The sequence below is a fragment of the Ascidia mentula genome, chromosome 3, assembly GCF_947561715.1.
Source record: "Ascidia mentula chromosome 3, kaAscMent1.1, whole genome shotgun sequence".
Lineage (NCBI taxonomy): Eukaryota > Metazoa > Chordata > Ascidiacea > Phlebobranchia > Ascidiidae > Ascidia > Ascidia mentula.
This window is the reverse complement of record NC_138568.1, coordinates 22,909,326-23,172,987: the sequence shown is the minus strand read 5'-3', so window position 1 is coordinate 23,172,987 and position 263,662 is coordinate 22,909,326. Positions and strand designations below refer to the sequence as shown.

Sequence of the window (263,662 nt, the reverse complement as noted above, 5' to 3'; positions counted from 1 at the left end):
CTAACCCTAACCCTAACCCTAACCCTAACCCTAACCCTAACCCTAACCCCTCTAACCCTAACCCTAACCCTAACCCTAACCCTAACCCTAACCCTAACCCTAACCCTAACCCTAACCCTAACCCTAACCCTAACCCTAACCTAACCCTAACCCTAACCCTAACCCCCTAACCCTAACCCTAACCCCTAACCCTAACCCTAACCCTAACCCTAACCCTAACCCTAACCCTAACCCTAACCCTAACCCTAACCCTAACCCTAACCCTAACCCTAACCCTAACCCTAACCCTAACCCTAACCCTAACCCTAACCCTAACCCTAACCCTAACCCTAACCCTCCCTAACCCTAACCCTAACCCTAACCCTAACCCTAACCCTAACCCTAACCCTAACCCTAACCCTAACCCTAACCCTAACCCTAACCCTAACCCTAACCCTAACCCTAACCCTAACCCTAACCCTAACCCTAACCCTAACCCTAACCCTAACCCTAACCCTAACCCTAACCCTAACCCTAACCCTAACCCTAACCCTAACCCTAACCCTAACCCTAACCCTAACCCTAACCCTAACCCTAACCCTAACCCTAACCCTAACCCTAACCCTAACCCTAACCCTAACCCTAACCCTAACCCTAACCCTAACCCTAACCCTAACCCTAACCCTAACCCTAACCCTAACCCTAACCCTAACCCTAACCCTAACCCTAACCCTAACCCTAACCCTAACCCTAACCCTAACCCTAACCCTAACCCTAACCCTAACCCTAACCCTAACCCTAACCCTAACCCTAACCCTAACCCTAACCCTAACCCTAACCCTAACCCTAACCCTAACCCTAACCCTAACCCTAACCCTAACCCTAACCCTAACCCTAACCCTAACCCTAACCCTAACCCTAACCCTAACCCTAACCCTAACCCTAACCCTAACCCTAACCCTAACCCTAACCCTAACCCTAACCCTAACCCTAACCCTAACCCTAACCCTAACCCTAACCCTAACCCTAACCCTAACCCTAACCCTAACCCTAACCCTAACCCTAACCCTAACCCTAACCCTAACCCTAACCCTAACCCTAACCCTAACCCTAACCCTAACCCTAACCCTAACCCTAACCCTAACCCTAACCCTAACCCTAACCCTAACCCTAACCCTAACCCTAACCCTAACCCTAACCCTAACCCTAACCCTAACCCTAACCCTAACCCTAACCCTAACCCTAACCCTAACCCTAACCCTAACCCTAACCCTAACCCTAACCCTAACCCTAACCCTAACCCTAACCCTAACCCTAACCCTAACCCTAACCCTAACCCTAACCCTAACCCTAACCCTAACCCTAACCCTAACCCTAACCCTAACCCTAACCCTAACCCTAACCCTAACCCTAACCCTAACCCTAACCCTAACCCTAACCCTAACCCTAACCCTAACCCTAACCCTAACCCTAACCCTAACCCTAACCCTAACCCTAACCCTAACCCTAACCCTAACCCTAACCCTAACCCTAACCCTAACCCTAACCCTAACCCTAACCCTAACCCTAACCCTAACCCTAACCCTAACCCTAACCCTAACCCTAACCCTAACCCTAACCCTAACCCTAACCCTAACCCTAACCCTAACCCTAACCCTAACCCTAACCCTAACCCTAACCCTAACCCTAACCCTAACCCTAACCCTAACCCTAACCCTAACCCTAACCCTAACCCTAACCCTAACCCTAACCCTAACCCTAACCCTAACCCTAACCCTAACCCTAACCCTAACCCTAACCCTAACCCTAACCCTAACCCTAACCCTAACCCTAACCCTAACCCTAACCCTAACCCTAACCCTAACCCTAACCCTAACCCTAACCCTAACCCTAACCCTAACCCTAACCCTAACCCTAACCCTAACCCTAACCCTAACCCTAACCCTAACCCTAACCCTAACCCTAACCCTAACCCTAACCCTAACCCTAACCCTAACCCTAACCCTAACCCTAACCCTAACCCTAACCCTAACCCTAACCCTAACCCTAACCCTAACCCTAACCCTAACCCTAACCCTAACCCTAACCCTAACCCTAACCCTAACCCTAACCCTAACCCTAACCCTAACCCTAACCCTAACCCTAACCCTAACCCTAACCCTAACCCTAACCCTAACCCTAACCCTAACCCTAACCCTAACCCTAACCCTAACCCTAACCCTAACCCTAACCCTAACCCTAACCCTAACCCTAACCCTAACCCTAACCCTAACCCTAACCCTAACCCTAACCCTAACCCTAACCCTAACCCTAACCCTAACCCTAACCCTAACCCTAACCCTAACCCTAACCCTAACCCTAACCCTAACCCTAACCCTAACCCTAACCCTAACCCTAACCCTAACCCTAACCCTAACCCTAACCCTAACCCTAACCCTAACCCTAACCCTAACCCTAACCCTAACCCTAACCCTAACCCTAACCCTAACCCTAACCCTAACCCTAACCCTAACCCTAACCCTAACCCTAACCCTAACCCTAACCCTAACCCTAACCCTAACCCTAACCCTAACCCTAACCCTAACCCTAACCCTAACCCTAACCCTAACCCTAACCCTAACCCTAACCCTAACCCTAACCCTAACCCTAACCCTAACCCTAACCCTAACCCTAACCCTAACCCTAACCCTAACCCTAACCCTAACCCTAACCCTAACCCTAACCCTAACCCTAACATAACCCTAACCCTAACCCTAACCCTAACCCTAACCCTAACCCTAACCCTAACCCTAACCCTAACCCTAACCCTAACCATAACCCTAACCCTAACCCTAACCCTCACCCTAACCCTCACCCTAACCCTAACCCTAACCCTAACCCTAACTCTAACCCTTGCAATAGATTCACGGGTTGTCATCCTTCGCATGGGTCATGGAGGAATGTTTACCGCGGCCATAGGTGACCTCACAATGGTCTCCTGTTGGGTTGCATAACAACAGAGCGCGCGACTTTTCGCCATAAATTGTCTGCAACGAATCGAAGTTCCAACATCGTCGGGAAGTTCGGAGCACGACCAACGCCGAGGGAAACCCCCTCGGATAGGTTCGTGATATCCACAAACTCTCTTAGTCCTTTTCGCAGCATAGTTTTCTGGGGCGGGTGGGTTTTGTTTACAGTACCCCTGGTGTGTCACGTGACCAATATAGGATTGTAAACAAGTCAAGATTTAATCCTTTTGAAGACGCGGTTGGAAGCCGTTGTGAAGCCATACCGTACATCATGTACCAGTCATGACCCTAACATCACTTTAATGTACTTTGCTCAATCCAAACCTCTCCACCTCTTAGTGTGACAATATTTTCTTCTTGACACAAGAATTTTTCCAATAAATTCCCAACAGTAAATCATACAAAGTTTAGAATATCTTTAACTGTCAGACCGAATGTGATTGTTAGCGATTTCTAAATGTCTCGTCAATATTCATCTTCTGGACTTCATTTTTTTTGTGTGAATGTGAATGGTGTTGAACAATTTGTGCGCATCGCATTCGTGCTTAGAATGGAAACACGAAGCGTTTTAACCTGACTGGAATGTCAGATAAGATACGTCATACAAGATTAAAGGTTCGTGGAGGTCAAACGTTCTTCACGCCTGTATTTCCTCATTAACCGCCGAAATCTGGGTATTTATGGGTTAAAGTTATATAAGTTCAAGATTCGCTTGCTGACTTGTCACCAATATTAATTATTGGTTGAAACAACGCATGTTTGTCGAAAGCAAAGAACAACAGCATCTGCGAGGGCAGATAGGTCTGCTTCAAGTACTTTGTTTAATATTTTCGATACCATTCTTGGAAAATTTGTCTATTACATTTTTGATGTTAGTTAAATTTACCACATAGACCAATGTGGTCTCCGTGGAATTGTCCGATGAGTTATTCGAACACTCGTCATGTATGGCGTCCCGCTGTTTAGTATGCAAATGAATCCATTCAATAGTAGCTTACATGTTAATTTGCGACAAGGCCAGTGGGATTGCTGAAATGCCACATCCCCTGTAAACCAGGCCTGTATTTAAATGGAAAAAACCAATCACCTTTGACGTCATATAATGTAATTATTTTAATTGTATTGAATAGTTTTCTTTTTGTGCAAGTCTGGAACTGAAATGGATTTTACCACAACAACATAAAAACTGGTTTTGGTAAAATGTGGGGATTCAAGTTGCACCAACCAAGCTGACACCCCTGGACCAATGTCTCGTAAAAACCTTTCCATTATTATGTATAGAGTCTGTGGAAATTTGTTGAATATCTGAAAACACAATTTCTCCAATGAATAAACAAATAAATCGGTTGGCTTTCCAATGTTGCATAGTGACGTCACAAAACTCTGTTTGTTCTTCGCGAGTGATTTTTTGGGAGGGTTGAGATTTATATTAGATCCAAAAGGTTTTGCGTACCGGACAACTGGTAAAATGAGACCAAAATGTTCCGAGTAGAAAACAGTATCCGTTTGCCCCAAATACAGCAGAGATTTGGATTTAAAATACTTTTGAAAAGGAAAAGCACATTTATTTTCCCCACAATATTGTTTGATGCTGTCCAGTTATCGAAACACAAGTTTCATGAAAAATTTTCTGATGAATAGTCGATGTAGCTTAGGGTTAAACTATGCAAGGTTTCTTATAGGTTTGTGTGGAAACGTTGAATGTATTTCCGATGCAAGACGCTTTTACTTGCACGCAAGCACGGGTTTATCGGTACTGCTTTGCATAATTTGGACGGAATGTGTTCACGCGTTGCACGAAGCAAGATAACTTCGTACACGTTTTGCGTTCCAGCCATAAATTCACACGCACTTCACGCACTTTAGCTTTATTCTCACATAAACACTGTTTGTCAGTGGATAGACTGCAAGTTCCTCTTGATGAAAAACAACCAAATTATTAAATGTCAATATTTACTTTTGTGTCTTGGAGAAGAAAAAGTTTGAGACAAAATCAAGAAAAACAGAAATGCTTGGAAACACTAACGTCACCAACCGTTGTGAGAAAAAGAAAATTGGAAGTGAAAAAGATGGGTTTTATGTGAACAATCAAAAATCGCGAACAATCGATTGTACAACACAATAAAGAAAGAAAAGAAAAATGCACCACGACGCGATATTTTTACATAATGGTAATAGAAGCGCAACAAAAGCGAAAAACTATTTACATAAACATTGCAAGAAGCAATGTACCTTGCGTTGCCATACTTTGCAACCGTGATGTTAAAACCGTCGTCCAGCGCGCTAAAATCGCGTTTCTGGCGGAGAACATTGTTAGGGCGGAAAACAACACAAGTCGTTTTGGGGGAAACGCTACCGATGACGTCACCAATGTTTGCGTAATGCGAGCTGATGGTATCACGCGTGTGTCTTGTTGCGTTACTAAAACGCTTTACTGCTTATTACAGCCTTAATACGCCCACATAACACAAGTAATAAAGAGAAACGCGGTGTTGGGTTAAGCGGAGATGGACGCCCGTAGTTTACAAGAACTGACGTCACAAAAGCCCACGCCGCGGGTCCCGATTGATAAAAGTTAGTCAGTGTGTCACGCTTGAATGAGCACGAAACAAGCTTTTGCCCGGGGCGTCTGGAGAACTTCGAACATACGAATTATTGAATAGTAAGTTGTAACATACGGGGATTGTTCAAACCATTGCTCAGCCCGATTTGTTCGAATATTCCAATGAAATGTAGCGTGATGTCGCGTGACTGTTATAGGAAACGTGCAGGTAACTACAGCATCCACATATCCGGCTGCTACAGCGTGAAATGCTGACCCCGCACGAACAACATCATTTTAACTGGAACTTAGCCACAGGCGTACGACACAATACTGAATGTGACGTCACACCAGCTTGTCAAATACAACAAAGGATACGGAACGCGTTGTTTGTTTTAGAGGGAAGGGTTGTGCACGTTTGTTTAGCTCAATTACACGAACAGGATTGTGCGCAAAGTTCAGCCGAACGGAATTTTAATTGAGCAGTGGGAAAAACGTGATCCCGAATCAGTTAATCTGACAAAACAATCTCAGTTTTTGCGTTTACAAACATTACCTCTGCAACGCAAGATAGCCGGTGATGAGAAAAAGGAGAATACTTTCTTTACGTTTTACACTGGCTTCAATACAGCAAGTTTGGACATAATGCCTCCGGCAAATCTCTTTACTTTTGGAATTGAATGCTTTTAACCGTCGTTAATTTCTAAACTTTTGCAACCATTTGTTCAAATAACATTTGAAATATTCACCCCTCGAAAAAAATGCTTTAAATATAATTGTTGGTTATTCAAAACGTGTAGCCTACAATAACACAATTGCGTAGACAACAAGCAAAAGCCGGCCTGTGTTAAGCGCCACGCATCATTAGGTCGCGTGACGTCGACAAACCTATTGTGTGGGGCTCGGGAATATGTAAATTAAGTTAAGTTTACTCTTTTAGTGGTTTCGCTGTACGTTGAAAATTATAGAGGGGTAATGTATGTTTCGGCTACCATTTGAACGTCAGCTCCGCACGCATGGGCGTCGTACGGGTTTTGCCAGGCGCTGATCGAGCAAGGAAAGGACTGACAGCTAATTTGCTGCATTTGCATACAAGTTGTCCAAACCGCCAGTTCGAACGTTACTGCGTTATTTCTCAACGGATGGCGTCCAATATTACCGCGTTTAGTACAGGACGCTAAGGCTGCCCGCGTAGCAGCGTTTCCCCTTTGCACAATAAACTACATACACAATACTAAGAAGATTATAGGGAATTCCCCCAACATTGACGAACGAGCCAAACCCATTCAAGCACCAACAACCTCAATTTTCCTCACCAAGACAAAGTTTAATGAGTCGCTTCGGTTCCCGCATTTCAGGATTTTCTTCCATAACTTTCTCAACGATCACTCGGGGAAAAAGACCGCACAAGTTCTTGAATAAATTGTGACGTGGGTTGCTTTCATTGTCCAAGTTATCGGGTCCACCGGACCTTTGTGGGGACCGGTTGTGAATTGGAGTGCTGGGATGTTGGCCGTACATTTCATGTTTGTTAGACCTTCTTACGGGAGGAAATGTCTTTGGGTCGTCCGAGTTTACAGAGCCTGTGCTGAGTGCTTCTGAAGTCGGCACTGTTCCATACGAACGTGAACTGCCCGAACCTTGGCTGACTTGGTTCACGTAAAAAGGTTGCATCACCCCTGGTGGAGGGTTAGGGGGACAACACATCATGGGGGGTCTTGCAGCTTGTTGGTGGTAATCGTACATCATCGGAGGGGCGTACATAGCAGGTTGTTGCAAGTACTGTGGATGCGGCATATGGGGGTAGTGATGTCCGGGTAGATTCATATTCGGGGCAACCATCATTCCACCTCTATTATCGTATACATGGTAACCTGGTGTGGTGCTGTATGGTGCTTGCACGTTCGCTTGAGCCATGTTTGGGTGGATTACATGTCTGTCATCCATATGTAAACCTGGTGGTCCAGATCCAAATCGAAGGTGATTTTGTTGTGGATTACGTTGGTTTGGGTATTGCTGTATATACGGGTTATTGCCAGCACTGCCACTTCCAGGCATAGAACGACCTTGTGGACTGGGACTTGACACATGTAGTCTTCCCAAATTATTGGTTAAACTGCCGTCACTGCGTGGGTACGGATTACTTCCGGGTTGAACTTCTGGGTTACCAACATGACCTTGTCTGTATGGATAGCTGTTATTTCGATGTATGGCGTATTCTGAAAGGTTGGCGGCGTGGACCGCTGGTCGGCTTTGCTGTTGTTCCCTTGTCCCGTAGTTAACAACTACTTGGTTACTTGGTGCATTCCGTGCGTCGACGCTTTCCTCTTTCGAATTAATCGTACCACGGGAAGGGGATCCCTACAAACATAGATCCGGTTGCAATTAGGTCTTCCCATGCTAACCCGGTAATTCCAATACTCTGGTGAGGCGAATTACAGCAAAATGTCGGTAATTCTAATCTAATTTGGCAAAAAACGGTTCTGCTTTTATCTCTAATTTAATTTTTGCTTTTACAAATCGCGTTCATCGCGGAATGTATCAATCTTGGCCTTAAAATCGTTGCCACTCTCATTGTAATGCCAGTAAATATGTTCTAGCCTGAATTGAAATTGACTTGTTTCTATGGCAGCAAGCCCAATCTAATCGTATTTTAAAAACACCCCAAAAAATCTCGCTGCCCAGGTCTATTTCCATATCAAAAGGCATTTTAAACAAAACTATGTGTTTTCAATATGAGGTTGACTTACCGAATGACCAACACTGCGTTCATTTCTTTCTGGATTTTGCGATTCCTGTTGGACAAGTTCTGCCGCAAGGCTTTCTGCTACTTTTGATACCGATAAACGTTTTTCGGAATTGTTCCTTAGTTTTTCGGTTACGGACGAAAATGAACATTCTGGATGGAAGAACTTGCATTTCTTTCCGTAAGTGCATTTCTTACCTAAAAAAAACGTTTTTGTCAATTTTTCAAGTTTTGAAAAGTTTTGCTAACGAACGGTATTCTGGGATTAAAAAAAGAGCCGGATTGTGAGGTTGAGGTTTACCGTATGGACATTGAGGTTTGCTTTGTTCTTCGGACGCCGGCCGTTTGCGAAGAAAGTTATCAATGCTTGGTCCGTTCCTACCAAGGGGATCATCGGGGGGCATAAACCTGTTCAAAAACCACACGTGAATTTACCGCAAATACAAATAGCACGGTGAGTTATACCTGTCATTAACAAAGGAATACATGAGAAGACGTTTTTCAATCAGCTCCTTCCATTTTTGCTTCTCATTCTGCAAATCCCTGAAGTTGTCATTGCTCACAATTACTCCATCTGTTTCTTCGGCAAGTCGCAGGATAAAGCGGTCATCGTAGCAAGTAACGCGTTTACCGTTGATGCATCGTGAAGGTGTGTAAACTAATATCCGTTCCTGCTCTAATTCATCCAAAATCTCGCGATCTGCAGCACATCACGATCTTAGGCAAGGCGTCACCACTTTACACACAGCCATGCGGGAAATTCCCGTTAAAACGAGACAAGTTTGACCAAACAAAAGATGACGTCATGCGAAAAACCTATTGTCACCCACTGCTGGCAGCGAAAATCCCTACATGGCGTTAACCCTACAAATAATTTCTATAATTGTAATCATTTTTACCTCGAATTGGTGCATCAGGTCGTGGGGACTCTTTTCTGTACTGGGGGATAAACACTGTAATATCACGATGGTTTCGCATTCGGAAAAAATCAACCGCAAGAAGGATTCCTTTGCAGGAAAAATACTGCTTATTGCCATGACTGCAAAGCAGGTTTTTTGTCATGTTATGAGGGCCTGAGATACAGAGCACAAGCTAGAATACCTCATAGCAACGTTGCTTCCATCAATTACAATGGGGCGTAAATTTTGGGTGTCGTCTTCCTGTGGTTTTGCTGGAATTTGTTTTGTTCCATTTTCAAGACTCTGTGGCCCCCGACTTTCATACATATCCTGAGATGAAGGGGAAATCCCTCTCACAACCAAGTCGTTATACTTCCGTTGAGACTATTCAGTGAAACATGATGATAGAACAAGCAAAACCATATTAACACAAATGCACACTTACTGGTATCTGATCAACAATTGTAACCTGTCCCTTTGAAACCAAAGGACTGTTTTCAACCGCAGAAAAATTAAATAGTTCTTTAATAATATCATTTTTGGTTGCTTTGTAGCTCAGCTTGCTGATAGCAGCACGTATCTATGAAAATAAAGTGGATTTTAATTCATAAAAATAAAGTCTGCTTTTTTATTATATATATATATACTAGAATTTTTATAGATCAAATATAGTGAAATAAACAAAGGCAGAAATCATGTGGAATACCTGAGTAGCAGTGTAGCCAAACTTAAGACAAAATTCTATCTTTAATGCTAAGTCTTGCGCTTCACTTTCCAGTTTATCGTCTGCTTTTACATCACTGTCCGTTGAAACTCCATGGTTTGCAAGCAGTGATGGTTGTATATAATCCAAACTGGTTGAACATGATGTCGATTGCACAATTGATGTTGTACTGGCACTTAATGGCATACACACATAACTTTGTGTGACTCCACACCGTTCAATATGTGCCCCAATAAAATCATGTGAGCTTACTGTCCTGGAGAGCATGTTACCATTTCCATCTACATCAGCCCGCCACTGTTCGTGTAAATTATAATTACAAACATTGTGTTTACAAGTCCCCTTGGAGCTTTGTGGTTGAATGACTTTATTGTTACTTTGTTCTTTACCACATGAAATGCAACCATTTGTATAGGTCATTTCACCATAACTAGAGGAGGTGTTTACACAGATCTGCCCTGATAAACACCCATTGCTTGACTCCATATTATGCTGATTTGAAAACTTTTTTTCATTGATAGTTGTTGATAAGCAATCTGTATCACTCCAGCTACCAGTATGATACCCACTGTCTGCGTTTCTTTCCAGTGCAGCTTTTTCATTAGGCCCCGATTCAACAATATCCTTAATATGTGCACCATGTAGTGTAGATACCCCCTCTGGCACAGGACTTTGTGCCTCACATGTGTTTGAATACTTTACATCCATTTCTTTGTGTAGTTTGTAGAACAAGTCATTCTCTTTTACACAAAATATAACTTACTGACACTGCACAGATCTGTATAAGAGGAACTGGTTAACATAAATCCTATGTAAACATTGTCAGAAAGTAGTGGTGGTGGAGCAACAAGTATGCAAATCCCTGTAATCATGATTAGGAGACTGGATGATTTAAATTTACTAAGAGCACAACATAAGTTTATTGACTTTTCAATAGACACACAACTGTATGGAAATAACGTCCACACACTGCTTGGCACATCTTGTTTTACTTCATATATCCACTTCTTACCAAGTTACATTTTGGCTTAAGTACTAATTTGTTTGTGTTTAAAACCTTTGGGCCACCTTTATCAACTATTTATAGAAAAAAAACGAACACAGTAAACATTAAAGAACCCAAACAATTCATAAAGTGAAAATCTTGTGATATGGTTTTTACTATAGAACCTACACGAAGCTAAATATTATTTCAACAATTTGTAGTGTTGTATGTAACCTCCTCCTGTAGCCTGTATGTAACCTTCAACTCAAAAAAAAACAAAGGGACAGACCTAAAACTGATGGAAAAACAAAAAAAAACAAGTCTTGTGTAACAGAAACTTACACAGCCTAAGCAGTTAGGTAGAGCTAATCAAAACCAGCCTGTGAAACTAGACAGCAAATAATAGCCGGGCTTGTGTTAGTCACATTACAACACTCATTTGCATACAATTTATCAGAGAAAAGCGCTCGCGCCCCTCTCTCTATTTCTCCAAATAGTGCCAGAGAAGGAAAAAATATCGCAATGAGGGACAAAAAACAGACAAAGGCAGTGTAACGATGGCTGCGGAAAACACGCCTTTTGACATTATTTCATTTTTTATTTCTTACCACCACATAGAAGTATTTTTGGGTAAAGGTAGCAAGTCGCAAAACGAACATTTAACAATATTTTGTTGTTGTCATTTGTGCCCATCAAAACAAATAAATGGCCAATGTTACTTTTTTCACAATTTGGCCAACATTGGTTTTGTTTTTTACATGTAAATACATCAAAAAAGACTGGCGCGTTTATGCGCCTTGCCTCCATCGTTGAACAAATATGTGCGGGATGGACGACTAAATTTACATACAAGTTTAATTTTTCTGTTGTCCTTCGCCAGTATGTATTTTCCCAACGAATTTTGTAGCAAACTCATACCAGAGCAAGCAAGAATAGTGGTACTACACTGTCGGAAGTATAAATGGACAAGTCCACCAAATAACGAAACTATCGTCAACTACTCAATGCAAACCTCACTTCTAAAACTTATTAACCTGATTGCCATTTGGTCCTTTATTATTACATAAAGTTTGTACACAACGCTGTTAGCTTTGTCAAACTTGCATACACTTTCCTCAGTATTGGCAAGGCTTGCGCTAAGCATCAGGTCCGTTGTTCAGCGAACTGGTCGCACGGCCCGTTTGGCCCATAGCTAATCGCTTGAAATTAATTCGCCCGAGGAGAGATAGATCGTGACTGCCTTGCGGAGATTACGCCTCCAACTACTTCGAGGGACTTTGGGTAAAAAAAACGTGACGTGTTTGTGACCGCTAGCACCACTCAACGAGCGAATGAGCGCAAATCATTCCACGGATACCATGTAATTACCCTACAGGTAGATTAGTAAATTGAGACTCCCCAAGCTCTTATTCCAGTTTTGTTTTAATCGATATCACTCAGAAATTTAATATATCTTCAGCCGTTTTGTATTGCCAAATATGCCTTATTTCATTTATAAACAAACCTGACAGAATCGGTGACAAAATAAGCGCCAATAATCGTTTATGTTGAATTAAAATTGTTGACTAAAATTTGCTGCAAAAACGTTTCCAGATCGTCTAACATTTTGAGGTATGTGGTTCAGTGCAATGTCGACTTTTGATAAGCCATCAACTCTTACATGGCGGAAACTTCTTGGAAGCAAAATTTGTCAAAAACGGGTTTCGTCGGTAACAAAAGTTGGAACGAATCACTTCTTACCTCCATTATAAACAACACCAATAAGTGCCGATGGTCTGCGCTTTGCTTGTGACGTAACACTGAGATTTGTGTGTCCACAAACACGAAAACCGCTGATTTGATAGGTTGTAATTGTCGATTATAGAAATATTATCAATTTAAAATTAACAAAAACACTTGTCAAATATTTACGTACCACGCAAATGGAACCACATATTCCCCCACCGCAATCCATGTTTTGAGACTAAATAATTATTTCAGTTTGACATCTGATTTGTAATTCCCACCGTAATCGGAATAAACAAACAAGAATAGTTTATTATAGTGAGCTGACGACAGAATAGTTGAGTTTACGAGAATGGTATATGCCTTTTTAACAAACAAGGTTTTCTGAAGTATGTTCGCCAACGAAGCAATTACATTCACCGAAAACTCATATTCGCCCCGGATAAAAGGGGGGCTCCGTTTCAAGCCATCGTGCACAACTTTCATACATTTCACACAACAACGGTAAATGAATATGGACGACAATGCGAGGTTAGAGAACTAACCAGTTTGTGACGTTTCTACTGGGCAGACAGGGATTGCATCGGCCATGCAAGTGTTAACTCTGTATTTGTGTGTCTTTTTATCAAACTACTCCAAAGATCCATTGTTTTAAATAAATTTGAGGTTTATGGTTTGGCGTTCAATGATAAACTTTAAAGATTAACAGCTCTGACGAATCGAAGAACTTGATCCCAGTATGTTATCAAGGATCGAATCTTTTTAAAGTCTTTCTTATTTGTTAGTCTTGTTATGGTGAGGAACGCATTATCGCGTAACAATAGACGAAATCGTGCGGAGTTGGCCGTGGATTGGCGTTGATCGCACCCGAAATAACCCGTCTCGTGATGGAGGAGCGGAGGGTAAAGCTTGGTATAATGATATGGCTGTTACGTTAAAACGTGAGGGTATGAGTTGTTCGTGATGGATCGTATTACATAGAATCAGATTGTGCGGTGGGCATGGAAAGGTACGATTAACGCGCTTAATGACGAAATATTTGTTTAAGGAAATGCTTGATTCACTTCTTTCATGAAGTACCAATAACATCCCTGGAATCGTTAGTTTAATTATTTGAACAATATTCCTTCTCACTAAACTGCAACTATATTGTTACGTAAGAATGTCGACAGTTGTCGCAGAACAACAAGTAATATGAATCATTTTCGAACGCGCGTGCGTTGCTTCCAGGTAGACTAAGACGTCATAATAACTGAACTCCCCGCCTTAGAGTCGTGAAAATATTTCGACCGCTTCTATCGGATGTTCTGGCCAACTTTGTGTTGAAACAATTCGTTTTATGGCGTCATAATTAACAAGCGCAGTATATACGTTTCTCCTCGATTTGCCCTGGTCATTGCAAAATAAGCAATCAAACAAATTGTTGACAACAATATGATCGTAACACTCAAATAACCGTTACAGCAATTCAACGTGATTCGTAATACAATCAACACAAAATCCCTGTGATGCAGGTATTACTGGTTGCATGCAATTGCTACCTCAAAATTACAAACTAGCAAATGTTTCTGTTTTATTAAACGTGAAAATGAATATGATTTGCTTTCTGACTTCCTGGCAACAATCATACAATTGATCTCGTTTTATAGAAAACGACACCTCAGTGTTAATATGACCTCTAATGACCTTCACACGACCGCCTATAGTTGCCAGTGAATACTATTTCTGCATGGTTACTCTTCCTAACTAACCCAACGAGCCGTTCTGATCAAAACCGCTGTAAAGATTTCATGCAGACCTCCGGTTAAATGCAAAAGCATTGGAATATATGTGCAATATGTTAAATATGATTCAGCAAGTATTTTGCATGATTTATATTTGTTCGTAGAATAGCTGATACCTGCCAAATAATTGTTAAATGATAAATAGCGGTTAGCCGTAAATAAATTCCAAAGTACCGAACGTATCTTAATTCTGCTTTGAAAGTTTTAGTATTTGGAAGTTACTTGGCAACACAACATAATAATCTTTTTAAGCAAGACACCAGAGTTTCATCAGATTTATTCATTTTATAACAATCCCCACTGTGTAGCTTGTGGGAATAAAACATGTCGGACTTAACATCGGTGAATTCGCTTTCAAAACAATTCGACAAATTTATAAAAAAAGACATTTCAGAATCGCAACCCATCAACTGTTACGCTAAGTTTGTCCAGCCAAGTTTGCATAAAAATGGAAAAGTGCCGTGACTGTTTCAATCTAATTTCAATACATAATGGAATTTCCGAACATACCTAAATGCAAATGAAGGAAAGGCATTTTTATTTCTTGCGTCACTTCCGTTCGTTAGTCTTGATGAAACTTCTCCCACATTAGCTGAATTTATTAAAATGTTTTTTTAAGGGCCACCTCTGTAGATTCTGCTTTAATGGAAGAATCAAAATAATGTCTTCAAATTGTTAATGAGTCACGTTGTGGTCTCTGTATGAGGGCAAAAAGGTAAAAACACACCAATAGTTCATCTCAAAACAAAGACCTTAACCACACAGACAGACGTTGTCATCACGATTGTCTGTTTGAAAGTTTCGGACATCAACCGTAAACGTACGCGTGTTAACAAAGTTTACCAAGATCAACAAATGCAACATTGCGACCCTGCCAAAAACGCGCTATGAGACGGCTTAAAATAATGCAGTTTCCTGACAAAAAACTTTATGCAAAATGTCTGGATAAATATCAAAAATTGATATGCAAGGGAGGGCGTATAAACAGGTCATTAACATTTTGCAGGCAACGACCAAATCCAGCCTGTCGGGTTAATTTGGCCTGCCAGGGTTAGTAACTCAGAAATGTGCTCATACTGCAAACTTATTTCAATTCCTGCTATACACCGTGTTGATTTCAGGTCTATAAATTTCAGTAGTTGCTGCTACACTATTTTGGACAGACTAACTGTTTAAAAACTTTATTCGCACGAGCTTTCGCGAATCTAATCTCGCTTCATCAAGTTTGACAAATGTGACAAAGTTAAATGTGGTACCGGCGCAAAAACGAAAAACACACTAAGAGTTCACCGCTGGTCACTTTGTGCCGGTGGCATCTTCGTGAGTGTAGTGACTCAATGGAGCCCCTATAAAGACGATGGTTATAGTCAAACCGTTCGATGTGGCGTTGTTTTGCCGTCTCTCTGACTAGTCTTGATATTGTATTAACCTTCTGTAGCACCATGACCCTCATGTCTCCCACACTGTAGTTATGCCCATTGAAGTTGGCTAACCCTTACTGGTTTCACGCCGTTATTTTTTCTTGTTTCTTTCGCCGTTAACCGCTTTTTACTTCACATTTGCTGCATCTGCAAAGCGAGTTTTCACGCACGTGCCTCATTGACCCACCCGTCTAATTTTGTGATAATTTCTGGCCCGCGAGCCGAAAAGCTTGCTCTGCTGTGAACCATAATGGTGATTACGTCACCCCGTGTTTATAGGAGGTGTTTACCTGCAGCCACAAGGTTTTGTAACTAAATACTTTCGATAACTTAAAATTCCACAATGGTCAACTATTTGTAGAAATCAAATTCATTTGAAAACCAAATCATCAAAATTATTTAGCATTATATTATCTGGACTACTTATTCCAATAACATCTTATTGACAAGTCAGTTACCCGCAAATACATGGTACCATAATAAAAGTATTTGTACCATTATATGACACTTACCTCATGCCATCCTCGCAAACAACCGTCTCCTCACCCAGCAGAGCAACTCTATAACCCTTCCATCTTTACAAACTTCGGACACGTATTTTGTCCGGGGAACTCCCTAAACGAGATGTCTAACTATCCGCAGGTGTTCCTTTTCCACCCGAATTGCGCAACCCTCTGTTGTCGTGAGAGAAGGTCACGTTTCTTTCCATATCTGTCAACATCTCCTCTCTGATGTAAAAACAACATATGCTGGAGTTAAAATGGGACAAAAGGTTACGTGATATTAATGTGATATCGAGTTAAAACAAACAGGGCTTGAATGCATTGATGCATGACAGTTGTGCGCATGTGCAGTAGAGGTGGATGATCGGTGAATGACGTCACTTCCTGTGGAAGTGGTTTGCCAATAACGGTAGGGGGGAATTCATCGGTCGTGTTATGGGAAAATCCATGAACGTTTCTTTCTAAGGCATTCTGTGCACCCCATGTCTTCCACAGGAAGTGACGTCATTTACCGATGTACCCCATGTCGGTTTCACCTCGGCGAAAGTTGGTCGCGAGATAATTCCGCACAAATATATTGGTGATGATAAATTGATTAAAACGTTTGAAAGCACGTATGTTATTGAGCGTAATGTGAACGGAAAATGAGACGAAAGAAGTTATCCAAGCAAATTAAGGTCGTTGCAAGGTCAAGACATGGGGGGGGGGGTTAACGGTCACGGACGGAATCGAATTTCCACACGAAAATATAACCTGATTTTCCCAACATGTTGTTTAAGCTGATAAAACAGGAATTGTTGATCACTGGGAAATTCAGCCGTGATAGCTAAAGGTTAGGATAGAGTATACGAAGACAGATTGCGATGTTTTCAGAATTGTGTTATAATGTCGCCTTTAGACATTGCAATAGAACGCATTGTGTTGTAATATTACACACATTGTTTCGTTGCAAAATGCGGTGTTGCGGAAATTGAAACATAATCACCCAGTGGGAATGCTGTCAATGTGTCTAGATGGAAGAGTGTGACCACAATTACCACATGTATTGTGCAACTCAATGATCATTGGAAGGACGGGCCAACCGCTCACTCCGCCCGACCGCTAACATTTGCATCCAATATCATTTTCAGACGCCTTCGCCAGCTTGACGTACACATACTACGTCACATCCCAATACGCCTTGCTAAATAGTTCATATTGTACCGCGAAAGAAAAGGCACTCACTGAACACCTTCTGCTGTATTTTTGTCAACGCTTGGGTGTAGTTTTGTCCCAACGATAAGTTTAATGTGTGTTGCATGACATGGCTATGATAAAGTCTGCTACAAATTAATCATGTACATTGGCTGACTGCGTGTGGTAGAGTTGTCATTGCGATGGCAAGATTCCACATGTAAGGGTGGGTTAGCAACATATAACAGTCCAGTGTTTGTGGAAAGTTAGCTTGCACAAGGGACACTTAAATCGGCTCGCGCACATATTTACATGATGTGTCTTTGAAGGGAAATACTGAAAGTTTGCTTGACTCAAGCTTGCACAGCCAACACACATCACGCCACCACCACGTTGGAATCACGAACAAAACATAAATGCAAATGAACTTGGCATATTATGCAAATTTGGATCACGACCGTCATATCTGTTGTAAATTGAATTCCTTTCCAGATAATGCGTTTAAAAATTCAAAAACTCAAAAGCATTTTAATTTATTTATTAAAATACTTATATAATTAACTCCATCTTCAATAAAAATAAAACCGTTAGCCCGAATATATAAACTTTTTCGTGTGCCTCTTAATACGTGTTTATGACAATACTACAAATATGATGATCTTTTCTTTGTTATTAGTTTTGGTTACAATTGAAAAACGTAAATACAGCTTAAAAAACGAATTTCTTTTTCTTTTATTCCCCACATTGTGCTAGCTGCACTTACAAAATAAATTATTTTTGAAAGTGTAGCTTGTTTGTATAACATTCATGTTTAACAAGTGTTAAAATAAGTAATCACATAGACAAATACGCCACCTAACGACCGCTAAATAAATAAACGAAGCATATTATCTAGCCTGGAAAATTGCAATCTTTAGATCAGAATTGCATAAGAATATTGGTTGCAGGTATTCGGATTCGGATTCGATCAGAATTGAACCGAATATTGGTTGCAGGTATTCGGATTTGGACAGAATTGAACCAAATATTGGTTGCAGTAATAACAGATTCGTTGCACTCGTATTTTACGCTCTATATCTATGAGAAACAAGAAAGGAAGAAAGTTTTAAATTTTTATTTTTGCTTGACATATCATCCATATGTGGGGATTAAAATGCCTTTTTCATAACGCTTTTTTTGCCACAGTTCCAAATTTAATCCGGAACTGTCCGGAATCTCGTTTCGGAAAAAGAATTCTCGCCGGTACGCCGTTCCAGAAAGAACTAAACGTCTGGTGTGTCCCAATCCTATTTAGGGAATCTCATCTATACATGCACCAACGCCTTTTGCACCAACGCCAATGCCCATGCGCGAGAATCGGGGTCATAGGTTAAGTTGTGCTACGCGCGTTTTTCAGTGTAGAAAAACGTTTTTCAGTGTACATTGTAAGTTGTTTGGTTTGCAAACCAATAAGAAAACAAAGTCGGAACATGTTGCTTTGGTCTTTTTCGTAGATGTTATGGGTGTGCAGTAAAGAATTAAGTTGCTAAAATCACAAGAGAAGTAGCCTGCATAATTATTTTACGTTTTTCTGAAAAAGAGCAACTGATTAGCCCAAACACAATGATTTAGATTTTTTTCCTGGAAATTCAATTGTTCCGGTAAGATTGTTTTTTACTTTCAACCCTAGTTTGTTGGAAAATACTTCTACACCGGAGGGAAAGTTTTCGGCAAACTTAATCAACATATAACTCTGTGTAAAAAATAAATCTGTACCGATGTAACAGGATCTTCCCTAGTTTTGCCTAAATATTATTTCGCTACCTTGTAAAACTACAGAGTTATTAGCGTTTAAAGTTTAGTCAACTGAAATTTTTTTGTCAACAAGATAGGCTTCCCTTGGTTATTTTGCGTGTAGTTTCTGCAGACTTTTATGCGAAATACGTGAATTAATATAAATTGTTTTGTTTTTCAAAAATAATGGCGGGCATCACAGACCTAAGGTTTGTTATTATTTCGTTCTGTTTGAGTTAGAATGACATTTATGAAACGTTTGTTTGTTTAATATTTTGCTGCTTTTCATTATTCCAACAATACTTTCCTTGCACAAACGTTCTTTGAAAACATTGGAAACAAAAATAATGTAGAGCTTGCTGCTGTATTCTTTGTGGTTATAATATTTTTGATTGGCACATTTTTGCCAATCCTCGCAAAAAAAATTAACTAATACATTGCTATAAGAAAATCTCCAACTTGTCTAAGCAATCAACATTTCGCGAAACTTTTAACTTACAAACTTTCAATCTGGCACAATAAGTTACAAAGTTTTTAAACATCCATTATTTATAGCTGGTACCATGGAAGTATTACCAGGCATGTTGCTGAGGCTTTACTTATGGCCAATGGAATTGAGGGAAGTTACTTGTTGCGAGATGGTTCTGAAGATGAAACTTACTCCATATCTGTGAGGTAACCTTTGTTGTGGTTATCAATATAGTTGCTTACTTATTATACAGGTTTATTCTCTTTTTTCAAATAATTATATATATGAAGAGTGGTACAGTGTGTAGGTATTTTTTAAAATTAAAAGATGTTTTTGGGAAATGAAATGTTACTCAAACTCTTTCAGAATGCACTTTTTGAAATTCATGAAATTGTTATGTTTAGAGGAAAAGATTCTGTAAAGCATTTTAAAGTTGCCAAAGAGGGGGAGGTTTTCAAGTTTGGAATCACAGAGTTTGACAGCCTCGACAGTCTCATCACACATTTTGCCAACCAACCGCTCCTTGGTGGAAACTCTGGTAAATTCATTGGACTTTTTGCCACTTTATGAACATGAACTATGTTTTCAAAATAATCAATGTTTTAAAACTTAATAGGAATTGTTCTTCGGACATGTGTTGAAAGTGTTAATTGAAACCAACGTTTTGTCCACCATTCCGCGCTTGATGCATTATCGTTGTGACATAACCCTGAGGAAGTCTCGCCAGATGGTGGACGAAACATTGGTTTCAATAAGCACTTTCGTAACTTGAGTGCCAGAAGTACTATGCCTGGCAGCAAAAAAAAAATAGCAGTGTACACTTGTTTGCTGTGCACAAATTTTAAATGTAAATAATTTAAATAGCGACAATGCTGAATTGTAGGTGAAATAGATGTCAGAAACAAAAGAAAGAGAAATGAGGTTTTCTCTTATGTAACTTGTTAAAGTAATTAAACAAACAAATTTCAAAAATAACACAAAAGAAAAAAGTAAGCTACCAAATTATGCCTTATTTCAATTGTTATGTTGATATATATATAATAGGGACTCTTGTGCTATTGAAACATCCATACCCCAAGGAGGTTGAAGAGCCTGATAATTATGAAGAGATTGTTCTCCAATCGACAGTAAGGAGTGGAGGGACCGAGATGGACTTGCAGCACCAATCAAGGGCAAACTCTGTAAAACACTTTGCATGATATGTAACTTGTTCATTACTAAGCAGGTTAACCAAAGAACTGTGATATGTTTTCACAGTTGGCCTCAAAAGAAGGATTTTTAACAAAGCAAGGTTGGTTCGTAAAAAATTGGAAAACCAGATGGTTTGTACTTGCAAAAAATGAACTGAGTTATTATGCTGATCGAAATGTGAGTTGATTTGCTTTTTGAATTTGTTTGTCTGTCCCACCAGTAACACACTCAAACCTTGCAAAATGTTGTGGCAACATGCTTAAAAATTTTGTGTAAAAAATCTTTGTAGCAGCGAGTCTTGGTTTTCCTTACTTCTACCGCTTTAAAAAAAGTGGAAAAGGTTGCAATCTTTATGATAAATGTACTAAAAATATGGATCATTGTAACCATTGTGCTTTATTTGTTTGTTTATGTTTTCATCTTGGGGTCCAGAAATCACTGATGATATTGTTTGTCTGCTTTGTTTGAAGGTGTAAACAATAATAGTGATTGTTTTGTTAAGACAGTATAGTGGTTTGAGAATTTTGTTGCCATACCACTATCTGTCACTATAAAGTTGGTGAATCTGCAAAACAAATGGATTTCTTATGTAGAATTTACAGAAAAAATATTTGATTTGCAGAAAGAAAAGCCAATAAAAACTTTATTATTGGTGGATTGCCAGGGCTGCTGGAAAGATGAAACAACAGGAAAAAATTTTGCATTTCGTTTAGAATACCCTGACCGAACATGGTTTTTCTACGCAAACACAGAAGAAGAGCAGAAGGAATGGATGGAAATGATCAAATGGAAAATTGTGAGATGTTATTTTGCTACATGTCTAAAAGATCATTTAACCAACATAATGATACTGAAATCATTATTGCTGGGCTATGTTAAGTTTATTTAGGGCAATTCTTCCCAACCTTATTGCTCTGGCGAACCCCTTTCGATAATGTCAGAGTAGTTGCAGACCCTACATACCCAGGTTTTTCGAAAATTTAGCCTAGCTAAGTCTAAGGGGCACATCACAATTCACTGTTGTTTGTGATATAACAAAGCCTGCTTCCGTAAATTTGCATGTTAATGTAAATGCGTAAACATTTTTCGATCATAGGAGTTTTAACCCAAACCACTGCATCAAAATGTCAAATCTTAGAGGACGCAATATATATTGGTATATATTCAGGCGATTGGCAAATTCGGCCAAGATGTCAAACCTATGGTTTCAGCTTATATTGTATAATGCGTGAACATTCTTTGAACATTGGAGTTTGTTAATCATAAGGACTAAGTATTTAGAAGTTGTCACAGAACCCCTTTTATTATCACTGCCAATTTACAACAGTTTACTCTCAATGAAATGACAAAAGTTCTTGCCATATTATGACTCAAATCTACTTTCACTCGGTGATATTCTGTAAACCTTTACAATATAATAGGTGACTTTAGTGTTGCAATATGCATGGCTGCATTTTTATAACCTCATGTTTGTACCAATACCTCCCTCCTCTTGGGTGACTGTCTTATTTCCAGTTTTGTCATGGCAACCACTGAACTGCTTATGTTGTGGCAATATTGCTGTTAAACTGTTATTTATTCATAAAACCTAAAAAAAACTGTTATTCATAAAAACTAAAAAAAAAACGTTATTCATAAAAACAATTCTTTTTTAGAAGCAAATTCGCAAAGAATCAGTATGAGTTGGTATCCTGGGATTGTATGGGGTTGTTTATTTCCACTGGCAGAATTTGTAAGCCTAACCTTGTTTGAGTGCATACTGTACGACTGTTTTCTAAATGATCTTTATTCGTGTCATTTTGTGATGTATTGAATAATATGAGAGTGAGACACATCTTGTTTCTGTACCTATTAAACAGTGAACATTCATTGGCATTAAGAGATTATGCATTGTGCCAATTTTAATCAAGTGATAATTTTTATGCAGCATAAAATTGTCCTTTTACTTTAAGCTAGCTTTGTACTATTGTGGGTTTGGAAACATGAAAAAGGCATACAATTTTGTCTTGTCAAAGAGCATAAACTTGCTACTTTTAAGTGGTAAAAATGTTTTGAAAAAATTATGTTGTATCTGTTTAATTGCCTTGTACTAGTTGTTCATTTGTAGATACTTTTCCTATGGCTGCAACCATGCTGCAATATTTTGAAGTTTTAAACAGCACACTTTACTGGATGCACTTTGTTTACTATTGATGGACCAGATACATGACTGGAATTATACTTTTTCTCAACATCAAAACAAGTTAAAACAACTGTGTTTGGTGACAGTTTTGTGAAAGATTCCGCTTATTCTCTCATCCATTTTGTTGGTTGATTTTATGCAACTTTTTGGTTTTATGTAAATATTAATTTTTAAATGCAAATAAAATTCTCTACAAATTTTTTTGCATTATGTTACAAAGGATACAATTTCGGTAACGTAAAACATTTAAATTGTTTCTGCTGTATTTGATTATTTTCTAACCCTGCCTCATTTGTGCTGCCTTATTTGCTCATTGTGATGTCACAGTCATGCTTTTATAAACAATAAAATGTGTTCTCTTTAAAACCCGGTGGATGCATGGGATCCAAAATCCGATAATGTTTTAATGCCAGGTCGAACACATTATCCGCATGGTGTCAAGAAAGAGCAGTTTAACTAACAAAAAAGCTTTACCATTCGACAAGCTGCAAAAATATCGTTACCATGCACTAAGAAAAACCTGTGTTCAGTAAAATATTTTAAATGCTAAAATTCGTCTGTTTTGTCAGAAGCGATAAAGTTTATTTAACATCCATTGTCCGAAATTCCACTTTCATTGTGATCAAATAACACGTCTATTGTTACCTATAACGCCGTTTAAATTGATTCATTTTTGAGCCATTTTCCCAACATCCAGTTTTCAACCAGACACACATCGCAAATAAAATTCATTCCTGTTGTTTTTATGTGTTTGCCGTCTCAGAATCCAGCATGTACATTGGGCAAGGAAAGGGCGGTCATTTTATGTGACGCTTGGCGCCGGGGAACGTAGATTTACAACCTGCGCACACAGTACTTTGTAACAAAACCACTGAGTTGGGTTTTAGCGGAAAGAGTGTCGTACGACAGTCAGTGGTTTTGTTGTAGATTTGGTGGCAGGTCAAAAGTAATATTAAGAAGCGTTTAGATTGTAAGTGTGGCGCCCCGGGTCAAGAAACGATTCTTTCCCGCTTTAACAATATCAGTTGACTTGAGTTAGGGTGTCGGATTATAGAAACGTGAGAAGCCGCTTTACACCGTGGAAGCTTTTCAATGTAAATGTGAACAGAGGGTCTGTTTTGTGTTCTTCGCATATAAAAAGTACTCGGGACCGAAAGCAACGTATTTTGTCGGCCATCAAACTAGCTGTAATCTTATACAGTGGTACGACAAACATATACGCTTGGAGTAAAAGTAAATTGCCTTTTCTTCTTCACTTAGAATTGTGATGTCGTGGCTGATATAATTTCGCTACATATTTGTATTTTCATAAAGCCACGTGGTAAAGTGAGTGAAGTTTGTCGTGGGTGGAGACGAACATGAATGATTGTTTGGGAGCTCGTGGTTTTATCCCAACCAAGTTTGTCGCCGTTTGTTGTTCTGTGTATGTTTTAGATTGGCAGCATAATAGGTGTAATAATGGTGCGTTGTGACGCGATAAAAACAACACGAATGCGGCTTTGAAGTGAAAACAGCGGTCTACCCTGGAGCGACTTCAGTTGGCGAAGTAGAAAAAAGTATTGAATTGAGGCGTAGCAAGGTTGTGTCATTTTTGTGGCGGTTCTCGGCGTTTCAACCACTCATGTCTGAGCAAAGCGTAGCAGTGTGTAGAGTTCGCGGGGACAGTTATATACAGAAGGTATGAGATAGGCTCGGTATATTCGTAATGTGAGTTGAAATGACAAACTTGTATTTAAGAGTGCTACTGTTCTTGCCAAGCAAATTTAAAAGAATAATCGTTTACCTTCCGGCGAGAATTCTTCAGGGTTTTGCTTCATGACCTCGACGACACCTCGGTTACAATAAAATCTGGTCAACTTTGGGTCAGAAGGACATTTATTTTGAATTGTACTCAAGAGGTTTTGATTGAAGCAGATTCAGAACTATTTAAAAAAAAACTATGTTTTGGTGGCAACTTCTATGCAGTGAAAGCAAACTATAAACAACAATTGCGCGTTACAAATTACGACTAATTATTCTGAGAGTAATTATGACTTGACTATCACATGCACCTTTATTGTTTTGTTGACTTAGTTCGATCGCTTTTTGTTCTCGAATTGATTGGTAATGAGTCGCTCAATTAGTAAGTCTCGAGCTTTTTGGTAAACACAGACTCTCGAATACAATAAAAACTTTCAAGCGTTTTTTTCTGCTTGCTTCTGGTTGTGATGTTTTAAAGCGGGTTCACACACCATGTTTAAAGTGAATTTAATTTGCGTTGGGTTAATGAGAAGTGCGGCCCTGTATCTGTTTGCTGAAGGACTGAGAATGTACGGCGTATGGTCTTAGTTTGATTGAAGGAGAGGTCTAGGTGGTAAACCTGTAATCTGCTGAAAAATAAATTGGTTTGACTGCAACCGTAACCGCGATTAGAATGACAAACAGAAAAAGTTTCAAGAGGTTTTCGCAGTTACGTTTTAAGGCGGATTCTTAATCAACTAAAAGCGCGTTTGATGTTTATTGGAGCGTGAAATTTATTTCATAATCTGATTTTATCGATCACCAAAACTCTGCAAAACGATCGGTGTAGGATTCCTATTAAACTTTAAGCCTTTTGGATTAGCGCGAATCGGTGGCAAATAGAAATACGCAATCTTGTCAAGATAAAAGTGCCGCCTCTGCCGTTCGCCAACTGCTAATCCAGAATTTGAATCGTATTACAGTGGCGGTGTCTTTGTTCACTGTATTTCGATTGTCTTCTTCGTATTCGCGCCAGACAACAATGCTGTTTGTTTCGTAGCATAAGGAATGAGAACAATATTCGAGTAATTTGTTGTTGTGTTTTACAAAACAGCGGAGAAGTTGATTTCTTGTTCTGTCATTTCTTGTGGTTTCGCGATGGACTCAGTGTGCGGTGATAAGGTTGTAATTATACACTCAACCAACCGAGTCTTGTCAGAGTGGAGACCTGAGGTTTAAACCGCTTTACATGGTTTTCAGATATCATGCTAGGTGAATTTTAAACTCCCAGCATGACAACCGCCAGATACATCTTGCTGTTTGCGCTGTGTTTGCCACCAGCGATTACATCGTATAAGCTGAGTCATTACGGGCGAAGGCCACACGTGTGCCAACCGATACAAGAAGAAACATGCGCAAGTAAGTTGCAATACTTGTGTGGCGCAAGCTGTAATGTTTAATCTAGGCGAACAAAAAGGCTGAATTCCCTTTAGACTACGTTTACGTTCGTTACGTCACACTATTTTTACGAATGTGGGATTTTTGTTGTCGAATACAAAATTCTATTATGAATGTTTTTTTTTCAAATTCAAATAGAATTCAAATACAACGTGACGTATTTCCCAAATATCTTCGACCATGAAAGCCAAGCTGAAGCATCTGAACGGCTGAGAGAGTTTGAACCTCTGCTCCGCTCCAACTGCTCTCACCACCTTCATTTCTTCCTTTGCACTTTGCATTTTCCTCTGTGTTCATCAAAGGTATGGAAATATCAGTAAGATCTGTCGGGAGATTTCATCTACAAATAATTTGACGCAGGTCAATGTTGCGATCCCAGCCTGTCGTGAGATGTGTGAAGATGTTCGAGAAAAATGCTCCAAAGTGATGAGGATGGTGGACAAGAAGTGGAGTATACCATGCAACCGACTTCCATATAAGGGAGAGAAGATGAGGTTGTGTATGCTACCACCGGAAATGACGGATGAGCAAGATGACGTTATCCCTACCAAACCATTGCTCACGAAAGTTCATGAATCTGATGAGAAAGGCAAGGAGGGGGGATCCCCTGTAATAGTGGATTATTATCCGGTTGGGGAGGAAGATCACGTGACTGAGGAAGATGGTAATCGAGGTAAAAACTTACAAAGGTTTTTATTTTATGTTCCTAAATTAATGATTTTAATTACTTATTAGGAAGCGACGACCAAGTTAATACAGCTGAAGCATACGATAGTCTAGAACCAGTGTTCCATGACGGGGTCACCACTGAAGTAACCCCCAAATGCCGAAATCCTATGAAGTTTCGGTTCATAGAAACGTGCGTGTTGCATTTCTTTTGCTTTCAAGTCAATATACGATCTACAAAATTATTTCGCAGGATGAATAAAGGCGAATGTCTTCCTCGCTGTAGCGAAAACATGGACGTTCTCTTCAGTAGCCACGACAAACGCATTGCGTATTGGCTCTTAACCCTGTTCGCAACAATTTGCTTTGTTTCAACTTCGACAAGCATCTTAACTTTCGCCATAGATTCACATCGCTTCAGGTTTGTTGCAAATACATTTTGCAATAAACCTCAAATGTGACGAATGTTTTATTTCAGATACCCCGAACGTCCAATCATTTTTCTCTCGCTGTGTTATCTCATATATTCATCCGCCTACTTGGTTCGCGCGTTTGGTGGTCCCTCTTCATCATTATCATGTCACGGAAACCATGAGGAAGGTCACCTTGTAAAGGGAGGACTAGGGGGGTCTGGATGTACTGCAGTCTTCTTCCTTCTGTACTACTTCGGGATGGCTGCATCAGCGTGGTTAGTCATTTTAATTGTCGATGTAATGTGACGTCACACAATCAATTGTTTTTTTAATATATTGGATGCAACATATCCGTATTTTAAAGTTTTCGTTTACGCTATTCATCCAGCGTAAGCGGCCTAAAGTTGTTTGTGATCTAACAAAGGCTGTTTTCGCCCTGATAAAGTTTGGAAGAATTTTAAATGGATTATGACGTTGCAGGAAGCCGCGGCCACTCAAAAGAATATTATTTGGTAGAATTAAAAAAAAAAACTTTTTAGCTGTTGGAAGAAAACTACCCCAAGCAAAAACGGGGGGTTTGCATTACTTTCAAATTATGACTAGTGATATTTCATCAAACCAATAACTGATGGTATACATTTCAAAGAAGACCGTTTTAAATCCAAGGAACCTTACCCGCAGCACAATTGAACGCTTTTCGCCTCCGGGCTCGCGTAACAGTCTTTGAAGCTTTATATGACCTCACGAATTGTCGATTTAAATTGAACTTCTGAATGCATTCGCCACCGCAAGCTTTGCGACGCACCAATTTACGTAACTTGTCTCTTATCAAAGATTTACTTGAAAATGTAAAAACGTTTTACTTAAACCAAAGAAAGCACTCGGAAACAGGTTTTTTTTTGTTATTCAACCTCTAAACATTCGGTCCATTCCCTTATATCTGTATTCACAAACCAACACATAGTACGTCAACAGCTGGATGTGAGTTATATAAATACTGACGTCATAGTACGTGGACGTCATCACGCAAGTACTTCCCTTGCAAAAAAACACACATTGATTTGTTTTGACGCTTACAAACAATCTAAAAATTAAAGTAAAAAAACCTTCCATTTAAGTTAAAGGATTCAGTGTCGCATCGTGGGGCCGTTAGATACAGATTTAACATTGAGATGCCGGATATCGGTCTCACAACAACAGTCCACAAAATAGTTTAACATCAAACAGTTTCGGCCGCTGCCACGACACAACTTGCATCGCGGTACAACAACAATAAAATTCGAACGTTTGTCGACAAAGCAAGACACGTTCCCTTTATTTTCCCCAAATTGTGGACCGCGCGGTGGATCAGTATCTCTCTGTGTTAAGTGTTTGAGACAATTAAAGTAGGTTGTAATACGATTCCTCGTCGCCCATACAAAGCCGACCTACTCGCTCGGTTAGAAGTGAAACATCGGTCCGAACCAGACAGACGCCGTTTCATGTGCAAGCCGTATCACCGCTCCCACAAAAAACACATGACGTCACATACGTTACTATTCGTTTCATAATGGATTATTTGAATTATTTATGTTCTTCAGAGATTTCGTCGGTTTCAAAGTACTTGTAGTTTAAATATAAACAACATGATGCTGAACCATCCTCCTCCCCCCAAATGGTGTTTATTTCTCGGTTCACGGCGGCCAATCCCAACACATAACAAACCTTCATTAACGAACATGGAACCTTTTAACGTTCTCCACAAAAGCAAAGGGTTAAGGGTACATTTTGATGAGGTTCGGGGACTAAAAGTCAAGGTTATGTTCGATGGGTTAGAGAAGTTTAAATTGTGACAAAACGAATCAAAGTCCTGAATATTGCAGAGATTTTGTCAGAAAATAATAAATCTCACAAAATAATGAATTATGTACGTTTATAAAGTCTCCGTCTATATTTCTAGTTGATTGTGAATATCATAGAAATCGTAAAATTGAAATACAATGTTTCTCAGGTGGGTTGTGCTGGCTCTAACATGGCTTCTATCTGCCGGGTTCAAATGGGCCCACGAAGCGATCGAAGCTTACAGCTATTACTACCACTTGGTGGCGTGGTCTGTACCGGCGGCCCAAACCATGGTAGTTCTTATAACGGCAAAAATGGACGGAGACGAACTGACAGGTATGCACATGTGACGGCTTTTGCGAGCTGTTAAGTTTTCGCCTTATGCCCGTTATCAAGAATTCAACTCACGGTTTTCGATGTAACGTTCCATATACTTTCAAGGAGCTGGATTGAAAATATCTACGCTCGTAAAAAACAACAAAAACCTACTTTTAACAGCACTCGAGCCAGGAGGTTTTAGGTCGGCGGTACTTAAGCGCGGGAGCCTTTATTGAATTAATAGAAGCGTCGCAATTTTGAGAGTTCCAGGTTTACAGTCCAGTCGACTTTATGACTCGTGGCCTATTTTTACCGCCCTTTATACGCCCACCTTTTCTTACTACATAAAAGTTTTATTCCAAAAGTGCTAAAAATACTTTGTCGAGTCTGGTAAACTGAATAATAGAATATATACCTAGAAATATAGTTGAATTGTCACCAAATAAAGGTATTTTTACAGGGCTTTGTTACGTTGGAAATCTGGAACCTGATTCTCTTATGTATTTCGTCATAATGCCTCTAACATTCTACTTGTTGATGGGAACAGCGGCGGTAATTCTTGGATTCGGAAACCTATTCAAAATCCGCCGCGCTATAAAACAGCAATGCGACAATGCCCTTAACCTGGAGAAGTTGATGCTAAGGATCGGGTTATTTTCCGTCCTCTACGTAGTTCCAGTAACCTGTGTCATTGTTGTCAACTTTTATCAATATCAGAACTTCTCGAATTGGATGGCACATGCCGAAAAAATGCGCTGTGTGACATCACAATACCGCACAAGTCAATACGTGCAATACAACTCGTACGCGCCACCTGGCGGTTTGTCTGTTGAACGAAACCCAACCACGTGGGACTACATAGAGTCAGACCATGCGGTTTATCCATACGGAGTATATGATAACATCTGGGAATCGAATGAAAATTCGCTCGATCAATATCTCGACCCTGCTGGAGGGGTAACTTGTATGTTGGACAAATCCATACCGTCCTTACCCATTTTCGCCATCAAGATATTCATGTCACTCGTTGCCGGGGCTGCAAGCGGAATGTGGGTTTGGAACAAAAAAACTTACGAATCTTGGAAAAAATTTGCAAATACTTTCAGGTGGGTTCTTGATAAATGTTGCATGAAAGATCTTTAGTTTGTGTCTCCCTGTTCTTTAATGCAGACAGACTGCAACTGAGAATATATTTTTCACAGAAAATGCCGTGGAGTTTCCCTCGTATCATCCAATGATCTTAAAATTGTTCAGAATAGTAAAGTGGATGACCGGCAAGTCGAACATGCAGATGAACAGAATATCCACAACTCTAGACTCGACATTTCTTATTCCATGCCGACAGAGTTCGGACATAAACATCTTATAATTCCGGCAAAAGCCTATCCGCACCCTCGCACTACCCAATGGAGACCCATCCAGAATTTGGGTGGAGTTGGGCAAAATTCTGTGGACTACAATGACGTCATTCAACTAAACAAATATACGGAGGTCAATGGGATTCCTGGAAACTCAAAGAGAATTGTTAATTTTGTGGAAAATCCTTCAGAGGAACTAAATCGCCCAGTCTCTTCATTAAAACATCACTGCAAACATTCATTGAGCAAAAACGACTCGGTTTAATCGCGCTCGTTTCCATTGTTTTCTTTATGACGTCAACGTTATATTTCCGTACTATACTTGCCGTGTAATTTGTATGATAAGTTTTTTATTATTTATGTCGAAAAATATGTTCCTCCTCTTCTGTTTGAATACCCAAGTGCATTTTTATGTTTTGCCGTACTAAAATAAATTTAAAATTTTGCTTGAAAACTATTTTAAGTGAAGTGAAATATACGGTATTTTGGTTTAGAATATTTATTCAGCCACGAAATTAAACAGGTTTTATTGTGGTTGCAAAAGTGTCCTGAACTTAAATCAGCTTTAACCGTTAAATAACACAAAGTTTTTCTGCTTTCAAGTTTATATGCTTGAAAAAATTTATTTAAAAACCGTTAGAATTCAAACATTTTGTTACAAATCGCTAATATTTGCCACGTGACCTTGGCGGTGAAACACCTAAGCTAAAATCTTGAAATGTATTGGAAGATAGCCTACTACACCGCACACCGGATCATAAAGTTTTTTTCAAACTTGATCCACATCTGAGTCTGTGTAAAACTGATATCTTAGCGCATTTTTAGAGTTATGTGTGAACAGGGTAACCACCTGTTATTTTTGTTTTTGATATTTAATACTACACTAAAAGCGTTAATATTCACACAGATTTCTATGTTATATAGGCTTATATGTGGAACAAGTTTGGGAAAAACTTTGTGACCCGGTGTAATTGTATCTTCCAAATGTATTTGCATTACGGACTTCCCAACCATCCGATACGTCATGGTTGAGTTAACTTTGTATTGTCAACGTCCACGTGGAAATCGAACAATTTTAATCAGAATACAAAGGAAAAGCCATTGCAATATATGTTTGAAACAAAGTGTTTCTAATTACCGTCAGTTGGTTTATTTTTGAAATATGAAACATCGATTTCGCCTACAAAGGCATCATCAGTTTCTGCAAATAAAATGCAATAAAGCACTCGAAGCTACCTGTACACAAAGTAGGCAAGCAAATAAAATCAGATTTTACATAAATGTACAGGTATGATATAACCCTAACCCTAACGACATGCAGCAAACGCCAACGATGTAGCCCAGGAACAGTTCGATGAAAAACTGTTCCGCGTGCCTACATGGTCAATACTAACCATTGAATATAACAATGGCTTTCAACCTGTGTGACCATCATCCAGCACCTTGGTGCGGATATTTGTTATGCGGATGGGACATTGGGCGACAATCGCTGAATTTCCTGTATTTTATTTAACTTCTAGAAGTATCCTTTATCGGAGGTGCAAATTTTGTTATCTTATTTAACCTTTTAATGATAAAAAACGTATACTTTCAGGTTAATAAAAAACGGGGTGGATATTGGGCCCAAACAACACTTTGCAACATTTTTCAGGAATGATTCGTGCAAATTATTTGCGTGCGGAAGCGTTGCAGTAGAACATTCATATTTAAATTATAGAACCGATGAGGCTCAAAAACATCTTGTGCAATACTGTTCAATCATGCGGAACGCTGCAACCAAGATATGTTTTGTTGGAATGGTTGGATTTTTTTGTGTGGCAGCTGATAGTTAGAAGCTGGTAGTTGGTTGTTTTAACCGCGCGTTTTTTCACCTGATTGAGGTAAAAGCGACGAAATTGTTGCATAACTAACTTGACCCTGCCTTTGTCGAGACGAACTTGGGTATTTCCCGATCTCGGAACAAAGTTACGTGCAACTGAACTGGACCCGGCTTTTTGGCATCAAAACGACTTCCATTCATTTTGAAATGGAAGAATTCTTCAAGAAGCAGGCAGCTGAAGACAGCGTTGAATATTTGTTCTACCATCAAAAATCTTTCACTGATTCAAATTTTGCAAAAACAGAGTTACAACAACTTATTGTTGAATGTCAAGCTTTTGTTGCTAAGGAAACCCTGGGGTATATTTGGCAAAACCAAACATTTAATATTGTTTTGAGCGAAAGAAGTGGAATACCATGTCTGTCTGGTTCAACCAATTTTGGTGACTTAATTGCAGACGAGTGGTTCATAGTTTATTTGATTCATCAAATAACAAAATATTTCGACCAGTTGATTGCAACAGTTCATGATAACGATGGAGAATTTTTGTTAATTGAGGCAGCTGAGTTTCTCCCGGGATGGATCTCTCCTAACTCCAGTTTAAATCGCGTTTTCATAAGCCGAGGATTTGTTCATATTATTATGAAGCCCGAAACTCCTGCTGAAATTCCTGTGCTTCCTGTGAACCAACCAACTTTATCACAGTCATTGTCTGCCATTGCAAATTGGCCATGGATCACACAAGCCCCTACAAAAATCCTTTCCTGCATTGGAAAACGAACAAATATATTTCCTGAGCATGCTCTTGATCAAGTTTTCCATGTTAATGTTTACTTGAATAGAAAGTTGGTTTATATTTTGGATGAATTTCCCCAACTCATTTCATCATCTATCCAAGCATTTTATTTCCGAGACCCTGTTGATCTCCGAGCATGCAGACAGTTCAAATATTTCCCACCAGATGACAGAGTTTGGACCACAATTCCAATGAACAAGTGTCATTATGCTCAACTGCAACAGCAACATTTTGTTGCCGACCGAAGAAGCAGATATAGAGTTAATGATTCGCTGCCATTGTCTTTGAAAAAAGGTTACGACCTTGGCATGAAAGTATGCCATGGCTTTGAAATTTTGTGTTCCAAACTGGAACATGGCACTGATCCTGTTGAATGTGAATTAATGGACAAACAACAAAAACATGATTTTGTTACAACCCTTACAAAAATTGGATATTTCAAAAATGAATTGGAAGGTTCAAGAAAATATAAGCAGTTACTGAAGCATGCTTTGCAATTTGCACAAAACTCAGAAATGTCTCAGAATACTCCAACTGCCAAAAATCCTGCTTTGTGTAAAATTATGAAAATTTTTAAACAATTTGAGAACATGACAATATTTCCAAAACTAATAAACCTTGAAATCCACGAAGCTGGTAAAGTCCCAGAGCAGAATGGTGATGATTGGATGTATTTAGGTGATTCTGATGTTCATGATCTTGTGAGCGAAATGAACAAAGGGTTTAAACATTTTGCAGAATTTCAGTCATGTGACAATATGGAAGGCAACATAATGACTTCATTACAAAAAGTTTCAAGTTTTGTTGAAAATATTTCCAGCTATGAGGGGGTGGAATTGAAAGAGGAATCCACTGTTAAATTAGAAGCAAACTTATTTTTAAAATCAATGAGTGAAATGTTGAATTTAGGTGATGATGTTGCCAAGAAACCAGATGTTCAAACTGATACTAATTCTGAAGATTTTTTAAGTGATGAGACTTCATCCACAGATGATGAGGAGTTTCTAAATGATTCTTCTCACAAAGCATCACATGACATGGTTACATACATGCAACAAATGGACAGAGAACTAATTAAAACTGAAGTTGGAAAAAGTTTTAGAAATACTGAGGAAAAAAGTCCACCCACTTTACATGATGAGCATGGCAGTAGAATTGATGATTCGGCAAATATTGACATTAATTTGGCTCAGAACTTTTTACAAGGTATCCAAGATGAGGTTGCCATGCCTGGGCCAGTATCAAGTATTTTAGGTAGTTTGGGAGTAAAATTACATAATGTTGACATTGTTAACTAATTTACCACAAGTTAATTTTTTTGTGGTTTCAATGCATTTGCTGTTTTCCATTTGTATTCATAAAAAGTCGTTTATCGACTTTCTGGTAATTGTTAATCTTGTCTTTTTGTAGGTGATTAGGTTTAAATGTGTATAATAGAGTCCGTTTTATAACTACTTGAATATGATTTGGTCACGGAGTGTTTTGGCAAAGGTTCAAGATGTGCGTTTTTTTTCGTTGGGAAGCAGATGCAGCACATGGTTGACAACCGATATGCCTGAGACCAAGCATTTTAATGGAATCAAGTCATATAAAGATCTGCACAGATTCTCAATCAATAACTCAGATGAGTTTTGGGGAACTTTGGCTAAATCAAGGATTGATTGGATGAAACCTTTTGATAAAGTTTCAGAGTGCAACATGCACAAAGGCAGTTTTAAATGGTTTTTAGGGGGTCAATTAAATGTATCTGTGAATTGTGTGGACCGCCATGCTAAAAAATCACCCAATAAAGTTGCTTTAATCTGGGAGAAAGATGAACCAGGCCACACAGAGAGTGTGACATACAAAGATTTGCTTGATCTTGTGTGTCAGGTGGGAAATTGTTTGCGTGACCATGGCGTAAAAAAGGGTGACAGAGTTGCAATTTACATGCCAGTGTCACCTATTGCAGTGGCTACAATGCTTGCATGTGCCAGAATCGGTGCTGTACATAGTGTTGTGTATGCTGGATTTAAGCCTGAAGCTCTAGCTGAGAGAATCCAGGATGCCGGCGTTGAAACTGTTGTGACTTCAGACGAATGTGTCAGAGGTGGAGAGGTCATAGAGCTGAAAAAAAATGTTGATGAAGCTGTGAAGAAAACTTCTTCAGTAAAACGCGTGTTTGTGAGTAAAAGAACTGGTGCAAATGTTGGCAAAACCAAACTAGATATTGATTTTGATGAATCTGTTGCAAACTCATCCAACATATGTGAACCTGAAATTATGGATAGTGAGGATATGTTGTTCATGTTGTACACATCTGGCAGCACAGGAAAACCAAAGGGTATTGTTCACTCACAAGCTGGATATCTCCTTTACACAAATGTTACCCAGAAGTTTGTCTTTAATTATCAGGAAGGTGACATTTTTGGATGTGTTGCTGATATCGGATGGATTACCGGGCATAGTTATGTTGTGTATGGACCTTTATCTAACGGCGCAACTACTGTGTTGTTTGAAAGTAAACCAAGATACCCAAATCCTGGTAGGTACTGGGACATGGTGGAAAGATTGAAAATCAACCAATTCTACTGTGCACCCACAGGTATCAGAAGCCTTCTCCGCTCTGATAACTCCTTTGTGACAAAATACGACTTATCATCATTGAAAGTGTTGGCAAGTGTTGGTGAACCAATTGACCATGAGGCTTGGGAATGGTATCACAGTGTGGTTGGGAAAGGAAGATGTGATGTCGTGGATTCTTGGTGGCAAACTGAGACTGGAGGGATCGCCATTGCTCCTCGACCTTCAGGTGCGGGAGATGAAATTATTCCTGCGATAGCCATGAGGCCTTTCTTTGGCATCCAGCCTGCTATTTTAGGCAGAGATGGAAAAGAGGACTTGAGTATCAGAGCAAATGGAGCATGTTGCATCAAATACCCATGGCCGAGTATTGCTCGTACTATATACGGCGATCATGAAAGGTTTTTGGAAACTTATTTCAACAAATACCCTGGTTATTATTTTTCTGGTGATGGATTGAAGTTAAGTGAGGAAGGTTATTACCAACTGACGGGTAGGATGGATGACGTGATGAGTATTAGCGGGATACGACAAGGATCAGCTGAGATTGAAGACGTCATTGATGAACATCCTGATGTGTCTGAATCTGCTGTGGTGGGGATTCCCCATGAGATTAAGGGGGAGGAACCCTTTGTGTTTGTTATCACCAAGCAAGGAGTTAAGAGAGACATTGAACAACTGAAAAAAGAACTTCAAGGGAAAATTCATGACAGAATTGCAGCTTTTGCTGTTCCACGAAAAATGTATTTTGCTGATGAAGATATTCTGCCTAAAACAAGATCTGGCAAAATCATGCGAAGAATTCTTCGAAAAATTGCTGTTGATGAGTTTACAGAGCTAGGTGATGTCAGTACATTGGCTGAACCAACTGTTGTTGAAAAACTTATACAAGGAAAAATTTTGATGGGAAAGACTGCTGGTAAAAGTGAATCTAGATGATTTTATCTGGCCAAACTTGCTTCTTACATCAACCAAATATCATATCATGCATTATGTGAATATTTCCTATTTTCATGTCATATATATTGGTGGCAGTTCAAAAACAAATGTTTTTCTTCATTTATACACAATGGGGCCATGCAAACCATTTCGTGCAGTAATTACCTCAGCTTGATATTGCGAATTGCCATTTTATTTCAAATAAACCATGTGTTAAAAAAGTAATTTATTTAATTTTTCTTCGTTGTGCGTTTTAATACTTCTTGTTATGCATCAAATATTATATACATATATTGTTTTTGTAATAATTTTCACATCATTTTCATAAAAGCATAACTTTGCATTAATCACACACATAGTAATGAGCATTAATGTAATTCTGTTGGATCGTCCCTGACAAGCGTAAACCCCCTGATTCCTTTTAGGTAATATTGATGATATCCATGTACAGCTGGTTGTGGTGGTTTGAAATCGCAGTGCTGTGATAACAACCTTTAAGTAGTGGTGAATTTGTTGGGCAATGTGTGTTATATCTGTCTCATTCATGAAGAACAAGTGCAAATGCATCAATATTTAAAATAATGCTACGCTTTTAACAGGTGACTGTTAGCAATGATGAATAAACTGAGTTTGCATTTACTTTTGAGATATACAAACAGACTAATATGCAAGGGTGAGTATCATATATGGAGTATTACCTCATTAGTTTTGGTCAAATGTGTAATATTTTGCTCCTTTTTAAGTTCCAGAATATAAGAAGGCTTGTCATGTTGTGTCACGAGGAAACAAGTTTGAAGCACCCACACGACCCAACCTTAAAACTGTTGAATCAAAGCAGACATATGCTAAGGTAGAGAGTAGAAAATTGTAATTACACACATAAAATTTACCTATTAGAGTTTGAAATAACTTTTTTTTGAAAAAAAAACTTAATTTACAAATAAAGTTTCTACAAAATTATATTGAATTTCTGGTAATATTTTTGTGAAAAAGGAAGACATCATAAATATTGTTATTAAGGAAGAAATGAATTTGTAAGGCACATTCAACAGTTTAAGGACAGTGAATGCATTGTATAGTGAATTAAATTGGCAATTGATTTACAATACTAAGTTATTTAGGACACCACTAGTCTACTGTTGTGCTACTTGTGGACAAAATTCTTATCTTTAATTTATGATATATATATTTATTTCCCTAAATATTAACCTTTTTTGTTCTCTATCCAAACTTAATGTTATGTTTCATACTTGTTGTTTTAGGGAAGGGAGAACCCAATGTTGTACAGCGATGAGTACGTACCTCCACTTGTCTCTCCAGATTGGCACAGAAACAAACTCAAATACAGACTGGAAAGGATTGACTGCCTCAGGCGAAGGAAAGCTTTTAACATCCCAGAGTTTTACCCTGGCAGCATTCTTGCTGTCACTTACGCTGATAAATTTGCCCCTGGAAAGTCCATGAGGTAAAAAATATTTTCATGAAAGTTCTGAAAACAAAAAGGCTGCCCCATATATCAGAAAACATACTTAACATATTTTATTTATTTAAGATGTTCGGCAAAAAGTCATGCTATCATTAACTCAACATGGTTTGCCAGCGATATCACAAACAGTCTCAGAAAAATCTGTGAAATATGATTCTAAATGAAGTTTCTTTTTTAAGGTTTGTTGGGAGAGTTTTGTACAGAGATGGTTTTGGGCTTGGATGTAAATTTGCCCTTAGAAATGTCATTGATGGAGAAGGTATTGAAATGGCATTTCATCTCTTTGCTCCTAACATACAGAATATTGAGGTAGGAGTTACGCACAACAAGTTTAAACAAATAAATTTTAAGAAACTCTTTTCCAGACTTCTGAAGTTATTTAGTAAGTTCAGAAGTCAACACCAATTAGTTTCATTGTTGCAGGTATTAATGCTTGAAAAGTGGATTGATACAGATTTACGATATTTAAGAAATGCAGAAGAATCCTACTGTGCAATTGACCCAAATATGACTGCTAAAGCAATCCCTCCGACTTCAGTTGAATTACCATTGTTCAAGGTAATCAAACACAACAGAAGCCTTAAAATGTGTGGGCAATTTTCTTCAAACGAATGTTGTGACTCATAAATCCATGTTTTTTGTAAAGGGTAAAGTTAAAATGAAAAGCTCCCGGTGGCAGTTTCAATTGGGTAAAAGTTGGCCTCCACCTTACAATGCGGACACTGATTCACATTTCATGGATGAAGAATTGACTGAAAATAAAAGGTTGGTTTTTATTGTGTGGCTTTCAATTGAATTGTACGAAAATCTTGGCTATGATTTAGGTTTGCAGCACAAAACTCCTGGATGAAATACGACATATGTTACCACTATGACATCACAGACATGAGAGAGGAAATTGTAACTGAAATGAAAGTAAATGAAGCACGCCTTAAAAAAGCCGACACATAAAACCATCATGATTTCTTTTCTTGAGTGATCAGTTCCTCTTTTATTTGTCGTTTTAAAGTTTCAAATTCATTCCGTATGGTGCGTTTCTTTTTTTCAAGACGAAGTTTTTCAGCAAAAGCCCGAATTCTCATATCCTCCACATCAGCAGCCAAGTTTGTTTTTTTTGCTCTTACCTCAGGCGGAATGATGTGCCTGTTCAACAACATGCAATAAATTTTGATGCTTCGTAGTTTTAAGCCAAAAACTATAAAGTTAATGATGATAACCCACTGGATGTTTAGTTCTGTCAAAACTTTGTGATAAGATTCAATTCGAAATCTTCGCAATTCATTTAAAATCCGCCATCTTTTTTCAAACGTGTGTAGAATTTTTTTCCTTCGAATTTTTCTCTAAAATTGAGATTGTTAAACACAAACAACATACAGTTCACATTTTGTATTCTGACAATACATTCTACCAAACAGGAATTACTTGCCATTTTGTTGTTCTGCATGGCAGCCTGCTGGTGGTTGCGTATTACGGCTGTTAGCTTGGCGACTATAAAAATTATGATGGAAAGAATGTTTTCAAAAAAGCAACTTATGATAAGACTGAACATTATAATAACTGTTATTCTTTCAAATCAATAAACATACTTTGAACTTCCTGTGATGAAAAGTCAAATTCATGCTGTTGCACTTTTTTCACAAGTTCTATTTTTTGCTCTCGAACAATTTGACTTTTTCGTTGAAAATCTTTAGACAAAACTTTCGATCCACTTCTGTAAATGCAAAAACTCAAATGTCATTTTTGAACTATATATTTGTGGGATGCAGCAACTAAACTGTTTATAACATTTCATTGCATTATGCACATGTTTCACAACAAATATTTACGATATCTCAGTGGACGCGTTTGCATTCCTTCCTCCAAATCTGCTGAAACCACCAGAGAGAAATGAATTGCTGCCTAAAAAAAATTATTGACGTTTAATGAACATAGGATTGAATAAACTTCAGCAATTGTACTTCTAAGCAAATGGGAATTTATCAAAGGACATCGAAGCATCTCCAGATAAACAACCTCTGCCCACAAATTGCAAAGTCAACCAAATATAGTTTAATATTCCCTGTGTGTAAAATTCTGAACAAATTTTTATGTAAACGAATAATTATGAAGGGTACAAAAACCAATGGAAGCACTTGCTATAAAAATATAATTACTCTAGTAATAACCCATTCTCTAAGGAGTTAAATCACAGTAAGTTATATTTAGCGCATAGTTCAAGTCATATCATTATATATAAGCGGATTTCCACCATCTTTTCTAATCTGTTGATAAACACTAGATATTTGACAGATGTAGAGATCTGTTAAACTACTTCTTGTGGAACAGTGATAAATGATGCAAAACGCTTTTGGTGAAAAAAAATTACATTCGCAAACAAATCTGTCCAATCAGGAATTTCAAAGAATAAAATTTTTATGTGAAGTGTTGTTTTCATCAGCAACAATCTTGTAACGATTAAGAATAAACGTGGTTTTGCTTGGGAATCATCATATTTCTTTGAAAAAGTTCACAAAAGTATTGTAGCACCACGCACGAACCCCGGTTACATATAGAACAAGACAAGTAAAATAGCAATAATTAGAATAAATTGGCTTGAACCCTCTATAACAGGCCTGGACACTGGTCGCGCTCGTTTCAAACAGTGTTGCCAGTTGGGCGCTTTTTACGCCCAATTGGGCGTGTTTTCTTGGGTGTTTGCGCTATTTTATGGCACCTTTTGCGCTTTGGGCGCATTTGGGCGTGTTTAAGAAATTTAAAATTTTGAAAATTAACTCATTAACTATGTAACAAAACCACAAAACGCTGTCTCAGCCGTATTTAAAATACTGCAAACTGACAACACAACGAAATATGACGTCATAATCATATTGCAAAGACGACTGTGATCAAAATAATGAGTGTTACAGGTGTTGCGTCCTGCTCACGGTCTTAGTTTACGGTTTAAGTGTTGAACCATAAGCATAAAATGACCATTGGTGTACGTAACTGATATATGTAAACTTCATTAACATTGGGCGCATTTGGGCGTGTTTGGGCGCATTTGGGCGTGTTAAAACAAAAAATTAGGCACTATTGGTAAAAACAATCTGTCAACACTGGTTTCAAAACTGGAGGCGGATGTGTTCCAACTGGTTTCTGCGGTCGTGCAAGACTTGTGGTCAGTTTTGGGCGTGTTATTGCTCGGATAATCACATTAAATAGTTTTTGCTGTGTTATTGATAGGTTATTGCGTGTGAAACGTGGGAATGTATTAAATTTACGCTTAATTTGAGTTTACGAGACTCGTCCAGCAAGGTGAAAAAGTTGTGTTTGTGTACATTGAGGTCCCTTTGTTCAATTTTAGTATTTATCCCAAAATCCTAATATTAATCTCAAGGAAGAGCCTCTGTCCTGCTTTAACAAAAAAAACCTTGAGAAGTGATGTATTAGGTAGGACAGCAGGACAGATCGACAAAGTCGAGGCAAAAGGCTAACTATACAGTAGTGCATAAGTTTTTCACTGCTTATATAGACACACTTATTTAAGTTTATTTTTGTTAATAAAATTGCCATGGTAAAACATTGTTCAATACACAGAAATTTTGCAATTACAGTACATTGCTTTCCACCCAGAGACACAAGTCATACAATTGTTTGAAACAAAACGGAATACAAAAAGAAATGAATATGCCATGAGGGCGGGTGATTGGCAGCATTAACCAAGCGCCCTACCCATATACCAAAAATAAAACCTGCTCGGGTTTCGTGCCCAGGACATCCAGGGTTCAAATCCCGGTGTGTTTTGTCATTTCTCCCCGACACATTTAAACACCATCGCATTCTAGTTACGGCAAATCGAAAGAATATACAACATACTTGAATGACTGCTGTTCGTGATTTTGAATTTTCATAATATTCCGAGGTTACAACGACAGGGGTCATCACCGTATAGGCCTACTTGAGCGGTGCTACTGAAATGTCTTTTTTCTGAAGCCTCTTATGATGTCATATGTATGTGCTGATTGTTTACGTCAGGCGTACCTTCGAACGATTTTTCAATTTTACGATGCATTTGTGCCCCCCTGATCTCAATGAAGTTGCCGAAGTCGGGGCACTATTGTAAATAACTCCTAACGCAGCACGCTTGAATCATCTATATCCGCTCTTACAGAAAATTTCGATGTGTACTGTATTTTATGCTCTTGTATTATATTGCTTCTGCCGTTTGGTGATATCATGTGACATTATTGACCAATCAGCTCTCATAATGGAGAGCGTTAAAGAGTCCAGTTTTTACCCGTAAATTCAGTCTAGTCGCCATTCTATGCGCTGACATTCTATCAACGTTGTAATGTACCGTCGTAATATAACAGAAATGAATACAATTATTCGGGGAGATATCCTAGTTCTGGGTGCTTTATAGAACGGGGTAGAAGCAGGTTTAACAATCGAAGAGACTCAATTCGCGCTCAAGCCATCGAGACACTGTTAAATATCTCTGAGACCCTTTTTAGAGTTATTTACACTGCCAACGAAATGAATTATGAAATACCTGCGCAATGCTGCACACAAACATTACGAAATACAAGCATTGATTTATGTGACGTATGTTACAATACCATGGCCCAGAACTCATTAAGCCGGACAACCCCAAGTAAATGTTGGATTTTTCCAAATGTAGCCTAGTTTTAATAAAATAATTTAAACCTTCTCGTAGTTTTCTGGTTCCAGGGGCGATGTTACAAACAATTATAGCGTTTCAACCACTGCTAACCCTGTGCAACAACCACACACGTCTGCTAACCCTGTGCAACAACCACACACGTCTGCTAACCCTGTGCAACAACCACACGAGTCTGTTAACCCAGTGCAACAACCACACGAGTCTGTTAACCCAGTGCAACAACCACACGAGTCTGTTAACCCTGTGCAACAACCACACGAGTCTGTTAACCCAGTGCAACAACCACACGAGTCTGTTAACCCAGTGCAACAACCACACGAGTCTGTTAACCCTGTGCAACAACCACACGAGTCTGCCAACCCTGTGCAACAACCACACACGTCTGTTAACCCTGTACAACAACCACACAGGTCTGCCAACCCTGTACAACAACCACACAGGTCTGCCAACCCTGTGCAACAACCACACAGGTCTGCTAACCCTGTGCAACAACCACACGAGTCTGTTAACCCAGTGCAACAACCACACGAGTCTGTTAACCCTGTGCAACAACCACACGAGTCTGCCAACCCTGTGCAACAACCACACACGTCTGTTAACCCTGTACAACAACCACACAGGTCTGCCAACCCTGTACAACAACCACACAGGTCTGCCAACCCTGTGCAACAACCACACAGGTCTGCTAACCCTGTGCAACAACCACACAGGTCTGCCAACCCTGTGCAACAACCACCCACGTCTGTTAACCCTGTACAACAACCACACAGGTCTGCCAACCCTGTGCAACAACCACACAGGTCTGCTAACCCTGTGCAACAACCACACGAGTCTGTTAACCCTGTGCAACAACCACGCACGTCTGCTAACCCTGTGCAACAACAACACAGGTCTGCCGACCCTGTGCAACAACCACACGAGTCTGTTAACCCTGTGCAACAACCACACGAGTCTGTTAACCCTGTGCAACAACCACACAGGTCTGCCAACCCTGTACAACAACCACACAGGTCTGCTAACCCTGTGCAATAACCACGCACGTCTGCCAACCCTGCGCAACAACCACGCACGTCTGCTCACCCTGTGCAACAACCACGCACGTCTGCTAACCCTGTGCAACAACAACACAGGTCTGCCGACCCTGTGCAACAACCACACGAGTCTGTTAACCCTGTGCAACAACCACACGAGTCTGTTAACCCTGTACAACAACCACACAGGTCTGCTAACCCTGTGCAATAACCACGCACGTCTGCCAACCCTGCGCAACAACCACGCACGTCTGCTCACCCTGTGCAACAACCACGCACGTCTGCCAACCCTGCGCAACAACCACGCACGTCTGCTCACCCTGTGCAACAACCACGCACGTCTGCCAACCCTGCGCAACAACCACACAGGTCTGCTAACCCTGTGCAATAACCACGCACGTCTGCCAACCCTGCGCAACAACCACACAGGTCTGCTAACCCTGTGCAATAACCACGCACGTCTGCCAACCCTGTACAACAACCACACAGGTCTGCTAACCCTGTGCAATAACCACGCACGTCTGCCAACCCTGCGCAACAACCACGCACGTCTGCTCACCCTGTGCAACAACCACGCACGTCTGCCAACCCTGCGCAACAACCACGCACGTCTGCCAACCCTGCGCAACAACCACGCACGTCTGCTCACCCTGTGCAACAACCACGCACGTCTGCCAACCCTGTGCAATAACCACGCACGTCTGCCAACCCTGCACAACAACCACGCACGTCTGCTCACCCTGTGCAACAACCACGCACGTCTGCCAACCCTGCGCAACAACCACGCACGTCTGCCAACCCTGCGCAACAACCACGCACGTCTGCTCACCCTGTGCAACAACCACACACGTTTGTTAACCCTGTGCAACAACCACACGAGTCTGTTAACCCTGTGCAACAACCACACAGGTCTGCCAACACTGTGCAACAACCACACAGGTCTGCTCACCCTGTGCAACAACCACACACGTCTGCCAACCCTGTGCAACAACCACGCACGTCTGCCAACCCTGCGCAACAACCACGCACGTCTGCCAACCCTGCGCAACAACCACGCACGTCTGCTCACCCTGTGCAACAACCACGCACGTCTGCCAACCCTGTGCAATAACCACGCACGTCTGCCAACCCTGCACAACAACCACGCACGTCTGCTCACCCTGTGCAACAACCACGCACGTCTGCCAACCCTGCGCAACAACCACGCACGTCTGCCAACCCTGCGCAACAACCACGCACGTCTGCTCACCCTGTGCAACAACCACACACGTTTGTTAACCCTGTGCAACAACCACACGAGTCTGTTAACCCTGTGCAACAACCACACAGGTCTGCCAACACTGTGCAACAACCACACAGGTCTGCTCACCCTGTGCAACAACCACGCACGTCTGCCAACCCTGCGCAACAACCACGCACGTCTGCCAACCCTGCGCAACAACCACGCACGTCTGCTCACCCTGTGCAACAACCACGCACGTCTGCGAACCCTGTGCAACAACCACACAGGTCTGCCAACACTGTGCAACAACCACACGAGTCTGCCAACCCTGTGCAACAACCACACACGTTTGTTAACCCTGTGCAACAACCACACAAGTCTGCTAACCCTGTGCAACAACCACGCACGTCTGCTAACCCTGTGCAACAACCACACACGTTTGTTAACCCTGTGCAACAACCACACAAGTCTGCTCACCCTGTGCAACAACCACGCACGTCTGCCAACCCTGTGCAACAACCACACACGTTTGTTAACCCTGTGCAACAACCACACAAGTCTGCTAACCCTGTGCAACAACCACACAGGTCTGCCAACCCTGTGCAACAACCACACAGGTCTGCTAACCCTGTGCAACAACCACACACGTTTGTTAACCCTGTGCAACAACCACACACGTTTGTTAACCCTGTGCAACAACCACACAGGTCTGCCAACCCTGTGCAACAACCACACAGGTCTGCCAACCCTGTGCAACAACCACACACGTTTGTTAACCCTGTGCAACAACCACACAAGTCTGCTAACCCTGTACAACAACCACACAGGTCTGCCAACCCTGTGCAACAACCACACACGTTTGTTAACCCTGTGCAACAACCACACAAGTCTGCTAACCCTGTGCAACAACCACGCACGTCTGCTAACCCTGTGCAACAACCACACACGTTTGTTAACACTGTGCAACAACCACACAAGTCTGCTAACCCTGTGCAACAACCACGCACGTCTGCTAACCCTGTGCAACAACCACACAAGTCTGCTAACCCTGTGCAACAACCACACAAGTCTGCTAACCCTGTGCAACAACCACACAAGTCTGCTAACCCTGTGCAACAACCACACAAGTCTGCTAACCCAGTGCAACAACCACACAAGTCTGTTAACCCTGTGCAACAACCACACAAGTCTGCTAACCCTGTGCAACAACCACGCACGTTTGTTAACCCTGTGCAACAACCACACGAGTCTGCCAACCCTGTGCAACAACCACACACGTTTGTTAACCCTGTGCAACAACCACACAAGTCTGCTAACCCTGTACAACAACCACACAAAGTGTTCATGTATTTATTTATCGTTTTCCACCAACTCTAGGGGCCTGACCACGAACATGTTTCGCAGCCTTCCCTTTCTGTGGAGCCGCTTTCGTCGACGACTTCTGTGCCTTTTTAGCCTGCTCAGCCGACCTCTTCTTCTCTTTAGCCGCCCTTTAACACACATATGTCAAACATTTTAAGGTTTTCATGTTTTTGAAAACACAAAAAAACATTCTCATAAAATTCTCTCCAAATATTATGCAATTTTCTAACAATGCACAAGGTAAAAGTTACACTTTAGATTAGGCTAAGTAATAAGTAAAGGAAAAGGTTAATTAGAGCATTGTTTAGTGCAGGGGTGTGCAACATGTGACCAGCCAACCAAATATTACACCTGCAGAAGGCCTACAAGGTGAATACTTTGCACAAACAACATAAATCAACAAAGTTACCTATTTTTGTCAAGGTTTATAATTTAGGATTAAATGTTGCAAATCCAAATTGTTGAAGAATAATGAACATAGGCATATCCAGAGGGGGTTCCCCCACCCCTTCGTGAAATATTTTGGTTTGTTTTTGTGGTTCAACAAATGCCACTGTATGCTTTTTTTGTCAAAATCCCGATGAAAACCAGAAATTTTCTTTAAGGTTGATCTAAAAACCTCATTGTGGCTGCACTAGCCATTTCCAGCATTGTTACAAAACAAATGTCATTTTTCGGCAGTCTAATGACGAAAGGTCTTATTTTAGTAGTGATGTTTTTGCAATGGCAAGTGGTTTTCTTGTGTGTCATATTGACCATTCTGTCCACTTTTCCTACTACGTTTAAATCTCCTTTCTATTGTAAATTTTAAACTCGTAATGAAATGCTATCAAGTAAATAGTTACTTACTTTAAAATAGTTGTTAAACATGGTTTAGTCTATGAATGTAATGTTGGAGGGGAATCCTTTCAAACCAAATCATTTGTGCCACAAATTTCATTAGGAATCAAGCTCAACTGAAACCAAACTGATGCTTGACAACTATATTTTAATTTAAATTAAATGGCAAAAAAACCTTTATCTGAATTTGATATTTCCATATGTGTAAAAACTAAAAGCTATTTTACTTTAAAACGTTTGATATCTATATAAAAAATAAATTTAATTTTGTTTCTTTTCAGCAATGAATGAATTTTATAATTGCACTTTAAAAGTAATCTCACTTGATAGCTTGCTCTCTCTGCGCTTTTCTAACTTCAGGTTTTTGGTTTCTTTTTGCAAGAATTTCACCCCATGAAGCACCTTGAACAGCTCGCTGATGTTTCACAGTTTTTCGTGAACGTTTTTTCACGACTTCCTCCTAAAAATAAAGAAATGCAACAACTGTCAAAATGAGATACATGGATTGCATAAAAAAATTGTGTTAAAATATTTAAAATAATTTTTTGTCTTTGATTTTGCATACCTATATGTGCATTGTTATTAATGATAAAAATTTATTGTAAAGTTTTTTGCGTCGATTTTTGTTGATAAAAGAATTAGTTTAGTTGGACTGTGCATAAAACAATCTACCAATATGCGAGGCCAGTAAGATTTCACAATGTGGGTAGAAGATGGGGTGCTAGTGATCATTTGAGGAAAATTAGGTGATACGGAAGTGTTTGATAGGCCGTGCAACCAACCGGACCAATTTGGCAGGGAGGTAGAAAAGCATGCGCAAGTTAAGGTATTTTAATCAAATCAACTGCACACAAACCTGGGTCCCCTTTTTGTGTTTCCTTCTGTACAAAACGGTCCATGCAATTTTCCTGGGGTTTTTCTTAGCAAGAAACAACGCCTGACATTTTCCGTTTAATAAATGAAACGTTTTCCCGTCGATTCTTGCATAACGCTTGCCATGACCCGGGTAGATTTTTAGGCCACTGAATTGGCACAATTCGGTCCTGAAACAAAAAAATTACTTTAACGTTGCAGAAATGATAACAAAACGTTACTTTACACAAGAAAAAAGCCAAGATTTTCTTAGATATAGTTTCAACCACCTCATCTTGAAGATCCGATGCTGAAAAGAGAACGATTGATCCGGATCTACAGTGACAAAACCTTGTTTCAAGCGGTTGTATTAATTAAATTTATTTGTATAAAGTTAAAGGGAAACAGTTTTCAAAAGATGATTAATATTGTATTGAGTAATGATTTAGAATTAAGGATATTTAAACCTAAAGGCATTTTTAGCTTGAAGAAGTGTATTGTACGAAAGAAAGTTGCAAGCAGGTTTAAAAAGCGATGTAATGCATTGTCAAATATTCAGTCATTCAGACCAGATCACTTAACTCAATGCCATTCTGACTATTTCGATACCGAACGTTTAAATTGATAACTCAACTCTTGGATTTGCTGTTTTGATGTCTGTGAAGTTTTGCCATCTTAATAAAAGATTGTTATTCGGAAATGGTGTCAGATTTATACGGAGTTTTCTGAATATCGAACACGCATCAACAACCAGAACGCAGACGGATTTCGGCATTCCTGCAGATCTTCCATTCTGGCACGGGGCTGGGCGACAGGCCTTTTTATGGGTCGCGAACGCCAGGTTCGGACCATTTATAAATAAAAGCAGGCAACAGAACTAATGCGCAATGAGCTGGGGAGGACTTGATTCATAAATTTTGTAGTTATGTAAATAGCATTTATACGCGATATATAGAAATAGCATTTATTTATATATATAGAAATAGCATTTATATATTTATTTATATATATAGAAATAGCATTTATACGCGATATATAGAAATAGCATTATAAATAGCATTTATACCTATATAGAAATAGCATTTGTATATTTATTTATATGTATAGAAATAGCATTGTAATATAGCATTCTTCGCGATACATAGGCTACCATGTCTCAGACAAGACAAGAGTCAGCAAAACCTTTTGGACGCCGCGTAAAAAGTTTACGAATTACGTCTGGATTTTCATGACTTCGCGTGTCAATCATAATAAGCTGATCTTTTTGATCAAACCCAGGGTGAATATCTTCATGCAATTTCCGGGTACTTTTTATCCTTCCTGGCGTAGCGGAATATCAGTCGTGTGACAAAGTATTGGAGCATGAAGAAGGGGGACTGCTATTGCTTAACAGAAAGAAATTGTTTGCAGCTGCATTGAGACAGCACATAGGGGGAAATGCCCCTGGGGGAGCGACTAAATTAGTTATCTCGAATATAATTTTGACCAGAATTCCTAGACAAGGGTCGGGACTAACAGAAAATCACCATTGGAGTGTACGTTCTGTGATTCATTTTTCCACAAAATCCACCTCAATATTTTGGGAGATTATCAACAGCACCCTCTAGCAACCGACTGCCTGACTGGCCCATCGCATTATTGTTACACACAATTAACTCTGTTACGCAGGAGTTCGAGAAGAGCATTTCCCGACCAAGAAACCCTCTTCCATATACAGAGATGGGGGGGGGGGGCTTCATGCGCAATGACTAAACTGTTACAATCCGCCGTGGGGGGAACGTATGTCACATTGTAAACCAATTTCTTCTGTGATTCAAAACCGTCTTCAAAATTGCCTATCATCTACTTTTATACTTTCGGAAACCTTTGCTAAACTTCTCTTTGTGGTAGGTCTTTTAACTTGCGCTACTTCTTCTAAGCCTTCTTTGTTACGTGATTGTTCTGTGTTTTTTGAGTTTAGTGGCAAACGCAGTAAAAAGAACAGGAAAACGTCGCACTTGATTTCCACCGATGTAAGAACGTCGGTAACACATGACACCGACCAGTCGCAGTAGGTTCGGATTTACTCGAAACATTTTGCTTATGAACGGTTTAAATCGTAAATCGAATTGTTCGCTTGAAGCAGAAAAGGTTTGCCACGGATGCAAATATTTAAACCAACTCAGGTAGCTGACGTAAATATTGTTGACGTCACTGCTTCTTAGGGGGCGTTAGGGTGGGCGGAGGCATCAGGAAATCCCCATTACGTTGACGTTTTCTTGATGACGTTTCGTGGGAAGAGGTTCCTGTGTTGGGGAAAAAAACCTTGGTAAAAATAAAATGATAAAAAAATACTTTACGTGAATTTTTGATTCAAACCTGATTTGTGAAGTTTTGTCGATCGAGCTGCTTTCTCATCGATCTTGCGTAAAAGCAACTCTTTCGTGACAGGATTTTTAATGCTTTCGCAAACAGCTGGAACATATATACAATCTCTCTAGTGCCACATGCCACTACCACATGTCATATCTTACCCATGGCAGTTGTGTAGGAGTTTGGAAAACTCTTGTCAGTTCTTTCTCTCATAAACTTCCAGCCTCCATTTTCAAAGCTACACTCAATAATTTTGTTGTTGTAATCTTTTAATTCTTTGGTAATCTACAACAAAATCCAAGGAAGTTTGACAGTTTGAACTGCAACAGCAGTGTGTCAAACACACAAATTTATAATTTCATTGACAAACATTTTTTAACAAATTTCATGTTATTTTACATTTTTCCAGAATGGCAAGTAGCTTTTTGGTTCCAAGTAAAATTATTAAAATAAAAACTTTAGGGCAAAATTAACAAATAAGTTGATTTTAAAACATGACATGGCCTCCAACCAGTGTTGGGTATATAACATTTACTTTGGTGTAATAAAGTCAGAGGAAATTTACCCCAAAATATTATTTGAATAGTTTTGTGAGTTCCAACAATACTTCCACAGTTATGGAATGGTTTTGTTTGTAATCTACCTTCATTTTAGCAAAGGGGGCATCAAGTTGTCCCACATAGAGGTAACCCATCGTGGTAGGAACCAGACCAACACCTTTCTCTGACTGGAGTTTTAATCTGAAGTCAACACTATTATGTGATGCTGGTTTCCACTTTAGTATTTCATCATTTCTGCCAGGTTTGTAACTCTGCGTCAAACAGACAGCAATGGTGTTAGTTGGTAAATATAAACCCGGTAAATACACATTTGTTTCCAGACAACTTTTTGTTGCAAGTTTTGATTAAACTCACTATCTTCTATTTAGTAAAAACAACATATTAATAAACTTTACATCTATTGGGTGGGCTGATGCTGGTTGGAATATAAGACCGTCGACCTCATGTGACACCATGCTTTGAAACCTTGAAAAAATAAAACATACCTATCATGAGAATATCAACATTTAAAATGACTGGTCAAGAAATGTTTCAAATATTGCTGACCAAAAAAAATATCAATGACCAACAAACAAACACACATGACCAAAGTTCTAAGTGGCCACAGACAGAGCTACTGTTCGACCTAGTATGTGTCATCAGTGCAGCCTGGTACCATACCTTAAAACTCACCAGAGATAACCCACAAGACAAAAACCCTAATATACAGAATGTTTTTAAATTTCCCTTTTCAAGTTCAATGCTGGATTATTTGGTTTCAGACCAGATATTTATAAAACTTTTTTGCATACAAATATATTCCAACCATACCTACTTCCCACCCAACAACTCCCGGGATTGAAAAATATCCCAAAAATCTTTTTTCCTGACACTGAACGTTTCTCTTCGTTTATCCAACAGTCCTTGTTTCATCTTTTCGTGTCGCGGTCCGATAATTTCTTTATCGATGCATTCCAGCCTTCTTTGAAAATGACAATCCCCAACTGGCTGTCCCTGAATTAGGAAAGTATTATGTCATGCTGCACAACACAACAAATTTCACATGATATTATGTCAACACAACAAATTTCACATGATATTATGTCAACACAACAACTTTCACATGATATCATGTCTGCAACAACTTTCACATGATATCATGTACACCCAACTTTCACAAGATATTATGTCAACACAACAACTTTCACATGATATCATGTACACCCAACTTTCACATGATATCATGTGCACCCAACTTTTACATGATATTATGTACACCCAACTTTCACATGATATCATGTGCGCCTAAACTTTCACCCATATAGTAACAGTTAAGTATATGTCACATACCATGAACTTAACAATGTCATACACAAGATATCGTGGGACTTTTTGGCCATTAACTTCATCAATGATCATCTCTCCATCAACCAGTGTGTCTTTAATGGAATCCTGCAGGTTTTTTCGACGCGGAAAATCAAGATTAGAAATCTAGGAAATAAAACAGGTTTTAAATTTTCATTGAGATTAAAAAACAAATACCACAAAGTGCATGTTAGCACCTTTCTCCAAACAAATACCACAAAATACATCCAACAAGTGCATGTTAGCACCTTTTTTCAAACAAATACCACAAAATACATCCAACAAGTGCAATACAAATAACAACATCAAACCATAAAAAGCCTATTGTAAATTTTACGTACTTTAAACACAGCATTGTCCCTGTCAAGCATGTAAGCCTGATCCTTTCCATTGATTAGCATCAGGTACCTGGCACCATCTGCTTTCCAACTAACCATGTATGACTTTTCAATTACCATCCGCATATTATTCATCGTCATGGAAACAGGTTGGGCACCGGGAAACCCCCTCCTGCAAATTGGGTGAGATTTCTATTGTTAATGCTGATGGAAGCAGATGAACAAAAATAGTTTATTGAACTTTTATTGAAGTCTTTACGAACAAATGAACAAGTTTTAGCATAGAATAATTTCATCTTTTAAGAAAAACTTTTTATGTAAAAACTCACTTATTCCATTTACACATGGACTGGACAATTTGTTGGACCTGACGTAATGTTGGTTGTGTTGATACTTGCTCTACTCCTGATAGTTCAACCCCATCAAGAAACTGCTTTCTTTTTACCTTTAAAACCATTACATGTCCAGTTAAGATCTGAGCACTGCACCAAATTAACAGCACTTTTATCACTAAAGGGCAATCAGGACATCTACAATAAATTGCATAAATATGACTTGCAACAGAATCAAAGTAGTGATGAAACTAACATTAACTTGTCTTTCAAGTTGTTGTGACACAGAAGCACCGTCATCATCAACACCTACACAAAAATGGGAAAAATAAACCTCTGTTACATTTTTACATACACATAGTTTTCATGAGTGGGTAATAACAAATATATCATGTGAATCATAAAGCAATCAAAATACAGATTAATTTACCAGTTGAATCATCAGATTCAGTGTGCCAAGTTGGAAGTGGTGGTGGTGCAGGGGAGTCTTCACGAACTCCATAACGCGCAAACAATTCTTCGATATAATGACCTTTTATTATACCTGGTGGTCGTGCTTGAGCAAACGCAGAGAAGGCTGCTTCGACGCTACAACAGAAAAACAACTTTTCTTCTAATTAATGTTTATTTGAGGGGAATAAAAATGTAAACCTCCAATCATATTTTTCAACAAGATAAGCGCAGATAAGAAATCCTGTCCTGTTGTAACCATGGGTACAATGAACTCCAATAACAGATAAAGGATCTTTCCTGATTATCCGATCACAAAAATCCACAAATAACTTTGTCGAGTGTTCATCAGGGCATTCACCATGACTTCATAAACAAGAAAACTTTAATTTGGAATATTTTGCTGCACCACAAACTGACCCCCTGCATGAGATTTTTTGATGCAGAATTCCTTTTTCTGTGAATTCCCTTTTGTTGTAAAATCTACATATTGTGGGGGAAATACTTGATCAATGACACCAATATCATGTTCAATGCTTACAAATGAACAAAGTAATATTCCTCACACAAAGTAACATACAAATTCTAGAATAATTCCAATAATGCTAAAGCATTTAGTTTTAATCTGTATGTGTGGTTTGTTACTATTGGTGCAAAATATCACATTGCTTAGCAACACTACAGGATTTGTTACAACAGTAAGGCAAAAATACATGTATGCTTCACACTTTTGGATAAAAATGTTGATGGGAAGAGACAGCAGTTACTACAGCTGAATTAAGCAAATTGACATTTAAGAAAGCTAACCTGGTTGTATTTGTCAAATCTATGACAAGAGACAATTTTACTTTCAACCCAGCCAAGTACATGAAGAGCATTTCTGGATTGAACCTAAAACCCAGAACATGATTATGCAATAAACAATTTCCAGCAATGCTACTGCAAGAAGTTTCAAGATTTTGTCACACAAGCTCAAAGGTTTTTTTTTGTCAAGTTAAACGAACAGACCTGCATTCTTCAGGTATATTTGAATCATATCGAGAATCAAGGGGAGTTTTGAAGGGTAGAAACTTTTCAGCAACTAATGACCCTTTTCGAGGACAGTTTAACCATCTTGGAGGAACAGCCATGACTTTGCTTAAAATACACAATCATAACTTAAATCATTACTTCCCAAATCACTTTGCACAACGTACATACAAATAAACTTCACACAAAAATCATCACTTACGACAGACCAGTAACCGTATTTTCCAGATGTGTTGAAAACTTTAGACTGGGCAGAACTGTGCAAGTTATCAATCAAGTGATTAGCCTGGTTTTTAATATCAATCAACGTTTCAAAATTACTTTTACAGCCCACTTTAAACAAGGTAAAATATTTTAAGCATAACACTTGCTTTGTGGCGTTGTAGAAAGTTAAAATATTACGTCAAAACATGAATGATATGGTTGACTGCACACAAACTGACAATGCTCATGTCACACACACACCACCCTCATTCTGGCAGAATTCTGGCAGAATAATTTTGCAAATTTGCCACATTCTACAAGGTACAACAGGCATTTACTCAAAAATTGTTTTTTTGGGGATTAGAATCAAATTACAGAGATGAGCAAGCAGATCAAACCTCAAAAAACATTTAAACAACATTTTCCGCAGCTGTATCAATCAAAAAAATCGCGAATTAAAAAAATCGCCTGGTTTTGCGATTCAGCATAATGGCGGCATGCGAAAAACTAGTCTAATACAAAGAATTCTGCTCGGCGTTCTCGCAATAGGTGCCAATATTGACCAATATCAAGGGCACGGAAATTTAATTCTCTACAACATGCAATTAACAAATTTGAAATTAAGGTGCCGGATGACCTTCAAATCGCCCATTGAAGACGACCTGCTTTTAGCGAATCAGCAGCATAATGGCGTAATGTCGGCATGCGAAAAACTTCCTTATTGAAACAATTCTGCTCGGCGTTCTTGCAATAGGTGCCAATATTGACTAATATCAAGGGAACGGAAATTTAATGCTCTACAACATGCAATTAACAAATTTGAAATTAAGGTGCCGGATGACCTTCAAATCGCCCATTGAAGACGACCCGCTTATAGCGAATCAGCAGCATAATGGCGTAATGTCGGCATGCGAAAAACTTCCCTATTAAAACAATTCTGCTCGGCGTTCTTGTAGTAGGTGCCAATATTGACCAATATCAAGAGAACGGAAACTTAATCAGGTAGAATATCTGTTCACAATCTAAAGGAGTTTTCACCCTGTTTCCTAATAGTGGGAAAGGTTTTCTATATTCCCAAATTATCGCCCGATACCTTTGCTAAACATGGACTACAAGATCTCCTTAAAAGTCGACAACGCAAGATACGTGGTTTTGTATTGAAGGAGCGACACGGCTTCCAACCGCACCGATATATAGGGTCAAATATCCGGTTGCTGTTCGACATTATTTACATTAGGGACCATTACCATGTTTCCACATAGGCCTACATGCAAATTTTCGACACCATATTTGTTGGAATCGTTTGACATAGAACGTGGCCTCAGACAAGATGACCCACTCTCCTTAACTTTGTTCGTGGTCTGCATGAATAAAAATCATCCCTATTTCCAGACCATACCATTGTTTTTACGAAAGGTTCGGATACTGATTTCTCTAAAATCTTTCAAATTTTTTAGGACTTTAGTGAAATGACTGATTGCAAAGCGAATATGGAAAAGTTCTCTGCCTTTTTCGTATGCCCGAATCGCTGAAACCATGCAATATAAAACCCTTTCAACATACTGGACTTCAATGGGCTTCGGACTTACGGTGATAATAAAAGGATCTGGAAATAATTGAATTGAACTTTCTCCCTTCCCTGAAAAAGCCAATGTAGTTATGAACCTTTGGGCGACCAGAGGAATAACCCTTATCGGGAAGATAACTATAGCCATAATGGGAAAGAAATAAAAGCGTTACCATATCTTAAATTTTGCATGGGCGGGGGTATGATAGATAATGAGAATCATATGTTGCCTCTTAATTTAAAGCGCTGTTTTCCAAACCTTTTAACCAAACAAAACCAATCTCCAAACACGATTTCTGCACCAAAACAGATTTGAGGTGCTCGTTAATTCGTCGGTTGTTCCATAGCAAAATATTGAAGACTCTTATTTCTTTGAAAACCTTACATTGTGTCAAAAGTATGGCGATGTCAATTCCCAGCCAAAAACCCAACCACATGCGCAACAGCCCCCATGGCTTGACAAAATTATGAAAAAGCGCAGTAAACCATTTTTTAGAAAATTTTAACGAAGAGTGAGTATTTGCTCTTGTTGACCTGTTGGTATATTCGTTACAGAGTTTGGTTTTGAGCCAAATACAACATTTTTCTTCAAGTTTCTGCAGCTTGTAGCAAGTCTACATGAGGAGTGGGACACAGTTCCTTCGCAAACAAAAAAAGCCAACATACGTGTCTAAAATATCTTACAACACTTTGGGTACACAAAGACCTTCTATACTTGGTTACAGCAGAATGGTAATACAAATCCAGCCAAAGCACAAGGTTTATGGGACTCCTTATTAGCGGATAGGTTACCCTGGAGGCTAATCTCCAAAAAAAGCTGCAGTGGAGAGGAAACTAATAAGCTCCCAATTTAAACCGAACCCCATGGCTATCATGACCAACAAACAATTAAAGGAATTTAAGCTAGCAAAACTGTATCGTGCGTCTTTTGACTATGAAACGGTTTTAATTCTTACTATAGTCATATTGTGATATTGTAAAACAGTACTGAAATTTCATACTATTTTCTAATGTTTTATTGACTGTGCACTTCGTTGTTGTTGGTATGTAATGTACAGATGCAATACGCTAATAGGCGACCAACAATTATTCGTATTTCAATCGACAAGAACTATTGAATTGAACATCGGTGGTCAAAATAAAACAACTGAATATCTTATGAAACCATGTTTAAGCTGTTTGTCGTGTACCCAAGTAATTTGTATTTTTGCGTCATTGTGTTTGTTTTTTGCCCCTATGCCACCTTTTTCTTCAATTATTCACCGCTACAGTTTTTTCCCTCTTCAATAATAAAAAAGAATAGACCAAAGGTCCCACATGTACTCACACCGAAACATGCATGTCTTATCACAATCTCTGATTCGCGACGATAGATGAATCCACATACCGACCCGTACAAGAGGCAATACCAACAACGGTTATCGCTTGACCTTTCCTTTTGGCTGTTGAAGGCTGTTGCAGAGAACACCGTGTATATTAATATGAAATATGTAATATTGGCATTGTTTATATTTGTGACCTGTTTTCCACGTACAAAAGGTCATAGAGATTTCTCAGTTTCGTCACAAGGCAACCGGTGATGCATTGGGGTCAATTTTCTGGTTGAATGAGCAAGAAGTCACGTGGTGTAGCCGGGGCGATTTTCAGCGTGTTTGGTGCAGTTTTAGTGCATTTTTTGTTTTAATAGGGAAGTTTTTCGCATGCCGACATTACGCCATTATGCTGCTGATTCGCTCAAAGCGGGTCGTCTTCAATGGGCGATTTGAAGGTCATCCGGCACCTTAATTTCAAATTTGTTAATTGCATGTTGTAGAGCATTAAATTTCCGTTCCCTTGATATTGGTCAATATTGGCACCTATTGCAAGAACGCCGAGCAGAATTCTTTGTATTAGACTAGATTTTCGCATGCCGCCATTATGCTGAATCGCAAAACCAGGCGATTTTTTTAATTCGCGATTTTTTTGATTGATACAGCTGCGGAAAATGTTGTTTAAATGTTTTTTGAGGTTTGATCTGCTTGCTCATCTCTGTAATTTGATTCTAATCCAAAAAAAACAATTTTTGAGTAAATGCCTGTTGTACCTTGTAGAATGTGGCAAATTTGCAAAATTATTCTGCCAGAATTCTGCCAGAATGAGGGTGGTCACACACACACACACACCCGCGCGCGCGCGCATTCTAGTACTGAAGCTTTCAATGCTTGTTAAAAAGGTTAGCGCTGCAGCGACAGCAAATATTTATTCGCATAACACTCAGTCAGATGACCTTGCTCATACATAGCAGTGGAAAAGTGCGCAGTAAGACATGCCTAAAATGGCAATGTGCTGTAATTCAGATACGTTTGAGCAGATTGTGCTAGTTGCACTGCCAAATCAAAAGTTGTCTGTTGCACTACCCTTATCCATTACCGTCAGGTAGGCGAATTTCCTCCCAGGGACCAAGCAGACGTCATCAGCTGTGACGTAATGTTTTGAAAAAGCGAAACAAAAGTTACGTGGCACTATTCGATTGTATGCGTGACTTCCGTTTGTTGTTTTATATCAAGAGGGTGCAAGCGGAAAAAGCGTCGGTGAGGGCCGGGGGAGGGAGAATTATACAAGTGGAAGTGAATATTTTGATGAACGTGATTGCAATTAATGTATGTTGTAACTACTTACTGGATGTCTTGCGTCCCTCTGGTGCACTCTCTGCTTGTTTTGCTGGCATTAGAAAAGTCACGTGTGGTTTAGAGTTCAAGCATAGGAGTTTCTAAGACTATCCTAATTACACCCTATACCAAGCAAGACTGTAAAAATCAGTGAGGCAAACTGCTCTAAAGAACATTTTTTCGCCTAAAAGCCGGCATGATCAGTTTCTGAAAAGTGCAAAAACAGAAGTTTACAAAAGCAAAGTTCGCATTCCTTTTTATCCACAAACCATGATTGCAGAAACTTTTCTAATTAAATCAGCATGGCAGAGGTTACTTTTGGCAAAATTCTCATCTCCATGTTTTGGGCGGGGCTTTATTGGCTGGAAGCCATCTTCCGGTTCTTTGTTCCTCGTGAGAAGAAGGATGTCAGCGGGAAGATTGTCCTCATCACCGGGGCAGGGAGCGGGTTAGGTAAAGATGATGGCGTTGTGTGTTCCGTTAAAGTTGAAAACATGTTTTCATTTCCACTTCGATTGTTCGAGAATTTGCGGGGTAATGGAATATTTTGTATTTAACTTCCAGGCCAGAAGCTGAGTGTGGAGTTTGCCAAGCTTGGATGCTCAGTGGTCGGTTGGGATATCTCAACAGAAGGACTCTCAAATACCGGTGACGTCATGAAACAAACAAAGATGTCGTCACAATGGCACCCGTACGTCTGTGACATCACAGACCGACGTAAAGTGTATGAAGTAGCCGAGAAAGTGAGTACATCACCCAGTGGTGAGTAAGTAAAAACTCACGTGAAATTATGTGAAAGGTTGAAGAGGAAGTCGGGTGCGTTGACATTCTCATCAACAACGCCGGAATCGTTACTGGAAAGAAGTTTCTAGAATGTCGCGACGAACTCATTGTCAAAACAATGGAAGTCAATGCCATAGCGCACTTCTGGGTATGTCAGTTCACACATTTACGTACGATCTTACTTCAGGAATAGGAAAATTCCTATGGGGTTTGAATCCATGTTCAGTGGCCCATATTCTTTGGATGAAGCGATTAAACAGAAAACTTGAACAAAAGTGTTGTAACTTAAACGTCCCGTATCTCATATTGTACGTTTAATGTATAATGTAACGCACGCCATTATTTTCGGTGATGTAAACAAATTTCGGTACAAATAGCTTGTTCTTCAACCTTTAATTCACCTGTAATTACGTCACAGACGCTGAAGGCTTTTCTACCTGGAATGATTGACAGGGACAGCGGTCACGTGGTGACGATAGCAAGTGGAGCAGGTTTATTCGGAATGCCTGGTCAGTGCGACTATGCTGCGAGGTAAGTTTCTCGACAACTTGTACGAACTGTGCGTTTAAATGGACGCGTCCATAGTTTTCCAGAACAATTTGGTTGTTGTTTGTCAACCACTTTGGATCTAAAACTTGAAAAAAGGCCAAGAAAAATAAAATTTCTGAAATGGTTAAATTTGAAAATCTCAGTCTTAATGATGGAAAAGATAAAAGTTCAATAAGTGGGCATTGGACATCACCTTGTAATGCTTTTTCTTGATTGACACCCTGAATCTTTTGGTAGTATTTTAAAATTATATAAAAGTAACTTTCAGACATAAGAATATTATATTTCTGTAGTTCAAACATTTCAAATTTACAGCAAATTTGCAGCCGTCGGTTTAACTGAAGCTCTTTACACTGAACTAGAATATGAAAAGGTGAATGTTAAAACAACCCTAGTTTGTCCGTATTACATCGACACTGGAATGTTTAAAGGCGTCGGAACTCCGTGAGTTGCAGAATTTGTTTAAAACAAAAAGGTTGAATTTGTCTGTTTTGTGGCAAAGCGTAACTGGATTGTGAAGATGGAATATGTTCTTGTCTTCCCGGAAAAAAAAACACTTAATTTATTGCAGATTGATGCCAATGATTAAACTTGATGATGCCGTTGCACAAATTATGGATGGTATTTTGAGGGATAAGCAGCTGTTGTTAATGCCAAGATCTGTGTATTTTCTTTACTACTTGAAAGGGTAAGTTGATCTTCCAAGTAACCTGTGGTACACATCGGAATCAATTTAAACAGCACCACGCCTTATTTGATACCAAGGTCAAAGGGTATCCGTTCGGAACCTTCATATATTGGTGTTACAAATATAGCCCTATAGGCCTATGTCCTTTGCTTTTATATTAAAGTGAGTTTTAGAATGAATTTGTAGATGCAAAATGTTTTTTTCCAAGACTTATGCCAGCTAAATCGGCCATCTGTACGAGCGCTGCTGCAGGCACACTCTCCAGCATGGATACATTCAAAGGAAGAAATAACAATTAAAGAGATGCTCAATTGTGATGTCACTAACGTAATTATGACCCGACAAACACCAAGTCGGTCTATGTTCAATTTGCGTACAAAACATTTCTTCAGACATAAATTTTTATTTGTGTGGTTGCACGCTGGATATCAAACGAATAAGTTCCTGCAAGACCAAAACCATCCTGTAATAGCAAAGCTATTCTTACTGTGGTCGTTTTATTGGCGTACCAACATTATGCAAACATTTGTATTTTATTAAATCAATCAACCAAAACCAAATGATTGTGAAATAAAAAATGTAGGAATCACATTCTTATCCAAATGTTGTTTGCTGCGAAAATTGTATTTGTAAATTTTGTTAGTTAGTAACTGTGGTAGCTGGTGTACAAAAAATTAAGTGTAACGCTTTTTGTACAACACAAGAATGCAAACGGTAATAACGCTGTTGACACAAAAGATACTATAATATGTTTGCTTGATGGCCGCACTTCGACCCAGTGTTTTAACTAATGATTAACTCGGCTACAAGGATCATGCCAAACACTGGAAATGATTTGCAACAGATATTTAACTATGTTAATGGGACGGGTTTGAAAGCGAGTCTAGATTGCGATCTGCTTCTAATATCATGTTTCTGTTGCTGTCAGGCATATTGTAATTAAACAGTATTATGGCCACATGTAACCTCATGTAAAGTATTATGTTTAAAACTTCTTCCTTATGTTTACGTTTTTTCTTGGCGTTAGTTGTGTGCTGTACCTGTACCATTACCCTGAGGAAGCCTTGTTGGATAACAGGTGAAACGTCAGTTAATAAAGTTACGTTTTTATTGTGCCAGAAGAAATTCTAAACATAATGGTTGTAGAAAACAATCGGAACGTCTGCTTGAAGTTTTCTAGCATTGTATGGGTTATCTTGAAATGTTATATTAAACATAATACTTTACAGGAGGTTACAAGTGGCCATAATACTTTACATGACGTTGCAAGTGGTCGTAATACTTTACAGGAGGTTACAAGTGGCCTTATGTACATGTCAATAAAAGTCTGAGGGGGTTTCTCTATCGTAAAACCTATGAGTCTACTGTAGTGAAACGTTCCATTTAATACGGACTTAGTGACGTGAAACGGATGACGTAATGGGAAACTGGTCACGTGGGGAATTGCTTTCCGGACTTTTCTGGGGTCTTTACTGCTGGATTGTTTCAATCTTCCGGTTCTTTGTTCCTCCTGAGAAGAAGGATGTTAGCGGGAAGATCGTCCTCATCACCGGGGCAGGGAGCGGATTAGGTGAGGAGTAACAGATTTCTATGAACTGAATATGTTGATGGTTTCAGTAATAGTGACCATTAACATTAAGGACGCATATTGGTATTTCTATGAAAATTAGTTTTGGTGCTGGGAAATGCCCACCGTGTAGACCTGTGTCACAATGCAAAGTCATGCATCACCAAGCAAAGCAGTGACGCAATTAAGTTAAATTTACGGTTGAATGAGCGCACATGTGCGTGCTGTTGTCATGGCGAATTTTAAGGTGTTTGGGGCAGTTTTAGTGTGGTTTTGAGCTATTCCAATTAGGTAGTAACTTGCTGGTGGGTGCTGCTGAAATTTATGTTGAAAATGCAGCAAAAAAACCAGGCTGTGTTTGTGGCAAAATGAATCGTTTAAGTGTCCAATCATTTGTGATTTTATGAAAGATCCATTTCATATCTACAAATTTTGATCAAAATTAGTATCCGAAAAAATGGTTTAGCCACCCCCCTAGGGCCATTTGCCCCCCTGGTTACTCAATATTTTGGTTAAAAGAGCAACCAAAAATGGAACTGGATTTTGCAGAAAAATGAATCGTTCAACTACCCACTCATTTGCATTTTTTTGTAAGTTCCAACTCTTCTCTATGCGATGGCATTAAATTTAGTTGCTGAAAAAGTGTCTATGCCCTCCCCCAAGGGCTGGGTATACCCCCCTGTTGGTCATATGATCTTCCAGGAGGCCCAAAAAGTCCTTGCTCTGTACAGTCTCATCCAGGAGCAATTTTTTTTTTTCAACTTTGTAGAATTCCAGGTCCCTATGTAAGTCACAAGACCCATCAACGGTCATTGGGAAACAAGCGGAACAGTCGCTAGATGCATTACAGCCGAGGGCCTTGAACACAGGATTTCTCCTATCTAATACCCATATAGGTCCTTAAGGCGAAATGTCAAATTTTTTAAATGGTGAAATAGACATTAAATTTACACTGAAATATGTTTATTTATGTAAGGTAAACATCATGGGAGGATTTTAAACCAGCTCCAGTCATCAGTCGCCACCTAGTGACAAAAATGAATTTTTTCAATGCCCTAATGTACATAAAGTATGGGGTCTGTTGCTTGACTTTCAGCTTTTAAGCAACTTGAAATATAGCTTAAAATGCATGCATTTCCTCTATTGTCATTCTGCAACACATTTTGAGTCATTTATAACACATAGTTTTTGCAATGTATTGTTCATTCGTCATGGCATTTGTTGCATGTGCTGTCTTTCACAGCATCCATTCTTTTGTTGACCTATTTTGCAAAATCTTGAATTAAAGGCTATTTCATCTTGTTTAGTTATAATACATAAAATATAATTATTTTGTGGCCTAAGTACTGTATTTATTGCCACAGAAAGAAGTGGTCCAATGCCGGTGGGTGATACTTCATACGAAAGGATTCCAATAAACCCACTGCTGAAACTGCCGCAACCAACAATGTATTTCCTGTATGTACTGCACTTGTTGACATGTACAGTAGTTCCTAATTGTGTTTGGGCCATTAAATTTCAATACAAAACACTTTGCAAGGTCTTGTAGGCCACTTAACAGCACTTTTTTCATGTTATTTTCATGCTTTGGAGATAGCCATGATTTCTTACCATTATGCATGTGACTAATTAGCCTCGAATATTGATTAATTGAAACTTTTGTTGTGTCATTGAGCATGTGTGCATACAAATGGGTGTTGCCATGACTGGTGCATGATGTTTCGGTGTAATTTATGTGAACCGCTTAAGGTCGGTGGCATCATTTTCTGCCTATTAGCTGTACTGCTTGTAGCCCTGCTGATAAGGCCATTTTCTGTTGTTTTGGGGGGTGTTGGTAAAACAGCCATAACTCTGGTATCGATGATCAACCAGGTGTGAAACTTCACATTGTGATAGGTGAATGTCCCATATACTTTGCGGCTTAGGCCAATTGGGAATCTGGTGCATTGGCCTCCTATTGAAGGACGCATATTGGTATTTCTATGAAAATTAGTTTTGGTGCTGGGAAATGCCCACCGTGTAGACCTGTGTCACAATGCAAAGTCATGCATCACCAAGCAAAGCAGTGACGCAATTAAGTTAAATTTACGGTTGAATGAGCGCACATGTGCGTGCTGTTGTCATGGCGAATTTTAAGGTGTTTGGGGCAGTTTTAGTGTGGTTTTGAGCTATTCCAATTAGGTAGTAACTTGCTGGTGGGTGCTGCTGAAATTTATGTTGAAAATGCAGCAAAAAAACCAGGCTGTGTTTGTGGCAAAATGAATCGTTTAAGTGTCCAATCATTTGTGATTTTATGAAAGATCCATTTCATATCTACAAATTTTGATCAAAATTAGTATCCGAAAAAATGGTTTAGCCACCCCCCTAGGGCCATTTGCCCCCCTGGTTACTCAATATTTTGGTTAAAAGAGCAACCAAAAATGGAACTGGATTTTGCAGAAAAATGAATCGTTCAACTACCCACTCATTTGCATTTTTTTGTAAGTTCCAACTCTTCTCTATGCGATGGCATTAAATTTAGTTGCTGAAAAAGTGTCTATGCCCTCCCCCAAGGGCTGGGTATACCCCCCTGTTGGTCATATGATCTTCCAGGAGGCCCAAAAAGTCCTTGCTCTGTACAGTCTCATCCAGGAGCAATTTTTTTTTTCAACTTTGTAGAATTCCAGGTCCCTATGTAAGTCACAAGACCCATCAACGGTCATTGGGAAACAAGCGGAACAGTCGCTAGATGCATTACAGCCGAGGGCCTTGAACACAGGATTTCTCCTATCTAATACCCATATAGGTCCTTAACGTAGGACAAATCCTTGGATGGATATTTGCACAAATACAACGACTACAATAGCCTTTGCCGCGGGATATTTCCCTGTTATCCTAAAAATAAACGATTAAAACATGAAACGTCAGTATTTTATCCGTTCTAATTCTTATTGTGGTTTCTAGATTGAAACCTTCATATACAGACACAAAATTATCGAACAGTGATACGTAAAATATCAATGTTAAAAGTTTATGAAAAGCGTGTGGCGCCGATTCCTTGTTGTTTTGTTTGGGACCCGAGGTCCATTGAAAGAAAATAACTTCCAGGCCAGAAGCTGAGCGTGGAGTTTGCCAAGCTTGGATGCTCAGTGGTCGGTTGGGATATCTCAACAGAAGGACTCTCAAATACCGGTGACGTCATGAAACAAACAAAGATGTCGTCACAATGGCACCCGTACGTCTGTGACATCACAGACCGACGTAAAGTGTATGAAGTCGCCGAGAAAGTGAGTACATCACCCAGTGGTGAGTAAGTAAAAACTCACGTGAAATTATGTGAAAGGTTGAAGAGGAAGTCGGGTGCGTTGACATTCTCATCAACAACGCCGGAATCGTTACTGGAAAGAAGTTTCTAGAATGTCGCGACGAACTCATTGTCAAAACAATGGAAGTCAATGCCATAGCGCACTTCTGGGTATTTTTTTTAACAAATGTTTTAAGAATATTTAAGAATATGCGTTGAATCTTGTATGTGTAAGAACTGACAAACCATAATGCCAAGATTGAGGGAGCAACGCTTGTTAACGCCTGTGCACACTTGGTGATATAAAAAGGATTGTGTCGTTTTTCAGACTCTTAAAGCTTTCCTCCCTGGGATGATTCAAAGAGACAATGGACATGTCGTAACAATAGCGAGTGGAGCTGGTATATTCGGTCTACCTGGACAATCGGATTATTCAGCAAGGTAATTCTGGAATAACTTAAACTACAGACTAAAACTATAGAATGGCCAAGGTTTGTGATAAATAACTTGGAATGGGGCCGGAACCGAGCAATCCTGTGTTGGCACAAATGTATACCCCAGCACTAATCGTTACTTTTAGCAAGTTCGCAGCCGTGGGCTTGACCGATGCCTTGTACATGGAACTTAAATACAACGGATGCAATGGCGTTAAAACAACCCTAGTTTGTCCGTATTACATCGACACTGGAATGTTTAGAGGCGTCGGAACTCCGTGAGTTGCAGAATTTGTTTAGTTTCATCCTCTGCAGGAGCCGCGCATGCTCCGTTCGATGATTGTAAAGTTGCTCGATTAATATCGATAAGAAATGTTGATAAAGCCTAATTGCAAAAAGGAAAAGCAGTAGGAAAACATGGGCCCAATTAACATGTTGTCAATTATGATGTCACAACATGAATGGAGTGGTCGTACAAAGAAATGGTTTCTCTATAACACAGTTTCAGAACTCGGTGGAATCCGCGGTCGTTATATTGTGGAGCCCACAACCAATAAAAGTTTTGAAGGTTTTATTAGGGGTAGACAAATTTAGTTTCATCGCTATTATTATTGTGTGGGAAAGTCCCGGGCTTGATTTGTCGCTGTGGACCCCAGGGGGCATACCCCGAGTTGAGAAACCCTGCTCTGGCAGTTGGGTTTGGTATTCCCATACTGTTTGGTTACCATAGTAACTACACCCAAGATCAGAAGCTACGTTTGTACAATTTTTGCAGTTACCTCCCTATGATTAAAGCGGATTATGCAGTGGAAAAAATAGTCGATGCAGTTTTAAGGAACTATGATGTGGTTTATATGCCAAGATTCCTGTACTTCCTCCACTATATGAGAGGGTAAACCCCTGTTTGAAAGTAACTATAATATCTTTATTAATAATCATCCCGGTAGCAAATCCCAATCCTTTGCCAAGGATAACTTTCATGAATCAGCCAGTATCAATTCCAACTAAGTTATGATACTAATTGAATCAACCACGGCTATTTTTACCAATTCCATTTTGTATTTTTAGACTTGTACCTTTCATAACCACGTATTATGCGGGAAAAGCATTCGGAATTTCAGATAGCATGGATTCCTTTCAAGGAAGAAATAAATAACTCTCGTGCAAACGAAAAATTTAATTTGAATTTACAAATTACAGGGAAACTTATATTTTACAAATCCTATAATATGGGACACTTTGCAAAAATTTAATTACGTGCGTATTTTATAATAATTAAGTCGGTGGGTTTTGTGTAAATAAAACATGAAGTTATCAGGGATGTGAAGGCTCGCCAACATAGCGCCCTCTCTAACAGACTTTTAGTCACCACCGGAATAAAAAACGTGCATTCAAATTCCGTTTAACTGCGTGAACGGCGTTCTTTAAACGGCAACAAGCCACATTTTCCCACAGGCGGGAATTTGCCGGTGTTAGAAAAAGATTCAATCGTATCATTTCATTTTTTAGCAAAAACTGCAGATATAACTATATAGAGGCTGTCGAGTCAGAAACCTGTGCAAATGTTGTTTCATCACACTTTGATCTAAAACCACGACAGTAATTTAGTTTTTCCTGCGCTTGACTGAGTAGTGATTACAACCGAGACGTAACAATCACACCATCAGCGCTTCACCGTTATCATTTCGGCGAAATGAAAAAAAAAAAATCCGAAATGTCGTCACACATCACTACACACAATTACATGTTGCAAAACGACAACATAAAAACTCAGTACAGCATAAATAGCGATACAAAATCAGTTTTAAATACCAATTAATGCAATATTTGAACGAAACAACTTTCCTTCCGATCAGGTTGAATATGACATACAGCGTACAGCCTAGGATGTAAGGTGCACATTCAAGTCGACATGTTTAATCAAAAGTTTGAAAACGTTCCGAACTGACGAATTTTTATTTTAATTGCCTTAAATGTAGCCCAGGACACGTAGAACAAGATGCCAATGCGTATTTTGGGCACTCATAGCTCATATTCCAACCAAATGCTTTACGTCCACAACGTACGCCTAGGATGTAAGGTGCACATTCAAGTCCACATGGCTACATTTAAGGTAATTTTAAAAAATTCGTCGGTTCGGAACATTTTTAAATTTAGATCAAACATGTGGACTTAAATGTGCACCTTACATCCTAGGCTGTACGCTGTGGACGTAAAGTCGTTTCGTAGGAATATAAGCTATGAGTGCCCAAAATACGCATTGGCATCTTGTTCTACGTGTCCTGGGCTACATTTAAGGCAATTAAAAAAAAATTCGTCAGTTCGGAACATTTTCAAACTTTTGATCAAACATGTCGTCTTGAATGTGCACCTTACATCGTAGGCCGTACGTACGCTGTATGTCATATTCCATCTGATCGGACGTAAAGTTGTTTCGTTCGAATATTGCATTAATTGGTATTTAAAGCTAATTTTGTATCGCTATTTATGCTGTACTGAGTTTAGGACGTTGTCGTTTTGCAATATGTAATTGTGTGTAGTGATGCGTCACGACATTACGGATTTTCTTTTTTTTGTTTCGCCGAAATGATAACGGTGGCGCTTGGTGTCAGTGTTGCCAGTTGGGCGCTTTTTACGCCCAATTGGGCGTGTTGTCTTGGGTGTTTGCGCTATTTTATTGCACCTTGCGCTTTGGGCGCATTTGGGCGTGTTTAAAAAATTTAAAAATTTGATAATTAACTCATTAATTAGGTAACAAAACGCTGTTTCAGCCGTATTTAAAATACTGCAAACTGACCACACAACGAAATATGACGTCATAATCATATTGCGAAGACGACTGTGATCAAAATAATGAGTGTTACAGGTGTTGCGTCCTGCTCACGGTCTTAGTTTACGGTTTAAGTGTTGAACCATAAGCATAAAATGACCATTGGTGTACGTAACTGATGTGTGTAAACTTCATTAACATTGGGCGCATTTGGGCTTGTTGTTTTTGCAGAAATTAGCGCTTTTGGGCGTGTTGAAACAATAAATTAGGCGCTTTTGGTCAAAAAAATGTGGCAACACTGCTTGGTGTGGAGGAATTGCTTTGGCCCACTTTCAGTATCACAACCTCTACCCCCAATTGGGGAATTTTTGCATAACTTAATTGTAATCGTGAATGTATTAACAGTGGTCCTATAAGTGCAAGTTTTAGTAAACAATATGTTTTAAAAGGAATTCTATGATCATCCTGTCTTTTCTAGCATAGGTAAGGGTGATGCACATTTAGCAAATATAAACGATATATTGCTTGTTTGCTATCAGTCCGATACACCATGAGCAGTTCAGAGGACAATGATATTTTCGAAGAAGAAGGAATTGAAATCTCAAATCCTGGTGGGGAGAAAATTGTTCCAAGTTCTCCAACAGTGCTGAATAACCTTAAAATAACTGTAAGTGACCCTGAGAAACGAACCCAGATCACTGGGCTTAAGATGCAGGACACATTTGTTGTTTATTTGATTGAGACTTCTCCCCAAGATTCAGGCAGTTCTGTTTATGAGGATGTCACGTCATTATGGCGAAGATACAGCGAATTTGAATTGTTACGTAACTATCTTCTTGCAATTTATCCATCAGTTATTGTGCCACCCCTACCAGAGAAACGTGCTAACTTTATTTGGAACAAACTTACTGCTGTTGACACCTTTGATGTTGAGTTTCTTGAGCGACGTCGTGCCGGGCTCGAGTCATTTCTTCATCGCTTGGCCACTCACAATAAGCTTGGCAATGATGAAATTGTAAAACATTTCATTGTAAAGGCAGAGGAATGGAAAGAAGTTGTCATGGCAACTGACTACCAGGCAAAGTCTGATTCATGGCTAAGGAAAGTGAATGCTTCACTTCGTGTAAAACAACCAGACATAAGGTAATAATCATTCATTTGGGTTTGTTTAGCACTTGTTGTAAATTCAATTATGATTGGAAATGTAACAAAGCATTTAAAGATATAAGAATCCCCAGTTTTTCCTTATATCAATAGTTTGGTATAAGAATAGTTTGGAGAAGAAGAATACTGGCCCATACTGCAGATAATATTGACCTGTTTTTCTACCAAATAAGAATTTTGAATTTTAGACCAAATGCTAGGAAATAATGGTATTATTTCAGAATGATGTTTTAAAATGTTTGTTAAGATTTGATCAACTGAAATGTTATGCAAATCAACTCCAAACTGCTCTGTCCAATCTTCTGCGTGTTCGAGCAAAACTTGCTGAGCGCATATTTGGAATTTACAAAATCCATGGTAACTATGAGCGGGTGTTTAAGGAATGGGCATTGCTGGAATCAGAACCACTACATGGTTCATTACAAAAAGCTGCAAATGATGTGGAAATGTTGGGGAAATCCATTGACACTTTAATTGATGAAGAGGATCTTCTTGCTGAAAATTTAAAGGAATATCTTTACTTCTGTGACTCTTTGAAGGTAAATATAAAATAAATTTTGTCTGTCAAGAAACATGTGCAGCAACATTAGATCTCTTTATCATGTTAAAGCCATAAGATGATGTTTTTAATTTTTATTCTTTGGGGGAGGGGAGTAGCAGGAACCATGTAAACAGCAGTAAAACATATTAGGACTAACAAATCTGTTAAGACTCAACACAATTCTTTACAAACTGTGTCCCCATTATGAATGTGATTTGGCACTTTTTCAGCAACTGATTTTGATGCCATTGCATAGAGAAGAGTTGAACTTAGTTTGGAAAAATGCAAATGAATGGGCAGTTGAACAATTCATTTTTCTGCAAAATCCAACTCCATCTTTTGTTTCCAAACCCCGGGGGCGGCTAAACCATTTTTCTAGTGACTAATTTGATCCAAATTTGTAGATATGGGATGGACCTTACACAAAATCACAAATGATCGGCCACTTAAATAATTCATTTTTCCACAAATACAGCCTGAGTTTTGTGCTCCATTTTCACCATGTTTTTTTTTCAACAACACCCACCAACAAGTAACTCCCTGATTGAAATAGCCCCAAATCCCACTAAAACTGTCCCAACTCCCAAACACCCCAAAATTCTCCATGACAACACCACATGCATGCATGCGCTCATTCAACCGAAAAATTGAGCCCTATGCTATTGTGAAGGAAGTATATTTATATTAGGTGTTATGCAAACGCCATGAAGCCCTCCAATATGATGTTGAATGGTACGACAATCAGATTCATAATCTGGAAGCTGAAAAGAAGCAAGCACTCAGTGGTAAGATGAATACTTTCACATTCAGTGGGATGAAAGCACGACTAATGGGAGCTGATCGTGAAGAGCAACTTGAAAGCAAGATTGAACAACTTGACAAGAGTATAGCAGAATCACAGGATAACTTGGAAAAGAGTAAATCTTCTGCCAGGGCATTTCTAGATGAAGCCTTGAAAGAAATTGAAATCTTTAAATCACATAAAACTGTGGATTTAAAAGAAATTTTGACCAACTATGTGATCTTGCAGATTAAGATCAATAAAGAAGGAATTGCTATCTGGTCCAGAATAAAGATACCATTTGCAGAACTTACTCAGCCATAAATATTTTCTGATGCCATTGTAAACATTTCATATAGAAGATAGTTTGCAACCATTTAATTTGTGTCATTACAAAAAAAAACAGAATTGTAAGTATAAACACATATCTACCAGTTCAGTATTACATGGATAAGTAAAAAAAATGCCCTCACTTCAAATAATATTTCAAAATGAACTCACTATGTTTTTTCGTATATAGTTTGTGAACTGAAAAAGTATTTCTTGATTCTACACTAATTATCTGGTTGTGTTGTCCCACCATGCCTTTTAGTGGCGTAGATTGTATTTCTTGACTCGTTCCCATTGTTCAGTTGTGTGTTGATTAAGATCACCGAATACGCAATTAAGCAAGTGCAATTTTTTTTATAAACTGATTGCTTTATTACAAATGTTGTCTTCAAATGTTTTTGTCATTCCCACTTGTAACTGATCTACAATGTAAAATTTTCAGAATAATAAGTATCACAAATAAAATAAAAATATTTAAAAAAGTTTTTGAGACAACCTTTCAAGATGTAAATGTATGCTAAATATATTGAAAATGTTACCTTTTATAAATCTGTATGAAATATGTGACGAAATATTGATTTATGTGCAATTCTTGCATCCATTTGCTAGTTGGTGTTTTTTAACTGTTATTTTGTTGATTGACCTGAATAAAACTTATCATGTAGTTCACCAAAGTAAACACAACTTCTAACTATAATTCGACCAGGAAGAAGTTTATAATGAAGTGCAGGTCACGTATAGCCAAGTGAAAAAGGCTTTACGATACAAAGCAATATAAATATGTTGTTTTTAACAGTAGATAGCCTAAGATAAGTAGGTCAGATAGTACAGGTTTTCTATGGGCGACCAATCTTTATTGCAGCGTTTCACAACTTGGCGTCACATAAGGGCTTCTCACTTCTTTCATGAAATTCCAAACAAGAAAATTTACCTCTCATTGAAACAAGTTTCAGTACCAGTAGTCCAACAGAATTCGGTATGTAGCATTGCGCCATATACAACTATGAATTTGGAACTAATAAATGGCGAACAAACGCAAAAATTACCGGCCAACCCTGCTACAAATAAGATTTTGTTGCCAACGAAAGCCCAGAATAAATGATGTAGCGACAAAAACTCAAAAACGGTAGTCGCGGACTTCAAAGGGATCACAAACAGAAAAAAAATGAGAAATTCTAATGTTTGATTTCTATGAACGCGGCGCGGATGTTCAAATGTTCTTTTTTTTGCTTAATTTTGTTTCTGAAATGTTCGTTTATGTAATTTTATTTCAGTTGTCAAGTCGGCGAAATGGTCAAAGAAAATCAAAGCGGTGGTGATAAAGAAAACACAAATAACCAGAATGTTTCAGGTACAAACGGTAATAATGATAGCTGTGTCAAAACAACTGGATTATGGGAATAAAATAGGGGATTAGTTTGCAATAATAATGTCACAAACCGAGGCGCAAATACGCATAAAAACCTTGATTAAAATCCCCATAACCTGGTTTATTGATCTGTGTAAGTAATCGGTTGCTTTTAGTGATTGAAATGACAATTTTTCAAATAAGAAAAAATCTTAAGGATTGAAATACAACTATTTTACCGGTACAGATTGGAACCTCTGGCCCCTGCATAGGTTGCAAAATTTAAAAAAATGTTTGGAGATTCGAATTGGAAAAGCTGTATTTGGGAATTATTTGTGCACTTGTTTTGATTAGCAAAGTTTTGTCTGTTGATGCACTAGCTAGGTTTTTCTTTTTTGAGTAGATTTCCCAATCTTGTATGCAGATGGTGTAGCATGCAAATTATCAGAGCTTGGATGTGACCCAGAGAAATGGAGTTTTGTGTTGCAAGATTGCCTCAAGTTGGATAATGGGATGCAAAAAAAGAAAATCCTAAAGCAGTACGTCATTCAACAATAATCCCAAAGAAAACTGCATATATCTCATAAGAATAACATCAAAACTTTTTTTTGAGGTTTTTTTACCAAGCCAAGAAACATCTTGACCCTGAAGCAAACAGAAAAAGTGAGACGTATGCCAGAATCCTAGCACAGGAAGCTTTGTTTGTGAAGTATGTTTTATTGATTACATTCAAGGGCAAAATCGAGCCAACTACAGTGTCAGCATTGTCATGTATTAGCATGAAACACTTCTGTACTTTACATGTTTTACTTTGGTTCTAATCATATGTTGTTTCTTCAAGTGAAAGCAACAAACAAGACGCACAAGTTGCTTTTCGTTTTGCCATCAATACTTGTAGAAGAGTACCATTCATTCATGTTGCGTTTGCACAGTATGAGCTGGACTGTGGTAAGATTGTTTTAACAAACATGAGTTATGCTTGTTTTGATGAAAAGCTATGCTTGACATTTATCAATATGTTTCATAATTAAAAATGAATTGGCTGTGTCGCAACCCTAAAAAATTTAGGACGTCCAGAAAAAGCAAAAAAGATTTTGGAGTTTGCAAGCACAATACTCCCACAATGCAATGTGGTTCATGATGCAATTGTTCGACTCAACAATGGGAGCTCTGACCTTGGCGTGAAATGTGAGGAAATGTTTCAGAGTAAGTTGTTGGGACAAACAGGTGGTTACTGTTCTAAAAACTAGCATACATTTTACATTGTTACATTTGGGTAGTGAATATGTTAGTGATCTTTTGTTTTTCAGGGGAAACAAACTTTTCTTCACGAAAAGTCAAAGTTGCCAAGCTTGAATTTGGTTCGTTTAAAGTTTTGTTTTTACGAATAACTTTTTTTTAATAGTTACTTCTATACTCAAGGACGAATTATTTTATAAAATGTTGATATTTTTAGGTGATTCTGAAAATCAAATTCTTCCATCAAACAAACATTCGTTAACCGACACTTGCATCAATTCTCCATTAAGGTTAGTTAGTTTTGTGGTGATAATGTTTCTGTCAATAAAATTTGTTGCACATTTTTAGAACCACTCATTTAAACAGAGGATTGGAGGCATTGGACATTCCTGAAAGTCCAAGGTATGAATTGAGCAGAACTTCTATGCAGTTCTATAAACATGGTTCAAATCATAAATCTGTTTGCTGTCTGCACCTCACAGAACTTGTGTAGTTATTTAACTATTTGAAATAAAAAAGCTAAAGCTAATATGCTATTCATGTTAACTAGAGTAGACATTTCGAACAGCAACTGCGTTTATCACCAGTACTTTCTACTCTTAATGTTCGAAACATCTACTCTAGGTAACATGATTAATAGCATATTAGCTTTTGCTTTTTTATTTCAAGTAATTAACTCCATTTTGTACCCAAGTATTTAACAGTTGATGCATAATTTAACGAACAGACAAGATATGATGTCTATACAGCTATTTTAAATATTTTACTAACATGTAGTTGTCGGTTTGGATAAATTTTCATAAACCTAACAGTTTTAAAATTTCTTAGACCTCCAACATTTTCAAATATTTGTGAAGCAAACATGAAGACGCCGTTGCAGAAAAACAAAATGTGAGATTTGCTTTTTTTCAAAGCATGTATTTTTTAATCATTCCAAACATTTTTAACCAGACCCGAAACTCCCAGGGAAACTCCAGGTTTTAAAACACCTTTACAAAAAAACAAGTAGGGAAAGTTTGTAAAAAAAAATAGCTTATTAAAAATTTTGTTAAATATATTTGGTATTGGCTTTTTTTCCACATATATTTGGTATTTTTAAACACATATTAATTTTCAAGAAGTGCATTTGTTGAAAGGTTGAAGAACGTTAAGTGGAACCACAACATAAGCACTCCATCCCCACCAAGGTATAGGAATCCTATTGGAGGAAATAATTTCAAGTACAAACCTCTGTGTTTTTGTCAGGTTGTCATTTTCAGTTACGAAGTCGTTAGCAAGGAAACATCATCCTTCCCATCAACCTTTATCTGAACACAAACTGATGACATCGTCCCAACATAACCACGGTGTGTCAAATTGTAGCGAATGCTGTTAATATAATGATTATACATGGAAGCAGTGAACCGTGGAGTGTTGGTTTTGGTGAATTTATGTGTATTGTTGATAGGTTTGCGGCAAGACCACTCCAACAGACCAAGAAGAATCCCTTGTTCTCTGCAAAAGTATAAAAGTTATTTCTGAAAAAAAAGCTTTTCCTAGATTGCTTTGATTAAAGAAGCAATTAATGTTCTTTTGACAGAAATGCTCTTGGATTGGGGGAATCTTCTGGACTTTTAGTTGTCCCATTAACAGAAGGTGACATGTTTATATAAATTGGTGGCATGTATCTCAAGTGTATGTTCTCACAGCTTGTGGAAAGCCTTTACTGTCACATGCCACACCAGAACAAGTGCCACCAGCTACTTCTATTAATTCCAATACAATACAATTGGCAAGCACCGACACTTCTGTGCCACATGTCACATCTTTACCACAAACTTCAGCGACATGCTTAGTTGCATCACCACCAAACATGCCACAACACAATGGTAACTTCATTGACCGATAAATTTATCAATATTATATAAGAATGTTGCAATTGTTTTAGAATCTGACAAAGTTTCGATTTTTCTGCGTGGAGCGGATATTCTAAATATCCAAGGAAAGTTATATTTAGTGTTAAAAGTGCTCGGAGAAGGGGGTTCTAGCAAAGTTCTAGAAGTATTTGATATTGAAGCGAAAGTAACAAAAGCTGTAAAACATGTAAGTTGTAACTGCAATATTCAAATCTAACCAAACATTCCAAAGCTTTGCAGTAACTTTCATATTTTGCCTGTTTTATTTTTTTTAAGGTAAAGCTAAAGAATTGTGAGGCCTCAATTAAACAAGGATTTTTGGATGAGGTAAAATTCCTTGAAAAACTTCAAAACAACCCAAGCATCGTTCATCTCTACACGTAGTAAGTTAGTTGGTGACATAAGGTCCTATCTGAATGTACAACCAATTTTTAAGCTGTTTTAACTCCAACTTTGTTAATTGACATCTTTTACTGCAAATTTGCTTCAGAATTTTATGTAGAAATTGCTAAAAATGCATTTTGTCCTTTATGTGTGTGGAAAAAATTGTCAGAAAAGTTATCTTTCTAACAGTGAGCTGCATGGTGACGACCTTTATATTGTGATGGAATGTGGATCCACAGATTTGTCAAAATTAATTAAAAGTTCCAACAGCAAATTTGAATCTTATGAAGTTTGGTATTTCTGGAAGAAAATGTTGGCAGCTGTCAACGCTGTTCATCACCATGGTAACATATGGGATTTAGTGGAATTCAAAACAAGTTTTTTGAGAAATAGAGAAATTGGAATTGTCTGCAGCTAATTTGCTTTTTTACAGTTTTGCAACAAAACATTTATTATTTCCTCAGACATAATTCATCTTGACCTGAAACCAGCAAACTTTCTTTTAGTGAAAGGAAACCTTAAACTTATTGATTTTGGAATTGCGAATTCCATCCAATCAGATGTCACAAGTGTGTATAAAGACACCATGGTATAAAAAAATATTACTTGGTTTCTAAAAAAGCAATAAGTTTCCGTTTTTTTGCTGGTATTCATTAACAACAAATTGTGTTTAGGTTGGTACTTTAAACTACATGGCACCTGAAGCCATAGTTGACATGTCTGGTGACATTGATGGAATGGAAAATAAATTCAAAGTAAGTCCACAACGCTCTGTATCATTTTTAATCTTCAAATCAGACATTTTGTATTTCAGTTCAAGTAATATTTTGTTTTAAATTTGTAAAAATTAAAGAGATTTTTTATGATAACTTTAACATACAATGTTTATTGTTTTAAAGCTGTAGTTGTACCAATGACTTTTGCTTTTTCAATTATGGAACAAACTGAACACATCATGACTTATTTTGTTAAATCAAGTGATGGGTGATGATCTCTTTCCACAGATCAGCCCACGAGCAGATGTTTGGTCTCTTGGTTGTATTTTGTATTTGATGATGTATGGGAAAACCCCCTTCCAGCACATCAACCACCAACTGAGGAAGTTGTCTGCGATAACCAACCCCAACACACGGTACAGCATTGCTCTGGTGTTTAAGCTTCATGTCTTTCCACTGTTAGAGTTGCACTTAAACACGTTGCAGTTATTTGAAATCCACTATCAGTGCCAACACTATTTTTAAATAAATATGTACAGAATAATGCAGGAAATTATCAGCTTATTTTGTCACAGGATAGAGTTTCCGCAATATTCTGACAAACGATTGATGCAAATCGTCCAAAGTTGTTTAGTTCGAGATCCAAAGAAGCGACCAAGTGTGACCCAGCTTGTACAATATTCTTAATGTCTTTGTATTAGTGATGTTCCCAGTTCCAAATTATCCGGCCCGGCCGGATCCGGATAGTTATTAATCAAATCCGGCCGGATAATTTGGATCCGGCAATTTGTTAACACCGATTCGTGTATTATGGCAAAAATGTTTGATTGCCAAACAGAATGCTATGTTAAGGTTAGCCTGTCATGAGTGGAATAAATAAACGTGGGCAATGTTTGTCCGCTTTTAGGACAAAAATGCTTTCCCAACTATCCGGTTATATTAAGTGTATTATCCGGCCGGGTCCGGATATTGAAAATTGGTCAATATCCGGCCGGATCTGGCGCAACACATCACTACTTTGTATGTGGACTGTATTAACGTTTGCCAGCTTTGCAAAAAATATTTTTTCCCGATTCTAATAAAAAATAAAACAAACACCACCGACAGCTATTTGCAGTTTTAATAAAAGTGCATATTATATCCAAGTTGTGACTGAAAGACTCATTTACTGCAGTTTCAACATCAGAAGATATTCAAGTACATCATTTTTGCTTCACAGATTTTACATTAAAACTCGATATCTTAAGAACTCCATTTTGAAAATTTCCAACTTGGCCAAAAGTTTTGGTTTTGATTGAATCTTGCCAAAATACACTTCTGCTTTTAGTCTTTTGTTTATTTTTCTTTGATTTCGATGAATCGTTGGCATCTTGAGTTTTAATATTTTGTTTTTTTCTTTCCTCCATCAAAAGCTATATAATAGAAATTGACATTAGTTTAAGAAACTTATTGGATTTTGTTCAAAATTTCAACATTTCTTTTGACAAGAAACAAAATATTTGGACAAATAATATTGTAATAACTAAGATCAGACATTTTATTGAAGTTTTCCCAGTAAATAATTCATTACTATGCATTTAACACTTATACCAGAAATATTCAGTTTCTTGACAACAAATAAGGGAGATTCCATTTGAGACAGAATAATAATTAGAGCATACCAAATAATAACTATATATATCCAAACAGCGAAGAAGTAATGCCATGCTTTCGCATAGCAAGGCAGGATTACCCCACTGTGCAGGCCCATTATATTTGGCGATCACAGCTCTAATATATCCAAACACATTTGTTTTATTGAAATATTGCAAAACGCCACTACAACTTACTTTGTAATTAACATAAGGGCGTTTCCTTGGTTTCGCTCCAAGCTTCACAGCCCTCTCCTCCTCAAGTCTACGTTTTTCATCCTTGGAAAAACCTTGTAACCCGAATGACGTCACGTCCCATTGTAATTGCTCCAACAGCTTTTGAGGTTTGAAGTGTTTTGATTGAACCTCATCACATTTTGTGGAATTTCTTTCCAAACGCTTCCTTTTGCCGGATTTATTCCGTTTGAACTCAACGACTTCAACTTTTGGTTTTTGTTTTTCCACCGATTTTGAATCATTCCGCCCTGGTTCGCTGTTTTTATGTTTTTTATTCAGTGCAGAACTTTCAGTTCGCTTCACTTTGGACTTTTCTTTAATTTGCGAAAAGTAAAATTCTTTTAACTGGTCATCCATTCTCACACATTCAAACAAACAAACGCACACACACTTCTTGTTCTTAGGTGAAGTCCCATCCTAACTCACTCATAGAAATTGTAATTTATAAATAACTTCGTTTTGTGAGAATGGAGCCTGTATAAATAAACAATATATATATTAGGCGAAATGAAATGGGTAGCGATAAAACCTTAGTGGTAATCGAAATTATGCGGTCATGCCAATTACATTTAGTCTGAGTAAATATTTATATTTTTCCAATAGTCTTCTTTACAAAGTGGGCTAAGTGTTAAAGCAGCGATACCAGACCTTTCCACAGGTCTGAAAGCGGCGTGAAGAATTGTGGATGTAGTGTGCAGCGTACCAATATGATTTCCCAGTCGCTGCTTTGCTGAATCTAAGTTTGCTTGCGTGTTCTTGCTGTATAGGTAACAAAGTTCGACTCCGTGGCAGACTTGTTTATTATATTGAAAGGCACGATTGCAATACCAGGTGGCTTAAGTTTAATTTGTTTCAAGCGCGTTTAACACGTGACTGAATTGCAGCGAATTAACTATTAAAAGAACGTGCGATCGTATCAGCGCGAATGGCAAACCGAGAGAGAGAGAGACTGAGAGAGCGAACGATTATTAGGAGGGCGTTTTATAGCAAAAAAGACAGGAAAAACGTGGTTGTCCAGCAGGATGCCAGAAAGCCCGTGGGAGCTCCGACAGGAAAGCTTAACACCGTCTGCAGCCTTCGGTTTGTCTGTGTTCGTGTGTGGAGAATTAAGTATGCATGATGCTACAAGTGCAACACCGTGGTGGAATCAGACCAAAAACCACACATTGTCTACGTCATAGTCCAATTCATGAATAATCTTGGCCGTTTGGTCAGCAAAGTCGTTTGAAAGTCACATCAGCTGCACTGAATAATCATTGTTCCCAATTTGACAGCAGTTAATGTGGCCACTAATTCCAGCCGAGGTAGTGTCAGGCGGAAATCCTGACACTGTTATCGTATGGCGCCGTTTGTTATCTACAAATCAATCAATGTGGTTTAATATTACAAGACATCTATGAAAATGTATACATGATGAAATCCTCCCATGGCACTTACATCCTTGATAAGCTCAGTGGCCAGGGCAATTGTTGACACTGACTTAAGACAGTCGTCTATATAAAAATTCTTCTCAACAATTTTAAATGTTACTAGAACAACTTTGTGTCCACGCTTCTGGTTTTAGAAAACATGTTTCGCTTTTTGTTAAAGCGTCTCAGTTCTACAAACAAAATAAACAGAATGTCTTTTCTGTTGAATTGATAGTTAACTTGTGTCACGTGAAAGAAGTGCTGCTGGTTAGGTAGATTTCATGTAGTAAAACAATTTATTCTTCTCAACAAGTGTCAAAAACAAGTTCTTCTTTTCCAACGCTGCTTTTCTTAGCGCAAAGCTTGCACAACTCGGCGAAGAGGTGGCACCAAACAAATGCACAAGCATTTGGTAGTCCACAGGGGGGCGTTTTAAACCGCTACCAGGCCACCATAGAAATCGTAGCGAATCACAGTCCTTTCGAACAACATGCCCTTGATGCCGGCCGCAAAGGCAACAACCTCCTGGCGAAAACGTAGCAGCACTCCTACAAGACTATTGGTAAGGTCTGGCCCTTGCAACAGCTTGTCGTTCAAAGAGGATCTCTTGTGGGAAGCAGCACAAAACAATTCGAAATTTGCTGCCCGTAGCATGATGTGGCATGTACCATGTTTGCTCTGTAGCCTGCATGGCAAACAGTCTGTGGGTATTCTCCACGCAAACCCTTGTTTTACGTAATCCTCTATTTTTTTTGTACTTTCAAAAAAGCTGGGTATCTTTCTCAAAACGCCGCTTTAGATGTAGCAAGCGTCGCTCTGCCAAAATTCTATTGTATGGCAGCTTCGGTTTGGGCGACTTCCATGGTAACCCAATCTGGTAAATGTCCATCCACTTTGATGACACTCTCCTCCATAATGGAAGTTGCGCGTTTGTCATCAAGTAAAAGTCCCGGGCGCTGATGGCCTTTCTACTGAAACTCATTACTGTATAGTTGATCCAACTGGCGATGTAGTTCCGTGTCTGAATGCATGCAGTTGATACAGGCTTTCTGTCTACGATGTTCTCTTCCTGGGCCAAACAAGCACCAACCCAACCCAGCGCGTATAGCAACAGGGCTACGCACAACATCGTGTTGTTCGTGCGCCTCGTACACATCGGCTGCACGAGCAAGTCAACGTCTGGACAATCAATTACAGGAAATTTAAGGTCGCGGATGTGCTGATACCGCTTAACATCATTTACTGTGGGAATGCTACCCTGTAAGTTCGGCAACTTGGGCACGACCATGACGTTTTCCATAAAAAATCGTTCGTTCTCCTTTAAACCCTGTACTGATAACGAAACTTTACTACTGCGCAATGTCTGCGTTCCATTTACGGTGGTTATCGTTAAGTTGTCCTCCACACCACGCAATCCCAGCCTTTTTGCCAAGACCTCAGAACAAAGTGAAGTATCCGATCCGTCATCTAAAAATGCATGGGTAAAGCAAGGCTCCGAATTCGTACCAAATACAGTCACTGGCACCACTTTCAGACGCACAGACCTGGCTCGGAGCGTTGCAGCAGACGTCCCAGACACGCCGGCCCCGTGGCCTTTCACTGGTGAACTTGTGCGTTGGCCCGATGGACCAGTAGGATGTGTCCAATGTAGTAATGTGTGGAGCCATTTTCCACAATCCTCTACTCGACACACCTGATTCAATGTCCACTCGAACGCAAAATGGTCGGGACGAAAGCAATTGTAACACAACTTGTTACGACGTACCAATGCGTGGCGTTCTTTGAGCGACCGTTTCTTGAAGACCTCGCATTTCCAAAAAAATTTAAGGCTTCGCAATCGGGGCAGGTTTGAGTGGGTCGGAGGGAGTCGTGATTCACAAAAATCTCTGCTGAGACACCGTTGGTTACCGTTGAGTAGGTAGCTGCAACTCGCTCGGGCGGCTTTCCTTTCATGCTCGCTTGACCTTTTGACTTATGTTCGTCGACGGAAACAAACCTCATCATTGGCGAAAGACTATCCTCTGCCAACAGTTCAAGAAGATCCAACAAGGTTTGAAAAGTCACTGGCCGATTCCGCAAACGGAGTTCGGATGACTTTGTGATAAATCGTCTGATTGCGTTTTGTGGCAAACGTTGTACAACGGCCTCAATGTTTTGTGGCAAATCAAGTGTGTACTGGCAGTTCCACTGACTAAACAGTTTATAACTCTCAGAAGCCTGTGCTCGAAAAGAACGCAAACCTCTGAAGTCGTTGTCTTTAAGTGGCGGCCGACTGGTCAATCTGTCCATATGTGCTCTAACAACAAGGTCTAATCTCCCATGTCTCCTGTGGAGTATATCCAATGCCTCCCTGTATCCTAATTCGGGAGGCATGTTTTTGCATTCCAAAATGTTAGTCAGGGCGTTTTCAGCGCAAAATTCACAGAGGTATCCCAACGTCAATCAAAATCGTTTATGAACTTGTGATAATTAAGAGGATCCCGTCATATTTCTCTAACGTCAGTTTGGGTAAGTTAAAACCTTGCTTCACGGTTTCAGCAAATACGTACAAATCTGAGGTAGTCGCCTGTGGACGTATTTTATGAGGTCCCAACGCTCGGTTGAGAGGACTCGTCTCAAATGTGCCGACCCCAGTGGCATCTGCGCTGGTGACAACCGCTGGACCAAACCCTTCTGTCTTCGCTGGGAGGACACTGGAAGGCTCGACTGGAGCCTGTAACTTGCCTGCCGCAAGTGGCTTGTCTGTCGAGTTCACATTCATCATTTAACTACTGTCCATCAATGACGTCATATCAGATGGTGTCAAATCATATTCATGTACTCTGGAGTTTGGTTGACCTAACAAGTCGCTTTCCTTCGTGCAGTCCCATCCTTGCGTAGATTCACGTGAATCGAATTCACTTACTGTGTCCGCAGCGAATTCAGCCAATTCCACATCGTCCTGGGCTGCAGAGAGCTCAAGCTCAAGATCCAACATTCTTGATTTTAAAGCACATCGTCGCTTAAGTTGTTGAAGTCTTAAAGCGGCGGAATCAGCATTTCGGCGAGCACGTGCACTCGCTGTGCTTTTGAATGTCCGTACCAAGTCATTAGTAGACGGTGCACCGGGCTGCGACACATGTATTCTTAACAATAAATGCGTTTGACACAAGGTTATTTTATATTGTAAGGGCTGTACAGGTTTCACAGCATCAATTACATCAAACAGCTCTTGTGATGATAGTAGGTGCTTATTACGTCACAAGACGTCGACAACAAAATCACTGTAGTGGCGGGAAATAATTATTTTGTACTGGGGAGCTTATTGTCCATAACAGTACCGTATTTTACGAACCATAAGGCGCAATTTAAATCCTTTTTTTCCTCATAAATTGATCGTGTGCCTTATAAGCCGGTGCGCCTAATGTATGGATGCTTTATTGCCTACACTCAAAACCAGTACCGATATTATTATTATATAAATAAACCACCGTCTTACACAATAAACTACGATAAAAGCAACTAGCAACTGTGATATTCACTAGGCTCATTTTTTCTTTTGCTCATTGTACTATTGTGACTTGCTTACATTTATTACGTAACAAGTAAACTTTTATTAATGAGCTTAATACGGCAACCCATACTCCTTAAAATACGTTGCGTTCTATAACCCGGTGCGCCTTATGTATGAACAAAAAACTAATCAAAGCAATTTATTGACAGCGCGCCTTATAACCGGGTGCGCTTTATGGTCCGTAAAATACGGTAAGTTTCTACAATTCGCATTTAAATTTAAAAACATTTTAACAAAAACGGCGCTTTGATATTCAGACGGCAAAGGACTTTGGAGGGCTCAACCAAATAATCAATTAGCATCCATGGAAATAAAACAATTCTTGAATACGGTAGGAATATGTTCTTAAACATTTGTTTCGTCATTCTTCTATATGCAAATCATTCCTGGAAATTCAAAGCTATCAAAAAATATATACAAACTAAATTCTCTTGATCAGGCACTCTTTTGTAAAAGTCAGTCTTTTACATATAAATTTATATTACATATAAAGACTGATACGGCACGTTTAATGATAAGAAATATGTAGTTTTTGTTGCCGGAGTACATTTTGAAGTGCGTTGTGCGTTGTCAACAAGTTGGGCTGTTTTCCTTCTCAGGTTTTTGCGGTTTGGAATGTTGCGATGTTACTTTTCATCTTAGAAGATCACTTTTTACTAGAAAAAACTAAAAGGTAGTGAAAAAGATATTGCTGGAATATGGAAAATAATCAACAGTATATTACAGCGTAAACAGTTTAAACCCCATAAACCCACTGTTGTAAGAACAAACCATGGAAATATGTCACACGACCCTTTAATTATATCGAACACTTTTAATTCCTTCTTTGCAAGCATAGTAAATAGCATTGCACTCTCCATACCACCTCCAGATAAGCCTCTCCCAGCTGTTGCTTTAAGTGGCAAAAGAAGAAGGATGTGTCTTCATCCTTCTTCTTCTATGAAACAACACCAGATGAGATAGAAATGTATATATCCCTTTTAGATGCAACAAAATCGGTACCATCTCATGACATCCCCATTAAGTTCATTAAGTTAGTTAAATACATAATTTCACCCTTCCTGTCGGAGGTGTATAACTGGTGTATTCGTAATGGACAATATCCCGTAGTTCTTAAGTCGGCAGAAGTAATTCCCATACACAAAAATGGTTCTGTGAGTGCACTAATTACAGGCCAATATCATTATTGTCCCCTTTTGCAGAAATTTTCGAAAATATTATCCACTGCCGCCTATATAACTACCTTGAAAAAAGTAAGTTAATTTCCCAGCATCAATACGGATTCCACGTCACTCGCCATTTACGACATATACGAGAAGCTGTTAGAATCTTTTGACAATAAACAGTTTACATGCGCCATTTTTCTAGACCTGTCTAAGGCATTCGACACCGTAAATCACGAGAAGTTGTTGGAAAAGTTAGACCGCCGGTATGGAATTAGGGGGAATACCCTACAATTAACCCGCAGTTACCTTGTAGGTAGACGGTTCTTTTAATGACCTCCCCATCACTTACTGACTTACAATCCCGTGTTAACGAACAATTCACAAATGTTGACAACTGGTTAAGGCACAATCGACTTTCCCTCAACATTCGGAAAACAAAGTTCTTATTGTTTTCCCCTTCCACCTCAAGCACTGGCAATTTCACCGTCACCATCGGTCATGAAAAACTTTTGCGATCAGATAATATTAAGTACCTCGGTGTATACATTGATGACAAACTAACCTGGACAACTCACATTCATTATTTGAAAAAGAAATTGTCACAAGCATGCAGCACTTTTTTCAGTTGCGAAATTATCTTGACGTTAAAACGTTGAGAAACGTTTACTATTCATTTGTATATTCCCATATTCAGTACGCTTTCGGTGCTTGGGGTGGAGGATCGGCACTCTCACTGAAAAAACTCAACACTATTCATAATAACATACTCCGTTCCATAACCTTTAGTTCCTTTCAAAGCCACGTCACGCCATTACATAAGAAATTAGATGTCATAAAAGTTAGAGACATTTACAATCTCGAACTGGCCAAAGTAATGCACGATTTCCATACCGGCAATCTACCGACCTCCTACAACTCCTTATTTTCGTTAGTAGACACAGTGCACGATCATTTCACAAGAAATGCATCGAAAAAAAAAATATTTCACCCAAGGGTTAACACCACCTTCGGCTTACGCATGCTAAAATATAGGGGCCCACAGATATGGGAGGAAATAAACCCTTCCATTAGATCGCTCTCCCGTCCATCATTTAAAAAAATCCGCCTCTCTATCACATCTCAGTATTAACATCCGTTTTCATCCACCCTGTTAGCAGTCCGTTTTTTCCTTTTTCTTCGTAGTCTTCTTGTCGTTTATTGCGTTTTTCCTGTCCTTTTTTCTGGTGTTTTTATCTGTACTCCACTGTAGGACCTATATGGGTATTAGATAGGAGAAATCCTGTGTTCAAGGCCCTCGGCTGTAATGCATCTAGCGACTGTTCCGCTTGTTTCCCAATGACCGTTGATGGGTCTTGTGACTTACATAGGGACCTGGAATTCTACAAAGTTGAAAAAAAAAAAAATTGCTCCTGGATGAGACTGTACAGAGCAAGGACTTTTTGGGCCTCCTGGAAGATCCCTTGGGGGAGGGCATTGACACTTTTTCAGCAACTAAATTTGATGCCATCGCATAGAGAAGAGTTGGAACTTACAAAAAAATGCAAATGAGTGGGTAGTTGAACGATTCATTTTTCTGCAAAATCCAGTTCCATTTTTGGTTGCTCTTTTAACCAAAATACTGAGTAACCAGGGGGGCAAATGGCCCTAGGGGGGTGGCTAAACCATTTTTTCGGAGACTAATTTTGATCAAAATTTGTAGATATGAAATGGATCTTTCATAAAATCACAAATGATTGGACACTTAAACGATTCATTTTGCCACAAACACAGCCTGATTTTTTTGCTCCATTTTCAACATAAATTTCAGCAGCACCCACCAGCAAGTTACTACCTAATTGGAATAGCTCAAAACCCCACTAAAACTGCCCCAAACACCCTAAAATTCGCCATGACAACAGCACGCACATGTGCGCTCATTCAACCGTAAATTTAACTTAATTGCGTCACTGCTTTGCTTGGTGATGCATGACTTTGCATTGTGACACAGGTCTACACGGTGGGCATTTCCCAGCACCAAAACTAATTTTCATAGAAATACCAATATACGTCCTGTACACTCTACGCCTAAATGAACAATTTACCGCTGTAGGATCCGTTGTTGTTTCAGACCTAGGAGCGCTGCACACCAACATCACAACGTGCGATTGACCATCAGCAAGACCTACCATGATTCAACAAGCGCAACCTCCATACGATCCCGACCATCTCCAACCAAAACCATCACGTTTGGACTGTCCTCGGGACGTTAAGGTCTGTCGATGTGGATCAAAGGAAACGTTCTGAGAACCGAGTTGGCGTTTGCGTTTCGATGGGTTTTGCTTTGGCCAGCACGGCCGGGTGGCCACCTTCCGTCACATGCAGCTTGTCGCAACCCATAACCTCCCAGTGCGACTGGCTGCGATCCTACGACAGACGGTGATTCTCCGTGAGGAAATCACCTTTACATGGGTGCCTGACTCGATAACCTTTATGGTTTTATCGGTGCCCATGCCATTTCATTTCCTTTTATATCGTTCTTTGCGTAGTTGCTTTTTTCGCAAATAAACATGATTTGATTTGATTTGAAGAACTTCATGTGACGACGAACTTCCAACATCTTCCTTCAGGCGACTGTGGGATATTTCAAGTGGAAAACGGAACAAATCGATCAGATGCAGGATGTGATCTCAAGATACTGCCTTCTGTCCCAATCATCGGTTCCACCCCCCACCCCTAACCACGACGGGGGGCGCTGTACAAAATATATTCCAACCATTACCTTTGGTAACTTTGAGGGGTGTCAAACTAACATTTGTAGAAGATAAAAAATAAGTTTCACTTGATTCATTGTCGATTTCACTCAGAAATAATTTTGCTGAAACTTAAGTTTTAACACAGTTTGTGACGTAACAACGACGAACGACCTACAAGAATGTCGAAAGGTATTTTGAAATGCTGTAACTTTCTGTAAATCCTATACTACAACAACTACTTGACAATATATGCGTTTGTGGTTTTATTGTACTAGAATTGTTTTTGCAATACCTCAGCTTCCAGCACAAAATATTTTGTTGAATGTTATTCATACATTAAGTCGCCATCGGCTTCACACAACCATGGCAGTGACTCACAGACAACAACGGCAGTGGGAAAGCAACACAACAAATTGCAATCTTCACAAATTCATGCTTACATGCTTACACAAAACTAGTAGGCCTGTAAACATATCATTGTATATGAGCATATCCAGGACAACCGTACTCCAAATTACAACAAAAATCTCTAAAACACTCGACAAAAATCTTCGACTACATTTTACGCAAAAATTGTTTCATAAAAATGTTTTTAGTTTCAAATTCCTGACCAGAGCAACAATCTCCAACAAATCAACTTGTTTTAATTTATTTTGACATACAAGTGCGAAACTAACTTGTGTTAAAATTCGTAGTTCGAGGATTAAGTGGAAATATTTCCACAACCAGAAGAAAGAACAAAAGTGAGTCACAGTTAAATATATAAAACTTGAACTACTAAATCTTCTGAATTGACTTGTTTCAGTTCGTGAGAGCCAACCATCATTCTGTCGGCTAATGTCCCGCATGTGGAAGGAAATTTAATGCTAACGTTCTGACCTTTTCCGGCAATTCTGACATGTTGTAGAAAGATTAATTCCAAAAACAAATTATCTGTGGTTTGCAAGTTATAAAAACTTCAAGCACTTTGCTTGCCGAACCACAGCGTGCTTGTCATTTTCTTGAACACATCCAATAAGAGTGGTCACAAACCTGTTTATTTCAATCCTTTTACTTGGGATGTTTCAAGTGAAATGAAAACATTGACAAACAATTTTTTTATGATCTCTATTAAACTTTTAAAGTTATTAAATTTAATATTCCCAACTTTTATGTTTTCGCAGCCAACCGGTCGTTTTAGAGTTGTTGGATAGAACAAGAGTGTTTTTAGCAGTGTTTGGTGCGTGCTTCTCAATGTATTGATATTACAACACTCTGGGAGGTGGGCTTCACCATTAAGATATTCGTATTTCCAATATAAAAATCCTTTAATTGACAAATGATGAGGAAAACCTTTTCAACGTTGGTAATGATTGGGAATATTTAATGCATCTGATAACTCATTTGACACAACGACGTCTTTGCCAGGATGTTGACCAGACGTAGGTAAGGAAAGGAAATGCCAGTTATAAATGACAGGTGGTAAAAGAAATCCATATTATTTATATAAAAATGTCTGTCTATCTGCTGCCGAGATTTATATTTTGGAAATCGCATCCAAACCTTCAATTTGGAAGATTGCTTACGTAGAAAAAGTGGTTTTAAATATTTCCGAAAAACGTTTGTGAGATTGACAAATATTTTTGATGTAGGGTTAGAATATTTTATTGAGAGTAACATGAAATGTCGGATTCCTTATTAATGATTTTTATTGGGGAAAAATATTCCTTTAAGATATAGTTTATAGAGAGAGCAGACTTTGTCAATAATTACACAAATTAAAAACATTTTGTTTTGCAATTGTTGGTTGATCAGAGGGAGGATTTGAGACAGGGTTGGATTCGTCTTGTTGACTTCAGACTAAACATGGGAACAAGGTTTGTGAGACCAAAGACAATAGGAACATGACATTGTAAGATATAAACTCTTTGTGTTTTATCAGGTATTGGTTGAAGGTAGTGGTTGCTGGAATCCTGATCTCACTCACTTCAGCTCAGGTTCCAAGTAGGCATTTTGTTGTTACTTGAGTTTTTATTAAACTACCGTTTAGAGGTGACCCAATGGTAATCTCCCTCAGTTTATTCAAAGAAGGTGCGGGTGCAAAAATTTATAATCCTACAGGTTTGGACTGCGGCACTGATTTCTACCAGTAAAATCAATAAATTTTGCACATGAATTTCTATGCGCAAAATCCACCAGCTTTAAACCAGGAATTTCCACCGATCCTTGAGGCATTTGTTATCGGTTCGTGCGGGAAGAACAGAATATTCGATTAATTTACATAAAACAAAACAATTTATTGATTTCTCACGTTTCATTCACGCAACAACGAACACAGGTTGCAGACGCAGTTCAGCTAGCGATATTTGTTGTTATTCCACTTTACATTGTTTTTTTTTTAGTTTTTCGTTAAATTTAAATTTTAAATATCATTTACTTGGGTTTATGAATGTTGAAGAAATATTTTAAACCGATTTACTTTCATGTGTTTTGTGCAGAGTTCACTTGCGATCATGGTTGGGGGGAGGTGGAGGATTACTATTTTTGTGATGGTGGTCCTTATTCCGGTTGCGGGGACGGAAGTGATGAGAAACCTGCCAACTTTCCCACTTATCCTGAAAACCCAACCAGTTGAGGTGAAAGCACTTAAATATGTTCCCTACATTCGTGTTAGCTGAGTTGTCCAAGAAGTTATGGACGAGCGTAAAACACCCAAGCAGATTCAATAACCCATATGTTGAGATATGTTGTTTCTTGTATTATTTCAATACAAATGAAGATAGCGGAACGATCACCGTGAAAACATTTCATAGCAACAAAAACATATTTAACATAAAGGAACACTAGAGGCGCCCTACGCATGAGTTCATATTCGTTTCTGGTCGCGAAGTCTGTAAAGTCCTTTCAAAATGGAGTAAACAACACAAAGGTGAAAGTCTAAAATGAATGAAACACGGAATTTAAAATGTAAAAGAATTAAACCGCAAATAAATAAACACAAATTTAGTTTAAAGCGACCACAGGTTTAACATACAACTGAATCGATGTGAAGGTAATCGTGTGAGAGCGACAGAAAAGTTCTGTGACGTCATGGAAGGAACGCGGGCCTAAGTATTGAAATAAACGCAATAATTGGACATAGTCCAGAAATGTTTGAAACTTGAAGATCCAAAAAAGAGCGAAGATTTTAAAATAACAACCAACTACATACAGGGGGAGTGGTTGTGTTTCGTAAGTGAGAATACATAACTTATTGTTTATTCGGAGTCAATTATATAAACAATTAATTATTTTATAATTTATTTTTAATTAATATCAATTATATATATAAAATAATGAAGGCTCGGTTGTTTACGTTCCTTTGACCTCCATCAATGCAATGTATTGTGGCGGAGTGTAACGCAGCGGATATGTTACCTTCTTTGTAACGTTCTCTCGCTTTGAGTTAGTTTTACACACACGCTCGCAGAACAAAGAGCAGCTTGCCTTAGTGGTGACCCAGACCTAGCAAAAACGTTATTTAAAAATGTACTGCTCTTCTGGCATAAACGTACTGTATTTTACGACGTTTCGTCTGCCATGCGGCGAGACTTCATCAGGTATAACGCAACAATTGCATCACACTAAAACACGCAGGGGCACAAAAGAAAAAGAAAAAAGGGGGAACGTTGACACCGCTTGCCAACTCACGTGCTAGAGGCAGAGGCACCAAACATTGTAGAAGACACAACAATTACAACAAATTATTGTAAACTGCCGGAAAGAATACACATTGTTCTTTGTTATTGACGCAACCACTATTTTTGTGGATGTGCAACGACTCAATCCAAGCATCGTTATATTGCCAGCGGATAAAGGCAATCGTACGGTTGTTATGAACCGAGCGGATTATAACGATAAGCTACGGGGTATTTTAAGTGATACAAGAACTTACAAATAGTTGAAGAGAAGCCCAACCCTGTCCTTAGAACGGAAAGTAAATCGATTTGTCGGGTACTTGCACAGGGAATGTGAGGCTTTGACAGTGAGCGAATTTAGGCAGTTACACTGCACAGATGGCAGAACGCCCCATTTGTATGGTCTTCCTAAAGTGCACAAGCCAGGCGTACCCTTAAGACCTGTTGTGTCGTTTACCGGTTCCCCGAGCTACATGCTTGCAAAGTTTCTTGCGATAATAATCGCTCCTTTGTTGGGCAATAGTCCGCACCATGTGAAGAACTCACTCGAGTTTGCAGTCGAGGTACGGAGCTTACGAGTGGCGCAACATGACAGCATGGTATCCTTTGATGTGGTGTCATTGTTCACCAATGTACCGGTATCCCTAGCAATCACCACTGTTATGGCACGCTTAGAAGCAGACGATTATCTTGAGGATCGAACGCTTTTGTCCCGGGAAGACATTGCAGAGGGACTTAAATTGTGTTTAAACGCGACCTATTTCTCGTTTCTGGGTGAGTTTTACCAACAGGTGTTCGGGACGGCGATGGGTTCCCCCATATCCGTTGTAGTGGCTAATATTGTCATGGAAACTATCGAGGATAGAGCCCTTACCACTTTTGCGCATCCTCCGCGTTACTGGAGACGATATGTGGATGATACGTTTACCATTCTTGATACAGCAAAAGTGCAAGACTTCCTGACCTACATTAACAGCATCGAGGATTCCATCAAGTTTACGTTGGAAGAGGAGAGTGGTGGCAAAATACCCTTCTTGGATGTAGAAGTTTACCGGGACAAGGATGGAGTTATCAATACTCGTGTTCATCGAAAACCAACACACACGAATCGCTACCTTTCGTTTCTTTCGGCACACCCGATAGAACATAAAAGGGCGGTTGTAAGATCGCTTATGGATAGAGCCAAGACCCACATTTCAAGGCTAGAAGACCAAGCAAAAGAGATTAGTGTCGTAAAAAATGCGCTGCGAACAAACCAATATCCTGCCTAGATGTTAAGCGCGAGAACGGCATTAACCCAGAAGCATGAAACGCCCACTAGCGGAACAGTTGTAATTCCCTACGTCCCTGGCCTTACCGATACATTGCGAAGATTGATGTCGGATTACGGCATAAAAGTTTACACGAAGCCTCATACAACGCTTGGCAATCTAATTTCACCACCGATTGCTACGGAGGCTTTCGAGCCAAAGGGGGTGGTCTATTCGATATACCATGCAAGGATTGCAGTGGTGTATACATCGGCGAAACCGGGAGGGCCTTCCAGACGCGACTGAAAGAGCATCGCCGTAATGTCGCATCGAAAGAAGCCAGCAAGACTGCGTTGGCCAATCATGCGGTGACATTGCGACATAAAGTTGACTTCGATAGAGCCCAAGTCCTGGAAATGGAGCTGGACCACGCCAAGCGGCTATTTCTTGAGTCGTTGCACATCCACAAAAATAGTGGTCGCGTCAACGATAAAGAACAATGTGTTTTCTTTCCGGCAGTTTACAATAATTTGTTGTAATTGTTGTGTCTTCTGCAATGTTTGGTGCCTCTGACTCTAGCACGTGAGTTGACAAGGGGTGTCAACGTTCCCCTTTTTTCTTTTTCTTTTGTGCCCCTGCGTGTTTCAGTGTGATGCAATTGGTGCGTCATACCTGATGAAGTCTCGCCGCATGGCAGACGAAACGTCGTAAAATACAGTACGTTTATGCCAGAAGAGCAGTACATTTTTTAATTGCAATATGCCTGGCAGCAACAGGAATTTCAAAAACGTTATTGATTTGCAAATTGAACAACAGCAGCACAGAATGCAGTCAAGCTGCCTACTTTTTGGACGGCGCAGCCAAGAGTTTTGTTTCAGCAAGCAGAGGCACATTTTGTTCTTCGCAATATTTCGAGCGGCACAACAAAGTATTTTCATGAGGTAGCTTCTTTAGATCCGCCAACCGTCGTTCGCTTAATCGAAGTGCTGGAAAATCCGCCGCAAGATGATCGGCTATGAAACAATTAAGGAACGTTTATGAGAGACAACGCAGAAGTAATACAATGGTTCCGTATAGCAAGGCAGGATCGCCCACTGCGCAGGCCCTTTATATTTGGAGATCTCAGCTCTCGTATTTTGATCACAAGGTTCACAGCTTGTGTAGCTCAGTTGGTAGAGCGTTGGGCCTGGTTAGCCCACGGTCGTGAGTTCAAACCTCACCGGGAGCTTGATTTTTCAGATCACGCTACGACTTGTCGGGAAAAGTGGCTGATCTAGCTAGGCTGCAATGCCTTTGCTGCGAAGCCTGTGAACTTTATTAGTGACATTTACCACAATACCGTCAGTGCGAGCAAAGCATTTGCTTCCTGCCATCTTTGGTTGTCAAATTACCTTCGGACCTCATGGATGAAATGCTTGCGCTGGTTGGCAGTGAAAATGGTGGCTCTGTTCAAGGAATTGTTCATGGAACGTTTGCCAGCTGTAATTCGGAATGAGAAGCAGATTTGTTATTGCAGGTCAGTCGAGATGGCAAAGGCTCTTGTTGCAGTGCAAGCGTATCGCCCAGCGGTAACAAATCTTCGGTTGGACGATGTTCGCCTCGGTCATTCCCTTACTACCCTTTGTGACATATCAACGGGAAAGCCTCGACCAGTAGTTCCAAAGTCTTGTCAAAAGAAGGTTTTTCATGTGATGTCTCTCACCCATCTGCCAGGACCACGCGCAAACTTATTGCGGCCAAATTTGTGTGGCATGGACTTCACACTTCAGTTGGCAGAAGGACAAAAGAGTGTCTTAAATGTCAAAGTCCACCGGCATGTGCGTACCCCCCTAATGGATTATCCACGTGCATATAAGCTTTTTTTCCCACCTAAACATAGACATTGTGTGACCATTACCGCCGTCGCAAGGATGCATGTACTTGCTTACGAATTTCAATCGTTTCACGCGACGGCCCGAAGCTGTGCCAATGCCTAATGCTACCACATTAACCAAAACGTGCGCATAATACCCCTTGACATTTCATCCGACCCCGATCCAAGTTGGTTCCCGTCCAAGCTGTGGATCAACTTCACGTCCTTCTTGGCATTCAGCTTCACCGCTGTACATGGGCATCTTGAGTCTCCCAAACCTGAACAACTTGCAGGAGACAGTGCGTCAGATTCTACCAACCCCATACACGCCACGCCAATGTGCAGGTGGCACTGCCGAAGGACCTCCGAACGTGTCGTTATGCGTTTCTTCGAACGGACAAGCATCGCACACCTTTAACACTTACAAGGTGGGCAGTGCATGCCAGATTTGGTTGAACGCCAGTTTCCGTGGACAGAATCGAACTGGATCTCGTGTAACTCGCCGAGCCGGTTGCAGTGGCACAACCGCCCAAACGGGGCAGACCTCCCAAGCGTACCAACTTGCAGCAGAATGACATGCGTGAAACCATCATTTCCCGCCTCGTATTTCTCGAACGCATTTTCCAGATTGTATAACGATATCTTTTTCGTCGTATTGTTCGCCCACCTGTGCGATTCTGGAGAGGGGTTGTGTGGCGGAGTGTAACGCAGCGGATATGTTGCCTTCTTTCTAACGTTCTCTCGTATTGCGTTAGTTTTACATACACGCTCGAAGAATAAAGAGCAGCTCGCTTCAGTATCAACTATAAGTTGTTGCATAAACTTTAATTTAAAACGTGTTCAATACTGCGTAAAGATTTTGACCTACATCGTCCGAACGGGTTATTTGTTGCCTTACAAGTATTGTTTAGTGTAGTATGTAACACGTTTGTGGAACACAGAGCACCAAACACAACGGAATGGATTGGTGGAATGCAGTAAATGAACTTATTTGACGGTAGCAGCATTTTAACATAATAAACTAAAACGGCGATCTTCTGTATTCCATGTGAAAAACCGGAAGTTTGAGTTCGGTTACTTACGTCACACTGCTCTAAACACGTGACTTCGGTATGCAGTGAGCGCAACTAAGAATTAAAATAGGAACCTGTTGCGGAAATTCTGTTCCGGTTCAGTTATTGCTCAGTTTTAATCACGACGTAAAGCTGCAAATTAAACGCATGTATTTACTCATAGATGTTTGTGTTAGATACGCAAAGTACCGTCTTATCACTTGGCAGTCGAGTACTGGCACAAACCAAGTTATGTTACATAAGTTTTTTTTTTTTTTTTTTTTTTTATTGAAAAAGGACGCTAAAGGCGTACAATTGAAGAAAAGGCTAAGCAAGAAGACAAAAAACAATGGTTAAACACAATGGCGAGAAATCAGCAAAAGAGAGTCAAATTATTTGGGTATATGCTTCAAGCAGCGTAGGACCACTTTCTTCTGTAATAATTCGTTTCGCTACGGTATTTTTCACTGGCGATGTTTAGTTCTATAGATCTTGTTTTTTGCAACATATTTACGAATTCTGTTATTGTTGGTTTCCTCTTACCGTATTTGCATCGATAAATCACAAATCTGGCACAAAGAAGAGCGCAATTTAAAAAGCATTCAAAAATATTGTTATTTTCATGTCTACCAAACAGTAAATGCGCACGAGAAAAATACAAAGGTACACGAAGTTTAGCGCTTAGCCAACTGCATACATTTTCCCAGTAATGTGCTGCGATAGGACAATTTACAAATAAATGTAAAACCGTTTTCTCGGCATTTTCGCAAAAGACACATGAACCTGTTTCTATAAACTTCAGATCTTTTAACTTTTTATTGGTCACAATGGCCCTGAGATTTAGCTTAATTTGAAAACTTATTAATTTAGTTTCCACTGTAGCTTGCGGTATATTTTTATATATTTGCCTCCAAGGTACTCTGTCATTGACTAAGGATTCCCATACAGCTTGTGCTTTGGGTTGAATTATATTGGCGGTTTGAAGCCACGAATACAAAGCCTTTGTGCTCTCGCAATGTGTCAAGATATTTTTTAAAACGTCTGTTAGGTTTTTATGTGAAGGCACTGGTCCATTGTCCCACTCCTCGGGCATGCATGCTATAAGCTTGAGAAACTTAGTGAAATCTGTTGTACTTGGGTCAAGACTAAATTTTGTAGTAAGTGCATCATATTTCAAATATTCCCCATTGTGGTCTAGTAGGTCGTTGTGGGCCATTACTCCCGCGTCTATAAATGTTTCGAAATAGAAGGGTTTACTGCGTTTTTTTAATGCTTTGTTGAGCCAGAGAGGTCTGTTGCATGCGTGGTCGGGGTTTTTGCTCAGGATTGATTTCGCAATGTTTATGTTACAACGGAGGGTTCTCAATGGGATGATGCTCCTCAAGATTGTACTAGATGGGCCGACCGTCGCGTTTAAAAGTGTCTCCAATCTGTTTGGGTGTAAGAATGGAGTTTGAAGACCCGTTATATTTTTTGTTTCCTCGCAAAATAATTCCCTGAGCGCTTTAAATTTTAGAGCCAACATATAGTTCTCAATATGTATCATGCCCGCCCCACCGTTATCCAAACTTTTACACAGGTTCACTCTTTTAATTCGTTCCCAAGATGAGCCCCATATAAATTTAAATAAGGCTCGGTCGATTTTACAAATGCACTTTTTTGGGATGATCACTGGTAGGACGCACAGTTTATATGTCAATAGAGGTATAATGAGACTCTTAGCTATTGTTATTTTGCCGAGAAGGGTCAATCCTCTGGTCGCCCAAAGGTTCATTACTATGTTCGCTTTTTTTAGTGCCGGAGAAAAGTTTAGTTCGATAAGTTCCTCATCTTTGTATTTTGTGAGTGGTATTCTAACCCCAAGGTACTTAATAGATTCCGAGGGCCATTGAAGACCATCCTTTTGAAATGGTTTGTGATGGTTTGAGCGATTTGGACCTATGAAAAAGGCACAGGACTTTTCCATATTTACTTTGCAACCTGTCATTTCGCCGAACTCCTCTAAAATTTGAAAGATTTTGGTGAAATCCGCATCAGAACCTTTAGTAAAAACGAGTGTATCATCCGTAAATAAGGATGTTTTGTATTCTTTGTCGTTTAGTCGTATGCCTTCAAAATCACCCTGTCTAAGCGCAGTTGCTAGGCATTCGATGCAGAGCACGAATAACGTTGGGGAGAGTGGGTCTCCCTGTCTGACGCCACGTTCTATGTCAAAAGATTCTGAGAGAAAGTTGCTATTGGTGACTCTCGCAGAGGCATTTTGGTAAAAGCATTTAATGAGATTGACAAATCTGACTCCGAACCCGAACGCAGAGAGAGTTGCGTAGATAAATTCCCACCTTAAAGTGTCAAAGGCTTTATAAATATCTAAAGACAGTACTGCCCCAGGAACGCGGTAATGGTCCGTACTGTCAATCATGTCGAACAGCAACCGGATATTTGTTCCTATATAGCGGTGTGGAAGAAAGCCGTTTTGGTCGTTGGATACGATATCGTCGATAACACCGCGTATTCTTGTGTTAATCACTTTGGCGGCGATCTTATAGTCAACGTTTAGCAGGGTTATTGGGCGATAATTTTGGGCCTGTAAAAGGTCTTTACCTGGTTTGGGAATTAGGGTGATGAGTCCTTCAGATTGGCTCGCGGACATTTTACCGGTTTCAACCGTAAACTTCCATGCATTTAGGTAGACCAGTTTGATATCATCCCAAAATATCTTGTAAAATTCAACCGGGAAGCCATCCAAGCCTGGCGATTTGTTTTTTTGCATGGTTTTAATCACATTTAAAAATTCCGCTTCCGTTGTCTCCTCATTCAGTTTTTCCGCTTGTTCGCAAGTAATTTTTGGCAGCGCAAGCTTTTCTAGGTTACTTGTCAGCAGGGTGTTTGGAGTCGAACATGGAGGTTTCTCATACAGGTGGGTATAAAAGCCAGCTAGGTTATTCAGTATTAATTTATGGTCAGTGGATATAGTCCCGTTGATCAATAATCTAGAGATGGTTTTTTTTGCGACATGTCGTTTTTCTAAGTTCAGGAAGTATTTTGTGTTTTTTTCTCCTTCTTCTGCCCAACGTACCCTACTCCGAATAATAGCACTTTTTGTTTGTCGCTCTAAAAGGGTGTCCAAGTTTCCTTTAGCTTTTGAAAGTGCTTCGACTCGCTTCTGTTTATCGTCCCCTTGTAGGTTGGTTATCTCAGTTTCCAGTGACGTAATTTGTTTCTCTAAGGCGTTATGTTTGACGGTTAATTTGCGCTTTAATACGGCCGCAAATCGGATCGACTCACCCCGAATTACTGCTTTTAATGCGTCCCATCTGGTGTGGGGATTTGTGTCTGTTTCTGGGTTTTCAAGAATGAAGTTGTTGATGACTTTCCTGATTGTTGCCCTGTATTTTTCATCTTTTAAATGCATAGTATTTAGCTTCCAGTAGCCCCTTCCTTTCGGAGATGGGTTTATTGCAACATCTAAGGTTAGCACACTGTGATCTGACATAATTCCTGGGACAATGTCAACGTTTACTACGTCGCTAATTAAGCTGCGATTGACAAGAAAAAAGTCAATTCGTGATAGTGACAGTGGCGATTTCTGAGTGCGGGAGAATTTTTTTGTTGAGGGAAATTTAAATCGAAAAATGTCGGTAAGATTCGAGTGTTGCATGTAGTTTTGTAAGGCCTCCTTTGCTCGTTTGTTGGGGTGATGGGCGTTTCCGGTTTTATCAAGTCTGGGGTCAAATGCTAGGTTAAAATCCCCCCCCATTATAACTGGCGCACCAGAAAAGTTTGACAGTTCTGCGAATAGGTTGTGGAAATATTCTGGGGAGTCGTTGTTGCGTGCGTAAACATTAGCTAGGGTTATTGTTTTGGAGTTAATTTCTATTTCAGCCAAAATGAATCGGCCATCGCGATCGGATACGGTGTTTTTTAACGTATAAGAGAGGCCTTTGTTGAACAGGATTCCTACTCCCCTGCTGCTCCTATTGCCATGTGACCAAATAGCTTCCCCGCCCCATTCTAGTTGCCATAATTTCGCGTTGTCAGGACTGGAATGGGTCTCTTGCAAAAAAGCAATGTGACACTTGCGACGCAAAAAGTTAAACACCGATTTTCGTTTAATAGTCATGTTTAGGCCCCGAACATTAAAGGGAACAATATGGGACGCCATTATGACATTATTTAATATTTTTTCAGTCCAATCTCGATGTCCCACTCAAATTCCATGCCGCACGGACAACGAAAGGGTTCGCCAGGGTTTATGAGCTGCGCAAATACTTTGCCACAGTCACAGTTAATTATTTTATGTTTACACACAGCATTACAACACTCAATGCTCATCGTTGACTTAGGGACGCGATTCATCGCGTTACAGACACATATGGTAGAGTACCTTTCGCATTGGTTACATTCGAAGGTGCCCTCCTCCTTTCGGAATTCTGGTTGAAAGTCCTGACAACATGGCATAAGCCGCATTGTGCTTCGACATGTCGGACATTTGCAGACTTTACTCCCCAAGGAACAGTTCATCTCTGCAACATTGTACCGCCACAGTCCATTCTTTCGAGCATCCCCAGCAGCGTGTTGATTTAGATTTGGAGGTAACCAAGATTTCCTCTTTACATTCTGGACAGTTCAAGGAAATTACGCTTTCGCAAAGACTAATTGACTTGCTTTTAGGCAGGTCTTCAGGGCTTCTTGTTGGTCGTTTTCTGGTGGTCCGCTTATCGATGGGCGTGCTTGCGTGAGGTGATTCCGTGGCTTGGAACTCATCGGTCAAGTTGTAATCAGCTACAGTGTTTGGCACTTTGGCACTATCGCCCTTTGGGCTCTTATCAGTTGTAGTCGCAGCTTTCTTATCAGGTTGCTCCTGACTTGCACCTGGTGCTCCGGGATTTTTGTTACCTTGCTTTTGCTTCAATTCTGATGTGTTTGCACGTTTTGATGGCTGAACATTTGCAAGCTCTGGGAAATCCAATTTACGTTTTGGGCAAACGAATTGTTTGTGACCCTTTTCCCCGCAGTATTTACAGGTTGCTACCTGACCATGGTAGGTAACATAAAATTCGCAGTTCAAAATTCTAATGTAGCTTGGGATTGGGTTATCTTCTAGGTCGGATACATTCATTGTGGCGATACGCATGCCTGAAAGCAAACCTTCTCTTCCTTTACGATGTATCATCTTGGAAACATTCCCATATTTCTCTGTCAACTCTTCTGCGATTGCCTGGTTTGGAAAGGGTATTGGAACCCATCCTACAGCGACATTAACTTTGTCGCTTTCATAAAGTCGTAGGTGTTTTATCCCTTCTAGGGTACTAAGCTTTGCATATAGGTCGAGCACATGTTCTCTAGATGTACAGGTGATGTCAAAAGAGTTTCCCCTCATTTCAGCTATTCCAGTAAGCTTTTTGATTGAGTACTGTAGATTATTAAGAGTTTCTAACACATTTTCTCTTTTCAAAATGCCTTCCGCCTTCAAACTTAAACAGTTTGGCCTTCTCCATTCGGCCGACTTTTTATATGCTACTTGCGCGTAACTTGGCTTTTCTGCCATTTCTCGCACGTCCGCACACTACAGGTAGAATGGTTATGTTACATAAGGTGGTTGCTAGGTTAAACAGTATATCAAGAGCGCCGCATGTGGCCACATCCCACCAGAGACTTAGTCTCGCATTCTGCAACAATTTGGATCCATAGTTAACTTTATCTGCCAATTAGAAAAGTTTTGGCCTATGATGTTAATTTACGTCACTAATTTAACACATATTGATGGGGGCCACACCAATTTGAGCACGCCCTAAGGCACAAAGTGAGCTGCAGGGAGATGGCGACTGTTTCGACCTAATAAGTTTCATCAGTGCAGCTATGGTGAAACCCACAGCGACATTGTCGTCTAAATATCCAAGCAGGACTTCCACTTTGTAACATTTTCATTCATTTCTTATATTGTAGATTTAATTTGTGTCGCGCCAATGTGAATTGAAATATGTGAGTTACCCGATAACAGATTTATCATCAATTCGAAGTGAAAAGTACGAATATCCCAGCGTATTAGTCAAATGATTTAATGCACAACACTTTTAGGTCTGGGGTGGTCGAAGTTTTGCCCGCATAATTTTTGCGGTTCACAACAAAAAATGCGTCAAAAACACAATTATTTTATTTAGGTCGTAACTCAGTCGGTGGATCTCTACGTACAGAGTTTAACAGAAGTTGCAATGTTGGCATGTGTGGAGTAATTTAGTTGCACAAAACAGCTTAGATGCCAAAAGTAGTGTAAAATGTGGCCAAAACTCAAAACAGAGTTACACTGTTACACTATTTCTTACCGACAGGTGCCAAAAGTTTATCTGTTCATCATCTTTGCTGTGTGATCTATAGTGAAGTTTGGATCAGTAAAGCGTTGAAGTTTGGGGTAAAGAAAATATATGAGGTTGGAAACGTGATTACTAGGAATGACGTAGATTATTACGCAATCATCCAAGACACGTAATTGTGAGAAAACATATATTTCGTACTTAGAACATCATCAGTATTCTAAAAACAACAAAGATACAACAAGTGAAAACATTAAAACACACACATCCAGCAGGCAGTAGAATGTACTTAATTTCCAGCATGAAATAATAACAGAAGCAGAGCAGCAGTTGTTAACGATACCTCATGTAACAACCACGAAATCCTGACAAGAATTACAATACTAACGAAAAAATTCGTTTAAAATAACAAAAATATTTCTTCCAGCATGAGCAACAAATCGTTCGCACAAAAACATACCAGGAACCACGTGATGTGTTTTGCACAGAAAATAAGGACGTGGACGCTCGACAACAAACAATTGTGCAATGGGAGGCGGGATTGCGGTGCTCAGATCTACAATTATGAGAAACATCGACGATTCGGCCACGATGAAGATCCTCAATTTTGCAAACATCGGAAACAGTGCAACACAAAAGACGGACTTCTCAATATCCCTATGTCCAAAGTATGCGACGGTTTCATCGATTGCAAGGATGAAACTGACGAATATCCAGAACAAAACTGCACAAAGGAAGGAAGATTCTACTGTCCAACGTTGGACGGAGCTAAAGTAAAAATATCCGTTGCTGACAACATTTGTAGTTTACAACTGCTGTTCTAATGTTTTAACAACAACTAATTTCCATTGTTAATTAGAACTGAAGGAATTTTTTTATTACTTGTTTTCCAATATTAATTATCTATTTCCAATTATGTATTGTTGCCCACAATATCCATTATTTATTCACAATGATGTCAACAACGTCAGTTAAATACATGCTTTACTAATAACTTTTACAATTCCATATAATTTGTGTCGTTGTGACAGAAACAAAAAAAAAACGTTTCGTAAAAATTAGATTTCTGTCAACGAATCGGATGTTTGTGACCTCACAATTAACTGCGATGATCAAAGTGACGAAATAAACTGCACAAAAGACGGAAGGTTTTATTGCGAAAACAAACATCCATTGTTCGTTAAGAAGGAGAAGGTAAACACATGTTAATAATTAACATAATTTTATTTACTTTGATTTTTTCTAATCTTTTTGCCAACCGTTAAGTTTATGGAAAGTTTGTTGTAATCTGCTCACCAATTAAACATCAAACAGTAATTTCGCAACACGATTTTAATACCGAATTAAAAAGTTTTCTTCAATTCACAGAAGTTTAATGGAGTCGGCGACTGCTCTGATTGGTCAGACGAGTGCCCAACAAACACAAAAGTGATCAACGAAAACATATTTTCATCACGATACGAGTTGATTGCAAACCCATTTCTACGAGCCATTGTGTGGATAATGGGGATGCTCGCCATTGCCGGAAATTTGGTAAATTTAACCGGTCTTTTTCTGGCCTGGTTGAACAATATGATGATGTGTGTAAAAAAAAAATTGTTTTTGAGGTTGTCATGGTGATGGAAGGCAAAACGTTGGCGACGACAGAATCACAATCTGCAGCATTTCGCACAAACCATCTGCTCGTTTTGAATCTATCCGTTTCCGATCTACTCATGGGAGTTTATCTGATCATGCTGGGCGCCGCTGGTGTCAGATACTCCGGAAATTATTGTGCCAATGACCTTATTTGGAGATTAAGGACCGCTGAGCTTGCTAACTTATTCATTTCAATGAAAACATGTGTTTCTCTTGTGTTTCAGCCATTCGATGCATCCTTGAAACCGGAATTGAAAACTGTCATCCTTTCCATTATCCTCTCCTGGGCATTCTCGTTTACAATTGCTTTTGTTCCACTCACAACTCAACTTCAACATTTGTTTGAAACCAAAGCTTGGATGAATGAGAATCCGTTTTTTGACAATGTTGCAGTCGACTTTTCTAGTAAGAAATTGTCGTTGATGTTGGTGGTGAAACCAGTTTCGAATGACACTAGCGCTGCGTTTACAGGAATGCATAACTTCATGGATCGATTTGTAACTTTCCAACACAACTTCACAAGCAACGATTCCCAAGTACTCAACACTGCCCTCATGCGAGTGAATGATGCAAATTCGTGGATGGATTTTATGGATATTCTTGAGGATTACAATTACACTGAGCTATTTGATATTTCTGGATATTTGGGGTTCGTTTTTATTCGCGCAAAATCTTTTTTTCTTAGCGCGAAATTTATCGCTACAAAATTGTTTATGTGTAGATATTACAGCAGCAGCAGTGTTTGCATCAGCAAACTTTATGTAACGACCAACGACAAGGCATGGGGATATTCAATCGCCATCATTACTCTTAACTTCCTGGCCTTCATGTTCGTGGCAATTACGTATTTTTGGATATACAAGAAGACAACTGCCAGTGCCAGGAAAGTGAACGAGAGACCAAGAGATGGAAGGGCTGCAAAACAAAACAAAGGTAAGCACATTCGTATTTGCAGACATATTATACCATTAATGCTGTTTGTTTCTGCAGAAATGCAAAAGAAAATCCTTCGACTGATATTTACCGATTTTTTTTGCTGGGTTCCAATTTCAATCATGGCATTTGTAAACTTCGGTGGAGTCCCTATGCCTCCAGTGATGTACGCTGTGTCAGCAATCATCCTACTCCCCATCAACAGCTCTCTAAATCCCCTCATCTACTCCTTTGCTATAGAATCGCTTTCAAAAATCTTTCTTCATTGACGTCGTATCAAATATTTGTGGTTATTTCAATATTATTCCCAACAACGGTTGTCCAGACTTAATTAAAGTAACTTCCTATGGTCAGTAATTGGTTGAAGTGTTAATGCTGTCTATGAAAATGTAACTTTGAAAATGTTGACAATTGTTTTGTTTTCTGCAACTGTGAATATTTTGTGCTACTTGTTGTTGTTATCAATAAACACAGTGTTGAGAGGGTAAAAGTGTGTGTATTCTTGAACTTGTGAATTGTGATGAGGTACAAGTTCCAACCACACTTCATGAGTTTGTTGAGGAATTCCTCACCTGTTTGAGTTGGTTCTTGTTTAGACAAATTTTCCTTCCTAAGTTTGACTCCGGTTTGCGAACTTTGTTTCCCTACGAGTGCTGCATGGTTTCCATGGAAAGGTATTTAACGAAGACATTTCGGCACAACGGGTGTTGCCGATTATTGAAAATCTTTTGGTTCTTTTCGTACGAACGAAATCACTATGTCTGGGTCCTGTTTGTTTCAAACTAGACCGCAATTCAACCTAGCTCCCTGTCACGGATTTCAGATGAAACATCTTCTGGTTTGAGATCGTTTAATAACTGTGCATGCAGCTGAATCCAGTGCTACGCATTATCCAACGTAAGTTAGATGTGTGTAATTATGATCCCTGCTTGATTCTGTCGGGGTACGCCCCCGCTGCGCTAAGTGACCGAGGGGTACAACTGCGTCTCGGGCCTCGCACCCAAAGGATCCGACTGAGTCTCGATGGCAACTCGGCCTCGTAGGCAACTTGCCTTCTCTATCTCAAGGTTTACTGTTGGAGTTAAATAACTCCTTTACACAAGTCTGCGTGTCATCTAAATACTCCAACTCCCCACTAAACACATACATCCACCAAGCTTCAAACCAGTCCAAAGTTGTTCATAAATCCATTTATTGATATAATCCAAGGAATAAATCCAAGTACAATACAGTTTTGGGGCTCCTATACATTGTACTAGAGCAGAATCAACATCCTAGACCCTTACACAGCAACAGTTAAAACACACTAATTTGGCAGGAGCTAGTTGCTCTGCTTATATAGTCTGCGGTTGGCTACACATATTGATACCTTATTTGAAGTTGTTGCGCAACTTGAAGTTGGCCAATTTGGTCGATTACGTCAGTTATTTATATAGCTTGATTAGCTAAGTGCCCTAAATAGGTTGCTTATGTTTAGGTAGACTTTGTTTTCCGAATAACTAGAATTAGTTATGTTTATTTTAGCTATGTTTATCCTTGGAAAGAAGTACTTGTGTTTAAATTAACCTTATTTATTATTTGCTAAAGAAATGCCTGTAATTATTTGAACTTGATTTACGTAGTTAGTTTGGTTGCCTAAGTTACCTATATGGCTTTATTTCCCAAATTACATCGTTTGTAAGAAATGAGTTCTTCTTTTTTCCCATGTCGTTTTATTGGACATCATAATTTAGACATGCGTTGAACGCGTGATTGCAATGAAAAACTATTTAATGTGATTATCCGAGCAATAACACTCCAAAAACTGTCTAAAAGTCTCGCACAACCACAGAAATCAGTTGAAACACATCCGCCTCCAGTTTTGAAACGAGCACGACCGGTGTCCAGGCCTGTTATAGAGGGCGCTATGGTTTTAACTCTCGGTCATAAGATAGTTATACGCTTTGGGCCTTTTTTGTATATATATGTGTTGTGCGGCGACAATTCTTCCGCTAATCAATCCTGAATATCAGTATTCCTTGGACTCATACCGTGGCGTTGATTGGAAAGAATGTTATTGAGTTTGATTATCAGGTCCATGTAACCAATTTCAAATTTTACTTTAATAACTTTGTGTCAACGCTTCTATTTTTAGAATGCATGTTTCGCTTTATTAAGCATCATCAGTTCTTATTCAAATAGATCCGTATAGTACCACTATAGATGTGATAGCATTATAACTTCACATAAATTTGGCCAAATGAAAAGTTTACTCATCAATTTTAAGTTTAAATTCTCCATAAAAATGCTCGTGGTAGAATGCAACTCGTTCCCCACACTTTATCTACAAACGGAAACGAAAATCTTTTGATGTTTTTATATGTTGAAAGAATCCCAACATATGACACGTTTCAGCAGTGAATTCATCCATCGACCGCTTTAAATCAGCTGGAATAAATGAAGTTTTGTGTTTATTTTACTATTTGTGGAAATAAATTGCAGGTTAACTGCATCGTTCCGTCAAATATGTTTTACAAAATTTACAAACATTAATTGGCGCTATTTGACAAGTTGTGAACCTTATGATCAGAATATTAAATCTGTGATCGCCAAATATAAAGGGCCTGTGCGGTGGGGCGATCCTGCCTTGCTGTGCGAAAGCATGGCATTACTTCTGCGTTGTCTGATTACGGTGGTGGAGATCATCCACGCATGTGCAGGTCGCCTGACAAGTTGTGCGCTTGCGCACCAGTGTACCTTGGCCACAATATTCCCCGTGAAGCCACTGAGCTCCTGTAGCTCAGTTGGTAGAGCGTTGGGCCTGGTTTGCCCACGGTCGAGAGTTCAAACCTCACCGGGAGCTTGATTTTTCAGATCTCGCTCCGACTTGTCGGGAAAAGTGGCTGATCCAGCTTGGCTGCAATGCCTTGGCTGTGAACCTAATTTTAAATTTATTTATATTTTCTGAAAATAGGGTACGGATTAATCTCTGCTTGTAAAACTCTTGGAAATCCTTGGAGAAACGGCAAAGTTAAGTGCGTTTAAAGTTTCGTAAACTGAAAAAAAGTTTTGTCGACCAACGTCTCCCAGGTGAATTAGTTAAGTGGTGAGAGTTAAAATGTCTTGGACGAATGGGGTTGGGTATTTAGATTCGATTGTAAAAGATTATTTGCTGCGCCGTGGTTTAAATTCCACACTTAAAACATTTGAGAGCGAATTGAAACAAGACAAGGGTTTACAAGCTGATAAAATCCTTCAACATCTCCAAGGATTTATCAACGGACACGATATTGATGGGTTGTTAAATTACTGGAAGTATTTGGATAAAAAGATACTGTCGCATCTTGAACAGAACCACATGCAATGTGTGAAGAAAGTGGAGCTAAACTTGTTTCGATTGTATTTAGTGACTTGCATGCAAAGTGGAAAAACTAAAGAATGTGTCGAGTTCTTTGATAAATTGACTACAGAGTTACAGCCCATGTCAGAGTGGAAAGAATGGTTTGCCCTCCCATACATGAAGAACCCAGAAGTTACAAAACCATTTTCAATATACTTTACCAAGCAGTGGGCTGATACATTTACTCTATCACTTTACAACTTTGTAGGAGTGGTTTTGTCTTGCACAAAACCCCCACAGCTGGTTAACCTTCTACAAAAAGACAAAAAAAACAGCACTAATCCTGCATATACCGATCAAAACATTCCTCCCCCATATGTAAGAGCTCTCGGTATTCCAGGGGCTCTTTGTACAACACCTCAGACTGTTGAGCCCCAAGAAAAACGTAAACTCCCCTTTTCAAAGATTTCACTTGGAATAACAAAATCCAGCAATCAGTCTCAACTAAAAGAACAACCACAGCATGTGAGTAAGCAAGCAGAGCCTGAAGCAAGCAATTCTGCATCTGTTGATACCAAAGTTAATTCAAGAACAAAGAAAAGCAGTGGATACCAGCAACAAAGGAGGCAACTGTTTGGGGAACTTGGCCCCAGTAAGGATCACAAAAAAGTTGAAAACATTGACAGCGTAGCAAGTTCATCACCAAAGAAAGTTGAAAGTGTTAGAAATAAATCTGAGATTATTCAACAAAAAGTAGGAAGTTCTGCTTCCCCGATTGTAACCAAACCATCTTCTCCCGCCACTGGTCAAAGCCCAAAGTCGAACGTCACGACTCCCAGGTCACCGGTAATCAACAATGGTGTTGTAAATACACAAAACCAAGAAACTTCCATGCCAAACTCACTTTTAACAGTTGATACAACTAACATTTACCAAGAACACCATTCTGCTATTGTGCAATGCCGCTACAACCCCGCCAACAACATGGCAGCAAGTTGCGACAATGACGGAATTGTAAAATTATGGCAAAATGCACCACTGAAGACTGTATCCAGTCTTATCGCAAAATCACACTTTCAGTCAATTGAATGGGTGAAAAGTAACCCAAACCTGCTACTGTTGGGAGCGTCAAATGGTTTGTTAAGGGTTTACGACTCCAATACCAGACAAACATTATTCGACACTTATTTAAATGGAAACCCAAAAGTTATCAATCAAATTAAGTGTCAACCTTACACGAACAAGCTGGCAATTTCATGTCTCCATGATGAGGGCGGGTATGATTCGACTGCCAAGATGCAAATATGGAGCATGACCGAAGGGAAATTGTCACTGGATGCTACTGTCACCAGTACTAATGTAACGTGTATTTGCTTCAATGATAGTGGATCAGTCTTGGCTAGCGGTCATTCTGATGGTAATGTCACTGTGTCAAGCAGTAGCAACTTTAAAGTTATCTCAACCAAAAAGGTCCACGCTGGTCCAGTAAATTCCATTAAGTTTGCACCCGATGGTAAGCATGTATTCACCATAGGAACTGATGGCAAGCTGCGGTGTTGGGATATCCAAACTCGTGACAATGTCACCACCTTCCCAGTCCATCCGATGGCTGCAGGACCATTTGAAGTTTCTGGTTTCAGTGGATACAAACAATCCCATGAGCCCAAAGGGGGACAGTTGTTTGATCTTTATGAAAACTATGTTGCTACTTGTGACAGGAAGTGTGTTGTTATATACAAGGCAGACACAACATCAGTCTCTCTGGAGAAGTCCCTTACATTGGAAAGTCACAGAACACCGGTCCTCTGTGTTGACTGGGTTTCTTCCACACACAACACTTACTGTCTCACTGGTAGCATGGATGGTCAGCTACATTTAAGCACGATTGTAAAAATGTTGTAAGAATCACAGCTGATTTACTGAAAATGTTAATTTTTCTTGTGCAATATCTATTTTTATACATAAGTATTCACATTTTGAGAAGTTTGCAATTACTGCTGGTTATCATAAAATATATCTAATATTTGATTTATGTTTTTGTGCAATTCCAGTGAAAATGTCATTGAACACCCTAATTGCTTCTGGAAAGTTTTACTCAATTAAAGTTGTTCCCATAAATCAGTGTTTCTCAAACTTTTTTTCTGCACCGCCTTCCAAACACCTTAGTCATTTAACAACGCCGAACAGAACAAACAAAACACATAACGAATTTATTTGTTGCTTGTCAATTATTGCACGTTCTACCAAGTAAGAGCTGAGAAAATTACGGAAAGGTGCTTGCTTGCCACCAGGAATGCGTTCACATACCGCTAGTGGTAAACGTACCACCAGTTGGGAAACACTGACTAAGACCAGGAGAGAAAATTTGCCCTGTAACCAAGCGCCCCCGTACGATTACAAACGCCCCTAGAGGGGCGCCCACTTTGAGAACCACTGCTCTAAGTGGCCAAACTTACTCATGATTCTGACTTCCCGTCAACAATGGGTCTAACGGCACAATGCTGCAGTTAACGATTGGTTGAAAATGCATCAGTTTAGATAGGAGTTATTTACTAAAACGCGTGTAGCGCACCCGTAAATCCCTAAGTGGGAAAACTATTACGTTCAGGCAAAGCAGAAACTGCCGAAGAATACCAAGCACCAAAAACGAAAACTAAAGTTTAGGCGCAGAAAAACGTCTGGAATTAACGGCAACTAGCACGCCTGACAGCAACTTCGGTTGTGTGCGTTTTTACTGCGGCGATAAAGTCTTGGTCGTGTCGAAACTGACAGCAGACGGACACTACAGCTTATCTGTTATGTTTTTTTTGTTGGTGGGTATAACTATGATTTATCCCCTAACCCTAAACCAATGCATTGTCCGGTGACGTCAGACCCATTGTTGACACGAAGTCTGAAGAATGAATATTATCGTAAAATAACATCATGACGCATACTTTAAAAATTTAGTGATTTATGAATTATTCTATTACATACAGACTCCAAATGTCATCCATGTTTCCCCAGCAATCTTTCACACATGCTCGCACATTTATTTGAAAGGAGTGAGAAGTTTCAGAGACATTTTTAGATATGTTCCCGACACTTAGATTTGAGATAGATTTTTTCACAGACGAACCCTAAGTCCCTGTTTCAACTCCCACGTTTGACCTCCACCGTAGGTTTTTTGGATGACTGGAGTTTAATTAGGAAACTCGCTGTGTTTGGTTTTGAGTCGAATTCTCTTGAGACATGATAACATGCACACACAGACACCCGTCGCTAAACTGCAGCAACCTTTAATTTACTGAACGGTTTTACGCACAACCCTGAAGTTTATACAACTATCGCATGAATAGAATCCAAACTAAACGTAAAGTGACGTAAGAGGTAGTGAATGAAGCGGGTCACAATGCGTTTAAAACCGCAACAAAAATACATAACAATGACCCCTACAAGTTGTACATATTGCCGCTTTGTCTGGAAACGTTTTGTAATATCATAATTTTGCAAGCTCAGAATTTACGTGTGTGTAATTGTCGGCATCAGTTCTTGGTTTAAAATAAAGCAGGTATCAAAAACTTTGACTTTGGTGTAACTTTTCATCGCTAGACGATGCTCGCAAGCAATAAAATGGAGAGAAAAGTAGGTGATTTGTGCACTTTTCCACCTCACCAGGATTCGAACCGGGAATAAACAATAAAACGTTTCAACAAATAAATTCTTCCATACAATGAGATTAACAACATATTATTTGTCAACATTTTTACGAATTTAGGTAAATTGCACTGTCCGAATTGACTGACAAGTTTTGATGTAACTTTCTGTCGTGATTTAAAACGAAGGTTCTCTAACTGCGCTCATTTTGAAATAAAACAAAACGCATCAATATAAAATTAACATGGGGTTTCCCCTGCTGGTACCGAAACTGTGGAAAATTTGATAAAAAAATCCACAAGTCGCAATTCCTGTTTCGGGGAAACTACCAACATTTGTGACAGAAACGAGGCTGGGAGGAGATCTGAGGGGGATAGGTCGCACTTAAACCTGCTGCAGTTTGAACGAAAGGAAAATGAAGTTAACAACAATAGTGATACTGTGATGTGGTGTAAACAGGTGGATTCTTTTTTCAGCATTTTAAAATTCCGGGTTGTCGGGGAATAGTTTAAAGTAAAAATTTCATAATTATGCTTAACAGTGAATAAATCTGTAATACTTGATAACAGCAACAAGTCAATCGTTTTATAAACAGTTGTAACGTTTGATGAACATATCACTGTTACTGGCATTTAAGGGCAAGATTGTCATAAACTTTATTGTGAAACAAAGTTTCAGAGTTGATCGGTTCCCCTTTAACTCTACACAGAGTTGATCGGTTCCCCTTTAACCCTCCACACCAGAGTCTGAACGTCCCGTTGGTTGAACCCTAAAATGCGTGGGCGGCATTCCAACGCTTTGAAGAGCTTTTGATTCAAGCTCTGCGCTCAAGTCTTCGAGCAACATGCGCTTTGCGGCAGCTCAAAATCCACTTCAACGTTTTTCGCTTCTCTGGGAGTTCCACCCCAACCGATGACGTCAGCGGGTTGAAACGCCCCAAGATTCAACAGAAATTTGTTTCACGCAAAGTGTTTAAAAGTTCGTAAGTTCTGTGAACAGGTCTTGTTTCTGACAAGTTTGAAGAAAGCATTATAATATGTCTAATATTTTCCCTTTTTCAATGTTTTTTCAAAAAATGTTGGATCGTCATATGGTCATGTTTAATATTTCTATTGTTGCAAGTTTTGCATCAACCCGAGTGAAAAGGTAAGAATGTAACAAGCTAACCAAGTAAATTTGTTTACCACCGAAATGGTGGAGACGGTTTACATTACACTCACATATCGTATAACAGCGTGGGAAAACCCAGCTTTCTTCCAACAGTTGCGTTCACTTGAAATTTTCCATTAACAACCATTGGATCTCAGCAAAAAATATCAAGGTAAATATTATCCTTTGTGCCAGAACCAGTGATGTCTTGTGGCGAAATCTATTTTTTGATAATGTGCCAAGGTCACTAAATCATGACGTCATGGTAAAGTTTGAAAAGTTTATGCATCACAAAAAGTGATTGTTTCGTCATAAAGCTAGTCGTGTTATCAGTATTCAAATGAAGAATATTGCAATATTGCATCAAACTTGTTTTGAAGTGCCACGAGACATTCTGACGTCATACTTTGTCACGTGATTGTTGGCGTGTTTGAGGTCACGCAGGTTTGTTCCTGGCTGCCCAGTAAATATTATTTATGTTGGCGACGTCGCTGGTGATTCACTAAAGGTTGGATGTTGTTTGCTAGAACTTGCTTCCCCAAATTTATGTTTGCTGTTTTCACAAAATATTTAAATTTTGTTGATTTTTTTAGCACACAAATTAAACCACTGTGGATAGAGGTAATAACTGTGACAAGTTTGGCAAATCCTAATAATACTATGTACTTGCTATTTTAACAACGTATTGGCCGTCGTTACGGTGACAACTGACACGCCCAGGCTCGCAAACCTTTGTGTAGCCAATCTGGATGATTTCAAAAAATGCTTTGTATTTTAAATGACTTTACATTTGCCATTAGTGGTAATCAATCACACTTAAAACCACTTCAATAGAATCACTTTGAGGTAAATTGCACAAAAAACATTTGTTGGCGACAGTTACAATTTTTCATACTGAAACGGATTGAATGCATTTTATGAAGCAAAGTCATATACAAGAAATATATTGCAGTTAGTTTAGCACAAGAACGTAAACGTTTAAGTGAAATTTTCAAGGTCCTTAATCGCCGCTGAAGTAGTGCGTCGGCAGGACAAAAGAGCACTCGATTCAACTGAAAAACGCCTCAACAATGGTACCTCAATCACTTCGCCGCATTCCAGTTTTACGTTTTAGGGAGAATCGTGTAGTTTTCCGGCTCTTTATTACGTCAGAAAAATATTGAAAACTTTCCTTTGCGCCAAAATCAGGTTGAGGTTTTTTTGATGATAAAACTGCAAAGTGTAACAGAAGAAATGTACATATGTAATCTGTTGCTGCTTCATTTTGTCAAAAAAATTTTAGATTTTGGTTTCTTAGGCTTGGTAAAATGTGACATTTAACAATAAAATGTTTGTTATTTATTTTGGTACGGATTTAGCACTCGGAATTCCGAAAACTTCCGAACAAATAAGGTCATGATAAGACGCTGTTGTGTTGTCACAACGGCTAGAGGCAAAAAGTCTTTTGATGCAAGTTGGACGCGGTTAAAACCGAAAAAAGGAATGAAACAATGAGAAATGGAAGTTTTCGACGCGAAGGACTGGAAATACCGCGCCGAAGGTAACAAGCATATTGTGGTGTGTAACGAAAAAAGTCGGGTCCTTCGCCTTCAAAAAAAATCGCCATTTATTCCGAATGGTGGTGTGTCAGTGGAAAAATCAGACGAAGATGAAGATAATGTTACTGATGTACTAAAGTTTCAGGAATACATTGCCTTGCCTTTGTTGAGGAATAGTGACTCTTGCCATGTAGCAAGACAAGTGTTACTTTCGGAAGAATTTATCAGGGCACTGAGTTCAAAAATTGAAAGTCAGAGGCCTGAAAGTCGGAAACACAAACACCTTCAACAAGCTTCAAAAGGAATATTAATGTTTGATTATTGCTTTATATCCAAAGAAGCAATTGGCAATGTACTGAAACAGATTGATAGTGTTTCAGTAGATACGGACACACTGTCCATTGAGATTAAGCCAAAATTAGGATTCATTTTGCCGTCACAGGAAGAGAAGGTTTGCCAATTTTGCAAAACACAACTATACAGAGTACAGCATGAGAAACGGTTTGCTGATTGTTCTTACTATTGTCCACTCGATTTGTTTTCTGGTGAAGCCCCAAGAATGAGGAAAGCAGTCCAAGGTTTACTTAACAACCCGCAAAACAATTTTCGAATTTTTAAAAATGGAAAATTGGTGTATGGACATGAACTGCTCAGGAAAAATGGCATCCGTTCATCACCGAATAGAAAAGGTTCCTTGGCAAAATCTATTCTAAACCAACTACTGTTACCATTTGTAGGCAACTCAGATACAGTGTTATCAGGCAATGTTGTCACTTCAGTATTGATTGATGTAATTTGTGAGGCACTTTTGCTGCCTATTGTCAAAAAGGTTAAGAGTTCTCTGGAAATCATGAACAACGTTTGTCAAGGAATTTCATACAAAAACAGATTTTCGCGACAATCTATTATTGGACAAGTTGAGAGTGAAAACCATAACACTTCCAGAAATTTACCAAATAATTCCATCTTAGCTTTAATTCTTGCCACTCAAAAGTTGAATTCACATTCTATTTGTGAAATTAAAGACTTTTATGAGAATGTTAAAGAAAGTGGATTTAGCGACTGTTCAGATGTGGATGCGCCTTATAACTCGATTGGTTGGAACCAGTTTTTGCAACAATTGCATGGAGAAGAAACATCATCGGCTTTCAAGTAAGTTTAATTTAATTCTACCCATAGATGCAAGGGGGGCGAATACTTGGTCTAATCTGAGTGACATCTAATTTTTTTTCAGTGATGATGCAACCACAAAAATTCGAAGATTCCTTGTTTCAAAGTCTTTCTCTGATTGTTCCATCATGCTCACATTTCGCAAACTTCACTGTGATGGTGATATTCCTGATTTGATAAACCAGCAACCCACTGCTTTGTGTAACTTGATCCATGACCGCTTAGGGAACAGTTATGTCGCATCCATCGGTGTTGTTGACTTGGACCCAAAGCATTCGTCAAAGATCCCAACTTACTATCGATATGGCCAAAAACTTTCTGATTGGTGGAAAACGGTGCAGTACCATGACAAAATGACATAAAAGTGCAGTTTAAGAATACGTACAATACAAACATGCAAATATTAGTGTTTGATGGTTACAATATATATTATGCAGTTTTTAAGCAAGTAGGTTTTTATGGTAAGCTTTGTACAAATTTTAGATGTTATAGTCACGTGCAATCACATAAATTGCCATCATTCATTTACTCGTATGCTGACAATATGCTGCTTGCCCTACTGTTTTTTTATATTCAAGAGGATAAATCCCCAAGAATGGTGTTAAGTTGTTCTTCTTTGCTCATTAATTTTGTTTTATGATCCACATTTCGCTTCAACGACATTTGGTGATTGTAATATTAATTTTGTTTGACTTTTGACACACTTTCCCTTTTTGCCCATCAGCCTCCTGTATGGTTGTCTTTCACCAGACAGTGCATCTCCTATCAGATTTTTCTTCTTTTAAATATGCATGTTACTTGTTTGCAGGGTTATGTCAATTAACTGATCATAGGCTGTACCTGCACATGTTCCCTTGCCCATAAATCATTATGGTAGCACAAAAAAAAATTAACTGTCCCAAAACACTGTATATACCAAGTTTCGATGTACTTCAAAACTCTTTTGCACTTTTGTTGGTGTTTAAACATGTATACTTGGGGATCTATGCTGTTCCACTGCACAAACATACTTTGTAGTCAGTTAGATAAGTTTATGTTGTGTTATTTTTCTTCACTTTGCCATTTTTACTCTTGTGGCACCGATTGCTTGAAACGATCAAATCACTTTTTTGTTTCAGAAGCTTAGGTGTAAAAACCATGAAACATTATTTGTAAATATATACGTGAAATATCATGCTGGGAGAGGATAACTATGATGCGATCCTGGAAGGATGCAGAAGGGGCAAGATTCTGGTTGTTGCCGCTTGCCTCATTGAAGCTGCCACAAATCGTGATGAAATTATTAAAAGAAGATTTACATCATGTGATGGTGAGAGTGCACACTTAGCTTGGAGTTTGGTATTTTTTTAAATATTTGTATCGCAAAGAAACAATATTGCTTTTAAATATTAAGCATTAACAAAACTTTTTCATACAGCTTGATATTTTGTGGCTAAAAAAGCTGAAGCTATTTTTGCTGAAAGCAGGTTAATCTTAGCATATTTACATCACAGGTGAGGTTTACTCTCCTTTCCTGATAGCAGTACGGAATGGTCACGCTCGACTGGTTAGCCTCCTCCTTGAAAAGTTTGAAGTACAACCCAGCGAACACGAAGGCAAACTAACTTTCGACGGATATTTGATTGAGAGTGAGGAAATTTTCAACAAAATGAAAATATTTAGTTCCTTTTTTGTGATTAAACTTAAAATACTTTTAGCTGCTTTGTTTGTGAATTTTTCTTTACCTTTGCCCATCTTTTGTCAAACAGATAAGTTGAAAATAATGTAAATAACAAATAGGGATTTTTGTGGCAGATGTTACTCCACTGTGGTGTGCGTCAGCAATTGGCAACCTCACAATTGTGAAACAGCTTCTTGATTTTGGAGCTGCCATTAATGAGACAACATCCTCAAATTCCACACCATTACGAGCTGCCTGTTTCCATGGGAACCTAGCTGTTGTCAAGTAAGATGACTAGTGATGTTGTTTGAACATTAACCGATTAGTTTTTAAATGAAAACGTTGCTTTCAGTTGCCCATTAGTGTTTTTGTCAAATTCTGTGCTATCAAATCCTCGGGCATTTAACTGTTGATAATTTGTTGAGTCTGCTTTTTGCTGGTAAAACTTTATGTAATTTAAAAATAAACAAAACTTCTCAGATTTTGCACTGAAGTAAATGTCTAATAACTCGTGCTAAGTTATTTTGCTTAAATTAAATTGCTTTCTAACACAAACAGTGGTTGTTTACTTGTTATGTCCAGGCATCTAATGGACAATGGTGCTGATCCTGCCATTGCCAACAAGTATAACAACACGTGTTTGATGGTGTCCAGTTATTGTGGGCACCCTCATGTGGTGACTTACTTGATCAAAAAGAGTGTGGATATTAACAAGCAAGCAAAATGTGGTGGAACTGCTCTGCACTTCGCATGTGAAAGCAATAAACTGGAGTGCGTCAAAATTCTTGTAGAAGCTGGTAAGTTAACTTGCCTTCTGTCGTTCACTTCGCAATTACAATAGTTACAGTTGAAAGTTGACAAAAAAAGAAAGTTGACAAAAAAGTAATGTTCACAACCTTAACTTAAAACTGGTCATGTAATTATTGTATATATTGTGTTGTATTTGGAGTATGTGATAATCATATTGTGACATCAGTCTCAAACATCTCCCATGCATGTGATGAGAGTCATCATGTTAAAGTTACATGTACGAAAAAACCTTTTAACACAAAAATGCCTGTAAGTTTCAACAACAGTTGGATTTGTTCTTTAAAAACTTTGTTTATTCAGCGGGCTGAACCTAAAAATCCTTAACTGACATTATGCACTTTTTGCTCAGAAACAAATTAATGTTTGTTTTAAACTTTCCATTTTTATGAATTAAGAATTATCAACATATATATGAATGTATGTTGCGAAGAAATTTTTAATGTTTATTAAGATTGTTTCTAAAAATATTGTATTTTTCTGTGTAGGTTGTGATATAGACATCAAAAATAAGTCAAACATGACAGCGGCAATGCTTGCAGCTGACACATGCCGCACAGAAGTGGTTGAGTACTTTACAAAGCTTGATGCTGTGGATACCGGCACACAGGTTGGTTTGAAGGTTAACTGGTAACATTCCAGCAGGTGGCATGATACATTCTGGTAGTTGTTTTAAGTGGTCAAGAGGGTTTGGTTTGATATATGTGATTCAGGTATTACAAATAGCTTCTCTTATTGTTTAAAACTTTTTGATACTCCAGTGATTTATATGGTTTTGTATATTTTTAAAATCAATAACTAACAATTCTGTCCCTCCACAACAACACATGCTTAAAGTTTTGAAAAGTACTTGAAACGTTTTTGGTATTTTAAGTATTCCTGTTTGAAATGGTTGTACCCTGGGTGGCGATGAGTCACCGACCGAGTCATGCAGTAACCTTTCCTGTCTCTATGCATATCAAACTCTCTCATGAGTTTGGGTTTTTCCATGAGAAACTGCATAACGTCATCAATAATTAAAAGCCCCCCACCCCTTTCCAAGCCATTGTTTGAATGAAAACCTGTTTTTTTTTTTGCGACAATGTTTTGGAGTTAGTCCCTGTAGTTAAAGTGGTTTTCGATGTAATGTGATAAAATACAATGTGGAGTTGATGACGAAACTTGTAATTCAGATTACATTGCTGGAACTTCTTGGTTCATCGTTTGCAAATGACAAGGAATTTTGTGATGTCAATAAATCTTACCATTACCTCTTCCTTGCTTTGTTGCTCAGAAAAAAAGGTACATTTCCACTCAAATAAACAAAGGTGTTTATTTATCAAGTAACCTGTGAGTCACCAAGTTAATTCTATACTCATCAACTAATGTTGTTGTTTTCAATTTGGCTTTTTTGGAATATTATGTCCACAGACCACAGTAGAATAAGTTTTAATAATATTGATAGCCCATTTGCTTGTTGCTCCCTGACTCCATTGTGTTTTTATAGTGAACATATACTGATTTTTTTAATAAAGTTAAACAAAAAAGTTAATCTATTTTTAAAATTTAACTTTGGGCTTTTATGTCTATTTCATAAATTTTCTGTCACTTTTAAAACTATATTTTTTCTTTACACGCAAGCATGGATTTGTGAAACCTAAAACATATGTATTAAAGCCTTGCTATGTTGCAATAACATACCTAAATACAAAGGCATACCACAGCCGCCTACGCATTGTGAGCGACTCCATTGTATAAACCCTGTTAATACCTCCATATAGAAAATATTGACAAAGAAGTTTTGCCACCGGCCTCCGCTTATAACAATAAAAAGGAATGCGAGACATTAAAGGAGATGAAGGCGATCGCACTCAACCAGGTAGGATTGGTGCTCCCAAGGTATTAGGTTGCATATTGATACCAGTGACCCCCAGTTAACCTCTTATACACAACATGCCAAGCTGTGTGGGTAGATGCCCTCATAATGTGTAACATACAACTGAGAATTTCAATTATGTTCTATGTCTGACCTTCCATAACCCCACATGCATTGGTCTGTTTTATTCTTGTTGAATTTGAAGTTCTTTGGTTACTCGTGCAACTTCCATACATTGGTACCAAATGTCCAATTAAAGCAAAAATGATGCATCATAAATTGGTAATGTAAATTCCTTTCACTGCAAATTACTTTAAAAGAACGCATTTAATGCGGAATGCATTGGAGTTTATCAGTAAATCACCTACAAAGTATAAGTTATGTTTGACAAACATGGATGGAATGTCGTTCTCATCCATCATATGGCAAAATATTCTTTACAAGGAATTTCTGTGCAGGATGCCATCCACATGGAGGCGCTCATCATCCGTGAACGAGTTCTGGGTGTAACCTGCCCTGAACTAATCCACCCCATCGTATACAGAGGGGCTGTTTATGCGGATAATCTTCAGTTTGGTCGATGCATTGCTTTGTGGAAGCGTTCCCTCCAACTTTGCCAACTCAACGATCGTCCAGCACACAATGACCTGCTCAGATTTGCAGAGGTTAGCTTTCATTCACAACAACCGACTGCTCACAACTTTTATGCAACAAGTCTAAACATAAAGAGCTATTTGTTTGTGCCAGATGCACTTTTTTAATAAAACTGGTGGAACATTAACAAAATTGCATGACTGTCTGCTTGTTTATTACAAGTAATAATTATTCAGGACACCTTTGCAAAATATTAGCATATTTCTAATCTGCTCTAACCAGAAGTAATTCCATGGTTTCCCTCTTAACCACCTACAGGTCCTCTCACAAATGATTTTACTGGGAGAGAGGGTTTGCGAATCCGACCTTCTCTGTGTGGTGGAAAGTTGTATTGAGGAATTAAAACGAACCCACAATGCTGTTAGCCTTCGGAAGGTTAGTGACATCACAGATGACAATTATCGTGTCAATGCTGTGTGGACAGCTTGATGAATTTTGTGATAAGATCTATCTGGTGAATTTCAGGCAAGATAACAAGAGCAAATAATTCAATCCCTTTTTTGTTTAAGTTCCAAGTAATAATCCACAAGTAAACTAATTGTGAAATATGTTTCTTCGTCTAATATTCCCACTTGACACCAACAGCAAGTTGTAGCTGCGTTGAGGAGTCCATCCCCTGATAAAGTTATATCACCCGAGGAACTCTGCAGGAAATTTCACATCCAAGATAAATGTGGGAAATGTGGGAAAGAGAGAGATGTGGAAGAAGTGGAGGTTTCAAATTATTTTAACAAAATTATTACCCTTGTATTCTTCAGTGAAAAAAACTCAAGAGTTAACTGGTTTGAAAATCCAAAGCTAATATGCTACTCATGCCGAAGCAAACGTTTCAAACACCACTGTGTTCATTATCAGTGCTAAGTAAGAATAAGTAGAAACACACTGGTGTTTGAAACGTCTGCTTAATTACTAGCATATTAGCTTGGACTTTTGTATTCCAACTACCCTTGTATTGTCCCAGTGTATGGTAAATACACTCCAACTACCCTTGTATTGTCCCAGTGTATGGTAAATACACTCCAACTACCCTTGTATGTACATATTACTATGGTTGTTCTCATACCAGCGAATATCAACAAGTTGTTTCACCGGTTTGTCCGCCTTTGTGCTCTCGGGCGCCGTCTAACGGTTTTAAATATTTTTCCAGGCGAGCGTTTCTACAGCGTGGAACAGGTTAAAGGTGAACTTGAACACTTTCCTTTATCTTGTAACAATCGTTTGTAAAGTCGTCAGGGACCCTGATGACCTTCATCAGTTTGGCAAGGTCATCTACAGGTAAAAAGTAATGTATATTGAAAGAATTTCTTTCGAATGTGAAGATAGACTAATCCGGTATAAGTATCTTGGTCATAACCATATATGTAAGTAGTGGCGGAAAGTTGGGTCTGAATTTATGAATGATGTTGTTGTTATTGTTGTTGTTCTCAGATATTTGAAGACCGAGGTCAGAGACAACAAGGGGAATACCCTCCTACACATGGCTGTGTCCGCCAGGACGCCAGTAGATGATTTCCATGTCAAGTGAGTTGCGTCGAAATGTTGTTATGTATCCGATATGCCTCAGTAAGTTGTGTCTTTTGTATCTTCAGGGGTGTTTGTCGGTACCCGGACGCTGATACAACAAACTTTCTTCTCGATTGCGGGGCTGACCCCAACTCGCGAAACTGCGAGGGGAATACACCCCTACACGCCATCGTACAGGTTAGTATTTGATTGTGGCAAATCTTCTGTGTAAATAATCAGCATCAACATGCGTTGTGCGGGTATTGTAAGTTTTGCGCGCCCATCAAAATATCATTGAGTTGGCAATTTAAGTAAAACTTACTTTTTCCGTTCCCACGCAGTACGACAAACCAATCAGCGACTTCGTCACGCTTCATTGCATCATCACGCACCTGCTCAACCACGGAGCCCATTATGACGTCAGTAACACGGCCCGAAAAACCCCCCTGGATCTTTCCACCACGGGGGTTGCCGAAGTGATCGTGAAAACCCAGACGAGTGTTACATTGAAATGTTTCGCAGCCCGCGCCATTCAAACCTTCTCGATTCCATATAAGGGCAAAGTACCCAAATTTTTAAACGAATTTATCAACATGCATTGACACCAACTCCCCCGATGCAGTTTTTGTTCATTTCAACGTCTTTTCGTTCTAAGCGCTCTTTCCATGCAAGCATTGCCTGCGAAACGTCATGTTTTGCAAGTTAACCTGGGGAACTCCCCAATCGCTTTGATGACGTCACCCACTGTTTTGTGTCGTTTTCACAAAGAAACCGAAGTCTCCCAAGCGCGCCGCTTGAAGTCGCACCGTAGCTCAGCCTGGGGATATATTGTTTCTATGTTTACACTTCGTCGTGTTGCGTTTAAGGTGATTCCCCGCTCTACGCAATGATGTCATGCATTCTTGTGGATTTCGTCTTCATTTTGTTTTTGTTGTTTTTTTGCGTTGACATGCGCCATGGCAATAATACATTTCGTTCAATGCAAAGTAGGTGTAGATTTGAGAATCAGTTTGGGAAACAACTTTTGTTCGGTTTCAAACCAAAGAAAAAGTTTTTCGCTAGGTGATCGACGAGACTCATCCAAATTATTTTAACCCTAAAATTGTCTCGGGATAATGCGGTGATTTCCCTGCTAGGAGAAGGTTATAGAACCAAACAGGTTTACATCGAAGAGGCAAACACACGGCATTATACACTCAATCCAGTCATCGGTACATCGTAGACACAAATTTGGTTCAACTCCAAATATCACAACGTGTTGGAAGTATATCTGGATTATTCACCAAAACACGATCGGAATAAATTTCCATAAGCACACGATGATGTGACAAACGCCCTCTGCAGCCGAACCCGACCATCTCCTGTACAATCACTCTCCGACAGTCCTTCGGAGGACTAAGTCTGTTGTGTCGACATGCATAGCAGAAAGCGTTCTTTTAACCGAATTGTGTTGTCGTTTCGATGGGTTTTGCTTTAACGTTAAATGGGCGCTCCTGGCATAAAACCCTTATGGTTCTATCAGGTGCCTGTGTAATTTTTTGCATATTTACTGTTCATTAGCATTTTTTCTTGTGCAATATGAAAGTGATTTTGCTAAACTTGATCGACATCGGTGGTGTTCGTTTGTGGTTCTTTGTGGTAATATGCAGTTGTGGCAAAAGATTGAATCCAGTTTTGGTGGAAATTACATGTGTAATTTTTATTAAACGTATTCGTATTTTTGTTGAATACTCCTATGTGATACAGTATGTACATAAAGTGTGTTGTAAACTACTTATTTGTTTGTATATCCCATTAGACGGATGCTAGCATTTATGCCGTTTACATATTTTCTTCTTGAGATAGCCTACTTCAGTTTTTTTTGTAAATGTTCCTGCCTGACTGGGAATATTTAAACCATCACCCGGTAAAAATATAGTCAAGTTTGTCATCATTTTATTCTAATGACCTATAATTAAAGTTAGTGAAACTCTTCTGTTATCTGTTATATAAACGAAAATGTTTGCAAGCTCTTTTGCTTGCCTCTCCATTTTATCCTGTGTATTCAGTTTGTTTCGTGTTACATATCACCCAAAATTGATAAACAAAATCCACAACCATTGTCTGTATAATAAACAATTTACACAATCTAAAAGATCCACAATCAAGTTATCATTTAGTGTTTTTTAGAATCAAAGTAGGTTAAAACTTATGGTGTTAACTACAGTTTGAAAGAGTTTAGTTTAGGCTTTATCATCTTTTCAACCAAGCACAAAAAGTGGGAGTTTAGAAATAAAATGGGTGATCTTTACCCTGAGCTGACCAGGGCTGGTCTCACTCAAAATTATTTACACACAAACTCGTAAGTATTTTGGCAAAGTTTTTTTTGGTCATTAGTCAAACAGGGTTTAATGCATGAGGTGTTTATTTTCAGTACAACTCATGAATTTCTGTTTGGTGCGCTTGCTGAATTACTTGACAATGCAAGAGACGCCAAAGCAACAAAGATCGATGTTTCGACGATTTCAAACCCAACTGTGAGGGGAGGATTTATGCTAAGTTTCTTAGATGATGGAGAAGGTAAATTTAAATCCTTTTTTCCTCAACAAACTTTCGCATTTCAATATATCCTGATTACTTTTAAACACCGTAAGATTTTCTATGGCTGTGAATATAGGATGTATACAACTGCAGGTTTTATGTGTTATATTCCACAACAGTAAGCTGTTGTCCCATTACCTGGGAGCAGCTGTTACAGCTACAAGTCTGAATGGACAAATTCCACTCATAACAAATGTACATAAATATGTAACTGCTCTCAACAAATCACCTACTTTTTAGATAAAACATTCTCATGGTAGTTAATGTCTGTCTTATTTCAAAAAAATGTGAAACACTGTTAATGGTAGTTTTTTAGTTTGTGTGAAAGTGTTTGAATGATGTGCTTTGTTATGTCAAAACAACCACATAAGTGTGACCTTGACACATTTCGATAGGTGTGGGGTGGAAATGCACATGTTTATAATCAAAAGGGGTAAACTGCTATGTTAATAAGGTATGGATCCATCTGACGTTGCCAACATTGTCCAGTTTGGAAAATCATTCAAACGAAATGCAAGTGCGGACATGATCGGACAATATGGAAATGGGTTGAAATCGTGAGTTTTACACTAGAATGTGAGCAAAAGTATAAGAATATAAACAAACACTTTTCTTACAGTGGTTCTATGAGAATCGGAAACGATTTCATTCTTTTCACCAAAAAAGGTCATGACCTTTCCTGCCTTATGCTTTCCCGGACTTTCCACGACAGAGAAAACATAGACAGCATAATTGTCCCAATGCCAGTATGGAAGACTGACACCCGGCGGCCGAACTACCAATATGGAGGGCAAGAGAAAGTGAGATATGAACCCTGTTATGCAATATATAAAACTTTATTCTGTTACATTTCTTGAATTGTTCGTGGTTTTGTTTATTTGCCAACCTTTTTTTTTGGTTGCAAAATGTTTTTGGCCTCAACCCCCGGACCAGAGGTTGGTCGCCTTCTTACAAACAGTTGGTGGTTAACATTTTTTTTGCACTGAAATAAAACACAATCAGTGCCACAAGTTTTCTTGATTTGAACCAACAAGAATAGCTCGAGAACCATTGGTATTCCAACCTCTTCCCTGGCCCAATCCAACCATTCCTTACACTAACATTATGTTGTTCTAATTTCAGTATGAAACAGAGATGAAGCTGATACTGAAATATTCACCTTTCAAAAATGAACGCGATCTTTTGACTCAATTCGACCAGATAAAAGATAGAACTGGTGAAATCGCTCTGCTTGGGTTTAATTCCCACTTTGATCATTTTCTTTTTTTTCAGGAACTTTAATAATGATTTATAACCTCAAATTGTTGGATTCTGGGGAGCCAGAACTTGATGTTAAAAGTGACCCAACTGACATTAGAATGGCAGAGATGGATCCAGACGACGACAGGTGAATATGGGGATGATTTGAGGGATGATTGCTGAAGTTGTAGGGATTTATGTTTATATTGCCATGATTACTGAACAAGTATGGTCAAAACATGTGTAGTAGACTTTAATATAAGAAAAAATTCAGTTAACAATCTCTCTCTGACCTGGAACCAACTGTGCATGGTGCCAGTGGGCCAAACTGTGCATGGTGCCAGTGGGCCAAACTGTGCATGGTGCCAGTGGGCCAAACTGTGCATGGTGCCAGTTGGCCAAACTGTGCATGGTGCCGGTGGCCCAAACTGTGCATGGTGCCAGTGGGCCAAACTGTGCATGGTGCCAGTGGGCCAAACTGTGCATGGTGCCAGTGGGCCAAACTGTGCATGGTGCCAGTGGGCCAAACTGTGCATGGTGCCAGTGGGCCAAACTGTGCATGGTGCCAGTGGGCCCAACTGTTTCCCTCCTGACAAAACCATGCTTAGGCGACCATGAAAATATATTTTTTTAGCAACTGGCCGGAACGTGTCTCGTTCAAGGCCTATGCCTCAATCCTTTACCTTGACCCAAGAATGAAAGTTTATGTGCAAGGGAAGAAGATTAGAACAAAGCGACTTGCCTGTACTTTGTACAAACCTAGGTATGTGAGTGCTTAAGGTCTTAATTAAAGGTTTCCATATTCAACATCACATCGCAATTTACACAAAACAATTGCAAGTACGTTTTTGAGATTAACTAATGAAAAAATTCTGAATTCGAACATGTGATTCTGTCTGGAACAAAAATAAATTTCACAACCATAGCAACAATATTTCAGTAATATTCATATTTTGTGTTTACAGAATGTACAAATTTACTTCAACAAGATTTAAGAAACGTTCTGAGGAAGAAGTGACCAAAGCAGAACAGGAATACAGAATTGGTAAATTTATATTTAAAACAACGTTTAAACGTAAAAAGCTGGTGTTGAAAAGGTACGAGGAATTGAAATTATCGTATTTTAATGTTACGGGTATCATGGAAGGTACTTTCCCATAACAACTGTTACATCGATAACAGCTGAGGAAAAATCTCGCGAAGCGGAAAGTGTGGCTCGGGATCTCGAACGAAAGTTGAACATGAAAGCTAAACCGAATAAAGATGAACTGGTTGAGCTTCGGGTGGCGCAGGGGAAAGCTGTTGGTTTGAGAAAGATGTCCCACGCGAAACGTGACGTCGCAAACTTCAAGAGAAAGTGAGTTTGTGGGTTATGTTGTAAACCATGGTTCGGTGACCGTTTCCTTTGACCAAAACTAAATTATGCGAGCTCCCAGCTGGCTAACAATACCGTGTTTAAGTTTAGTGACCCCCTGTTGTAAATCTTATTGCTTAGAACAAATATTTAGTGGAAATTATCTGGCTCTTCTCGCAAAATAATTCAGAATTTTTAGTCATGTTTCAATCGAAATTTATATGTTTTCTTTTAATTTTTCAAAAACCCACATTTGTTTTTATTCTCTGCTGCATGCAACCCCAGTGGTCTGGATGTAAACATTGCAATTTCAACTTCAGGGCCCTCAAGGACAAGAAATCACTGGATTTTGTTTTCGGTTTTAACTTGGAGAATCGTAAATATTACGGCATGTTCGTTTACAACTGCAGTAGATTGATACGAATGTATGAGAGGGTTGGTCCGCAGAACGGTGGCGGAATGTAAGTTGAGAGTTTGTCACGAAAATTTTAATGCACAAATCTGACTTCATTCCTGCAGGAATAAATTAAATCCAAGTCTTTCCTTTTTACCCCACATCACAATGAATTTAATCGTAAACACTTGCACTGTTTAAAATCGTTCAAAACTAATATGTTTCACATCAAACTATTAACAAGCGTACCCCTCCTGGTTACTTCAATGTGATTCTCATCAACTTCTGGTAACATAGAAATACATGCGATCACTTACATTGTCCATCCCAGGAATTGCGCGGGAATCATCGGCGTTGTCAACGTTCCTTACCTCGTGTTGGAACCAACTCACAACAAACAGCACTTCGCCGATAATAAGGAGTACCGACATCTGTTGAAAGCAATGGGTAAGTCCACTTGTGTTATATGTGTTTCGGTCTGTTAGAACTCACTCGCTCGATACTATCGTCGAGTCGTGGGTTCGAATCTCACCAAAGGTTTCAGTTTTACTGATGACTTGGTGTTTAGTTTAAACGTAAGAATAATGTGATGGTTTTGTGGCTTTCGTAAGGTTTGTTCATCACGAACCTTTTGGACATTCAATCAATTCAAGTTTGACTTCAAACTTTTAACAGGCGACCACCTCCAGTGTTACTGGCGGGACTCCAAGATCACCTCTGGAAAAGGCGTTCTCGCTTTCTGGGAAAGTTTCGGTTACGTCACCGATAACTGGGGAGATCCCCCATCCAATGAAGCAAAGTACGAGAGAATGAGAACGGCCAGAATCCCGAAAGTCATCCAGTGTGGTAAGCTGGTGGGTGGTTGACCTTGCACGGGTGGGTGGTTGACCTTGCACGGGACACGAGTGTGATTTATCAATTTCATCACATTTGCTCGAGTTTGCCTCTGCTCACATCGAATACATTCTCATGTCAACACGAATAACAGCTACAGTAACGGGGTTGACCGGGATTCGAACCCTATAACTCTCCAGCACACCGAATGCTGTGGTCATTATACAGGTCGAGTCCCGAAGTAGTTCTTAAATTTGAATTGAACAACAATTTCCAGACGCCTGTCTCAAGTGGAGAACCCTCCCTTTCCAAGCTCACATGGTGGGAAAAGAACCTCCGAGTAATTGGATCTGCTCCATGAACCCGGATAAGTTGCACAACAAATGTCAATGCCCCGAGGAAGCGGCCCAGATAACTTCCGGGGAGTTCGTGAGAGGAGTGAAGACGGTGGAGCAGAAAAGAAGTGAGTTGGAAGACAAGATGGAGAAGATGAAGAAGGAGTATGACAAAGTTGCGGTATGTATGACCTCACTCAATCGGTAAAATGACAAAAATTTCTAAAATTTGTGACGTTTTCCAAGTAATATGTGTGGATGTGGAGTCTTTGTTACGTAATAAGTTGTAAAACCTCGGTGCTTCCCCTTTCACAAGTCGCACACATTTTCCAGAGACTTCAGACGGTTACGAGCAACCACGACGCAATCCGCAAACTCTCGTCAACATCCGAGAGGAGGAGGTTCCTCCCAGGAGACTTGTCGGACTTCTCATCCGATGAAGAGGAGCCCTCCTCATCAACCTCCAGCAAATTTGCATCCCAAGATTTCCGGAGGAGTTCAACCAGCGCAGGATTCAAGGTCGGTTCCGAAATTCCCAGAAATATTTTAAGGGGTTTCCGATACGCTTCACTGCTTCCATCTTGTTTCCAGTTCAGTGTTTTTGAGTTTGCGATTTTGTGGCGACTTCTGTAGGATTGGTAAAAGTGTGTTTATTGTAGAGACGATCTGTTGATGGCCAACGAACCGTGGCGAAGAAATCGGCTTCCTTTACTCCGACCACGAACTCCCACCTCCACAATAAACGTCCCAAGGTATGAAAAGTTCCCCCTCATTCCAAATTGAATTCATCAAGATCCAAACAAAAAATCTTGAAATAAGCAAAACCATCAATTTGTTTACTTTTGTAAAAACCGGAATACTTTTCTTCCAGTTTTCATCTGATTTATCAGACAGTGACGACAACGATGCCATCGGAAATGACGTAAAAGGTACAAGGTCTAAACTGACGTCACATCTATTTGTGTTATATTTTACACTGAGTGTGAACTTGGCTGTATTTGTTTCGTCACAATAGGAACGGAGATAGGGGCGGCTGTGGAGGTTAATATCGGTGATAAATGGAGGCCGGGGACAATCGTTTCAAGCAGGGTTATTAAAGGTCAACCTACTAAATACAAGGTCAAGTTCGACCAACATCCCCAGGTAAGTTAGCCGGGATAAAAATAATGATGTTTTTAAATATTTTCCTGATGCAACGCAAGTCAACAACCTTTTCCCAAAGTAATGAAAATATAGAAAAGCGCAAATACTTTTTACGTTTGAAATTTGCTTCGGCATGGATAGTTGTTGTTAGCTTTGACTTTCCTTATCGGACTGGGAAACACAGAAGTTTTTGAATGAAACGATCTGAAGTGAGCTCACTTTCCGGTGAATTATTAGGACGTAGGTTTTCATCATTTCCAGTTTAATTGTTTGGTTTTGACTTGTTTTGCTGAATCACTGTAGTTTTTTTGCTGAATCACTGTAGTTTTTTTGCTGAATCACTTTAGTTTGATTTCAATTTAATCCAGGACCGATTTGACAAGTGGTGCGATCAAGGTTCCAACGATTTCAGATTTGTTGCGAGTAACGAGTTGATATCGAATGGAACGCCGACCAAACCGAAACGCCAAGGTAACTTACAGCAAGTTGTGGTTGGAAGTGAACATGGAACTTAAAGCTTCCTTTTCTATGTCACGCTTATTTAATGTAAATGTATCAGAACAAGTCGGTTTATTTGAAGCGTTTTAATTTTGTTCTCGTGCGAAGTTGTTAAAATAATCTGACAAAATTTCCAACACGCTCGTCTGGCCTGTGTTTCCGAATAAAATCTTTTTTGATTCTCCGGCGGTGCCAATTTGGATTTGGTAAAATTGATTTCACTTCTCTGAGCATCATCAATGTTTGGTAGATCAGCAAAATCGATACAAATTTGCTGACGTAAATTAGAGGATTGTTGCCTCATAATACCAATTGTAATAATTTGCTGTCGCAGAGACAATGGCCAACCGATAGCCAGATTCTTGTACAGCTAATAAGCAAGTTTATTGCATAATATATAGGGATGTGGCAGGCGGACAAAGATTCGGGCACAATTTCTAATAATATACAAAATTATCATTCCTTTAAATTTCCGCAGAAAACTCTGTAGGTGCGAAGTTAAGTCAGAAACAACTGGAACTCCACGAGGACGCGCTTGGGAAATTAAGGTAATTTTTGTTTTAAGGCTGGGGTGGCGTTTTCAAACTCAGCCTGTTTGAAATCGCATTGTTTCGCACGAGTGAGTTTATCGGAATGTTTGATACTTGGATGCTTGTGACGTCACACCTGGAGAAGTGGTTTTCTGGTTTTAGACGTGAACGTATCGGTTTTATCTGCAGACAGGTGTGCATTCCGCGATGTAAGGTCTCGTTATTGCTCCACTGTCTGCAACCTAATGATCAACTCTTTTGTTTCTGTATTTGTTCCAACTCGAGTAAAAATAACATCAATTTCTCCTCAGGACTTGCCTTCGCTATTTCCTACCCCCCCAGTGGAAAATGCCGAAGGAGGAAATAAACAATTTATCACTGCAGGAGTTGGTCGATTTCCCCATGGTAAGATTCGCTACAACTTGCTCTGTCTCGTCCGCTGATCACGAAAACCTTTGTAAAGATATCTTGTAATATTACCTGGCGGAATGACAAGACTTTATTAAACTTAAAAAAACTTGTCAAATATACGAAAAGCATCATTTTGATGCAGGTGGACGACAAATTCTCCCATTTATGTTAACACCCGACAAACCCGCTCTAACCTTAATGCTTGTAAGGTTTGATTTTCAACCACACCGGGATTCGAACCCGTGTCATCCTGTGAACACAAACCTGGTTTATCGTCGTCATGCGTTAACATGGATTTTTATTATCGAAAACACGTGATTACAAAACAAGTATAAAAAAGGAAATCAATAAACAGCAAAACAGATTCAACAAATTACTGGGGATACTTCAGACATTACACGACCACATTGTTCAACAACAAAAACAAAATGACGAAGAATTTCCATATCCTTCTTGCGAAAAGCCAAAGTAATGTAGCTGCTCGTTGGTTACCAGGACACTAGGACTTACTTAGTTTGGTTTTCATGGTTGGTGAAGGGATTTATTTTGTGTTAACAGGATGACTTGTGTTAACAGGATGACTTCTTTGATCATTACGAGAAGGGGTTGCGCCGCCTAGTGAGCAACTTTCGTACACAAGCTGACCAGCAGAGGGCAGCAGCAGAGAGTGCTAAAGCTGAGTTAGCCGAAACACAGCAGATGTTGTACGAAGTTCTCGCTAAATTTGACAAGGTGGGTTTGAAATGTGACGTCATCCGCCCCAGTCGTGATGTGAATAAGAGTTAAATTTAAAAATTTCCCGCCATTTTTGTGCCAACTTTAAATTTTTTGTCGTTAATAATTAAACCGAGCCCCATCTTGGCCAGGAAACCCCCAATATGACTCATGACGAAGTTGCACCTTACACACGCCGTTACCTCGACAACACCACGTGATGACGTCACTACGATCGGCGGAAATTATCCGTCACGTCACAAGCAACCAGGGAGTGTCACGTGTTCTGTCGGCAATGTCGTGATACCGGAAGTACTTTTCGAAGCGCCCTCTAGCGTGTTTTTTACACATTTAAACCCGTTCCACCAAAAGCACCTCAAAATTTGTGAACGTGTTTCGTGAAACTACGGGCGGCGAAAATTTGACGCCGAAAAGCTGCAAGATATGTTTTATTGTTTGGTTCATGAACGTGGAACAGAAGTCGACGCCATGTTGCCTTTATAACCAAACAACCCGCGACAATCATAATGAAACGTAACGTTTTTAACCAATGAGTAAGAGGTATTATGTCACGTGATCAATGGTTTCGCGCCATTTTTAGTACCTTGTGAATAAAAAACATCGTGTTCTTGATTTTGGAATGGTGAGTGGAGTTTTACTGGTAAAACGTCACTGCTCAGTTGATAACGAGTCGGTTATTTGAGAAATAATGTCAAAGAAACTTTCCAAATACTGGTTTGATATTATTTAATCCGTCACACCACAGTGGATAAATCCTCGGTGTCAAATGTTTTTCTTCACAATAATTTCAATACTTGCTAACATAACACAAACTATCTTGAAGTTATGAATGGATTCTTGGCTGAAATAGCTTGTGGGTTTATTTACAAATATACAAAAAAGTACAGAAAAATCCATTCAAGCAGCGACCTCCTGCGGATGTTGTGCCGGACTCTGGTTAACGCCATTAGTCGGTTTAATCGGACTTTCTGTGACCGCGTCCGGCATTTTTACTTCCCGCTCATCCGCCTCTTCCTCAAGAATAATCTGTTGTTTTTCGGGAGTAGAAGGTTTTCCAGCGGTTACCGCCGAATTTCCTGCGAAGATGGGTTTACCGAGGGGAGTCCCCTGTACGCTTGCTCCGGCGATTCTCCCCGCTACGGCGGTAGGTGTCGCTACAGAGCTGTTCGTCCAAGCTTGCTTCGGTCCATGGTTTGTCCGCATGGTGGTGTTACGAGTCCACAAATCACCGCTCGTTTTATCGGGTTGGACGTAACTTGAAAACAAACAAGCTTTCACCGGGTTTCATCGCACGTTGTGTTCACTTTTTACATATTTTCACGTTTGTACTTTTTGTAACAACTTCGAAAATCATATTTATTTGCGCACAACTAGAACGTGATTCCAATCATATAAGATTGAAGGAAAGTTATTTTGCAACAATAAAAGTTCTTCTGCAACACGAACAAGAAAAATGTAAATTGTAATATTGACAAGACAACTGGGTAACGGACAACAACAGACTGATGTCAACCAGGCGCACAACGAGAAATTTACAACAAGAAACGACAAGTTTCGACACGATCACTACTCCCGTGCATGACAAATACTGTCTGTCCATTATAAGTTTCAGATTCACATGAGAGTGGATTACAACGACTCATATTAATCCTCTACCCTTTTCCATTTATCACCAAGCACTCGTCGAAATAATTGTCGGTGAATCTCAGCATCTGCTGGAGGGCGCTAAGTGCGAGTATATCCACCCACGGGTCAAGTTCAATCTCATGTGTGTAGTTCTTCACAGGTAGCACGTGACTCACTGGAATACCAATCTTCGTGCTGGCCTGAAACATTTCTAGTTTTACGCTTTTGGAATTCTAATCTTGCTGTCAGGTATTGTTAAAGAACTGTTGTTTAAATTTAGAGTTTTACGTCAACAGTTTTGTAGTTTTTGTACAGCAGGAAAATGTACTCCTGTTGGAGCTCTAGGAATGTCACAAAAATAAATTTTTTTTCAAATATTTGCGACGCTACCTTAGACATGCTGAACAATTATTTATTTCAAATCAAAGTTTATGTTTTCTGAAATATTGTTTCGTCTGTTAGAAAAGCTCGATGGGCCATAGAAAGTGTGTCGTACAGTTTGGGAGCAACTATTCTATTTGAAACGAATCTCACCAGAGCAATTAGATGTTGAATGTGGTTGCTTCTGTAAACAATAGAAACATCCTGGCCAGTATGATTGCAAGCTTTGTCGACCTTAGTGACCAGAACAATAAGGGGAATCCCTACAAGATAAAGTGTGTCTGTATAATATTTAGTGACTGATGCATGACATTTTTGTGTATAAAAAGTATGTGGATGTTTGTTACTACCTCTGCTTGTAATCTTTGCCCTCATGTCAGCCAGCTTGGTGAGTAATTGTTCGCTCATATTAGCAATGTTGTTTGCATCAAGTACGAACACACAACAGTGAACTTTGTCCTGGAGTTTGGGGAGTTTTACGAAACCCGGCATTTCACCTGATATGTTTCCCGATGGATCGAACTAAAAAACAAGTTATTCAAAGTTTCAAACAAACTATGCAGCATAAAAACAGGCCTTTGTTTAATTTAAGTCAACATAGATTCATCAAACATTGCATGAATTTGGACTTTCTTGTAACTTTTCAAAATTTTACTTCAATCAAATTTTTCTCAGCAAATTTTCACAAGACTTAGATTTTCTTTTTGATCAATCTGGAAATTCGTTAATAAGCCTTTGAATGACTATGACTTGTTCAAATTATTAGGAATGCGATGTAAGTTTTTGTCCGTGTAACTGACAAAAGAACTTGGTTATCCGCATAACTTGGATGTCACAGGTTTGATAAATTCCCGTCAATAATAAAAACTAGTGATGCACCGAAACAGCTATTTTTATATTCGGCCGAAACCGAATATTCGGTAAAAGTTGCCGAATTAATTCGGCCGAATAAACCGAAACTAATTTTGGTATTTATCTCTTTAAACGCAATAAATTTAAACGAAACGTGTACTGGATTGGGTCCAATCCTATATCATACAGCCTTTTTTGGTGCTTGAAGAATAACCTCGTCTTCTGTACCAACTGCTTAAAGTTGATTTTTATCATTTCTGTGAAAATAAACAAATGAAACGAACATATTCGTGCAGTTTAAACAATGATTAACCTTTTCTAAACTTTGCGTTTCAGCGTTTAGATGCAGTAAAAAAGTTTCGGTTTCGGCCGAATTTTGCAGAAATATTCAGCCGAAACCGAATAATTGCGAAAACCTTAGTTTCGGCCGAATAAATTCGGAAAACCTTTCGGTGCATCCCTAACAAAAACCACGAGTTCGATATTTATTTTGTTCCGTATTTCTTTCCACGTCTTGACCATTTTCGCACAGCAATGCTTGCACCATGTTCTTATGTGCCGAATAACTTGACAAAGTATACTGAGAATGCGTGGTTTCCCGCCAAAATGTATCAATATTTTATCTCAAAGCATAACAGAGATCTGTTATCTCTTTAAAGTATTTGCTCTGCAAATTTAATGCACTCAACATGCTCCCTTTCCGTTTTAAAAAATTCACACTTCAAAACCCAATCAATAATGAATCAGTGTGAAAAGTTTATGTTTGAAAGCAGTTTATTACGTCACAGACACGTTTTAGTTAAAACTCTTGAAAGTTTGAAGTTTAAATCCTTGTAGATTGACTACAAGTTTACAGTGAAAGTGTGCAGGGATATATTTGCCTTAATGACGTAATGACCTCCAACAAGCAAGAGGTTAATTGAGGCTGTTTGGGTTTATTGACTCCCTCTAAGCGCAAATTGGTGCCATAAAATAAAGTGGACTTGGGTTTAATTAAGCCCGGAGCTACTGGACGACCTAACTTGGTGATGTTTGTCACTGCGGACCAAACTTGTCCGAGTGCGAAGTTATTTGTCTCACCAAAATGCCCGGGAGTGATTTCTGTCGTCCAGCATGACTGGATAAAATGGTGATTGGCAGCATTGGCCAAGCGCCCGACCCGTATACCAAGAAGAAAACCTGATCGGGATTCGTGCCCAAGATATGCTAAGTTCAAATCCCGGTGTGGTAAAAAAAGTATAGTGGGGTCTAGGGGTTTCCTCGTACAAAGTTTATGTGACAATTTGGGCAACATGTTAAAACACTATTAGTGACGTAGAATAATTTCGACCAATCACCTGGTGATTATCTGGCACGTGACCATCCAGCAAGTAGGAAAGTTCAGAAGGTTCGAAACCTTTCCGTTTTTCTTCTTCTATCCCCATGGTGTCCACAATTTTGAAGTTTAAGATTTTGCCTTCCCTCCCATTCCTGACCTGGTAACCGCGCATCTGTGGCGGAAAAAACGGTTATTCCCCTTTGTTGATACAACGTGCTTGGAAGCAATTCAGGTTTTCTGGTTTGTTGGAAATTATTTTTAATAAAACGATTGATCTTGTGAAACGCCAGGGATGTTTTTGTTTCTTATTCAGATAATTTTGGTGCTGCAAGCCACGCACGTCAGCAAATCAAGAGGAGCAAAAATTGATATTTTGCTCAAAACCTTTCATTAACTCGAAATTAAATTGAAATATTCTAGAATTTGTTTTGGTTAAATTTTTATCGGAAACAAACTACTGAACGAAACTCCGTATGAATTTATAAGTTCGGCAATTCCATGCATTATTAATTCCCCTGTATTTAGTTCGGCTTAAGGTTACGTGTTCATGTTTATCCGCACCCATGTAATGTGGGCCTAGGTGTGAAATTAAGAATGTATTCAAAGTTTTTTTGGAAGTAAATATGAAAAAATTGCACAAAAAGGAATAATCAACTCATGTCTCAAATTTAAACCAATGTGATTTTAAATCAGTGGTTTCACTTTTACCTTGGTGGTCACGGATCGCTGATCCCGGGGACTTCCCACCGGCGCTTGTGCGGTCACGTGATTTCGAAAAATGGAGTTAATTGTGTTGAAGAAAGATGACTTTCCAACGTTGACATGACCAAGGAGAAGAATCCTGGCGTATTGGACTCCAACCTGGTTCAGTGGTTTGTATTCCTTGATAGTTTCGATTAGTTGGTATCTTGTTCTAATACATACGTCATGATTTCATTCCCATACTTGCACAGTAAGCAAGGTCCCCATGTTAACAGATGCTGTGCCGTCTTAACCATGAGGCCAACAAGCACGTGCTGTAGAGAAAGCCAAAAGTTTATGACGAAACTTCAAGATTAAAGAGGTTCTTGCGTTGTAGCGAATTCGCTCTTTAGTATTTTTGCCATTATTTATTCTTGGTGAGCGGAACATCTTTGTATTTTTGAGACACATTGTCACAATTTGGGCTGGGGGCAGCAGAGCCTAAATTCGCCACTGGTGATACCGCATGACCATATTTTCCACATGAATCCGGCTTCTGGGTTATGCGTATTGACCGATGTTTAACAATTGCTCGCCAAAATAACCAGGGCATAGAAATCACTTACTGTTCATCCCACGTTATCGCCCTCCAGTGGTTCTTCATCAGACCCCCACTTGCAAGCACTGTCGCAAAAACATTTACCACTGAAAAATTAGTAAAGTGTTTGCATAACATGCAGAGGAAAACTGCTTGTTCTTTTCTGTTTTATTCATTTTACACACAAGACCCCAACATAATCAGTTTAAAGTTAACTTGCAGGTAAATATCCCACTTACGTTTTATCTTGCTTCCTCCAGTTGTTCCTGTGACAAAAAGCATTGATTTTTAATTAGCAAGACCATGCAATACGCCATCACTTTAGACTTTGAATTATTCCCATACCTTTTGCGGTGCCGTTACCCATTTCGTAACTTGAAGCCTTTCAGCAGTTATTATACCTCCTTACTTATTACCACCTAAAACTGTGATGACAAATTTTTACAACATGAATACTTGTCTTGCATTTCAACCAAACGCCATGCATATTTTGGAATATTATATCCCCAAAATAAATTTCAGTCAAGTTACATCCCAAATAATCTTATACAGCTTGCAATCTTATACAGCTTGCTATACAAGATACATTTATCTCAATGTTCTGGTCTTTCTATAAGAAAAATGATAATGCGGTATGAAGCAAAAGTGTTTTCTGCACCAAACTGAGCAAGCGCTCTGTTTCTAATACACCGGTGAATTTTCACGCACGTGTTCATATTCCTGTCAATCCTGCATTATTGATGAAAGGTAAAATATTAATGGAATTTATGCACGAAGCCGAAAGTAAAAGGCTCCTATGGCTTTGTCGTAAACATGCGTGCATAATTTACAAGCTCAAAACCCCATACTAGCCAAACTTTCAAATTAACTTTTTGGTGGCTGCCTTCAAACGTCAATATTGCTTCCTGCTCTTAAACGACAATAATAAAAGTTTATGGCGGGATCGGGAAAATTACCTGCAGTGCCTTTTATTTGACTTTTGAGTCTCAAGATTCGCTTTACGAAGTACGATTTTCATGTTTCTGAAAATATTTGACATTTCTCGTCTGGGCCATAAGACAGTTTCATAATATCTAAACAAAATCCTGGTGGAACTCTTTAGCAACTAAACAATTTCTTTCATACAACGAAACGTTTAATATATGTTTGGCTGCTAACAGCTTTGAATGCTGTCAGGGAAAAACTTGGGCCCTCAAGTGGCACTTGTATTGATACTTATTGATGTCTTCGTATTAGCAATAAGCTCAAGAGGGGACAAACACTTATGCAACTAACCAACTAAATAACTACTGATTAGTTGTAAATCTATCAATGTAACATATTGCTTTTATAAAACAAAAAATAAATATTTTCGTGTTTTCTTCTTTGAACCTGACATTTTTAGCATTTGAATTGAACACAGAATATGTAGCTGTAACTCATATATTTGAAGTTAATTTATTTCATGTTGAAGCAACCAGATTTAACGAAACATTATTATCAACGATAAAAATTTACATCTACATCCCTCAAAAAATTAAAAATCTTCCCGCCTGCCACTTATCGATTTGTGATTTATCGATTGTTCACCGATACTTTCCGATTGAATGCACACGACGCGACTCACTGCGCATGCGCCAGAATCAACTGAGGCGTTTCCCAAATTTAAAGAAATCCGAAGATTGGAAAAATAATCAAGAGAAAAATGTTTATTTGTCATTAGTTGTACGCACGCTTGGTAATGATTATTACTACTATGTTATGTAAAGTTTATTGAAGGTTCTGATGTAATTACACAACTGTTTATAAGGTTAATTAAGTTTGAATTTGTATGTGGGAATGTGGCGTATCAAACTATCCTATTGGTATTTTGTTTGTAATCGCCAATCTTCGCTGGCGTACGATTATATTTATTTCCCACCTCGTGGCAGTTAATCTAAATTTTGTGGGTGAATTTATTTGTAGAACATAAAGTGAAAGATTGGTGTAGTAGTGGTGGTGTGAGTGATAATAGTGATATACTTGTGAGCTGTAAAACCTGTAAGTTTTTGAAATCATTTTCTCAAGTGTTACTCTAGAATGCTTTTAGTTGCTTATTTTCTAAATTTTTTTGTTTTTGTGTCTATTTGACAAGTGGCCCAAAGTTAATTTAAACACCCTACTTATACTCCAGATTGGAAAAAATGTCCGATAAATCCTTCACGCACTTTTGCGAAAATTTACTGATAATCCGTGCAATATTAATGAGCTAATGCATTAACATATGAAAAAAACGTTGCGATCGTCCATGCAATTAACGATCACCAAAACAAAATCCTCAAACTTTGTGCACTAGCTATGGAAAATTGTAATTTGAGTGGTGGACTGTTTTTCGGCGATTGTCAATAGCGTTGAACAAACTGATGTTTTACGTAAAATAATGTATTATCTAATTGTTTTTGCTTGGATTGAATGAAACTGTGAAAATTTTCCAATCAGGTCTATCTATACGCCTCAACTTTTATGTGGTTATTTACAATTAAATTATGTAAATATCGAAAAGGATATACATACAACATTATTTTATATCGGACTTAGTTTACTGTGCAGGTTATCTCAGCTTTGAAATACATTTTAATAAATGCATTAAGATTTTTGACATTTTTTTAAGAATTCTGGAAGATTTTGGTAACATGAATCCGACCGATTATTTCTGGTTCACTCCAAGTATTTCCTTAATTGTCGATCGTTCGCCCAAACACTTCCTGTATTATTGTCCCCAAAACATTCCTTTTCCAGGCAAATATTTCAATAAAATGTTACTTGTTTTCTTTTCGGTTGTTTGTCTGATACGGGTCAAGGAAATCGTTTAATTTCCTCTGTTTAAGTTTGTTTGTTGTAAATGTTAGGAACAAGCTGATCTGTTGTAACCTTTCACATTTGTTTTGGTGTGGACGTTATTGAGTATCTCGCGTTGATTGAAATAGTGGCAAATTGACAGGTATATGTTTGACCTTACCATGACTTTTGACAGGTACTGATCTCAGACTCACATATTGTTAATATAAGTTGCTAATTCCAAGGTTTGTTTAGCATTATGATAGTTTTGTGTTCAATAGCCCCCTGCTGTTTTTTTATATAGTGTTTTTGATAAATGTGTAAGTTTTTGAAAGGTAATTTTTGTGTCTGAATTTGCCAAACAAGATCAAGTGAAGTTTTGGTGAGTGGATGTTGGACGTACCTGCTTCAACATGTGCATGCCGCAATACTTGAACAAGAAGCTATCTAACTAATAATAACACATAACATGCCATGCATTACCAGCTCAATAAACTAGAAATACTAGTGCTGTATACTAATTAGCAATGTCAAGAATAATTACCATTTACCAAACAAGAAATAACTTCTGTGCCAGGTTCCAACATTTTTGGAATAATTTATTGTGTGTTCTTATCTAAACATTCATTCAGTCACAAAAACAGACCACATCTAACAAACAGTTTCATCTGCCATTTAAATGCCCCCGGGGCATTGAACAATTGTCATACTGAGATGCCGACAGTTTGTCAAGTGTAAAGGCACATTTTTATTTGTTGTTTTTTATATTTTTTCCTGTCATTGTTTTGAATGGTTTAAAATTCTTTCAACCTGGTCTCTGTCAGTCTTGCAGTTGTAGAATTGTAAAATGTCACTCTGTGCCTGAGCTGTCATACTGACTTCCATACGGCAATACCAATAAACCACAGCATTTAGAAAGCCGTCATAAACAGTTATGGCTGCATCAGTTGAATCTCGACATCTGATACAAAGGGAGGATAGTGTATCTGATAACAGTGAAGGGATGGATGAAGACTCTCATGCCTCCATCCTGGCTTCTGTTCGTGAGCAAGAGCATCAGTTTGCTCAACTGACAAAAGAAATTGAAAAAGAGAGGATGACTGTAGCTCAACAACTGAACCATGACCAATATGGAGGCGACAGGGTATGAACTTAGAAATGTGATTCCTAGTTTTCTTGAAGGTTGATGAATGTTGCATAGGTTAATTTTTTGTAGAATGCATGCTTTATGGCTTGTCCTAATTTTTATTTAATTTTTCGTGTGAATGGAGGAGGTTAGTTTGGTGTTTTTTCATCGTAGTTTACCATATTTTTCACGTGCAACAGTAATTTTTGTGGTTTTATTTATAACATTTTCGTCCAATTTGGTAACATGTGTTTTTAGGGTAAGTTCCCTTATACTAAGTAAACTACAACACTTTTATTTCCTTCTATGGTCAAAACTTTCTCTCCTTGCATTACTTGCTGGCAAAATATTGCACGTTGTACAAAACAAAAAATAGAAAACTGCAGATTTCCATTATTTTCATTTCCCCCAACGTAAGCGATCTTGTGCCGCTGAATCCTGGGTCTTGTTTCAAACCCCTTGAGGCTTCAACCCCAGGAAACTGATATGTTTCCACCCCAAACATCCCTTGCATTAAGAAGCGCCAGACGTTGACGTACAGCTGACGTAAAAGTTCAAGCAATTAAACCAACTTTTTTACTGACGCAATTCTAAAGGAAACAACCTCTCAAACAGTAAATAATTATACAGGAAACTTGGGGTAGATCAATGTTTTCTTCCTTTCTACCTTTGGAAAAGGCTTGACTGAGTTTGGATATAAGGGCATACACGTTTAGGCTGGACTTATTTCTGTGATTTTTAGTTGCAAGTTCAGTTTAACCTCAGTAGATGCAGTAATGAAGTTACGAAGACATGAGAATATTTGCTCAATTACAAATGAAAATGTTCCTGTGGACTTTGGATATGCCAGTATGAGTTCAACAAATTCACCGCCACTAAAGCACAAAGTTGTGAACAAAAATCCAAAGTTAAACTTGTTGGAAAGTAAGCTGTTTCCGAGGTGTTGGGAAACCCACTCATGGCACAATGGCATGCAAAGTAGCACGTCTTTGTCATCTTTAGAGGGGAGTGTCAATGCCGGTTTCACAACAGATGATGAGGTTGGAATGTAGTTTAGAACATTCTTGTCATTGCCAAAAATTTTTTTATTTTATTCTGATGGTTGAGTTGTCAAAGGATTAAACCAGAGCATCAAATGCTGAAAAGCTGAAATTAAATATTCATATCTTATTGATTGTTTGGAAAGTTTTTTACTAATCTTAAAGGATATTTAGTTGGTTGGGAATGTTTGCATTTTTTGTGTAATCTAATTTTTATTGAAACATTTTCTTCACCTTATTGTAAGATTTTGACACATTGCTAGAATGAGTTGTTGGTAAAAATTTTCCTTCTAATGTCAAGCTGTGACAACTTCAACGTTTGCTTCTCAAACATCAGCACTTTGCAACATTTACTTTGTCCAAACATTTCATCAACACAGATTGTCCCATGTGGCACTAAGTGGTCAACTTTACTGCCATCTAACCACTGAACTGACGCATATGTTTTAACCAATCTGCTTTAAACCAATCATAAAATCCCAAGTTCTTCATTTTCACACATATTTGTAACTACGAGGTTGTTGATCGTAAAAGGGGAAATCCCGAAACCACACATATGGAAAGTTGTGTGGGTTGTCGTGTGGGTTGTTTTTAATCCATGCATTCAGTTTCTGTACAATGTTGGTACTCATTGCTTATAATGTCTGGTACTACTATTACAAAGAAGGATGAATATAACCACGGCTTGATTAGATTTTAACATTTATGTTGCATGAATTCATAGTATTGTGTAGAAAAACTTATTTTTAATGCATGCTTTAGTTACTATGCCATGTGGTCAATTAGTTATACTAATTTAAAGTTTTTGTTTTTTGAGAAAGCAGAAAAAATGCAGTAATAAAATAAAGATATTGGAATAATCCAGAAGAAAACCAAAATTAAATCTATGTAAAATATCAAACAATGAACCTCACAGTTTTGCTCTAAATATTCCACATTTGTTTGGTAGGATTACGCGGATAGCATGAATTCTGATTCTTACTATGACCCCCCACGCGAGGAGTTTGTGTCTCGTACGGAGGATTATGGCGCTCCACAAGAGGAGACGGAGGTTCTAATCGATGAAAACGGAGTGGCAAAAACCATCACTGTGAGTTGTGAGAACAGGGTTAAGCGTGATGAGCATCAGATGACTTTCAATGCCTGTTATTTGTCATGAAATTAAATTGTTTCAAGTTAAATGGGCCATAAAGTGATTTATTAACTGAAACAGTGGGTGGCTGTAAAGCAGTCATTAAAGTCAATTTATTTATACTGCTAGATGCACTTGCGTAATATCGTTAAATTATTTACAAGCACCTATGATCCACTGGATGTGGTGGTAGTGGGTTTCAACCACTTTCCCTGTGTATTTGCAACCCTTTCCACATGTTATAGAAACGAACAGTCACTAAGACAGTGACTGAACAGCGGGTGAGGCATATTGAGGAGAGACAAGGCAGCTTGCCCCGTAATGGATCAAAGTAAGTTAAACCTAAATATGTCATACAAATATATTAAATAAAATATATTGTTACATTGACATTCCAGTGTTATTACGTTTAGATAAACTTTTAGAAGTTGTGTTGTCACATTTAAAATTATGATTGATAATATTTTATTGCTGTGCAGTGGACCACGGCGTGGTTCAGACAGAGACAATCATTACGGATCAACCAGGCGTAACCAACCACCATCCAGCCCCTACAACGACACACAAGGATTGTTGGAACAAAGGTATTCAGTTTGTTACATTTAAATATGTGATGTGTTGTCAAAAAAGCACATATTGCATAACTGTCTGGGGAGCAAGAAATAAATTGAAACTAACAGTGGTTTGTCGCTTTAAATTTGGTGCTATCAATGTTGTATTTAATATTTGCCTGTGTTGATACCAACGACATAGTTAGAAATTTACTGGTGTGAAATGCTTTTGATTAATGTCAGTTAGTATCTTTCATTTTGCATCAGTTTAGTAATCCTCATTTCCATATAAGGTCATCTGCAAGTAGTTCTGGAAGTGACCCAGCCTTGAGAAAAGCTAGCGAAAGCCACCAGCGTCCAACACACGATGAATACGGGTACGCTGAAGTCAGAAAACAAGCTCCTGAAAAGTTTCAACCTGAAGATTATGGACTGGAAGATGATAGGTGTGGGTTGGGCAGATAATTAATTGTGTATAGCTTCTGTAGTTCAGTTACTGACTATTAATATTCCTAATTATCATGATTTGTTATTTTCCACAATTATATGAGGGGATTCATTTGTAATCAGTCACATGTTGCATCATATCAGCTTGTATTGATCTGTAGACAAAGTGATTATGACGACGACAACAATGATCAGTATGGCTTGAAGCCGAGTGGATACAATGAGCAAAGGAGAAGGGGTGGAAGTGTTTCATCGGAAGCAAGCAGCACAGGAAGGTAAGGAGCCTTTGGTCAATCATGTTTAATCCTTTAGTATGATCTAATGTTTCTGTTGTAAACAACCTCTAGTTTTGTTTGAATTTTTTTTAAGTTGTCGCTGTATTGTGTGTTTAGATATGCACAAATCGAGGACAGCATGCCGGTTGCTGCACCCAGAGGTCAAAAGTTCAACGTCAGAGCTCCATTAGCTGAACAGGAGACTGGAAGCAGAGCAAGTCTTGATCGGTAAAATTTACCTTAAATTTAACATAGAATTTGTTTGTGATTTACAAGCTGTATTTGCAGCTTTATATTTATCACAAACAAATTATTAAATGTGCTTTCTGGACAAGATTTAAAAAATATAAATTGCCTTAAAACTTTCTTGTATAATTTTAACAGACATAATTGTCCTTCAGTTCATTAATGGTTTTGTGCACATTCTTTTCAATCATAATTGGTCCACCTAAAAGCTGTTGTTTGCATTTCCAGCTGACTACACACATTGGTTAATGGTTGACCAAAACCACGACTCTTGTGTAGGTGAATGTGACAGATGAATTAACCTACCGTGTGTTACAGTGTTGGCGCAAACTGGGTGGCTCCAACCTTGCCAGAAGTAATTAAGATGTTGTCTTACAACATGCCGGTGGTGCAACTCAATGCTGCGGGTTACATACAACACCTCACCTTCAACAACGACAAGATAAAAGCTGACGTCTGCACTCTTGGTGGGTTTATTCACTGACTATGGGTTGGGAGAATGTCACTTTAATGAGGCCACTCAAGTGCCAATAAACTCCTGTCTCAACTACTCTATGCCCATGTTTGGTAACCCATTGTTTAAGTGTGGTTACAGGTAACAGTGGTTTAATTTAATGCTATCTCAAATGGGGAATTAAATTGTTCAAAATAAAATGTTTCAGATTAAAGTCAGCTAGTTTATAATTTGGATAGGAAACTAATTATCTGTGTGCAGGCAAAATTAATTTGTTTTTCCTAATTTTGATAAACCAACTTTAACACGAAATATTTTATTTTAAACACTTTAAAAACATTTATTTTCACATGAGAAAGTGTTAAAAGTTGTATAGTTCAACATCTCTTGTGATAATATGCCTGGCTGTCCAAGTGCAGTGCTAACACATCTTTAACATTGTCCTATAATGCAATGCAGGTGGCATTCCACCCCTGGTTAAGCTTCTGGACCATCCAGATGAGAGGGTTGAACTGAATGCTTGTGGAGCTCTGCGGAATCTCTGCTATGGATCCAAGAATGACAACAACAAGATAAAGATGAAAAATTGTGAGGGCGTTCCAAGTGTCGTTAGACTTATCCGAGCAACTAAGGACCCAGACATTAAAGAACAGGCCACAGGTAACCTTGACTTCTTTGGTTTTAAAAGTCTGGAACACAACATGGTGCATTGATTAAACCTGTGTGATTGAGACTTCACAAAGCCTTGATTTTGTGTTCCAAATATTGGTTTATTGCGACATACTCAACCAGCGCTTGTTTCTTGTGATTTTGTTTATTTTTTCAATATATTGCATTGTGTTTTTTTCCAGGGACTCTGTGGAATCTCTCGGCTCATCCAGAGTTGAAAGGTCAAGTCCTCGAACTTGGACTGGAACCCCTCAATAAACTGGTTATTGTTCCGTACGCCGAAGCGATCTCCAAACAAGATGGGAAACCAAAGGAACCTGCAATGGTCGATGTTTTCACAAATGCTGTTGGCGTCATCAGGTGACCCACATTCTTACTTTAATTTACTAACTTTTAATGTTTAACCTAGTATGAAATTAACATTCAAAATTAAATTACCTTTGGTAATGTTTGCTTAACATACTGCCTGCACGTCTATAGAAATCTTAGTTCAACGGACAGTGCTGAGAGTCGTAGAAGGTTGCGTGAGTGTCCTGAGCTGGTCTATTCTCTTATAAGTGCTCTCCAATCCAACATTGACAATGGCATGGTGTCGCATAAGGTAACACATTGAGCATTTTGACACTGCAATACTCAACTATTGTACAAGAAACAACTATTTATATTTGTGATTATTAAAAGTATTGTTGTTATTAATTGCACAGTACAGGCAATTACTGTTAATCGAACAAAGCTAGTTGACAATTGTTTTATGGTTAAACATTTTTTCCAAGCAAAAATATATGAAATATTTTTATTATCACACAGTGATGTTGTTTGATTCCATGACGCACATTGGTTATAAAGTGTCAGAAACGTCACAATGTTTTATCATTTATTGAGAATTTATTGTCAAAAGTAATTGAATACACACTGTTTGTGCAGGGTACAGAGAATTGTGTGTGTGTTCTACGTAACCTAACCTACCACCTACAAGAGGAAACACCCAACAAAGATCTCTATACTCTAAACAACCGAGCTTCTGCTAACAACTCAGACCAATCAGAAACTCTCTGCTTCGGAAAGAGCAAACCCAAAGGTGAAAAAGATTCATGAATATATGAAACATTTTGTAAACAGAAAATAATGCAACTAATTATCCTCGAGCATGAACTTGCCTGATGATCTGAGAATGTTTTGCAGCAAGTGTGGAGTAAAACCAGCTTTTATCTTCACAGACAAACCAGATGTTATTGAGGAGGTTCCTGCAGATGATCCGGATGCAGTGGGAGCAGCGTTGTTATGGCAACCTGATATCTCGCGTCTCTACGTGAGTCTGTTGCAAGAATGTAGGAAGGGTGATGATATCGTGGAGGCTGCACTTGGAGCAATCCAAAATCTTACCAACGGAGATTGGAAGGTGCGGTCATTGTGTGGATGATGCAATGCTGGAATCAATTCAAAATTAGGATTCATTATTTTGCCCACTTAGTTCTTAAATATTTTACCTTTGCTGAATTCCTACTGCTCCAGACAGTGGGTTGTATGTTAATCAATAGCATTGTTTGGATAAAAGCGCATTGTGAGAGATATTACCAACAGTTTGTTAGGTTGATTGTAAAATATTATATGTTTCCACACATACAGTGGTCTGTGTATTCGAGGGTGGTCATTCGTAAGGAGAAGGGACTGCCGGTTATCATCGATAAACTACGGACAGACAACGACCACATTGTCAGGGCAGGAACTATTTCGCTCACCAACCTCACTGAGGATGGCAAGAACAAGGAACTTATCGGTTGGTTGCCTGTGTTTCCTTGCTGGCGGTTTATGTTTTTTTTGACGAAACTGGAAAAAAAAGGAGTTCAAAATTTCCATTCATCGATTTACTTTGTACCATCTTTAATTGCAATGAAGTATTTTCTTGATTTCAAGAAAGTTTTTCTTATTTAACAAACCATGATAAAGTTTGAAGAAAACATCATGAATGTTTTCAGGCAAATTTGCGATGAAGGATCTGGTGTATAAACTTCCTGGTGGATCCGATCCCAACGTTCGATTGTCCGATCTAACGACCATTGCTGTCCTCAACACAATCCGTGCTCTGGTGGAACAAAGTGCTCCCAACACCAGGTGCCTCCAGGATGCAGGAGGAATTGAGAGGATCACCATCATCAACAACCCAAGGTAAACATGATGGGAATATCTGATTTCATGATAAATCTTAAATACTGTTCAGGTCATTTCATGAACATATATTTCTGCAGCTTATTTAAATCCTGTCTATATTATTGTGTTTTCAAACTCATATTACTTCTTACAATATATTGCCTGATGGACAGTCTGCCTGGCTACCTTGGCACCGGTAGATCAAGTGTATTGTTTCATTATACTGCAATACAAAAAGAAATAAATTATTTCCATCTTATTTTTTGATAAAACCCATTTTATTTTCAGTTTGTGACTATTTGCACAGAAACACTTTACCATGTTCATTAAAAGTGTTTTAAAAAGGCAACAAATTTTGAAACTTTCTTCACATTCTTTCCAGGGATAGCAGCAGATTCCATACAAGAGTTGTGAAGTCAGCTGGGCAACTCTTGAAAGCTATCTGGGCCAACAAGGATGCCAGGTCTGGTTTAAAGAAGGATGGTTGGAAGAAGGAGCACTTCATACCCACAGTTACCGCTGAAACTCTTCCCAGAGGGTAAGTGAATGTTGCAGGTGATCAACAACATTTATGTGAAATTAAATCCCGTTGAACAAGTATTAGTGAATAACGACAAACCTAAATCTGCTTCTGATACAAAAAAACATGATTATGATCAACATTTCGGCAGCCTGTGTGTTTCTATATTCGCATACTAGTGTCTTACATGTATTTGCTTAAACTAAGTTTGGAAACGCGTTTATATTTTTGATGTATTCGGATAGTGGTGGGAGCAAGCCTTACGAGGAACCTCGCAGTACTCCCAATGCAAGTTCAAGTGGTGGACGCAGAGCTCAGAGGAATGCGAGTCAGTCAGTGGAAGAGGTGGGGTCATTCCTGTAACAACAAACTAGGTTGTTTCACGCGCTCTGCATACGGGGTTCAAATAGTTGCCTTGTATACATTTAAAGGTCGGTTGCCTTCATGGAAAACCTTTTGTATCTTCCAGGTCCCCCTGAGGTCCCCGGAAGGTGATGCCTCCGATTCTGCCGCCAAAGCTAAAGGGCCGGCCGACTCATGGGTGTGACGTCATAATGGAGACGTTCTACAACTTCCCCAAGTGCCTGGCGTCCCCCTTGTTTTTGCACTGCACCGTTTTCTGCCCCGAGCTGTCCGACAGCGACCTCTAGCGGCCGCGAACTACAATGCATTTGTGCCGAAACGCACATGACCCTGTTTTAACGTTACCCGTGTGTGGTGCTGAAATATTCCGCGGTGGGTTCATTGTTTTGTTGATCTTATAACCTTGACCATGTTTTAATGACACTGACAAACCACGTGCTTTGTGTGAGTTTTTTAACCTTTCTACTAGAATTGCGTTTCAAATTTTATTTACATACAAGTTATTGTGTATCCTAACCCTGGTATGGAACAATCAACATTTTTGTGCTGATGATTAAAAGTTTTGCGCTTCCATTGACCAAAGGCATTCTGGACAGAAAACTTTTCTGATCCATTGTAGTTTCATTATACGTCACCATTGCACCCAGTGGCGTCATTCGCACATTCGAGTTACAATAGCGTAAGCCTTGAAAGGTTTAAAACCTCATCCAACCGACTTTCCGTGTGTTCTAGAATTAGTGAAGCTCCCATTTGTTTTAATCAATGGCTTATACGCGCGCTTTGAGTCGATTACGTGCTTTCGGCAATCATACAATAGTTACTCGACCACATGAAGTATGTTTTGTATGCAGTCGTCATAACAACGACAGACACCCATTATAGAACGTTATATTATTTCAGCGCTTACGTCACTTTGTACTACTCGCGTTTAACTCGAAACATTCTCTTTTCATTGTGTGTGATCACTCATGCGTATAATTCAAACCGGTTTTTCTACGGCCTGGACCAAAACCTGTTCACTGCCGCATATATGTGGGGAATTCCCAGCTTCGTGCCTGACGTCACATAAATTCATGACGTTATCTGACATTTTCATTTGAAATGAAAATCATTTGTAATTTTTCCAGCATTGTGCATCGATAGTAATGTCCCCTTTATGACGTCACGTAGCGCTTGTGTTTGCAAATAATAATAATTGCTGTAAATAACCTCGGTATCTAATTTCCGATGCTTCCTTGTGTATATTTGGTCAATTGTGTTTTTTTCTACTTGATTTTATTGCAAACAGAACACTAGCGTGCGTAGCTTTCAATAACTTGTGTTGCTTTGTTCAAGTTCTAGTGATTTACAGACGGAGATTACCAAACAAAAAAATTTTAATGTTGAGATCGAGAATTAGTCAGTGGTGATGGCCAGTGGCACCCAGACTGCAGACCCACAACACGGATGCTCGCGTAATAAGCACAGTTTCTAGAGATATTTCGGTGTTGAATAATTTTAGGCGTCCCATTGGTGCGGTTGATACCAACTGATCTAACGAAACCTTAGAAAGTTTTTTTGGTTTTTCAACTTGATAAAAACGGAGACTCAACACTGATAAGGAGCTTCCAATACGCAGAGGGCATTGTGGTGACATTCGCAATCCACCTGTTGCCGGTTACCAAGGTCTGCACTCTGCTGGTTAATATTAACAGACACCAACCGCAACCACCACAAAATACCAACGAGATTTTAGCAAACATCAACAATGGAATCCACAAACCTAACCGACAGAAGAACCAAAAACTTATGCTAATATGGAAACTAACATGAGAAAGTCCGACCCTGATCCTCACAATATTCGACCTTAATCTGGTTTGCGAAGGCATTGTTTGGTCAAATTTAAACATTTTAATCTTATTTCCGGATGAGTTTGTGATACTGTATTGGGACCGGGAGGTGGCGCTCTGGTGCCCAATCTAAGGCACGTCATCAATGCCGGTCAACAGTAAGACAGCGGACAAAATATTTATTTGGTAACCGGACATAGGCGTGATACGGTGTGTAGGTAATATCATAGCGGGGCAAATCATAACCTCTGCGATAATGCAACAAAGGTGACGGGGTACTTAGAGAAGCACGACGCCCAACACTAAAAGATTGAAATATTTTGTTTAAAAAGTCGAGCACGATGTTTAAAAATTTGACCTGTCCTGTAGCAAGCAATATTTCCTTGTTTCCCACTGTAGAGTGCGCACTCGAGCAAGGAATGGCAACATCGGTCAAGTGAACACCCGACACATATACTAGATAGCCTATATATGAGAAGGAATCGGGGTTTCAGGCCAGGATTACCAGGGTTTGAAATGGAAACCGCGCTGACATTGAATGAGGCGTATATAAAAAAAAAACAACAACACGGCCAGATAAGTTAATTTCCATCTTAAGAAAATCTTGCGGCGTCCAAAATTCACGTCTTGAATTAAATCACGGGGGAAACTGGTGTCAAAGTGCCATTCGGGTCAACGGGATTCAAGAAACAAGAAACGTTTTGGCAATCACGAATCCTGTCAAAGTGTGCGCACTCTAAAAAAACTTCGCTCATTTCTTCTCTCCGGCGGGAGGCAGCGAGCGAAATTCCCGCCACTCGCTTCAGGACAAGCGAAGCTTTCGCTCAACCCTTTTTTCTCGCATCGAAATAGGAGAACCTTTGTCTCTTTTTTAAAATCTCGCGCTCCGCAGCCGGCAACGTGATTGGCTGGCGCAAAAGAGGAGATCGAAATTGAATTTCGCCATTCACATATTTATTGCGCGAAAACTGCGGGATATGATTTTTGAAGGCCCGAGCATTATCACTAAGTTGGACGACTTTTGATAGCGTAGGCTAGTCCATTTGAAACGTCGAAGGCAGAGATTTTGCGATTTAGTATTGAAGAGCTGCTACCGTTTTGAAGGATAAACAGTAAATTGACGATACTATGGAGAAGGAATTGAGAAGTAAGTTAATGTGTTATTTTGTATTAATAAATTATAATTAATCAGTTCAATAAAGATGGTCATCATTTATTATTTGCTGTAATATTTTGTTTGCAGCTATCCTTCCAAACTACTTAAAATTGAACCTGCAAAGTTAATGGCAAGAAGTTTTACAGCTTTGATGGGCAAAGTCAAGAATACAAAGGGCTATGTAAGTGTACTATAAATGCTGAACTTATTCTTTATCTTATATATATTTTAACATACATGCAGGAACATTATTGTGATGACAACATTCCACTTATGTACCGTGTCATAAGTGCTACATTTGATTACATAAGAATGGATATCTAACAGGATCACCCTTTCATATCATCTGTTGTGCTCAAATACCCAGGATTTGTTGATGTTGATCAAGGTGAATTGGTGTATATGTCTTGTTTATCAAGCTACTAACCATGCATTTTTTATGTTCAACCAGATCTTGAAAGAGTATCATTGGTAAAAGCCACATGCGAACAGAATTAAGAATGTTGGTCCAACAATCCTGCCAAATTATGGGGTTGAGGAAAAAGGCAGGCGTCAACATGGCCAAATATGCTTTGAACAAGTCCAAAGAGCTGTATGAATGGACCATACACCAGTGGGAGTTGGATGTGACATTCTCTTGGCGTTTGAAACACTTTTAGCCCTATTTTGTTTTTTTAATGTTGAATACTAACCATATTTTGCAACATTTTTGAGGTTAATTGCCTTGATATGAAAGCTAAGGATGCAGTCCACTCTTTCAGTGTTATAATGTGATGTGTAATAACTGTATGTTCATTTATATTTACGAAAAATAAAACAGGATGTGAAAAAATGTGCATGTTGGGTGCAAAGTGAATCATTCAATAGCTTAAACGAATGAGTGAAGCAATCGCCGAAAACGCAGCAATTTAGTCATTCAATCACTCAAAACAGTGAGCGAAGTTGTTCGCTCATTTCAAACGAGCTTTTGTTTCACTCGCAGAATTTTTCGCTCAAATTTCGCTCATTTTTTTTTAGTGTGTGCGCTACTTTTTACTTCAACCATGCGTTTTCTGCAGTTAACTTCAACAACACACACAAAATTAATTTTGAATAAAAATTGATTGTCCATTCAATATTAATCGCCAAAGAGGCGAAAAAAATCAGGACAAAATTGATCAATTTCAAAATTTGTGCAACTACCAGTGGTCATGTTAAAGATAGGGATTAATTTTTATTGTTCACCAGTGTAAAATTTAAATTTTTATGATAAATAAACAATCATTTCATCGGAGATCGTAAAAACTCTAACCTTGAAGTCAAACCTTTTTATATCTTCCGGTTTAGCATTCTATTTTCAACATTCCATATTAGCAAATCCATGCTGACTCCATCTTTGCTTGACTGAACTGTGGTGTGACGTATGAAATCGGCGTTGGGTTACGGGAAGGTGCGTCTCGTTTGTTGCAGGCGGAATCCAGTTTCGTTCAAACTATAAATAGGCTACATATTAATACAAACGAATGCAGTTAAATTGTTGTGTGTGATGCAAATGTTTTAGTGTAAGTGCTTCTGCTTTTACCTTAAACGCACGTTTTGAATAATATGTATTGGCGTGACGGTGTCTATGTATTTAAACATTTTTGGCCCTCCTGAAAACATTTTGGCAAACTGATTCAAGAATCTGTTTACAAATATTTTTGTGGCTTATTTTTTTATTGTTATAATTGTTTTTGTTTCTTCCGTCCAGTGGAAAGTTATTAATATGAGGCATTGTATCAAAAAAATGTGGCACCTAATTTTTAACAAAGCCTATAGATTTGAGACTGCAGGCGGGAATATGTGTTCATTCTTTCCTTCTATTCAGTGAATTTCAAAATGATTATGGTAACCTAAGAAAAGTGCAAACATGTCCGATGGCATTTCTTTAATTCAATAAATAGCTGTTCTGCTACTTTCATTGGACATTAAATTTTGGATGTGGTGATACTACAACCTCATTTTACCATGACTCAACACATGATGACACCAATGTCTGGGTTTGGATCCATGACCACTGGTTTCTTGACCCAACGTAAGATAAGTGTGTTTACCATTCTGACAATATTTTAGCTGAAGTACTGTATTTACTCAAGTCTTTTACCCAGCCATTTTTACGACTTCTAATCGGGGGTGACTTATATTTGTTATTGACAACAATGTGTTGTCCGCGCTTTATGTTTCATTGAAGTTTTTCCTGCTCTTGCAGACCGACAAGTTTCATCAGTACAAGTTTACCAGTGTCACATTTACATATTCTGTGACAATACTTGTTGTAGTGAATTAAAAACATTACCTTTAACGTTTCCATGCGGTTTTATTAGAGTAAAAATGGTTTTTGAAAAAAGTGTCTCTTCGTTGTTAAATACAAAAAATACATTAAAAAATGTATATACTGCATATAAATACCAAAAAAATTTAATAATAATGGTTCAGAAAAAATATCTTTGATAAAATGACCTGACTTATTTGTGCATCAAATTTGATCCATTGCTTTTAGCTGCCGGCACTAATGTTCAGTGGGTAATAACATCTGAAGAATGGAGTAATTACATCCAACAGTTCAACAAAATGATGCCTGTGGCAGGATTTCTCAGGGGAGATCAAGCAAGGAATTTTTTTCTTGAATCAAAACTTCCACCACAAATTCTTGCACAGATTTGGTCAGTTCATATTTCTTATTTCCAGCTCGATACCAGCTGCCCTGTTTCCTGCTGCAGTGATGCTTTCGCCTTCTTTAATTTCCTGCTCTAGTTTTTTTTGGATACTTGCCATAATAGTTCAGTGTTGTTTTTATATGATCTTTTTCAATTCAAACACGCATCCTGGAATGAATTTAGTTCTGATGTTTTTAGGGAACTTGCAGATTTCAGTGGAGATGGCAAAATGGATAAATTAGAGTTTGCTATCGCGATGAAGTTGATCAAGGTAAAACTGCAAGGAGTCATGTTGCCCCCGACGTTACCACCAACGATGAAACAGCAACCTTCTATGTTCGGAGGTTCTCACCAGGGTGCATAAAAGCTTTGAAACTCTATGCATTTCATTGTGTTTGTGAACATGACAAACTGTTATTCGCTCCATGTCCAGAAATAACACTGGTCCATAATATTTTGGAAATAATTAGTTCATTTGCAATAAAATTATGGGATAAGTATGATTGTTCTCTCTTGATTGTTGATCTGTAAGTTTGCACAGAATTGTACAAAGTTGCAAAACTTGTGTCAAATAGTTAGTGTGTAAATTTGCAAAAAGATTTGGTCATCGCTGCACCAGTTTCTTGCAAACAACATTTCAGGACATTAATTTTGTTTATTTGGACAGTTTAAACAAGTATATATGTCATATTATATACTTAATCATTTTTAAACTTGTTGATGGAATTCCCTTTTAACATTTTCTAGTTTGAATGAGATGTTTTTATTTTTCAGGTATGATGGCACCTGTGGTTTCATCGCAAGCAGCCATGGCTCCAATACAAGGAATGTACAACCCAACAATGACCAATGGGAGCATGTCTATGACCACCTTGCCACATCCGAACATGATGAGTAAGCTTAACTTATTATGTTGTAAAAATACTCTTATACTTTGGAAATCATTGGTAAGGGTTCCCAGGGTATTTTTGCTTACTTTATTTGATTCAAAAACAATAAAATCTCTTGTTACATTGGCAGAAGTTTATTTGGCGTGTGTGTTTTAAACACATATGTGCACTCCAGTAAACTCCCTGTAACAGTTTTCTGTGTGGTCATACTCTATATTTTCCACTTTGGATATTCAACACCCTGTTCTAATCAACTTAGTGCAGCTCAACATGACTCCTGTTTTTAACCAGATTCAAACAGCAGTTTACCTCAAACCACCAGCGCTCCTTCAAACCAAGTCCTTGCTCGGCAAGGTTCAATAAGTGAACCGCCAAGGTAATATGCCTCCCTCTAGTGTGTTACAAAGATGGATACAAATTGCAGAATTTATTTATTGATAAATATTCACATAATTCCTATTTTGCTTTTTATGACCTTACATGTCTCTGTCTCCATGTCAAAAGGTTAATTGCTGTAATCCTGTGCTGTAAAACGCCCTTAAATGTCAGTTACCAAAGGCTAGGATAGATTCTATCAGTATTGATTCCATGTTATTGTTATTCATGTCTAATAATTTAAGATTAATTAAAACATTTCCTTCAACTTGTTTGGGATTTTTTTTATCATAAATTAATGTTGAATGTATGGGAAGATTTGAGGAAAAATGAACTTGAACACTTAAACAAACTTACTTGTGTAACGTTTAAGCTGGCATCATGTTGAGATTCCCAGCGGATATTTTGTGTTGCTTATGTAATAAAATGTCAGTATCAACTGTATTCTGTCATGCGTTTGAGATGAATTGGTTCCCTTCAATAAGGCTTCATTCCTATTGTCAAGTATAGACATGAATGGCAAGCACTCATCCAGTGGGAATAACAATATTATTGCTTATTGATAACTTATTTTTAATTTTCTTACTTAAAATAGCTGTGCAGGATAATCTGTACATGGTTCATCCCGAGTTCAACCCTTTAAACAAATGTGTTGTTCCAGACCTCCTTTAAGCCAAGATTGGGATATTCCTAAGCCTTCTAAGCTCAAATACAAACAAATGTTCAACACACACGATAAAGGAAAGACAGGGTTTCTTTCAGGTAATTAGAACTTTTGTTCACGAATTCTCCATAATATTTCTGTCTGTATATTACATGCCCAATAGTGATTTTCAACTTTGTACCAAAATCCACTTGTGTGTTTATGTGTTACTCTCATACAGCAAAAAATAGTCAAGAATCTTGGATTGCTTCGACTGTAATTTCTCATGAAGGAAACACAGCAAAAAATTATTTTTGGGATGGAATGCATCAAATGTCTATCTAACAATACAAAAAACACTTTTTATAATTGATCTCTTGTGTAGTAGATTTTGGTGTAGAAGAACAACTTTGGTTCCGATAGATGTATATGAGCAACATACGTAGTTTTGAACTGAATGTGATTCAGGAATGCAAGCCAGACATATCCTCAGTCTCACTGGACTTCCTCAGATGACTTTAGCCACAATCTGGCAACTGAGTGATGTTGATAAGGATGGAAAGTTAACACAAGAGGAGTTTGTCCTTGCAATGCATCTTTCTGACACTGCCAAAACCGGTAAATTTAACTGTTGGTCTTTGTTTGTTTACATAAATAACACAGTGTAGCGATGTTGTCCAGATTAAATCTATTTTTTGTCCACTTTTGTTAAACCCATGTCAGAAATCAAAACAATTGAAAAGTAAAACTTAGTCACTGGGGTTGTCTTTTCTGAACAGGGAATCCCCTACCCCCATCATTACCCCCTCAACTTGTACCCCCATCCCAACGGAACCCTCAAGTATCGTCAAGCATCGGACAACTGGGTTTGTTAACCCCTCTCACTCAAATGGACCCAACAAAGGTGGAAAACTTCCTTCAGTTTATTTTTCAATTTTAATTCTTAACAGAATCAGACTTTCACACAAACAGGGGACATGAAATCTTCGGTTTCACTGAATATGTTTGTGCTCAGGACGAGGGAAAGCAGGCTGGAGGTGTTTTCGCATCACTTGAAGATAAACGGAGAGCAAACTTTGCAAAGGGAAATCTTGAGCTCGAGAAGAGACGACAAGCGCTATTGTAAGTTCTTAACCAGTGGACTAAGATTTCCATTGTGTAAGCTGCAGACAGATGGCCACTGTTTCGACCTAAAAGGTCTCATCAGTGCAGCTGGTGTGACTTTCAGACGACTTTGCCGACCAAACGGCCAAGCAAAGACTTCCACTTTGTTCACCGTCATCCGTTGGGCACCAAACTAGGTGCAACCTTACGGAGAAAACAAGGTGGAAACACTATGGCCAAGCAAAGCTCAACCAATAGTGCGGTCAGGCCCCGTGTTACAATAATCATAAGATATTGTATAGTCACCACAAGTGGAAGTCTTTGCTTGGCCGTTTGGTCAGCAAAGTCATCTGAAAGTCACACCAGCTGCACTGATGAGATCTTTTAGGTCGAAACAGCGGCCATCGGTCTGCAGCTTACACAATTCATATTATTGACTCCACTTTGCTTATCTTAAGATTTCCATGTTTGGTTTCTGTTTACTGTTTACTCTGAAGTTGGTACAGCTGCAATGTGTTTTTAATACTCTGCATGTTGCAGGTTGTTTTACATTGGTATTGTGAATATCTTAACTTATGGTGTGGATTATATGATGGGGAATCTATTGTAACATTTCTATGTTCCCAGGGAAAGTCAACAAAAAGAGAGGGAGAGACTGGAGCAAAAAGAGAGAGAAGAAAGAGAAAAAAGGGAAAAAGAGAGGTGTTTAATGATTGACATGTGATAATCTCCTATGGTTGTTTCAACATAATCATGGTTATAACTTTGGCTGAGACAGCAGGATTGATAATTTCAATCGCAAACCCAAACACTTCTGTCATAGGTCAATTATTACCTACCCACTGACTTAATTAATCTTGGGTGTAATTTTCAGGTATTGCATCATCGGACAATACTTTTACAACACATTTTGTCCAATATATTTTTCTGTTTTCTAACTTAATTTTTAAACCTTAAAAATTAAACCTTTACACGATATTTAAACAAATTCTAACAATTTGGTTTTTGTGCAGAATGGATCAGGAGAGAAAAAGACAAGAAGAGATTGAGAAACAACTGGAACGACATCGAGCGATCGAGCGGGAACGCGAGGAACAACGTCGCAAAGCTATCGAGCAGAAAGAGGCAGCACAGCGAGAGATGGAAAGGCAGCGACAACTGGAATGGGAGAGGTCAGTTGTCTGTTACCTCCTGTGTCCAATCCCACTGTCAACCTTTCCATCCCATTACTCATTTTTTATGACAACTTGGCCAAGACCAATTGAGTTTTCTATAAAAAACGTTTGTTCACTTTTGGGATAAAAACAGTTGGACGCTAATAGATATGTTCACAGTGAGCAACCGACCAGTCCACAAAAGCTTCACCGAAAGAACTCAGTGACTCACTTTGCCCTAAATTCATGTTTTCTGATCAAAATTATTGAGTTGTACATGTTTGTTTTTGTTGCTCAGGTTGCGGAGGAAGGAATTGTTGCAGCACAAACTTCGAGAACAGGAGACTGTCGTGAGTTTACGGGCAAAAACCAAAACACTTGACGTCGAATTGAATTCTTTGGTACGTTGAAACAAATATATTATTCCTGGTAAAGAAGATTTGGCAGAGTTGTGATCAGAATAATTCGTTAAATATATTCTGATACAAAACATTTCTAAAGTTTAATTGCTTTTTTTTGTAACTGGAATCTTTCTACCTTTTTTTTTTTAAATCCACTTTTCAATCATTTGGAATCAATCCATAGAATAATTATATTCAGTTTCTCTTGTTTAACTTTTGTTCCACGACAGCAAGAGAAGCGAAGTCAACTTTCTCAGCGGACGAGCGACGTTGGTGGAAGGTTGAAAGAACAAAACAACCAGTTGAGCGTGATGAACAAACAGAGAGAATTGAAACATTCCCTTGTGCAAAAACAACAAGAGCAAATTCAACTTTTCAACCAGCAACTGAACGGCCTCATGCCCGAGAAACAGAAACTCACGGAAAAAATACAATACAAGGGGAACTCTGGGCATGGTGGGTGAATATAGTGTGAACAGGTTGAAAAAGTTATACAAGTTGTTCAGATTTCAAAGCTAGTCTTAAACATGTGAGTTATGTTGACAATTTGAGTTGCAACAAACCACATTACACTTGTATTAAAGATTTTGCTTGGCAACTTTAAAACACCTTCTACTTCGTAGTGGATTCCTTTTCTCCTTACTGTTAATTAAATCAAGTAGGAGTTTCCTGATTTCTGAACAAAAGCCAGTCAATGTCTGAAGAATTCAACTTATGATGTTTCCTAGTTCTGCTTCATTTTAATAACAACCACTTAAATTTGCCACAATTTAATATTCGATCAAATATTCCTCCTCCAAAAACAATTTGTGAGACAACAAACTTGCATCAACATTCTGGTTGGTTGGAAAAGTTTCATCCAATCTCACATTTTACTTTTAAAGATGGGCTTGACTATTTTGTCCAGTTACGAATTGCACACATGTAAGAAATAACTGAAAATATCTTGTAGAGAATACGTTGAGTGGGAATGTGGCAACTGATGGTAAGGGTTTGGTAGAATCTGTGTTATTTCCAATCTTTCCAAACAAATTGTGGCAATTAACTCTCTCTCTTTCTACAAAAGAAATTATGTGCACTGAATATTCTGATTTCTGTGTAATTTTGTGTGATATCTATGTTTGATTTTCCAACCCACAAAACCTTGGTTAAATTGAAGTGTTCCCGTAGCAACTAATTAATTTGTGATTGGTTAATTATGTCGTGATCATTTTGCTGAAAAAAATGCATTTTGAAAACTTGTTATATTTCATATTGTAATTCTTATAACTGTAGGATTCAATTCTTTGATATTTGCTGTCTGTAAAACAGTTTTTGGTCATGTCAAAGCTCGCACCCACTTATTGAAAAAATCCCAAAGTTTTGATTTATTTTTAATATCATGCGCCAATGAGAGGGAGGTTGATTGGTTTTTTTAAACCAGGTGATTAATGTGTGGGTTAGTATATGATAATTTGACACCTCACATTGCAGGTCGACTGCACAGTTTATGCGCCTCCCCCCAATTAAAGAACCCCTGTTGTAGAACCTGATGATATTCTCTCACATAGAATTGAACTCAATTCTGATGAAATTCACCTTAAAATTAGCTTGGCAGCAGATCAGAGCATAGTTGTGTATAATTGTGGTTCCTTGGCGTGGTTTTGTTCGCTCAACCACCCCCTTACATAAAATTAATAATTGTTTGTTCAGATGGAAGCCTGCAGATGCTGCAACGTGACTACCAAGCCAAGGTCTTCACGCTCCAAAGACTTCGAACACAACTCGAGGAAATGGAACAACAGAGGAAGGAAAATGCTTTACAGATGGAGAAACATAATGCACATCTAAATGTACGTCCCCGTATTATTGCAACCAATCACAACTTATTTAGAATCCAAGCAATGACACAAGATGCAAACTGTCACAGTTGTGTGGTTGTCATGGCAATTTATTGTTGCAGCAACTCCAAGAGGAGCTAAACAAGCAGAAGTTGTCCGTTGAAAGGATCACTCGCATCCAACAAGATAAACTCAGAGTCCTCCAGGAAGCAAGAAGACAAAAGGACATTAACCTAACCAGGAAGAGCTCCATGGAGGAGAAGAGGAGGTTGTGAGGATGTTTTTAACTTAATTGTCATTATTATAATTATTGTAGTTTAATCTTATCTTAATTTTCACGTCCAGGGTTGTGTTATGATTTTAGATAAAATTACTGTTTTTTTGTGTCTTTTGTGACAAGCAGCAAAACAGGTGAAATAAAATGTTTTAATTGAATTTGTTTAGGAACCAAGAAAAGATGGCAGGTTTGCTCGTGCAGAAAAAACAAGAAGCTGAAGCAAAATCCCGACAACAAGAAGAAGTTGCTAAGAGACGGGAACAGGAACAGGTTTGTAAACTGGAATTGTTATCAATAAATTTAATAAAGTCTCTATAAATTGGTCAATTTTTTTATTTATCTGCTTGAAATCTTTAAATAAATGTTCAGTAATTGATGTTTTTTCTGGTTAAACTTGACAAAATAAAGTTTCATCTGTTGTTTTGCAGAAAGCTGCCCAGCAAAGGAGGGAGGCAGAAGAGTTGGAAAGAAAAAAGAAAAAACAAGAAGAAGATGAAATGAAAAGAAAAGGTGGTTTGTGTTTCTTGTCCTTGAACCCTTAAAAAACTTAATCTTTAATTTATTAAATAGAAACTAACTTTCTAGGACTTATGTTTGTTTAATGTTTTGATGTAAATTTAAGTGTTTCCCACAAAGTCTTCACTGTGCTGGTTGAGGTGAAAATAACACAACAGCTTGTACTATGTTGTACTTTCCTGGCCAATTTTCTGAAAATGAATTATTTTATCCAGCTGAGGAGGAATCGAAGAGGGCTGAGGTTAAGAGGAAAATAGTGGAAATGCAGCAAGAGCGTTTGAAACAGAAACAAATCGCTGAAAACAAAAACGTGAAACCAGCTTCAAGTGCTGCCACCGGTGGACGGGGATTCACCCTCAAGCTTTCAACTGGTGATTTTCAATATTTCTCTCATATTTTCACTTTTTGTGATTTCCAATCCAACTTTCTTCATGGCATCTATTAGAGATTTAAAAATTTGTGAACTATATTGTGCAGAAAGTTATCTGTTTTTTTACAGTATTTGGTTAAAACTTATTTAAAATCAAAATTTTATTAGAATTATGTGAGCTACAGAACATATGAGTGCAGCTAAGGTGTGAATATCAGATGAAAACAGTGGCCATCTGTCTGCATCTCTCATATTATTAACTCCATATTTGTTTATATTATATGCTTGCTTGTGCACTGCTTTTATAAGAGACTGACTGTTAAACAACTTTATTGGCACGAGCTTTCGCGAGATTGATCTCGCTTCATCAGGTGCAGCAAATGACGTGTCAAATAAAATGCGGTAACAGCGCTAAAAACAAGGAAGAAAAAAGAAAAAACGCATGAAGAGGTGATAATTGTTGGTCACTGAGTGCCCGTGGCATCTTGGTGCGTATAATGGCTCATAAAGCCCCAGTCTCTATTGAGACCGTGGTTGATAGAGTCAAATTTTTGGATGAGGCGTTGTTCTGCCGTCTCTCTCGCTAGTCTCGTTCTTCTTATAACCTTCTGTAGCACCATGACCCTCAAGTCTTCAGATCAATCTCGCGAAAGCTCGTGCCAATAAAGTTGTTTAACAGTCAGTCTCTTATAAAAGCAGTGCACAAGCAAGCATATAGTCATAGATCAGAGACAGACACGACAAACTGAAGAAATTGTTTATATTAGTTATTTACTTTTCAGACCCAGCGCATTTATTCCAGTATAAAGCTTTGTACAACTTCACTGCACGAAATCCCGATGAACTTTCTCTGGCGATTGGAGACGTTGTTACTGTAAGTCACAACCACCCTCCAAATCCCATCACACAATTGGTTACAATTAATTACAACAACACAAAAAGTCATAAATTGACAAATTTTCTCACATTCTGTGCAACTGACATCACTGAAAGGGGGAAATAATTCCACCCAAAAGTACTTTTACTTTCTGTAAAAGTATTTCCATCAAAAGTTTATGTGGTTGAAGGTTGATGAGTCGCAAGACGCAGAACCTGATTGGTTGGCTGGGACCATGGGCGGGAAACAGGGATGGTTTCCTGCTAACTATGTTGAGAAGTTCAAGAACAAACGTATGTTTATTATCTGGAGATTTTGTAATAATTTGTTAAACTTATGAGAGACGATTACATTGTCCAGTTCACATATAATTGTAAATATAACATGGTGTGGAACTTCAGAATAAAGGTGGTCCTAATTAGGCCTGTGGGCCATTGAGCCATCAGTTGACTCAAACTGCACTAAACATTTCCTAATAGTTGTGTTGAGTTAAAAGCACTTTCCTTTTTTTGTCGAACATCCGGAAAAACTTCTTCAGGGCTCCATGACCTTGACGAAATGCCGTTACAATAAAATAAATGTTACCTTTTGTGCCATGATGATATTTCTTTTAAATTTACCATGCAACAGTAGCACTATAGTTGTGTTGATTCCTAAAGTGGCGAAATTATAATAATTGTTTCTTATGTTTTCAGCCCCACCTGTTGCACACACCCCTGCCATCAACCCTCCCACTGCCAAGTAAGTGTGTGATAGACAACAGAGTAGTCAGGGAGGTATCACAAGATTTCAGTTAGGGATTGAGTTAAACTTGTTCTGTCAGAGTCGTTAAATCAGCATCAAAACAGCAAATATGTTTTAAACCAGGCAGTTTTTTTGATACTTTTGTGATTGCAGTGTTCCATGATTTAGATTAGAGCTGTTTGTCATTCAATGATTATTGGGATGTTGTGGAATTAAAAGTTAAAACTCACAGTATGTTGATTGGGACTGGTTATATGTGTTCAGTGTTTCTTGAAGATTTACCAACTTTCAAGCTGTTGTCTCCCCAGTGTTAGTTAATGATTCCAGGTGGAAAGTGTTGGCAGATTAAATATCTCCTGCTTATTTGTTTGAATTAAATTCACTAAATATTGTTGAATGGTTTGACAAAATGTTCAGGTGTTTGTGTGGTTTGTAGTCAGTATCTTTAATCATTCCACCACCAGACACAACACTGCTTCCCCATCTTCATCGAAACAACTTTTACACAGGTTTTATGCAGACTTGACGCACGTCTTTGTTCAAACATCAAAATTGATATTTATTGTCCGACAAAAATAAGTGTGAGAAAATCTGAGAAACTTGATTTTGGGACATTTTTGCTCAGACTTCAAACCCAGCTCACAGAAAATATTGTCAGGGGGAATCTTTAAACAAGATTTTATTGGATGTCGGAAACATTCTGAAAATTCCTTTGTGTGTCACAATGCTTTAAAGGGGAGGTGTAAATGTTAACTACCTTTTCGTGTTATCCTCACACCAAAAAGTTGGGTTTTGTTTGTTAGTTTGTTGTTGATTTTCTTGAACCAGGTGTTTCTGGTCTGTATGCAACACCTCCCACAGCCAATATGTATTATTTGTTCAACACAAGTCAAATAAAGATAAAATCTAATTGGACAAATATGTGAGAAAAAGAATGAAGCAAAAATACAAAAACATGTGTTTGGAAAGTGTGAATATTTGTGATGTGAAGTTGACACTTGGTTCTATTCATGGCTTGGTGGAAAAACTTATTTCACAATCCAACAATAATAATGTTATAATTACTTGAAATATTCACAGTGTATTTGTCACAAACGGAAGCAGTTACATTGAAATATAGTGTTTCTGTTGCTGCCAGGCATGTTGTAATTTAAAAGTCTGTTTTTAAAACGTTTATGTGCCAGAAAAACAGATTATTAAGTTACATTGAAAGTTCGTTGACCATTGCACGCATAAATGATTTGCTTGAGTTGCACCAAAATTGAGTCCACTGCTATCTTTGTGAATGTGATGACATGAAAATGTAATCCCCAAGCTTAATGGGAGTGGTCAGGGTTATGTAAGCCCCTACTATTGAAAGTGAAATGCAACCCCAAAAGAAGTAGTAAAGTATGTTGAGAATTATGTTTGATAAAAACTGAGCGACATAAAATACCAGCAAGAGACCATAATAAACCACCATGGTCTCACCAACCATACAAACCATCCTGAAAACACCATCAAACCCTTTGTTGACGACCACTCTTGCTGTGGTGTAAACAGCTAGGATGGCGAGACCCATGTAGAACTTGTTGGGAAGATGCCAGCATGTAGGGATGGTAGACGCCAGGACGATATTGGAAATTGTGACATGTTGTAAGGTCAGGATGCATGCAATCGTTGCAGCTATGGACAAGTAAATATTGTTATTGTAAATTCTACACAACAAAAACTAATAACCAGGTCTCAAATATAAGTTGGAACGTGTTTAAATTTCCTTTAGTTATATGAACTTACCTCGAACACCGGCAATGCTATTGTGGAACAAAACATTTATAATGAAGATTAAAATGAACCACAATGCTTTCCATTCCAATGTGAAAACGTCTTTAATAAATGTGCAGCCCTGTAACAAAGTATGCAGATATTAGAAAGTAATTTTCTTGTAAAATTGACAATGAAAGTTTGTTTCAACTTGTGTTTTTGTTGTATCTCATAATTATTTACATTTTTAAAGTGGTTTTGTTTGTAACTTTATTGGTGTTGAATGTGTGCAAAGCTGTGTGGGATAGGATCCCCAGCTTATTAATATATTTGATGAATTAATGTTTTTGCAGTTCTTTGAATTGTTTGCTCACCACGGTTACATAAAACATCACCATGACGATGTCGCAATAATTATATTGGACTTCTTTGTCTTTTGCTGGCAATCGCGCTCCAAACTCAAATAACATCAACCCTGACCAAATTGAATAACTTACCTGAAAAAAAAACACTACAGTTGTGATTTCCATGAACACAGGAAAATTAAATTTCTAAGGAGGTGAAATTCATATTAAATAGTTCCATTTGTCAACTTCACACAATCATGAAGTTGATATTTTTACACATGATTTATTTTTTAAAGTTTTTCTCACACAAACTGCTAGGAGTCTGTCTTCATTCTGTGGGTCGTGTTTTAATTCATTGGCGAGATTAAGAACCAAACTATCCATAAAATACATTCCCACAATTTCCAAACCCTATACACAAAAATAAGTTGAAGTTAAACAAAGTGAATCAAAGGTTTGACAAAAAATGAAGACAAAGAATCAGATTCAATAGAATTTCTTCACTAATTGTTCTGCGTGAAAACACAGTTGATATAAACTTGTTTTTTACTTACTCTGTACACAAGTTCAACCCACAGACCGAACCTTGGTGATAGCATGATTATCACAATCACAAAAGCAAGGAATATCTCTGTTCTGTGACCTTCCCCCATGCCACGACCTTCAAAACTTCTAAACAACAAATTTCAGTTCAAAGAAAACTTGATAAGAAAAATTAACTGAGAAATGTAAGATGTTTAAAAGCTAGTGAACTAAAAATGATCAGTGAACTGCAGACAGCTGTGCACAATGTTCTGACGTATCAAGTCTCATCAGTGCAGCTTGTGACTGATAAAGGTCTTGCCAAATAACTGACCAGCCAGAGACTATTGTACTATGCACATTGTGGTGTTGCAGACATCAATCTATAGAGTACTAGGTATGAAACACCGGTGCAGCTAACAAGTTTTGTAATCATGTGAAAAATATTTAAAAGTGTTTTTTTGTCCAAAGTTAAATGAATGAAGTAACAACATCCACTGTACGACGTGGTTAACACATATTCTTACCTCAATAACTCTGCATAATCTATTGCTCTTGCTTTTCTGAAGTAATAAAGCAAAACTGCAACTGATAATAATTTGTAAACTGCAAATAAACTTTTTCTATCCATAGCGTCTTTTGTAATTTTTGCCACCACTTCAGAAACTTTGATGACATTCAGTTCGACAGAAAACCTTTCTCTGCATTTCAACAGTGTTTTCACTTCCCCAATGTCACCTAACGGGGATTCCCCTGGTGTCTGGACGTACAAACAATGGAAAGAAATTTGACCTGGGTTAAATTTCATGTGTTGTGGAAACTGCCTTCTGCATGTTGCGACACAAATTCCTGTTAAATATGATCGAGGAACTTGTATTTTATTTCAAAGTTCACAATTTGCCTTACCTTGTGTGATCTGGTTGAGAGCATTAGAGCAGACGTAACACCAGATCAATATTGTACGCAAATAAAAATGCATTTGTGTGGTCAGATTAACGTTGAGGTAATTATTTGCCAAGCTTGCATTGTTGACCCCCAAAAGGTAAAGCAAAGTTGATATATTCCTTTTCATTGCTCCCCAGTAACGTCAAGTAAATGTAATCAACTTTTACTATGGTGTGCTGCAATATTGTGACCGAAACCCTTCTACAAGTTATTTCAAGCTGGGTTCCGTGCATGAACTATAAATATGTTTCAACATTACTGTTCCAAGTATAGTTTGTTTATGTTTAGTAATGGAGAAAATACATCAACTGTCATTTGTCATGACAACTAACCTATGAAAACACTGCCCAAGATTGTTAATTGTTTCAAATTTGTTCTGCTCACCTTAGTAAAAGTCTCCAATCCAAACCTGTTGCCTTCTGGAAATAGTAAATACCCATTGCTACTGCAATTGTTCTGTAAGCAGTTCAAATATCTGTGTTCATTCTTTTGTAAGCTTTGTAAGCTTTTTATGTTGTTGCTTCTGGACTTCTTGCTTCAACTTGTGCTCTACACAATTAACTCGGAGGCAAATTAATTCATGTGCCTCAAAACCAGAAAATCTGTCTCCTATTTTGCAGGCTGTGTCCACTTTGCAAGATCAACATGCAAGACAAACCCAAACTATTGGCAATCACAACTATTACGTACTAACTGGTGTCAGATGGCTGACAATGGTCATTAATTATGGGCATATCACGTGTGGTTTGAGTTGTGAATTGTTGGAAAGTTCATTTCTGGAACTTTTCATCCCATCTCTATGTCATGTTGTAGAGCAATTACACTCTCAGACTTCAGAGTATGTGTGTCAACTGTCAAGCCCAAGCATAAACTCAAAACAAATGCAATAATGATGAACACTAAAGATTACATATGCAAAAAGCTCACAATCCACCATTCCCAAGACTATTCAAACCACAGTTGTCATAGCTGTTGTGTAGATAAGGAAGATACAGGGGTGTACAGTTGCTGTGGTAAATGACATAATGTTGGAATAACTAATGTTGATACCAGACTAAAAAAAAAAGGGGTACTTGATGTGACAGCAAATACTTTCAACAGTTGGTCAATTTGTAATAAAAAACCATTAAACATTCTTGTGGAGGTGGGTGGGATTGTATGCAAATGAGCTCATGTTTGTCCGAACACGTTACGTCGGGTTTCGAGTTACATATTATTGTTCTGCAGGAAAACTGTGCTCTCACCAAATGTTGACCTTATATGGTTTCTTCGTGTGTTTTAATATATTTCCAGTCTCACTCAGCCAGTTTGCCTCACTCAGCCAGTTTGTTTATTTCAAAAGAAAAGAAAATTTTACAAAACAAAATTTCTTTCTGACACAACAATGTTTTCAGGGCAAATATTTTGCTTCAGTTATATTAGTTTTCTAAACCTAAAGTGAATGATTTTATTGTGATGATGATGAAAATCTATGAAATTTAATCTCTTTTGCCTAAAAACTACAAGTTGTCACACATTTGTACAGTGTTAACGTTACTCACAATATCAGATTACTTGCCACAGTTAACAAATTGTGTTGTAACAAGGAAGGGGGAAAAGTTGTAACAACATCACTGCATTATATTTACACTCTTTCAGGCAGGAAAACATTTGTGTAACAAAAACTACTTGCTCTACTTAAGGTCACATAAAACTGTTTCAAAGAAAATACATTTGAAGAAAGAAGAAATAATGGGACAGAAAAATCAACTAAAGATAATCTCAATTGTTTTACAATTGTGTGATAACAGAAGGTTTGTTGCGTGCTTGGGTGAACACAGGAATCCACCATTGAATTGTGTACACAATTGTTGCGGTGACCACTAGTGCCACCTGGTGGAAGTACAGATCGAACGGACAGCTTGGAATGATAACAAGCAGAAGGATTGCGATGCCAATGATGCAGATGTAGGGACTAAAACGTACTCTATCTTCTGTTGAGGTTTCTGCATGTGAAAGTTAGATTGTGGCTGCTGCGTTTAGTTATTCACTAGGTATTATCTGACCCATGTGGTTCATAATTATTAGCATCACTACGAAATCCATTAAATGAACATTTGCTTAAGTGTAAATCGCCACTAGCAGATTACACCAATATTTAATCACAAATCAACCTGGCTTGAAGCTTGCAATAATCAGAACAATCAGTCCAGTAATTATCAGCATCAAAACCAGGATAATTGAGTTGATTTGAGGCCACATCCAGTATTCGTTGAACACAAACTCTGAAATCTGTTGCCATGGATGGAATTAGTATTCCCTTTACTGGTGGTAAGTGCTGTCATATTTATTCTCAATGTTTTCCTCAAGGGATGCACATTTACTTTTGCAACTGGGTCAACTATATTGTAAAATGAACGAAGCAGACAACGTACCAGTGACACAACAACCGTTGCCGCTAGGAACAATGCATATCCCCGTTGATAACTGACTGAACATTTCGGAATGGTTGTGATTCCAGCCAATGTAGTTCCACACAGAACAGCGTATCCAAACTAAAATTAACAAACATTTCATGCAAATATTTCCATACTGTGGATAAGATTTAAACAACTTACGTAACCAATACTGATGTTGTTCTGAGCAAAGAAATGAAACTTTTCCAGGAGAAACTTGAGCCACATCAGGAGACACATTTGTGTTGACTAGAATCAATAAACTGTTAAACTCATCAGGTTGTGAATAAAACAACTTACATGGATGAGAACAGACAACAGCAGGGACCAGAATGGAACCAACAAGCTAACTCCAATCACTACAGTCAGTGCTACAGGTAGAACACTGTAAACACATTCAGTCAAGTCCAGTTTGCTGCTATCACCTACCATATACTGACACCTGTATAACAAATTTATTTGTTATTAACTTGGAGTAAATTAATCATAAAGTCACAAATATTGTTGTTGCCTTTCATGTTAATTCACCACAATATCAGAACTATACAATAAATGTCTATTGTTGATACTTGTGTGTTTACAAAACCATACAAGTTATTTCCATGTGAATCAATGGCTTACCTGAAAGGTGACAGATGCTCTGTTGAGTCATATCCTATCAAAGCTAGCTCAACAGCAATCAGCAGAAGTTTTGCAACATTTGTGATCCAACTATATTTCTTTCCCACAATGTTGCTGCTAGCTTCAACTTCCGCTATCAATTCTGTTTTTTCAACAGATACAGTCGTAACAGTCATTTTTGTCAATATGCCTGTCAACAACTTCATACAACAGATAGATCAGTGGAAACTTACAGCTAAACGTTTACAGCCACCAATAGGTTGGTTCCCTTTATCTGCAAAACTTGACATAAAAGAAAAACAGCCCAAGCGGTGGAACAATACAGGGGGATTCCCCTCTTTTCTCTCTTATGTGTCTGGAGGTATCCAACCATGCAAATGTTGTGTTAACTTTGCCGGTTGACACATGCTATCTGAGGATTGCTTTTCTCCAACAGGAATTTAATAAAATTAAACATTTAAATGTGCGAGTAGAATAAAATATTCATCTGCACAACACAGGCATGAAATCATATCTTTTTTGTCCAAATTTGTTTTCAATTGAGACCTGGCTGGAACTTTCTATCCCACTTCCTGTCTTGGCTGCTGTCGTAAACTGAGTGGAGAAGGGTGTGATGGTTGTAAACTTATTATACCCCAACAATCCCATGCAAATTGAGACTGTGTACGTGGGAATTTAAACAAAAGGTGGATGGAACGTGTCTTGTCTACACCATTGTTTTCATTCATTGTGAATTATTATTGATTGTGAAACTCGAACCATTGAGAACTTATTTCTACAGAAAGCTGATATTTCAGCATATTGTTTCCACTTATGCAAATGAACACACCCATTAAATTCCATTCATAAATAGACACAAAGTGTCACAATTTGCAGTTGCGCAATATGTTTATCAAAATAATCTACACAAACTGCAAACTTGAACTGATATTTTCATATCAATGATAGTTGATCAAAACCTGCATCCAACTTGCTGAATCATGTTTTATTACAACGAGTCACAGAAAACAACGTGGATAATCCACAAACAAAAAACACATCAAAGCAATCTGTCGCAAAGGTTTAGGTTGCAATGGTCAGATATTACACATATAGTAAAGGTAGTGCTGAAACTTTTAACAATTTTATCCAGCTTTCAGTGCATCAAACAGTTGACTAACATTGTTTGTTTTTGAGAGAAACACAGTTCATTTCTGAAGCAAAGAAACTTTTTTGCTTCAAATATTTTTCTGAATCCTTTAAACAAATATTTCCGTGCTGCCTTCAGCCTCACTCGAGGAGTCCACGCTCATCATGGCACAGAGAAACAAATATATAATAACAGCCGTTGTGAGCAGAGCAATACTTGCTACTGTGTATAGCATTATTGTGCTACCTGCCATGAAATAAATGGGAGGAATGCTAAACAAAATTATCATGAGAGTTCTGGGTGAATTCCAGCCTGTGGAAAAACACAAAGAACACATTGATGCATTCCAACACAAACTTCAAAGGTGTATTTAAGTCAGATCTGTGAACCTCAGACAATTTGATTATTCCATATTGTGTTTGGATGTTTTGTGCAGTTTAAAAAGCAATCCATTCATTCAAAAATCAGTTTGATCCACTTTAACAAAGATAGATGGCATCTTACCGATAATTCTTTTCAAACCAAAAACCAACAATCCTGAAAACAACGGACCACAGAATAATATAATGAAATATTCCATCCCAAATTCTTCTTGGTATGGATTTAGTTTCATTTCAACAATCTAGAAAACAGCAAAACATAACAAAAATATAATAATGTTGGAGCCATATTAGTTCTTGTACCATTCCAAGAGTAATACCAGTCGAGCTTCCGATTGTGTAAATAATTGTGGTTTCGTCTTCGACCCATAAAAGCTTGGCTCCAACCTCGAAAACGACAAGTCCCCAAAGTATCGCATATCCAACCTGAAAGATATTTAGGTAAAGTAATGTTGTGGAAACAAGAAGTAAAATATGTACAAGTAGCTACAGTCACATCACATTTTAAACAACAATTTTAAAGAGATTTTATTGTTCCCCCGTAGTTGTGGTTCATATTTGTTGTTTAGACTGAGAAACATTTTCAAGAGATTTTCATTTTGTTTTCTTTCACCAAACTAGGACGCAGATTTTGAGATTGTTGAACTAATAATCTTGTGCAGTTTCCAAAGTTCTGTTGTTTGCATTTCCGTTACTGTGTTTGTTAGTTAATTTGAAACAGTTTGTCTTGTGAAATACAAGCACCCCCACAAGCAATTCATAAAATTGAGCAAAACATTTCAGCTTACATAACCGGTGGTAAGCAAGTTGTTATCTGTGCTTTGTTGGAAATGTTGAACGTTCACCTTCAATGTTAGAATCAATCCAGCTTGCAGAAGCTAAATACAATGTATTGGAAATTGCCTGCAGCCATACGAGAAGTTATTACTGTACCTTTGTGCAAGATGGTTGCAATTAAATCTTTCAATTTTTAATACAATTTTTTATATGATCCTTAACAAATCTATATCGTTAGGGCTTCTAAAGCAACTTGAAATTATGCAAACTTTTTTGTTTGTTTATTTTATTTTAAAAACTTTTAAATTTTCACTCACCCTGGTGGCCATGATTACAATTGGTAACCTTGGAACTAAACTTGCCATCCATGTTATGCAAATAACCAAGGTTGGAAACCAGTTTGATGAAACAATGATGTCTCCCCCGGTGTGAGTGATCTGGGAGCTAAAAAACATCATATTTTACATAAATAATATCACAATACCAAAAAAAAAACAAATTTGTTTATCTTCTGTGTTGTACAGTTGATGGCTGTAGACTTTACTGAGCATAGATTTGGTTCATATTCTGTGTACTAATAATACTACAGCATGTATAAACACAATTATATTCAATCCCCTACTGTAAACAAAACCTTAGTAGTAAACAAACCTGAATGGTGAAATTGGTCCAGCAAAATCAACAAAAACACAAATTAGAGACGTCATGTAAAGCAGAGACTTGCAAATTGTCTCCTTCATGTTTCCATTCCCTGTCGAGATTGACGCTATGATTATTTTCTCCTTACTGTATATCATTTCTATGCCTAATTTGACAAATCTGTTCTGTATTTTTAAACAGTTTTTATGAAATACTGTGAGAGTTTGATCAGAGGTTTTTCCAAAGTGCAAGTTGATCTGATTACACCAAAACCTCAAGTGAAATATGAGCAGAGAATGCCCACAGAAGGACTAGTTCCTCTTTTCTAGCTTTAAAGTTTTAAATGCCTACTCTCCATGTTATAATTGGATGTCTGGCATCACGCACACGACATTTACATGCCTTATTCACGTGTTGTGTTGCAATGTTGGAGTGTTTCACCGTGGCGTAGCAACAAAGGAATTCAATCCATTTAGTGATAGCTGGAATAATTGAAAGTGAACAAAGTCACCAGTGTTGATTTAACCAACGTTTGTCGCTGGCAGTTGGTGTAGACAAGTTATCCAAGTAAAACTTCTGCAATATTAAAATGGCAACCATTTTAAGTGAATGACTGCATTTGGTCGCCAAGAAAACAAGTGACACTAACAACTTAATACAGCTACAGAATACCTTCAACTTGTATAGCAGCCAATCTCAAACTTGGTAGTCATGATATTTTACAAACTACTACTGTATCTGCCCTTTAGATTCTTTGTAGAAATCGACAAATAAAGCAAAGCATTTTAATGGTTGGAACCAATAGCAGTGTTGAAAGACAGAAGTTTGGGTGCACATAAACATTCAGTGTGGCAATGACAAATTGATGACAACCTTGTGCTTCATGATATGCAGTCAGAATTCATGAAAACATTTAGGAGTGTTTGTTAATTTTATTCAGTACCTGAAAATTATTTTTTGCTTTAAATCAAAGAAATTGTCTGAAAATTTGATTGTACAACTTTGATTACAATGGCATCCTCATGTTGCAGCAACGACACATCGCAATAAAGTCAACATTATGGAACAGCTTACCACACATAATCTTGATTCAAAACACACAAAAGTTGCTAAAATGAAAAAAAAAACTTTCTTCATAGATGAAAAATCTCACTTGAAGAAGAAAAACACTGCAGAACATAGAAATCATATTGTTACTTCAAAGTTGGGTTTGTTTTAAATCCCGGTGTCTGAGCGACTTGGAGCCCTGTGTATTTTCACAACCTGCACTGTGTTGAGGGTTGCAGGCCCAGCCTTAACCTGGACTTTTGGGATCGTCAAACTCCACGCAGCGAACGTGAAAAAGTACATCAACACACTTGAGATGATTATCCCAATGCAGGTAATCATTTCTGGGGTCAGTTTTGATATTCCAACAAGGATGTATGTGAGTGGGGCTGAAATGATTACCATGGCAACTGTGTGGAGATCCAAGCTGTGTTCCAAAACTGTTGAGAATGTATTTGCTGTCATTTATTTGCTTTTTTTATAAATTGGATTTTTGAGTTCTCTTCTCTCTGTATGGTTAAAAGTTAAGGTGGCTTAATCTACATCTCCACAATCCAGAATATATTTCTAGGGTAAACCTTGTATGATTTCTATGGTGTACCTGTAGTGAAGCAGTTGAAGAGAATTGTGTTGAAAACCATGAGGAATAATCCAACTGGACCGAATATAAGGACGAGATCCAACAGCAGCAAGTCACTCTGGTATTTGTTTACTAATATCTCTGCCAACTGCAATGTGAAACCAAGTGGTTAAAACTAAAATATTTTCCTACCACACGGTGTCGCCACATGTTCATGTCCAATCTCACACGCCAGTTGAAGAACTTACCATCAGTCCAAACGACATCACAGATATGAACACGATGACGAATATTTTGTGTTTTCGTTCAGTTCCACGCTTGTCAGCAATCACATCTCCCAACACAAGTCCACATAACAATGCAAATCCATACTGGAGAAGAAAGTGAATACAGGTTGGTTTCCATCAACACAAACAGTTTCATGTTTTTCTTCAAAACTATTTTCATTGCTTGAAATTATGTTCAACAAAACTATGATTTGATTTTGCTGGTGATCTTGCAAAGTGACTTTTCTAACCAGAAAACATGCGCGTTTTACTTACATATGCTGGGGAAAAGTTGTCACTGATGAACTGATAGTAAAGCTGTTGTTGTATCGTTACCTTGACGATAAGAATTCCAGTAACCTGAAGGACCTGCAAACACACCCGGGAAATTTAAGAACTTTATCATTGGCTTGTGGTAAACTGTACATAGCATTGTTGGATGCTGGATTGAATGAAGGAATTTTACATTTTGAAACAAATATTTCATTGAATGACATAAGGCTCACCCTGCCAATAGCAATGAGAAGGAATGGAAATCTTGGTATGGAGACGACCAGTTGGATGACCATTATACTGATGGTGATCCCAACAGATAAAAATGTTTTTGAGCAGACCGCCACAAGGTCAGATCCTTTGTATTGATTCACATGTTGGCAACTATGGAAGGATGTGATGGTTTAACAGAAAGTGTGGTCAGTATAATAAGCAGGTTTCTGTTTGGTGTTTCTTTGTTTTAAAATCAACAAACTTGCAATCTTTTAGCAAATTTTGGAACAGAACCCCGATTATAGTGAGTTGCAGACAGGGCTATTGTTTCCACCCAGTAGAACTTCTATTGTTTGTTAAATTTGAACCAAACCATTGCATATTTATCAGTCATATTGCTTTCATTTGAAGTTGGGGAACTAAATAAAAGGTTGGGGAATGACATAAGAATTTGGATGTAGGAAATCCCCACAGAAAATCCTTTTAACGGTTCAATGCACAAGAATTCATTCCATCTATTTTGTGGCCAGGAAGAAGAACCGAACCCCTGGTAAAAATTGTTTTCTTTTTTTTGCCAAACTATGTTTTTCACATTAACACACTGGGCGACGTGACACAAGTATATTTGAACAGTAGCTGGTGAGCTTTGGCTTCAAGTTTCTAGTGCTTGTTTAAGTACAGATTCACGATAAGCAATGGAAATCATTTACATGAGAACTTTTTGTTCAGCAAATACAGCAACAGTAAATGATGCGTCACAACCAATGCCAGTTAATGTTTTTTATGGCTGTTATGAGAGGGCCTTTTAATAAAAGTGATTTTTATTGTCATATTGTACAATGCAGAATCTTAACAGTTTCATAATTACCATTGATATTTTGATAGTTTTTACATTATCCCCTTGCACACGCATGTACTCGGATTGTGAACTTGCTATTTACAAAAAAAACATTTTAATTTAATTTTTTATCTCATTTGATAAATTGCCATCAGTCAGTTTAACATCAATCACCTGTATGTTGAATCCTCAGAAGTCCAATCAACAATGCAGAGTATGATTATAACAAGTATTACCAACACTTTCCATATAAGGAGTGGTTTCAGAAGTGAAACACATCTGGTCTGTGAATTGCTTTGCCTTTGGCTCAAAGTGTATTCTGTCCTACCTGAATCCCTGGAGCTCAGGAAACTTTTTTCCATTTTCTTCTTCTCTGTTTATTTTAGGGTTTTCTGTTCATTGCGGTCATATTCTATTTGGTTGTTGACACAATTTCTTACTAAAATGTTTTTCTGTAAAACATTGGAATATGTTACATTATGAAATACTTAAAGTCTACTTTATGAACAAAAGCAAACACAATAATTATTTTGAATCCTTAAAATATGTGAGACTAGAAATTTCATCCATCTTTCACTGTAATATCCTGAAATAAACCACTAAACATGAAAGCTCATTCAATGAATATTTCATGTAAGTTTTAAGGAACCTCACACATGTTGCGCAACACAAGAATGTCTTCCCTAAACTCATGGTGCTGCCTCTTAACACTTGAATGATGCTGAAAGCCACTGACAGTTAGAACAACAAGATTCTGTCTTACCCCGAGCAAAGCTTCCTCTATTCAAAACCCATGAGGCGTGCCCCCCTGCTTTGTGGGGTTTTACCCAACTTTTTTCTAACCCTAATTATCACCCAGAGCGCTGATGCATGGCAACCCTCTTAGCGTAAACAGAACTTCTTTCAAACCCAGCCATGCTTTAAGCCCAAAGCTTGGACTGAATGGTGACCAAGCAACTGACAATTTTATTTTCAAGTGAGGTTGTTCATGGGCAGCCTTTTAGTTTTAGTTTTTACTTTTCATTTTACCATCCATCAAATGCTGTTTAACCCACAAATATTTGTTTAAACATTTTCTTTGTGTCGCACAAGTTAACGACCTTCCTGTTGTTTTTCGTATCAAAAAAGCTTCCATTGTTGCACTCACAAACAACACCACATTAAAATACTTGAACAATTTGGTTAAACATTAAAAATGTTTGTTGGTTTGTTCCAAACTTGTTGTAAATTCTATCCCAGTATTTCATGTTTAAATCTGACATAATTTCGATGCTTCGTCCACCTCTCTTTAAACAAACTTGTGCCATGATTGCTTTCTTCAAGGCTAAACCTACACTGCGATAATATTTGGTAAACAATGTTACTACATATAAAATAAGACACACACATATGCCATCCTGTCACTACTTGCCACCCCACTTGAGTCAACCATAATATTTTCATTGCTTTCCTCACAATTCATACATAATTCAGGACTATTCATAGCTTGTCCCACAACAGCTTGCTGCTCAACACTAAGCTGCCTGTGGTCAAGGTATTATGTTAGTGACCAAAATAATTCAAACCTTTCAAAGTTTATTGCATTTATTTCTATATGTCAATCTAGTTTCTTTAATTCCACAGATTACAGTGAATTGAGCAAAACATCATTCTAAGTAAATGACATTGACTTTAACTCATAAATACTCTCTTCTGTTTGTCACACAACTGACTTTCTGTTTGCCCTTTTTCCATTCTGGAGGTGGTGTTTTGTTACAGACAACAGCGCGATGCCTCCACCCGTGTCAAGTCATTTAATGAAATTTAATAATGCCGACATATGTGACCTGTGTGGAATTGTGTCACCAGAATCACCAGGTGTGCATGTCTGGATCTTGGCAGGGATTTACAGAAGTGTTCAACAAATATTTGGTTTTGACAACGATAGTAGATAAGGGACTCACTATCTTTAAAGACTAAAGTGTTTACTGTTGCCTTTTTATCTTTCTTGCTTTAACTTCAGCCCAGAGGTTGTGGTAACAGCTTTATATTTCCATTGTTGTCTTAATTGTAGTGATTTGTGATTGCTTTTAATGTTAATGACGTAATTAAACATAAAAAAACCTGAATATTGTGGCAGTTATTTTTGTAGCACAGTGACAAATTGATTGCAGTATAAATGTGCTTTTCCAAATATGGTTTTTGTTGTGTAAAAGCCAGATATTCCTCTTATGTCTGTGTCCTTTTCTTATTAAGGCCAAAGGGTTGTGGGTTTCCACCTTGTAAAACATGCCTTGACATTTAATCACCTTTATTTTATCCAGAACCCAACCCCTTCAAGCTACTGCTTCCACCAGCTCCCTTCAGTCAAACGCACCTTCAGCGTTCTTGTCCACTGCGAAGCCAACAACGACTTCTGCCTCCAACGTAACGACGTCGTCAATAAAGGTTTGTTGTGTTTGCTGACAAGAATCCGGTTGGCCTGGAGTGGCTCTAACCCTGGTACCAGCGTTTACAATACCACCTTGATATACGGCACTCAACAAGTGCTTCACTTCTTAAGCCATCTTACCTGGCAACCCAATTAATTAAATATTTAAATGTTGTTTGTGGTTTGGGTGAAAATGCTGGGTAGATAATTGTGATTGTGAGTCTGATCCATAATAATTACTTCATCATGTTGTAACTGAATATGTGTTTTATCATCATTCACATCAACAACCTTACAAAAAATTACTTTTAACTTTGAATGCTAATAGGTTTTATGGCCTGTCTTATTTCTGTTAAGTGTCATGTTTAGATGGAAAAAAGGTTGTATGTTGGGCAATGGGTAAAACAGTTCATTAAAAATGGTGGATTGGTTTGTTAATACTGCCCCCTAGTGTGGTTTGAACCAATTATTGCTTTCATGTTACAACAAGAAGGATATGATTAATATGAGAATCACAACGCATTTCCTCCCCAAGGAATAAATAATTTCATGTATTAAAAACAGTTTGTGTTGTCGCAGCCACCAGCAGTTGGACAGCGATATCGAGCAATTTACCCTTGGATTGCAAAAAAAGACAACCACCTTACTTTTGACAAAGATGACATCATCGCAGTGTCAGAGATGCAGGACATGTGGTGGTTTGGATACTGCAAGTCTAAGGTACAACAGCAATTATGTAGCAGTATCTATTCCAAGTTGTCAATTTAATTTGCAACTCAACAACAACAATTAAATCTCAAATGGTCTCTACACAAAGAAATATTTTCATTATCAACTCTGCTGCTCACACAGAGTATTATGTGTTTTCATCTGTCATATGGTGATCCAATAACAGACTTTACTGATCATCACAAAATATATAAACAACCATATCCTGGCACAAACCTTGAATATCTTCCTAGAAATTCTTTATATTTCTTGCAGTCTGGTTGGTTTCCTAAGTCTTATGTGAAGGAACTCAGTTCAACGACTCCGGTAAACACACGACCTGTGTCACCCAAAAATTCACCTGTCTTGAAGAGAAAGGCACCAGCACCACCTAGTGGCGGTTTGGTCAAGAAAAGTATGTTGTAGTCGTGTTCTAATGATTCAGAAATTTTTTTTTTGTATGATGTCACAGAAATGTTTTCTCAAACGTGAGCAAAATATCACAACTTTCACAAAGAAAGTAAAATAAACAGTTTGCTTTTCCACCTACTTGCTTACAACTGGTAATCCTGGCAACATGCGATTGTTATATTTCCCCAGCAACAAGCGTAAAACTTGTTACAGATTATGTTGCGTCGTACCCGTTCACTGGAACGGAGCCTGGAGATCTTACGTTTGAAGTTGGTGACGTCATTGTCGTCACTAATATGGACGGTGAATGGTGGACGGGATCGTTAAAAGGGAAGTCTGGAATATTCCCAGCCAACTACGTCACTCTGCAGAAGTCTGTAGGTTTTCTTTGAGACAAATATGTCATGTGATTTATTTTTGTCCAGCCTCGTGTCTACTTTGAAATAAATCTCACTGTAAAGTCTTGATAAATTTTTTTGATGAAGTGATCCTCTTAATTAATGTTAACAGAATATTTAATCATGAGTTAATAAAAATTTTTCTGAAAAATTATATTCCAGTCTACCAACTCAACAAGCAGCACTCCAACCACCGTCCTCTCTAAACCTGTGGTTGCCACGGTGATAGCAGCATACCAAGGTACAGGTCCCGAGCAGCTGACGTTGCAAGTCGGACAATTGGTGTCGGTTCGTAAGAAGAATGACAGTGGTTGGTGGGAGGGGGAGCTCCAGGTAAACCCCCTACTTTACATGGAAGTGAACACAACTGTGGAAAGTTGAAATTAAATGCTGGGAATGAGCGGTTCTGGAAATCATGATTTGCTTGAGTTCAATTCTTTCTTTCAACTGATATACACAGATTCAGTCTTTTGTTATATATAACATGCAAGAGTGTATGTAAATGTTAACTTCAATATTTTGATGTTGTTTTAGGCTCGTGGTAAGAAAAAGCAGAGTGGGTGGTTCCCCGCTAACTATGTGAAGATGATGACATCAGGGGGGAAATCAACACCCACTGATGCAAGCAAAGCTAAGGTAGAAAACATTGTTTATTTCTAAATTACTAAAATATTTACATGGGAAATCTTAAATATGTTCTGCTTTCAATTATAACTGTAGCATTATTTTTTTGCGTGTTTTGAACTTTTTGTCTGAAAATTCTGAGAATAAAAAAAATAATTTTGCTTCTGTTGTTTTTCCAATCTGAAATCTCACAGACTCAGACGTCCAAGCCTGCAGCGCCTCCGGTGGTAAAGGTCATGGCAATGTATGATTACACAGCGCAAAACTCTGACGAACTATCATTTCAACGTGGTGCCGTTATTATCGTTGAAGATAAAACTGACAACGATTGGTGGAGAGGAAAACTGGAAAGTGGTTCTCCCTCTGGGTTATTCCCCTCAAACTATGTGCAGAATGTGGCAGCGAACCAATGTAAGTTTCAATTATCACTTGTTTAGATGGTTAGATTGTAAAAGTTGTTGATGGGACTTACTTTTTAGTTTGCATGATCAGGTTTTTAGCTATCTTGTCTAAAAACCTTGTGACAAACTTAGAAAATCATAGAAGGGAGTGCATATTAAATCATCATATATTTACTCAAATAAATTTTAGTTTTTGGGAAGGAGACGTGCGTTGCTGGCTAAATTACAAATAGGCAGAAAAGTGTCAAAAATTCCTAAAATTTAAAAATATGTGGGAAGAGACTTTTTGTTACATTTAAATCAAAGAATGTATTTTGTTTTTTCAGAAATTTATTGTTGTAAGATGTTTGAAATGTGAACAAGTTGCACTACAGCGTTGGACAAACTGGGATCCCCATAAAATAAATTAAAAGAAAAACATTTTTATTGAGTCACAATGTGAGCATTGTTTCATCACAACCCACTTCTGTGTGCTTATTTGTAACTTCAGCGTGGTGACGTTTCATTTTCATGTTTTTGGAAGGAAATATGTTTTTTACCCTTACGGAATTTTGTAGAATTTAAAAAGGTGTTTTGAGAAAAATGTCTTTTTTAAGAGGAAAAAAACCTAAAGGAATTGAAATGTGTGAATGAACATTTTAGACGAGGCGTTTAATGGCCTGTCTGTTAAATCTCCATAACAACAGTAGAACAATGCATGCTTGTTGAAACGGTGAATCAACATTTCCGGTTGCACTAAATGTTCCATGCATATATTGGGGTCACATCGCATGAAATTTGAACATGTTACTAATTAGTTAAAAGTATTAGCTGCTATATCCCTTTTACCATTCACTAATATCACATTTATTACACTGCTGTTAAACTGCAGATTTACAAAAACCTTTACATAACATTTTCTAAGATTTTTTTTTATCTAACAAATGTTTGATAACTTTTAGCAAGTTGTGCAGTGGTGTGCTTTCAGAAGTGGGTTGTGAAACACTTGATAATAATTAAAATCTAGTACAGACCGGTTGAAACCAGTTTGCTCTGCTGTAGTGCAGTTATCTGTACAAATAACTTGGTCTTGCATGCAATGCTGGATAGATTGTCGCATGTTTTTATATTTTTCTTCTGTTAGCACATCACTGTCGCCATAATATCCCTGATGTTAATCAAATATTTCAAAACAACAAACTGTTTCAAACTTAACCAGAATTTTTTGTTGCAACAAATAGTTTTGTTAATTCTTTAATTCTAAGGAAACATATTGTGGACAAAATATTTTGTTGGTAATAAAGAATTCTTTTTGATAGTAACTGGTTTACTGCAGAAAAGGTTTGTTTCCATCAATCTTGCCAAAATGATCTACATTTTTACAACATATGCAAGTTAATTCAATGTAACAAAAAAGCCATTTCAACGCAGCAAAAAGTTGAAATAAAAACAAATCCTTCCAAAAACTTATTTCTGTTCAAAAAATCTTTTTCTGCCAAGTAACTGCTTGAATCTTTTACTCATATTGTGTCACATATTGAATTTTACTTGCCAAAAAATATTGTAATTATTAGTTAAATAATATCACTGGAAATTGCAGACAAATAAAGTTTAACAACAATTCTTTTCCATTCTTACATTTTGTTTAACTTGTTGAAACTTTTTTGTGTGTCGTCTGCGGATGAAAGCTGTTGTTAGTCAAATTGTTGTGCTTGTGTACAGAAGTTGTTCCACCATATTCTATACCTGCTAGTAGATCTCAAACGCATGTATCGCTTTTCTGGTAAATTTCTTTGCAATAAATTACTGATGTGATTTTTCTGGCTCCTGATATCAACCACAGGTGTTCATTCATAAGTTGGTAAGTTTGTCAAAAAAGGTGGTACCTGAGAGAGCTGACTTGATGTAAAAGAAAAATATTTTCCGTTTGACCTTGAAGGCTCATTGCCGTTTGTTGGTTTGAATTCCTGTACAGAATTGTCTGTTGACAAAAATTCAAACTTGTTTGAAACTTAACAACTCTATTTTACCCCACCTAGTGGAAATTCCATCAAACAGAGTCCGAGTTCCATCACCGAAGGAGAGCGAATATCAACAACGCGTCATGGAACTGATCAACTCTGAGGAAACCTACTTGAAGGTGGGTTTGTTATCGGGCAGAACCACAGAGATTTCCACATGTTTTTTACCCATTGTCTCTGCAGCAGTGTTCGAGTTGATTATGTTGTTTTCAGTGTTCGAGTTGATTATGTTGTTTTCAGTGTTCGAGCTGATTATGTTGTTCACAGAAGAACTCTTTAATCTGTTTCAGGATCTTCAACTTGCTGACGAGGCGTTCCAGCAACCGCTCCGTAAAAGTAAGATCCTGACAGAGCAGGAAGTAAACTCGCTGTTCGTCAACCTTAACGAACTCATCATGGCAAGCGCAAAACTCGTTAAGTGAGTATATGACGTCATCCTTATATGCTGGAAAACATATCCGACTTCCGGTTAACCGTAACATGTAGTTTTCCTACTTGGTTATTACAAACATACTGGGAACCTAGGTTGTGACTTCGCAACGTACCTGAAAACTTTTTGGAAACACTGAGCTGTGATATCTAGTTGCAAAAGAAGTTGATGCAACTGACGGCTTAGCAATCAACAAAGCAATATTCTCACATAGATTCAACGGATTGGATAGTTGTGGTTTAATATAAGATCAGTGACGTCATAATTCGGCATATGCGGTAACAAGGAGGGAATTTTATATTCGAAAGTGACGTAACAAGAAATAATTGAGAACTTCTGAGACGAATTGATGTTTTCCATAATCTATACAAAGCTTAAAAAGACCTCATTCAAACAACCTTCTTGGTAAACTTTTTCACCAAAATACATAGGAAAATTGGAATCGATGGGATTGTAACACTCGACTTTAAACCGATATTTGTGAAATATTCACCTCAGTCTTCCACCACAGAGCGCTCAGAGTGAGATGCAAACTGTGTGGAGATCACGACCCGGCGATTATGATCGGGGATATTCTGTGCGAACAAATCCCTCACCTTCACCCTTATATAAGGTTCTGCAGTTGTCAGTTAAACGCGTCCACTCTGCTCCAAGAGAAATATGACACGGATTCGGAATTTAAAGTATTAGTAAAGGTGGGAGTTTGTTGCTTTGTCCTAACATGCTGAATAGTTACTTCATTGAGAAACATATTTTGTATTTGATTTCCTTTTTATAGATTTTAAACTTTTTATACAAACCAGGACTTTTTTGTTGTATATGAACCGATTTCTAAATACTTTTTATGCGACCATTGATTGGGTCTTGGACGTTGCTGTCATTGCGTAGAGTATTGGCAACGTGAAACCTAAAACTTGCGAAACCAAACTGTTTTTGTGACCCCCAAATGCGACAACGATAATTCGAGAAGCCTTGATTCCATCCGCGTCAGTTGAAGTTTTGTTGAGTTTTGTTTGTTTCTCAGAAATGTGAGAGTGGAGATCTATGGAAGGGACTTCCCGTGAGTAGTTACCTCGTTAAACCCATGCAGAGAATCACAAAATACCCCCTGCTTATAAAGAAGGTATTGCCGTCTGTTGTATTTGTGCTTCGTGTGCATTTGGTGTGCGTTGCGTGTACTGTGTGCATTGTGATACGGTCGAAGTTGGGTGAAATTTTGTCTGCACCAAATAACTCCACTCACCTGCACCAAATAACTCCACTCACCTGCACCAAGTAACTCCACTCACCTGCACCAAATAACTTCACTCACCTGCACCAAATAACTCCACTCACCTGCACCAAATAACTCCACTCACCTGCACCAAATAACTCCACTCACCTGCACCAAATAACTCCACTCACCTGCACCAAATAACTCCACTCACCTGCACCAAATAACTCCACTCACCTGCACCAAATAACTCCACTCACCTGCACCAAATAACTCCACTCACCTGCACCAAATAACTCCACTCACCTGCACCAAATAACTCCACTCACCTGCACCAAATAACTCCACTCACCTGCACCAAATAACTCCACTCACCTGCACCAAATAACTCCACTCACCTGCACCAAATAACTCCACTCATTCTCGTACCGTGGAAGGTTCTGACAAACCGAATATTTCGTCCGAAGATTCTAGAATCGACCCCGGAAGACCACCCTGACCATAGAAATCTTACATCTGCGTTGGACAAAGCCGAGGAAGTTTGTTCGCAAGTGAATGAGGGAGTGAGGCAGAAGGAGAATTCCGACCGACTTGAGTGGCTCCAAACTCACGTCCAACTCGACGGACTTAACGACGTAAGTAGTGGTAAAAATGACGTCGGATATATCGGATGACACGAAGTTAAATGTTCTGGTTCAAATAACTCTGATATTTAATAGGATTGTTGCATGTAAAAGGTGGTAAATTTAAATACTGGAAGAAAGGTGGATTTTAAACGTGTTTTAATAATTTTGGTGCCAATAATTTTACTCAAAAAAACGACTGAATATTTTTAAAGAGTGTGACGTCACATATACGCCATCTGTTGGTTATTCCAGAAACTCGTTTTTAACTCGAAGACGAACTGTTTGGATCAACGTAAGTTCTTGTTCTGTGGGAGTTTGTACAAACACAAGTCAAACAAGGACTTGGTCGGTTTCCTCTTCAACGACTTCCTCCTTCTCACAACCCCAGCGAAACCTCTCAATATTCCGGTCAACGATAAAATATTTTCATCAAAAATCAACTTACAGTTCAGGATGTACAAGCAGGTACGTGACTTCACCGATCTTATGGGTATACGTAATGTGTGCGTGACGTCACCCCTATGTTTATTTGTGTGATGGGTTTTGTAGGCGTGAAGATTCAAACAGCTTCCAATGGCCATGTTGGTGCTTCCGAAACTGATTTAAACGAAATTGTTTTTTTGCAACGAATAATTGTGTTTTGATTTCGTTTCATTCTCGTCCATCCCAGAGAGGAGAAGGAAATATTTAAATAGTTTTGTCATTCCTTGTGTGTTATATAAAAGTTTGATGTCCGACCGAACGCGCGCGCTCAAATCTGGAACAATTTGTTTCTTCCATTAATATTTTTCCGATTGATTCCAGCCGATATTTCTGAACGAAGTTTTAACTCGATTACCGCAAGATTCGAACGTCGAGGAACCGATATTCCATCTTTCACATATCGACCACGTGTACACACTGAGAGCGGAGAATGTTAATGAGAGGACAGCGTGGATGAACAAGATCAGGGATGCTGCGGAACTTTACATCGATACTGAGAAGAAGAGGAGAGAGAAGGCTTATCAAGGTGAGGAGGAGGAGGATCCACCTCCATGATGAGGAAAATTTTGAAAAATATATTTAAGTAAAAAAGTGGATGAAATATATTTGGTTAAAAATAATGACCTATTCCTTTTATAAATAGAAATGGATTTTTAGAAAAAGTAAACTTGTTGATAATATATGTTGGGTATGACAAATTAAGCTGCTCTCATCCGATATGTTGTGATTTCTATAGCTCGGTCCCAACGTAGTGCTGGTATTGGGAGGTTGGTTGTGACGATAGTTGAGGGTTGCAATCTGGTGAAAACCAGCAACGGACGTCACGATCCTTACTGTGAGGTCACAATGGGGGAACAATGTCACACCACGAAGACAATGCAGGTGAATGAACACTTTACAACTTGCAATGTGTTTAATGAATGAATACTGGATCAATTTAAAACCAAAAGTCCCTGGCAGGTTGTCGATCACTCACCGTATCGATATAATTATATATTAAATTTCACAAAGCAATCTGTGGACAGCTCAGATGGAAGGACAAAAAAATTTTTTTTACGTTAGGTACTTGACTTTTTCCTTTCTGTCAGTTGGAGAAACTGATGCTGCCTTTTTAGGCGAAATATATTTCTCTCATTAAAAATCCATCTGAGCTGTCCACAGATTGCTTTGTGAAATTTAATATATAATTATATCACTTTACAAATTAGTAAACGTTGAATGTTTCCGTAAATTTCCACTACCAGGACACACTCAACCCTAGATGGGGAAGCACCATGCAGTTTTTCGTGAAGGATTTGAGTCTGGACGTTCTGTGCATCTCCATATTTCAGAGGTTCATGTTTTCGCCAGATGGTAAGTTTGCACTCAGCGACCTCTGGTGTCCAGAATTATTTTGCGTTCTTATGAAAATTTGAATTTATAATAATATTAGCATTTCTATATGACTTTGGGTTTTGGATAACTTAACGTCTGATGCGGACGCAATCCATCACCTCCCAAAGCAACTGACTGCGTTATATTTCCTACCAAGCTAAATCAAACTACAGTTGTTGTTACGTAACAATAGCTTGCAGTTTTAATTTTATTTTTCGACGTCAGACTTCCTCGGCCGAACCGAAGTGAAGTTAGCGGACATCAACCGTGACATGAAAGCGACAAAAGGACCAATCACAAAACGACTCCTCCTGCATGAGGTCGATGCTGGGGAGGTCGTTGTTAAACTCGATCTTCTTCTCTTCGATAAAACGTAACAATCAACTCTTTGTTACAAACAATCAACTCTTTGTTACGTACATTTTAGCGAGGCTTCGAGTTTTTACGCGCGGTGCGATTGTCTGACGTCACCATGAGTGACGTCATGCCTTTGGTGACGCATGGGTTGATTTTTCGCGCGTGATTTGTCTGTAAGTTTGTCGCTGCCAGCTTTTTAATCGAGCTCTCCCACTGTTACGTCACAATTTTGCACCGAAACGTTCGGTTTGATGGATTTCACGCGCAAACTTGCTTTGTTGCAAAATATTCAGGTTTGTACGAAATTCCTTCTTGCTAAAGATTCAGAAATTATTTGTGTTTTTGGGATATTTGCCAATCTGTAACATCCACTATATGTGAGACCCGCGGTGGAGGTCAGAAGGTCAACATATTATTACGTCACTTGTTTGCAGTCAATCTAAGCTTGCAGTGGATGCGTTTGACTGAAGAAGAATGTTTCATGTGATTTCTATGTAGAGTGATTCCTATTATATTCAGACAATAATCTCATATTAATTTCACGCATCACAGAACACTGCAGTGCTTTTCCACCCATTTGCGTCGCGTGCTATTTTTTTGCGTTGAAATTAATTTGTATTTCTGCTCGCTTGCATTGCTGCCCGCACTGCGGCGCCACGGAGCAATTAAACTGCGTGTTTTTGATGAAAAGAAGATATTTGTGGTTTAACGGCGAACTGAAACAAATAAATGTTGATTTATCCGCGAATCTCTGTTGTTTTCCTCAAATTCGGTCACGTGATTTAATAGAACTTGACGGAAATCGGGTATTCCCCTTCACAGTGAACCAGTGTTTAATCCTGGATTAACATTTGCCACAAACCATTCCTTAACACTTGCAGCTAATGTTTATATTAAATCATTCCTTCACAGTTGCACAAGTGTGTGACGTCACTTTGGCGAAATAACCGTCACGCCGGGATGGTTTTCTTCTGCACAACATAAATAACACCAACTTGCTCTCGTTGTTTTATTTCCGACGAAGAAAAACGTTCGAAAGACACAAATGCCTCCGTCACAATGCATGTGTGACGTAACAAAAAACACGCGATTCCTGATACGTGACGTCACAATAGTGTGATCATTGTGACGCTTGCATAAGAAACAAGTGCTACGCGTTCAGGGACGGAAATAACAACGAAAACTCAGGAGATGAGAAAAACGCAAAAGAAAATTGGTAAAATTCCCTAAAGGTAATTACCCTGGGGCTTGGGCCTCCGACCCATTTATCAGCCCCCACTCTCACCCACACCGCGCCATTCACCCACGAAATAGGGGATTTCCCACTGCTCATCCACCACAACGCACCACTCATCCTCTCTACGGCGCGGGTATTTTTACACCTGGGGGGGTTGTTGCACCCCCTCCCAAAGTTTATGTACATTCAGATGATCGCGGAATGCTTGAATTTTGTTAAAAACAAAAATTGGACAGAAAGCACATGAAGTATTTGTGGAGGTGTCAGGTTTATTGTGACGTAACAATAATTGGCGAATGTGCACATCTATGAGATGACGATGACTTCGAATGATGAAAAACCTCCCTATCCCGTTTACCCGCCGTGCGAACATTGAGTTAAATCCGCGAAAATCCGTTTAAATTGATTAAAATCGTGTAATTCCGTGTTCGCGTTGATCGACCATCCACTCAAACACCACCTGTTCACTCGAACCATCTTAAAACCACTCAAACCAGCGCTTAATCGCTTGATGTTCGGTAACCCGCACCCCCCACTCGCCAAATCGCGAACAGGATATGTCCGGGTCACTGCCGGACATAAGCGGACATTGTGACGACATAGAAGCGTCGTTGTTTATTTGCTCACAATCCCCTGCGCGCTCTCTACGTGGTTGTTTTCGAACACAACCTGCGTTCGTCGGTTCCCGAATGTTTACAAAGGACATTTGTGTTTCACAATAAAACGTCCACGTTTCTGTGGCGAGAAAACAAGTCGCGAGTTTCCGTGCCCTTGTGGTTAAGCCGATATTCTCACAAGCTCCAATTCCGCAAAAAAATCTGGTATTTTGAAACAGCAGAGTTGATTTCACCGAAGAACAAACAACTGTTTTTTTGAAGCGGACGTGACTTGGTTGGATAAATCGCGCTCACCTACTGTGAATGAATACAAAGATGGAGTTACTGCGATCTTCTTCCCACTAAACGTCGATATTTGCTGGTGACAAAATTATTCCTAATATTTGTTGTTTTAAACACAGCACGACCACGTGTCATGTGGCTTATCACCAAAATAACCTTGACAACACGAACTACAAGGTTTGAAGGTCACACGCGAAATGTGATAAATATTTGCATACGAGACCAGGGTTCAGATTCTTGCGAAGTTTCAAGCGTGTGAAAGGATGACAACGGGACAAAGCTGGGGATGGGATTGAAGCAGGGAGTTTGTGAGGCATTTTATACGAAATAAATGGAAGCAAAAGAAAGCTAGGGTGGAATACAAAAACTAGTTGTGGGGAGTAAGTTGATGAATGCTAGGGTTTGTAACAAAAAAAGTTGTCGTGGAGACAAAGAAGTTTGTGCGGAAAGGATAACTTGCTTCTGTACAGCGGGGAAATTGCACGGCAGTAAAAAAGGAAGGATGGAAAGGAACAAAAAAAATGAAAAAGTTTACCCAGGTTCGTTGAGACAACAAGAAGAAGATCGGGCCACTAGAGGGCCGCAGGGCGTTTCGATTTGATGAAGATTCGAGTCAAGAGTCTCTTGCGGAGGTCGAGGTGCAGAAGGGCGCCACCTTCTGTACATCTGTACCTATAAAATTTATAAAAAAGAATAATTAAAACACTTTCTGTTTGTTTTACTTTATTTACCCGGGCGTGAACCCAAATTATCCGAAATCTCAACCAGGTTTTCTGCTTGGTTTGCAAGTCGGGCACCTGACTGATAATTTCCTATTATTCCACTTAATACTTCCGAACTGAGCGTTAAGACGTTCGAGGTGTCGTTTTAATTTTGCAAGCATATTTGTGATGAAGACGATTTGTCTGGAGTTTGAAATAGTTTCCACTTACTTAAAACCTTCAGAAGACATGAGGCAGAGACCCTTCCCGTTCATCATGAACAACTCAAGGTCAACATTAAGGTCATGACGCTTTGACATGATCCGTAGCCACACAGTCACATCTTCCCTACTCCACTGCATTGGATCTGAAACAGAACGAATTTACTTCAGAAAATCCTGTGAAAGTTGAAGTCTCAGAACTTAAAGTTCGATGTCGGGCTTGACGGAAAGTTTGTTTCAGAAACATTTCAAGATTTCTTTCTATGCCGGGGATACGGATTAACATCATACAAAAAATACCGTGGCCTTATTTGATGTTAACAACGCAACCATTGTACAGCGACGAACGTGCAGAACTCGAGGTTTATGACATCACAAAGGATACATCCGGGATGTCACGAACTCGTTATATGTAACTAAGTCACGAGTTGACGACCCGGATCCAGCAAGGTGTGGGGGAGTCTGGTGCATTCAAATGCAGGGATTAAAATAACAACTGGAAACCGTTTGGGGGCCGAATGTTTTGACAAGCCGCTCTTCTTACGCTTCCAGTTCTACTCCGCGCGGCCCAATTATGCTGTCACAATGCGATGTATTTTGACGTGGGGACAAAGGGCGGTCGACGCCCGACGACTTCACGTCAAGAGATGTTTACATTTTCGTGGCCAGACACTTGGAGTAAAACCGGACAAAGGACCGAAGAGCTGCGGTCGATCTCCCAAACCCTTCGTTTCTTTGTGTCGCACTGTCCCTTGTGACGACACAATTAATTATGCTCTTGTAAAGGTTAGGCACGAATCCCCAAAGATTTCGTACGTTTTTGACAAAGAGACGGATATTTGGTGACATGTTTGAGAATATATTTGCTGTCGTGAATTCTGGTCGATTTCTCAGACCAAGGTGGCTTTAATATTTTATCCGTTGGTTTTGAATCCGCTTTATGGGTGACCTTACGCCATTTAATTCCTTGTGTTCAACAGTTCAGTAGTTTTTGGGCAAAAACCAATGATTTGCTTGTGTAGATTTGCTGAGATTCGAAGCCGGCCTTGGGTTCTTGAACAGATGAACTCATGAAAGGTTTTTTTTAAAAACCACTCAAACCACACAAGCAGAACTGTTTTTAACAACACGCAAATTACATCAGACCCTTTCCAGCGAAAAATTAAACCTTAAAATACTAAAACGGTAAAGTTTCTGCCTCAGGAACATTCGCTTTAAACATTCTCAATGACGTCATAGGGCGCAGGGTCCGTGTGTTTTTGTTAATCAGGGACGAAGCACTTGAAGCCAGCTGCGTTCAACAGGATGCGCTCAAAATCCGGATCCTGTTTTGTCGCGTGGGCGTTGCCGATGACTGGGGGTTGGTGGTGACGACACAAACTACGTACGTGGCATCTCAATACTAAGTTTAAACTTCTCATCAAGTTCTGTGAGAAATTATGTTTGTCACAATTCCACTTTTGGAAAGTTCATTAGTTTTTCGAGAAGCTTGGCGTCGGGTCTGTGACGTCAAAGTTCCAACATTATTTCAAATGTCTCGATGTTTGTGAGTGCAAAAAACAATTTAACTTTTAAACTTCACACCCGCAAGTTTTCGTCACAAACAAATCAAGATGTGACAACTCGGATGACCTTAAAACGTGGGTAAGTCCACAACCGAACACAGTTTTCATTAAAATCAACTTGAAAGATGAAAATATTGCCGCGACATATCGAAACGACAGAAACTGAATCTGTATGTCTCGGTTGGAAACGGGGTCACCAACAAACAACCCCTGGTATAATTTATTGTTAAAAAAAATCGTACATTTACCGCGAGACTGCATTACGGAATCACCAGCATATTTCGTGAAATATAACGTTCTTAAAAACAAGCAAATAATCACTAAGCGAAGAATTAGAGGTAACTTTATCTTGCGGTTTCAAATCAACCACCTTTAGATATTTATGGTCGCGATAAACGTGTGCGGTGCTGAGATTTCATCTAATCAGACTTTAGGCAGCTGCTCCACTCGGGCGATCGAAGGAGCCGGATTTAGATGCAAGGTGAGATAGTAAACATTGTATAGTGGCCAGGTTCGCTCACAGGAGGTGACAACTTGGTTAAATATTTGTTCCAGTATCCGGGCCTCATTGATTGGGAAAGCTAGTTGGTTGTGATTTATTATCGATCGATCGTTGGCCGCCACTACACGTGATAATCAATCATCTCGTTTCTGCCAACTCCAAATCCCAACTCAAATACGAACCCCACCAATATATTCCCGCCCAGGGCTCCCTCAATACGGACAGACTCACGCAAACTCTTTGAACTTTTGTGAATGCATTGAGAAACAAAACCAACGCGTTTCGCAAGAAAAAGTAAAAAAGATAATCAGTTAAATTCGATAACCTGAGTATTCTCATTTACAATTTCACGAAAAGTAAAATAACTTCGCAAGAATTAAAACAGTTTGAAATAAAAGTTGAAGGACGTTGAAAAGGTCATGCTAGAAATTTTCATAAATTTCTCCAAGGTAAAAAAATATCAGTTCGACGGAGCCGAAACTCACCCAAGGGTAGATATCTGTGATTCTGCTCCAACAAAACCTTCCGAACTTCCGATCGTTTCCGAAATTTCCCGACGAGATTCGATTTACGCCTGGCCTTCATCGCGTTGCTGTTGTCATGGCAACGGTTTTCGGCGTTGTTTTTTGCCGATTTTTTAGTTTGTTTCTTCTTCTTGTTGAGGGGTTGTCCGATTCGGGCCTAAATAAAGACGGCATTACATTTTTGGCGTTCAAACATTTCCAACGTCAAAGTTTCGTGATTTCACGAAACAAGATGAGCGGTCACCCACCGTCATGTCCTAAAGTCTGTCCGTTAAAATCTTCATCAAACCGCCTTCTCTCATAATACGTCGGTAACCTTCACTCTGCGCGACTGAGACGTTCGCGCAATGTCAATTGTGACCTCACAATGCCTGTCGTATTCCTGTAATTGGGCGCCTTCGACTAACTCGTCACGGCACCATCTACTGTCATTTATAGCTAGGCGCGATTTTCCGCATGATTGGCTGTAGGGCGGAGCGATAGAGTGCTTGTACGTGATTGGTTGAATCGTGATGATGTCACCGCTTTTGCTCAAGTGACTCTTGGAAATTGGAAAGGGATTTTCCTGATGTGGTTTCAACTGATTCCATGATCACACATTGCGTTTGTAAATTTGTTCAAGTTCGCCAGGATATGTTTCCTTTCAAACTGGTCATGTTTGAGCAAAGAAATGTTTAAAGCTTTGGAAAATGATCCCGAAAGCAAATATTACCAACGTGGAGTTGAACTAGGGTTGAACAAAGTAACATAAAAAAGTTGGCTAGGAGACTGGCAGTGTAACAATATTTTCTGGGTTGAAAAACATTGAACCACCATAACATCCTACACCACATCACAAATAACATTATGAGTGTACATTTAAATCTTTGGTAGCCACGCATGTTTGTGCGCTTACTGGATTTTTTTTTCACCACACCTGGGTTTGAACCCAGGACACCCTGGGCATGAATCCCGATCAGGTTTTCTTCTTCGTATATGGGTCGGGCGCTTGGTCAATGCTGCCAAGTGTCAATCACCCGCCAGCGTATGCGCTTAATGGGTTTTAATTCGTATCGTAACAAAAAGCTTTTTAGCACCCACTTGCGAGTCAAATTTGTACAAAATCTTTTCGCTGGAGCGCGCTATTACTACAGGAACTTTTGTGAAAGCAATGGCAGTGAAAATTGCAACTGAGTCCGACAGACTTATAGTTATACCGAGAAGATACACCTGGTAGGGATTCTTCGCCAGGAAAGTTGGGTTCGAATCCCGGTGAAGCCAATAAACGTCATTATACAAGGCGTGCTATTGTGGTTCAGTTACTTTAAAAAATCGACGATTTTTCAAATCAAACTATTTCTATTTTCCATCAATTATCCTAACATCCGGGAGATTAATTCCTAATGTCACGAATCCCGATGAAATTTCAGCTTGGTGCAAATATGAGTCGATTCCAATCTTGCAAATCGACGAAACATTATTTTTAAAAAATGCATCTACAGCGCCCACTATCGACAGGAGTATATTTACATTAATACCACAAACTCGCGCTATTAAGCTGATGTTTTGGGGAAGATACTTTTACAACGGGTCACCAAGTTTTCGCCAAACCTGATCCACATCTATGTACTTTATAAATCTGTTCGTATGATTATTTTCTAAGGTTTGGAATGATGACGTTATGTCAAGCGCCGGATCTACAAACCAAGGTAAAAACCTGGAGGAAAATACGTGAATTAAAGTTGTGGCGTGAATTAAAGTTTTACAAAGGATAACTAGAACTAAAACAAATATTTTCGACAATTTAAAACAAGTTATGGCTCCCAACCTCCACTGTGGAAGTCCTCGAATTCATCCTTGAACCACGTGATCGCGAACTAACAATGTAACGGTTTGTGGATGAAATCTTCCCTCTCTAAACCTTATACAGATTATTTGCTCGTAAAACATCGGAAGCAAATATCATAAAGCAGACATTATGGCATAACGAGCTTTTCAGATCATGCAAACAATTCATGTAAAACGTCATAGAAACTCTTTTATTTTTATTACCAAATTAAATTGCAGAAACTCCGTTTGTGGACAGGAATTGTGTTTTGTTGGGCGTGGAGAGTTTTTGGTGTAGATTTAGTAAAAAGGTTTTTGATAAGATTTCTATCCACTGATAAAATGAATCCATTCCACAACAAAGTGTCTTTACTTGTTTTTTTTCCAACTTCCTTGGTTTGATCACGAGTGAGGATTGAAACGAGTTTGTTGCGTAGTTGGGAGGTTAGGCCAACTATGAAGTGACAAAAGCCCTCTGCAGCCGATCCTGACCATCTCCTGTACAATCACTTTCCTGCACTCCTCCGGATAACTAAGTCTGTGGTTTGGGTCAAAAAGAAACGCTCACACTGAGAAGATCGCCTTAATCATGGGCTGACTCCAACACTATGGTTATATGGGTGCCCATGCCATTTTAATTCTTTGTGGTTGTTCAATCGTGTGCTTTTATGCGCAAGATACACAGATTTGATTTTAATGTGGTTTCTCCGGTCACAGTTCCGCTGTTAGTGCCTGTGGGTGGAAAGATGACGATGACTGTATGTTGTTTATTGATATTTTGACGTGGAAGAAACAGTGAAATTATTTCCTTCACTATTTTCAGAAATCAACAATTACATCAAACTGTTTTGTGTCCAATGCACACTCAAAGTTATTCCACAAACTTTACATTACCAGTTGCAAATCTATTGTCGATATCCGTACTCCCAACATATCTTCGCCCATTGAGCAAACAATGTCAACAAAACAATTATTCCTCAAGGGTTTACTTGCCTTTATGACGCCATAGACGTCCTTGTCGCCGAGCTGAGTTCTGAGTAATTCGTAGGTTAGTTGAAGGTTGTTGTTTGTGTAACACTTGAGACAGATTAAAAATCCACCACCCAAGACAAAGTTCTTGGTCCTGGCTTTTAGAGGTGTTTGAACAAGGTTGTGAATTGTTGTTGCTGGTGTAATTAGATGCGGGTTGGACAACGGGTTGAAGGTGGTTGCAGCGTTTTTTGATGGAACTTCCCTCGAGAAAGGACAGGAGGTATTTGGAATTGTTTGTCGGTCAACAAAACACGAGATGGCAGCGGCCACTAATTAAATGCTCCATCGTTTATTGGAATTCGGGAATTTTCAATAACTTAGCGCCTGTTTTGAAGATTCTCCGTCCAGCAAAACTTTAACCACTTCATGTCGATTGTGTGGTTTTATGTTGGCTGAAATTTCATCATAATCCCCGTCCCAAAACCATGTAGAGCGTGCGGTATTTGTTATTCACATGAACAAGTTGACCATATTCCTGGAGGCGTACATTTCCAATATTTAAGACAAATAAATTTCGCGGCGAATGCATTGCCTAGTGTCCGAAATCCGAAAGAAACAAGCAGTTTGTTCAACCCACACATATTAACGTAAAGAACAATTTACAATAAGAATAGTTTTCAACATAAGTTAAGATCGCCTGTAGGTGAAAGTTTGCGTTCCAGGAGATGGGACATTAAATTAACACGGATACAAACCGGTTGGACGAGTCTCAATCGCTTAAAATTTCAGACTTTTGATCAAGACAATCTCGCTATTCCACGTCTGGCGGTTTCGCACTGTGTCGTAACAATCGTCAAAGGGGCGAGCCCTTACTTGTGATTGGTTGGAAAAAAGCGGGCGGAGCTTGCTTTGACCATTCACATCGCAATGTTGGCTGACCAGGATGTCCGGGTTACAGTAACTTGTAAGTAAATGGTTTGTTTGAATAAGACCACTTCGCTTTTCGTAAGTAGATCTTACAATACGTGTGTTTATGCTGCACCACCGACCTTTTCAGGATATTTCTCTATGTATTGAATGGAAATTACAGACTTGCGAATCCCAATTCACCTTGGGTGAGATTTCTTAAATAAGTTTAACAAATTGAGGACACACCAGTCGTTAAATTCTTACCGAAACGGCGTTCGAAGTTCGAACTTACTTTCAGCATTGACCGTGGTTTATTCAATTCAATAACTCAACAGAGCTTGCGAATTGTGGAAGGCGAAGCGTAGGATGGACAAAATAATTACGAATCGCGAGAACCTTTAGATAACGCAAAATACATCATTATTTGTATTCGAGATTTCCACTGTTATGACGTAACACCGACATGCTGGCTGTCCATTAACGCCAAGATTTTTTATCGAGATTACAACAATCCATTTGTTGTATTTTTACTAAGTTTTGGAATGTCTTTAGTTTGTTAAGATCATGTATATGTGGATGGACTGGAATACTGCATGAAACCTACTAATGTTTCGCGAAAAAAACTTTGGGAATCACTGATCTATACCGTTTGCGATATTCATTGTTTGATTTTTTGAATACTGGATAATTTGTATCGAAAACAGTTGAGTTGATGCAAGAGCACCTAACTCTGTAACATTGAACTGACAAAACTTACCGTGTGGTGTTCATTGTCCGACCATGTAAAAAAAATCATGAAGTTTTATTGGTTTCTCATCCACGCCATGTTGTCCGCTCACAGCCCATCCTTTCACGCTTGAATGAAGAGCAAAGGATGACTTGCCTCCTACCTACGTCATAAGCCTCAGTGAAATTGGTTGGAAATAAACAGGTGATAGTCGGGCCTGTAATTTAGAGGGTCTATTTTTACACAACTTAAATAACTAAAGGATTGTCGAAATATTGAACACAATTTTTCATACAGAACAAAAATGCTTTGGTGCTTTATCTGAATTAAGTGCGTTGAGTTATTATATTATAAGTGGCCGTGTTATCATATTATGATACCGCGGAGCACGTTTACCGTTGTTACATAATGTAAATACGACTCAAACGCTATATGCATATTTTATTCAAGCTATGACCAAAGATAATAAAATAGCAATTTTTGATTGGTGGCCTCTATGTTTCCTTGGCAACTATTTGTGGCGATGGTTTGATGAAAATGGTGGTTGATTCTTTCCGACCAAATCAACAATGCCACAAAACCAGTATGTCCTGACGGGAGGTTGTATATCAAGTCCATGCGATTCTTGATAAAGTGGGCGAGACTCCAGGACCTTTTATTACCGTGTCATTGTTTGTGTTGGCATAAACGTGGAGCTGTAGAGCGATTCATAAAAGTTGCTGGAGGTTTGACACGTCACTGGCCGGGCCGAGGTCCGGATCTCCTCCTCGGTAACAACGAGGTGGAGGAGGTGTGACTCATGTACTGTGTCCTGATTGGTCAGAATAATGGAGAAAAATGGGCGTTCACTTGGACGTAAATACACGTGTGATGAAAAATTACAGGCTTCTGATTTAATCGCGACTAGACTTTAAAATTATGGTTTTCCAAACCTTTTTTTTTGTTTAATGGAAGTTGTATAAAATGTTAGAACTCAGAATATTAAGCGCACAGACTTATATATCCAGGTTATATTCAGATTGTAGACAGTTTTTAGTTTTTATTAATTACGGACACAGAACAATAGCAGCAACCTTTTGCGTGTTTTCGGTGGTTTTGAAACTTTATGTTTGTGGACTTCATGGATTCACTCACAACCAACTCATAGTTGTTGTTGTTATCTTTACTGCGCGTCATGCGAGGAAATAATGACATCACGGAAAGGAAGCTAATTCTTCTTCCGTGAGAAGCGCGCGCATTACGAAACCACGTGACGATTTGAGGATGGATGTTGGTGACGTAGGAAAGCTTCCGGGGGTATTTTCAATAATTTCATTTCCATAAGACGATGTCAGAAGATTTGCAGGTGCTTCAAATTTCGTGAATGAAGGGTCGCATGGTTTAAACAGATTACGGCTTTACTTGCTTACGTCATACCAAATCGTATCATTTAAAGTTTACTTGTTTAAAAATACACTAATACGAGTTGACCGAGTCCACGAAAAACTTATGTTGGTTGGTTCTATATTCGGCGCGGTTTAAATTACATCATACCAATCCCAAGTTTATTCGATAGGAAGAGTTTTGAGTAATTATTCAAACTTTAATCACCCACAAACCTCCAAAAAACAAATAATCATTAAAAACCATACTGGTTTGGTGGAGTTACCGAAGCGGAACGTAACACCGCACTTTAAATTTTCCACGGGTTAAAAGCGACGCAAATATCGCGAAATTATGGCCCGGGGGAGAGCTCTGTTGCGTCACAAACTACGCGTTCTACTTGATAAACGAGTTCAGCTGGAAATAGACGCGGGAAGACGAACACGCCTTGATGTCATTTAAGCGTGAAAGATTCTGTTCACAGTTGAGTAGTTTCTTTGGTAAATGGCGGGATGAAGGGATCACGTGACCACAAACATTAATATTCGATTGATTTCATTGAAAATATTAATTCGACGAGTCAAGTGGGTGGATACAACGTAGGAATGTAAACTGAGTGAGCATTTCTTGATGTAAAAGTACGATGGTTAACACTATGTTGGGCTTGCTTGATGGGAGGCATGTTGATGCTTCCTATGTAAGTGCTGTGTTTACAAACAATCACGTGTTTATTACCACCGGTAGCTGATGACAGCCTTATACAATGTTATATTGCAAACAAACTCCCACCATCAAACATCTCGCCTTCCCAGCGCTTAAACCTGCGGGCACTTACTACAGTGAATCGGAACGGCATGTTAGACTGGATTCTGATTGGCTGAAAGTGTGGGCGTAACCTACCGGCATAATGGGCCGGGTTGTATGACGTCATACAGGGCGGAGTTCAATCAACGGATGTAGCTGACTGGTTGTGTTATGGTGTAGTGTTTGGTTAGTGTAGTAAAGCTTATTGCTGTATAACTGCCTATGAAGGTAATCAAAGTTTGTCAGGTAGATTATTAACTTGGATGTAATATTAAAGATCTAACCCCTGGCTTTTAACATTGTAACCAAAAGCCACCAAAGAAGGTGTTTAAAAGACATCATAGTATAACTTAAAAGCGATGAAGCTCTGTAAGATGTTAGCTGTGTTAACGAAGCCTTGTAATATTTCATTAAAGATTGACGCAACCATGTCTGGATTGTACTGGAAACTGCTGGTAGCCTTAAGCTAACTTGGGATTAATAAACTACTCGAATCAGGGGCGTCAATATTTACAAACCCACTAAAACTTTGCACCAGTTAAAACTTTGGAATGCAGCAGTGGCTCTCAATAGGTCGAAAAACATCTCATGCATTTTGTTACTGAGGTAAACATTAGGCCTTGGTTACAAAGCTATGCTAACTTAGCTCAAAGCTTTACAGCGTCTTTACAAGCAGAGATAACGACTTGTCCCTCGTTAAGTTTAAGTGTTTGGGAAGATAAATTGGAGGACATGGGTATATCTCGTCAGAACAGGTTTCGCCTCTCGATGGGTCGTCAGGTATTCCAGTAGGTTGGGATTTGAAAGCTTATCATATTTTGCTTTTATTTAAATGTACCTGGAAGCCGTTATGATACATGTTAGAAAAAGTTTTTTTGTTTAACTTTTATAGAATGCTAAATCATAATGTTTACTATTTGCAAACGTTTTACTACGTACGGCCGACATGACTCACTAAACATCTTTGTTTAAGTCGCTAAGTCTGGCATTAAGTTTGAAAATAACTGAGTCACGCACAAAACAAAAGTTTTTATTGAAGTTTCTACGTCATAATCGTCCGTTTCATACGCAACAGTGGCTTTAAATTCAGTCGCCCTGGCCACTGAAAGGTTGGACAACAATGGTTGTGGGTTTAGAACTGAAAGGAAAAAAGGTGGAATTGAGAAAAGTTTCGCTCGCTCTGGTATAAAAACCTTCGGCACAAGTAATGCGGCTTTTTTCCTTGGGCGTCTAAGTTTGTAAGCTGTCATGCTGAAGTTGTTAGGCCAGGTTTGTGCAAAGTGAGCTGCTAGTTGCTGGACCGCTAATTGTTTGGGAATTAGGTTTACCTACAAATACGTTTTTTACAGTTTTTTCTCTTGACCCTAATTTTGGCCATAATTGAAGTTTGAAACCTAAACTAACCTGTCGAGTTTGGCAGCATTGTCAGGTTTTGCGTAACATGATATCATCATTACCCGTAAGGTTGTTAAGTCCGCTGCCACAACAGAGACACAACAGTGTTAAGAGATTAAATAACAAATAAAAGCAACTGGCTATGATGTTTACTAGAGGATTTGGTTGTGGAAACTATGTGTTATAAATCCTAACCAAGTTTAGTCGAGGCGATACAACTAGTTATCATAACTTTGTTTGCAACTAGATTTGTATTTCAGTAACCTTTAAATTTGATTAAATTTAACTTCATTATAACCTCCCCCCTTATACAGGTCGACGTACATTAGAAAATATACGACTTGTAGATATGGCAGAAAACGATCAAAGTTCAGCTAGTGGTGATGCTTCATCGTCACTGGAGGGTTCGAAGCCAGGCGAACTTAATTATCTGAAAGATGAAAAGAGACGAAGGGCCAGTGTCAGCTCTGACGAAATGATCGACACATGGGAGGAGATCAAACGTGACCCTGATGAAAAAAAGTGAGTTCACTTATTTGGATTTTGTTTCCTCATAATCATGTTTTGTGACGTAAGTTTCTCTAATTTTACGCTTTGCCATGTTGAATGTAACATGTATATACAGGAAATGTTTGGCTTGTAATGATGTCCTGGTTGTAAATCTAATTCAAATTATGTCCAACGCCACAACATTCTGATTCCAGGAAAAGAGTTCGCGTAATTTGGAAGAACTTGATTCTCATCTGTATCGCGTTTGTTGGGAATTTCACAGCATTTAATGGAGCTTCGTCTCTTCAATCCAGTTTGAACCCAGAGGAAGGCTTGGGGACGACTTCGCTCGCTATAATTTACGCCACCCTCATCATATCAGCCATGTTTCTTCCAACCTATGGTAAGTTTCAACGTTAAGGTTTGGGTCAAAATCTCAGCCATTAAGTTTTGTGTAACAGAAACCTAACATACTTGTGGATCAAATCTGTCGTAAGTCTTCAGGTGTTATGTCCTGTGGTTGAAATTTCCAACCAAAACACTGCCTTACAGTCGTTTTCCACGGTCGAACGAACAACAATTAAAAAATTCGCTACAATTCCACCGCTGTAATGAATGAAATGGTGTAATTTCATTCTTGACACAACATAACAACAAGAATTGCTACAACCAGATAGAAACACAACACAAGTTGATAAAAACCCTCACAATCACAAGACAGTCAACATCTCAAGACCCTGATACTATTTGTGGAAAAATTCCTCATGTTCATTCAGCCGTAGAATCACGTGCGCGACTGAAAATTTGCGTTAAACGTTGTGTCTGCGTGGCTTTGACGTGAAATAACTCATCAAATTATGATCAAGGTTGACGTACAGCGTGGTGTCGAACATTGTAAACACATATTATGGCTATGCAATTTTGCCAAAACAATTCCTTGTGTAAAACAGTTATGTTTTGGGTACAGAAAATGTCAATTTTCTAACGCATCTCTCAGACAAGTTGTTCCAATATACGTCAGTCAGTCTTGTGAAATCAATGCTCAGATTATAGCGGTTTATACATTGTAATTCCAACAAACATTTCGTCAACTGCCGTATCTTAGCAACAATCCTCCGACCGCATTCCGCAACGTAAACGGAAACCCCCCCTCCAGTCAAGCGTCACGTAGGGGCGCGTATCACGTGACTTATGCCACGTATTCTTCAACCTTTTTATCTCGTGTGTTTTCGGTTTTGAAACGATAACAGGGTCCAGTTTATAGTTGGTATTGTCATGAACATTTTCATACAGAGGGCGGTTTAACGCGGGCTTGATTGAAATGAAGACGGAGAACCTTCTTGTTCGGTTTTTGAACTTATTCCATATTTCATTCCAGTTGTTTTCACCAACTTCCCGAAACTTGTCAAGTTTGTTTGTAATTTCAAGCAGAAAACCGTTCTCCCTCCGGAGCATGTTAATTGTCACGTCCGCACCACCACCAACTTATCCTTGTTTACTTTTTGTTTTGTCGCCGGTTTGGTTTAAATAATGTAACCTTCATATTTTTACTAAAAGGTCAAATTTACCTTCAAATTATGATCTTTAAATTAACTTCAAGCTTTTTGCAGATGGTCTTTCAAATATAGGAGTAAAGTTAAGCGCTAGAATCGACTTCTACTTAGGTTGCCCAACCCCCGTTAAATCTGTACCTGGGCTAAGATAAATATTTATCCGCTTTTACGAACGTCATGACGACGTCGCCCCGGAAAGTTTCCGCGATTTTTCTGATCAATGACCTTTCGCACGCACAATGAAGCAACCGTTACAATCACGCCAAATGATCTTTGGGGAAATAAAAGTTTTTGTTTCGGACAAAAAAACGAGTTTCCATCCGACCGAAACCCGGTAATTACTTATACGACCCCGCGTTACAATAGATCTCGATTTCGAAGCGAAGCCGTTTTTACAACTTAACGGATGAGAGCAACGACTTCGCACAAAAACGCCGTTAAGTTTTATTGGCGCGTTGGTTGTTATTGCAACCTCTCATGTTGATTTCGGTTTTTCTGCAGAAACTTTTTGCAAAGCAGATCCAACTGCAATACGACACAATAAACTTTATGAGTTGGTTGGTATTTTTTGCTGTAAGCGCGACTAACAACCGGTATTTTACAACAACCTTGCGGATGAATTCGCTCAACAGCAACGACGAAATGATCGGAATTTGCATCAAATCAATTTTTCCCAACACTTTTTTTATTTCCAGTGATCAACTTCCTCGGGTGCAAATGGACGATCGTGGTCGCTATCTGTGGTTACACAACTTACCCCCTTGCTAACTTCTACCCTCACTGGGGAACTCTCATTCCCAGCTCAATATTTGTAGGACTCTCTGCCGCTCCCTTGTGGTCGGCGAAGTGCACTTACCTCACCCGCGTGGCAAAGGAGTAAGTCTCTGTCAACCTTGTAATTCCTTTTGGCGCAAACACAAAAAAATACTATTTTTAATAAATTTGGTAAAAAACGTTAACGTTTATCGAACAAAAATGATGCATATTTTCACCAATACTTATTACTGATATCACTTTGTGTAATAAACGTATCGATAAGTTTTTAAAAACAGTTTATTCGAAACCTAAATTGATTTGTTATTTGAAATAACTTCCTGACATGAAAGTTGATTCATTTTGTTCCAGATACGCTTTCTACTTGGAAGATAAACCTGGAGAAACTTTCAAACAACGAGTCGACTCCACTGTGAACAGATTCTTCGGCATCTTCTTTCTCTTCTTCCAATCAACTCAAATCATCGGGAATTTAATTTCATCCTTCATTCTTTCTGCTGACGTCATCGATCAACTCGGTATTTTAACAAACATGAAAACGTACAGAGAAATATTCAAATAAATCAGCTGACTACAATTTGAAACTTCTAATAGTTTCACATTGACTTATTATCAAAATAGAAAATACAATTCCAACCAGAGGGCGAGATTCTGGTCTTTCAAGCTAAATTTCACAATTATTTTCGATCCCCAGCTTTTCCATCTTGCTACAACGAAACTTACATCGAACAGAACTGTGGGAAGGGTGATTGTCAGGCGGATCTGACCCAGCAAAGAATCATGTACAACAGCAGTGATTGTCCGGTGAACGAACTTAACAGTCGGGGTCCGTCCAGCACGACTATCTACACACTGATGGGAATATACACAGCCATCGGCTTCTGCGGGGCGTTGGTGATGGCAACCGGTGTCGACAATCTGCAAATCAGGTGAGGAAACGTTCAACAACCTCCAGATGCTGCGCCCAGGATTGAGATCATGGCGTCCAACTCCATGATAACTAATATTATTTGTTGCTTTTATTGGAGTTTTTAACCAATGGCGTCCGTCACCTTTTTCAAGGATGGATGAACCACGTGGTCCTCTCGCCCTCCTCGTCGCGACCTTCAAACACATGAAGGACAAACGTCAGCTCCTGTTGATCCCGATTACAATGTACAGCGGATTCGAGCAAGCCTTTATCACTGGGGATTTCACCAGGGTAAGTTAAGAAAGGGACAGTTTTCCTGTTTGGTTGAATATTTTTTATCTTCAGAATTAACTCAAAAACCAAGATTACGTTTTTCACTTCAAGTATTTTTGGTCTCCACGACCGTTGGTTTCGTTCCAGTGTAAACTTGACTTTTTAATTGATGCAACCGATTGACACAAATCTATGCTTGCAGTCTTTCATAACCTGTCCACTGGGAGTGAACTGGGTTGGATTCGTGTTGATCTGCTACGGAGGATGTGATGCAATTTGTTCCTTATTGTTCGGAGGTTCAGAGAAGTACGTGGGGAGGTGGCCTCTATTCACGGGGGCGGCTCTCATCAATCTTGGCCTTATCATAACGTTCCAGGTAATGTTAACAAATGTTGTTTAACTTGAACACATTTTGGGTGCAATTAAGTAAAGTTAAAATGTGTGATAAGACGACAATGTTGAAACATTCCGAATAGTGAGAACAATGTTTGCAACTCTTTTAACAGATCTGGGTTCCATACCCTCAGGACGTCGCGCTGTTTTTTGTTCTACCAGCTTTGTGGGGGGTGGCGGACGCTGTATGGCAGACACAACTTAACGGTGAGTTTTTGGCGGGAAAATGTAGGCTTGGATTTGTTTATGAATTAATGGGATTTTGGGGTTTTTCACAAGTGGCAAAATACCCACCATCGGCTGCTTTCGTTGAATTGAACCGTCACAATGAGTGGGGGTTACACAAAGTAGAACATTGCGCTGAACCCCTCCCTAGAAGCTGTTCCAGGCTCTGTTAAAATATCCAAATATTACAATAATTATTGTTAATCATGAGAGGAGTCCCGAAAATTTAAACCAGTCAAAATGAACGGAAAAGATTTGGGAACCCTGAAACTTTTCATGACGTAAACCCCCATAACGTAAACCCCATGACGTAAAACCCCATGACGTAAAGCGTCAGAAATAACCAAAATATTTCCACAGCTTTCTACGGGTTCTTATTCGCCACAAACGCCGAGGCAAGTTTCGCCAACTACAGATTGTGGGAATCAGTTGGGTTCGTAATCGCCTTCGCTTACCAGAATTTCATATGTGTTTCCGCCAAGCTGTGGGTTCTGCTCTGTGTTCTTATCGTTGGAATGGGGTTGTATTACTATGTTGAGGTGAGGATGGACTTGCGTCAGATGTTAAAAATCGACCTGATGCTAAAACAGGCGGACCTAGATAAACATTTAAAATACAAATTTAATTATAACTGATTTACTACATCTGAATTCGCGAATAAACCAAACTCCACTTAAAACATTTTGTTATTTATTCATAAATTTGATCACAAATTTGTTGCACTAACATCAAAGGTGGTCGTTATGTGGCAGTTTTAAAAACCTGGAATCAAACTCAACAAACAACTTCAACAAATAAAGTTGTCGGTTTTTAATCAACCCCGTTTTATTTTCTTCAACAGTTCAGCGAACAAAAAAGGTTGAGGGGAAAGAGCAGGAACACGAAAGTTGAACCCGAGGACAACGACGGTTACTTGAGCTCAAACCGGAGCGTTGCAAACGAAAATAAGCTGACCCACTTCTGAACATCGCAAGTTTCTGCAAAACTATCGACGCACGCCGAGCGATAATCGCTGGGTTGTTTTCCTGGTGCTCAGATTTGTCCGAATCGTCTAGAAGCGATTTTTCATCGAAGCTCGTTATCGCGATACTTCAAATTTGCACTTTCAAATTATTCATAGCGGTCGTCATATATTCATCCGCTAGTTGCATCACCTCTGGTTAAATGTGAAACCTCATAATATCCTGCTGAGGTTGTGTAGGACGTCATCGAACCACGTCAATTCTGTGATACGGCTCCAAGTGACGTCATAAACCCACCTAACACAATCCCCTGCAAATATTTCGGTCCGCCGACACCAAGCAGCATGTTGCATTCAGTTGTAATTCCCAACCAAATTCTCCAGTAATTCCCAACTCTTCCCGCACGTGACGGCCGTCTCGGTTCAATGAACACGCGTGAAGTTTTCATTTCAAATTTACGCTCATTTTGTTGCTGATAATGTGAACTGTGACGTAATAATTATCGCCCGCAGTAATTTCCCAAAGTATTTGCAGCTTCATTTTGTACAGATATATTCTACCTTTGAAATTCTGCGTCCTGCTACATTATATTTAATTGATATTCTATGAATATTTATATTATTTTTCATTGAAGCACGAATTCGGTGCAATTTCCCGCCTTTAGATCGACGTTTGCATAGAGACCTTCATTAGTTGCTCGCCCACCTCATTATTTTCAATTGTGCAATTGATTCGCTTACAATAAGCTTGTTCCTAATTTCCCGTTGCTTCTCTCCGCTTTTTACCGTTGCTACTTAGCGAGATTTCGTGGCTTTTTTAATTCTTTTTCCATCAAACGAAGATTGTTTATCTTGACTGTGCAAGTTCTGTTGACAAATTTTGGCTGTGCCGAAAAAATGATCGACCAGAGGTTTGCAGTCATTGCATTTGGCGCCAATGTCTTTTATACAGTTTCGGCAACATTTCCATTGTAATCCGGAAATATTCGCTGTAACGAACTCGTAATATATTAGAAATATTGTTGCTAAGTTTTGTAGCAAAAATTCCTTTCCATTGTTTCGTTTCGACTTCATTTTTAAAGTGAAAATTGTTGGTGTTTGCTTTTGTTGTTTTCGACAAACGAAACACTCAGTAACAGCTGGTAGTATTCAAAGTTCCGTCAAATCTCCACTCGTCTGCCCATGTGACTTGTCACGCTCCGGTACACTTACATCTGCACTTGCATTTGACACCAATAAATATTATGTATTCAATTGTTTGTTCGTTTTTGCTCAAGTAAACTTGCTCCAAAGGTACAGTTTGTATTTAGCAGATAAATTATGGAGCAGATTTTAAATTTATGGCCCGATAGATTGCAAGCAATGCAAACTTTGGTTAATAAGTTATCACACTGCGACTGCATCAAGACGATTTTCGATGAGTTGTTTGCTCACTGGATGTGATTTAAACAGGTTCTATCTGAGGTATTCGGTTGGTTTAGGGTTTCAAGCAAAAGTGTGGATGTTACAAAGCTTACCTCTGTCCACTGGGAGTTGAACGGCAGTGAGTTTATTCCGGTTGACGTGAGTTTGTGTTGCAAGGTTTTATAATGGCTGGAGATGGAAACGAGACCGCGGATAATGATGACGTTATTGGGAAAAATGATTTAAAAGCGATTGAAACTTCGGAAGTCAACGAGAGAAATAATTCAGTGGAAAGTTTGGAAGAATGGAAAATTATTAAAGGAGATGAAGTCACAAAAAGGTGTGAGTTATTAGTTGATGACGTAATCAGCAACAATATACCAATTTGTAACTTTTTTGCTGGAAAGGATGATTGTTGGCGACCACATCGGGTATCTTGCAAAGTTGGCACAGCCATTTGTTATCGTAATTCTCATCCAAGTTGTTTCACTAAACATGTCAATGTTATTCACAACCTAATTTGTAAACAACGTCACCAACATCAAGGTCAACTTAATGATTTCCATGCTGGCTTCATGGACGCACGCAGATAAAAATTCAGGCCTCTTTGCCCCCCTCCAAACGCCCATGGCAGGAATTACTCATCAGCTCACCTGCAATCTGTTGATTCTGCTCATTCCATTTCAATTGTTCAAATATTCCCTCTCCCAGCAAAACCAACGATAACATTATTTCGTCATAATATTTTTGCAGGCGCGAAACTCGTAAGATTCTGAAGAACATAATTCTGATATGCGTTGCCTTCCTGGGCAATTTCACGTCGTTCAACGGAGCATCAGCTCTTCAATCAAGTCTGAATCCACAGGAGGGCTTGGGGACAGCGTCACTTGCTGTCATTTACGCAGCCCTCATATTATCTACCATGTTCTTACCAACATACGGTAAAGTTGGTTTTTGTTTAAAACGTGGATAGCGTGCAAGTTTCGAGTCTGCAGCAATTTTAAAAACCTTTTTTTGACTCCAATGAGAATTTTTTTTGGTGGTCGAGCGACACCTTGTGACATAACTTTCTTAATTACAATCTAAAAAATAAGTGTCCAGGATTTCTTATATTATATCTCGGGCAGTCCCAAGATTCACTGCTGAATGCAATTTTGTAGCAAGTGCAGGGTTTGATGTTAAATCAGGTGCAAATCAGCAAACAGTAAATAACAACGCAGATACGACGTACTCATGGCTGATCATTAACCGAGGCGCTTTAATTACGACTCAGGCCGGTATTTCACAACCCGCGTAAATTAATGTTTATGTTTCAAGTGATTCAAAAGCTCGGATGCAAGTGGACGATGTTTGTGGCGATATGTGGTTACGTCACTTACCCCCTTGCTAACTTCTACCCTCACTGGGGAACTCTCATTCCCAGTTCTATTATTGTGGGCGTATGTGCTGCCCTCTTGTGGTCGGCGAAGTGCACTTATCTTACGACCGCGGCGAAAAAGTAAGTCGAGTTTGCTTTGTTCGATTCTGGAATAATTATAAGTTTTGATCAAAGATACAAAAAATTTGTAAAACATTGAGAGTGGGGCTAATATGAGTGTGGCTAATGTGAGTGTGGCTAAAATGAGTGGGGCTAATATGAGGGTGGCTAAAATGAGTGGGGGTGTAAGTAACAAAATCTCATCCCAGATATGCTTATTTGACCGACGAGACAGTGGACGCGGTAGTCAACAGATTCTTCGGGATATTCTTCCTATTCTTCCAGTCAGGTCAGATTATCGGAAACTTGATTTCTTCTTTCATTCTTTCCACGGACACCGCAAGCAACCTTGGTATGTTTAATCGTTTTATGTGTTTTCATTTTAGAGCAATTATACACACTATAGGCTAATTATTACGCAATAAAATACGGTGAATTTTCTATCACGGCTGCTTAGTCAATGCTCAGTCGTAGTTGGATAAAAAATTCCATAAAAAAAACGACATAAACCACAAATTAACGAAACCATGGGAACAACAATGAATTACAAAGCTGGAAACACGTATTTCCCTGCGGACCCGGATAATTTAATGTGTTTTAAAGGGTTGACTAGTAGCTTATATATATATATACCATCCATATCCTGGTCAAATCTCGACTGTAGCAAATAATCTACCCGCTAACATTCTTCTGTTCCGCACGAACAGCTTTTCCATCTTGCTACAACGAAACTTACATCGAACAGAACTGTGGGAAGGGTGATTGTCAGGCGGATCTGACCCAGCAAAGAATTATGTACAACAGCAGTGATTGTCCGGTGAACGAACTTAACAGTCGGGGTCCGTCCAATACGACCATCTACACACTGATGGGAATATACACAGCACTCAGTATATGTGGAGCGCTCGTCATGGCGTTTGGTGTGGATAGCATTGAAGTGAGGTGTGCCAAAATCTCTTTTATCTCCAAACAAAGTTCGTACAACGTTGTTGGAGATTATTACCATAGTGTTTGGCAATACAGTGTGAATTACCTCACGTAAGTGTGAATGTTTGGGAACTCAGATCAACTTTAGTTGGAACTTTGCAAGGGAACGCTTTGCTAAGACTTCACAATAAAACGTCACAATATTAAAACAAATGCAGGAGAAGTTGAAAAATGAGTTCGTCTTCCAGGACACGTCGGATGGAAAATCCCTTCACATTATTGGTCGCTACTTTCAAACATCTGAAGGATTCTCGTCAAGTTTTACTCATTCCTATCACAATATATGCGGGTTTCGAACAAGCTTTCATGTTCGGGGATTACACAAGGGTGGGTTATCTCACAACGTACTTGAGTCTTATGTGGCTATAGCCGTAGACGAAAAAAATCGTTGAACTGGTGATGAATGTTCATTATTTTCAACCTCTACGGCCCTTAAGAGCAAAATGATCCCCTCCCCTGTTTAAAATAAGCCCAAGTTTGTTTGTTTTTGCAACAAAAACCAAAACGCCTCAAGATTTAATCTTTATTGAATTTGTGACGCAACCGACACAATTCTATGCTTGCAGTCTTTCATAACCTGTCCACTGGGAGTGAATTGGGTTGGATTCGTGTTGATCTGCTACGGAGGTTGTGATGCAATTTGTTCCTTATTGTTTGGAGGTTCAGAGAAGTACGTAGGGAGGTGGCCTCTATTCACGGGGGCTTTTCTAACGAATCTAGCTCTGATTGTTACGTTTCAAGTAAGTGTATAGTGTTTGTTATGAAACAATCGTTTCATGTTCGCCCTTTCCAGGTTTGGGTTCCATACCCTCAGGACGTCGCGCTGTTTTTTGTTCTACCAGCTTTGTGGGGTGTTGCGGACGCTGTATGGCAGACACAACTTAACGGTGAGTTTTGGTTCCGTTGATGATCAATAATATATCAGACCTGGTGGTTAACGCAAATTACCTTTTTTTACTTTTCAGCATTCTATGGATATTTGTTCATTGCCAACCAAGAAGCCGGATTCTCCAACTACAAACTTTGGGAGTCAACTGGTTTTCTGGTGGCTTTCGCCTATCAAAGCTTCATATGTGTTTCGGCCAAGTTATGGGTGTTGTTATCATTTCTACTGGTTGGCATATTTCTGTATTATTATGTTGAGGTAAGTTTGTGCTTTTTGATTGTTAAAATTGTTTCCAAAACCCCAATATCTAACACTCCTTAATTAGGCAAAGAAAAAAACGTAAACCCAATATCTACAAGCTTTAATGATTCCTATACAATCGACGAACTCTTTTTGTATTATTTAGTTTGGAGAGCGAAAAAAATCCCAGAAATCAGACGATTCCGCAACGGTCAATGCTGATGTTGAACCGGCAGATGACCGCTCTACATTCATGTGAACTCTGAATGTTTACTTTTGTTACCTTGACTGAGTTTTACTGACGATGTCACGTGCCAACAATAATGTTGGGCTTAATTTATACTCTGCCAGCTTCAATGAGCGTTTCATAGTCAACAACATCCGTGTTTGCATTGAATTTCATTAACTTGGAATGTTAGGCATTGTAAAACATACAGTCTAATCCTAACGTTGCCACGACAACGTTTAAAATAATTCCGGAAAGTCACTTTATGGATTCGACATCAGAAATAAAACAGAGAACAAATGTGAAGGTCGCCTGCTAGGTATCTTTTACATCGCATGAGCTTCCATAGTCTAGTGGCCAGGTATGTAGGAAGTGAAAACCTGGTACCTCGCTCATGATTGTTGGGAAAGAGTGGCTAGTAACAGTTATAGAAGGGGGGAAACTTAAACATAGCACGTTTATTTGGCAACGTAGAAGCACAGTGCAATAAATAATCACATATTCCCACTTACGTAAGCTGTGAAGCATAAGTATGATTTCTATGATAATAAATTTTCCAAAAACTGGAATAATTAATGAGAAATTAGAACGGGGATATCAGTAACAAGATATTTTTCCCCACAATCTCGATTTGAATAATGCCACAGGTAAAGATAGTGGCGCTAATAATTGCATAATTAAAACCACTTAATCCAACAAAATTATCAGCAGCAAAACAAAAGTTTATAAAGTTTGAAGAACATTTAGAGATTGTGGTTTGTAAAGTCTCACTGTTTCATCCCATCCACAATCTGCAATTAAACCAGGAACAAAAGTACTGAAATCAACCCCGTAAACAAATTCTGAATGGTGGTCGATCGTTTCTAACAGGGGGTTTAAGCCTTGCGGTTTCAGAAAATCCCAAGTTCTAAAAATAAGTTTCACAACACTTTGTTGGTGGAACATTAAAAATGATCAAACTCGCTTCCACAATATTGTCACAGAAGACAACGATTATTTTTTTAAGCTGCATACTTCACTGTTTCAACCTATAAGATATCTGTATGCAGCTCAGACAAATTCATGTTATTGATTCCAAGCTTATTTAGAAGAAAATGATATTTTCTGTTTATAATAAACGTGATACACAAGATGTACAACATTTAAGGTTTCCATGATTACTTTGCCTTGATAGAGGAATTTACCTGACAGTGAAATCATACGAGCAGCTGGCGATGGTCCCAGCAACATAGGGAGAACATCTGACTCTTCGTACTGCGTAAGTATGCCCACACATTTGGCAGAGCGATGCCTTTGTGTTTCGGAGATCCCAAACTCTACATTTAAACAGAACAAATGCGTAACTTGGACCCAATTACAATTAGATTTAAAACCAAATGTTATGAAATTATCAATTAAATCAATGTTTGTCAAAATTTTCTAAAACCTTAAGGAACAATCCACAGATCCAGTGACAAGAATTTTGTCATCATATTTTGACCAATCACACGACAAGACTTCCGTTTCATGAGCTGGTATCACATGTTGTGGCATATATTGCTTCCTTACATCCCATATCCTGGCCGTTCCATCGGCTGTTTTCAAATAAAACATAATGTTTTGGTTTGCACCAAGTTGTAGAAAACTTTTTTCTGCTAATTGAAAGAAATTAGGTACAAAATAAACTATCAAATATATAATCAGAAAAGTGAATCTAAGTTTGCAGCAATGACTTGTGATATTTTTTTTTATGAAATCTAACTTAATTTTCAGTTTGTATTTTCATGTTATTTGTGATGGCCACAAACCTGAAGTGCTTGCAAAGCAACCATTTATATGAGGTGACCAAACAGCGCTGTAAACAACACCATAATGACCAGCAAAGTTTCCAACTGACTTTCTGACACCAGCTCCAATATCCCACAGTTTAATGGTGCTGTCCCAGGAACCAGATATTACCAAGTTCTTATCACCAGTGTGACACCAATCAACTGAATAAACTTCCTTTTCGTGTTCTCGAAGAACCATCACAGGTACCTTGAAAAACACCAATGCTGTAGACTATTTTTCATAGGCTAAATAGTCTTGAGGATATTTAAAGCAACACAGACTAATACAGCCTACTGTATGATGACTTTTCTTTGTTAAACCAACAAAAGCTATTTATCTTTGCTATATGCCCTTTATTTTCTATAAGTAAGGTAACAATGTGTTTATTGCAATAACATCTTACATTGTTAGCGATATTCCAAACTTGTATCGCCCCATCCCCCCCGGCAGTCACACACACGGCTTCGTCGAGTTCACTCCAAGTAACATCGAACAATCCGTCCTCCCATTTACAAGTTTGTGTTGCAACAATCGGAGCGTTGAAGTTTGGGTCAAACTCAAACACAAGTAGAGCAGCAGTCCCTGCAATAATACAAGGTACTTATTATATTTTGTTTATCTGCACACATTGCAGTAGCCAGAAGGTGGATATCAGGTTGCAAACTTAGTGTCCTAACATATGCAAGCTAAACAAACTATCAAGCTGGAATAGATGCATCACAGGTAAAAAAAACACAAATTTGAAAACATATTGAATATTTTATATACATATTATACGGGGAACTTTGCACTGTAATGTACAATGCTGACCAAACTCAATTGCAGGTTGCAGCAATCGTCAGTTTGCTGCAATTGAAACCAAATCCTCAGCTCCTTATTCACACAAACACATAATATTTTATGTACAATACTATGTTACCTGATATCCCATACTGCTGGCATGCAACACAAGCAAGTCGTGTTGGTGAAAATGGTGAAAACTTAACGGAATATCCGTGTAGTCCTTGAGTTCGAAAGGAAGCCATCACCTCCTCCTCGCCTCACCTCAGTTTGGAAAACATGTTATGTCAGTGAGTCCAAGGCTACCCTGTTATCCCTGTTCCGCTTCAGTAACGTTAAGCGTAGAAATTAGGCTATAAATTGAAAAGAGTTTTTCACAGATAATGAACTAATGTAAAGCCAGGATCAGTACATTATATTCGCAATGACATAACATCCCCCTCATATGCTAGGTACCGATAAAATACCGACGGCACCCATTTCAAAAGTCAATCTGTCTGTGCTGAAATAAAGAAAAGTATCTTCCTCCATAACTGTGGTCCTTAAAACTTTTTTTTACATCATTTCCCACTTTTTATACCAACGGAATCCTTATTTCTCACTAGTATTTCAATAATTGCATTCTCGCCATATCTGTTATACTTTTATGACGTTATTGACGCCATTGCATGACCAATTGGCAGTAGATACACAACACACAGTGAATACAGAACATAAATCTTATCTTGCAACTACTTTTGGTGAAGACCAATTACCCACATACAACCCTATAAATCCCCACGAAAAAGGCACCAACATTTTTGTACAATAACAACGTGAACACATAGAGACATCGACATCATCAGCCAAGACCCTATGTGTTAAGAAGAAAACCTGATCGGGATTCGTAGCCTGAATAACCTGGGTTCAAATCCCGGTGTTGCCCCAAAAAATATAAAAAATAATGCAGGGCCTGCATTTCACATAGAACTTGCCTTGCCAAAGATCAAGGATGTTATAAGCACAAAACATGGTGATAAAAGCAAGCCACAGTTATTGAAAGGGAGATCGACCACTGAGGGACAAACTTAAACAGATATAAGTGCTATCAAAGTTTCTATTCATGCTACATAAATGCGCATATACTGCACGATGTCAGTTCTACATATAGGACATGTTTGGTTTGGTGGAAAGTGTTGGGTACAATTTTCACAACTGCATAGATGACCGCATGGAACGAAAGCGACATCTGCCGGACGATCAAAACATATTTTGCAGATTTTGTCATCGTCAAGTTTGTTCCCTTCCGTATGTACAGAGTTGAATTGACCTAGTTGGATAAGTTGAGTTACACATCTGCCTCGGCACATTACGGACAAGTACTCAAAGATATGTCGGTCGATGTGAATGCTTCAAAGCTATTTCTCAGCAGTTCACATTCAGATTGAGGGGAAACACATAATTAATTATTTTCTTTTGCCAATTTCTTTACCTGCTTGGTGATATTGTGAAGCAAAAGGTGGTGGTGAGGTTCTGGTTCTTTCAGGTGGCGCCAGATGTGGGCGTCTAAGAAGACTTTAATCAGCGAAAACAAATTTTAACCATGGAGAAATCGAAAACGGTTTTCCAACCTGTGTGTGTCGTGCTCTTCGTCAATCACAACAAAAGTTATTTCGTTTTTAGGAATGCATCTCCTGATAATATTTACAATCGTTTCGTGTAACTTTAATTCCACATTCATGCCGTTTATTTCCACCAAGCGGTCGCCATTCCTCAGCCCTGCTCTGCGGGCCGGTCCACTAGGTGTCAGATTTGTCATGACCTGAAGGGGAAACAAAAGTTGTGCGGAAATTGGACGAACGTTGCAAATATCAGATTGCAGACAGGCAACAACTTTGTAGACCACTCACTTGACCTTGGCGTGCGTCGTCGACCTTGAGAAAAAATTCAAACTCTTCTTTGGGCTTCTTGACCACGTGGCATTCGCGTAAACTGCTTCTGAGTAGCATCCCTACCAGTGAACACAAATCTTATTCACAAATCTACTTTATAACCAATAGTTTTGGCACCCAGCCGAGAATCAGTTTATGTTTCACTTCTCATGTTATGACCCGGACGATTTGAGTTGTTAGCTTTCAGATATGACATAAAATAAAAATACTTAAGCACCTCGAAGTACATATGTGTTAAATTAAACGTAGTTTCACCCTAAATATTTACTTACTTTCTTCTTCAGATTGTTCATTTTCTTTTTTCCCTTCATGACTTCTTGTAGATTCATCATCCATGCAATACACGTCATCTAACAGCTCCTCAGGGTTTAAGTAAATTTCTCTGTTCCTCAGCCGTCTTGCACAATGTTTTCCAGGAAATAAACTCAATCAAATTATAATAAATCAAAGTTTTGCCGTTACCTCTCTACAACAGATTTCACTCCCTCCACTTCAAACCCCATCTGAAGAACATATTTGATGATTTCAGAATCCATCGCATCTTCCAAGTCTTTCTCCGTCATCTTCAACCCAGAGTAAAAATAAACGTTCAGAAAATTCTGCACACAGAAATCTTACCTGGTGGTGTGCGACACCAAGTGGAGGTTGTGAGTGGAGAGGAGGAGGAAAGAGTAAGGTGTTTTGTGGAGGTTGAGGAGGAAATAACATTAATCCTGCAATTAAAAATATTCCTACAGAAATTTATAGGATTTTATTTCAGTTACAAAATACCAAGCTGTGCTACTGTGCTGGCGTCACTGGACCGTGACACGAATTTGATTTGCGTCATCATTTTATTGGAATCTGTGCGTTCGTCAACGACCACCAACAATACCTGGCAAAATAACCGACGATCACTCAACAAACTTCACTAAGGAACAAGTTTAAGTGAATGACGTAACCACATCAAGCAGGCACTATGCACGCATCAGTGATCTTCTAAAATTTGATCAATAATATTCACCCTGGAGCCACTGGAGCGAAGCATTTTCACCAATTCCTGATGTTTCTTCCATTCGATGTTGATTCCGTTTATTCCAATCAATCTGTCTCCTGCGAAATCCACGAAATACCAGCGTTTGCCACCAAGCAACAAAACAACCATATTTACTTGGCACATAGAATTGAATTTTGCTCAAACTAAATATCATGAACTTTAATCGTTGTTTTTTTATAACGCCCACAAGAAATTGGGCACGTTTTTAACAATAACAAAGAAATGTAACAAACTTAACATTCCGTTGTGTCATTTGTAACTATATTTCCCCCACCTTCTTTCACACCCCCCATCTCAGCCGATCCACCAGGTTTCAGATGTTCCAGGTAATGACCGGGTTTCCCTCCGAACTTCTCCTTCAGGACGAAACCAAAGCTGCCATCTCTCCTCTCTAACCAACACTTCCTCGGCAAAACTTTGCATAAAACTTTTGCAAAGGTTATTGTTTTATAAATTGTTGTGTATTTTTAACATCTATTTCCTAATCTGGGGTACAACAGCTATTTTTACGAATAAACAGGCAAACTACCAAGAAACGGTCGTGTTACCTTTCATCGCTTTAAAGTGTTTAATAATGCTCTCTGAACAGCAGACCGTTTTAACCATGGTGGCGGAGGATAAACCGACTTGACTGAAGTTGAGAAGTGGAGAATTTACCTGGAGTCCGAGCCGTTTGTTTGTTTGTCAAGTTTGAATGTTGAGATGATCTGATTCGTCGAGGAGGAGGCAGAGGTGGAGGATCTTGTGACGTCATCACACAATTAATAATTCATGATGAGAAGTTGATATGCGATATTACAGAAGACAAAATGCAAAAAATCTTAACAAAGTTTCAGCCTTGTTTCATACACGTTTCTGGAAAGGTTAAACAAGTTCAACTTCCACGCGAATTATTTGTATTTTCCATGGCCGCAAATATATATGAATAGTTAAATGTGCACAGAAGACCTCGTGGTACAAGACCTCAAAAAGATATCGGACGAACAAAATGATTCTCTGTCTTCAGCATGAATTACAAGCAAGTCCCACTCACCAAGCTGTGCTCCTGTGCTGGCGTCACTGGACCGTGACACAGATTTGATTTGCGTCATCATTTTATTGGAATCTGTGCGTTCGTCAACGACCACCAGCAATACCTGACCAAAAAAACGACGATCACTCAACAAACTTCATTAAGGAACAAGTTTAAGTGAATGACGTAATGAAAATCACAACCAATGAAATGAGCAAAGTGCTAACTTCCAGGTAAAAATGCATTTAGTGGAAATATTTTCCAACATTCATCACCGCCTAAACAGATCAAATGCGTTGACTTGTGCCACGCCCTCCATTGCCACGCCCTCCATTGTCACGCCCTCCATTGTCACGCCCCTTCTAAGGTTTTCCCAATCTTGGCTGATATAAATCAACAATATTTACCCTGGAACCACTGGAGCGAAGCATTTTCACCAATTCCTGATGTTTCTTCCATTCGATGTTGATTCCGTTTATTTCAATCAATCGATCTCCTGCGAAATCCACGAAATACCAGCGTTTGCCACCAAACAACGATTCTCAAAGTGGGTAAATAATAATGTGGACGATTTCGAGACCGATCTATTTTGAGCAAAAACTGCTGAAAAGTCTTTGGGGAACTTTAAAGATTCCTTGTGAAGTTTTGCAGAGTTTCCGAACAACAAAAGTTTTGTACTAAAAGTCATAATACGTCATTGGTACAAAATTTTGTGCAAGTTAAGTTAAAATTGGAAATCCCTCCTGACCACAAAATATTGAAACTGAACCGAACATTATATTGTCTCATTTGTAACCATATTTCCCCACCTTCTTTCACACCCCCTCTCTCAGCCGATCCACCAGGTTTCAGATGTTCCAGGTAATGACCGGGTTTTCTTCCGAACTTCTCCTTCAAGACGAAACCAAAGCTGCCATCTCTCCTCTCTAACCAACACTTCCTCGGCAAAACTTTGCATAAAACTTCCGATAACAGCATTGCACAGGTTGTCAACTGTGGCTAAATAGGTGGACGAATATTAGGAAACAATTTGAAACGTTTGATACCTGACTTAAACAACCCGGATAAATCGGCCAAGTTAAGGACGTTCAAATAGTTTCTGTCCATTTCCACTCAACTCCTTTCAGGCCAGATTTACTCGACGAGAAACTGTATGATTTCTATACCATAGTTCAGGTCGAAAATTAGTTATAATAATAAACACAGGAAGCAGCAGCGAAACATTACTTTTCAGTAACTGACGGTACTGGTCCAGTCAGTTATTGAATCCTGGTATTTCCCAGGCTGATCTGATCTACGCTGTCTGGATTGAGATTAAAACTTTGGTATCGACGAGAATGCGATATGCTTACTCCAAACTCTGTTTTGCTGAAAGCGACTTCTTCGTCATAACCAGATGAAGAACATCAGCTTATGGTAAATACGCAGCTCTAACTGTAATAGAATTCGAATATATCGTGACTACAAAACAATTTAAAGAACATTAGGTTTATTTGCTCTGTTAACAGATGGTCACGTGACCTTGACGTCCTTCAGTCCGAACCAACCGCCACCACCCCGTTGTCTGGCTGACAATCACTGGATAAAATTACCTTCTATTTATTCTGTTGCGAGGCTGCAAAGCTTGAAGTTGTGAACAAAGGAGATACAATTTTTTGTCTAACCACCATGTGTTAATGATTAAACATAATAAGTGCAGGGTGCATATAACAATTCATTGTTTTTTTATATAAGTCCTGACAATAAGTCCTGACGGATGCACAGCCACATTACGTGTCTAATCGCAAAAGGAAAACAAGACCTTTTCATGTGCATTATATCAGTTTTCTTGCTTGTATATTTGGAATATTATAGACACCTAGAATCCTTTGCAACTCGAACGTGACGTCATGAAGAATTTAATGGTTCACCAATTTCACACAACATAAAACATTTTAGTGCAATATTCCTAAAATATAGAAAAATTAGAAGATTGTCAAACATGGACGGTCGCCAATTATTCTGAATAAGGAGACGCAAGAAAACAGTTTGGGAGTCCTGTATATTGTGAATTTATATTAATATCTGTGAAATGCTACTAGAGGTTGATTTATGTACAAAAAGCCATAATAATCATTGAGAGCTGCAGACAGGTTGTGTACACGCACTGTTTCGACCTGTAAGGTCTCATCAGTGCAGCTGTTGATGTGGCACTGTGCTAGCTGGTAGACTAGCAGGCACACAGATTTCCACTTTGTGGTACCTTTCGGTCAACGTCGATCCGTTGGATACCAAAACTAGGGACCAAACAACAGCTAGAGGTTGACTTTCCAAGTAAGATTGTCGATAGATTGGTTGGGAACGCTGTTAGGGGTGTTAGGGATAAAATTGGAAGGGATAACATAAACCGGATCCGGAATAAACACAGTTTAACTGAGGCCAGGGGTCGCACGGAGAAATATTAAAAAAAGTTTAAAAGGTTTGTGTCGGATAATTACAACAAAAAGATAATGTTTGACATGACTTGGGTTTACCACAGTTTGCTGAGGTTGCACCAATGGGTTACTGCATATAATCCTCCACCTCCTATACAGAGTGACTCAAATCCTGCTCAAGTTTCCTGCGATTACATATGTTGATATCACGTAGACACTTTCAAAGAATACTTGGGTGGAAGAGTTTGTTCAGTTCACCCAGAAAGTAACAAACAGGGAAAAAACCTTTAAGTTTAGTGAAACTCGATTTGTGATTTTAATTTCTTCTGGCGATATTATTTATTCCATCAACGTTTCGGTTGCTATGCAACAGCCTTCATCATGATGCACAATTTTAAATATGCAGATTAACACAACGTGGACAAAGTTGAGTCGCAAAAACTAAGAAAAAACGCTAAAGAAGAAATGAAGAACGATGAGAAACGACGGGAAGGACTCGTTATATTTACGTTATTTTGCAGGTCGACGCCAAGACGATGATGAAATCATTTCTCCTCGTAGCTTTGTTGCTGATGGTCAGTGTGAATGCTAGATACCCTTCTCCTCATTGGTATTATTTTGCCGCAGTTCCAAGAGATCCTTACCGGGTTTCGTCGGGCCACCACGGGCATAACGTATGGTACAGACGGGGCGACCAAAATTCGGGTTCGTAACAAAAGTAATTTATTCCATACATTCATGTGCAACGGAACCAATAAGCGTGTTTTTAAGTGAACTTACGATCAGGAATTTAACAAGTAGAAACAGTGGAAGATCTGAAACTTACTTTGTTGTAGATTTAATCGAAAGATTCCTGATGGAGGCCGACAGGTCGGATGACTAAACAGTAGAGGTAAAATCTGCGACATTAAATGCATGAATAAACTTTTGAAATAATTTTACGAAATTCGTGTTCTACCGAGCAAGAATCTTTATTGTAAATGAGTTTAAACCGAAATATTCGGGTTTGACGAGAAGTTTTGCGTCGAACAATATTTTCTAGTGTCAGTTTTTTCAAGCGTTGCAAAATTGACCAAATGCAAAACTCAGGGTTTCCCAAATCACAACTTGTAGCGAAACTATCAAAATTAGATTCACTGAACTAACTGAGATTAAAGATGACGATGATTTTAATCTGTGTGGAGCCGAATGCCAAATACTACAACCAGATTTTATTGCAGACATTTTTATTTATTCAGATTGTTCAACAAAGTTCGAAGGGACGTTGCTTTGCGTATTCGGGCTGAAAAAATGAAACAAAAATAAAAGAATGAAACTGACTTTCCTTGTTGATTTGTTGGCGTAAAATGAGCTGTTTGCAGCAAATTAAAATTTCTCTGGAGGGAAACTCTTCAGCCACATACGTTGTGACTACAGAATATGAAACAGGGAGGTGAACTGCTTGTGATGCGGATTTAGTTCCGGTTCGGGTTATTAAAAATTTATTATAAAAATGAGAGCATATATTAAAGACATTATCCAACCTATGCATCACGAACGTGACGTTATGAGGAATTTTATGGTAAACCAATTTTACACAACATTTGACTGTAAACTTCCACAAACTCTATCTTCAAACACGTACGTTACGTCACCATATAGACCGTGACGTTTTTCAGTCCTTTTATTGGTTACGTTTTCAAGACTGTTAAATATGAACGGTCGCTAAAAATCCAAATAATTAAATGGAAGTGAGGGCAAAAAGTTTGGGAAGTCCCGTATATGCGAACGAGTGAAGATATGTGAAATGTGCGAGGTTTATTTTTCCATATTTGGTTGACGATCGGTTTGTTGCAAACGTTGTTCGGATTTTAGGTTTAATTACAATGGATGGCACGATTACAACTTCCGACAATCAACAACCGGATCCGGATTAAAAACAATTGATTAAGGTCAGGGGGTCGCATGTAGAGGAATATTGAAGAAAGATTAATCAGATGGTTTGCGTTAAATATGCACGACTTTGTGAATATCCAGTCTGCTCACATGTTGCTTTGAGTCAAACAAATGTTTGCAAAATATCGTTTCGTGTTAAAGGTATTCACTTGACTCGTAAACTTAAGGAAGGCGTTTGTGTGCATTTATAGAAACAATATTTATAGATGCAAAAAAGAGCAAAAGTTTGACTTTGTTTGTGTTTACCAGAGCAAAATATCTTTGCCGAGAAACTGTTTGCACCATTTGGTTACTGCATGATCTAAGTGACTCAACCCCTGTTGTGTTGAATCAAATTTCCTGCGGTAACATATGTTGGTATCACGTAGGCACTTGCAGACAATATTTAGGTGGAAGAGTTTGTTCACTCAGAAAGTTACGCACAGGGAAAAGACGTTGTTTTGTAGAAATAATTTGTGTTTTTTGCATCTGGAGGATCAAGTAAATCGTCAGATTGTCGGTATTTTTAGGTCGACAATAAGATGATGATGAAATCATTTCTCCTCGTAGTTTTGATGTTGGTCGCCTGTGTGAATGCTGGCCCCCGTGGATATCAACCCAGCTCAAACCATCTGCCCGTAGCTCCTGCTTTCCCTCATCCGATTCCACAGTTCGTCCTCGAACAACTCAAGTGGTTAACACGGGGAGACCAAAATTCGGGTTCGTAACAGTTTGTGAAGGAACTTGTTTTGAGCGATGGAGACAATAATATTTAAGTAAGCTTTAAACAGGTACAGTTTGAAACAGTGTCATTTCTACAGCTTACTTTAAACAATTTTATTTTGTGTTAATTTTTGCACTTTCCATAATTTTTCAGATTTAATCGAAAGAATCCTGATGGAGGCTGACAGGTCGGATGATTAAACAGAAAAGGTAAAATCGTAAGTAAGTTTTGTGAATAATTTTACGAAATCCACGTTCTGCGTTTATGTCAATAAGTTTGCATGAAAAATTAGAATTTGTCAAATAGTTTTTTTGTGATCTTTCAACCATAAGAAAATATCTAGAGAGCGGCAAGCATAAAAACTAGGCTTATTGAAGTAACTGCGATTAACGATGAATAATCATGCGGTTTGGACTTCCTTCAATATATGATGAATAACCAGATATTATTGCAGAGTTTTTATTTATTCAGATTTTTCGGCAGAAGAAATCTTCGGAGACTTCTGCATCGAATTTTCGTTCTGTAAAAATGAAAATAAACGAACAAATTTGATTATTTCTTCATTGCTTTTTTTCGCGAAAGAATTAGCAGCTTGCAATTTAATATTTCTATGGAGGTGCAACTTTCAGGATGTTGCAAACAAACGTGATGTTCGTCTGGTGTAAAGGCGATGAAGTCATGCGCACCAGGAGGCACGTTTTCTACATTACCATACGTTGTAACTCGAGAATAGGAAACCCTTCACAAACTTAAGTTCCTGCGACATTACTTTACTCACATATCTCAACTTGGTTGGTTTTATAATTTTCAAGGTAATGTTTTGATATCGAACCCACAGCTGTGGTGAATTTTACCACAGGCATTACTGTGCGTTAAAGAACTTTAAATGTTGTTCCAATTCAAGTCATCAAATAAAGGGTAACTGATTTATGATCAGCTACTGTATTTTCATTTAATTTTTCTTCTCTGGTTTACACAAAAAAATTAATTGTTCTACAAAAATAAATTTTGTTTCATATTGGGGGAAACCCCTAATTTAAATATTTTTTACGGTAAGCGTTAAATGTTGACAAGTCCACGCTGGTATCATCTGCTTTAAAATGCAACAAAAAAAGGACAAATTCTCAACCTAACAAAATAAAATTACCAGCGTTTAACATGAAATATTTTACGTCCAAAAAATGTTCTCAGATAATTCAAAACTAACTTATGTTATGAAATTTCTCATGCGGAACAGAGTCCTGTAATTAACATCATATTGTGTCTACCTGCAAAATCATTGCTGATTTATCGGAAAGCGGAACTTCGCTTAATATACGTGATGTCACGATTGTTTTATGCGGTCAATAATATTGCAGAAGTTGTGTGTGTAATAACATTAGTTTTTTTTATTTATGAGTAAATAATGTGTAACGTATGTGCAAAGAGCCATAATATTGGAGAGCTGTGCTGTGTGCATGCACTGTTTCGACCTGTCTCATCAGTGCAGCTGTTGAATGTGCAACGTGTTACGCAAAATTACGAATCAAATCCATGGGCTGGTTCAGTTTTAAAACAACATAATTAGTAGTTTAAAAACTCCTTACTAGCACTTACTTTTGGAGCTCTAAGAATGTTGACTTGAATTGTTTATTTTTTGCATAGTTTGTCAAATTTTTGATAAAATTGCAAATATATGACATATTTTTTCAAACTTGTCGGCTGTTGCCGTTTTTTAGTATTTTTTTGTTGTTTTTTTGACCAAAGGTTAGAAAAACTAAAATACAAACATGGTTAAGAAACGTGTGAAACAACGCAGGAACAATGCAAGACAAACACAAAAAAGTATGACAAGAACAACAACAAACAACAACATTGTATCTGACAATGATGAAACTGAAAGTAGGTTTTTGAAAGAATAATGAAAAAATGTTAGAAGTAAGATAATAAATTTGAAATGTGTTAATAGAAAAAAAATTGTTTTTTAGCAAGTTATGAAGAAACAAATTTATTGGTGGAGAACAGCAAGGATGCAAAAGTTGCTGATTTTTCCCAATTCCCTCAGCCCTTAGGGTTGCAAAATCTTGGAAATACTTGTTTCTTTAACAGTGTCATGCAGGTAGTTTGACCTCAGTGTTGCCTCTGTTTGGTTTTAAGTGAAAATGTAGCTTAATTATGTTTTTTTTGAATAACTAAATATTTCATGTGTACAAAGTAATTGAAAGCATATTTTCTGGTTGTTGGTGAATGTTTTTTGTAGTGACTGAAACCATTAAAGCTAAATAAAAAAGTCCAACTTTGCATATTAGTTTGTTGTATCTAATGCTATGGACATCAGTTTGATTTTGTCCGTTGTTGTTTTAGAATATTTGGCGAACGGCTTCACTCCATGCTGTTCTAAAACATCACAAGAAACTCACTGACAGTCGAGCTCCACTGACGATTTCACCAAACGAAGAAAATGTGCCTTCCCTAACTTTAACCCCAGGAATATTCGGCCCGACGACCCAGGCATTATTGAACTTTATGGAGTCGGCAGTTTCTTTGCAAAACACACCGACACATACCAACCAACGAAGACAGGCTCAGAGGTCAAGGGTCATCAGCCCTAAGGCATTGTTCACCCAGATTTGCAACAAGTCAGTGTAACCATGTATGGAATACTGTGTTTATTTTTGCATTTATGACAATTAGCTTATATCTAAAATATATAACAGTTTTGGGGGAAATTAATGTCGGAAACAAAAATTTATATTTTGAAATTACGCAGAAACGCGAGATTTCAGGGCTATCAGCAACAGGATAGTCAGGAATTGTTGCATTCACTTTTTGATGCTGTTAAGTCTGAGGATATTAAGGTAACCTACTTTGTCTTAAAATATTAATTTGTAAAATCAAATGTGTTTGATCTGCATTTGCTGTGGGAAACTGTGTTTTTGTTACAACAACCAATAAAGGAATTAAAATAACCTTCAATGAATTTTACTGTCTTTGACCATTAAGCTCAACAGCTCAATAATTTGTTTGTAAATTATCTGAGTAAAGTTGGTTTTGCTGATGTTTCATTAGAAACCTTTTTTCCCAGAGAAAAAAACTTGGAATCTTGCGAGCTTTTAATTTGGAACGAGCGAATGCGAAAGACGTTGATGAAGAAACAAAAAGGAAAATTAAAGCTTATGGGATCGAAGTTTCTGAAAAACAACTTTCTCTGGTTGATATTGTGTTTGGTGGAACTTTGTTAAGCTCAGTTCTGTGTGATGAGTGTGGGACAGTAAGTTCATATCATGGGTTTTACCTGGTTTCGTGTTTCCACAAATGATTTTTTTTCTAATTTTTGTTTAGAACATATTTGGTTTATTAATGGCAATAAATAAATTTTGTTTCTCAATAAAGAAAATGTGAAATGAGATTTAGTTCACTACTGGGAATTAAGCAATTATAAATTCACCATATTAAAATAAGTTGTTCTAAATATTAAAGCAAAAACTTTGTTTTCTTGAATGTTAAAGAAGTTTTAAAATTACAATTAATCAAATTTAAACATAATTAAATGATTTCAACAGATGCAGTAGTTTTATGCAATAATAACACTTAATGTTAAAATAATTTTCATGACTCATCGTTAAATTTGCACCACAGGTTACCGGGGTCACTGAACCATTTTGTGACATCTCATTGCCTATAATCGACGACAAACACACTTTTAAACATCGTCACAAAACCAATGGGACCACAACCAACCATGTGAATGGAGAAACCAACAATGAGGTTTCTGGGAAGGCAAATAACAACACAAGGTTCGTGACAGCATAGACTTCATGTTCTTCATGTGTAAATATTGTGTATTGTTATGTGCTTGCCATCACAACAGTTTATGAATAACAATATTTATTGTTAAATTTAATTTATTCCCTCTCCCAACTTCTGTATCATGGTAATTTGAGAAGCTTCCGCTGCTACAACTTCCTCTACAGATGTTTTAATTTGAAGTTTAAATAATCTCAAGAGCTTAATATGCTGACAATTTTAAAATTTAATTCAAGTGTTGTTTTCCACATTCTGGATATCAAGTTCGGGGTATTACATGAATTCCTTTTTTGTTTTATAGTTTTTTGTCTGTTTGTGATAAACACCATTTGACCCGGTGTTTTGTTGAATTCTGAAATATTAATTGTCCCCTTTTTTTAGCACCCCCGAAAGCAAACATGCACGGAAGAAAGCAAAGCGAGAAGCAAAAAAACAAAGTCGGCAAAACTTCAGGCACAAACAGCAATTAATTAATAACACAGAGAAACAAAGTGGTAACTTATTGGATCAATTTAACTTTTGTTGTTTAAACTTGAAGTCAATTTTTATTTTGATAAATTCAACAGAATAATATCTGATATTGCTTTACTGTTACAATCTGCAATAAGGAAAAATCTCTGCTAATTGGGGAAAAACTAATTACTGCAACAATATTAATTATTGTAATTAATTTTCTGGTATTTGTAGAGGATGAAGGGCTTGCTTGCCTTGCATCAGAAATAGCTGAGAGTGTGTTGTGCGACGCTCTTTCTTCTTTAAATCTCTCACACACGGAAGAACAAGTTAATATTTCTCCTGGAGAAAAAAAAGTAGGAAAGAAACAAAATTATTTTCTGATTCTATTTTCCAAAATATTGATTAGGTCATGTGTAAAATCCTCATAAATGATTTTCAGACACTCTAAAAAGCAATATCCTATCAATAAACAATAATGCCATTGTTTGTATAACAAAAGTGGTTGTCTGTGTAGAACACATAAAAGTTTTGCAAATAGTCTTTGTAAATTGAAATCAAAGCTCTACTGTGGAACTTTCTCATATTGCAGTGCATTAAATTTGAAAATTAAGTCAAGTATCATGCTAATATCATGACCGGTGGCCAGTTTATTTTTTGTAAGCCCTGGCTTAAGAAATATTTTGATTATTTGCAAGTTTGTTACTGTTAAACAAAAGAAAATTTGTTTTTTTTGTAAAATTATAAAATCTTTTTTAATTTTAGGTTAAAGGTGGCGCTGTTGTCGCAACAAATGTTGAACTTCCGCGTGACCAACCAGTGTCTACCTGTGATTTGCCACCAGAGGGAGCTGCTGTCACCCCTCCAGCACACTCAAGTGGTGAAAGTTCATGCAGTGAACACGAGAACACAACGGAGAAAGACAGCAGTAGTGAAGTTGAACAGAATGTTGAAATTAATATGTCATCACCAGTTAAGTTAAACAAGGTGAGATGATACTACAATGTGTGTTCCTGGGGTTAAAAATGTTTGCAATAACCAAACAACACACTGTACTTATCAAGGTGATATATAACTTCCCCAAGTAAATTATGATACAAACATCCTCATTATTTGTCCTCGTAGGTTTTTGTATGGCTTTGATGATTTTAACAGAACATTGGTGTAATTTTTGTTTTTTGTGGCAAAAAGACATGATTAGTTTCTGGGGTTTTGACATGGCTTTAATTTATGAGCAAACACAAAAAACTCTTTAATAACCGGGGTATTTTCTACATGTTGTTCACAACATGCGCTTTCTTATGTATAATTTTAATGTAAATTTATTTTAGCTTTTTAGCTAATTTTTTTCCTGTTTTGAAGAAACTCACTCCAGAATCACTGTTTGACACTCCAGTCTGCCACCAAGTGGTCAAGCAGAGAACTTCATTCTGTCGAGACTTACCGCAATCGTTAGGAACAAGATACCAACCACGTGACCAAGTAACCATGTGATTTGTGATAAAACAACACAGTGAAATCCACATCAGGCATTCCCAGCTATTCTTAACTTGTCTGCTCCCCTTTCCCACTTCCCCTTCTGATATAAATTATAACCGGCATCTTTGCACCCCCTGGAAGCATCATTAAATACCAGTCCTAGATCAATATGATCATCTTGAAATAAAATCTGATTCCCCAGGACAATAATGTGTGATTTTTTATTGTTATGTCACAAGTATATTATGGAATGTGACCCCAGAATGGACATTGTGTGGAAATTCTATATTTCATGCTACATTAACGAGGGGTTACATTAACAATATTTTTAAATGAGAATACTTGGACTAGAAAAGCATTTGTGAATTGTATAACACCATATATATGAAAGTAAACAAGGCATTTTTCATCAGGAGTGTTCTGTGGAATCGTGCTTGCATCAGTTTACGATGGCTGAAATGTTGACTGGAAGTAACATGTTTGGATGTGAAACTTGCACCAGGAAACAAAACACATCAGGTTAGTTTTAAAACATTAATTACATTTGTTTGCTTGGAATTGTTAACTTGTGAGGAAGGTATTCCATTAAAGGGGAATTAGAATTCTTACAAATTATCTTTGTTATTTTTGTGAATCTTTAACTCACTAATTTCAAGAGAAATCGGAATTCCCTTGAGAATGTGAAGGTTTTGCCAAACATGATGTATTTTAGACTTATTGTTGTCATCACTTGTGGTGAATGTTAATGAATTTCACACAGTAAGGGGTAATCTTCTGTAAAATATACACAGTAATGTTTAAAAGTATAATTTAAATGTGCATGTGATGTCTTTAATGTGTATTCCAGATAAGAAGAAGGTTGTGTACTGCAGTGCCAGCAAGCAGATGATGATCAGTCACCCACCACCTGTACTCATAATTCACCTCAAACGGTTTCACCAGGTTTTCTACAAACTGATTTTTAAACTTTAATATTAAATGTTCGGAAATATGTTTTGGTTTTATTGAAAACAATTTACCAGATTTACAGTCAAGTAAATTCTTTATGGTTTGTCTGTTGAACTTAAATCAACCCAATAAGTCAACTAACTAACGGATATTTTAAAGGTTGGATACAATTTACGGAAAGTTAATAAACATGTCAAAATCCCGTTGGAATTGAATCTGGCTCCTTTCTGTACAGAAGCTTGCGTTGTAAGTAACCGGACGACTAACTTTAATTGTCAGATTGTTTGAAAGTTTATGGTGGGCGGGGCTGGCAAGACCTTCCGAGACTTTATTAAAATCTTGCAATGCAAAAATTGGTTGAGTCATCGCAAGGCATCACGTTCATTTTGATGTCCGAGTCAAACCCTGTTTGTAACCTATATCTTCAATGCGAAGAAAACTTAATAAATTAAAGTTAAACCACAACCGCCTCCCGCAAGGCATGGTAACAAATGTTCAGGGATAACAACGCGTAAAATATCCGATTCACTGATTTTGCAGATTTGATGACGTCATAAATTTACATATTGATCGAAATGCACACACCGATTGTATTTTCGCCATACCGGCGTATTTCTATTCCATTGTTGTTGTTCGCGCGCTAATTTTGCCAGATTTGTTTCGTACAATCCCATTATTGAGCATCAATCCCAACGACAATACGCGATTTCAAGAAACAACTTGAGTTTGGTGAAATGTAACGTAGGATTCACGGTTAATATTTCCTTTCGTTCTCACCAATGACACAATGTTGTGACGTGGTTTCCGCGTAAATTATGGCGCGGTAACATTTTTAAGTTACATGTGACCTTCCTCTATGAACAGGAATTCGCAGACGAAAGTTCTCGAATTCTTTATCACTTGTACGGGATTGTCGAACATTCTGGAAGTCTCAGCAGAGGGCACTACACCGCCTACGTAAAAGTGCGACCCACAAACGAGCGGCTTTCGACACTTTTAACCTGCCCGGAGAAGTGCGCTACTGCAAATGGTGAAGGTTGGTAAAAGTTTTTCATTAATCCATGACACCAGCGTCACCTCGTTACTTTTCTCAGGTTCGGAATTTAAATCACCACCAGAGGGCGTATGGTACCACATCAGCGATACAATTGTATCCAGATCTTCTCAATCCAAAGCGTTGTCAAGCAACGCTTACCTCCTTTTTTACGAACGCCTCTTGTGACGTCATCATGTGTATTACGCCACATGGTGCTTTTTTATTGGTGCAATAAATTATTGATAATCAATGATTGGTGGCTCCTCTTGCAGGAGTTAGGGTTGACATCAATCACTTAATTGCGCGCCCGAGACAATGTGAAAAATATTTCGAATCTTGGGACTAAATTTTATCAACGACAATGGCCTGCACTTATGACATCACAAAAGAAGTCTTAAAACAAAAAGGTATCAATTTCTAAACAAAATATGTCCTAAATTCAGGTTAACTTAGTTAGACGTGAATTTACTGAATGGAGTTGGAAAGAGAAGTTCGAACACCACTTCACTACATTGTATTTGTCCAAGATTTTCACAGAAATTCCAGCAAATATGTCAGGTGGCAATCAACCTTCCCCGTTACTAAAATATTCCGCGCCGTCAACGAGAAATGTTGATGTACAGAAGAACGGAAACGCGAACAATTGGAAATTCCCGCCTGGCGAACTAGGGGGGTCACGTGAATTAATGAGAGCGCGGCGCGAAGGCGATTTTAACAAACACTCCCGTGTTGCTCGTATAGGTCTGGAAATTCCCGCTACTGTGTTTTTGAAAGTTTCCATTTGTTGAGATTTCACAAAAACCATCCAAGCGTCGCCGAAACCGAGATATTTTAGGAGTTTTGAGAAAAACTGCGAGACCTTTTAAGTTGTGTGTATTTATGCGTGACGCTGCAAAGTTGCTAGTAATACCAGACCTAGTAATGCCAAAAGCTTAGAGTCAACTGTTTTCTTTGCAAACGCACAGTCATGTTTTTTTCCAACTTCACAACGAGTTACAAACAGAAATAACAATTGTCACGTGCTGCTTACGTCAATCCGCGTGACCTGCGCGAAAATAACGACCCTTCAGTCGACTGAAAGGGTTTGTTTACTTACTTGATGGTGACGTCAGAGTCATCGACTTACAGCAGGCGGTCGTTTAGCTCAAGTGCTTTCGGGATGTTTGCAATGTAAAGAATGAGCAGCGTTTACTCCGCTAACTCCGGCGTGCTAGTCTCGTGACCTGCTAGTTGCCAGCACTCAGAGGCAAAAATAACCCGCCAAATATACGTCACAATGTAACTTTACGCTTCGCTGCTCTCGTGTGATAACCCTTTCCAGTCGTGACAGCTGATAGCTGATGGAAGTTCGTGCTGTTTTGTGAGGAAATTGGCGCGTCTTTTCCGGTATCAGCGATTACTACAAAAGCAAATTTTCTGTAATAGTTTTGTTGTGCTTGTTCAAGTTCTTGGAAGTTAAGTGGATGAAGTTTGTTAAGACTTGTTTACCACTGGAATGTTTGTGTACTACTGCCTTTCAAAATGTGAAAGTCAGTACTTTCATATGCGCGTAACCAGATTTTAAAGAGTGATTAACGGTCAGGTTTTGAAGGAAGTGAAGCGACCAGTTCTGCTTTGCTCAGTAGACTGTTATCTTTTTAGCTTGGGGCCATGGCAACGTTGTCTATGTTGTCAGTACAGTTTCTTTCAAGTGCTAGGCTTGCCGCAAAACACGAAATTTATTCGAAATTAAGCGATGTTACCTAATCGTTAACCAATAATATATATTCGTTTTTGTAATATTGATCGTATTGCCAAAATCAAGGACTAGTGTTTGATAAACGCAGTTCTACATTCAGTGCTTGTGGTCGTAACAGCGGGTAAACTCAAAAGAACGATTATCGATTTTGGAAGGTTTAACAGCTTGTTGGGCGGAATTATAGTCGTGGCGGTCCTTAATGGCTCTCTCCGTCCCAAATTGGCCTCTTTGAAAAGGTGAAAGTAATAAACGCCCATTTTGCGTAAGCGTCACAATCTTATGAGCTCCATACAATATGTAAAGGTGTTTTAAAGCAATAAGTTACGATATAGTATTTGTACTAACTGCACACACCCTATTGATGTAATGGACCAGGTTTAGGTTGTTGCAATCAACGTTTCAAACTTTCACATGTGAATCATATAGTAGCAGGTTATAAATAACTGGCCAAGACAGACATGGTAACATTCGTAACAACATGATTGAATACTTGTGTTGAAACTGGTTGCCAGCTTCGTTACACGAAGATATGTGAACCTCTTCTTGCAAGTTCCTGTAATAGCTGGTTGTTTGCAGCATTGTAATGCATGACGAGGTACGCGTATACAGCTTCTAAATCTATTAGATTTTGTCTGAACTTCTAGAAGGCAACACGGTGTTAATACATGGGGTTTATCAACATGACATAAAGCAGGTTCGAGTTGGGCGGAATGGCGTTAGTTAATGTTTTACTGATGTCCTCGTTGCTTTTAATGTTAGTACTGAGTAGAAACGAATCGTCTCAAACATTATTTCTATTTGTTGTATTTACAATGATTAACTTTTGTACATTCTCAACTGACGGTTGTGTGGGAATTAAACACAACGTGAATGATCGTTCGTAAACTATAACAGGTGTGTTAATTATGTGTATTGTTAAGTTTGGTTGTGTAGTGTGTATATGTGTCTGTAGACTTCACAAAACGATTTAATTCCGAAATGTGAACCCAGTTCTGGTGTCAATTCCTTTGCAGACATGCGGTATTGCATGTCAATCGTGGCCACAAATTGCATTTCCTCTACTTCCACCCGTATTTAACTAACGTTATGTCGTGACACAGACCGCATTATCACCCATCCCGATGCACGTACGTCAGAGCTTCTGTGACGCAGTGTAGCAGTCTATTGTGAAGTCATAGGAAGTGTCAGGCTGCAGTGACAGAGCTTGCATGGGTTTGACTGAATGAACTGAAGGGTTGTGTTTTCTTTGCATTCTTCACAAAGAGGCGATATTACGTGCGGTTAATTCTGTATTATGGGTTTCTTTTTGAATAGGCTTAGGTTGGGATTTCATACCTTTTAATTTTAAGTGTGGTCTTCACTTAAGCTCAACAATGGATAGCCCACCTCCTTATTCCCCACTGCCGGAAAACTTCACCAATGCCGATGGATCAGCGACGCCTTCAGCACCCATTGCACCGGAGGTAAACGAGTTTAATTTAATCGCTCGCATTATAAAAGTAAGCTTTGCGTTTCAAGCAGTAACTTTGGTCGCTGAAAATCCAAAATCCAAACCGACTGATTTTTTTGACTTGTCTATGGAGATGCATCGTTAGGGAAAATTATTGTGTGATTTGCACCAACTTCATTGGTTTTATTTCAAACTTAACCATGCAACTGTTTTATGATCCAACGAATAATTACAAAGAACTTGCCTTCAAAAATCTTAAGCTTGTAATAAATTAAAAGTCGTTCGAGTTTTTTTGGATGTCGAGTAATTATGATGACGTGTGTTGCTTAAAATATTAAATCAAAATCATTTATTCTGTCCCAAACACCACGTTGTCAATGCACAGCCAGGGTAATGTGCATTCTGCATTGCAACTTGCAGCGGTTTAGTTGTTGCTTGTGATTCAAGTCATGTATTCGCAACACGACCTTAAGGAGAATGAATCGCGTGTTTCGTTTGTTAACATCTTCCTGGCGCAATGTTCAAACTAAATTTAAATTCATTGGCGCGATTCCTGCCACTCACTTCCTCCCGCATTTTACAAAAACATGGCGTAATTTATTTTAATATATTGCGTTTTATTCGTTGTGAAATATTTACCACACTTTCTTACAATATTTTTAATATTTAGTTGAATTTATTTTAGTTGTATCCTGACATCAGTCAACAAATGAACTCTCTGGAATCCCAGCAACAGCAACAACAACAACAAGTACTTCTACAACAACAACAACTACAACAACAAATCGAACAACAACAACAGCAGATACAACAGCAAATACAACAACAGCAACAGTTATTTTCCAGCTTGCAGGTAAGACGAGTTGAATAGCTTGCTGCCATAGATTCAGGCGTGCTGATGTTTTAATGTTGCCCGAAGCTTGTTCAATAGAAGTGTGGATTTTAGTCCATATTTAGTTTAATATTGGTTTCTTCGCGAGCCAAAAGCTTTCGATAGAGAATACAGCAATAATTTATGATTAAAATATGCATTGTAAGTTTCCATGTAAAAACACGAAATACTTTGTATGTCGGTACTTTGGTACAGACTGCGTATAATAATTGCAAGTTGCAACAAAGTGAGCAGAGTCGTGTCACCATTACAAGTAACTGCTTCAACTAAAACATTTATTTGTGGTAAAAATTCCTCCCTCGTGTCTTGATGTCATTCATCCATTTATATCAAAGCAACCAACATTGGGGAACCAAATTTATTCACGAACCCAAATGTTCGTCATAATGGCGTGTATTCGACGCTGTTGTCGTTGATAAACGAGGTTTGGCAACTGGTGAAGTTTGACTCCAAGCAATAGTTTAGTCGTGTGGTAATGACGTTGCTTCAAAGTTTAAACACGTGTTTTGGTTCTAATGTTAAACTTTCCCCGCTTCGTTACTTTCTGGGTTAGTTGGGGATGTAGATTAATCGTTTCCTGCAAATATTGAATTGTTGTTACTCGAAACACTAAAGTTATGTCGAAATATAAAAATGTCGGTATAATATTGAATAACTTAGCTCTGTAGAGGCAAACGAACCTTGTGACCTTTTCCTTTGATGTTTGTTCGGGCTGGGGTTTGTGGGGAGCCAACGGCCACTCCCTAGGGTTATCCCACTTACATATGTGTATGCAAAACCAATGAAGCTTGATATCTCAAATTCCAACCTATTTAGTTCTGTTGCGATTAGAAGCGTTTCAATATGAGGGATGGGTTGTAGCCTACCTTTGGAAAAACTACAGCCATTTGCATTTACGTTGGATGATTAAACTGATTCATGTCTTGTTGTTTTATGTTGAAAATGTGGCGGTCTCAAATACGATTCAAGCTTATATACAACAAGGAAATTAAATAACTTTGAGTGTACGCTACGATAATACAAACTGTAATTTGTAATGGACAGTGTCGGATTTACCATTAGGCAACCAAGACCTTTGCTCAGACAATTGCGTAATTTTAGGATTCAAAAGTCAGCAACCATTTAATATACTTCTTAACATCGGAATATAATTGCTTTGCTTGACTTTGAAAAAAATATGAACTTACCGCCATGTTCTTTAGTTCTTTGCTCGTTTAATGGAATACAAGTGTATCAACGTCACAATTTGCCTTGATGTCAGCGTGGCGTTAAACCAGCACTGGGAGTGGGGACAAATGTTTTGCTTGAGTTGTTTCTCTCCCGCTGTCATAACACGTGGCATGAAGGTCACGTCCAACGCGCGTTTGTTGATTGGAAAAATATCCACTGAAACCTTGTCACGACTGCTTAACAAAACACCCGCCTCTTAAACTACTCTGATAGATTGTAATGTGTGTTTGTAGGCAACCCACTGATCTCGTTGTAATATCAACTTTTAAAGCGTTTGGAACAAATGCATTCGAGTAAATATGATCACAAGGTAATATGACGTCACACCTCACAATGAAGTATGTGTGATGTAACAAGTGGAATATTGATTGTAAACAGTTACTGTAGTAAGGTTGACTGGGGCTTCGCTGTGTTTGAACCTCCTCATTAAAAACTAGCAAGCGTCATACGTTTATATGCGGGGTATGTGGAGAATTACATTAGTTGTCATCACTTAAACTTTGTTGTTTATCCCAGGTATCACCAGTTCAACCATCCAACCCGATCACACAAGGCATCTCACCATCACGTATGAAGTGTGGGAACGTAGACTTGGGAATAAGTAAGGAATGAAACTTATAAAGGATTGAACAATACCGAGATAATGTGATAATAAAAGTTGGTTACTATGGTAACCGGTAATAAAACCCAGCAATAATTGTGACTGATTTTTTTTTGCTTTTTTGGCCATACCGGGATTCGAGTCCAGATACCCTTTCATGTAAAAAAACAACGCTGTGTGATTTTGAAGGATGACGCTCGCCATCTAGCGGGCGTCATTGTCGGTAAAGCAACCGCTGTGTGGCGCTGGTGATTTGCGTTTGCCGGCAGCCGACAGACAGCGAGCTTGTTTCGAAAGAGAAAACCTTGGTTGCCAATCACATGGTGGATAGAGCGCGCGACCAATACACCACGAAGAAAAGCCGACCGGGATTCGTGGACGAGATAACCTGGGTTCAAATACCGGTGTTGACATAAAAAAGTTAAAAAAATTCACGTGCTGGATAACGTGGGTTCAAATCCTGGTAGAGACAAATATGTTCTGGGTTGTTGAATTTCCATGTTACCGCAGAGATTTTGTGCGTAGCGGTTCCAGATTCTCAATCCAAATTCTTTTTTGTTTTTTGTTGGTATTTTAACTGTTGTCTGATTTATTTAATTTTTTTCTCAGATCTTTCGAACGACATTGAGCTTCTGACGTCATTCACGCGTCATTACGTCGAAGTGAAAGACGGGATTATGCGCGTGGCAACGAACCGAGCAAGTCTGAGTAAAAGTGCCTCCATTCACTTGGCACACCGGTACGTTTCAATCGAACGGAAGCGACTTGTGGTTATCCAGGGTAACGACGGTTTGTACGCACTGAGGACCAGTCATGAACTCCAGGCTTACCAGTGGCTCACTGCCCTTTCCCAGTTCTGCTTCGTTGCTCCCTCTATGGAAGGTGAGGGCTTTCGGGTTGGATGCATTGCTGGAATTTCGTGACGGGTCTCAACTAAAATTTATACACTTTTTTGAGGCTTTCAAATAAAATAAAAATAATTTTGCTGGATTTGTTTGACAAACTAAAAGATCTTATGTCAGTCATGTTGATGGTTAAAGTGATTTTTGCCGATTAAATTCGTTTCGCCTCAAACGACTAAAGTCGTTCATTTGTTTTTTTCAGGTTATGGTTTCAAATACAGCAAAGGATCAAAGAAATTTGAGGAGAAATTCTTCCGTCTCGGTTCTGACGGGATTTTCTCGTGGTTCCAGAGTGATTCCGAGGGTTCTGACCGACTCAAGGCGATCCAGGTTCGCGGGGAATCTTTCAAAACAGCGCCGGCAAATCCCGACATCCTCGTCGTTCAACTTCTGCTCAAGGGAAAAGAATATAAATTCCGATTTAGCGACGCCCGCACGGCGGCGCTGTGGCTCGCTGCTTTTACTTGGCACTCGCACCGGAAACCATTCCGTCACCCCCACGTTTCCATCTTGAACAAAGCGAAGTAAGGGAAGATTTCCACGGCTAAACTTCCTCTTCGGATAAACCCACCTGGAGTTTCAATAGAGGGTAAACCCCCACTATGTAAACTTGCACAAAACAATTCGTATTGTTATCTCATTGTTACGTAATAGCTCGTGCGAGCCGCGGTTTTCTTGGTTCCCTACAATCTTTGTTAGACTTCCGGGTCCGAGCCTGGAAAATGGATGCGGAAAGTTGAAACTGAAGAATTAAAAAGTTTCCAGCTGTGCTTCAACCAGATATTATGATGTTTTCTCGGCTGCTGTCGAATCTTTACGTAGATGCAATTATTCATCGCTTCAAATTTCTTGCTTACGTCACTTTTACAATGTTCTTTGTCTTTTCCGCTGTACATTGTGACGAAACAATTTATCAATTCCAAACGTTTGTTTTCGACCGCCATGTACAAAGAGCGCCTATCCTATGTTAGTCACTGCTTTCACCAAAACCTATTCCCGCTTTTTGCTTTTCAGTAATTCTTCTTCCTTAGTTTTCGTTTTTTTCTATAAACCTGAAATCGCAAAGTATGGTGTTTTAGCTGAGAACGGAAATAGTAGTTAGTTGAAAATGTGCAGCCTTGAAATCGGCCGCGTCCAATTTTGTGTTGTTCTGCAGTTGTTTTAGGAAAAATTGATCTAATTTTTTTATAAGTAGCAGAACGCACAAGACCAAGCAGTTTAAATTATGAAGCTTTTTCAGCGGGAAATGTGATATTTTAAAGTAAAAAGGATTTTGGTTTGGTTCGTGTTGAGCGTTGAACTAAATATTTACCCGACCCCAGGCTTGGGTAATTCAGAGGTCTCTCTTCCCACTAAACTTTTGAACTGGTTGTTTGGAGTTTTATGACTCACTGTACGGGGTATTCAATAACCCTGACTATCATAGGGCAGAAGGATACCGTGGTCATGTGCAGTTAACGATGCAGCCATGAGTAATGCCATGAATTCATATGGAAGGCTTAGAAAATACATTCAAGCAATGTCAGTAGTCCATCAATAAACACAGGAGAATATTTTCCTAAAGTTGACTTGCAACGGGAGGTTGTTTTTGATACGCCGAGTGCTCCACTTATAACATGTCAATCATTCCTTTCTTAATATTGTGACAAAACTGTGCAGCAATCGTTGAATGCAGCAAACTCGTGCTAAAGTGTATTAGAACATCTCAATCTGAGAATCGGGATTTCATCGAAATCATATCTGTATTAAAACAAGATAATGTGTCTCAGTCATATGATAATATCGAATAAATTCATCCGCGCATCGCCCCCCCCCACCTCCCCCCACACACACACACTTCATACAATGCAGGCGGAATAGAACAACGTCGCAACTTTCGAATGTTGGGGATTATTTTGAAACACTGTGGTCGGTGAACCGTGAAGCTGCAATAACACAGACAGTTTCACCAGATGTTGACTTCAGATGAGGTCAAAAGGTCAAATTTCTCAAGTCACAAAAGGTTGGAATGCAAAATGCAGATGTACGGCCCATGGGTCGTGTCGGTTTCGAATCTTTTAAACCCGGATCCACTTTCACGGGTGACGTCACGGGTAATTTGATCTCTTGTATCAAGTTGTGGGAGGCGATGCTATACCGTTTTGATGAGCCGACTTAGTGATGTTTGGTGTGAATTGCGATGTGCAAATATTACAAAATTTTCAGTAATTGTTTTCCACTAAACATTATCATGGTTTACAGCAAGACAGTTGCACACAATCCCAGTTCATGTACCATTGTCAATCCAGAGGTTTGTTACACTCCCTCCCTCTTCTAGCGAATTCGATGCAAATATCGCGATATTGGATGCAAATCGAAAGGTTGCTGGTGTTTGTTTTATCGCAGTAGGCCGTCAGTTTAGCGTGGGAGGTCAAACAAGCCGAAACTTTCAATGTCTGATCGACTGGAATACCTTCCACTCTACCCCACGATTTGCATTCAAATTCCTCTTGGTTCACAACAACTACACCCACCTCCTCGTAACTCTTCGTCCCAACCGCGGGTTTCAAAACGTTTACTAAATTACTGTGGGTTTCTGACGGTGCTGCGTGCAACTTGTTGCTGACATCAGAAGATAGGAATACTTAATTCAAATAAAGTTGAAATTGAAGTGACGCCAACCATGTGTGAGCATGACGTCATCGAGCACCAGCTTTCGTAGGTAAGTTTGCGTCACTTCCATTTCTTGCCAAGAGTTTTGGTGTCCGGTGCTAAGCAACCGCGAAACGTCATTCCTAATAACTTAGATATCTTGGCCAGAAGCTCCCAACTGTGTGGAAATTTTTGTTGTATTTTTGCAAAAAACCTTGCGACAGATGCAAGTGAGTATACAGGGTTAACAACTACGGTTTGGAATGAACGATTAAGTAAGGATTATCTTTGCTGGAAGTTGCGTAGCATGGGTTACCGGGTTGGAAGTAACAAATATTGTCGTGCTTTTTTAAACTTAGATACGTTCACATAGGTCAGACCTATTCGCCTCCGACTGTTGTGAAAAGTTGTTCAACCAGCAGACTGGGTCGTGACCTGCTCGTCTGGAAGGCGTGTTTGAAGATAACTTGTTTACCTTGTGTCTCAAGCCCAGTGCATGATTTCTGTTGTTCAACTCCCCTGTACTAACCACAAGACAAGATGGTTCGTTCTTATCAGGGCTTGATTAATGCACTGGGGTTCGTTTTACGTTGTGGTATCATGTTTATAAATCAAAAGGTTCGCTGGCATCGGAGCCAAGGCATTGTCATGCGGTAATATAAAACACTTCTGCGTTGCGTTCACGAATATTGTTTTGGAAATTATTTGAATGCGTTGGGAATCTTTCCTGTTTCTGGTTTCGCAGGAATTTTGTTGTAGCCCAAAATCTAGTAAACGCTGATATTTTACTGCTTGGAACATTTCCCCGCGGAATAAATAGTGTTTTATTCCCAACGTTAAATTAAACCACGATTCCTCAACGAAATAGACTTTAAATCAGCTTGAGTAGATGGATCCCGTGGAGATTTATCGGTAAATTTTATGGATTATAACCCTCCCCCTCCTCATTTAACTTTCCAAATGGACAAATAAAGAAAATTTATCAATCAAACATGATGTAAATGTGGGAATTTCCCTGATTCGTTTTAACAGAACTATAGAAAATTTACTGGATTGTAGAAATTGTCTTTTCCGGTCCAGGAAATAACAATAAGTGACGTCATTCGACCGCGAAAGTAGCCCACTTTGACCAAGCGTGACGGAGCCGATGAAGCGAAACGCGTACACACAATAGGTTGGTTGCTGCGTGGGAACAAAAGAACCTGGCGAATATGTAAAACCTTGGGTTTGAGTAAAACAAAGAAGAAGAATGTTAATTACTACGATCAGTAGACAGCGTCTCAACACAATAGTTGTCGAATTCAGGACCCCTTTCGTGACGATGTGGTTTGGTGATTGGAAAATCTTCAGCTATTAATAATAACAAGGTTTAACAAACTTCTCCAGTTTGGTTAAATTGTTTCAAACCCATATTTGTATCTTCGCAAAAAGCAAACGTGCTTAAAACTGAAATACAAACCGAAATGATTCTGCAGTTTTTATCATGGCACAGTCCTGTTTATTCTGTAAATATTAAACCCAGCTGGAATGCAAGCAAACACCAGGTCTCGCGATTAAAATGAACGACACAAAGTTAAGGGAAATTTGCATTGTATTTTGTCTGTGTTTGATCTCAATGTCGCCCTCATTCTCCATGTATTTGTCCATGTCCAGTGTTGGGTATATCCTCTAGTATATATTCTTGGATACTGGCCGTGAATATTCGAATTTATGGTTCCAATGTGTTTAACCCGGCATATGGGATGGCATGACTGATCATGGAGTTTAAATTCTACTCTGGAGGCTTTGAACCTTATCAAATTATCAATCTTGATGGAATGGTTTAGATTCGTTGGAAGTTGGGATTTTAACACGTTTATTTTTGTAGACCAAAGTTTCTTCATGAATTAACATTTTATTCATGGCAAATACTTTCCAAACACATCCGAAATATGGACAACACTAAAGTTTGTATCTTGCTTGATGAACAATTAACAGTTATTCCGCCCATGTTATAAACTTTCAGATATCAAAAAAACGCGTTCTGTTCATGTGATTCACCGCGCTGGCGTTTAAAGCACTTTTTGTTGGTTCTTGATTTGATTGTGGCAACATATGGTCAGGTTGGTGCTGAGACAAATGATTACTCCCAGCGTGAGTTACCTCTGCCTTCATGTCATCCTTGTACACTTTACAATTGAGGGTTTGGCGTGTCCGTGAATGCCTAAATGTCATTGGTTAAACTGATATCCTTGTTGTTGTCTTCGGTCACTTAGGGATGGGAGGTTTGGTTGATGTGAGCGATAACAAAACAAGGTTTGTCATCAAGTTCATTCGCTTGACTGTCAGGATCGCCACTTTGCACATATCCTTGCTCGCCCATCACAGCTATCGTATCGAGCTTTACGTAAACCGATCTCATGGTGAAAGAGACCAAACAAACCTTTCCAATGCACGGAACCAACACCAAGTATCATATTCGGTTTTGTGGTCGAGTCGACGGCATTACGTCATCACCAATAGTTAAAGAAGGTTGTAGTTATTCTTAGGAAAACAAAACCACGCCTTGATCTTCAGTAAAAAGTTGCAAGCTCGGCCGACAGCAGCCCCCAACAATCTAACTTCGCCGGTAGAAAGAAATTTATAAAATTTCCCAAATTAAACTTTAGGTTTTTCAGTTTAACTTGCGGCAAAAACCCCCCTTGCTTACAAACCTCCAACTTCCCGGGACCTGAACGGTCAGTAAGTTTAAACTTTCGCCACAACTACTAAATTCAACCTACACCTTTTGTTAAATACGGCGATTTAATCTAAGCTCGTAATTTTCTTGGGAGAGCGAAAACTGTTTCTCTGGCGAAAGATGATCGATTAAAGTGGCTTCAAAGGTTTAATTGAAATGATTTAAGTTCCTACAGAACCTGAAAAGCAAGAACCCGACTGTTTTTGGTTAATTTGAAGCGAAATTTACAACAAAACATGTGAAACTGCGATTACCAAGTGAGCCAAAAGTTATGATAAGATGAAACGCTCATCTTGTATAAAACTGGGAAAACAAAAAGGTTACCCAAGTTTCGGTTCAATCAGTTTACGCCGGAAGTGACGACAATTCAATACGTTTTGCTTTACTACCAAAATATGCGACTACGTCACATCCGACACAGCAGGTCAGTTCGTGCGCTGAGTGGCGGGAATTCGTTTTGGAATAAACCAACAATCTATATATAATCTTGACCGAATGCCCATTCACATCTTATTCCGATAAATAGTAATCGGCGTGACGTAAATCAGGAATATCGTGTTTTCTTGCAATCGGTTGATTGTCAGGATCGCCACTTTGCATATATCCTTGCTTGCCGGTCACAGCTATCGTATCGAGCTTTACGTAAACCGATCTCATGGTGAAAGAGACCAAACAAACCTTTCCCGTGCACGGAACCAACACCAAGTATCATATTCGGTTTTGTGGTCGAGTCGACGGCATTACGTCATCCTTCTAAACGTTTGTTGGATAAAAGAGTTGTGATCCAAACAGCTGTGTTGTCATGGAAATGGTTGGGAACTAAACCGAGCTTGTTGGATTCTTGCGAGTTGCGACGTGCTTCGTACAAATGCAAGTCGACAGTTGGTTGCAAGCGGTGATACTGTGCGGGTTCGTGCGGAGGCAATAAAAGTCAATACAGTCGGGTTTTGCGGTTTATAACCTGAGCAAGAGCAGCGTAAGCATATCTAACATGCAAAGTAGGAACCGAACTCTCGCCTCGTCGAATCCAGGTCCCACCATCGGTAACGTTGGTTTCTTGTCTATGTAACTTGTTGCCATGTGAACAAGGTGACAGTGAATGTAGTTTTAGTCGTGATGCTGTTTTGGGTTTAAGTTTTCGGAGGTTGCATTCGTCAACAATCTTGAATCTAATGTTAAGACTTCCGTCATGCAAACAAACTTATCTAAAGTTCAGTAATTCAAACATCTTTGTTTTGACGATTGGAACATCGTATATTCAACACAACGCGGCTTTCAAAAAAACTTTCAAAACCTGTGTTTGTTATATTGGATCATGTATAATTGGTTAAAACCGCTCTAAATTCTTCCATAAGAGGAAAACTAATGTAAAACAACGTTGATCTCCAACAAACTGATACATCACAATGTTTACACATAACGATGCGAACTTTTTGGTGCTTACTCAATAAAAATGCCACTTATTTGTTTTTGAGCTTGAACTTCACGGGGTTTGTCGTGCGTTAAAGTTTTACAAACGAGTTAATCGCTTCCACACTCATATTGACATCCTACTACTTAATTCGCCTCAACGGATGCTTCCGTGTGTTATTGTCAGTTAAGTCATATTCACCAGTATTGAAGCTTTAAACAAACAATTTGGTCGAACGGAGGGGGTTTTTGTCGGTTGCTGGCTAATAAACCCAACCTATTCAGTCCCTTATATCTCCACTGACAGGAGAACTTCACTTCTCGCGCGACACGCCCCCCTGTACACAAACCTTTTACTGCCAGCTTTGATTATCTGAGACGAGAGAATTATCCAAACATCATCCGGTCGTCGGGGGTGGTGGCAAAGTCCATATTTGGTATTAAAACTTGAGTCGTCACGCTTGAGCGGTTGACCGTTAAACAAAGTCGCAACCCCCCATTACGTAATGCTTGGGTTTGGTCTTTTATAATTTACCGTAAAACCCCGGCTCCAAAACAGCAGTATTACTGCAATTTAAAATAACCTTCATAGTGAACCTCGGTCACGCCAGTTGACATTGAATGGACGCTATAAGGCTAATGAGTTCCTTTCAAACTTTGCCCCTTGTCTGGTTGCAATGATACGGAGGGTGTTGCAAGTTATTACAAGTTCCAATTCGACTACGTAACAATGTCTTCTGTGCGACGACACTCGCCAAGTTGCAAAGAATGCAAAGGAAAATGCAACAAAGCAATTCTCAGTTGCTGAGTTACAGAAACTTTAAAAACCGCATGCAGTCCTCCACATATGGAGATATTTTCACATGGTTGAGACAATGCTACTAATGAGAAAATAACTGAAGGTGGAAAAACTTCACCCAATCTTTCTGAGGTTTCAAACCCCTTAGAAAGATCGCATATACCCGAACCAGGTTTAAATGCAGGCCGTGTTGCAACGTTCATAATGGGAACATCTGGCCAACCGCAGGCGATCTGGGAATAGATCAATGATCTAACTTGTCTCCCCCTACAATTCCTTCCCCGGTAAAATCGCACTTGGTGCTTTTTCTCAGGTGGAAAATTTTCGGCGAAACAGATACAAGCAAGCAACCGGACGGTGCTCGCGGCACAAACGAGAGAACATTTCTTCTCTCATTTCTCTCGTTTTGACCTGGTCCCGTGATTCGGAATTGTATGTAAATGTTGTTTGAATTGCGCCACAGGTTCGCGACTGCCTCTCGCATGCCATGAACACAGCGCTGTTCGATCAAACAATGGGCTACACGCGTCGTTGCCATTGTCTACTGTGGAACAGTTACACAAAATACAAACGGAGTTGCAAACATCATTGCTGTTGGCTGAATTGTTAACATACACGCACAGAATCCACCAATCTCTAACCAACAAACGCTGTGTTATTGCAACTTGCAAAAGATGTGGTTTGCTGTAAATTGATCTTGCATTTAAAGCTTTCCGAAATATTTACGACTGCATCGTTGGTTTGTTCAACGGGATTGACAAATGTTGTTCCGGACCGACACGGTATAAAATTTACTTGCGGGGGATCGGCGTGAGGGGGAAATCGCAAGGAAATGCCCGGAGAGCGAACCACCACCGCCGTTCCACCTCAAGGGTTTTCCCCTTGGAAATTGTCGCGACTGTGTGTGACGTAATAGCAGGAGTAAAAGGCAAGCAGGAGTTGTTGTGTGGGCGGGTATTGGTTATATATGTGGCTGTAGCGTGCAGAAAGGGGCTGACAAACTTGGTAGAGAGTTTGGATGATTCACAGAACAAACTTTAACATTTACTTGTGAGTCAGATAACATACTAATTTGGTGGAGAACAAATGCTTGCAGGTTGCGAACGTTAGATGCAGCAAAGCGTCCCAGGTTCGCGCATGCTTTGCAGCTTTGCATTTTGCAAGCACAAAACTAATGATAACTGCGCAACAGCAAGTAGCTGGGAAAGCTAAATCTATTGTGACGACATACTTGCCTTTTGTGTAACGCGACCTTCGTCCGTTTGTTTTCATCGCGTTTGTGAGGTAACAATGCGGAGGCAATAAAGCAGCAGTTAACTTGGCTCTTCGTCATGAAGGCTAACTTGTCACGTAAGCACAACATCGTCATAACTGAAGTCGGACAACGAGCCCCAGAACACATAAACGACATTGGAGTCAAGTCATCGCTTGAATGATTGTGTAAGCTTAAACGTCTGGCACGGAAGGTTACACGGAAGGCTTTGAATTTCTGCTACTAATGACGCATACGCGTATAACCCTGTGCAAAACCAATCGCCTACGTAACTTCCACAGCATTGTGGCCAACGTTTCAGGTGTGCGGGCTGCTGTTTAAAAGCGAACATGTCATATTATGTGTAAGCGTTAATTCACGAATATGCTCCAGTGATGTTATGCAATTAGCCGCTGTCAACCATCAAAATGTACAACCAACATTCCAAAAAGCTTATTGTTTGTAAGACTTGGGCACAGTAGATTGTTAGTTGTATTGACCGTAGAATTGTAATGTGGTGGTTTATGACCACCTGAATAAACCCATACCGGGTCAGGTTTAGGGCAGTTCGCGTGAAGTGGAAGAATGTGTGCAAATAGTTTATATTGCACGCAAATCACCCGCCTTTAAGTTGTGTTTACCCACAGTCGCGTTGTTGAGTTTGAGCGATCGGTCGTTAGCACGGGAGTTTTATATCAAACTTAATGCAACAATTAATCTTTATGACTATCAACGTCAAAAATTACTTAACTGAGTGAGTTATTTATATAGCTGCAGATGATAGGAGAAGCAATAAACCGCAATGTTCGCCTATAGAGGGAGAGAATTGTAATTATTCTATACCTAAAAGCAACAGTAATGTGGTTACTTGGCTTGGATGATTATATTTAAGTTCCTGGTGCTTTTTGTTGGCCGTTCCGATCCAATATCGGTTGATGTTTAAATTGTAAAGCTTTTTTGATTTACTTCAGATTTTAAATACATTCACAAGCAAACATGACAATGCTCTGCTCTTCCAACGAAAACTTTCTCAATCCGGGTTCGTACGAAGAACAACTTCAGTCGGAAAACTACTTCCCATCCACGTCTTACTCTTCAGGAGGAGAGAGCACTTGGTTCCAACAGGACGATAGCTGGTGCTCCACGATCTCAGATGACTCGGAACACGATTCCGGCATCTTCATCTCCGGAAACGACGTGGTCCTCTCCACCGGTAACGTGGCAACGCCGACTGCAACAGCCACGATGGCGGGGAGAAGATCCTCCGAGATCGCCACCAGTCAGATCCTCACCGAACTTAACCAGGCCCAGATCCACGACAGCATTATCTCCTCCCCAAGCAACTGGCACTCAAACCTACAACTCCGCCAGGCGGATGAATACGGCTACAACGACATCGAGGTTTCCGAGGACGAGTTCGAGACAATCCAGGAAGGATATTTCACAAATGAAGACTTCCGCATCATGGATACAAGCGAACCTCTTCCGGGGATTGATTCACTTCTGGAAGTTTCGAATCTTCCTAGTTGCAATCAGCAGCAGATCCAGAGCAACGCGTGTTTGGGACCAGCAGCAATTCAAACCCAGCATAATTACGACCACACAGTCGTGAAACACGAGACATCAGGTACGCGCTTGGATAACAATCACCCAGGTCGCTTTCACTTCACCGAGTTGTTGTCTTTGTTATGTTGATGAGGGTTTTTAAACTTTACCTGGAGTGCGCCCGCTCCTGGTTAACTATTAACTGAAACACCGACTTCCACTCGTGTAACGCCATCGTCAGATGTCAAACTTTTACTTTCAGATGAGGAGTTCACGGATCGTTCTCGCCAGGATTCTTCCAGGAAACTCCCGATATTGTCCCAGTTTCTCGTGGAAGCGCTCGAAAAACCCGACAAGTTTTCCCATATGATCAGATGGATTGACCGCAGGAATGGAGTCTTTGAGGTGAGAATCAAAGTTGGTGTCTGCAGTAAATTGTTCACAAGCTTTGTTCTTTAAATAGTTGTGAGCATTTACATGTGATTAACAAATCTTAGATTGGCTTATGTGACAAATAGTGCACCCAAGTGCACCAACAATGTGCACGTCCAGATCCTTGAGGCGTTACATCTTTTGAGAACTTAGCAGAGATTATGCATTCGTTTAATTTAGCAAACAGTTTTTAATGACTGTGTGTATGTCAGCTAGCGTTAATCAAACTGCGTGGGTTTGGTGGGATAATGGTGGGACCGGGATAATCTACACGCCCACACATAACATGGTCTGGAATCAACGAAATCGGCGAGAGAAAAAGCACCTCGGTCAAAACTTGAAGCCTCCCGTTCGCCTACGCGTAATCAGGGCAAAACTAAACTTTCGACGCCGGGTATTTACTCACGTGACACTCGCGCTCTCCACGTGGCTCGCGGTTGCTTGAAAGAGAATTAAGAGAAGGCAGACGAAGCGAGACCAAAAAAGATACGAGAGTGGGAGATTCGTTCTTACTCCCTCATTTCTCCGCATTTCTCTTTCGTTCTCTTCGCTGTTCATGAGGAAATGTCGCAACTCTACCGCCTACCAGGGTTTTCCCCCAATAGTTTTACCGGGTGTTGTCCGGGCAGAAATTCTGAGTGTTCTGAGAATGCCTCGTGACTGAGTAACTTTAGCTTGGCTCAACAGAACATTCACAAGAGAGCATTTCGTATGGGATCCCCAACCTTTTTGTGGTTGCGTACAACTTGGAGGTAAAACAATTCCGACGCGTACCACCTAGTTGAGTGTTACAAAGTAACCTAGGAGATGTAGTAACAAACATTTTGAGATCACTTATCATTTTTCAAATTATATCCGTTAATTACGGAGAGGTGCTCGCGTACCACCTGGAATTCCATCGCGCACGCCATGTTTTTGTGGGATGATGGAATCGGTTGGAATGAAACGAACACGCTTGGTTTCCTTCTCATTCGAGCTAGTTTCGATCCACACGCGGGCCGGTTTCGATATGTTCACGTAATATGCCCACGGGCGCGCACGTGGCGTAATCCTTCCGTAAGTGCGTTCGCCGACCTTTCAACAAAGTCACACTGGGTTACTCATGGTTATATTTGTACCCGTGATTAGCCGCAAGTCTTGTTCCTGTATAAATATGCGGGATTCTTAAACGAAACCTTTTCAAACCTCACAAACAATAATTTCATGCAGTATATGTCCACCAGTCAACTATGTCGCAATGCATTACGTCAGTGGAGCAAATCAATATATTTAAGATACATAAGGCATGACGTCACTCCATTTTACAATAGTTTGTTATTTTTTCTCTCCTCCAGTTCAACTCGCAGAACAAAGAAGAGTTCGCGAAGTTGTGGGGGGTGGCGAAGCACAACCGATGCCCGATGACCTACCAGAAGATGTCCCGTGCCTTGCGCATTTACATCAAGAAGGAAATCGTGCTGAACAAAATGCGCCGCAAGCTGCAGTACGTTTTCCGACCCGACTTCCTCAAGAGGGAGCTCGAGAGGCGCGAGAGTCTTATGTCCACGTGACAATTTGCTTGATTTTGATTGGACTTACGCTTCCGCCACGACTTTGGTCGAGGTCAAATTAGTTGCCGGGCAACGCTAACCAGTGCATCCCGCCAAGATGAAGACACAGCTTCAAGCTCAAACCAGAGCGGAAATTTAATCATTCCTGAAACAGTTTCCGTATGCCGGTTAAAAACCCACGATGCTATTCAAAAAAATAGTTCCAGTTGTGTGATTTCTTTGTTTTTTATCGTTTTCCAAAGTTTTAAACACAATTTTAAAACACTCGCAGCACAAAATTATGTGTCATGAGTTCAATTAAAGTTCAAATCATCAGCATAAGTTGCAATGTTTGCAGGCGAACGTTGTTGAAAGATTTTATACAAAAGTTCGTCTGGTTTTCTAGAGGTAGCGCCTTTTATTGCCCTCTTGAGAGTTCAAATATTTTCATCTCTTCGTTTTTACTTTTGCTATTCGTCGATTATTGAGGTGTCCTTTAAACTTCGTGTTTTTGGTGATTTTATGTAGAAGTAAAAATTTGTGCAAAAATAACTCTTGTCTTATAATGTCTGGCCTGGACTTCGTGTTATGAGGTGGTCAGGTTTATGATTCTGGTATGATTCTCCTTGCATTTCGTACAACCCAGTAAAAGTAGACGGAGATTTTGATACTCGACTGAAACAACTTCCTCTAAGCCTCGTTCTAGCGGAGTTAAAAGGAGAAATCGCCACATACACGAAAGTCAACCAATTGTTAATAAGTCGCCAAAACTGCACTGATGAGACCTGTTAGGTTAAAACAGTGACAAGATGGCAGTGATAACTTCCGTGGCAACAACTTTTGATTAAAACACACAGGAATGTAGAGGGAAAATGTGACGCTCTTTTATTAAAAAACAACAGAAGACGGAGATAAAGTCAACATAAATAATGACAGCAACACGAGATAACAAGCCAGGCAATGAATATGCATTGAAACGACGTCGCACAATTTTCCTCAGGATAATAAACCAAACAAATTTTGAATAAAATCTTTTTAGTTCTGAGCAAACGCCATTTGTTTGTGATCGGATTTTGGTGTGAGTCAAGCTAAAAAAATCGCGACTTTGTGCATTTTGAGCCGAAAGATCCAAGTTAGTGGGAAATATAATCGGCAAGATTTGATGAACGAGTTCAACGACCACGTGTGTCTGCTTGGTTAATTCCTCTACTGGGTTCCAAGACCGTAGACCTTCACATTCTAAAAGAGAAATATGATCAACAATAAATCCCTTTTCAACTGTACCTTTAGCTCCATCTAGTGAAAATACGTCATGAAATATTCGTGGTTTTTTCAAAGGTTAAACTGAGTCAAAAAGTTTTTAGAAACAAAACTTTGCAAATCGTCTTTTCCATGTTTTGCACAGAAACCTAAGCTGTTGAGCACAACAACGTCATAAAAAATCCGTACAAGATTTTCTGCTGCTTCCTGCACGAGAGCGACGCCTGCCGATGAAAACCCGCAGTCGTGCATCCACAAATAGTTGATGTTGTGGAGGCAACAGAGTAAACTTTTACCTCCCTTGTCTGATATCGGGTTGTCGCTTATGTTGAGAAACTCCATCTGGAAATAGAATGTTACAAAATCTAAATTGATTTCTTTCGTTAAATATTCGGTTGCCATAGAGACTTTGCTGATTGAGAGAAAACCGTGATGATTTCTAGTTACGATTTCTTCAATTAAAAATGATGGCATTGCAATTGAAAGAAGTTTGTGACAAAACCTGTGCCACATGACAACAAATTTTAGTTGAAAAGTTTTACTGTTTTGACGTAAATTATACCGGGAACATTTCTCCTGGTCTCATCCGATATCCGATGACCTTGACAAGAGTTATTGAACTTACCGGAAAGTCAAGTTGTTCGATGGCAAGAAACAGGCTGAGAATATCGTGGGGGCGGACAAAGCAATTACACAACGATATACGTTTGATATTTGCGATACATCGCGATAAATTATCGATTCCATCCTGCCCGATATCAATTCCTGAAAATCGGAGCCAATTCATCTGAAAGCATAAAGAAGGCAATTTTTAATGAACGAGCATCCAAGATATACATTTCACACACGTCTGTTCATCTGTTGTAACGTAATATTGCAGCATTTACGAATGGATACAGTGGGATTTGATCCGGCGATATCATGTACCTAATTCCTTAGTTTTTTAAACGATGGAAGCCCAGCCTATTGCCGTATGTCGGAGTATAAATGTCTCCATGGCATCACCTACCGGTTGTTCTCGTGCTGCAATAGCGGCCGTCAGTGGCGCCAGATCTCGTCCAGTCACATCACACTTCCGTATCCACAAATCTTGGACGAGATGAACGGATCTAGCAAGATATTGGATTCCAAGTCCACTGAAAGGGTTGGCGCTAACATTAAGGAGAGTCATCTGAGAAGAAAACACTCGTAAATATTTCGAAAATTAAAACAAAAGAAAATAATGAAATTTTTCTTTCGTTAAAAAATGTTGACAATAATTTGAAATATTATATGGCAGCGATTTGTTTTTATCACAAGAATCTTATCTGAATTCGTTACAATATCTCGCCAATATTTTTCTGTTAGATGCTTATAGGTGTAACGGTAGCAACCAAACCCCATCCCATCAAACACGAGGGTCGTTTCGTTGTAAAAAGACGTTTTAAGAGAATTTATCTGACATTACTGTGACCCCACCTCGTCGCTCAGCTCGTAAACAGATCGCTGTAACCTCGTCGTAACAGAATTATTGATTTTCGTAACCACGTTATGACGTAAGTATTTGGTCAGTGATGCCAGAATGTGATGGGGAGGAAGGTGGTTTGTTGGCTCGGAGCAAACAGTCTGTGTCTCTTATTTTTTTAATGGATTGGCAGGCGGTGATTTCTTGGCTTCAAACAATGTTTCCAGATGATTACAAACACTCACAGTCGCAGACGATCTTTAAGTACCACAGAAGTATTAATTTTGCCTTACATCCATCGTAAGTTTCTGTGTTTATTCAAACTGATGATTTAGGGTACGGTTCGGATTTTTTGATATGGGAATTCAATTGTCCGCGTAATTTAAAATCGAACATCATCATCTCATCTTTCAATGGACCGATCGTGTTATATTGCAATATACAAGTCTGTTAAATGTGGGTTAACGCATTGTCAGTTTCACGCGGTGGAAACTGGAAAAGAAACGTTCCGGTAAAACGTGTTTACTTTATTCCTTGGTGATTGTTATGTGCTGGAGTTAATTAAGTTTGACGTTATGTTAGGTTTATGGGTTGAAATGATTCTTGTTGTTTTTTTAAAACTTTCAACTAACTTTTCTTATCGTTATAAAATTTCAATTAAGCCTGCAATATCCGGGAAGTAAAAAACACGAGGAGGTTTCGCACAAACATCAAATTTACTGATGACGAAACAGTTAAATGATAACGAAGGAATAATATTTACAGAGCGAGAGGCACCTCGGAATTTGATGACATAAGAATTTGTGGCCTTCCGCTATGAGTCGACACCCCGCACATTTGCATGTAAATATGTACATTTAAAACTAATCTATACAAGCTGGAATCGAATCGTTATCATGAAGTCAAGTTTACATGCTCAACCAGCGCAAGGTTCAACAAACTAAAACATCGCTTTGCCTTTTTCTTATCTTTGTACATGTTTACCTTACATGTATCTACCAACCAACTACTTCCATGGTATAAACTTACAGGAGCTTGTCGCGTTGCGATGGAAGCTGAGAGGATTTCCAAACCCGTGTCAGGAACCTCACACTGCCCAACCAATAAACGGTTAAGTTTGTGAACGGAGCGAGAAAGTTTTTCCATCCCAGAAAATCCCAGTGAGTTTCCGTTCAATGAAAGCAATTCCATCTGCAAACCACAATGTACAATAATGAGTCTGGCCAATAAGGTTTTATCAGATGGCCCACGTTTAATTATAGCAGAAGGTCAGATAGTTTTGGAATTACAATATACCTGCTGGCAACAGCAGCTCAGACAGCAAATTATGTTTTCTACTTTTATCGTTAAATGGAGAAAATTGACCGATGTTTCGCTGATGAAGCCAAGTAGGTGAGTCGGACAAAAAAAGTAACGTTTAATTGTGCCAGAAGGACAGAAATTAAAATAGATTATGGCTGGCAGCAACAGCAACGTAATAAAGAAGAAGATTGAGTTTCGATGGAACCTTTTGTCTATGCATTCTAATTAAAGCTACTCGTTTCCGTAGGGCATGAGTGAATAATATTTCGGGTCCAACCTTTGGACTTCAAAACAATAGAGTTTCCCCAATGTACGGAAATTACGTGCAGCAACCGCCTGATCTATAAATGATGATTCTATCCAAATATACGGCGATGACGCACACTTTAAAAGTTGTTCGCAAGCTAAATGACGCAGTGGTAATTTTATCAGCTGATAGTTTGGATTGAGACTTACATCTTCCTCCAGTCCAGCTACCGCATCACAGAGAGGAGCAATGATGTCTCCGGTGATTCCACAACCACACAAGTGAAGTTGGCGGAGGTTGAAGACGCAGGAGCACAAGTGAAGGATGGAGTTCCTCTCAATCAGATTCTCGCTCACATCTAGCCACGTGATCTGGTAACAAGGCGGAAGTTCAGCGAACCGAATGCGGTCACAGATTAAATGGTTACTGGGTTTACAATGCACCAGGGATGGTGAATGTACTTTGACCATTCCTAAATCCGTTTTATGTCGCGTCGTGTTAACAAGGCGTCCCAACTTATTCGTTTCTGAATAATGTTTGCCACAAACTTGATTCTCTTTGTGTGGAACTCTTTTAGAAGTTTGTATTGAAAAATGTACACTAGCTTTCGCGATTACCTCTCGCTTCATCAGGTGTGAATAAACACAAAGCTATACAACAAAAAATAAGCGCAAGATGTTTGCCACGGAAACAATCAAACGACTTAAGGTTTTTTGGTCGATTATGTAAAGTTATATAAATTAACATTCACACTTGCCAAGGTAATGAAACACAATCGATATGATTTTATATCTTGGTGTTACTGGATCGTAGCTGGCAATAAGATCTACGTCATGGAATCAATATTTACTTTATAGTAAAAGACACTCAGTACGAATTGACGACGTCCAACCCAAACAATTCGTTCTATCACAAATCCCTAACAGATGGCCAACAAAATACTCACCGGGTTCGGAAGAGCTGCGATTCTTCCCGAAGCTCGACGGAAAGTTTCTTCTGTCAGTCTGCAATCGACCAACGTCAGCCTCTCGACTGATTGGAGGTTGTTGAACAAAACTTCCCAGTCAGTTGTTGTCAGAGATCTGTTTTCACTTAAATCGAGAATGGTCATCTGTAAATAAAGGAAAAGTTATTGATCGAAACTTGTGATAATTTGTTTGGTTTTGGGGAGATTTCCTACTGTGTCTCTGTCTACAGCTCACCATCAAAAAGTTGTTTAAAAGGTTTACAGGCGATTTTTCATAGTTTTAGACAATTTTAATTTGTTAATGTAACAATTGTAATACTAACAGGACTGTTTCGTCTTCCAAAATCTTTAAAGAGGATTTCAAATTGATGAGGAGTGAGGTTGCAGTTTCTCAAGGTCAACTCCTTCATGTCCGGAAGACATTGTGATAGAAGAAACACCTCGTAGTCAGTGAGTATGACGTCACAAACGTGGAACTTGTTGATCTGTGAACAATAATTGATTAATCACTAGGACTCTTGGACATGCCAACTTTTGCAGCGCAATTACTTCGTCATGGAAAGTTGACGTCACACTTTCTACTGCCGTGGAAATTAATTTGTTGTACACACAAGAAAGAATAAATGAGGGGATTACCGTGTGTGGAGAATCAACCACAGCTTTTAGAAACATGCTCAATCCCTTCCCGCCAAACACAGCAGGCTCCGAGTAAATACCAACGTTGAAAGTGATTGGTTGCGAACATGCCGTCATCACGTGACAATAGCTTGCAACGTCACTGGGGAGGAGTCGACGCGAGAGTAGCAAAGTTCGCGGGAGTAATTCTCGAACAGACTTGATGACGTTTTCGCTTTTTGACTCGTGACAGAAATGGCACAACTTAGGAAGCGCGGTGTCTACGGGTCTGTGCCTAAACTTAGCCATCGCGGCCATGTACTCGAGGCTGTATGGCTCGCTGAGGTCAAAAGGAAAGTCCCTGATCGCCGTGACGTCATACTCCTGGGCAAGGTGAGTGCAGAGGTCAACGAGGTCAAACTTTTTCGAGGTCAAGTCACTCTTGGAGGAGAGAGGGAAGATTTTGTGGAGTTTCCGCTCCGCGTTGGCGCTGAGGAAGCCGAAGAGGAAGCGGAGGACCATCTCCCATCTGTCGCTACTGGCAACCGACTCCTTGATCTGTGTCCTCCAGTCCTCCATTCTCATGACGAACATCATGTAGAGGGCGGCAAAGTATTCCTGTGATAAAAAGGTTTGAAAAGTTGTCCTTGAACTTCAGTGTTGAATTTTTCTTTGGAAATAACGAGCATTATGTGAATAAGTCATGTAAAAGCCTGAAAATAAAGGCAAGTTTTGTGAGTTGGCTTCTCTCAAACACCTCTTGAAATCACACAAACCCAGCAAACCATATGAGATTTCGAATCAACCGTTGGTGTTTTTCTCAATACCTGCCACGTGAGATGGGAGAAGTAGAATCTTTTCTCCCCGTCGAGAACTCGAACTTGACTTTCACTCATCGATATCTGAGTGTTGATGAAAGTTTCCAAACATTCAACCTCGATCCCGCATTCGTTTAAATCGCTGAACTCGAACATGAAACGATCCCGCGCCATTCCTTCATAAGCGAGATGGGAAAGCTTGATAACATCTTCCACCTCTCCGTAGAAATGCTTCGATTTTAGAACGTCGAGAACGAACGAGCTGAATACGTCAGTTATAGAGAGGACGTCAGTGCCGGTCTCATGTTGCAGAGCATAGGAAGTGACGAGCTTGCAGAACATGGGGATGAAGCACATAGACTTGGCTGCAGGGTTTGCGAGGAGTCGAGTTTGAAGCTTGTAGGCGCTTTGGATGTCCCGACACACCCTGATGTAGAGGAGTTGTTGGGAATCCTCGGTCAACCCGACGACTTTGGCGGTGAAACGGGGTTTGTATTCCGGGTGGATTTTCTGGTAAGCTCCGGGACGGGACACGATCATTTTCTTCGCATTCGGTAGCAATCTTCCCGCCAAAAGATTCTTCAACAAGATCCCCGGCTTCGCGCGTTCGTGAAGAGACATCACGTGACCGAGTTGTGCGATAGAACGCATTTTTGCTTCATCCAATCCGTCCATGACGACGTGGACACAAGATGCGGATGCGATTGTGTTGATGAGGATCGCATCTTCCCCTGGCTTGTGATCCCAGATGTTCAGAGTCGATTTCAGGAGGAATTGGAGTAAATTGATTTCTTTGTCAAAGTCGAAATCTCGCAAAGAAATAAAAAATCTCAATCCGTCCTCATCCTTCTCGCCCGCATGTTTTATGAATTGCTTGGCGAATGTTGTCTTTCCAATCCCGGCGATTCCGACCACGCCGACGCAGTTGCCATGACAACGAATAAAGTTGGCTCTCGCTTCGGCAGTAATGGAATAAGTGTCGGCCTCGAGAGCCGCGCTTTCCTTTGCTGAAGCAAATATTTGTCCCAAAGCGAGGCTTGTGCTGTGTTGCCCGATTTGCGACTGGTAGTTTCCAAACCCACCGAATTCCTCCAAACTTGGCTGGGTTTCGTGAACAACTTCAAGTGGAACCGGCTGACCTTCTTGCGAGCCGAGAATCTCTTCAAGTTTTGATCTCAACTCTTTTCTAAACTTGAATTCTGAGCAAAAATGTCAAATGAATCAAAATAGTGCAGGGGGAAGTCAACAGTTGAAATTACGATAAATTAAACAACACATTATTATTGTTGAATAATTAAGTTTTAGTAAAGGTTTTCGTGCTTACCCAACTCCTCATGGTTTTGTCGTCGCTGTTGGGTTGAGGTGTAGATATGCTGATGAACCTCACCGAGGTAAACGTTAGATGCCTGGATGCCAAAAGTTGCCTTCAGATAAGGAAATTATGACAACTAGAGTATTTGCAAAGCATGAAAACCTAATGCAATGAACTTATTATAATTCGGGTTTAAAATTTAACATACTGCATAGGAAAGGAACGCACTTTGTATTCCACACTTATCTATGTGCTTACATTGGGAGAGAGCGGATCCACTGAACTTCCAAAACAAGTTGCGAAATCTTCTTTCGTCTGATGCGAACCCATATATTAGCAGATCGTATGTAATCTCTATGTTGTTACGCCATGTTTTTGACTCTAAACACTAAAGCTGGGATACAAAATCACCACCTCAGTGAATGTGATTTCAAAAATACCTGTACAATTCTATAATACTGGACAGTCTCTAAGAATCGTGATTGTGACTCCGTTAGGACTGCGCGAGGCATATACTGGCCTTAACTAAACGAGTCATCGCACAACCTAACCTTAGCCCCTCCGCCTTGCTGGTTGTTGCCAACAGCGACTGCCTGCAAAATTCTGTTTGGTTTCTTTCCTCTGAGCCGACAATTCATCTCGCAATAAACTGGAATTTCCCCGGTAGATTTCCTTCCAACTCCATGTTTTCTTTCTCTGCGACTGAGCGAGAGGCGAGACTGGAGACAACAACATGATATTTATAGCTCCGTGAATTCGCGCCGTATCTTGTTTGCTTTCCATAAACATCCTCATATTGTTTTCAACGGGTTTTGTTACAAACAACTCCAAATAAATGAACTTAATACTCGTTTGCTCGTATCCAGCGCTTGTTCGTAACTAATTGTAGAAGCAAACACATCCTACAAGTCACACACAAACCACTCCTACACAGTATATTAATACGAATGAGGAACCAAAGTTAAATGGCATTTCAAGCACTGCTCGATTGCTTTTTAAAAGCTTCCTCTTTGCACACGCACAATCCACTGCCATGTCTGGCAAAATTCCGAACAACTAAAGTCATGGGTTCCCTGCAACCACGTGCTGCGGGGTTTCAATGGAATCTTTAATTAATTCTCTTATTATGGAAACTACTGGTCATAAACCACGTTTATCACGGGACATTCTCACAACCTGTCTTCCCAGTAAGTATTACAAGACTGCCGGTTTTTATTAGTCAAGAAAAATACCTTCAGACGACTTTATACCGCCGGACCAAACATAATTGCTCAATTGCAATTGTTAACGTACATACACTGCTGTGTGTTAACACTGCGATAATGAAGGGATTCAGAAGTTATAAGAAGGGGTTCTATACAAAATATATGTGTAAGGAATCAGTGCAAGCAGAGTTTCCAAATCTAGCCCTGACAGGGGAACCCCCTGAACGATTCTACTAATACTTCACGCATGTTTTAAAATCTCCCTCCCCCCCCCAAAAAAAAACACCTATAAACCTGTAAACTGTTTAGATTCGTTTTAATTGTTCCACGTGTGCAAAAGAACAAACGTAAATACTTCTGTAAACAAACTGTTGAATTTCACAAACTTAGAAGTTATAACCCACTTGCTCGTATACCCCAACAACAAAACAACATAAGCTGATTGGAAAAGCCACTAACCCCACAGCATGGATGTTTACTGATGGTCGTTCAGTGACTCCCTGCCAGGCTATTGTTTGTGGAGACGTTTTACTACCGACCAATGTGTGTTTCTCCTTAGTGCAAATATGCGCAAACGTGCTGATGCTTGGTACACTATTGTATTTACATGTGGTCATGTAGGATTATTTCTTCTGTACATTTAGTGCCATTTAGCAATAATTTTCTTCAGTGATTGTAAATTAAATAGATGTCGGCTCCGGAAGATATTTTATTGCAGAAGAAAATGTGAATTTCAATGGAAACTAAAGTGGGTTCGTCAATTCAAAAATACTTGAACACAAATATATTGTTTAATTAATCATTTATCTGTTCATCCACAAGTATTCTGTTTTTCTGGCATGATTGAACGCACAGACGTTCCGCCTGCTATTCAGCTAGGCTTCCTCAGGGTAATAGTTCAGCACAAACCAAGCATTAAAGAACCGTAAAAACGGAAGGAAAAAGAACCGCTGACACCGCTTGTTAAGTCACGTGACGTTATTGAAAAACGCGGGAAATAACAATTACAACAAGTTGTTGTGCATAACCGGGAAATAAACGCACTGTTCCCTATCATTTACACAGAGATTGTTCATGTGGGTAAGGGTTAGGGTGCCTCCCAGACATTGGCGCTTAGTGTGATCTGTCTCCTTCATATCCTTCTGTGTTGTGCAGATAACATCCATGTTGTTTCTGTGGTAACAAATTTTCTTCTACATTTTGTTCAGATTCCTCTCAAAACATTTCTCAAATTTAGTTCCACGCTTGCATAAAAAATCAGTGTTATATTTGACCAAAGTACCGAATACGCAAGCAGTTCAAGTTAGCGCTATAGCGCTGTTAGTGTCTGCATTGCACAAAACAATTTTTCGCATGGTGACAGCAAAGGACAGGTCGTACTTGTTTTTTAAAGGTTTGCAGGCGGGCAATGTGCTGATTGGTCACGTCGCAAAAAAATAAACGGTGATCAAGATAACCTGGGTTCGAATCCCGGTGTGGCAGAAAAAGATGCGGAATTGTGGACAAATGTTGGTGACACTCAGTTAGATGCACATTAAACAATTGCTGCTGGTAAGTTTTTGAAATTATTTGTTCCGCGACCAATTTTGATCGCAATACCTCCCCCCCCTGCATTTGTCATCAAAACGTTAATCCCAAGTTTGTTTAATCGCTGACATTGAGGAAAGATGTCCTTTGTTAAGTTTATTACCTTTATTTATGAAAGACAACCCCGACAGTTTCACATGAAGTCTCCCATGAAGGTTAGTTTGTACAATAGCGAGGTTCAATTTACACACAGGACAGTTAGTGAACTTTAAGCAAACACTCATGGCTCGGTTCTGTCGCCTTTCTCGTCGCTTGAGGATAAACACTAAGTTAACCAACAAACTTATCGCACATAATTCAACACAAGACTTGATTACAAAGGGTGAATGATTGCAGGATTATATTCGGTTGAAATACTCTGAACCGAGGAATTTACTCCAGTTGAGCAACAATTTTCTTGTTCAGCTGCAGAAATTGCATATCACTATACGACATGTCTGCGTCTCACCAGTGCAGCTGGTAATTGAGTGTGGTTTAGTTTGTTAACCACTATGATGTACTTTACAGTCGATGCCGATCCGTTGGGTGCCAATAAGTAGGCACAGTAACCAGCTTCACCGATGAAATCTGATACAGTAGTCATTGTCTTTATATCCCCCGTATAGTGTATAGAATATGGCACAATTGAGTCAAAAACTCGACCTTGGTTTATTTACGGCCTGTTAATGATTAATTAAACAAAAGGTCGCCTGATGTGATTACGGAAGTGCCATTCTATGTACACAAGGTGGTCAGAGAAGTGCCAAAGAATTGTGATGGAGAGATTTATACGTGCTCTGCTTCGAAGAAAGGGATTGGAAATTGACCAACGACCATTAAGGTCACAGAAAAATCTTTAAAACAAGGAAAAGTGGTTAGTTGTGAATGTTGGATATTTTGAAAAGCTGACATGGGAAGCTTGTTTGTGCATCAAACCTGTTGTTTGAATTATTTGTTGTATTTAAGGCAATTTTGAAGTTCTAGCAAATATATCGCTTTAAAACACAGGACAAGCTACAAGAGAAGAATATCAGTGTTGTCTTTGCGCCCAGTCGCCTCCCAATCGCTTGCGTTGAACCAACAAAAAAATTATTCCGGAGATTTTTCTTCACCGAATCTCGACCTCCACATTTTGCTTCCATCAAATTAAGGAGACGTTTTGTTAGTTTAACCACCTCCCCCCTGAAACACCTTGAACTTGAACGAACCATCTGTGGAAACAGGCATCTTCAGTTGCCCTGGCAATGGGATTACTGAGCCGTCTTGTTGACTCAGCGTGGCCCTTGATAAGAGAAGGATCGACGCCGAATATTGACGAC

The 263,662-nt window shown here is 39.0% G+C and overlaps 38 protein-coding genes and 1 long non-coding RNA gene across 48 annotated transcripts; 23 read left to right on the top strand and 16 right to left on the bottom strand.

The window, feature by feature from the left end:
- Positions 1-4,887: 4,887 nt before the first annotated feature.
- LOC145893908 (uncharacterized) lies at positions 4,888-11,111 on the bottom strand. The gene is made up of 8 exons (XM_082982303.1): positions 9,881-11,111; positions 9,620-9,754; positions 9,377-9,558; positions 9,175-9,314; positions 8,741-8,975; positions 8,577-8,683; positions 8,280-8,473; positions 4,888-7,890 (listed from the first exon to the last, which is right to left on the bottom strand). Exons 1-8 carry the CDS (start codon positions 10,604-10,606, stop codon positions 6,832-6,834), a joined length of 2,778 nt encoding a protein of 925 aa, XP_082838429.1. The 5' UTR covers positions 10,607-11,111; the 3' UTR covers positions 4,888-6,831.
- An 8,228-nt stretch (positions 11,112-19,339) lies between these two features.
- On the top strand, positions 19,340-23,302 carry LOC145893975 (dual adapter for phosphotyrosine and 3-phosphotyrosine and 3-phosphoinositide-like). The gene is made up of 7 exons (XM_082982396.1): positions 19,340-19,471; positions 19,818-19,937; positions 20,136-20,269; positions 20,776-20,912; positions 20,989-21,099; positions 21,545-21,718; positions 22,578-23,302. The coding sequence occupies exons 1-7, from the start codon at positions 19,449-19,451 to the stop codon at positions 22,602-22,604; spliced, it is 726 nt and encodes a 241-aa protein (XP_082838522.1). The 5' UTR covers positions 19,340-19,448; the 3' UTR covers positions 22,605-23,302.
- A 2,785-nt stretch (positions 23,303-26,087) lies between these two features.
- Positions 26,088-31,300, top strand: LOC145894424 (frizzled-10-like). The gene is made up of 9 exons (XM_082983012.1): positions 26,088-26,242; positions 26,420-26,583; positions 26,642-26,954; positions 27,017-27,140; positions 27,201-27,368; positions 27,426-27,635; positions 29,351-29,517; positions 29,960-30,605; positions 30,702-31,300. The coding sequence occupies exons 1-9, from the start codon at positions 26,116-26,118 to the stop codon at positions 31,120-31,122; spliced, it is 2,340 nt and encodes a 779-aa protein (XP_082839138.1). The 5' UTR covers positions 26,088-26,115; the 3' UTR covers positions 31,123-31,300.
- A 1,380-nt stretch (positions 31,301-32,680) lies between these two features.
- LOC145893857 (protein ecdysoneless homolog) lies at positions 32,681-34,882 on the top strand. The gene has a single exon (XM_082982224.1). It carries the CDS (start codon positions 32,884-32,886, stop codon positions 34,768-34,770), a length of 1,887 nt encoding a protein of 628 aa, XP_082838350.1. The 5' UTR covers positions 32,681-32,883; the 3' UTR covers positions 34,771-34,882.
- On the top strand, positions 34,834-37,571 carry LOC145893856 (acetyl-coenzyme A synthetase 2-like, mitochondrial). 2 transcript variants are annotated; one of them, XM_082982223.1, is made up of 2 exons: positions 34,834-35,996; positions 36,057-37,571. In XM_082982223.1, exons 1-2 carry the CDS (start codon positions 34,934-34,936, stop codon positions 36,971-36,973), a joined length of 1,980 nt encoding a protein of 659 aa, XP_082838349.1. In that variant the 5' UTR covers positions 34,834-34,933; the 3' UTR covers positions 36,974-37,571. The 2 variants fall into 2 exon arrangements, with proteins under 2 accessions (XP_082838349.1, XP_082838348.1); XM_082982222.1 differs by having other exon boundaries at positions 34,835-37,571.
- On the top strand, positions 37,481-39,422 carry LOC145893858 (large ribosomal subunit protein bL19m-like). Of its 2 annotated transcripts, XM_082982226.1 has the most exons (7): positions 37,481-37,646; positions 37,717-37,823; positions 38,236-38,438; positions 38,639-38,768; positions 38,883-39,017; positions 39,106-39,224; positions 39,284-39,422. In XM_082982226.1, exons 1-7 carry the CDS (start codon positions 37,586-37,588, stop codon positions 39,408-39,410), a joined length of 882 nt encoding a protein of 293 aa, XP_082838352.1. In that variant the 5' UTR covers positions 37,481-37,585; the 3' UTR covers positions 39,411-39,422. The 2 variants fall into 2 exon arrangements, with proteins under 2 accessions (XP_082838352.1, XP_082838351.1); XM_082982225.1 differs by having other exon boundaries at positions 38,639-39,017.
- On the bottom strand, positions 39,416-40,786 carry LOC145893860 (small ribosomal subunit protein uS15m-like). Of its 2 annotated transcripts, XM_082982228.1 has the most exons (6): positions 40,418-40,782; positions 40,286-40,358; positions 40,046-40,170; positions 39,886-39,947; positions 39,681-39,799; positions 39,416-39,602 (listed from the first exon to the last, which is right to left on the bottom strand). In XM_082982228.1, exons 1-6 carry the CDS (start codon positions 40,455-40,457, stop codon positions 39,416-39,418), a joined length of 606 nt encoding a protein of 201 aa, XP_082838354.1. In that variant the 5' UTR covers positions 40,458-40,782. The 2 variants fall into 2 exon arrangements, with proteins under 2 accessions (XP_082838354.1, XP_082838353.1); XM_082982227.1 differs by having other exon boundaries at positions 39,416-39,799; positions 40,418-40,786.
- A 5,923-nt stretch (positions 40,787-46,709) lies between these two features.
- LOC145894116 (large ribosomal subunit protein eL24-like) lies at positions 46,710-48,751 on the bottom strand. The gene is made up of 4 exons (XM_082982581.1): positions 48,720-48,751; positions 48,434-48,620; positions 47,901-48,037; positions 46,710-46,865 (listed from the first exon to the last, which is right to left on the bottom strand). Exons 1-4 carry the CDS (start codon positions 48,722-48,724, stop codon positions 46,730-46,732), a joined length of 465 nt encoding a protein of 154 aa, XP_082838707.1. The 5' UTR covers positions 48,725-48,751; the 3' UTR covers positions 46,710-46,729.
- Positions 48,752-50,394: 1,643 nt separating this feature from the next.
- Positions 50,395-55,206, bottom strand: LOC145893909 (mRNA-capping enzyme-like). Of its 2 annotated transcripts, none has more exons than XM_082982305.1 (16): positions 55,006-55,206; positions 54,814-54,942; positions 54,613-54,696; positions 54,226-54,288; positions 54,007-54,171; positions 53,786-53,943; positions 53,612-53,664; positions 53,353-53,468; positions 53,027-53,195; positions 52,671-52,811; positions 52,156-52,334; positions 51,737-51,806; positions 51,425-51,592; positions 50,943-51,066; positions 50,788-50,883; positions 50,395-50,714 (listed from the first exon to the last, which is right to left on the bottom strand). In XM_082982305.1, exons 2-16 carry the CDS (start codon positions 54,933-54,935, stop codon positions 50,620-50,622), a joined length of 1,803 nt encoding a protein of 600 aa, XP_082838431.1. In that variant the 5' UTR covers positions 54,936-54,942; positions 55,006-55,206; the 3' UTR covers positions 50,395-50,619. The 2 variants fall into 2 exon arrangements, with proteins under 2 accessions (XP_082838431.1, XP_082838430.1); XM_082982304.1 differs by having other exon boundaries at positions 55,037-55,206.
- Positions 55,207-58,847: 3,641 nt separating this feature from the next.
- LOC145894371 (epidermal retinol dehydrogenase 2-like) lies at positions 58,848-62,332 on the top strand. Its single transcript, XM_082982935.1, has 7 exons — positions 58,848-59,706; positions 59,818-59,996; positions 60,053-60,184; positions 60,455-60,567; positions 60,901-61,029; positions 61,157-61,273; positions 61,482-62,332. Exons 1-7 carry the CDS (start codon positions 59,556-59,558, stop codon positions 61,570-61,572), a joined length of 912 nt encoding a protein of 303 aa, XP_082839061.1. The 5' UTR covers positions 58,848-59,555; the 3' UTR covers positions 61,573-62,332.
- Positions 62,333-62,692: 360 nt separating this feature from the next.
- Positions 62,693-67,713, top strand: LOC145895994 (epidermal retinol dehydrogenase 2-like). The gene is made up of 7 exons (XM_082984761.1): positions 62,693-62,843; positions 65,928-66,106; positions 66,163-66,294; positions 66,452-66,564; positions 66,704-66,835; positions 67,333-67,449; positions 67,626-67,713. Exons 1-7 carry the CDS (start codon positions 62,693-62,695, stop codon positions 67,711-67,713), a joined length of 912 nt encoding a protein of 303 aa, XP_082840887.1.
- LOC145894661 (uncharacterized) lies at positions 63,271-65,629 on the top strand. Its single transcript, XR_014401564.1, has 3 exons — positions 63,271-63,430; positions 64,205-64,298; positions 65,507-65,629. It is a non-coding gene; the product is annotated as an uncharacterized LOC145894661 (long non-coding RNA).
- Positions 67,714-69,809: 2,096 nt separating the features above from the next.
- LOC145894476 (sorting nexin-4-like) lies at positions 69,810-72,827 on the top strand. The gene is made up of 3 exons (XM_082983084.1): positions 69,810-70,470; positions 70,739-71,030; positions 71,721-72,827. The coding sequence occupies exons 1-3, from the start codon at positions 69,878-69,880 to the stop codon at positions 72,135-72,137; spliced, it is 1,302 nt and encodes a 433-aa protein (XP_082839210.1). The 5' UTR covers positions 69,810-69,877; the 3' UTR covers positions 72,138-72,827.
- Positions 72,828-73,362: 535 nt separating this feature from the next.
- LOC145894275 (dual specificity protein kinase TTK-like) lies at positions 73,363-78,434 on the top strand. Of its 2 annotated transcripts, none has more exons than XM_082982812.1 (22): positions 73,363-73,494; positions 73,916-74,030; positions 74,105-74,200; positions 74,333-74,439; positions 74,560-74,697; positions 74,802-74,852; positions 74,948-75,020; positions 75,079-75,132; positions 75,559-75,621; positions 75,682-75,735; positions 75,867-75,917; positions 75,976-76,076; positions 76,178-76,232; positions 76,310-76,365; positions 76,419-76,598; positions 76,658-76,812; positions 76,902-77,008; positions 77,199-77,353; positions 77,474-77,598; positions 77,684-77,764; positions 78,014-78,141; positions 78,301-78,434. In XM_082982812.1, the coding sequence occupies exons 1-22, from the start codon at positions 73,434-73,436 to the stop codon at positions 78,410-78,412; spliced, it is 2,118 nt and encodes a 705-aa protein (XP_082838938.1). In that variant the 5' UTR covers positions 73,363-73,433; the 3' UTR covers positions 78,413-78,434. The 2 variants fall into 2 exon arrangements, with proteins under 2 accessions (XP_082838938.1, XP_082838937.1); XM_082982811.1 differs by having other exon boundaries at positions 74,560-74,718.
- A 22-nt stretch (positions 78,435-78,456) lies between these two features.
- LOC145894277 (40S small subunit processome assembly factor 1-like) lies at positions 78,457-79,985 on the bottom strand. The gene is made up of 2 exons (XM_082982813.1): positions 79,555-79,985; positions 78,457-79,137 (listed from the first exon to the last, which is right to left on the bottom strand). The coding sequence occupies exons 1-2, from the start codon at positions 79,948-79,950 to the stop codon at positions 78,928-78,930; spliced, it is 606 nt and encodes a 201-aa protein (XP_082838939.1). The 5' UTR covers positions 79,951-79,985; the 3' UTR covers positions 78,457-78,927.
- A 1,777-nt stretch (positions 79,986-81,762) lies between these two features.
- On the bottom strand, positions 81,763-83,375 carry LOC145895993 (uncharacterized). Its single transcript, XM_082984760.1, has 2 exons — positions 82,911-83,375; positions 81,763-82,806 (listed from the first exon to the last, which is right to left on the bottom strand). Exons 1-2 carry the CDS (start codon positions 83,373-83,375, stop codon positions 81,763-81,765), a joined length of 1,509 nt encoding a protein of 502 aa, XP_082840886.1.
- Positions 83,376-92,582: 9,207 nt separating this feature from the next.
- On the top strand, positions 92,583-93,380 carry LOC145895992 (uncharacterized). Its single transcript, XM_082984759.1, has one exon. It carries the CDS (start codon positions 92,583-92,585, stop codon positions 93,378-93,380), a length of 798 nt encoding a protein of 265 aa, XP_082840885.1.
- Positions 93,381-100,761: 7,381 nt separating this feature from the next.
- On the bottom strand, positions 100,762-101,811 carry LOC145895991 (uncharacterized). Its single transcript, XM_082984757.1, has one exon. It carries the CDS (start codon positions 101,809-101,811, stop codon positions 100,762-100,764), a length of 1,050 nt encoding a protein of 349 aa, XP_082840883.1.
- A 2,266-nt stretch (positions 101,812-104,077) lies between these two features.
- On the top strand, positions 104,078-105,414 carry LOC145895990 (G-protein coupled receptor GRL101-like). The gene is made up of 5 exons (XM_082984756.1): positions 104,078-104,107; positions 104,182-104,617; positions 104,684-104,861; positions 104,934-105,145; positions 105,203-105,414. The coding sequence occupies exons 1-5, from the start codon at positions 104,078-104,080 to the stop codon at positions 105,412-105,414; spliced, it is 1,068 nt and encodes a 355-aa protein (XP_082840882.1).
- A 2,790-nt stretch (positions 105,415-108,204) lies between these two features.
- On the top strand, positions 108,205-110,496 carry LOC145894392 (WD repeat-containing protein 91-like). Its single transcript, XM_082982967.1, has one exon. It carries the CDS (start codon positions 108,243-108,245, stop codon positions 110,364-110,366), a length of 2,124 nt encoding a protein of 707 aa, XP_082839093.1. The 5' UTR covers positions 108,205-108,242; the 3' UTR covers positions 110,367-110,496.
- Positions 110,497-112,441: 1,945 nt separating this feature from the next.
- On the top strand, positions 112,442-117,077 carry LOC145894036 (inositol-pentakisphosphate 2-kinase-like). The gene is made up of 3 exons (XM_082982472.1): positions 112,442-112,559; positions 112,810-115,939; positions 116,022-117,077. Exons 2-3 carry the CDS (start codon positions 114,747-114,749, stop codon positions 116,317-116,319), a joined length of 1,491 nt encoding a protein of 496 aa, XP_082838598.1. The 5' UTR covers positions 112,442-112,559; positions 112,810-114,746; the 3' UTR covers positions 116,320-117,077.
- Positions 117,078-117,130: 53 nt separating this feature from the next.
- LOC145894035 (protein fem-1 homolog B-like) lies at positions 117,131-123,416 on the top strand. The gene is made up of 14 exons (XM_082982471.1): positions 117,131-117,266; positions 117,451-117,585; positions 117,752-117,902; positions 118,200-118,414; positions 118,913-119,034; positions 119,597-119,705; positions 120,185-120,282; positions 120,738-120,944; positions 121,192-121,308; positions 121,519-121,647; positions 122,081-122,208; positions 122,362-122,454; positions 122,523-122,634; positions 122,778-123,416. The coding sequence occupies exons 1-14, from the start codon at positions 117,131-117,133 to the stop codon at positions 123,036-123,038; spliced, it is 2,013 nt and encodes a 670-aa protein (XP_082838597.1). The 3' UTR covers positions 123,039-123,416.
- A 1,184-nt stretch (positions 123,417-124,600) lies between these two features.
- On the top strand, positions 124,601-133,079 carry LOC145893914 (ATPase MORC2-like). The gene is made up of 22 exons (XM_082982313.1): positions 124,601-124,777; positions 124,850-124,995; positions 125,471-125,573; positions 125,636-125,816; positions 126,139-126,232; positions 126,289-126,403; positions 126,890-127,018; positions 127,221-127,300; positions 127,438-127,612; positions 127,930-128,070; positions 128,335-128,450; positions 128,679-128,849; positions 129,115-129,353; positions 129,506-129,691; positions 129,832-129,924; positions 130,044-130,101; positions 130,188-130,315; positions 130,684-130,786; positions 131,292-131,361; positions 131,655-131,748; positions 132,331-132,486; positions 132,621-133,079. Exons 1-22 carry the CDS (start codon positions 124,713-124,715, stop codon positions 132,687-132,689), a joined length of 2,712 nt encoding a protein of 903 aa, XP_082838439.1. The 5' UTR covers positions 124,601-124,712; the 3' UTR covers positions 132,690-133,079.
- Positions 133,080-133,386: 307 nt separating this feature from the next.
- Positions 133,387-138,312, bottom strand: LOC145895112 (interferon-induced protein 44-like). The gene is made up of 9 exons (XM_082983870.1): positions 138,291-138,312; positions 138,185-138,211; positions 137,974-138,031; positions 137,375-137,579; positions 136,686-136,838; positions 134,847-135,018; positions 134,650-134,759; positions 134,146-134,315; positions 133,387-133,744 (listed from the first exon to the last, which is right to left on the bottom strand). Exons 1-9 carry the CDS (start codon positions 138,310-138,312, stop codon positions 133,387-133,389), a joined length of 1,275 nt encoding a protein of 424 aa, XP_082839996.1.
- A 2,663-nt stretch (positions 138,313-140,975) lies between these two features.
- LOC145894610 (splicing regulator ARVCF-like) lies at positions 140,976-151,055 on the top strand. Of its 3 annotated transcripts, none has more exons than XM_082983230.1 (18): positions 140,976-141,123; positions 143,857-143,997; positions 144,285-144,370; positions 144,519-144,623; positions 144,884-145,036; positions 145,199-145,312; positions 145,430-145,540; positions 145,877-146,025; positions 146,472-146,672; positions 146,864-147,041; positions 147,162-147,282; positions 147,606-147,759; positions 147,899-148,080; positions 148,308-148,458; positions 148,658-148,847; positions 149,212-149,367; positions 149,595-149,694; positions 149,819-151,052. In XM_082983230.1, the coding sequence occupies exons 2-18, from the start codon at positions 143,872-143,874 to the stop codon at positions 149,894-149,896; spliced, it is 2,355 nt and encodes a 784-aa protein (XP_082839356.1). In that variant the 5' UTR covers positions 140,976-141,123; positions 143,857-143,871; the 3' UTR covers positions 149,897-151,052. The 3 variants fall into 3 exon arrangements, with proteins under 3 accessions (XP_082839356.1, XP_082839355.1, XP_082839354.1); XM_082983229.1 differs by lacking the exon at positions 140,976-141,123 and adding an exon at positions 141,515-141,885 and having other exon boundaries at positions 149,819-151,054; XM_082983228.1 differs by lacking the exon at positions 140,976-141,123 and adding an exon at positions 142,565-142,907 and having other exon boundaries at positions 149,819-151,055.
- A 3,492-nt stretch (positions 151,056-154,547) lies between these two features.
- Positions 154,548-189,475, top strand: LOC145894449 (intersectin-1-like). 2 transcript variants are annotated; one of them, XM_082983042.1, is made up of 39 exons: positions 154,548-154,750; positions 155,216-155,378; positions 155,571-155,728; positions 156,147-156,266; positions 156,554-156,638; positions 157,299-157,399; positions 157,749-157,898; positions 158,060-158,184; positions 158,296-158,402; positions 159,012-159,086; positions 159,398-159,556; positions 159,837-159,939; positions 160,170-160,395; positions 160,892-160,924; positions 161,632-161,771; positions 161,882-162,027; positions 162,204-162,306; positions 162,465-162,546; positions 162,768-162,923; positions 163,705-163,796; positions 163,990-164,092; positions 164,495-164,540; positions 179,602-179,725; positions 180,288-180,428; positions 180,693-180,831; positions 181,041-181,204; positions 181,388-181,558; positions 181,760-181,861; positions 182,044-182,260; positions 184,269-184,369; positions 184,541-184,668; positions 185,192-185,375; positions 185,705-185,803; positions 186,361-186,528; positions 186,772-186,984; positions 187,324-187,528; positions 187,739-187,884; positions 188,247-188,355; positions 188,602-189,475. In XM_082983042.1, the coding sequence occupies exons 1-39, from the start codon at positions 154,684-154,686 to the stop codon at positions 188,751-188,753; spliced, it is 5,103 nt and encodes a 1,700-aa protein (XP_082839168.1). In that variant the 5' UTR covers positions 154,548-154,683; the 3' UTR covers positions 188,754-189,475. The 2 variants fall into 2 exon arrangements, with proteins under 2 accessions (XP_082839168.1, XP_082839169.1); XM_082983043.1 differs by lacking the exon at positions 160,892-160,924.
- Positions 164,549-167,846, bottom strand: LOC145894451 (uncharacterized). The gene is made up of 6 exons (XM_082983046.1): positions 167,683-167,846; positions 167,188-167,305; positions 166,940-167,044; positions 166,661-166,783; positions 166,320-166,428; positions 164,549-166,208 (listed from the first exon to the last, which is right to left on the bottom strand). The coding sequence occupies exons 1-6, from the start codon at positions 167,784-167,786 to the stop codon at positions 165,817-165,819; spliced, it is 951 nt and encodes a 316-aa protein (XP_082839172.1). The 5' UTR covers positions 167,787-167,846; the 3' UTR covers positions 164,549-165,816.
- LOC145894452 (uncharacterized) lies at positions 169,414-171,720 on the bottom strand. The gene is made up of 6 exons (XM_082983047.1): positions 171,157-171,720; positions 170,836-170,977; positions 170,698-170,784; positions 170,515-170,634; positions 170,254-170,371; positions 169,414-170,085 (listed from the first exon to the last, which is right to left on the bottom strand). The coding sequence occupies exons 1-6, from the start codon at positions 171,360-171,362 to the stop codon at positions 169,871-169,873; spliced, it is 888 nt and encodes a 295-aa protein (XP_082839173.1). The 5' UTR covers positions 171,363-171,720; the 3' UTR covers positions 169,414-169,870.
- Positions 172,133-174,345, bottom strand: LOC145894453 (uncharacterized). Its single transcript, XM_082983048.1, has 6 exons — positions 174,094-174,345; positions 173,760-173,886; positions 173,454-173,543; positions 172,969-173,091; positions 172,790-172,907; positions 172,133-172,597 (listed from the first exon to the last, which is right to left on the bottom strand). Exons 1-6 carry the CDS (start codon positions 174,237-174,239, stop codon positions 172,395-172,397), a joined length of 807 nt encoding a protein of 268 aa, XP_082839174.1. The 5' UTR covers positions 174,240-174,345; the 3' UTR covers positions 172,133-172,394.
- On the bottom strand, positions 174,829-177,778 carry LOC145894450 (uncharacterized). The gene is made up of 6 exons (XM_082983044.1): positions 177,473-177,778; positions 176,481-176,631; positions 176,251-176,343; positions 175,957-176,079; positions 175,730-175,856; positions 174,829-175,568 (listed from the first exon to the last, which is right to left on the bottom strand). Exons 1-6 carry the CDS (start codon positions 177,658-177,660, stop codon positions 175,297-175,299), a joined length of 954 nt encoding a protein of 317 aa, XP_082839170.1. The 5' UTR covers positions 177,661-177,778; the 3' UTR covers positions 174,829-175,296.
- A 280-nt stretch (positions 189,476-189,755) lies between the features above and the next one.
- LOC145894891 (uncharacterized) lies at positions 189,756-194,770 on the bottom strand. The gene is made up of 4 exons (XM_082983560.1): positions 194,631-194,770; positions 194,344-194,539; positions 191,802-191,937; positions 189,756-191,541 (listed from the first exon to the last, which is right to left on the bottom strand). The coding sequence occupies exons 1-4, from the start codon at positions 194,634-194,636 to the stop codon at positions 191,442-191,444; spliced, it is 438 nt and encodes a 145-aa protein (XP_082839686.1). The 5' UTR covers positions 194,637-194,770; the 3' UTR covers positions 189,756-191,441.
- Positions 194,771-202,244: 7,474 nt separating this feature from the next.
- Positions 202,245-209,182, top strand: LOC145893798 (protein unc-93 homolog A-like). The gene is made up of 10 exons (XM_082982139.1): positions 202,245-202,879; positions 203,062-203,249; positions 205,095-205,275; positions 205,525-205,691; positions 205,868-206,102; positions 206,236-206,374; positions 206,559-206,732; positions 206,863-206,956; positions 207,335-207,513; positions 207,816-209,182. Exons 1-10 carry the CDS (start codon positions 202,707-202,709, stop codon positions 207,936-207,938), a joined length of 1,653 nt encoding a protein of 550 aa, XP_082838265.1. The 5' UTR covers positions 202,245-202,706; the 3' UTR covers positions 207,939-209,182.
- Positions 209,183-209,524: 342 nt separating this feature from the next.
- LOC145895989 (protein unc-93 homolog A-like) lies at positions 209,525-213,188 on the top strand. Its single transcript, XM_082984755.1, has 10 exons — positions 209,525-209,679; positions 210,093-210,280; positions 210,657-210,837; positions 211,026-211,168; positions 211,524-211,758; positions 211,992-212,130; positions 212,370-212,543; positions 212,597-212,690; positions 212,769-212,947; positions 213,096-213,188. Exons 1-10 carry the CDS (start codon positions 209,525-209,527, stop codon positions 213,186-213,188), a joined length of 1,581 nt encoding a protein of 526 aa, XP_082840881.1.
- A 244-nt stretch (positions 213,189-213,432) lies between these two features.
- On the bottom strand, positions 213,433-216,000 carry LOC145894652 (uncharacterized). Its single transcript, XM_082983284.1, has 6 exons — positions 215,884-216,000; positions 215,368-215,546; positions 214,943-215,171; positions 214,582-214,729; positions 214,340-214,471; positions 213,433-214,062 (listed from the first exon to the last, which is right to left on the bottom strand). The coding sequence occupies exons 1-6, from the start codon at positions 215,987-215,989 to the stop codon at positions 213,879-213,881; spliced, it is 978 nt and encodes a 325-aa protein (XP_082839410.1). The 5' UTR covers positions 215,990-216,000; the 3' UTR covers positions 213,433-213,878.
- Positions 216,001-216,844: 844 nt separating this feature from the next.
- Positions 216,845-220,830, bottom strand: LOC145895988 (Na(+)/H(+) exchange regulatory cofactor NHE-RF3-like). The gene is made up of 14 exons (XM_082984754.1): positions 220,770-220,830; positions 220,533-220,673; positions 220,131-220,219; positions 219,745-219,847; positions 218,986-219,126; positions 218,679-218,767; positions 218,447-218,549; positions 218,294-218,388; positions 218,138-218,238; positions 217,948-218,072; positions 217,634-217,734; positions 217,355-217,545; positions 217,216-217,289; positions 216,845-217,053 (listed from the first exon to the last, which is right to left on the bottom strand). The coding sequence occupies exons 1-14, from the start codon at positions 220,828-220,830 to the stop codon at positions 216,845-216,847; spliced, it is 1,623 nt and encodes a 540-aa protein (XP_082840880.1).
- A 5,688-nt stretch (positions 220,831-226,518) lies between these two features.
- LOC145894488 (ubiquitin carboxyl-terminal hydrolase 16-like) lies at positions 226,519-232,721 on the top strand. Of its 2 annotated transcripts, none has more exons than XM_082983097.1 (15): positions 226,519-226,656; positions 226,743-226,873; positions 227,119-227,393; positions 227,525-227,612; positions 227,840-228,025; positions 228,394-228,551; positions 228,943-229,055; positions 229,249-229,370; positions 229,780-230,001; positions 230,377-230,496; positions 230,907-231,012; positions 231,341-231,435; positions 231,601-231,687; positions 232,306-232,471; positions 232,536-232,721. In XM_082983097.1, exons 1-15 carry the CDS (start codon positions 226,545-226,547, stop codon positions 232,661-232,663), a joined length of 2,109 nt encoding a protein of 702 aa, XP_082839223.1. In that variant the 5' UTR covers positions 226,519-226,544; the 3' UTR covers positions 232,664-232,721. The 2 variants fall into 2 exon arrangements, with proteins under 2 accessions (XP_082839223.1, XP_082839222.1); XM_082983096.1 differs by having other exon boundaries at positions 232,306-232,477.
- A 2,785-nt stretch (positions 232,722-235,506) lies between these two features.
- Positions 235,507-240,349, top strand: LOC145893793 (uncharacterized). Its single transcript, XM_082982134.1, has 5 exons — positions 235,507-235,678; positions 236,351-236,518; positions 238,304-238,388; positions 238,998-239,270; positions 239,493-240,349. The coding sequence occupies exons 1-5, from the start codon at positions 235,589-235,591 to the stop codon at positions 239,816-239,818; spliced, it is 942 nt and encodes a 313-aa protein (XP_082838260.1). The 5' UTR covers positions 235,507-235,588; the 3' UTR covers positions 239,819-240,349.
- Positions 240,350-241,881: 1,532 nt separating this feature from the next.
- On the top strand, positions 241,882-252,153 carry LOC145894383 (uncharacterized). The gene is made up of 4 exons (XM_082982952.1): positions 241,882-241,991; positions 249,073-249,728; positions 249,909-250,051; positions 251,413-252,153. The coding sequence occupies exons 2-4, from the start codon at positions 249,098-249,100 to the stop codon at positions 251,626-251,628; spliced, it is 990 nt and encodes a 329-aa protein (XP_082839078.1). The 5' UTR covers positions 241,882-241,991; positions 249,073-249,097; the 3' UTR covers positions 251,629-252,153.
- A 316-nt stretch (positions 252,154-252,469) lies between these two features.
- Positions 252,470-259,971, bottom strand: LOC145894634 (NACHT, LRR and PYD domains-containing protein 3-like). The gene is made up of 12 exons (XM_082983266.1): positions 259,831-259,971; positions 259,585-259,684; positions 258,270-259,459; positions 257,464-258,060; positions 257,151-257,312; positions 256,807-256,971; positions 256,070-256,231; positions 255,341-255,502; positions 253,877-254,038; positions 253,493-253,654; positions 253,057-253,209; positions 252,470-252,846 (listed from the first exon to the last, which is right to left on the bottom strand). The coding sequence occupies exons 1-12, from the start codon at positions 259,900-259,902 to the stop codon at positions 252,814-252,816; spliced, it is 3,120 nt and encodes a 1,039-aa protein (XP_082839392.1). The 5' UTR covers positions 259,903-259,971; the 3' UTR covers positions 252,470-252,813.
- Positions 259,972-263,662: the final 3,691 nt, after the last annotated feature.

What these genes read in the sequence shown, in the direction of transcription:
- LOC145893908 (XM_082982303.1), bottom strand. Translation starts at nt 10,606, where the DNA reads ATGGATGTAAAGTATTCAAACACATGTGAGGCACAAAGTCCTGTGCCA. An exon ending in CAATTGTTGATCAGATACCA is followed by an intron (nt 9,559 to 9,619) that starts GTAAGTGTGCAT and finishes TTCACTGAATAG; the next exon opens with TCTCAACGGAAGTATAACGA. An exon ending in AACGCAGTGTTGGTCATTCG is followed by an intron (nt 7,891 to 8,279) that starts GTAAGTCAACCT and finishes CTATGTTTGTAG; the next exon opens with GGATCCCCTTCCCGTGGTAC.
- LOC145893975 (XM_082982396.1), top strand. Translation starts at nt 19,449, where the DNA reads ATGGCGGGCATCACAGACCTAAG. An exon ending in GCTCCTTGGTGGAAACTCTG is followed by an intron (nt 20,270 to 20,775) that starts GTAAATTCATTG and finishes TATATATAATAG; the next exon opens with GGACTCTTGTGCTATTGAAA. An exon ending in GTTATTATGCTGATCGAAAT is followed by an intron (nt 21,100 to 21,544) that starts GTGAGTTGATTT and finishes TTTGATTTGCAG; the next exon opens with AAAGAAAAGCCAATAAAAAC.
- LOC145894424 (XM_082983012.1), top strand. Translation starts at nt 26,116, where the DNA reads ATGACAACCGCCAGATACATCTTGCTGTTTGCGCTGTGTTTGCCACCA. An exon ending in AAGTTTCGGTTCATAGAAAC is followed by an intron (nt 27,141 to 27,200) that starts GTGCGTGTTGCA and finishes ATTATTTCGCAG; the next exon opens with GATGAATAAAGGCGAATGTC. An exon ending in GGGATGGCTGCATCAGCGTG is followed by an intron (nt 27,636 to 29,350) that starts GTTAGTCATTTT and finishes AATGTTTCTCAG; the next exon opens with GTGGGTTGTGCTGGCTCTAA.
- LOC145893857 (XM_082982224.1), top strand. Translation starts at nt 32,884, where the DNA reads ATGGAAGAATTCTTCAAGAAGCAGGCAGCTGAAGACAGCGTTGAATAT.
- LOC145893856 (XM_082982222.1), top strand. Translation starts at nt 34,934, where the DNA reads ATGATTTGGTCACGGAGTGTTTTGGCAAAGGTTCAAGATGTGCGTTTT.
- LOC145893858 (XM_082982225.1), top strand. Translation starts at nt 37,586, where the DNA reads ATGATGAATAAACTGAGTTTGCATTTACTTTTGAGATATACAAACAGA. An exon ending in TTGAATTACCATTGTTCAAG is followed by an intron (nt 39,018 to 39,105) that starts GTAATCAAACAC and finishes TTTTTTGTAAAG; the next exon opens with GGTAAAGTTAAAATGAAAAG. An exon ending in GAATTGACTGAAAATAAAAG is followed by an intron (nt 39,225 to 39,283) that starts GTTGGTTTTTAT and finishes GCTATGATTTAG; the next exon opens with GTTTGCAGCACAAAACTCCT.
- LOC145893860 (XM_082982227.1), bottom strand. Translation starts at nt 40,457, where the DNA reads ATGCTTCGATGTCCTTTGATAAATTCCCATTTGCTTAGAA. An exon ending in AACGCGTCCACTGAGATATC is followed by an intron (nt 40,171 to 40,285) that starts GTAAATATTTGT and finishes TTGCATTTACAG; the next exon opens with AAGTGGATCGAAAGTTTTGT. An exon ending in TTCATCACAGGAAGTTCAAA is followed by an intron (nt 39,948 to 40,045) that starts GTATGTTTATTG and finishes TAATTTTTATAG; the next exon opens with TCGCCAAGCTAACAGCCGTA.
- LOC145894116 (XM_082982581.1), bottom strand. An exon ending in AACACAAAAAGGGGACCCAG is followed by an intron (nt 48,038 to 48,433) that starts GTTTGTGTGCAG and finishes CTTTATTTTTAG; the next exon opens with GAGGAAGTCGTGAAAAAACG. An exon ending in CAGAGAGAGCAAGCTATCAA is followed by an intron (nt 46,866 to 47,900) that starts GTGAGATTACTT and finishes TGTGTGTTAAAG; the next exon opens with GGCGGCTAAAGAGAAGAAGA.
- LOC145893909 (XM_082982305.1), bottom strand. Translation starts at nt 54,935, where the DNA reads ATGGCTGTTCCTCCAAGATGGTTAAACTGTCCTCGAAAAGGGTCATTA. An exon ending in ATGACATTGTTAAGTTCATG is followed by an intron (nt 52,335 to 52,670) that starts GTATGTGACATA and finishes TTCCTAATTCAG; the next exon opens with GGACAGCCAGTTGGGGATTG. An exon ending in CCCCCTTTGCTAAAATGAAG is followed by an intron (nt 51,067 to 51,424) that starts GTAGATTACAAA and finishes ATTTTGTTGTAG; the next exon opens with ATTACCAAAGAATTAAAAGA.
- LOC145894371 (XM_082982935.1), top strand. Translation starts at nt 59,556, where the DNA reads ATGGCAGAGGTTACTTTTGGCAAAATTCTCATCTCCATGTTTTGGGCG. An exon ending in TGTATGAAGTAGCCGAGAAA is followed by an intron (nt 59,997 to 60,052) that starts GTGAGTACATCA and finishes ATTATGTGAAAG; the next exon opens with GTTGAAGAGGAAGTCGGGTG. An exon ending in TTTAAAGGCGTCGGAACTCC is followed by an intron (nt 61,030 to 61,156) that starts GTGAGTTGCAGA and finishes AATTTATTGCAG; the next exon opens with ATTGATGCCAATGATTAAAC.
- LOC145895994 (XM_082984761.1), top strand. Translation starts at nt 62,693, where the DNA reads ATGGGAAACTGGTCACGTGGGGAATTGCTTTCCGGACTTTTCTGGGGT. An exon ending in TTTAGAGGCGTCGGAACTCC is followed by an intron (nt 66,836 to 67,332) that starts GTGAGTTGCAGA and finishes CAATTTTTGCAG; the next exon opens with TTACCTCCCTATGATTAAAG. An exon ending in TTCCTCCACTATATGAGAGG is followed by an intron (nt 67,450 to 67,625) that starts GTAAACCCCTGT and finishes TTGTATTTTTAG; the next exon opens with ACTTGTACCTTTCATAACCA.
- LOC145894476 (XM_082983084.1), top strand. Translation starts at nt 69,878, where the DNA reads ATGAGCAGTTCAGAGGACAATGATATTTTCGAAGAAGAAGGAATTGAA. An exon ending in GTAAAACAACCAGACATAAG is followed by an intron (nt 70,471 to 70,738) that starts GTAATAATCATT and finishes ATGTTTGTTAAG; the next exon opens with ATTTGATCAACTGAAATGTT. An exon ending in ACTTCTGTGACTCTTTGAAG is followed by an intron (nt 71,031 to 71,720) that starts GTAAATATAAAA and finishes TATTTATATTAG; the next exon opens with GTGTTATGCAAACGCCATGA.
- LOC145894275 (XM_082982811.1), top strand. Translation starts at nt 73,434, where the DNA reads ATGGTCAAAGAAAATCAAAGCGGTGGTGATAAAGAAAACACAAATAAC. An exon ending in ACAGTATGAGCTGGACTGTG is followed by an intron (nt 74,440 to 74,559) that starts GTAAGATTGTTT and finishes TAAAAAATTTAG; the next exon opens with GACGTCCAGAAAAAGCAAAA. An exon ending in AGTTGTCCCATTAACAGAAG is followed by an intron (nt 76,366 to 76,418) that starts GTGACATGTTTA and finishes ATGTTCTCACAG; the next exon opens with CTTGTGGAAAGCCTTTACTG.
- LOC145894277 (XM_082982813.1), bottom strand. Translation starts at nt 79,950, where the DNA reads ATGGATGACCAGTTAAAAGAATTTTACTTTTCGCAAATTAAAGAAAAG. An exon ending in GCCCTTATGTTAATTACAAA is followed by an intron (nt 79,138 to 79,554) that starts GTAAGTTGTAGT and finishes TCTATTATATAG; the next exon opens with CTTTTGATGGAGGAAAGAAA.
- LOC145895993 (XM_082984760.1), bottom strand. Translation starts at nt 83,375, where the DNA reads ATGCCTCCCGAATTAGGATACAGGGAGGCATTGGATATACTCCACAGG. An exon ending in TTGCAGCTACCTACTCAACG is followed by an intron (nt 82,807 to 82,910) that starts GTAACCAACGGT and finishes TGGAAATGCGAG; the next exon opens with GTCTTCAAGAAACGGTCGCT.
- LOC145895992 (XM_082984759.1), top strand. Translation starts at nt 92,583, where the DNA reads ATGCTTGCAAAGTTTCTTGCGATAATAATCGCTCCTTTGTTGGGCAAT.
- LOC145895991 (XM_082984757.1), bottom strand. Translation starts at nt 101,811, where the DNA reads ATGGCAGAAAAGCCAAGTTACGCGCAAGTAGCATATAAAAAGTCGGCC.
- LOC145895990 (XM_082984756.1), top strand. Translation starts at nt 104,078, where the DNA reads ATGGGGATGCTCGCCATTGCCGGAAATTTG. An exon ending in GATATTTCTGGATATTTGGG is followed by an intron (nt 104,862 to 104,933) that starts GTTCGTTTTTAT and finishes GTTTATGTGTAG; the next exon opens with ATATTACAGCAGCAGCAGTG. An exon ending in GGCTGCAAAACAAAACAAAG is followed by an intron (nt 105,146 to 105,202) that starts GTAAGCACATTC and finishes TTGTTTCTGCAG; the next exon opens with AAATGCAAAAGAAAATCCTT.
- LOC145894392 (XM_082982967.1), top strand. Translation starts at nt 108,243, where the DNA reads ATGTCTTGGACGAATGGGGTTGGGTATTTAGATTCGATTGTAAAAGAT.
- LOC145894036 (XM_082982472.1), top strand. Translation starts at nt 114,747, where the DNA reads ATGGAAGTTTTCGACGCGAAGGACTGGAAATACCGCGCCGAAGGTAAC. An exon ending in GAAACATCATCGGCTTTCAA is followed by an intron (nt 115,940 to 116,021) that starts GTAAGTTTAATT and finishes ATTTTTTTTCAG; the next exon opens with TGATGATGCAACCACAAAAA.
- LOC145894035 (XM_082982471.1), top strand. Translation starts at nt 117,131, where the DNA reads ATGCTGGGAGAGGATAACTATGATGCGATCCTGGAAGGATGCAGAAGG. An exon ending in GGGAACCTAGCTGTTGTCAA is followed by an intron (nt 117,903 to 118,199) that starts GTAAGATGACTA and finishes TGTTATGTCCAG; the next exon opens with GCATCTAATGGACAATGGTG. An exon ending in ATGCTGTTAGCCTTCGGAAG is followed by an intron (nt 121,309 to 121,518) that starts GTTAGTGACATC and finishes TGACACCAACAG; the next exon opens with CAAGTTGTAGCTGCGTTGAG.
- LOC145893914 (XM_082982313.1), top strand. Translation starts at nt 124,713, where the DNA reads ATGGGTGATCTTTACCCTGAGCTGACCAGGGCTGGTCTCACTCAAAAT. An exon ending in AATTATTTACACACAAACTC is followed by an intron (nt 124,778 to 124,849) that starts GTAAGTATTTTG and finishes GTTTATTTTCAG; the next exon opens with TACAACTCATGAATTTCTGT. An exon ending in ACATCTGTTGAAAGCAATGG is followed by an intron (nt 128,451 to 128,678) that starts GTAAGTCCACTT and finishes AACTTTTAACAG; the next exon opens with GCGACCACCTCCAGTGTTAC.
- LOC145895112 (XM_082983870.1), bottom strand. Translation starts at nt 138,312, where the DNA reads ATGGGTAACGGCACCGCAAAAG. An exon ending in TGGAGGAAGCAAGATAAAAC is followed by an intron (nt 138,032 to 138,184) that starts GTAAGTGGGATA and finishes TTTTTGCGACAG; the next exon opens with TGCTTGCAAGTGGGGGTCTG. An exon ending in TTGGTGATAAATGGAAAAGG is followed by an intron (nt 133,745 to 134,145) that starts GTAGAGGATTAA and finishes TTTGTTTTCAAG; the next exon opens with TTACGTCCAACCCGATAAAA.
- LOC145894610 (XM_082983228.1), top strand. Translation starts at nt 142,644, where the DNA reads ATGAAGTTACGAAGACATGAGAATATTTGCTCAATTACAAATGAAAAT. An exon ending in CAAGGATTGTTGGAACAAAG is followed by an intron (nt 144,624 to 144,883) that starts GTATTCAGTTTG and finishes TTTCCATATAAG; the next exon opens with GTCATCTGCAAGTAGTTCTG. An exon ending in CAAGAACAAGGAACTTATCG is followed by an intron (nt 148,459 to 148,657) that starts GTTGGTTGCCTG and finishes GAATGTTTTCAG; the next exon opens with GCAAATTTGCGATGAAGGAT.
- LOC145894449 (XM_082983042.1), top strand. Translation starts at nt 154,684, where the DNA reads ATGACTCAACACATGATGACACCAATGTCTGGGTTTGGATCCATGACC. An exon ending in TGAGAAGTTCAAGAACAAAC is followed by an intron (nt 164,093 to 164,494) that starts GTATGTTTATTA and finishes TTATGTTTTCAG; the next exon opens with CCCCACCTGTTGCACACACC. An exon ending in GCAAGCGCAAAACTCGTTAA is followed by an intron (nt 184,669 to 185,191) that starts GTGAGTATATGA and finishes CTTCCACCACAG; the next exon opens with AGCGCTCAGAGTGAGATGCA.
- LOC145894451 (XM_082983046.1), bottom strand. Translation starts at nt 167,786, where the DNA reads ATGGATAGAAAAAGTTTATTTGCAGTTTACAAATTATTATCAGTTGCA. An exon ending in GGGTTGAACTTGTGTACAGA is followed by an intron (nt 167,045 to 167,187) that starts GTAAGTAAAAAA and finishes TTTTGTGTATAG; the next exon opens with GGTTTGGAAATTGTGGGAAT. An exon ending in TAGCATTGCCGGTGTTCGAG is followed by an intron (nt 166,209 to 166,319) that starts GTAAGTTCATAT and finishes ACTTGTCCATAG; the next exon opens with CTGCAACGATTGCATGCATC.
- LOC145894452 (XM_082983047.1), bottom strand. Translation starts at nt 171,362, where the DNA reads ATGAAGTTGTTGACAGGCATATTGACAAAAATGACTGTTACGACTGTA. An exon ending in CAACGGTTGTTGTGTCACTG is followed by an intron (nt 170,372 to 170,514) that starts GTACGTTGTCTG and finishes CCATGGCAACAG; the next exon opens with ATTTCAGAGTTTGTGTTCAA. An exon ending in TATTGCAAGCTTCAAGCCAG is followed by an intron (nt 170,086 to 170,253) that starts GTTGATTTGTGA and finishes TTTCACATGCAG; the next exon opens with AAACCTCAACAGAAGATAGA.
- LOC145894453 (XM_082983048.1), bottom strand. Translation starts at nt 174,239, where the DNA reads ATGATATACAGTAAGGAGAAAATAATCATAGCGTCAATCTCGACAGGG. An exon ending in ACTTGCTTACCACCGGTTAT is followed by an intron (nt 173,092 to 173,453) that starts GTAAGCTGAAAT and finishes AATATCTTTCAG; the next exon opens with GTTGGATATGCGATACTTTG. An exon ending in CTGGTATTACTCTTGGAATG is followed by an intron (nt 172,908 to 172,968) that starts GTACAAGAACTA and finishes GCTGTTTTCTAG; the next exon opens with ATTGTTGAAATGAAACTAAA.
- LOC145894450 (XM_082983044.1), bottom strand. Translation starts at nt 177,660, where the DNA reads ATGGAAAAAAGTTTCCTGAGCTCCAGGGATTCAGGTAGGACAGAATAC. An exon ending in TCTGAGGATTCAACATACAG is followed by an intron (nt 176,632 to 177,472) that starts GTGATTGATGTT and finishes ATCCTTCCATAG; the next exon opens with TTGCCAACATGTGAATCAAT. An exon ending in ACAACTTTTCCCCAGCATAT is followed by an intron (nt 176,080 to 176,250) that starts GTAAGTAAAACG and finishes TTTCTTCTCCAG; the next exon opens with TATGGATTTGCATTGTTATG.
- LOC145894891 (XM_082983560.1), bottom strand. An exon ending in TCACAGATATCTACCCTTGG is followed by an intron (nt 191,938 to 194,343) that starts GTGAGTTTCGGC and finishes GTTCTGTTTCAG; the next exon opens with ATCCAATGCAGTGGAGTAGG. An exon ending in ATGTCTTCTGAAGGTTTTAA is followed by an intron (nt 191,542 to 191,801) that starts GTAAGTGGAAAC and finishes TAAATTTTATAG; the next exon opens with GTACAGATGTACAGAAGGTG.
- LOC145893798 (XM_082982139.1), top strand. Translation starts at nt 202,707, where the DNA reads ATGGCAGAAAACGATCAAAGTTCAGCTAGTGGTGATGCTTCATCGTCA. An exon ending in CGTGACCCTGATGAAAAAAA is followed by an intron (nt 202,880 to 203,061) that starts GTGAGTTCACTT and finishes TTCTGATTCCAG; the next exon opens with GAAAAGAGTTCGCGTAATTT. An exon ending in GTCGACAATCTGCAAATCAG is followed by an intron (nt 206,103 to 206,235) that starts GTGAGGAAACGT and finishes ACCTTTTTCAAG; the next exon opens with GATGGATGAACCACGTGGTC.
- LOC145895989 (XM_082984755.1), top strand. Translation starts at nt 209,525, where the DNA reads ATGGCTGGAGATGGAAACGAGACCGCGGATAATGATGACGTTATTGGG. An exon ending in CATGTTCTTACCAACATACG is followed by an intron (nt 210,281 to 210,656) that starts GTAAAGTTGGTT and finishes TTATGTTTCAAG; the next exon opens with TGATTCAAAAGCTCGGATGC. An exon ending in GTGGATAGCATTGAAGTGAG is followed by an intron (nt 211,759 to 211,991) that starts GTGTGCCAAAAT and finishes TTCGTCTTCCAG; the next exon opens with GACACGTCGGATGGAAAATC.
- LOC145894652 (XM_082983284.1), bottom strand. Translation starts at nt 215,989, where the DNA reads ATGGCTTCCTTTCGAACTCAAGGACTACACGGATATTCCGTTAAGTTT. An exon ending in TTTGGAATATCGCTAACAAT is followed by an intron (nt 215,172 to 215,367) that starts GTAAGATGTTAT and finishes GTGTTTTTCAAG; the next exon opens with GTACCTGTGATGGTTCTTCG. An exon ending in TCGTATGATTTCACTGTCAG is followed by an intron (nt 214,063 to 214,339) that starts GTAAATTCCTCT and finishes ACTTATTTTTAG; the next exon opens with AACTTGGGATTTTCTGAAAC.
- LOC145895988 (XM_082984754.1), bottom strand. Translation starts at nt 220,830, where the DNA reads ATGGACAGAAACTATTTGAACGTCCTTAACTTGGCCGATTTATCCGGG. An exon ending in TTCGCTCCAGTGGCTCCAGG is followed by an intron (nt 218,550 to 218,678) that starts GTGAATATTATT and finishes TTATTTTGCCAG; the next exon opens with GTATTGTTGGTGGTCGTTGA. An exon ending in GAAGAGCACGACACACACAG is followed by an intron (nt 217,290 to 217,354) that starts GTTGGAAAACCG and finishes AAGTCTTCTTAG; the next exon opens with ACGCCCACATCTGGCGCCAC.
- LOC145894488 (XM_082983096.1), top strand. Translation starts at nt 226,545, where the DNA reads ATGGTTAAGAAACGTGTGAAACAACGCAGGAACAATGCAAGACAAACA. An exon ending in TTTCTCCTGGAGAAAAAAAA is followed by an intron (nt 229,371 to 229,779) that starts GTAGGAAAGAAA and finishes TTTTAATTTTAG; the next exon opens with GTTAAAGGTGGCGCTGTTGT. An exon ending in ACCTCAAACGGTTTCACCAG is followed by an intron (nt 231,436 to 231,600) that starts GTTTTCTACAAA and finishes GATATTTTAAAG; the next exon opens with GTTGGATACAATTTACGGAA.
- LOC145893793 (XM_082982134.1), top strand. Translation starts at nt 235,589, where the DNA reads ATGGATAGCCCACCTCCTTATTCCCCACTGCCGGAAAACTTCACCAAT. An exon ending in CAGCACCCATTGCACCGGAG is followed by an intron (nt 235,679 to 236,350) that starts GTAAACGAGTTT and finishes AATTTATTTTAG; the next exon opens with TTGTATCCTGACATCAGTCA. An exon ending in GAACGTAGACTTGGGAATAA is followed by an intron (nt 238,389 to 238,997) that starts GTAAGGAATGAA and finishes TTTTTTTCTCAG; the next exon opens with ATCTTTCGAACGACATTGAG.
- LOC145894383 (XM_082982952.1), top strand. Translation starts at nt 249,098, where the DNA reads ATGACAATGCTCTGCTCTTCCAACGAAAACTTTCTCAATCCGGGTTCG. An exon ending in CGTGAAACACGAGACATCAG is followed by an intron (nt 249,729 to 249,908) that starts GTACGCGCTTGG and finishes TTTTACTTTCAG; the next exon opens with ATGAGGAGTTCACGGATCGT. An exon ending in GCAGGAATGGAGTCTTTGAG is followed by an intron (nt 250,052 to 251,412) that starts GTGAGAATCAAA and finishes TCTCTCCTCCAG; the next exon opens with TTCAACTCGCAGAACAAAGA.
- LOC145894634 (XM_082983266.1), bottom strand. Translation starts at nt 259,902, where the DNA reads ATGGGTTCGCATCAGACGAAAGAAGATTTCGCAACTTGTTTTGGAAGT. An exon ending in TTGGAAGACGAAACAGTCCT is followed by an intron (nt 256,972 to 257,150) that starts GTTAGTATTACA and finishes CTTTATTTACAG; the next exon opens with ATGACCATTCTCGATTTAAG. An exon ending in TAGCTGGACTGGAGGAAGAT is followed by an intron (nt 255,503 to 256,069) that starts GTAAGTCTCAAT and finishes TGTGGTTTGCAG; the next exon opens with ATGGAATTGCTTTCATTGAA.